This window comes from Bufo bufo, chromosome 2 (genome assembly GCF_905171765.1).
Source record: "Bufo bufo chromosome 2, aBufBuf1.1, whole genome shotgun sequence".
Classification (NCBI taxonomy): Eukaryota; Metazoa; Chordata; class Amphibia; order Anura; family Bufonidae; genus Bufo; species Bufo bufo.
In genome coordinates this window covers 13,390,400-13,678,757 of record NC_053390.1, presented here as the reverse complement: position 1 = coordinate 13,678,757, position 288,358 = coordinate 13,390,400, and the positions used below count along the sequence as shown (strand labels likewise).

The 288,358-nt window shown below is 45.6% G+C and overlaps 2 protein-coding genes across 2 annotated transcripts; both read left to right on the top strand.

The window, feature by feature from the left end:
- Window positions 1–55,366: 55,366 nt before the first annotated feature.
- Window positions 55,367–56,326, top strand: LOC120990619 (gastrula zinc finger protein XlCGF17.1-like). Its single transcript, XM_040419538.1, has one exon. It carries the CDS (start codon window positions 55,367–55,369, stop codon window positions 56,213–56,215), a length of 849 nt encoding a protein of 282 aa, XP_040275472.1. The 3' UTR covers window positions 56,216–56,326.
- An 82,203-nt stretch (window positions 56,327–138,529) lies between these two features.
- On the top strand, window positions 138,530–274,599 carry LOC120990618 (zinc finger protein 271-like). Its single transcript, XM_040419536.1, has 5 exons — window positions 138,530–139,861; window positions 181,118–181,782; window positions 237,569–238,494; window positions 273,449–273,646; window positions 274,487–274,599. The coding sequence occupies exons 1-5, from the start codon at window positions 138,530–138,532 to the stop codon at window positions 274,597–274,599; spliced, it is 3,234 nt and encodes a 1,077-aa protein (XP_040275470.1).
- Window positions 274,600–288,358: the final 13,759 nt, after the last annotated feature.

The window sequence follows — 288,358 nt, the reverse complement described above, 5'->3', positions numbered from 1 at the left end:
GGTGGCAGCGGAGAGTTCCGATCGGAGTTCCAGTTTAATCGCTAGGGCTCCGATCGGTAACCATGGCAACCAGGACGCTACTGCAGTCCTGGTTGCCATGGTTACTTAGCAATTTTTAGAAGCATTATACTTACCTGCGATGTCTGTGACCGGCCGGGCGCTTCTCCTACTGGTAAGTGACAGGTCTGTGCTATAGGCAATGCGCCGCACAGACCTTTCACTTACCAGTAGGAGGAGCGCCCGGCCGGTCACAGACAGCGAAGGTAAGTATAATGCTTCTAAAAATTGCTAAGTAACCATGGCAACCAGGACTGCAGTAGCGTCCTGGTTGCCATGGTTACCGATCGGAGCCCCAGCGATTAAACTGGGACTCCGATCGGAACTCTCCGCTGCCACCAATGATGGGGGAGCGTTATTTTAACTAGGGGGGGGGAGATGTGAGGCCGCACTGGCCACCAAAGATGGGGATTCGGAACGTGATTTTAATTAGGGGGGGGAGGTGAGGCCGCACTGGCCACCAATGATGGGGGATTCGGAACGTGATTTTAATTAGGGGGGGGAGGTGAGGCCACACTGGCCACCAATGATGGGGGATTCGGAACGTGATTTTAATTAGGGGGGGGAGAGGTGAGGCCGCACTGGCCACCAATGATGGGGGATTCAGAACGTGATTTTAATTAGGGGGGGAGAGGGGAGGCTGCACTGGCCACCAATTAATGTAATACAGGGGAGGAAGGGGGGTCTGCCCCCTCCTGCCTGGCAGCACCTGATCTCTTACAGGGGGATATGATACGCACAATTAACCCCTCAGGTGCGGCACCTGAGGGGTTAATTGTGCGGATCACAGCCCCCTGTAAGAGATCGGGTGCTGCCAGGCAGCAGGGGGCAGTCATGTACACAGTTCGTAGGATATTCTAACTTGAAGCGTCCCCATCACTATGGGAACGCCTGTGTGTTAGAATATACTGTCGGATATGAGTTTCACGATCTAACTCAAATCCGATGGTATATTCTAACATAGAGGCGTTCCCATGGTGATGGGGATGCTACAAGTTAAAATATACCATCGGATTAGAGAAAAACTGATCCGTTTTGCTCCACACGGCCAGGCGGACACCAAAACGACATTTTTTTCATGTCCGTGGATCCTCCAAAAATCAAGGAAGACCCACGGACGAAAAAACGGTCATGGATCACGGAACAACGGAAATCCGTTTTGCAGACCGCAAAAAAAAATGTCCGTGTGCATGAGGCCTAAGAAAAATGTTTTTGCTTCTAAAGCCATAATTAGGGGTCATTAGTGAAGTCACACAAGAGAGAAGCCATATGGCCACAATATAACGAAACAATATATCACTGGGTCATAGACATTGTCTTCATTTCAGGTTGTATATTTGGATATAAAAGCTTAATTGAGGTCACATAACGGCTTCTATAAAACCTCTGATAAATCCTGTTTAGGAAGACATATATTCTGTTCATGACTTATATTTTAAACCTAACCCTTTCAGCCCCGGAGGGTTTTCCGCATTTTTGTTTTTTACTCCCTGCCTTTCCAGAACTTTTTTATTTTTCCGTTTACATAGCCGTATGATTTTTGCGGAACAAGTTGCATTTTCTAATTCCGCCATTTAATATTGCAAACAATGTAGTGGGAGATTGAAAAAAAATTCTATTTGGGGTGAAATTGTATAAATAACGCAATGTACTATGTTACTATGTTACACAACAGTTTTATGTTTTGTTTTTACGGTGTTCCCTATATGGTAAAAAAACTTTTTTTTTTTTATGTTTTCTTTTTCCTTTTCATCGCCATAACGTTTTTGTAGTTATGTGTATGGAGCTGTGTGAGGGTTCATTTTTTGAGGGATGATCTGTAGTTTTCATTCATACCATTCTGGGGAATTTTTTTATCACTTTTTATTAAATCTTTTGTGGGAGGTGAAGAGACCAAAAAAATGGCTAATCAACCATTTTGAGTTTTTTTTTTCAGTTTTGCTATTTGCCATATCTGAAAAATATTTAATATTTTAAAAGTATGGGTGCTTTCGCAAATTTGGGGAATGGGGGTGATTTTTTATTTTCTACTTTTTTTTTTTTACAGTATTTTATATTTCCAATAGGGAACATCAGATTGCTTCTCTCATACACAAACATTGGAGTGTATGAGAGTTACAATGTATTCCCATAAAGCTCTGCCACAGGCAGGGGCTTCATAGGAGCTAACATGCGGCAGCTTCAGTTCATTACGGAGGACTGAGGCTGCCGCACAATTCACCCGGCTCCCCTGATCCTTATGTTTGAACACAGCATCTGAAGGGTTAAAATTCTGAGATCATTGTTACTGCCAGTCACGGACATTAGCTGCTGGTGTCTGCTGTATGAAACAGCAGGCACCTGGCAGCTATGGCGCATGCGAGAGCTTATTGTTCCTTCCGGAAATGAAGTAATAAATTCTCAACCTTCCTGATCTCTTTACTCCTGGCTAAATAGATCTCAGGACATCTGGAAAGATCTAGGGAATGGAGATGATATTCAACATTACAGTAAAGCTCATAACAGACACTGGAAGGAGGAGACCTGATTATAGTTACCAAAGAACAATCCTTTGAAGTAAGAAGGAATCTGAAGAACCGATCCACTGATGAAAAGACTAGGATCTCCCTGTTCTTATGGCAGATGTCATGGCCAGAAGGAAATAACCTCTTTAGGTTAGGTATTTATGTGGGCCCTGCTCCAGAGGTTCAAAGGGAGATGATCTTAAAACTTTTAGGACTAAGGTCAAGTCCTGTTTTGATACAGATTCTAACTATGGAAGGCTACATCTTAGCAAACCTTTCAGAAACCTTTTCATCAAGGACTATTGTGACAAGGATAAACTTGCAGAATGGGCAAAATTTTGACTTTTCAGGTTGATACTCTAAGGCCTTTTTCAAATTTGTCTTGCAGGAAGCCCAAAAGGCTGATAATCTGTGGTTTAGAACTATCCACCCTTTAATAGAATTCAAGCTGAATAGATTCACTTGATCCTTGTGTAAGCCCTTTAAGTGGAGACCTGGCTATGACAAGGTCTTCTGGACTATATCTTAGAGACCATTAGGTTGATATAGTAGCTGTATGGTTGAGTTTCCACAGGTTCTGGCAGAGCTGAGTGCTCTAGACACACACAATTTGTACTGGGGGAAGTCTTCAGATACATCCTTGAAACATATGAATGACTTAGGATCAAAATGAACTCTTCATGAATTGCAAACCACAGTGTGGCAAAGTTCTTCATAATTTAATCAAAGAGGCTTCAAGATAGTTAAAGAGGCTGGTCAAACTTCAGGCTGTCAAACTAAACTTCTTCAGGTCTTGGCAGAGTTCAGTGTCCTAGACCAGTGTTTCCCAACTAGTGTGCCTCCAGCTGTTGCAAAACTACAACTCCCAGCATGCCCGCAAGGCCAAAGGCTGTCTGGGCATGCTGGGAGTTGTAGTTTTGCAACAGCTGGAGGCACACTGGTTGGGAAACACTGTCCTAGACATACACAAACTGCAGTTGGGGAAGTCTCCAAGTTATACTATTGACTCAACTGAATGAGTTAGGAAAAATGATCTTTTGTTAAATTGAGGCCCAAATTGTAGTAGGATCTTCATGACTACATCAGAGAGGCCTCTAGATAGTGTGGTAATGTGTATGGTAAAGTGCACGGTAGAGGTATGTTGGGGGTGTGTATCTCACCCGTTTTTTTCAGTTTAGGTGGGTGAGAACTGAAATCCAGAAATGGTATGGCTTCAGCAAGGCAAAGTTGCTGGAGCTGTTGTTATTTAAAGTTGAACAGGCTGGATTTCTTTGGACTGGGAGACAGGTTGGTAGTAAGAGTCTTCCAGTCCACACACCCTAACCCGTTACAGGTTCCCTGGCACCAGGTGAGGCCAGGAGCGACCACAGACGGGCGTCAAACTCATAGTTCTGTCTCTGTAGGTACAACAGAATTCCAAGATAATCTGGCTATAGATTTACTAACTTTAGGAGGAGGAACCCACTTAGTTGTACTTTACAGGCCTGAAGCTGAGTACTTTGCACTCCGATGAGGGCAGACACATTCACCTCAATAGATGATTCACTTTATGCAGATGAAAGATCTGATGACGTCTACACTTCCACAGAAGAAAACTGAGCAGATGACTGTTTGGCCTTATTCTCTCAAGTACAGCAGCTCCTGAGTAGAGGTGTAGGTCCCCAACCCAGACCAGAACAGCTTCCCACATTAGGCAGAAGAAGACCTGTTCAGTAAGGAGAAGCGGTCTATAGTGAATACGGATTGAATAATTTCCAGGACGTTTGCATTCGGCCATCATAGCTTTTTTCAAAGCTTCAACCACTTTGTAGGCCCTAGAACCCTACAGGTGGAAACCCCCTGGTCATCATCCTGGTCCCCCAACCGGTTACTTTCTTCCCTTAGAATGAATATTCCCCTCTTTATTCTTCTCCTCCTCAGAGGAGGAAAACAGTTTATCCTGAATTCACCATCAGGGGCTTCCTCTTCAGACCTGCATTCCCGGGAACAATTACATCTCAGTCTTTTATGTCGTCCATAGGAGACTCTAGAGAGGTGACCACAGCTCTGTACAGACTGTTATATCAGAGAACTACAACCCCCAGCATGTCCAGTCAATAATATATCAGAGGAGAGAACTACAACTCTCACAATGTCCAGACTGTTATATATCAGAGGAGAAAAGTACAGAATGTTATATGATATCTCAGAGGTAACACTCCAGGCTGTTATTGTAGGTTTCAGAGGAGAGAACTACAACTCCCAGCATTTTTCCAGTTCTGTAGAAAAGAAATCATAAAATGCTTTCTCCATACAAGGATCATCCCTCATATTGGGGGAAAGACCTTGGTCTTTCCAAATGCCACATCTCTCAAGTGCCACTCTTAAGTGCACATACTGAATTATACCAGAATTGGACCAGAGGGGGACCACAGGTAATTACAGACATAGTTAATGCAAACAATGTTTCAATTTTTCCTCTTACTCTTCCCACTTTTCCAACACCTCCTGAAATACCCCCACATCCATTCACCCAGCAAGGAACTATTCATTTCTTCCTACATTTTACCTTCTCATCTGATCGCTTGCACAAACCTGTTTCCCAACATAACACACTTCCTTCCCAAACACACACACACACGCCTCATGCCCTCTCTTATTCTCATCTATTAACACTTTCTCTGCTTCTCCTTACTGCTGGTGATATCTCTCCAAATCCAGGACCCCCTCAGCAAATCCCTACTATCACCTCCATGTCCCACTACAAATCTCATTCTACAAATTTCTGCAACCCCTTAAACCTAATAACCATTCCTCTGACCCCTGCTCCTTTGGTTCCTCTTGCAGGAGCATTATGGAACGCGCGCTCTGTCTGTAACAAACTGTCGTACATTCACAAACTTTTCATCTCTCAAAACCTTTCCTTTCTGGGTCTCACTGAAACATGGCTGACACCCTCAGACACCTCCTCCCCTGCTGCACTCTCTTATAGTGGATTTCAATTCACTCACACCCCCCGCCCCAGCTGCAAACATGGTGGAGGAGTTGGTCTTCTCCTATCAGACACCTGCTCCTACAACCCAATTCCACTGCCACCCTCCATTACGCTCACCTCATTTGAAGTACACTCTGTTCGCATCTACTCTCCCTCCAACCTTCAAGTAGCCATCATTTACCACCCTCCAGGCCCAGCCACCATCTTTCTTGACCACTTTAACACCTGGCTACTACACTTTCTTTCTGCCGACATCCCCACTATCATCATGGGTGACTTCAACATCCCTATTGACACATGCCACTCGGCCGCCTCTAAACTCCTGTCACTCCCTCCTTCGGCCTATCACAGTGGTCTTCAGTTCCCACCCACAGAGATGGTCACACTCTGGATCTGATCTTTACCCGCCTCTGCTCCCTATCTAACCTTTCTAATTCGCCTCTCCCCCTATCCGACCACAACCTACTCACCTTTTCTTCACTGGTCTCTTCTGCTGCTCCCCCGGTCCACACACTAACACAGGAACCTTAAACATCTCGACTTTTGCTTGCTTTCCGACTCTCTTCTCTCGCTCTCTACCATCTGCTCCCTCCAAGACCCAGAAGCTGCTATCACCCTATATAACAACACAATAAGTACAGCTCTGGACACTGTTGCCCCCCTCACATACAACAAAACACGAAAAATCAACAGACAACCCTGGCACACCAACCTGACCAAAAAACTCAGACAAGCTTCCAGGGCTGCTGAGCGGCAATGAAAGAAATCCCATTCTAAAGATCATTTCACCACATACAAGCAATCCCTCCTCATATTTAAATCCTCACTCGCTGATGCAAAACAGGCCTACTTCTCATCTCTCATATCTTCCCTGTCACACAGCCCTAAACAACTTTTTAGCACTTTTAACTCCCTTCTTCGTCCCCCAGCGCCCCCATCCTCTCCTCTCTTCTCAGCTGAGGACTTTGCCAAATATTTCAAACAAAAGATAGTCAACATCAGATAAAGCTTCACCACACAGTCCCCACAGACCCTCTACACAACTGCTCGGTCCTCTTCTCCCAAAACCCGCTTCTCCACCATTAAAGAAGAAAAACTCTCCACTCTACTCTCCAAATCTCATCTGACCACCTGTGCACTTGACCCAATCCCATCCCACCTCATCCCTAACCTCACCACAGTGTTTATCCCAACCCTAACTCATCTCTTCAACCTATCACTAAACTCCGGTGTCTTCCCCTCTGCTTTTAAACATGCTACCATTACACCCATCCTCAAAAAGCCTTCACTTGACCCATCTTCCTTGTCCAGTTATCGCCCCATATCACTTCTTCCGTATGCCTCAAAGCTACTTGAACAACATGTCCATTCAGAACTGTCCTCCCACCTCTCCTCCTGCTCCCTCTTTGACCACCTACAATCTGGCTTCTGACCCCACCACTCGACTGAGACTGCCCTTACCAAAGTCACCAATGACCTACTGACAGCCAAAACTAAGAAACAATACTCTGTCCTCCTTCTCCTTGACCTGTCCTCTGCCTTCGACACTGTTGACCACTCCCTTCTGTTGCAAACTCTCTCATCTCTTGGCATCACCGACCTGGCCCTCTTCTGGATCACATCATACCTCACAGACCGGACGTTTAGCGTCTCCCACTCTCGCACCACCCCCTCGTCTCATTCCCTCTCTGTTGGTGTCCCGCAAGGCTCTGTCCTAGGACCCCTGCTCTTCTCTATCTACACTTTTGGCCTGGGACAGCTCATAGAGTCCCATGGCTTTCAGTATCACTCCTACGCTGACAACACACAAATCTACTTCTCTGGTCCAGACATCACCACCTTACTATCAAGAATCCCACAATGTCTATCTTATATATCATCCTTCTTCGCCTCTCGCTTTCTAAAACTTAACATGGATAAGACAGAATTCATAATCTTTCCCCCATCTTGTTCAACCCCCTCAACAGACCTATCTATCATGATCAATGGCTGCACACTCTCCCCGGTCAACAAAGTCCGCTGCCTTGGAGTGACCTTGGATTCTGCACTTTCCTTCCGACCGCAAATCCAAGCTCTTTCCACCACCTGCCGCTTCCAACTCAAAAACATCTCCCGCATCTATCCTCAATTTTTCTGCCCGACTAATCCACCTCTCACCCTTTTACTCCTCTGCCTCTCCCCTCTGCCAATCCCTTCACTGGCTCCCATTGCCCAGCGAATTCACTTCAAAGTACTAACAAATACATACAAGGCCGTCCATAACCTGTCCCCTCCCTACATCTCTGAGCTACTTTCCCGATACATCCCCACACGCACTCTCCGATCCTCAGAAGACCTCCTTCTCTCCTCTCTTCTTATCGCCTCTTCCCACAATCGACTCCAAGATTTCTCCCGTGCATCCCCCATACTCTGGAACTCGCTACCCCAACATATCAGACTCTCACCTACATTGGAATCCTTCAAAAGAAACCTGAAAACCCACCTCTTCAGACAAGCCTACAACCCGTCACCCTTCTGCCTCTATACCGCCATGACCAACTTAACCCGCACCTACTGGGTTCTTCTCCCATACCAGGAAGATTGCAAGCCCTCACGGGCAGGGCCCTCTCTCCTTCTGTACCAGTCTGTAACTCGTCTTGTTTATGATTAGTGCAATTGTCTGTATTATGTATGTGCACCGCTTATCATATGTACAGAGCTATGGAATGAATGGCGCTTTAATAATAAATAATAATAATAATAATAATATGTCACATGACCACAATTACAGCTCTTCCTCCTTCTTATCTCCTCTCTACAGCTGACTCCGCCCCCTTCACTGATCACATGATGGTGACATCATCACAGGTCCTTCACCACCTCCTCTCCACTGCTGAGCCCCGCCCCCTGATCACATGACAGTGATGTCACCCCAGGTCCTTCAGCTCTGGCAGTGCAGCAGATACTGGGCAGGTTCTGGTCGGTAGTCAGGGCTCTTGTTCTCTCTGGTATCAGCCATTCCTCCAGCCTGCAGGTAAGATGAGCTGTGAGGAGACAGTGTGGTGGAGAGCTCAGACATGTCACCTCTGGAGATTCTCCTCCATTACACACAAGGAATCCTTCTCCGCTCCTCAGCTTAGTATGATGGGGGCAGAGTAGTGGCCCCTGACTGTCCTGGTGAAGGGCCCCTGCCTCCAGGAAGAGAATTAATGCAGCGGGGCCCGGCCTGAGCTCAGCTCTCTCCAGTCTCTTCTCTAGGAGGTCTGGACACAGCTGAGCACAGCCCAGAGGTGGGACCTGCATCTATCAGACATTTATCTCCTGTAGAGCCACCAGAGATCTCCATGTTCGGGCCCCTGGAATCCATGTGGTGGGGGCTCTGAGAAGCGGGGCCCCTCCAGGCTCAGGAAGTGCAGTTCTGGAGGTGACATCTAGTCTTGTCCCCTGGATGATTTCCTCTCCTCTTCTCATAAAGGCGCCTGCAGTACTAGAAGCCTCCAGCTCCTCCAGTTCTCTCCTCTTCTCCTGAATGACCACCAAGGATGGACAGGAAGGAGATCAGCAGAAGAATATTAGACCTCACCTTGGAGATCATCTCCCTGCTGAGCGGAGAGGTAAACTTTTCTAGATTTCTCCAGACCTTCCAAATGACGGAGAACCTGAAGATCAGCCCCCAATATGGTGAGTGATGTATCATGTGACCAATAGTCATGTTGTAGGAGCAATGAGAAGGTAAGTAGACACGTTGTACCCAGGATGAGAGGGCCGGAGGAGAGCACATGGCCCCTGAAGGGTTTATTCCCTAAGTGTCTCTCTCCATCCACAGGAGCACACAATAGTGAAGAAGACCTCGGGGGACTGTGTGACTCCAATCATCCATCTCCAGGAGTCAGGAGGGCGGAGCAGGACCCCTCAACCCATCACAGAGCCTCCCCCTCACCCCCTGATACATGAGCAGAAGATCCTAGAACTCACCCACAAGATGATGGAGCTGCTGACTGGAGAGGTGACACTGCTGTGAATGCTGGGAAATTCTCCAGTAACAGCACTGGAGGGGTCTGGGTGATGACGGTGTCATTGTGTTGTCAGGTTCCTATAAGGTGTCAGGACGTCACTGTCTATTTCTCCATGGAGGAGTGGGAGTATATAAAAGGACACAAGCATCTGTACAAGGAGGCCATGATGGAGGAGCACCAGCCTCTTATATCACAAGGTAAGAGCCGTCATGTGCAGTGTGTACACGTGTGTGCAGTGACATGTAATGGAGGAGCACCAGCCTCTTATATCACAAGGTAAGAGCCGTCATGTGCAGTGTATACACGTGTGTGCAGTGACATGTAATGGAGGAGCACCAGCCTCTTATATCACAAGGTAAGAGCCGTCATGTGCAGTGTATACACGTGTGTGCAGTGACATGTAATGGAGGAGCACCAGCCTCTTATATCACAGGGTAAGAGCCGTCATGTGCAGTGTATACACGTGTGTGCAGTGACATGTAATGGAGGAGCACCAGCATCTTATATCACAGGGTAAGAGCCGTCATGTGCAGTGTATACACGTGTGTGCAGTGACATGTAATGGAGGAGCACCAGCCTCTTATATTACAGGGTAAGAGCCGTCATGTGCAGTGTATACACGTGTGTGCAGTGACATGTAATGGAGGAGCACCAGCCACTTATATCACAGGGTAAGATCCGTCATGTGCAGTGTATACACGTGTGTGCAGTGACATGTAATGGAGGAGCTCCACAGTTTCTTCTCACATTACATTAGAGGCTACGTGTTCTTTATATGTCAGTCATATCCGTAGGGCTCCAGTCACATGATGAGAGCGTGTCCTTCTGGCCTCCATCGGGCCGGTATAGTAGACTATACTACAGAGACGTCTTGTACAATCCATAACCGATTATCTGCTCATCCCCTTCAGACTGAACGTGTGACTTCTAGCAATAACTGCATCTCCCAGAATGTTCCAGCTGCATTAGAGCGTGTTCACACAGGGCACATTTATTGTAGACATTTCCATATATTGGGTTGTTTCTGCAGCAGGTGCATGGATTATTACAAGCCACATTCAGGGCAGCGGGACAGTCACAGAAATGTCTGCAGCTGATCTGCTCTGTGTGAACTTGCTGGTAGATAACCAGTGACTGATCTGTGCTGCTCTTATAATCTGTCCAAAAAGGGGGGATTTTAAGGTTCCACATATAGAAACAACAGGCAGGTTCTGCAGGGGCGGGGCTTACGATGCTCCATTGTGACAGAAAAGCCAACCACTAAGTGGTATAGAGGTAGACAGACTTGTGTAGCTGTGCAGCAGATCTGTCCTCCAGCCCAAGCTCCTGTGATAAATGTGGAGCATCTCTAGATTTACTCTGTATGTTTTAAACAGGATTAGTAAATCTGCCCAGTTGTTTACTAGTGATGAGCGGCAGGGGCTATATTTGAATTTGCGATATTTCACAAATATTTGGTAGCATATTTGTCATATATTCGCAAATTTTCTAATTATTTTTATTATTCGCGAAAAATCGGCAATGTAATATTTGCTTAATGCACGTGAAGTACAGGTGTGGGTCACTATAGCTACATTTTTTTTAAGCTGCTAGAAGTTTCCTGAGACTAGAGAAAATGGTTGGCACGGCAGAACATTACAATAGCTTTATATTCAGATAGAGTGCTCCAATATATTCGCAATTGTGAAATCGGCACTAATGATGCAAATATTTTGGCGCAATACGAGCAACTTCACTTTTTAACAAGTCTGGCTAATTATTAGTGATTTGTGCACTAAGTATTGTTGTGAACTTGTGACATCACAGCACTATGTCTGTATGTATGGACAGCAGCAGCTACACTATATCAGGATATAACCTACACTAACTATCTCCTACTAACTATCTGTATTAAATATATATAAACTATCTAATGTAATGACACAGGAAAGCAGAGAGCACAGCAATGACACTGCTCTCTCGCTCGCTCTCTCTCTCTCAGATCTGCAAAATACTGCATACAAGGGCTGCTGGGGAGGTTCTTATATAGTAAGGGATAGGCAAGTTTCCAATTAGTTGCTAGAGATGTTGCTAAGCTCAGACAAAGACATTGCAGCCTTTTCATTGGCCCACAAGCAAGAAGGGAGGTTACTGATGAAAAAAAATCTAGAATGTTCAAAATTACGAATATATATCACTATATTTTAAATATTCGTAAATTCTCGAAGTGCCGATATTCGCTATTCAAAATTTCACGCCCAACACTATTGTTTACCCAATGGTTGCAGGGTGTCCAGACCATGAGGCAGCAAAGCAGCTCCAAACCATGATATCCCCCTACCAGCTACAAATCATGATGCCCAGCCCCAAACCATGATGTCTAGTTGCTGTTGAAAGGCAAAATGTGTTGGCAGAGAGCAGGGCTCGTTTCCAGACATGTTCAGGCTTTTCAATTTTTTTTTGTTATGTTAAGTTATTATTTACTGTATGTAATAAAAGTCATGACCTGGTGTAAACCAGAATCCTGGACTTTGTCAGGAAGTTATAGAAGCTTTGTAAGGCTGGGATCACAAGTGCAGTTTTTGTTGGCCAAAGTCAGGAATGGATTCCAAATGAATGAACACTTCTCCTTCCTGCTGGATCAACTTCCAGCCTAATTGGAATGTAATACGGTTGTCTACTCTGTAGTTTGCAAAAAATAAAACTTTAAAACAAATTTTTATTTTTATCTTAACAGAAAATCCCAGTAAGAAATGTGAAAATGTCATGTTACCACTAGATGAAGATATCCTGCAGCGCTCTTCAGGAGAAAACCTCATTACCCTTAATGTACATCCAGGACTTCACAGTACAGATCTGTCATATAATCCTCCTAATTATGAGGAACCTTCTCCTGACCAATCACAGATTGTTACCGCAAGTACAAGTCAGAAAAGGATTAAAAGATTTCATTGTGGTAAAGAATCCACAAACAGCTCAGGACTTTCTACACACCGAAGACGTCACAAAAGAGAGAAAATGTATTCATGTTCAGAATGTGGGAAATGTTTTACAGGGAAATCAAATCTTGTTAAACATGAGATAAGTCACACAGGAGAGAAACCATATTCATGTTCAGAATGTGGGAAATGTTTTAGACACAAATCACATCTTGTTATACATGAGAGAAGACACACAGGAGAGAAACCATATTCATGTTCAGAATGTGGGAAATGTTTTACGGATAAATCAGGTCTTGTTAAACATGTTAGAAGTCACACAGGAGAGAAGCCATATTCGTGTTCAGAATGTGGGAAATTTTTTACACAGAAATCAAATCTTGTTAAACACCAGAGATTTCATACAGGAGAGAGGCTGTATTCATGTTCACAATGTGGGAAATGTTTTGTGCAAAAATCAGATCTTGTTAGACATGAGAGAATTCACACTGGGGAAAAGCCGTATTCATGTTCAGAATGTGGGAAATGTTTTACGGATAAATCAGGTCTTGTTAATCATGAAAGACGTCACACAGGAATGAAGCTGTATTTGTGTTCAGAATGTGGGAAATGTTTTTTAGATAAATCAAGTCTTCTAAAACATAAGAGGAATCACACATGAGAGAAGCTGCATTCAGAATGAGAAAAATGTTTTTGCTTCTAAAGCCATAATTAGGGGTCATTAGTGAAGTCACACAAGAGAGAAGCCATCTGGCCACAATATAAGGAAACAATATATCACTGGGTCATAGACATTCTTTTCATTTCAGGTTGTATATTTGGATATCACGGCTTCTATAAAACATCTGATAAATCCTGTTTAGGAAGATATTAGTGTTGATCGAGCACCTAAGTGTTCGGGTGTTCGAGTAGAACATCTCGGGATGCTCAGGTGCTCTACCAAGCACCCGAGCACAATGGAAGTCAAAGGGAGAACCCGAGCATTAAACCAGGCGCCCCCTGCTCTGAAGAGGGGAGGGTGTCTGATTCACATGAAAAGGTCAGAAATTAATGGAACCACCACTGAAATGGTTCAGGAACAGCATGGGGAGGATGTCTGGATGCATCTTGGACTTCAATGTCGCTGCTGGGAACGATGTTGTCCGAATAGTACGCCACTTTTATAGACTGACAATAATACGCACAAAACCTAAGATAAAATCGATTTTAGAGGAAAAATTGTTAGGAAACATTCTTTCCTGTATATTTACTTGTATATAAAGTGCAAGTGCTGCCAAAAATTACAAGGAAGAGGCACTCCGACACAACCTGTATATCACATAATGGAGGGCCTCATTCACATTGTGGTACAATTGTTCAGGTAGTGGGATTCCTACACTCATAAAGCCTATGCACTAAGTGAAACAGCTGCCAAAAATTACAAGGAACCAGCACTCCAATACACCCTTTATTACACATAAAGGAGGGCATCATACACCCTTGAAAAATTATGATTGATGGCCTGCTGGTGACCCTCAAAAACATTTGGAGCAAGGGCCTGCTGGTGACCATCTAAAACATTAGGGGCGAGAGCCTGCTGCTTAGCTGACAATCTAAAACATTAGGGGTGAGGGTCTGCTGCAGAGCTGACTCTCTAAAACATTAGGAGCAAGGGCCTGCTGGTTACCCTCTAAAATATTAGGGGTGAGGGTCTGCTGCTGAGCTGACCATCTAAAAAATTAGGGTTGAGGGTCTGCTGCTGATCTGACCTTCTAAAATATTAGGAGTGAGGGTCTGCTGCTGATCTGACCTTCTAAAACATTAGGAGTGAGGGTCTGCTGCTGATCTGACCTTCTAAAACATTAGGGGCGAGTGCCTGCTGCTGATCTGACCATCGAAAAAAATTATGGTTGAGGTCCTGCTGCTGAGCTGACCATCTAAAACATTAGGGGCGAGGGTCTGCTGCTGAGTTGACTCTCTAAATCATTAGGGGCAAAGTGGCTGCTGCTAAGCTGACCATCGAAAAAATTATGCTTGAGGGTCTGCTGGTGAGCTGACTCTCTAAAACATTAGGGCGAGTGTCTGCTGCTGATCTGACCATGGAAAAAATTATTGGCAAGGGCCTGCTGCTGAGCTGACTCTCTAAAACATTAGGAGCGAGGGCAGCCTAATAAGCATGTTGATATGATGGAGGAGGACGAGAAAAGGAAGATTAAACCATATACCCTTTTTGTGGTGGAATACAGTGTATTCAATACACCATAAAAGCCACATTTAAAGTGCCTTTTATTTTCAGACGCTTTCCTCTGGTGGAGTCGAGATGTCAGGGGCAATCCAGGCCTTGCTCATTTTTATAAGAGTCAACCTGTCAGCATTTTCAGTTAACAGGTGGAAGTGCTTATCAGTTATTATGCCCCCAGCAGCACTAAATACCAGCTCTGACAAAACGCTGGTGGCAGGGCAGGCCAGCATCTCCAAGGCGTCGAGCGCCAGTTCGTGCCACGTGTCCACCTTGGACACCCAATAGTTGTAAGTCAAAGAGGGATCATTGAGGACGCAGACACGGTCTTCTACATACTCCTTCACCATCTTCCAAAATGCTTCCCTCCTTGTGACAGTAGGCCAAGCATCAGGGTGAGGGTGCTGGCGGGGTGTCATGAAACTGTCCCAGGCCTTGGAGAGTGTTGCCCTGCCTCTTTTGGAACTGCTGTGTGTTCCCCTCCCCTCCTGGGTTGCCCAAGGAACTACGTACTCTGCTGCCAGCGTTGTCAGCTGGAAATTTTTGGAGCAATTTTTTCACAAGGACCTTCTGGTATTGCACCATTTTGCTAGTCCTTTCTACCATAGGAATGAGAGATGAGAAGTTCTCTTTGTAGCGGTGGTAGAGAAGGGTGAACAACCAGTAATTGGTGTTCACAAGAGTTGAGCGGACACCTGGATGTTCGGGTTCGGCCAAACTTCACAAAAAAGTTCGAGTTCGGCACCCGAACTTGACCCCGAACCCCATTGGAGTCAATGGGGACCCAAACTTTTGAGCACTAAAATGGCTGTAACAATGTCATGGAAAGGGCTAGAGGGCTGAAAATGGCATCAAAATGTGGTTAAGAGCTTGGCAAGTGCTCTGCAAAGAAATGTGGATAGGGAAATGACTTTAAATAACAAAATACGTAAAAATAAAAAATAATAATCTTGATATAGGAGGACGAGGTCCATATGGAGTAGGAGGTTGAGGAGGCGGTGGATGTGGCGGTGTATGTGGAAGCGGAGGAGGAGGAGGTAGCTTACACTGCTTTTTGGTTTTAAATTTATTTTTTTAAATTAGGCTACACCTCAAAACATTGGGAAATATAACCTGTGATAACCCCCTCCAGTCGTGCTAAACACACGTTCAGACAATATACTGGCTGCAGGGCAGGCCAGCACCTCCAAGGGGTAAAGGGCAAGCTCAGGCCATGTGCCCATTTTGGAGACCCAGAAGTTGCAAGGGCTGACCCCTGTCAGTCAGTTTGTGTAGGCGTGTGCACACTTACTGCCCCACCATGTCGCACGGCCCCGTGATGTTCACGATCCAATTTGATATCTGCTCTATCAACTTTCTATGTTCTTTTATGCGCCTACCATGGTGATCATGGGTGGCGGGGAATCAGGGTTCCAGGCCGGAGAGGGAGCCTGAGAAAAGGATACCACATGCAAGGGAGGTCAATGGATGAAATTATTTGTAATCGAGCGGAAATGTGGGACAAAGTATTGAAGCATAAGCTTCCAAGTTAAGGAGGGGGCGCGCGGCAATTACCCACTCCCGACTCGGGGAGGTAGTGACGATAAATAACAATACAGGACTTTTAAGATGCCGTTATTGGAATGATTAATAAAAAAATTCTCGGGAATGTCACTGTGGTATTTTTGATTTGTAAACGTTAGCCAGGAGAGGCCCTACTGCCACTTTGTTGACTCTAGATAACTTCTGCCTGATCGCACGTCCCTGTGACGTCCACCATCCATTTGGATATCTTCTCTATCAACTTTCTATGTTCTTTTCTGAGCCTACCATGTTGATCACTGTTATCGGCGAATCAGGGTTCCACGGGAGAAAGGGAGACCACATCCAAGGGAGGATACATTTTTTCAAATTTAAAATGATAGAGTGGAAATATGGGACAAAGTATTAAAGTGTAAAAGTGGGAAAACTTTTTAAAGTTTAAGGATTGAATGAAAGGATGTGGCGCCATCAATTAATGAAGAATTTCTTAAATTTTATTTCCTGTCAACTATGCAGAGCAGGGGTTTCTATCCGGCAAAATTTGAAAAATGTCACCTGACAATGTAACAGACGATTTTTTTAAATTTATGTTCCTGTCACCTATGTAGAGGTGCCCCAGTGACATCCACCATCCATTTGGATATCTTCTCTATCAACTTTCGATGTTCTTTTCTGAGCCTACCATGTTGATCACTGTTATCGGCGAATCAGGGTTCCACGCCGGAGAGAGAGCATGAGAAAGGGAGACATCATCCAAGGGAGGTCAATGGCTGCAATGAGATGATGCGGAAATGTGGGAGAAGCTATCGAGGCGCAAATGTGGGACAAATTACTGAAGCGCAAATGTGGGAAAAGTTATTGAGGCGCAAATGTGTGACAAATTACTGAAGTGCAAATGTGGAAAAAGTTATTGAAGCGCAAATGTGGTACAACTTGTTAAAGTTTAAGCATTGAATGAAAAGAGGTGGCGCGCATCAATTAAAGAAGAATTTCTGAAATTTTATTCCCTGTCACCTATGCAGAGCAGGGGTTTATTCACGTCCAAAATGGTAAAATGTCAACCCAAGAATGTAACAGAAAAATTACAGAAATTTATTAACCTGTCTACTTGGTAGAGCAGGGGTCTATGACAGAACAAAATTGTTTATTGTCACCCGAAAATGTAAAAGAAAAATTATTGAAATTTATTAAGCTGTCAACTAGGTAGAGGAGGGGTATATTGCACCCAAAAATTTGTGAATTTCCCTCAAAAATGTAACAGACAATTTTTTATTTTATTATTTTTTTTAACCTGTCTACTCGGTATAGCAGTGGTACATCACACCCAAAAATTGGTGAATTTCACCAGAAAATGTAACTGACAATTAATTATTTTTTTTTACCGGTCTATTAGGTATAGCAGTGGTACATCACACCCAAAAATTGGTGAATTTCACCCCGAAAATGTAACTGACAATTTTAATTTTTATTGTTTTTTACCGGTCTAATAGGTATAGCAGTGGTACATCACACCCAAAAATTGGTGACTTTCACCCGAAAATGTAACTGACAATTATTATTTTTTTAACCTGTCTAGTAGGTATAGCAGTGGTACATCACACCCAAAAGTTGGTGAATTTCACCAGAAAATGTAACTGACAAAGTAGTGAAATGACATAAAATAAAATACTTACAAATAAAATAAAAAAATTGATTTATGAGGTGGAGGTCCATATGTAGTAGGAGTTTGAGGAGGCGGTGGACGTAGCGGTGTAGGTGGAAGCGGCGGTGGAGGAGGACGAGGTAGCCAACACTGGTTTTTTGTTATAATTTTTTTTTTTTTTTAATTAGGTTACACTCCAAAAGATTGTGAAATATCCAAAATACAAGAATGAGCAATTGCACTGTAGTATAACAATGGCTGGTTAAGGCCGGTATACATGTCTATTCTGCACAAGATACGCACAAGTCCTGTGGGATCCATGCCTGGTTCATTTTAATGAACGTGAGCTTGTCCACATTGGCTGTGGACAGGCGGCTGTGCTTGTCTGTGATGACGCCCCCTGCCGTGCTAAACACACAGGGCCGGCTCTACCATAAGGCAGCCCAAGCAGCTGCTTGAGGGCGCAGAGAAGGGGGGGGGGGCGGCAAACAATTAACTTGCTAACTTACACTTGCCCCGCTGAGCCTGTGTGCCACGCAGCCCGGCCGCCCCCCACTGTCTCAGTCACAGAGTGAGTGGCACGCAGCCACGAGACCCTGCTGTATTTAAATCTCATTTAACATGTCTTTCAGAAAAGTTTCTTCTGCGATTCGAACTCGCAACCTTTCACATCAGAGGCAAGGCACTTACCCCAAAAAAATAAAAATTATATATAAGACTTCTACTGTAGGTAACTTTGATACCTAGTGTACATCCATACACATGACAGCTGCCCCAACACACCCAGCTCTGCTACATCCATACACAGTGTACTGGGGCAGCTGTCATGTGTATGGGTATACACTAGGTATCAAAGTTATCTACAGTAGAAGTCTTATATATATATATATTTTTTTTTTTAAGTATCAGGCTATACAGCTCTCATAGCTGTGTGGGTAAGTGGCTTGCCTCTGATACAGAAGGTCATGGGTTCGAATCCCAGCATAAACTTTTCTGAAAGACAGGCTAAATAAGAACACAAGCACCAAATCTTCATCACTAGAGGCTGGTGGGAACACAGGAAGAGGAAGAGGCCTGCATCGCTGAAATGGAGGTAAGAATAAAAGTTTTTTTTTTTTTTTTTTAAATACCGGACTGTTACTTTACTGGGGAGAGGGGTAGGGGGGGCTATTGGCGTCATGATACTGGCACATGGAGGGGGAGGAGAGAGGCACTTGATACTAGCACATTAGGGGCAGGGGGAGAGGATGGCACTATGATATTAGCACATGGGGGGCAAGAAATGGACATGAATCATGAGGGGCAGAAATGTGAAATAATAGGGGGGGGCAAGAAATGGACATGAATCATGAGGGGCAGAAATGTGAAATGATGGGGGGGGCAAGAAATGGACATGAATCATGAGGGGCAGAAATTTGAAATGATGGGGGGGCAAGAAATGTGACACCTGCCGTTTGCTCAGGCCCTTTGAGGAGGCCACGTTATTTGTCAGTCGCCAGGACTACGGAATGAATGATATCATTCCACTGCTTCATGTCCTGGAACTGATGCTGGTAAATATGGCTGGTCAGGGGACTGGAGACGTAGCGCCTAGATCTCACAGCCACATGAGCCCTGTGGGGGGTGAACTGGAGTAGGAGGACATTGAAGCACAGGCAATATGTAGCGAAATGAGTGTTTTTTCTATGCAGGTGACAGGAGAGGAGGAGCAGGACCAGCCTGAGGAGCTACAGGGTGATGAGGAAGACGAGGCAGAGCACTCAGACACACCGTGGCAGTATGCGGTGGAGATGGAGGCAGGGAGTCCCTCCGAGTCACTTGCACAAATGGCCCAATGCATGCTCACTTGCTTGCGTAGTGACAGCCGAATTGTCACCATTCGGCAGAGGGATGACTTCTGGCTCTCCACCTTGTTGGACCCTCGCTACCGATCCAAAATGGGGGCCTTTTTTACACCCACTGAGAGGGAGGACAAGCTTAACTACTATAGAGACATCCTATGTAGTCAGTTGGCCGCTGCCTATCAACACCATCGTCCATCCTCTCGCAGGTCTGACCGGGGGGGCCCTCTGCGCTCACGTTACACTGCCATGGCTGCTGGGGAGGGGTGGGGTGGCAAGAGCAGTACCAGCTCCATCAGCAGCAGCCTAAGTCTAGAGTCGCTGAAGAGCAGCTTTCTTCACCCGCACAGTGAAGAAACTACTCACCAGCAGCTAGACATAGCAGAAACTAAACCATCAGGTGGTGGCATACTTGGAGTGCACCCTGCCAGCCGTCATTGAAGATCTGCTGGACTACTGGGCAGCCAAACTGGATTTGTGCCGCAACTGGCCGAGTTTGCCCTGGAAAAGCTGTCCTGCCCGGCCAGTAGTGTGGCATCAGAGCGGGTGTTTAGTGCGGCGGGGCCATAGTTACCCCAAGAAGAACTCACCTGTCCACCCAAAATGTGGAGAGATTCACCTTTGTCAAGATGACTCAAGCGTGGATCAGCCTGGATTACCACCCACTAATGCCTCATGCATCAGATAAGATCATTCATGCTGCCTCACCCAAATCTTGACAAAAGAGATCGGTTTCTTAAGGCTACCTGGCTCAGCTACTATTCTGATGCTGACACCCACCTGATTCCACACATCTGATGCAAAGTGCTCCTTCTTTCACCCACCTTCGTCAGCAGGTACTGGTAGTGCCACCCACCTCCGCACTCTGTCACCAGGTCACTCTGTGGTCTCCTGATGCTGCTGCTGCTATCTCCACACTATGTCACTGCACCACTCTGTGGTCTCCTCATGCTGCTGCCATCTCCACACTATGTCACCTTGCCACTCTGTGGTCTCCTGATGCTGCTGCCATCTCCACACTCTGTGATTGTGCCACTCTGTGGCCTCCTCATGCTGCTGCCACCTCCACACTCTGTCATTGTGCCACTCTGTGGACTTCTCATGCTGTTCCCACCCTCCCCACTTCACGACTGGGCCACTCTTTTGCCTTTCGGCCTGGCTGACATCATCATTTATTTGACCCTTCTTCTGATCTGTCAGAGGGAAGGAAAAATGAGACGCACACCGAATACTGTCTGTGTAGCAGCTGTAAGGCCTGTATGGTCCCATCAGAATTGGCTTATGATTTGGTAACTAAAAGCAAGAGTGGGTACAAAACACAGAAGACATGCAAATATTACATTCACGTGTCATCTCTGTTTTAGATCCACTCCTATTTTTTTGGGCATTAGTAATACTGATGGATTATTGAGCAAATGTTGACTGAGTGAAGGTGTATGCTCCACAGATAGGATCAGTTTTTTTGGGGTTATTGTTACTGACAGATCAGAAGAAGGGCAAAATAATCAGTGACGTCAACACAAACTTACTGCTGACACCCTCTCCACTTTGTCGGGGGCTCTACTTGTATAAGCGTTTAATAGAACAGGTTCTGTAGACATCTATGTGGAATCAGCTGTAAAAGGAGTGCATTTCTTGAAGCTAAGTCTACTTTCACACTAGCATTTTGGCTTTCCGTTTGTGAGATCCGTTCACGGCTCTCACAAGGGTCCAAAACAGATCAGTTTGCATTCTAATGCATTCTGAATGGAAAAGGATCCGCTCAGAATGCATCAGTTCAGTCTCCATTCTGCTTTGGAGACGGACACTAAAACGCTGCTGATGAAACTGAGCCAACCGGATCTGTCCTTGCACACAATGTAAGTCAATGGAAACGGATCAGTTTTCACTGACACAATCTGGCACAATAGAAAACGGATCCGTCCTCCATTGACTTTCAATGGTGTTCAAGATAGATCCGTCTTGGCTATTTTAAAGATAATACAAACGGATCCGTTCAGAACGGATGCAGACGGTTGTATTATCTGAACGGATCCGTCCATGACGCGAGTGTGAAAGTAGCCTTACATGGACCTGTAAGGCTGAGTTAATACTTCTGTTATTTGGTCAGTTTTGGCCCCGTGACTGCCCAAATAAGTGAAGTGTGCAGTGATTCTAAGAGCGACGCCTGTCATATGCATGTCATACTGATTCACAGTATTATTTCACTACCACAGCAGACTCCCTATGTGTGTTACTGCAAGACACAGTGTTCTACACCCCTATACAGGCTCCCTGCAGCTGGGAAATAGCTGTTTTTTAACGCAATTTGCAGCAAATAAATTCGGATCGACCCAAAAAAAATAATCTAAAAATTCAGCGAACCGGCCAAATCGAATTTTGGAAAAATTCGCTCATCCCTACTTATAATCTGTCCAAAAAGGGGGGATTTTAACCACCTCAGCCCCCCTAGCTTAAACACCCTTAACCTCTTAAGGACATAGGGCGTACAGGTACGCCCTTGTGCCCTGGTACTTAAGGACACAGGGCGTACATGTACGCCCTGTGTATTTTCGATCACTGCCGTGCGGCTGGCAGTGATCGGAACCCGGTGCCTGCTCAAATCATTGAGCAGGCACCTAGGCTAAATGCGCGGGGGGGTCCCGTGACCCCCCCATGTCGGCGATCGCGGCAAACCGCAGGTCAATTCAGACCTGCGGTTTGCTGCGATTTCTGCAGTTTCTGGTCCCTGCGGTCCCTGACCGCGGGGATCAGAAACTTTATATGTCTAAAAAAAGTTTTATTCACCCCCCCCTGCACCCCCGAATGATTTTTATGGTGGCGGGAGGTGCAGGGGGAGGGTTGCGGGCGGTGTGGGCGGTGCGGGAGGCGGGCGGTGCGGCAGGCGGGATCGCGATCCCCCGCCCGCCTCCCCTTGTATAATCGTTGGTGTCTAGTGGGGATACCAGGGTGCCAGCACATTGCTGGCACCCTGGTATAAACGGCTGACATCTGCGATGCGATGTCAGCCGTTTAACCCTTTCCATACAGCGGTCCGTACGGACCGCTGTATGGAAAAGGTTAACAGCGCAGGGAGCTCCCTCCCTCTCCCATCGGGGGGCTGCTGTGCCTTTGCAGCCCCCCGATGGAGAGGGAGAGAGCCCCCAGAGAGCCCCCCGAGAGATCCCCTCCTTACCCTTCCCCGTCTGCGAAGTTCTGAGCAGTACTGAGCAGACGGGGAAGGTTCCCATGGCAACAGGACGCCTCTCAGGCATCCTGCTGTCCATGGTGCTGAACAGATCTGTGCTAAAAGCATAGATCTGTTCAGACAAGTGTAAAATACAGTACAGAACAATATATATTGTTCTGTACTGTATTATACAGACATCAGACCCACTGGATCTTCAAGAACCAAGTGGGTCTGGGTCAAAAAAAAGTGAATAAAAGTGATAAAAAAGTAAAAATCAAAAAACACATTTATCACTGATAAAAAATGAAAAAAATAAAATTCCCTACACATGTTTGGTATCGCCGCGTCCGTAACGACCTGATCTATAAAACGGTCATGTTACTTTACCCGAACGGTGAACACCATAAAAATAAAAAATAAAAAACTATGATGAAATTGAAATTTTGCCCACCTTACTTCCCAAAAAAGGTAATAAAAGTGATCAAAAAAGTCGCATGTACGCCAAAATTGTAACAATCAAACCGTCATCTCATCCCGCAAAAATCATACCCTACCCAAGATAATCGCCCAAAAACTGAAAAAACTATGGCTCTTAGACTATGGAAACACTAAAACATGGTTTTTTTTTTGTTTCAAAAATGAAATCATTGTGTAAAACTTACATAAATAAAAAAAAAGTATACATATTAGGTATCGCCGCGTCCGTATCGCCCGGCTCTATAAAAATATCACATGATCTAACCCCTCAGGTGACCACCGTAAAAAAATAAAAATAAAAACGGTGTAAAAAAAGCCATTTTTTGTCATCTTACGTCACAAAAAGTGTAATAGCAAGCAATCAAAAAGTCATATGCACCCCAAAATAGATGCCAATCAAACCGTCATCTCATCCCGCAAAAAATGAGACCCTACTTAAGATAATCGCCCAAAAACTGAAAAAACTATGGCTCTTAGACTATGGAGACACTAAAACATTTTTTTGGTTTTAAAAATGAAATCATTGTGTAAAACTTACATAAATAAAAAAAATTGTATACATATTAGGTATCTCCGCGTCCGTGACAACCTGCTCTATAAAATTACCACATGATCTAACCTGTCAGATGAATGTTGTAAATAACAAAAAAAAAAACGGTGCCAAAAAAGCTATTTCTTGTTACCTTGCCGCACAAAAAGTGTAATATAGAGCAACCAAAAATCATATGTACCCTAAACTAGTACCAACAAAACTGCCACCCTATCCCGTAGTTTCTAAAATGGGGTCACTTTTTTGGAGTTTCTACTCTAGGGGTGCATCAGGGGGGCTTCAAATGGGACATGGTGTCAAAAAAAACAGTCCAGCAAAATATGCCTTCCAAAAACCATATGGTGTTCCTTTCCTTCTGCGCCCTACCGTGTGCCCGTACAGCTGTTTACGACCACATATGGGGTGTTTCTGTAAACTACAGAATTAGGGCCATAAATAATGAGTTTTGTTTGGCTGTTAACCCTTGCTTTGTAACTGGAAAAAAAATATTAAAATGGAAAATCTGCCAAAAAAGTGAAATTTTGAAATTGTATCTCTATTTTCCATTAAATCTTGTGCAACACCTAAAGGGTTAACAAAGTTTGTAAAATCAGTTTTGAATACCTTGAGGGGTGTAGTTTCTTAGATGGGGTTACTTTTATGGAGTTTATAATCTAGGGGTGCATCAGGGGGGCTTCAAATGGGACATGGTGCCAAAAAAACTGTCCAGCAAAATCAGCCCTCCAAAAACCAAACGGCGCACCTTTCACTCTACGCCCCGCTGTGTGCCCGTACAGTAGTTTACGGCCACATATGGGGTGTTTCTGTAAACAGCAGAGTCAGGGCAATAAAGATACAGTCTTGTTTGGCTGTTAACCCTTGCTTTGTTAGTGGAAAAAATGGGTTAAAATGGAAAATTAGGCAAAAAAATGAAATTCTCAAATTTCATCGCCATTTGCCAATAACTCTTGTGCAACACCTAAAGGGTTAACGACGTATGTAAAATCAGTTTTGAATACCTTGAGGGGTGTAGTTTCTTAGATGGGGTCACTTTTAGGGAGTTTCTCCTCTAGGGGTGCATCAGGGGGCTTCAAATGGGACATGGTGTAAATAAACCAGTCCATAAAAATCAGCCTTCCAAAAACCAAACGGCGCACCTTTCACTCTACGCCCCGCTGTGTGGCCGTACAGTAGTTTACGGCCACATATTGGGTGTTTCTGTAAATGGCAGAGTCAGGGCAATAAAGATACAGTCTTGTTTGGCTGTTAACCCTTGGTTTGTTAGTGGAAAAAATGGGTTAAAATGAAAAATTAGACAAAAAAATGAAATTCTCAAATTTCCTCCCTATTTGCCAATAACTCTTGTGCAACACCTAAAGGGTTAACAACGTATGCAAAATCAGTTTTGAATACCTTGAGGGGTGTAGTTTCTTAGATGGGGTCATTTTTGGGTGGTTTCTATAATGTAAGCCTCGCAAAGTGACTTGAGACCTGAACTGGTCCCTAGAAATTGAGTTTTTGTAAATTTCGGAAAAATTTCAAGATTTGCTTCTAAACTTCTAAGCCTTATAACATCCCCAAAAAATAAAATATCATTCCCAAAACAATTCAAACATGAAGTAGACATATGGGGAATGTAAAGTCATCACAATTTTTGGGGGTATTACTATGTATTACAGAAGTAGAGAAACTGAAACTTTGAAATTTGCAAATTTTTTTCAAATTTTTGTTAAATTAGGTATTTTTTGGTGCAAAAAAAATTTTTTTTTTTACTCCATTTTACCAGTGTCATGAAGTACAATATGTGACGAAAAAACAATCTCAGAACGGCCTGGATAAGTCAAAGCGTTTTAAAGTTATCAGCACTTAAAGGGACTCTGGTCAGATTTTCAAAAAATGGCCTGGTCCTAAGGTGTAAAAAGGCTGTGTCCTTAAGGGGTTAATGACCAGGCCACTTTTTACACTTCTGACCTACACTACTTTCACCGTTTATTGCTCGGTCATGCAACTTACCACCCAAATGAATTTTACCTCCTTTTCTTCTCACTAATAGAGCTTTCATTTGGTGGTATTTCATTGTTGCTGCCATTTTTACTTTTTTTGTTATTAATCGAAATTTAACGAATTTTTTTTAAAAAAATGACATTTTTCACTTTCAGTTGTAATTTTTTTTTTTTTAAAAACGACATCCATATATAAATTTTTCTCAAAATTTATTGTTCTACATGTCTTTGATAAAAAAAAAAATGTTTGAGTAAAAAAAAAAATGGTTTGGGTAAAAGTTATAGCGTTTACAAACTATGGTACAAAAATGTGAATTTCCGCTTTTTGAAGCAGCTCTGACTTTCTGAGCACCTGTCATGTTTCCTGAGGTTCTACAATGCCCAGACAGTAGAAACACCCCACAAATGACCCCATTTCGGAAAGTAGACACCCTAAGGTATTCACTGATGGGCATAGTGAGTTCATAGAACTTTTTATTTTTTGTCACAAGTTAGCGGGAAATGATGATTTTTTTTTTTTTTTTCTTACAAAGTCTCATATTCCACTAACTTGTGACAAAAAATAAAAACTTCCATGAACTCACTATACCCATCAGCGAATACCTTGTCTAAAACGTAAATATCTCGGCAAAAGACAACTTTTCCCATTTTTTTATACAAAGTTGGCATTTGACCGAGATATTTCTCTCACCCAGCATGGGTTTATGTAAAATGACACCCCAAAACACATTGCCCAACTTCTTCTGAGTACGGCGATACCAGATGTGTGACACTTTTTTGCAGCCTAGGTGGGCAAAGGGGCCCACATTCCAAAGAGTACCTTTAGGATTTCACAGGTCATTTTTTACACATTTTGATTTCAAACTAGTTACCACACATTAGGGCCCCTAGAATGCCAGGGCAGTATAACTACCCCACAAGTGACCCCATTTTGGAAAGAAGACACCCCAAGGTATTTCATGATGGGCATAGTGAGTTCATGGAAGTTTTTATTTTTTGTCACAAGTTAGTGGAATATGAGACTTTGTAAGAAAAAAAAAAAAAACATCATTTTCCGCTAACTTGTGACAAAAAATAAAAAATTCTAGGAACTCGCCATGCCCCTCACGGAATACCTTGGGGTGTCTTCTTTCCAAAATGGGGTCACTTGTGGGGTAGTTATACTGCCCTGGCAATTTAGGGGCCCTAATGTGTGGGAAGTATTTTGAAATCAAAATGTGTAAAAAATGACCTGTGAAATCCTAAAGGTGCTCTTTGGAATGTGGGCCCCTTTGCCCACCTAGGCTGCAAAAAATTGTCACACATCTGGTATCGCCGTACTCAGGAGAAGTTGGGCAATGTGTTTTGGGGTATCATTTTACATATACCTATGCTGGGTGAGAGAAATATCTTGGCAAAAGACAACTTTTCCCATTTTTTTATACAAAGTTGGCATTTGACCAAGATATTTATCTCACCCAGCATGGGTATATGTAAAATGACACCCCAAAACACATTGCCCAACTTCTCCTGAGTACGGCGATACCAGATGTGTGACACTTTTTTGCAGCCTAGATGCGCAAAGGGGCCCAAATTCCTTTTATGAGGGCATTTTTAGATATTTGGATCACAGACTTCTTCTCACGCTTTAGGGCCCCTAAAATGCCAGGGCAGTATAAATACCCCACATGTGACCCCATTTTGGAAAGAAGACACCCCAAGGTATTCAATGAGGAGCATGGCGAGTTCATAGAATTTTATTTTTTTTGGCACAAGTTAGCGGAAATTTTTATTTATTTTTTTTTTCTCACAAAGTCTCCCTTTCCGCTAACTTGGGACAAAAATTTCAATCTTTCATGGACTCAATATGCCCCTCATGGAATACCTTGGGGTGTCTTCTTTCCGAAATGGGGTCACATGCGGGGTATTTATACTGCCCTGGCATTTTAGGGGCCCTAAAGCGTGAGAAGAAGTCTGGAATCTAAATGTCTAAAAAAATGTACGCATTTGGATTCCGTGAGGGGTATGGTGAGTTCATGTGAGATTTTATTTTTTGACACAAGTTAGTGGAATATGAGACTTTGTAAAAAAAACAAACAAAAAATAAATAAAAAATTTCCGCTAACTTGGGCCAAAAAAATGTCTGAATGGAGCCTTACAGGGGGGTGATCAATGACAGGGGGGTGATCAGGGAGTCTATATGGGGTGATCACCCCCCTGTCATTGATCATCCCCCTGTAAGGCTCCATTCAGACGTCCGTATGTGTTTTGCGGATCCGATCCATGTATCCGTGGATCCGTAAAAAACATACGGACGTCTGAATGGAGCCTTACAGGGGGGTGATCAATGACAGGGGGGTGATCAGGGAGTCTATATGGGGTGATCACCCCCGTCATTGATCACCCCCCTGTAGGGCTCCATTCAGACGTCCGTATGTGTTTTGCGGATCCGATCCATGTATCAGTGGATCCGTAAAAATCATACGGACGTCTGAATGGAGCCTTACAGGGGGGTGATCAGGGAGTCTATATGGGGTGATCACCCCCGTCATTGATCACCCCCCTGTAGGGCTCCATTCAGACGTCCGTATGTGTTTTGCGGATCCGATCCATGTATCAGTGGATTCGTAAAAATCATACGGATGTCTGAATGGAGCCTTACAGGGGGGTGATCAGGGAGTCTATATGGGGTGATCACCCCCGTCATTGATCACCCCCCTGTAGGGCTCCATTCAGACGTCCGTATGTGTTTTGCGGATCCGATCCATGTATCAGTGGATCCGTAAAAATCATACGGACGTCTGAATGGAGCCTTACAAGGGGGTGATCAATGACAGGGGGGTGATCAGGGAGTCTATATGGGGTGATCAGGGGTTAATAAGTGACAGGGGGGGTGTAGTGTAGTGGTGTTTGGTGCTACTTATTACTGAGCTGCCTGTGTCCTCTGGTGGTCGATCCAAGCAAAAGGGACCACCAGGTAGCAGGTATATTAGACGCTGTTATCAAAACAGCGTCTAATATACCTGTTAGGGTTTAAAAAAATCGCATCTCCAGCCTGCCAGCGAACGATCGCCGCTGGCAGGCTGGAGATCCACTCGCTTACCTTCCGATCCTGTGTGCGCGCGTTTACAGGAAATCTCGCGTCTCGCGAGATGACGCGTATATGCGTGACTCTGCCTGGAGCTGCCGCCTCCGGAACGCGATCCTGCGTTAGGCGGTCCGGAGGCGGTTAAGGTTCCACATATAGAAACAACAGGCAGGTTCTGCAGGGGCGGGGCTTACGATGCTCCATTGTGACAGAAAAGCCAACCACTAAGTGGTATAGAGGTAGACAGACTTGTGTAGCTGTGCAGCAGATCTGTCCTCCAGCCCAAGCTCCTGTGATAAATGTGGAGCATCTCTAGATTTACTCTGTACGTTTTAAACAGGATTAGTAAATCTGCCCAGTTGTTTACCCAATGGTTGCAGGGTGTGCAGACCATGAGGCAGCAAAGCAGCTCCAAACCATGATGTTCCCCATCAGCTACAATCATTATGCCTGCCTTCATCAGCTCCAAACCATGATGTTCCCTCCACCAACTACAAACCATGATGCCCCACTTCACCAGCTCCAACCATGATGCCCCACTTCACCAGCTCCAACCATGATGCCCCACTTCACCAACTCCAACCATGATGCTCCTTGTTTTATTCAAATGATGTCTAGTTTCTGTTGAAAGCCAAAATGAAGGAAAGGAATGCCATACGGTTTTTGGAAGGCAGATTTTGCTGGACTGGTTTTTTTGACACCATGTCCCATTTGAAGCCCCCCTGATGCACCCCTAGAGTAGAAACTCCAAAAAAGTGACCCCATTTTAGAAACTACGGGATAGGGTGGCAGTTTTGTTGGTACTAGTTTAGGGTACATATGATTTTTGGTTGCTCTATATTACACTTTTTGTGCGGCAAGGTAACAAAAAATAGCTTTTATGGCACAGTTTTTTTTTTTTGTTATTTACAACATTCATCTGACAGGTTAGATCATGTGGTAATTTCATAGAGCAGGTTGTCACGGACGCGGTGATACCTAATATGTATACAATTTTTTTTATTTATGTGAGTTTTACACAATGATTTCATTTTTGAAACAAAGAAAATGTTTTAGTGTCTCCATAGTCTAAGAGCCATAGTTTTTTTCAGTTTTTGGGCGATTATCTTAAGTAGGGTCTCATTTTTTGTGGGATGAGATGACGGTTTGATTGCCACTATTTTAGGGTACATATGACTTTTTGATCGCTTGCTATTACACTTTTTGTGACGTAAGATGACAATAAATGGCCTTTTTTACACCGTTTTTATTTTTATTTTTTTACGGTGGTCACCTGAGAGGTTAGCTCATGTGATATTTTTATAGAGCCGGTCGATACGGACGCGGCGATACCTAATATGTATACTTTTTTTATTTATGTAAGTTTTACACAATGATTTCATTTGAAACAAAAAAATCATGTTTTAGTGTTTCCATAGTCTAAGAGCCATCGTTTTTTCAGTTTTTGGGCGATTATCTTGGGTAGGGTATGATTTTTGCCGGATGAGATGAAGGTTTGATTGGTACTATTTTGGCGTACATGCAACTTTTTTGATCACTTTTATTACCTTTTTTGGGAAGTAAGGTGGGCAAAATTTCAATTTCATCATAGTTTTTTATTTTTTATTTTTATGGCGTTCACCGTTCGGGTAAAGTAACATGACCATTTTATAGATCAGGTCGTTACGGACGCGGTGATATCAAACATGTGTAGGGAATTTAATTTTTTTCATTTTTAATCAGTGATAAATGTGTTTTTAGATTTTTACTTTTTTTTTCACTTGGCTGACACTCTGGTATACCCACTGGCCACCAACGATTATGCAAGAGGAGGCGGGCGGGAGATCACGATCCCGCCTGCCGTACCGCCCGCCTCCCTCACCGCCCGCAAACTATATTTTAGGCATATAAAAGTTTCTGATCCCCGCGGTCAGGGACCTGCGGTTTGTTGCGATCGCCGACATGGGGGGGAACCCCCACGCATTTAGCCAAGGTGCCTGCTCAATGATTTGAGCAGGCACCTTGTTCCGATCACAGCCAATCGGGCGGAAGTTCGGAACAACACATGACGTACCTGTACGTCATGTGTCCTTAAGTACCAGGACAACATGACGTACAGGTACGTCATGTGTCCTGAAGAGGTTAAGATGGTGGTTCAACTGTTCAATCTTGTCATTCAACATAAAATGGTATGATATATTTCTCTCTTAAGTATCTGTACTGTCACTTTAAGTTATTTAAGCACTTTATGATCTCTCTAAGAGGTATATCTGAGGTCTAACTAATAGTTCACTTGCAGTATGCAGTTAGCAGTGACTATTTGCAGATTGGTTGAGTATGATCTGGTATGGTTGTATGCAATTTGGAACTTGCAATTGTATGCTTGCAATTGTAGCTTGCAATTGAATTTGTATGGATGCAATTGGTGGAACTGTAAGTAAACACATATATATCTAGTTCGGTATACAGTTCTAAACAGAATACTAACAATATGAACATTATATAACTTGTTTTAAATACCTATATTGGCCTCTTGTTACCATAAAACTCAGCTCTCAGTGGAGTGAATGTCTCTTCAGCTCCTGTCTCTAGTGAATAATGATTCTAGCAGCAGGAGCTGGGGGAATTCCCAGACAGGCTGTGAGGCTTGCTGTGATTGGTGAAAACTCTTGCTGTATGAGAAGCTGGCTGTGATTGGTCTAGACTCCTGCCCAGTAGCAACAGATTAACACTATGCTTTCTGTTGTTTCTGCTGTGTCACTGAGTTTACGTTACATTACAAAATGAATCTTAAAGGCATATTATCTTTTTCTTCTTCTGTGAGCACAAAATATAACAGTTATATGACATCCAAAACATGATGTCACAGTAAATAACTCTGCTTTTGTCTTTAACACATAAACATAGGATTTCCGGTTCCGGCACTGCTATGTGAAGTAGCAGCGCTCTGAGCTCCCTCTTACCGCCGACTCTGGATCATTTTGTGGCGCGGGGAGATGGCCGTAACCCCCGAGGGACTTCAGGCGGACATTGCTTACCAGCTCCTGGACGCCGATGGACCACTATCTCCTTGTAGCGGCCAGAAACCCTCAGGTGCGCAACAGTCAGCCTTCCAGGACGCGGCAAAGATGGCGTTCAGCCAGCCGCTGCTGTTTCAAGATGAGAGCTCCCAGAATTTCCAGGGAGCTGTGACTCTTATGGGAAGCCCTGACCCTTTAGATTATAAAAAGCTGGCCATAGAATTGGCACTGCGCATTATGCCGGACATCCAAAAGACATTGAAGACCACCATAATGGCCTCTTTTAACTCTCTGATGGAGGAGGTCAGCCAGACCAGGCTTCAAGTAGGAAATTTAGAAAGGGAGCTGCGCTCTCTCCAGCAGCAAGTTGGGGACTCTGAATGTGTTATTCAATTGCAACAGCATGCTTTGGACTACTTGCGTTCCAAGGTTGATGACCTAGAGAATAGGTCCCGCCGCAATAACCTGACGGTGGTGAGACTACCTGAATCTATCAAACAACCAGAGTTCCTGGACTTATGTGAACGAGAACTGCCAGAAGCCCTCGGTCTAAATTTCTTCTGCCGGGTTGAACGCGCCCACTGGGTAGGCCCGGACAAAGTCCCGCCCAGAGACTCTACTGCAGCGTCTCCTCGTAATGGAGATGGACGACCGCGTCAAGTTATATTCAAGCTCTTGGACTTTAACGACAAGGTGGCCATGCTTCGCAGCTTTCGCAGGAGACAGCACCCGATCACTCTTAGAGGCCACAGAATTTTGCTCTTTGCGGACTTTTCGGCAGATGTGGCGAAAAAACGTAAGGCTTTTAGCCCTATTTGTACCAAGCTTTATCATCAGAACATTCGCTTTCAACTTCTTTTTCCGGCGGTGCTGAGGATCCACCGCGCCCAGGGAGACACAGTCACTTTTCGTTCCCCCTCTGAGGCGGAAGAGGCCATCAGAGGGATTCTGGACTCTGAGTCGCGTGACGTCGCCCTCTCTCCTCAACGGTCTTCACCGAGGTTGTCAGTGGTACCAATGGCTCGTCGGCAGAGAGGCCGCTCACGGATTGGCTCGGAAAGGCGTTCCAGAAGTAAAAGATGAAGCACCCTGGACTTAAGTAGGAGTAAACCTCGGGGACTACTGCATTAACCACCGTGCTATGGTGGCAGCACTCTAACTTGAGTGTGCGTTACCTCTCATGGTTTCTACATGGGACACATTCTTGTTTGTAGCCAGGAGTTTTCTAGTCTACATGGGCTAGATAATCTAGCCTCACTAGTTATTATTAGGCAGTGTATTAGGGAGTTCCGCCATGACAGAAAAAAGAGAAGTCAACACCCAGATTTAGGGTAGGCAAACGTCATCTAGCCTTGGTGCCTGGCAGGTATCACCTGCAGTATTTACAGGCAGTGTTACTGTTAGTTGCCCTATGTATTGTGTTCTTCCCCCCTTTCCTCCCTACCCACCTGTTGCTCTCTCTGCCCGGGGATCCGTGGTCACTAGAGTTATAATGAGGATCATTTCCTGGAACATCAAGGGACTGCGCTCACCGCAGAAACATTCCGAAATTTTGCAACATTTAAAACGTTTGCAGCCTGACACAGTTCTCCTACAGGAGACCCATCTTGATGAAAAGGATTTCTTACGATTAAAGAAGTTTTGGGTGGGCTCTGTTTATCGATCCTCGGCCAGAGAGCGCAGGGCAGGAGTGCTCACACTGCTCCACAAGCACTTTTCGGGAACGGTGATCTCGGAATCCCATGATAGTGAGGGTAGATGGCATAGGCTGCTGTTTGAATTTGAAGGAGCTTCATATAGTATTCACAATGTCTATGCTCCAAATGATAACAACACACTTTTTTACGCTCTTCTAGAGAACAGACTGCAAGCGGACGGGACTCCTAATAGGACTGTGGGTGGCGACTTTAATTCAGTTGCCTCTGTTCTGGAAGACCGGAAAAGAGCTGAGGGGGCTGAGGGTACGCTGAGACTCTCTGACAGGGTCTTGCAACCTTTTCTGGCCTCCACGGGCCTACATGATAACTGGCGTTACCTACACCCTCATGATAGGGAATATACACACTTTTCCCATGCACACAATGCCTGGTCATGAATAGATTACCTTTTTTGTGTCTTCATATATTTCCTCTAGGGTAGTCTCCTTCGAGATTCATGAGCTACTTATCTCTGATCACTCACCTATTTCCATATATTTGCAGAATACATACCCAAGAGGGACTGATTTTTTTGTGGCGTTTTCCTTCGTTCCTGGCCAAAGATGAAAACTTCAAGGATAGTCTGCAAGGTTGGTGGCTGGAGTTCCAGGGGGACAACCCTCGGGGTGCATCAGATGTTTTGATCCACTGGGAAACTGCTAAAGCGGTCCTGAGAGATCGGATAATTAGTTATGTGAGTAACTTGCGCAATGTGGTTGCCCAGCAATATCAGGAAGCTAGCATGGCTCTCCGACTAGCGTACACTAATTTTCTTCAGGCGGCCACGGTTCAGCACAAGGATACCTGGTTGGCAGCTAGAAGAAATTTTGAATTGTGGGTTGATAGGCGGGAGGCCATGTATCGCTCAGAGTACCAGACTGATCTTTTCCGATTTGGGAACAAGTCGGGCAAAATGTTAGCGAATTTAGCCAGGGGCAGCAGGGTTCCCACGGTTATTTCGTCGTTAAAGGATGAGGGTGGAGTTTTGCATACGAACCCTAAACTGATCAACGAACTGCTAGGAAAGTATTATGAGCAGCTCTATCGGGACACTCCAGGGAGGGGGAAGGGTGAATTTTTTTTTATCCACGATCAACCTACCATCCTTGACGGCGGAACAGCAGGGGATCCTAAAATCCTAAACGCCAAAATATCTGCTGAGGAGATTCTGTACACTATATGCTCTTTGCATAATGGGAAAGCGCCAGGCCCTGATGGGTTTTAGGAGAGTTTTATAAGGTGTTACAAGACCATCTCGCCCCCACCCTAGTTGAATACTTTAATCAATTTTCCTGCCCTTGTTAATGTGGCTTACATTAAATTGATACTGAAGCCTAATAAAGACCCGCAGGACCCGGGCTCCTATCGCCTGATCTCACTCAAACAGTGACACTCTCAAGGTTATACAGGGCACTTTCTGGAAATTTTACGAAAGGTAAGCCATCCACTCTGTTTAAGAAATGGGAACACATTACCATGGATGATGAGATCGGGGAAAAAATCTTGGAGGGCTGGGGCACGGTGTGTAATAAGTGAAACATGGCGAGAAACATACTTCAAAATGATGCACCACGCAATTTATGGTTTAAATTTTCCAGCCTCTCCCCGATTCCCCGGATCGCATCACTCATTGTCCTAACTGTAACGTGCCAGCAACTGACTTTTTTGGATGTGTGCCAATGTATCTCATTTCTGGGACAGTGTGTTGTCCTATATTAATGAACATTGACTCTTGGACTTGCCTCAGGTTTTTCACTATATACGTCTCGAAAAGGATCAGTCCGGCCGTCCTACCAAGATCCCGATTATCTTGCATTCTATATTGTTGATAGTCAAACGGGTTCTGCTGCAATGCTGGCTCGTAAATACCATGCCAGACATTGGTGTGGTGATCTCTGAATTGAAGGTTCTGATGGGGTTTGAAAGGATGGAGGAAGAAAGGCATAAGCAGTGCTCGGCCTCAAAATTTGGCAGACTTTCATCATTGCTCACCTTAACCCCACAGACATCACTGAGTTAGTCAAACCTTTTCAGTACACCTTCTGGCATCTCAAATCCTCTCTACGAGGTACTTTGGGTCCTCTAGCAGTGTAGCCCTGCCCACCCTACCCCACTACCCCTTTTTCCTGCTACCTTCCCCTCCTCCCTTTGTGTTAGATAATTGTTTTATTAAATGTGCAGCCAGACAAGATTTTTGAGACTCACGGTCAACTGAATACTGTACCGATTTATTTGTAATCGGTGTATAGACATAGGAGGCTCATTCTTATATGTCTTGTTTTATCTGGACATTGTATTGTCACCATATTGATCTGTTTACAATAAAAAGAATTAAAAAAACATAGGAACTGTATTAAGGCTATACACATATAAGCTATACTAGCAACCTAGGACAGGTCTTAGCTGGCCAGCTACATTAACTGTGGAGGTCACTGTTAAAGGGGCGGGCACTGTGAAGGTCACTGTTAAAGGGATAGGCATTGTGGAGGTCACTGCTAAAGGGGCAGACACAGTGGAGGTCACTATTAAAGGGGTGGGCACTGTGGAGGTTATTGTTAAAGAGGCGGGCACTCTGGAGGTCTCTGTTAAAGGGGCGGGCACTGTGGAGGTCACTATTAAAAAGATAGGCATTTTGGAGGTCACTGCTAAAAGGGCGGACACTGTGGAGGTCACTATTAAAGGGGTGGGCACTGTGGAGGTCACTGTTAAAGGGGCGGGCACTGTGGAGGTCTCTGTTAAAGGGCGGGCACTGTGGAGGTCACTGTTAAAGGGGCGGGCACTGTTAAGGTCACTGTTAAAAGGGTGGTCAATGTTCAAGGGGTGGGCATTGTGGAGGTCACTGTTAAAGGGGCAGACACTGTGAAGGACATTGTTAAAGGGGTGGGCACTGTGGAGGTCACTGTTAAAGGGGCGGTCACTATTAAAGGGATGGGCAATGTGGATGTCACTATTAAAGGGACGGGCACTATGGAGGTCACTGTTAAAGGGGCAGGCAGTGCAGAGGTCACTGTTAAAGGGGCGGGCATTGTGGAAGTCACTGTTAAAGGGGCAGGTACTTTGGAGGTCACTGTTAAAATGTTGGTCAATGTTTAAGGGGCGGGCACTGTTAAGGTCACTGTTAAAGGGGCGGCCACTATGAAGGTCACTGTTAAAAGGGAGGTCACTGTTAAAGGGGAAGGCACTGTGGAAGTCACTGTTAAAGAGGTGGGGACTGTGAAGGTCACTGTTAAAGGGGTGGTCAATGTTAAAGGGGCAGGCACTGTGGAGGTCACTGTTAAAGGGGCGGACACTGTGGAAGTCACTGTTAAAGGGGTGGGCACTGTGGAGGTCAATGTTAAAGGGGAGGCCACTGTGGAGGTCATTGTTAATAGGGCGGGTACTGTAGAGGTCACTGTTATGGGGGAAACTGTTTATCTTTTTACGACACACGGAAACATAAAATGAAATAGATAAAATATACCCGTGCGAAGCCGGGTCCTTCTGCTAGTATATATATAAAAATGAGTTTCTGTCTGTCTAGACTTCTGTCTGGACATTCTTTATGCGAGACCAAACGACTGGACCGATCTTTGCCAAATTTGGCACACAGGTACATCAGGTGTCCGGGTGGGTTTTAGACCGGATCTCAGCTCTCTAGGACGTACCGTTCCAAAGATATTACCAAAAAATGACCTGTATTAACCAATATAAGCCTGCAAGGCTTTCTATTCATATCCAAACTGCTATATACACGGTCACATGTCACTTATCAGCCAATAGAAGCTCGCAGGTCCTACTCCAGGTTTCCATAACAACTGATCACAGGTTTTAGCAGTTCGCAGTTCCTTAAATATTCAGTCATATGACTTATGACGACACAACTACACTGCTACATGCATGTTGCGACTGTCGTGTCGCAGTCCCAGCATTTCGCAGTGCGAAAATTATAGCCTATCATTTTTTTTAAAATTGCGCAACATTGGTATGACAAAATGTCGAGTGACAATTGTCGTCATGTAGCCCTAGCCTTAAAGGGGCAGGGCCCTAGCCTTAAAGTCTCTGTTAAGGGGGCAGGGGTCGCTATGAAAGGGACAGCTGCTGTGGAGGTCACTGTTAAAGGGACGGGCACTGTGGAGATCACTGTTAAAGGAGAAGGGCACAGTGGAGGTCACTGTTAAAGTGGCAGACACTATAAAGGACACTGTTAAAGGAGTGGTCAATGTTAAATGGGGCGGGGCACTGTGGAGGTAATTGTTAAAGGGACGGGCACTGTGAAGGTCATTGTTAAAGGGGCGAGTACTTTAGAGGTAAAAAAAATCTAAATAAACCTAAACGAGATAGGAGCAATCTATCAAGTGACAATGCCATTATGTTCTCCACGTGGTACAGTAAGGAGTTTAGGGATATATGCAAAATTATTAAGAAACATCTTCCTGTATTGAGTTATGAAAAAAATTGCTGTAGTGCATGGAGGCGATTTCTCAGCCCTGACTGCGCTAGGCATAGAAAGGGTTACAGCTCCCTTGCGAGGTGAAGATCATCGGAGGAAGCTTCTGAACAGAGAGGCTTTCTGGATGTTTCAACTTAGTACATGCATTCCAGCAGGTTTAAATAAAAGACAGGATTTGATCCTGCAATATAACTGATTATATGTCTGCAGCCGAATATTGCATTGAAGATTTTTTTTGATTTGATTTTATTAGACTGTGAAAGTTTTTAAAGAAAGAATAGTATGTGTTCTGATTTTATCAAGCAGTTAATAGTCATGTGACATCCAAACCACTATGGATTGGTGTGGGAGGATTATATAAGTAACTGCTTGGTATATGTTACTCATGTCATGATTAAGGACCGAAACATGAGGATTGGAAAGTTTTTACTACATCAATAAAGTGTCCCCTGTTGTTTAAAATAGCTGGATTTTTTCATCGATTGTGTTACAAATTCTAAATATATAATAATATATGTAAATATATTATGGCTAAAAACTTATATATATGTTTAAATTAAATTTAGCCTCTATTTCTGAAAACTTTCTGACGGGATTCGAACTCACAACCTTCTACATTACAGCCAAGAATCTTAAAGGGGTTCTGCACTTGGTTTAAACTGATGATCTATCCTATGGATAGATCATTAGCATCTGATCGGCGGGGGTCCGACACCCAGGACCCCCACCGATCAGCTGTTTGAGAATTGTATCAACTGGCCTGGGCGGGGCTAAGCTCCATTCAAGGGAACGGAGCTTAGCCGCGCCCAGGCCAGTGATACTAGTCGTGGCGTCACTGGGCCGGAGGTAAACAGTGAGAAGACCGCGGCTCTACTGCCAGCCCCACTGCCTTCTCAAACAGCTGATCGGTGGGGGTCCTGGGTGTCGGACCCCCGCCGATCAGATGCTGATGATCTATCCAGCGGATAGATCATCAGTTTAAACAAAGTGCAGAACCCCTTTAACCACTACACTATAGAGCTGCATGGCTAGTTACTTTAAAAAAAAAAAATACAAATATGAGACTTCTGCTGTATAGGGATACTTACTAGTAGTAAGTGTTCCTATACAGCAGAAGTCTCTTTTTTTTTCTCTAGCAACTGGCCATGCAGCTCTATAGTGTAGTGGATAAGATTCTTGGCTGTAATTTAGAAAGTTGTGAGTTCAAATCCCACCAGAAACTTTTCAGAAATAGAGGCTAAATTTGATTTCAACTCACTGGGTGTCCCCAAGCACTGACTCCATATATGGACGTAGTTATATATGGAGTCAGAGCAGGGACTCCTAAGCCGAAAAAAGAGCCCCAACACCCTCCCCTCTTCAGAGCAGGGGGTTCCTGGTTTATTGCTCGGGTTCTCCCATTGACTTCCATTGTGTTTGGGTGGTCTGTAGAGCACCCGAGCATCAGGAAGTGTTCTACTCGAGCACCAGAGCACACAAGCACTTTGGTGCTCGATCAACACTATTTGTAAGACTGGGATCACAAGTGCAGTTTTTTTGGCCAAAATCAAGAATGGATTCCAAATGAATGAGCTCTTCTCCTTCCTGCTGTATCAACTTCCTGCCTAATTTTTATGTTTTAGGTTTGTCTACTCTGTAGTTTGCAACAAAAAAAAATTCTAACAAATTTTTATTTTTATCTTAACAGAAAATCCCAGTTGGAAATGTGAAAATGTCATGTTACCACTGGATGAAGATATCCTGCAGCGCTCTTCAGGAGAAAACCTCATTACCCTTAATGTACATCCAGGACTTCACAGTACAGATCTGTCATATAATCCTCCTAATTATGAGGAACCTTCTCCTGACCAATCACAGATTATTACCGCAAGTACAAGTCAGAAAAGGATTAAAAGGTTTCATTGTGGTAAAGAATCCACAAACAGCTCAGGACTTTCTACACACCGAAGACGTCACAAAGGAGAGAAAATGTATTCATGTTCAGAATGTGGGAAATGTTTCACACGGAAATCACATCTTGTTATACATGAGAGATATCACACAGGAGAGAAGCCATTTTCATGTTCAGAATGTGGGAAATGTTTTACGGATAAATCAGGTCTAATTAATCATGAAAGACGTCACACAGGAATGAAGATGTATTTGTGTTCAGAATGTGGGAAATGTTTTTTAGATAAATCAAGTCTTCTAAAACATAAGAGGAATCACACATGAATAAAAGCTGCATTCAGAATGAGAAAAATGTTTTTGTTTCTAAACCCATTATTAGGGGTCATTAGTGAAGTCACACAAGAGAGAAGCCATATGGCCACAATATAAGGAAACAATATATCACTGGGTCATAGACATTGTTTTCATTTCAGGTTGTATATTTGGATATAAAAGCTTAATTGATGTCACATAACGGCTTCTATAAAACATCTGATAAATCCTGTTTAGGAAGACATATATTCTGTTCATGACTTATATTTTAAACTTTACAGTTAACCCTTACAGCCCCGGAGGGTTTTTCACATTTTCATTCCCTGTTTTTTCAGAACTTTTTTTTATTTTTATTTACATAGCCATATTTGCGGGACAAGTTGCATTTTCTAATTCCACCATTTAATATTGCAAACAATGTAGTGGGAGATGGAAAAAAATTCCATGTGGGGTGAAATAGTAAAAATAACGCAATTACGCAACAGTCTTATGTTTTGTTTTTAAGGTGTTCCCTATACGGTAAAACTGACCTGTTACTTTAATTCTCCAGGCCAGTACGATTACGGTGATACCATATATGTATAGTTTTTCTTGCATTTTAATACTGAAAAAAAACTTTGAAAAAAAATGTTTTACTTTTCCCTCCCTTTCATCGCCATATTGTGACCTCTATAACTTATTTACAGTTATGTGTACGGAGCTGTGCGAGGGCACATATTTTGAGGGATGATCTGTAGTTTTCATTCATAACATTCGGGGGTATTTTTTATCACTTTTTTTAATTTATTTTATTTTACTTTATTTAATTTTTTGTGGGAGGTGAAGAGACCAAAAAAAGTCTAATCAACCATTTTGACCTTTTTTTCTTTCCGTTTTGCCATTTGCTATATCTGAAAAATATTTTATACTTTAAAAGTATGGGCACTTTCGCATGTGGCGATACCCATGATGTGTACTTTTTTTTTAAAGTTTCCATTTTTTTATTTACATTTTTGGGGAAGGGGTGATTTTTAATTTTTTTTAATTTTTTTATTTTTTTTTACAGTATTTTATAGTTCCCATAGGGAACTATAAAAAGCAATCATTAGATTGCTTCTCTCATACACCAACATTGGAGTTTATGAGAGTTACAATGTATTCCTATAGAGCCCTGCCACAGGCAGGGGCTTCATAAGAGCTAACATGCGGCAGCTTCAGTTCATTATGGAGGACTGAGGCTGCCACACAATGCATCCGGCTCCCCTGATCCGCATGTTTAACCACAGCATCTGAAGGGTTAAAAGACTGAGATCATTGTTACTGCCAGTCACAAACATTAGCTGCTGGTGTTTGCTGTATATACCTTTCTGGGTTTTGTTAATAGCGTCTGATATACCTGCTACCTGGTCCTCTGGTGGTCCCTTTTGCTTGGATCGACCACCAGAGGACACAGGCAGCTCTGTAAGTAGCACCACACTACACTACACTAGACTCCCTGATCACCCCCCTGTCATTGATCACCCCCCTGTAAGGCTCCATTCAGACGTCCGTATGTGTTTTGCGGATCCACGGATCCGCAAAACACGGACACCGGCAATGTGCTTTCCGCATTTTGCGGATCCGCACATTGCCAGAACTATATAGAAAATGCCTTTTCTTGTCCGCAATTGCGGACAAGAATAGGACATGTTCTATATTTTTGCGGAACGGAAGTGCGGACCCGGAAGTGCAGATCCGCAATTCCGGATCCGAGCGGGACAAAGTCTGTCCCCATAGAAATGATTGGGTCCGCAATTCCGTTCCGCAAAATGCGGAACAGAATTGCGGACGTGTGAATGGGGCCTAAGGGTCCCTTATCACCGCCAGTTAGTTAGCCACTTGTTAGGTAGTTAGCGCCCAGCCCACCGCAGTCACTGATTAGTCTCTGATTAGCGTCATCGCTGTCGCTAATCAGCACTAGTACTATATAGTATCTGTAAGTGATCAAGACTGATCGCAATCAGATCTATATCAGTACATTAGGGTCACCTTAGGCTCTACAAAAAACGCAGTGCTGTCCGCATCTTTTGCGGCCCCATTAAAATGAATGGGTCCGCATCCGAGCCGCCAAAACGGCGGCTCGGATGCGGACCCAAACAACAGTCGTGTGCATGAGGCCTAAGGAGAATAGCAGAAACTCCTAATGCTGGCCATACATGTAATGATTGCAGAGACCCTCAAATGCCAGGGCAGTACAAACACCCCACAAATGACCCCATTTTGGAAAGTAGACACCCCAAGGTATTCGCTGAGGGGCATATTGAGTCCATGAAAGATTGAACTTTTTGTCACAAGTTAGCAGAAAGGGAGACTTTGTGAGAAAAAACAAAAAAATATAAATTTCCGCTAACTTGTGCCAAAAAAAAAAAAATCTTCTATGAACTCGCCATGCCCCTCAAGGAATACCTTGGGGTGTCTTCTTTCGAAAATGGGGTCACATGTGGGGTATTTATACTGCCCTGGCATTTTAGGGGCCCTAAAGCGTGAGAAGAAGTCTGGAATCCAAATGCCTAAAAACGCCCTCCTAAAAGGTACTAGTTGGACTTTCGGCCCCTTTGCGCATCTTGGCTGCAAAAAAGTGTCACACATGTGGTATCGCTGTACTCAGAAGAAGTAGGGCAATGTGTTTTGGGGTGTCTTTTTACATATACCCATGCTGGGTGAGAGAAATATCTCTGTAAATTGACAACTTTGCATAAGAAAATGGGAAAAGTTGTCATTTACAGAGATATTTCTCTCACCCTGCATGGGTATATGTAAAAATACACCCCAAAACACATTGCCCTACTTCTCCTGAGTACGGCGATACCACATGTGTGACACTTTTTTTTTGCAGCCTAGGTGTGCAAAGGGGCCCAAATTCCAATGAGTACTTTTAGGATTTCACAGGGCATTTTTTACGCATTTGGATTCTAAACTACTTCTCAGGCTTTAGGGCCCCTAAAATACCAGGGCAGTATAAATACCCCACAAGTGACCCCATTTTGGAAAGAAGACACTCCAAGGTATTTTGTGAGGGGCATGGCGAGTTCATGTAAAATTTTATTTTTTGTCACAAGTTAGTGGAATATGAGACGTTGTAAGAGAAAAAAAATAAATCATTTTCCGCTAACTTGTGCCAAAAAATATATATTCTAGGAACTCGCCATGCCCCTCACAGAATACCTTGGGGTGTCTTCTTTCCAAAATAGGGTCAAATGTGGGGTATTTATACTGCCCTGGCATTTTAGGGGCCCTAAAGCGTGAGAAGAAGTCTGGAATCCAAATGCCTAAAAATGCCCTCCTAAAAGGTACTAGTTGGACTTTCGGCCCCTTTGCGCATCCTGGCTGCAAAAAAGTGTCACACATGTGGTATCGCCGTACTCAGAAGAAGTAGGGCAATGTGTTTTGGGGTGTCTTTTTACATATACCCATGCTGGGTGAGAGAAATATCTCTGTAAATTGACAACTTTGTATAAGAAAATGGGAAAAGTTGTCATTTACAGAGATATTTCTCTCACCCAGCATGGATATATGTAAAAATACACCCCAAAACACATTGCCCTACTTCTCCTGAGTACGGCGATACCACATGTATGACACTTTTTTGCAGCCTAGGTGCGTAAAGGGGCCGAAAGTCCAACGAGTACCTTTAGACTTTACAGGGTTGCTCACAATTTAGCCCCGCCCAAAATGCCAGAACAGTAAAAACACCCCACAAATGACCCCATTTCGGAAAGTAGACACCCCAAGGTATTCACTGAGGGGCATAGTGAGTCCGTGGAAGATTTTTTATTTTTTTTGCCAGAAGTTAGCAGAAATGGAAACTTTATTATTTTTTTTTTCTCAGAAAGTGTAATTTTCCGCTAACTTGTGAAAAAAAATGAAATCATACATGAACTCACCATGCCCCTCTGCGAATACTTTGGGGTGTCTTCTTTCTAAAATGAGGTCATTTGGGGGGTATACTATCCTGGCATTCTAGCACCTCAAGAAACATGACAGGTGCTCAGAAAGTCAGAGCTGCTTCAAAATGCGGAAATTCAAATTTTTGTACCATAGTTTGTAAATGCTATAACTTTTGCGCAAACCAGTACACTTATTGGATTTTTTTTTATCAAAGACATGTAGCACAATAAATTCTGACACAAACTTGTATAGAAATGTAATTATATTTGAAATATTTAACCAGAGAAAGTTAAAAATACACTTTTTTTTTGAAAATTGCAGCCTATTTTGATTAATATCGGAAAAACGAAAAATCTTAGCAGCAATCAAATACCACCAAAAGAAAGCTGTATTTGTGAGAAGAAAAGGAGGTAAAATTAATTTGGGTGGTAAGTTGTATGACCGTGAAAGTAGTGTAGTGCAGAAAAGCTAGGGGGGCTGAGGTGGTTAAGTAATAGGTCTCCAGACTGATTAGTGCGCTCCGTCTGTCCATTTGTCTAAGGATGAAAAGCAAAAGAAAAAGACAGTTGTACCTTCCAGAATCTGGACACAAACTGAGCCTCACGATCTGAGACCATGTCACAGGGAATGTCATGAAATTTCACAAAGTTGTCAACAAAAACACTTGCGCAAGTGTTTTAGCATTAGGTAGGCCAGGCAATGCTATAAAGTGCACCATTTTGCTAAAACAATCAACTACCACCAGAATAATTGTCTTTCCAGATAAATTAGGCAGATCAGTAATAAAATCCATAGACAAGTGAGTCCATGGTCTGGACGGTATAGGCAACGGAAGTAGAGATGCAGAAGGTTGAACATGTGTCACCTTAGTGCATGCACAGATACTACAGGCTGACACATAGTCCTCAACACACTTACGCAAACCCGGCCACCAGAATATATGAGAAATGAGGTCGGCAGTGGATCTACTCCAGGGTGTCCCGTAAGAACCGTACAGTGATGTTCCTCAAACACCTTATGACGCAATTCTAAAGGAACAAACAATTTCCCACAGGGGCAAGACTCTGGTGCGTCTCCCTGAGCCTCTAACACATTCACCTCTAGGTCAGGGTATAGAGCAGATATCACCACCCTCTCCAACAGTATCAAACTCTGATTTTCAAAATCACCACCTCTAGGAAAACTATGTGGCAAGGTATCTGCCTTGATGTTCGTAACCCCAGAACGACAGGTGACAGTGAAATTGAATCTGGTGAAAAAACAAAGACCATCTGGCCTGCCTCTGGTTCAGTCGTTTAGACGACTCCAGGTAAGCCAGATTTTTGTGATCTGTGAAGAACCGTGATTGGATGAATCGCCCCTTCCAACCAATGATGCCAATCCTCAAAAGCCAACTTAATGGCCAGCAACTCTCTGTTACCCACATTGTAATTTCTCACTGCGGCAGAGATTTTTTTTTAGAGAAAAATGAACATGGGTGCCATTTACCAGGTGACGGGCCCTGCGATAAGACTGTCCCTAACACCACCTCAGATGCGTCCACTTCCACAATGAAAGGTTGTGATACATCCGGCTGCACCAATATAGGGGCAGAAGAGAAGCACTCCTTAATCACAGAAAAGGCTCACAACGCTGAATCAGACCACACTGAGACATCCGTCCCTTTCTTAGTCATGTCAATTAAGGGTTTCACCACTGTCGAATAGTTCTGAATACATTTTCGGTAATAGTTGGTAAGAGCCTTCAGATTTTCAGGTCGATCCCAGTCCAATACAGCACAGACTTTCTCTGGATCCATTCGAAAACCTGAAGATTACAGCAGGTAGCCAAAGAATTGCACCTCAGGTTCAGCAAAAACACACTTTTCTAATTTAGCATACAATTTATTATCTCTTAGGATCTGTAACACCTGTCTAAACGTGATCCTGATGAGTCTCCACATCTGGAGAATAAATTAGTATGTCATCCAAATACATGACAACAAGCCTCCCCACTAGGTGATGAAAAATGTCATTCACAAATTGCTGGAAAACCGCAGGAGCATTGGTCAACCCAAAAAGCATGACCATGTTCTCAAAGTGACCCTCTGGGGTATTAAAAGCCGTCTTCCATTCATCCGCTTCCTTGATCCTGACTAGATTATATGCCCCCCTTAAGTCCAACTTGGAGAACACCTTGGCACCAACAATCTGGTAAAACAAATCAGGAATCAAAGGAAGGGGGTAAGGATCACGGACAGTAATCCAATTGAGCTCATGGAAATCCAGACATGGCCTAAGAGTTCCGTCCTTTTTTATTTAACAAAGAAAAACCCTGCTGCTACTGGGAAGGTCTTATGTGTCCTTTAGCCAAACTCTTGGTAATATACTCTCTCTCATGGCCGTTCTTTTGGGTCCAGAAAGTTTATACAACCTAGATTTGGGCAACTTCGCTCCGGGACCAAGGTTGATGGGACAATCATATTCCCGATGCGGAGGTAAATCCTGGCATCCACTTTCCGAAAATGTATGAGCAAAATCAGATATAAAAGAGGGTAATGTTTTAGTGGTTAAAGGGAACCTGTCACCTGGATTTTGTGTATAGAGCTGATGACATGGGTTGCTAGATGGCCGCTAGCACATCCGCAATATCCAGTCCCCATAGCTCTGTGTGCTTTTATTGTGTAAAAAAAACGATTTGATACATATGCAAATTACCCTGAGATGAGTCCTGTATGTGAGATGAGTCAGGGACAGGACTCATCTCAGGGTAATTTGCATATGTATCAAATCGTTTTTTTTACACAATAAAAGCACACAGAGCTATGGGGACTGGGTATTGCGGATGTGCTAGCGGCCATCTAGCAACCCATGTCCTCAGCTCTATACACAAAATCCTGGTGACAGGTTCCCTTTAAATCAGAAAAAGATGCATTCAGACAACTGTCAAAGCAATAATCAACCCAATCCAGAATCTGTCTAGCTTTACAATCGATGGTTGGATTGTGCTTACTTGACCATGGTAAACCCAGAACCAATGGAGCAGGGAAACCCTCCAACACAAAGCACCAGATGAACTCCTGATGAAAGTCACCCACTCTTATGCACCATCTGAGATAAACACTTCTGAGTTAAAGGTGCCGAATCAATAGCAACAAAATGGAAATGTTTTCTCTAATGCACTTGTAGACAACCCGTGCATACAGATGAACTGAGCATCAATCAGGTTCACCCCTGACCCACTGTCGATAAACACCTCAATCCCCACAGTCTTGGACTCTAGCGCCACCTCAGCAGTCAGGAGAAATAGGGTACTACCAGTCAAAGACAAATGCACGTTTTCTAACTCCCCTCTCACCCCTCCAAGAGTCAGATAGAAATTAGACGTCCCTTTTTTTTCTATTTGACGCTGAATGTATGGACATACATCGATAAAATGTCCCTTTAGTCCGCAGAAAAAACACACTCTCTTCTTACGACTAATACGCTTAAAAGCAGACCCAGGAGTAGCTCCCCTAACTGCATGGGTTTGTCCCCAGACATAAACATAGGAGTATCTTCACCCTAAGGGCTCATTCAGACGGCCGTATGCTGTCCGCAAAAATACTGAATGCTATCCGTTTTTTTGCGGATCCGCAAAAAAAATGAAACATGTCCTATACTTGTCCGTGAAAATCAGGACATGGCCCCATTGAAGTCTATGGGTCCGCAAAAATACTGAATGCTATCCGTTTTTTTGCAGATCCGTTTTTTTGCGGATCCGCAAAAAAACGGATAGCATTCAGTATTTTTGCGGACAGCATACGGCCGTCTGAATGAGCCCTTAGTGTCAGAGGAAGACGATATGTTGTGTGATAGTACATCCTGAGAGTGGGGGCCCCTAGATCTTTCTCTCAGGCATCTATCAATGCAAACTGCAAAAGACATAGCAGCTTCCAGAGACTCAGGATTCTCCTGAAAGGCCAAAGCGTCCTTCAGCCTCTCTGATAGTCCCTGACAAAACTGACATATGGAGAGCCAGATCGTTCCACTCAGTATCCGTAGCCCACCTCCTAAACTCGGAGCAATAGGTTTCATCAGAACGCTCTCCCTGACAAAGGCCATGTAGTTTGGTCTCAGCCAGGAAGGTCCGATCCAAGTCATCATAGATGAGATCCAGAGCTTTGATAAATTAATTCACCAACCAGATAGACTGCGATCCGGTCGGCAGAGAAAAAGACCATGACTGAGCGTCCCCTTTAAGCAACTAAATAACCACACCAACTCTCTGAATCTCATCCCCAGATGAGTGTGGACGTGGCCTAACATACAATTTGCATGACTCCCTAAACAAAATGAAATTATCACTTTCCCCAGAGAATCTGAGTGGATGGTCAACTTTAGACTCAAGACCTTGTAACCACCACTAGGACCAGCAGCCTGTGGTCTCTGGATCTGCGAGACGGTCGTACGGAGGTCATCTACCTCCAAAGAAAGCCCCTGCAGCAATAGGATCCATTGCTGTACTGAAACAACACACCGAACATAGGAGGGAAAGGGGTGAGGAAATAGGGCCTGGAAACTATGGAAAGTAGATGGACACTTCCTAGTAAAACCCTATTCAAAGTCCTGACTAACTACCAGTATGAACAGACCCCAGAGGTAGGTGAGTTCATACACAGGAATACCTAATGTCCTAACTAACCCTGTTACTAATGTCAGGACTGAGATAACCTGTTCCTCCAAAAGGAAGGACAAACATGAGTCTCCCTCAGGCCTTAAAGGGCTTCTACCACCAGATTTGGTCCTATTTAGCTGACTGACGCTAGCGATGTGCTAGTGTCAGCAGTCCATAACAGTGTTCTTACTTATCTGTCTGCTGCCGTTCACCTTAAAAACTTACTTTTATAGATATGCTAATGAGCCTCTAGGTGCTATGTGGTCTATTCAGCACCTAGAGGCTCCATCCAATTACCATTTCAGCCGCCCATCGCGTCCCTCCAGCCCGCCTCGCTTCTGTTGATTGACGTGAAACTTCTCAGTATCTCGTACCAATTCCCGCGCCTACGCCGTGCGCTTCTGTATTCGGCGCAGGCACAGTGAGTGAATGCCGCGCTCCTGGTGCCGGCTTCCTCACTGTAACGTAGTTGGCGCAGGCGCAGTGAGGAAGCCGGCGCCGGGAGAATACAGAAGCGCACGGCGCAGGTGCGGGAAATGGTACGAGATACTGAAAAGTTTCACGTCAATCAACAGGAGCGGGGCGGGCTGGAGGGACGCGATGGGCGGCTGAAATGGTTAGTGGACGGAGCCCTCTAGGTGCTAATGACGCCCACATAGCACCTAGAGGCTCATTAGAATATCTATAAAAGTACGTTTTTAAGGTGAACGGCAGCAGACAGATGATAAGTAAGAACACTGTTATGGACTGCTGACACTAGCACATCGCTAGCGTCAGTCAGCTAAATAGGACCAAATCTAATGGTAGAAGCCCTTTAATACAAATGACAGGGAAAAGCAACACACAAAATAACCCAAACAAAATATAAAAGGGAAAAAAAGCACTTAACTTAAAGTGGCTATGGCAGCACCAGGAACTCAGCCGAGATCCACACACCAGCTATCCACAACTCCAACTTAAGCTATAAACCGTATAGCATAGTGGGAGAAACAACAATAAATAGAGAAGGTTAAATGACCACAATAGCCACACCTGGGGAAAGAAGGTGCGGCAAGTACCAGAAAAAAACACAGACGTCATTTGATCCAAACGGAAAACATGTCAGATCAAACCACGTGTTGCCAGTCTCACCGATCTCCTGCCACCTGTCGCGGGAACATCCCGACATAGGATCTCTTCTCTATAAGGAGGGCATACGTGCCATAAGGCTCAAGAAGCTACCTCTGCAACTCTGCAAGATACTTTCCCCAGCACAGGTATTGAAATAAATGGCCAGCAGCCTGAAGATAGCTAATCATCCAGGTATGAAACCACAGAAATTCTGTGTTCTTAAGGAGGCAGCTAAGGTGTTAATAGCTGAGGAGATCCTGAACAGATGGGCTGTGAATTGCAGGAGCATAACACCTTGCTCCTCACTCAGGAGTTACGACCACCTTAGCTGAGATTATAAAACATGCAGCCATCCGGACTGACTCTGTCAAGGCTTTATATCTTCTTGTCTCAGTATTGACTTCAGGAACGTCAGAGGAGATGTTCTACCTATGAAGGGTATATCTTTACCCTGAAGAACTGCTGTAATGATCATTTCATATATGATAAGGTCTCCATTATCCTATCCAGCTCTGAACCCATGAGTCTACTTGACTCATACCAGAGAGCAACTTACCCGTCGTAATCTAGACCATAGATTTTTCTGACAACTCATGTGTTAGGAGTTGGCATCACAGCTAACGTATCATAGCTGGAACTCTAGACCTGAAGGATACATTTCCTTGGACTTTGGAGACAATATAAGCAGCCACAGCAACCTGAGGGTAGGGTTCTCTCAGCTTGGAGGAGCGACCACAGACGGGCGTCAAACTCATAGTTCTGTCTCTGTAGGTCCAACAGAATTCCAAGATAATCTGGCTATAGATTTATTACCTTTAGGAGGAGGAACCCACTTAGTTGTACTTTACAGGCCTGAAGCTGAGTACTTTGCACTCCGATGAGGGCAGACACATTCACCTCAATAGATGATTCACTTTATGCAGAAGAAAGATCTGATGACGTCTACACTTCCACAGAAGAAAACTGAGCAGATGACTGTTTGGCCTTATTCTCTCAGGTACAGCAGCTCCTGAGTAGAGGTGTAGGTCCCCAACCCAGACCAGACCAGCTTCCCACATTAGGCAGGAGAAGACCTGTTCAGTAAGGAGAGGCGGTCTATAATGAATCCGGACTGAACTGGGTCATTTCCAGGATGTTTGCATTCGGCCATTTTCAAAGCTTCAACCACTTTGAAGGCCCTAGAACCCTACAGGTGGAGACCCCCTGGTCATCATCCGGGTCCCCCAACCGGTCGGACATGAACAATCTCTTTGTTACTTTCTTCCCTTAGAATGAATATTCCCCTCTTTATTCTTCTCCTCAGAGGAGGAAACAGTTTATCCTGAATTCTCCATCAGGGGCTTCCTCTTCAGACCTGCATTCCGGGAACAATTACATCTCAGTCTTTATGTCGTCCATAGGAGACTCTAGAGAGGTGACCACAGCTCTGTACAGACTGTGATATCAGAGAACTACAACCCCCAGCATGTCCAGACAATAATATATCAGAGGAGAGAACTACAACCCCCAGCATGTCCGGACAATCATATATCAGAGGAGAGAACTACAACTCCCAGCATTTTTCCAGTTATGTAGAAAAGAAATCATAAAATGCTTTCTCCATACAAGGATCATCCCTCACATGTCACATGACCACAATTACAGCTCCTCCTCCTTCTTATATCCGCTCTACAGCTGACCCCGCCCCTTCACTGATCACATGACAGTGACATCATCACAAGTCCTTCACAACCTGCTCTCCCCACTGCTGAACCCCGCCCCCTGCACTGATCACATGACTGTGACATCACCCCAGGTCCTTCACCACCTCTTCTCCTCTCCACTTCTGGCCCCGCCCCCTTAACTGATCACATGACGGTGAGGTCACCCCAGGTCCTTCACCATCACCGCCTCTTCTCCTGAGCCCCGCCCCCTGCACTGATCACATGACGGTGACGTCACCCCAGGTCCTTCAGCTCTGGCAGCAGATACTGGGCAGGTCCTGGTCGGTAGTCAGGGCTCTTGTTCTCCCTGGTATCAGCCATTCCTCCAGCCTGCAGGTAAGATGAGCTGTGAGGAGACAGTGTGGTGGAGAGCTCAGACATGTCACCTCTGGAGATTCTCCTCCATTACACACAAGGAATCCTTCTCCGCTCCTCAGATTAGTATGATGGGGGAGGAGTAGTGGGGAGAGTGGGGGTTGTCATCCTTCGCTGGCCCCTGACTGTCCTGGTGAGGGGCCCCTGCATCCAGGAGGAGAATGAATGGAGCGGGGCCCGGCCTGAGCTCAGCTCTCTCCAGTCTCTTCTCTAGGAGTTCTGGACACAGCTGAGCACAGCCCAGAGGTGGGACCTGCATCTATCAGACATTTATCTCCTGTGGAGCCACCAGAGATCTCCATGTTGGGGCCCCTGGAATCCATGTGGTGGGGGCTCTGAGAAGCGGGGCCCCTCCAGGCTCAGGAAGTGCGGTTCTGGAGGTGACATCTGGTCTTGTCCCCTGGATGATTTCCTCTCCTCTTCTCATAAAGGCGCCTGCAGTACTAGAAGCCTCCAGCTCCTCCAGTTCTCTCCTCTTCTCCTGAATGACCACCAAGGATGGACAGGAAGGAGATCAGCAGAAGAATATTAGACCTCACCTTGGAGATCATCTCCCTGCTGAGCGGAGAGGTAAACTTTTCTAGATTTCTCTCCTCTTTATTGTATTCTGTAACAAGTCAGACATCGGGAAGGAGAATCCATCATAGGAAGTGATAGGAAGAGTCCATGGTCCTGGAGAACGGCCTCCAGACCTTCCAAGTGATGGAGAACCTGAAGATCAGCCCCCAGTATGGTGAGTGATGTGTCATGTGACCAGTGACCAATAGTCATGTTGTAGGAGCCATGAGGAGGTAAGTAGGCACGTTGTACCAGGAGGAGAGGGCCGGAGGAGAGCACATAGCCCCTGAAGGGTTTATTCCTTAAGTGTCTCTCTCCATCCACAGGAGTACACAATAGTGAAGAAGACATCGGAGGACGGTGTGACTCCCATCATCCATCTCCAGGAGTCAGGAGGGCGGAGCAGGACCCCTCCCCCCATCACAGAGCCTCCCCCTCACCCCCTGATACATGAGCAGAAGATCCTAGAACTCACCCACAAGATGATGGAGCTGCTGACTGGAGAGGTGACACTGCTGGGAATGCTGGGAAATTCTCCAGTAACAGCACTGGAAGGGTCTGGGTGATGACGGTGTCATTGTGTTGTCAGGTTCCTATAAGGTGTCAGGACGTCACTGTCTATTTCTCCATGGAGGAGTGGGAGTATATAGAAGGACACAAGGACCTGTACAAGGAGGCCATGATGGAGGAGCACCAGCCTCTTATATCACAAGGTAAGAGCCGCCATGTGCAGTGTATACACGTGTGTGCAGTGACATGTAATGGAGGAGCACCAGCCTCTTATATCACAAGGTAAGAGCCGCCATGTGCAGTGTATACACGTGTGTGCAGTGACATGTAATGGAGGAGCACCAGCCTCTTATATCACAAGGTAAGAGCCGTCATGTGCAGTGTATACACGTGTGTGCAGTGACATGTAATGGAGGAGCACCAGCCTCTTATATCACAAGGTAAGAGCCGTCATGTGCAGTGTATACACGTGTGTGCAGTGACATGTAATGGAGGAGCACCAGCCTCTTATATCACAAGGTAAGAGCCGTCATGTGCAGTGTATACACGTGTGTGCAGTGACATGTAATGGAGGAGCACCAGCCTCTTATATCACAAGGTAAGACCCGTCATGTGCAGTGTATACACGTGTGTGCAGTGACATGTAATGGAGGAGCTCCAGCCTCTTATATCACAAGGTAAGACCGTCATGTGCAGTGTATACACGTGTGTGCAGTGACATGTAATGGAGGAGCACCAGCCTCTTATATCACAAGGTAAGAGCCGTCATGTGCAGTGTATACACGTGTGTGCAATGACATGTAATGGAGGACCACCAGCCTCTTATATCACAAGGTAAGAGCCGTCATGTGCAGTGTATACACGTGTGTGCAGTGACATGTAATGGAGGAGCACCAGCCTCTTATATCACAAGGTAAGAGCCGTCATGTTCAGTGTGTGCAGTGACATGTAATGGAGGAGCTCCACAGTTTCTTCTCACATTACATTAGAGGCTACGTGTTCTTTATATGTCAGTCATATCCATAGGGCTCCAGTCACATGATGAGAGCGTGTCCTTCTGGCCTCCATCGGGCCGGTATAGTAGACTATACTACAGAGACGTCTTGTACAATCCGTGTTCTGCATTGTATATATATTGTAGATCATACATGGGGTTTATGGGCAATGTCCGCCCCTGTACGACTGTTTGTCATCGATGTAGAACAGGCGTGTGTTATGTAAGTCGTTGGTGTCTCAATAAAATGTGAAAAATTTTGTATTAAAATTCTTGTCTGGCATCGGCTTTAAATGGCTAAATGTGATCATGTTGTCCATCACTTCAGCGATTATCTGCTCATCCCCTTCAGACTGAACGTGTGACTTCTAGCAGTAATTGCATCTCCCAGAATGTTCCAGCTGCATTAGAGCGTGTTCACACAGGGCACATTTATTGTAGACATTTCCATATATTGGGTTGTTTCTGCAGCAGGTGCATGGATTATTACAAGCCACATTCAGGGCAGCGGGACAGTCACAGAAATGTCTGCAGCTGATCTGCTATGTGTGAACTTGCTGGTAGATAACCAGTGACTGATCTGTGCTGCTCTTATAATCTGTCCAAAAAGGGGGGATTTTAAGGTTCCACATATAGAAACAACAGCCAGGTTCTGCAGGGGCGGGGCTTACGATGCTCCATTGTGACAGAAAAGCCAACCACTAAGTGGTATAAAGGTAGACAGACTTGTGTAGCTGTGCAGCAGATCTGTCCTCCAGCCCAAGCTCCTGTGATAAATGTGGAGCATCTCTAGATTTACTCTGTATGTTTTAAACAGGATTAGTAAATCTGCCCAGTTGTTTACCCAATGGTTGCAGTGTGTCCAGACCATGAGACAGCAAAGCAGCTCAAACCATAATGTCCTACACCAGCTACAACCATGATGCTCCTTGTTTTATTCAAATGATGTCTAGTTGCTGTTGAAAGGCAAAATGTGTTGGCAGAGAGCAGGGCTCGTTTCCAGACATGGTCAGGCTTTTCAAATTTTTATGTTTTGTTAAGTTATTATTTACTGTATGTAATAAAAGTCATGACCCGGTGTAAACCAGAATCCTGGACTTTGTCAGGAAGTTATAGAAGCTTTGTAAGGCTGGGATCACAAGTGCAGTTTTTTTGGCCAAAGTCAGGAATGGATTCCAAATGAATGAACACTTCTCCTTCCTGCTGGATCAACTTCCAGTCTAATTGAAATGTTATAAGTTTGTCTACTCTGTAGTTTGCAAAAAAAACAACTTTAAAACAAATTTTAATTTTTACCTTAACAGAAAATCCCAGTGGGAAATGTGAAAAAGTCATGTTACCACTAGATGAAGATATCCTGCAGCGCTCTTCAGGAGAAAACCTCATTACCCTTAATGTACATCCGGAACTTCACAGTACAGATCTGTCATATAATCCTCCTAATTATGAGGAACCTTCTCCTGACCAATCACAGATTGTTACCGCAAGTACAAGTCAGAAAAGGATTAAAAGGTTTCATTGTGGTAAAGAATCCACAAACAGCTCAGGACTTTCTACACACCGAAGACATCACAAAGGAGAGAAAACATATTCATGTTCAGAATGTGGGAAATGTTTTAGACAAAAATCAGATCTTGTTATACATGATAGAATACACACAGGAGAGAAACCATATTCGTGTTCAGAATGTGGGAAATGCTTTACCCAGAAAGTAAATCTTGTTAGACATGAGAGATGTCACACAGGAGAGAAGCCATATTCATGTTCAGAATGTGGGAAATGTTTCACACGGAGATCAAGTTTTGTTAAACATGAGAGAATTCACACAGGAGAGAAACCATATTCGTGTTCAGAATGTGGGAAAAGTTTTACAGTTAAATCAAATCTTGTTAGACATGAGAGATGTCACATAGGAGAGAAAGCATATACATGTTCAAAATGTGGGAAATGTTTCACACGAAAATCATATCTTGTTATACATGAGAGAAATCATACAGGAGAGAAAGCATATACATGTTCAGAATGTGGGAAATGTTTTAGACAAAAATCTAATCTTGTTACACATGTGAGAAGTCACATAGGGGAAAAGCCATATTTATGTTCAGAATGTGGGAAACGTTTTTCAGATAAATCAAGTCTTCTAAAACATAAGAGGAATCACACGAGAGAAGCTTCATTCTGAATGAGAAAAATGTTTTTGCTTCTAAAGCCATAATTAGGGGTCATTAGTGAAGTCACACAAGAGAGAAGCCATATGGCCACAATATAATGTAACAATATTCAGTGAGGAACAGAAGTACAAACCGGATTCCAAAAAAGTTGGGACACTAAACAAATTGTGAATAAAAACTGAATGCAATGATGTGGAGATGGCAAATGTCAATATTTTATTTAAAATAGAACGTAGATGACAGATCAAACGTTTAATCCGAGTAAATGTATCATTTTAAAGGAAAAATACGTTGATTCCAATTTTCACGGTGTCAACAAATCCCAAAAAAGTTGGGACAAGTAGCAATAAGAGGCTGGAAAAAGTAAATTTGAGCATAACGAAGAGCTGGAAGACCAATTAACACTAATTAGGTCAATTGGCAACATGATTGGGTATAAAAAGAGCTTCTCAGAGTGGCAGTGTCTCTCAGAAGCCAAGATGGGTAGAGGATCACCAATTCCCACAATGTTGCGCAGAAAGATAGTGGAGCAATATCAGAAAGGTGTTACCCAGATGATCTATCATCATCAACTGTGCATAACATCATCCGAAGATTCAGAGAATCTGGAACAATCTCTGTGCGTAAGGGTCAAGGCCGTAAAACCATACTGGATGCCCGTGATCTCCGGGCCCTTAAACGACACTGCACCACAAACAGGAATGCTACTGTAAAGGAAATCACAGAATGGGCTCAGGAATACTTCCAGAAACTATTGTCAGTGAACACAATCCACCGTGCCATCCGCCGTTGCCAGCTGAAACTCTACAGTGCAAAGAAGAAGCCATTTCTAAGCAAGATCCACAAGCTCAGGCGTTTTCACTGGGCCAGGGATCATTTAAAATGGAGTGTGGCAAAATGGAAGACTGTTCTGTGGTCAGACGAGTCACGATTCAAAGTTCTTTTTGGAAATCTGGGACGCCATGTCATCCGGACCAAAGAGGACAAGGACAACCCAAGTTGTTATCAACGCTCAGTTCAGAAGCCTGCATCTCTGATGGTATGGGGTTGCATGAGTGCGTGTGGCATGGGCAGTTTGCATGTCTGGAAAGGCACCATTAATGCAGAAAAATATATTCAGGTTCTAGAACAACATATGCTCCCATCCAGACGTCATCTCTTTCAGGGAAGACCCTGCATTTTTCAACAAGATAATGCCAGCCCACATTCTGCATCAATCACAACATCATGGCTGCGTAGGAGAAGGATCCGGGTACTGAAATGGCCAGTCTGCAGTCCAGATCTTTCACCTATAGAGAACATTTGGCGCATCATAAAGAGGAAGGTGCAACAAAGAAGGCCCAAGACGATTGAACAGTTAGAGGCCTGTATTAGACAAGAATGGGAGAGCATTCCTATTTCTAAACTTGAGAAACTGGTCTCCTCGGTCCCCAGACGTCTGTTGAGTAAGAAGAAGGGGAGATGCCACACAGTGGGGAAAATGGCCTTGTCCCAACTTTTTTGGGATTTGTTGACACCATGAAATTCTGATTCAACATATTTTTCCCTTAAAATGGTACATTTTCTCAGTTTAAACTTTTGTTCCGTGATTTATGTTCTATTCTGAATAAAATATTAGAAGTTGGCACCTCCACATCATTGCATTCAGTTTTTATTCACGATTTGTATAGTGTCCCAACTTTTTTGGAATCCGGTTTGTATTTGAACATCCTGCGATTTTGCAAGTTCTCCCACTTAGAAATCATGGAGGGGTCTGAAATTAACACTGTAGGTGCATTCCCACTCTGAGAGACAGAATAAAAAAATAAAATTCAGGAAATCACATTGTATGATTTTTAAAGAATTTATTTGTCTTGCACTGCTAAACATAAGTACCGTATTTTTCGCCCCATAAGACGCACTTTTTCCTCCCCAAAAATGGGCAGTTTTACATCGCTGGATGCGATGTACGAAGCGGGGGCCGGGGGAGGGACTGGGAGGAGGAGCTGGGGGCCGGCAATAGCGGTGGGGCGGTGCGGTCACTGCCCCGCCGCTCCGGTATACTAATATAAAATGTATTATTGAATTAAACGTTATTAAACATGCCCCCCTCACTCCTAATAGTACCGTATATCCTAATTGCTTGTGTATAATGCAGGCCGGGCAGGCGGCAGCGTAACTCCCTGATGTCACGTGCCTGCACCGCCTCCTTTATGAATGAAGCAGGCGGCGCAGGCAAGTGACGTCAGTGAGTGACGCGCCGGCCGCCCCCGTCCTGCCTGCTGGCATTATACACAAGCAATTAGAAAATACGGTACAATTAGGAGTGAGGGGGCATGTTTAATAACTTTTAATTCAATAATACATTTTATATTTGTATACTGCGGCGGGGGGGGGGGGGGGGGTTTACACGGAATCTGTGGATGGCACAGTTAAGGGGTGGGGGTCTGTGGATGGCACTGTTATGGGGTGGGGGGTCTGTGGATGGCACTGTTATGGGGTGGGGGGTCTGTGGATGGCACATATATAACACTGCCATCCACAGATCCCCCCCCCCTGTAACAGTGCCAGCCACAGATTTCCCCCCCCCTGTAACTGTCTGTCATCCACAGATCCCCCCATAAGTGTCCGTCATCCACAGATCCCCCCATAAGTGTCCGTCATCCACAGATCCCCCATAACAGTGTCCGTCATCCACAGATCCCCCATAACAGTGTCCGTCATCCACAGATCCCCCCATAACAGTGTCCGTCATCCACAGATCCCCCCCATAACAGTGTCCGTCATCCACAGATCCCCCCCCATAACAGTGTCCGTCATCCACAGATCCCCCCATAACAGTGTCCGTCATCCACAGATCCCCCCCATAACAGTGTCCGTCATCCACAGATCCCCCCCATAACAGTGTCCATCATCCACAGATCCCTCCCCATAACAGTGTCCGTCATCCACAGACCACCATTAGTTCCAAACTCACCAAAAGCACACCTTTTGGTTAAAAAATTTTTTTTTCTTATTTTCCTCCCCAAAAACCTAGGTGCGTCTTATGGGCCGGTGCGTCTTATAGGGCGAAAAATACGGTATTTGAACACCTGAGAAAATCTGTGTTAATATTTGGTACAGAAGCCTTTGTTTGCAATTACAGAGGTCAAACGTTTCCTGTAGTTCTTGACCAGGTTTGCACACACTGCAACAGGGATTTTGGCCCACTCCTCCACACAGATCTCTGTCAGGTTTCGGGGCTGTCGCTGAGCAACACAAAGTTTCAGCTTCCTCCAAAGATGTTCTATTGGATAATATAGTAAGGCAGCTCTCACCTGCGTTGATTGCAAACACCCTTTGTGCACAGATGCCGCACCTGGATGCGGTAAAGTCCAGAAGATTAGAAAAAAGATTATCCAGCTCAATTCAGGTGAAATTATGAATGACCTTTATTCCAGCGTTAAAAATCCGTAATGCAAGTATACATCTACGCGTTTCAGACCTCTTAGATATATGGGTCCTTCCTCATGACAAGCAAAGCTGATAAATCCTGTTTAGGAAGACATATATTCCGTTCATGACTTCTATTTTAAACCTCACAGTTAACCTTTTCAGCCCTGGAGGGTTTTTCGCATTTTCGTTTTTTACTCCCTGCCTTTTTTTTGCGGGACAAGTTGCATTTTCTAATTACACCATTTAACATTGCAAACGATGTAGTGGGGAGATGGAAAAAAAATCCACGTGTGGTGAAATTGTAAAAATAACGCAATTGCGCAACATTTTTATGTTTTTTTTTTCTGGTGTTCCCTATACGGTAAAACGGACCCGTTACTTTCATTCTCCAGGTCAGTACAATTACGGCGATACCACATATGTAGAGTTTTTCTTGCATTTTAATACTTTTTTTTTCCTTTTCATCGCCATATTGTGATCTCTATAACTTTTTTGTAGTTATGTGTACGGAGCTGTGTGAGGGCTCATTTTTTGAGGAATGATCTGTAGTTTTCATTCATACCATTCTGGGTAATTTATTTTTATTTTTTCACTTTGTATAAAATAAATTGTGAGAGCTAAAGAGACCAAAAAAAACGGCTAATCAACCATTTTGACTTTTTTTCGTTTTGCCATTTGCCATATCTGAAAAATAATTAATAGTTTAAAAGTATGGGCACTTTCAGACACGGCGATACCCATGATGTGTATTTTTTTTATAGTTTCCATTTTTTCATTTATATTTTTAGAGAAAGGGGGTGATTTTTATTTTATTTTTTAACTTTTTTTTAACTTTTTTTTTTTACAGTATTTTATAGTTCCCATAGGGAACATCAGATTGCTTCTCTCATACACCAACATTGGAGTGTATGAGAGTTAGAATGTATTCCTATAGAGCCCTGCCACAGGCATCATAGGAGCTAACATGCGGCATCTTCAGGACTGAGGCTGCTGCACAATGCATCCGGCTCCCATGATCCTTATGTTTGATCACAACATCTGAAGGGTTAAAAGTAGGAGATCATTGTTACCGCCAGTCACGGACATTAGCTGCTGGTGTCTGCTGTACGAAACAGCAGGCACTTGGCAGCTATGGCGCATGCGAGAGCTTATTGTTCCTTCCAGAAATTAAGTCATAGATTCTCATAAATGAAGTCATTAATCCTTTGGAGTAAGAAGGAATCTGAAGTACAGATCCACTGATGACAAGACTAGGATCTCCCTGTTCTTATGGCAGATGTCATGGCCAGATGGAAATAACTTCCTTAGGTCAGGTATTTATGTGGGCCCTCCTCCAGAGCTTCAAAGGGAGATGATCTAAAAACTTTTAGGACTAAGGTCAAGTCCTATTTTGACACAGATTCTGAGTATGGAAGGCTACATCTTAGCAAGCCTTTCAGGAACCTTTTCATCAAGGACTATTGTGACAAGGATAAACTTGCAGAATGGGCAAAATTTTGACTTTTTAGGTTGATACTCTAAGGCCTTTTCCAAACTTGTCTTGCAGGAAGCCTATGAAGCAGATAATCTGTGGTTTAGAACTAACCACCCCTTGATAGAATTCAAGCTGAATAGATTCACTTGATCCTTGTGTAAGCCTTTTAATTGGAGACCTAGCTACGACAAGGTCTTCAGGACTATGTCTTAGAGACCATTAGGTTGATATAGTGGCTATATGGTTGAGTCTCCACAGGTTCTGGCAGAGATGAGTGCTCTAAACACAAACAATTTGCACTGGGGGAATTCTTCAGATACACACTTGACTCATTTGAATAAGCTGGGATCAAAATGAACTTTTCATGAATTGCAAACCAGAGTGTGGCATAGGTCTTCAAGTTTTAATCAAAGAGGCTTGCATAGGTCTTCAAGTTTTAATCAAAGAGGCTTCAAAACAGTTAAAGAGGCTGGTCAAACTTTAGGCTGTCAAACATAACCTCTTCAGGTCTTGGCAGAGTTTAGTGTCCTACACACACACAAACTGCAGTGGGGGAAGTCTCCAAGTTTTACTCTTGACTCAACTGAAGCAATTTGTTTGAAGATCTCTGGTTTCAGAGACCGTTCTCCTGGAAAGGCTAGACATTAAATGTTGGTCAGCAACAATGTTGAAGGAAGAAAACAAAACACTCATCTCTGAAATGTTTCTACCATCTGTAGGATTGACAAGCTTGAAATGACAGGGCTCTCCAAATATTCAACCCCTCTGGTTTACGGTTTCCACAGGCTTAGGATGTCACGTTCGTGGGAAACACCACACCGAACATAGTAGAGAAAGGGGTGAGGGAATAAGGCCTGGAAATTAGGGAAGAAAGATGGACACCTCCTAGTAAAACCCTAATTAAAGTCCTGACTAACTACCAGTATCAACAGACCCCAGAGGTAGGCGAGTTCATACACAGGAATACCTAATGTCTTAACTCACCCTAAAGGACCTTGGTACTAATGTCAGGACTGAGACAACCTGTTCCTCCAAAAGGAAGGACGAACAGGATTCTCCCTCAGGCTTTAATACAAATTAGAAGGAAAGGCAACACACAAAATAACCCAAACAAAATACAAAAGAGAAAGAAAACACTTAACTTCAAGTGGCTATGGCAGCACCAGGAACTCAGCCGAGATCCACACACCAGCTATCCACAACTGAAACTGAAGCTATAAACCGTATAGCATAGTGGGAGAAACAACAATAAATAGAGAAGTTTAAATGACCATAATAGCCGCACCTGGGGAAAGAAGGTGTGGCAAGCACCATAAACAACACAGACGTTATTTGATCCAAACGGAAAACATGTTAGATCAAACCACGTGTTGCCAGTCTCACCGATCTCTTGCCGCCTGTCGTGGGAACATCCGTGACAGTACCCCCCCTTCTACGGACCCAGGACCAACCCAGGACCAACATTATCCAGATGAGACCTGTGAAAGGCTTTCACAAATGACTGGCATTCACGTCAGATGCCAGTACCCACATCCTCTCCTCTGGTCCATAACCCTTCCAGTGAACAAGATACTGAAGAGATCTACGGAGAACTCGAGAGTCAAAATTCTTGGCGATCTGGAATTCCAAACTGCCGTCCACAACGGGTGGCAAGGGGGACGACTCTAAAGGAAACACATTATGAAGACTAATGAATCTTTTGATGCATGTGTCTTTACAGAGGAAGAGGTTCTAAGTCATCTGTCTAAAATTAATACAAATAAGTCACAGGGGCCTGATAGGATACACCCAAAGCTATTAAAAGAGCTCAGTGGTGAACTAGCAAAACCATTAAAAGATTTATTTAACCAATCACTGGTAACAGGAGTCGTCCCAAAAGATTGGAAATGAGCAAATGTTGTGCCTATTCACAAGAAAGGTAGTAGGGAGGAATCGGGCAACTATAGGACAGTAAGCCTGACATCAATAGTAAGGAAATTAGTGGAACCCATACCTAAGGAGAGGATTGTGGAACATCTAAAATCCTCATGTCAAACTAATCTTATAGATTTTTTTTATTGGGTGACAAAAATAATAAATGGCGGAGGTGCAGTAGACATCGCTTATCTAGACTTTAGTAAGGCTTTTGATACTGTCCCACATAGAAGGCTTATCAATAAATTGCAGTCTTTGTGCTTGGACTCTCCATATTGTTGAATGGATTAAGCAGTGGCTGAGGGACAGACAACAGAGGGTTGTAGTCAATGGAGTATATTCAGACCATGGTCTTGTTACCAGTGGGGTACCTCAGGGATCTGTTCTGGGACCCATATTGTTTAATATCTTTATCAGCGAAATTGCAGAAGGCCTCGATGGTAAGGTGTGTCTATTTGCAGATGACACAAAGATTTGTAACAGGGTTGATGTTCCTGGAGGGATACACCAAATGGAAAAGGATTTAGAAAAACTAGAGGAATGGTCAAAAATCTGGCAACTAAAATTTAATGTTGATAAATGCAAGATAATGCACCTGGGGCGTAAAAACCCAAGAACAGAATATAAAATCAGTGATACAGTCCTAACCTCAGTATCTGAGGAAAGGGATTTAGGGGGGCATTATTTCAGAAGACTTAAAGGTAGGCAGACAATGTCATAGAGCAGCAGGAAATTCTAGCAGAATGCTTGAGTGTATATGGAGAGGCATTACCAGTAGAAAGAGGGAGGTGCTCATGCCGCTCTACAGAGCCCTAGTGAGACCTCATTTGGAGTATTGTGCGCAGTACTGGAGACCATATCTCCCGAAGGATATCGATACTTTGGAGAGAGTTTAGAGAAGAGCTACTAAACTAGTACATGGATTGCAGGATAAAACTTACCAGGATTTCCTCAACTAGTAGATCATCTAATTCTTTGACTTGGCTAGGTGGTCTATATATCACACCTACACGAGTTACCTTATGATTATCAAGCTGCAAGGTAACCTAAACTGACTCTAAATTGGTCTTGCTAACTTGTATCAAATTAGATTTCATGCTATCTTTCACATACAGGGCCACCCCTCCCCCCTTCTTGCCTTCTCTGTCTTTCCTGTATAGAGAGAACCCTGGTATTGTTATATCCCAGTCATTACTCCCATTGAACCACGTCTCAGTAACAGCCACTAAATCTAGATTCTTAGATGCCATTATAGCCTCAAGTTCATTGATCTTATTCCCTAAACTGTGAGCATTTGTAGACAAGAATCTGAGCTTGTCATTTCATAACCTTTGTGCTACTGGCATCTTCTGGCATTGTTCCGGGGGGCAGTCGGACTGCTGGATTATCACTCTTTTTGCCCCCCTTTCCTAGTTTAAATGCTCCTTAGCAAATACTTGGAACTGTTCACTGAGGACATTCGTTCCCTTGAGAGAAATCCTGATGTAAACTGGAAAACCAAAATAGCTAGTTCAGATATTCTAAATTCCCCTACTGGGATTATCTCTACAGCAGATAGTTGAGGAGCCAACCTGGAAGGAGGCCATTTTAGATTTAGTATTCACAAATGTGAATTTGGTATCTGATATTACTGTAGGGGAAAGCTTGGGATCTAGCGATCACCAGTCAGTGTGGTTTACTATAAGTACAGTGACTGAGTCACACCACACAAAAACAAAAGTTTTAGATTTTAGAAAAACTGACTTTTCTAAAATTAGATTAGAGTTATGTGAGTCCCTATCAGATTGGAACAGTTTCAATGGAGTCCAGGAGAAATGGGATTACTTAAAAGTGGCACTATTGAAGGCAACAGAAAGTTGCATTAGGCTTGTCAGTAAAAGCAAAAAAAGGAAGAAACCACTGTGGTACTCAGCAGAAGTGGCCAAAATCATTAAAAACAAAAAGATAGCATTTGGTAATTATAAAAAATTAAAAAAAACTAGGATGACAGCTGATGAGGGGGTTTTTGCCTCTTGGAAAATGGAGATTTATTATATCTCCGTGTTCCATCCCTTCGATTCTATTCCTAGCATGTTGCCCTTGTTTCCCATACAACCCGATTATTCTGTGTATAATTACACCTCTTCCAGTCCTTCATATACCCCAGGAGCAACACACAACCCTCGCAGATACTTATATATAAAAATAGTTTACTGATAACAGAGATGACAAAGCAATGGACATTATACATAAAGATACAGATAACACAATACATAGAGGACACCACCACACACAGCCGCCTCCGTTCCTGGCCACCCTGGATGCTAAGCAAATGTGGCTAATAATGTGTATGTATATACAGTATATCCAGAGTCCACCAATATACAGTCTACTGGATCTACTCTTCTAACCAACTCACATCCAGTACCTGACCATTAGTATATGTACATATAGAGAGTCCTGCATAAACAGCATATATAATCTATTGGTAATACAATCGCCGACTACAAATATCTATATGTACACATATAAAGTCTACTGGGATATTATACTTATATACATACCCACATACACACACATATAACTTAGCTTGCTCCTGAAGTGCTGTTGGTCCAGTGGGTGGCAGGAAGAGAGACCGAGCCTCACTCCCAACTTTCACCTATATCTTGCTGTGTCCCAGCCCCCCACCATAGACTCCACCCTGTGACCACCCAAATATCTTCCCCCATCTCTTGGTCAAGAGGATGTTGTTCAACTGCCTTAGATATGCTAACAAGGGACACAATGCTACTGGCCATACTGAATGGGTGAATACCACTGGGTCCAATTATTAGGCATATTTGTGTGGTCATCAGGATGAGGTTCTGGCTGAAAGCCATATTTCCCTTAACAACAGGCAAATTTATAAGCTCTTATAACTTGTTTGGCAGAGAGAGGCCAAACAAGTTATAAGAGCTTCTAAAGTACAGGCAGAAGAGAAATTAGCTCAGTCAGTGAAAAAAGGCGATATGACATTCTTCAGATACATAAATAAAAAAAGGAAGCTAAAACAAGGAATTACCAAATTAAAAACAAAAAAAGGAAGGTATATGGAAGAAGATAAAGAACTAGCTGACTGCCTCAATGAATACTTCTGTTCAGTTTTTGCAAAGGAAAATGAAGGAAAAGGACCTCAGTTAGGAAAGAAGACTAATTAATCTTTTGATGCATGTGTTTTTACAGAGGAAGAGGTTCTAAGTCAGCTGTCTAAAATTAATACAAATAAGTCACAGGGGCCTGATGGGATACACCCAAAGCTATTAAAAGAGCTTAGCGGTGTACTAGCAAAACCATTAACAGATTTATTTAACCAATCACTGGCAACAGGAGTCGTCCCAGAAGATTGGAAATTGGCAAATGTTGTGCCCATTCACAAGAAAGGTAGTAGGGAGGAATCGGGCAACTATAGGCCAGTAAGCCTGACATCAATAGTGGGGAAATTAATGGAAACCATACTTAAAAGGAACCTGTCACCAATTTCATGGTGTCCTAACTAAGGGCAACATAAATAAGTGACTGATTCTCTTAGCAAAATGCTGGGTCACCTTCTTTAATTGACACAGTCAATCTGCCAACATCTTGTATTGAAAAGCTCCAGCTGATAATGATGAGTCATGAATATTTATGAGCTCCTGACTCTCCCCGCCTACCTGCTGCTGAGTGACAGTTTTTTTTCCATATGAATCAGCAGCAGGTGGGCAGGGGAGTGGCTATAGCTCTGAATTAAATATACGCTGGACTCACTGACATCACGCTGGACTCAAATAAGCTCATTAGCATGTGGCATCTGGCATCTTTGTGTGTATATTATGAGATAACCATCTGTCACACCAGTAAGTGAATACATCTAAGGTACTTTTTAGTAGTTAATGATTGTATATAATTAGTTAGATTATAATCAAATATCCACATGACAGGTTCCCTTATAGGAGAGGATTGTGGAACATCTAAAATCCCATGGATTGAAAGATGAAAAACAGCATGGGTTTACTTCAGGGAGATCATGTCAAACTAATCTTATAGATTTTTTTTATTGGGTGACTAAAATAATAGATGGCGGAGGTGCAGTAGACATCGGTTATCTGGACCTTAGTAAGGCTTATGATACTGTCCGACATATAAGGCTTATCAATAAATTGCAGTCTTTGTGCTTGGACTCCCATATTGTTGAATGGATTAAGCAGTGGCTGAGGGACAGACAACAGAGGGTTGTAGTCAATGGAGTATATTCAGACCATGGTATTTTTACCAGTGGGGTACCTCAGGGATCTGTTCTCGGACCCATATTGTTTAATATCTTTATCAGCAAAATTGCAGAAGGCCTCGATGGTAAGGTGGGTCTTTTTGCTGATGACACAGATTTGTAACGGGGTTGATGTTCCTGGAGGGATACACCAAATGGAAAAGGATTTAGAAAAACTAGAGGAATGGTCAAAATGGCAACTAAAATTTAATGTTGATAAGTGCAAGATAATGCACCTGGGGCGTAAAAACCCAAGAGCAGAATATACAATCAGTGATACAGTCCTAACCTCAGTATCTGAGGAAAGGGATTTAGGGGTCATTATTTCAGAAGACTTAAAGGTAGGCAGACAATGTCACAGAGCAGCAGGAAATGCTAGCAGAATGCTTGGGTGTATAGGGAGAGGCATTACCAGTAGACAGAGGGAGGCGCTCATGCCGCTCTACAGAGCACTAGTGAGACCTCATTTGGAGTATTGTGCGCAGTACTGGAGACCATATCTCCAGAAGGATATTGATACTTTGGAGAGAGTTCAGAGAAGAGCTACTAAACTAGTACATGGATTGCAGGATAAAACTTACCAGGAAAGATTAAAGGACCTTAACATGCATAGCTTGGAAGAAAGACGAGACAGAGGGGATATGATAGAAACTGCTAAATACATAAAGGGAATCAACAAGGTAAAAGAGAGAATATTTAAAAGAAGAAAAACTGCTACAAGAGGACATAGTTTTAAATTAGAGGGGCAAAGGTTTAAAAGTAATATCAGGAAGTATTACTTTACTGAGAGAGTAGTGGATGCATGGAATAGCCTTCCTGCAGAAGTGGTAGCTGCAAATACAGTAAAGGGGTTTAAGCATGCATGGGATAGGCATAAGGCCATCCTTCATATAAGATAGGGCCGGGGGCTATCCATAGTATTCAGTATATTGGGAAGAAGATGGGCCAAATGGTTCTTATCTGCCGACACATTCTATGTTTCTATGTAACCTGAAAATTTTTGGAGCCAAATGAAATTTTTAGTCACCAAATTTAAAATGCATATAATTATGGTATAATAAAAAAAAAGACATATTTTACCTTGTGAAGTTGCCTATTTGTCTCTCCTTTTGAGTTATTCTTCTAACCCCATCAATCTTGAGGCTCACCGTACTTCATTACACTGTTCCTCCATTAAAGCCCCCACCTATTCTCACCCACATGGCTACTGTATTGTTCCCAAAATTTAAACGAGATGCTTAGGAGCTTGAGGTTTCCTAGGCTACCGCCCACACAGTTAAAGGGGTTGTGCACTCATTTCCATGACCTCTCAGACATGCAGATTCACGGAGTATATTGACTTTTACCTACAAGGGTATGTTCTGCAAAACCCCTCACACTTGAAAGACACCGGGTCTGTGTTAGAGCTCATTAAAGATCTAAACCCCCCCACTGTGAACACATGGATGGCCACAATTGATGTGGCATCCCTGTACACAGTTATTCCAAAGAAATTAGGAATGGAGGCGGTGGAGAATAAAATCAGAAATGATGCAAGAATGGGGAACCATCAGGGTAACTTTATTTTGGAATGTCTCAGTTATTGCCTCGATTATAATTATTTTTGGTTTAAAGACTCACACTATGTACAGTGTATTGGCACGGCGATGGGGGCGAAATTCGCCCCCAGCTTTGCTAATATTTTTATGGGGGCTTGGGAGGAGAGCTTCATCCTTCCCACACTAGGAGCAGACACCCCAGTGGGAAAATTGACCTTCTGGAGGAGGTATATTGATGACTGTCTCCTAGTGTGCGAAGGAGGGAGGGACTCGAGTCCTTTATCTCCCAGCTGAACCACAATGATTGGAACCTACGATTTGTGGGGGAAATCAGTAATACTAGTGTTAATTTTTTGGATTTAAGTATTCGGATGGAAGATGGGCGCTTCTTAACCAGTTCATTTTTTAAAGAAACAGATGTTAACTCCTACATTGAAATGAAGAGCTGTCACTACGGCCCATGGCTCAGGAACATACCGAAAGGTCAGTTCAAGAGGATGGCCCGTAATTGTACAGACGTGAGCGACTATAGAACACAATGTGGGGTGTTAAAAAATAGATTTGTGGAAAGAGGATATGATGAGGCTAATCTAGATGTGTGCATACAGAATGTGGAGATGGAAACAAGGGGAAGAAAGGAACATATAAAAGGAATAGTGGAAAAGGGAGATAGGGATTACAGATTTTCATTTGTGACCAAGTTTTGCTCCATGTCCGATAATATTAAGAAAATGGTGAAAAAGAACTGGGGAGTTTTAAAAAACGATCCAACAATAGGAAAAATAATACCTGCAAATCCCTCTTTTATTTTCAAAAAAGCGGCCAACATTAGAGAGAAACTCGTACGCAGCGCCATTCCCCCAGTAAATATAAAGGTGAAAAAAGAAGGAGGAAAATTTACTTGGTGCGGATTTTGTGCAGGTTGTAAAAATCGGAACTATAAAGAACGTCAGATAAATATTAACCATATAGTATCCAAAAAGAATGGGGTCGAATTTTGTATAAAGAACAATTGCTCGTGCGAAAATGAGGGCATCATCTACGTACTGGAATGCCCTTGCGGGCTCCAGTACGTGGGTAGGACAGTTAGGAAGCTGAAGGTTAGGATACAAGAACACCTACGGAACATCAAAAAAGGCCTGATGACCCATAGTGTATCGGCACATTTTAAACTGATGCACGGAAAAAATCCGTATGGGTTAAAATTTGCTGGAGTTGAAACTGTTAAGCCACACTGGCGTGGAGGGGACTCGCTGGCACAGATCAACAGAAAAGAGGTAGAGTGGATCTACAAGCTAGGGACCCTACAACCCAGTGGGCTTAACATCGAATTTGATTTAAAACCATGTCTATTGTAAAGCGGTCTTACCGGTGACGTCGTTCGGCTGTTCTCTACCTGGCCTCCTAAGGACCTTTGGGTGACGTCAGGCCAGCCTGGCTGCTCTATTGGACCATGGCGTCTCGTGATGGGGACGTCAGGGGTGGAGGCGGGGTCGAGAATACCTGAATGACGCTACCGGAGTGGGCGGCGGCATTCGGAATGACGCTCCAGGAGTGGGTGGAGATTACCTGAATGACACTTCAGGAGTGGGTGGAGATTACCTGAATGACGCTTCAGGAGTAGGTGGAGAGTACATGTACAATGTCTTAGGAGTGGGCGGAACCCAGAGGACGGTATTATTAACATCATAGACTGAGTTGTAGCATTTTAGGATATTAGAAGATATGATGTGGGATAAGATTCCTGTAAGGAGGCTGAACATATACATTGAATATAGATATTAGCGGTAACCCGAAAGGGTATATATATGAATTGGTAATAGGGAGAGGAAACTCGCTCTTATTCTTATTTTATTTTATATTTAGGTTTTAAAGGTGATTGTATTAAAAGGATCACTGAATGTGATTTTATTATGTATGATGTATAATTGTTGGTTTTGAAAATATGTTATATGGATCGGAACTACACCGGCTTGAGTAATGAGATCAGCTGGGCTATTTAAAGGGCTCGATTGCGAGCATGCGCAGTTATCGCCCCTGAAGAAGCGAGGCAGCGAAACCCGGGTCGGGCAGGAACGTGACGACTGATTTGTATTTTATGCCTTTTGTCTACTGACTTGTTGTAAGTAGAATAAAACCTTTTACTAAAAGATTGCTAAGGGTGCTTCACTATTCTGCCTATCTTCTTAAACCCTGTAGAGGAGGAAGTCTGAGAGGATCATATCCTTTGGGTGTCGAGGAGAGGGGCTGATACCCTTTTGCCATCCACTTTTGACCGGGAGACATAGTTTCCAGCAGCGCGGTTCCAAAACCCTTTGACTTGTCTTTACCAGTGTGAGCGACCTACCACACTATTCCGGGACCAGCAGCAGCGCAAGTAACTGTCCTTGTTGGGACACAGGACTGACTTTGTTTTATTTTGTATGCAGATTCATGTTGCTGATCATGCTTCTTTCATCCTTAGGTGCTGGGCCTTCGCTCATTCGCTTCTAGGCCTCCGCTGCTTGTCTTGGGTTTCCCCATGAAAACTCTTATCTTGATGCCGCTGCAGCCAATCACTGACCACAGTGGAGATCTGCTCCCTTGCATCTCAAGACCATTTAACATAATGCAAGGGGAGAAGTGATCAGTTATTGGCTGTAACGGCGTCAAACAGGAAGTTTTCATGAAGGGATTCAAAACAAGTAACGGAGACTGGGGAGCAAACGAGCCGGGACCCAGCACTGGGGATCAGTTAAGTATGATCACCAACAAAGGTCCTGCCAGTCTTTAAGAAGTACATTTTTTTAAGGGGGTTTCAAACCAATATTCTTCTATATGTGACACAGAATGGGTTAAAATAAACTGCCCCCGCTGCACTCCTTTTTACACATTTAGAAAAAATATAATATAGCAGATAAAAAAAATGATATACAGTACAGACCAAAAGTTTGGACACACCTTCTCATTCAAAAAGTTTTCTTTATTTTCATGACTATGAAGGCATCAAAACTATGAATTAACACATGTGGAATTATATACATAACAAACAAGTGTGAAACAACTGAAAATATGTCATATTCTAGGTTCTTCAAAGTAGCCACCTTTTGCTTTGATTACTGGTTTGCACACTCTTGGCATTCTCTTGATGAGCTTCAAGAGGTAGTCCCCTGAAATGGTCTTCCAACAGTTCCCAGAGATGCTTAGCACTTGTTGGCCCTTTTGCCTTCACTCTGCGGTCCAGCTCACCCAAAACCATCTCGATTGGGTTCAGGTCCGGTGACTGTGGAGACCAGGTCATCTGGCGCAGCAACCCATCACTCTCCTTCATTGTCAAAAAGCCCTTACTTTCAATGTTTTCCCAATTTTTCGGCTGACTGACTGACCTTCATTTCTTAAAGTAATGATGGCCACTCGTTTTTCTTTACTTAGCTGCTTTTTTCTTGCCATAATTCAAATTCTAACAGTCTATTCAGTAGGACTATCAGCTGTGTATCCACCTGACTTCTCCTCAACGCAACTGATGGTCCCAACCCCATTTATAAGGCAAGAAATCCCACTTATTAAACCTGACAGGGCACACCTGTGAAGTGAAAACCATTTCAGGGGACTACCTCTTGAAGCTCATCAAGAGAATGCCAAGAGTGTGCAAAGCAGTAATCAAAGCAAAAGGTGGCTACTTTGAAGAACCTAGAATAGGACATATTTTCAGTTGTTTCACACTTGTTTGTTATGTATATAATTCCACATGTGTTAATTCATAGTTTTGATGCCTTCAGTGTGAATCTACAATTTTCATAGTCATAAAAATAAAGAAAACTCTTTGAATGAGAAGGTGTGTCCAAACTTTTGGTCTGTACTGTATATATATATTATAATACTTTAGGAGCTTTACTCTTTATTCTTAACACCTCTGCCTGCCTGTCAGTGAATGAATACCTTTGTTTGCGTTCAGAGGGAGGAAAGATTGCCCATATTCTAGTGCTGATCACTGTGCAACTGTGGCCGCACATGGTCATTCAGTCTGTGAATGTCAACCTTAAAGGTTTCCACTGCAGAAAGCAGAGGTGTGGGAAATGTAGGAGACATCCTCTGGCAGCTGAACTAGTGTGTGCTTAACCCTTTATAGGCTGCTTTAATGCCATTATCCCTCTTTTTAACTTCACTACATGTCTTTGGAGCAGAAAGGAGAAGCTAACCATCTGCCCATCACCTCACAAGTCAGTGAAGAGACGTGTACGAACATCACCGTCCTTTTCTTGATTATGCGCGGTATAGGCGGCAATCCCTCCTTGTTAAACTGCATACCTTGGGACTGCTGAGCGAATCCCTGGGGGGATACTTGTCTTGTCAAATAATAATAATATAGATTATGTGATTTATGATCAGAAATGGTTTAATTTCAGACGTTACTGTGCATTGATAGGACTGTGCTGGTTTCACATCACAGTATGTCTGAAGGAGCTCCGTACTGACCTTCCTGCACTGCCGGATCTTCACCCAGCAGACGTCTGCAGCATGTCTCTGCTGGATGAAATCCTTTTTTTCTTAAAGCGGCAGAGCAGAGGAGAGTCTAGGCGCAAATGACGACAAGACTACAAATTCTTGTTGACATTTTACAATTCTAAGTCGCCATTTTGGTCGCCATCTGGAGCACTGAAACACTTGCGCAAGTGTTTTAGCATTAGGTAGAGCAGGCAATGCTATAAAGTGCACCATTTTACTAAAACAATCAACTACCACCCAAATAACTGTCTTTCCAGATGAATTAGGCAGATCAGTAATAAAATCCATAGACAAGTGAGTCCATGGTCTGGACGGTATGGGCAACGGAAGTAGAGATCCAGAAAGTCAAATATGTGTCACCTTAGTGCGTGCACAGATACCACAGTCCTCAACACACTTACGCAACCCCGGCCACCAGAATCAACGACAAATAAGGTCGGCAGTGGATCTACTCCAGGGTGTCCTGTAAGAACCGTACAATGATGTTCCTCAAACACCTTATGACGCAATTCTGATGGAACAAACAATTTCCCAGAGGGGCAAGACTCCGGTGCGTCTCCCTGAGCATCTAACACCTTCACTTCTAGGTCAGGGTATAGAGCGGATATCACCACCCCCTCCAACAGTATCGAATTTTCAAAATCGCCACCTCCAGGAAAACTACATGACAAGGAATCTGCCTTGGTTGTAACCTTGTCGCACTCTGTTGTGGCTTGGAGTAGGGTTCCCGCCCCAATTAAGCATAAATAAACAAAACTCCAGCGTGATTTGCAAGTAGTGTTATTTTATTGGAATTGCAGCTTCAGCGTAACGTTTCGGCCTATTGGCCTTCTTCAGACTGCCGTAAAATATAAGATATATTGTTACAGTATATATTACAGACCATCGGGAGAACATATACATCATATTTTCATGTACCGGAATATATATATCATAGAATTTCATCTATAAATTATACATATGGGTCAAAAATTCATCTCAATAATCAAGGGGAAATCTCAAATCCAAGAGACCCCATATCATGTATCACCATGGTTACCATGATGAGGGTTAATCGATCAATATCACAGATCAGTCCTTGTGGAATGGATAAAGTGGACCTGGCAACGCAATATATGAAACCGGTTATCAGCATATCATAACCATCACATTAGCTAAAACAAATCACTTAAGGACAATAACATGGACATCGCATAATTGGTATAGTCAAACTATCACTATCACTGCAAGCAAGGTATCATAGACAAAGAATAACTCTCTGGTGCAGATAGCATACAACTATGGTATGTAGTCCTGGGGTCTGTATGACCTACCGGCGTCCGGAACACGCTTACCTAATGCCGCTGGTGATGATGAGGAGAAATTGGCGCTCTGTGACAGTGTAATGCGGAAGTACCGCTGGTGAGAGTGGCGCTAGTATGAGAAGGAATCAAGTGATATTTAAAGGCAGCCCGCGTCTCTGCCTCATGGACCTCACTTCCGGTATCGGCCATGAAACCGGAAGTGAGGTAATGGTGGAACGCAGGGAACTTCCGGTTTCGGCCCGCGAAACCGGAAGTAAGCAAGGCAGAGCAGTGCGATCACATGGCTTATGACATGCAGTCATGTGATCCCTGGTAGCGATCCTCATGCGAATTGAACTTAATGAAAAACAGTATATATTCTATTCAGACTATGTGGATAAAGGAGGGGCTAAAGAAAGATATGGAAAAAGGGGGACATGAATATGGTACAAATAGAGTATAGTGTAAGAGGGATAATAGACAGTCAGCAAAACAGGGGAAAAGTACAGGAGGAAACCAGAAAAATAGAAGAAAGGGATTGAAATTAAAAAAACAAGGAAACAGGGAAAAGAGGGGAAAGCAAGGGAAAACAAGAAAAAGAAAAGGAAAAAGAAGAACAAAGAGAAGGGGGAAGAGACGGGGAGCATTATGAGTCAGTGTCAAAGGATACTATGCGGCATTAGGAGGGGTCCCGGATCGTCAATAAGCCTGTGAAGGGAAGAGAAAAAGGAATTATTGTTATTATTATAAGTACGGTTTGCTATATAAATCATTATAGTAGACTCTGAATTTCGTACTCTCTATTCAAACCCTTGAGTTCTAGACTTTCCAGTCTGTGAATCCAATATGCTTCTCTTAATTTCAGACGCTTTACTCTATCTCCCCCACGTCTGGATGCAGGAACGTGTTCAATAACTTGAAATTTTAACTGGGAGATGTTATGTGTTGCCTGATGGAAATGCCAAGGGACTGGAAGTAAGAGGTTCTGTTTTCTGATGTTGGATTTGTGCTGACAAATTCTGTTTCTGATGGTTTGTGTAGTTTCTCCCACGTATACGAGGCCACACGGGCATTTTAGAAGATAGATGACGAAATCTGAGTCGCAGCTGAAAAAATCGTGGATTGGAATTAATTTGCCTGATTGCGGATGCTGAATATTTGCGCCCTTCAGTACGTGGGAGCATTGGGTACAATGAAGGCACGGGAAGGTGCCTTTCTTTTGGGTTCGGAGGAACAATTGTCTTGGAATGCGTGTTATGGAACCTATGTCTGCCCTTACCAGTATGTCTTTTAGATTTCTCGGACGTCTATTGCACATTAGGATGGGATTGTTAAACTCTTCTATCTTGGGATATGCTTTTTTGAGGAGATGCCAATGACCTTGTATAATATTTTGTACTTTGCGGGCACATGGGTGAAATGTGTGGACGAACTGAATTCTTTTTGAGGGGGCAGGTGTGGGTCGACTTTCACGAACGATGGGTTGGAGAAATTTCGGTGGATATCCTCTCTCTAGAAAGCGGTCTCGCATTTCTTCTATCCTTTTTGTCGCCAGGGGATTGGTTTGTACTATTCTTTGTATCCTATGAAATTGAGAGGTGGGGAGAGATTTCTTTGTACTGGTGGGATGAAAGCTGGTAAAATGTAAAAGATTGTTTCTATCTGTGGGTTTTCTATATAAATCAGTTGAGATCATCCCAACCTCGTTTTTCTGCACGATTGTGTCTAGAAAATTGATAGATATTGGGTCATAATTGATGGTGAATTGTAATTCCGGGGTGATTGAATTAATGTAGTTGTGAAAATCAAGTAGAGTGTCTGTCGTTCCCTTCCAGATGCAGAAAATGTCATCTATGTACCTTTTCCATAGGATGACATGTAGATTGAAATATACATCATGGTACAGATGTGTCTCCTCAAAATCTGCCATGTAGGCATTGGCATATGGTGGGGCTACATTTGATCCCATGGCCGTTCCTTGTTTTTGAAGGTAAAAATGATCTTGGAAAATGAAAAAATTGTTATGTAAAATGATGTCTAAGAGGTCCATACATAGTGCTATTATTTTTGGGTGTTTCTCTGCCTTTGTTAGTATTTTTCTTACTGATGATAGTCCCTTTGTGTGATGTATTGATGTGTATAAGCTGGCAACGTCCCATGTGACAAAGAGTGTATTACTGGGGAGGGGATCTAAGTTACGGATGATGTCCAAAAAGGAGGTGGTATCCAACAGGAAGGATTTGTTTTTTTTTATTTCGGGTGTTAGAATTTTCTCTAGAAAGATGGATATGGGTGATAAGATGGAGTCAGTGGAAGCAACTATCGGACGCCCTGGTGGGTTATGCAGATCTTTATGGATTTTGGGTAAAATGTAAAACACAGGGATAATCGGATGATGGTTTGTCAGAAAATTAACGATATTTTCGTCTATTGTCTTATCTTCCCTATATTGCTGGAGCGTGGTGTGAATTCTTTTGGCAATGGATGGAGGGGGATTGTTAGATAATTGTTGGTAAACCTCAGTGTCGCCTAGTTGGCGCATGATCTCAGATATATATTTCTCTTTGTCCATCACAACCAATGCTCCTCCTTTATCAGCAGGTTTAAATACCACTCCTTTCAAGTCTGATATGTTCCTCAATGTTTGTCTGTCTGTGTTTGAAAGGTTATTGTTGAATTTGAGGTTACCTTGTTCTATATCCTTCCTGAAGTGATCTACATCTCTCTGAACTAATTTGATAAATGTTTCAACGGGTGGATAATTCTTTGGTGGCATGTAGGTACTTTTTTTGCGTAATTTTAGGTCGTTTAGGGAGATAAGTGCTGTTGGAGCTTCTGTGGGGATTTTTTTAGGACTTGGTATAGTGTTAAAATGTACCTTTAACCTGAGATTCCTAAATAACCGTTGTAGGTCTAGTTCTAACTGAAATGTGTTCAGAGTGTATGCCGGACAAAAAGATAAACCTTTTTCTAGTAAAGACATATGAGTGGGGCTTAGTGATTGGGATGATATATTGATAACCAGTGATTGCGTTACCTGAGATCTAGTCGTCATAGGTGCCATGTTGGGTCCAGAGGGAGGTCCCCCTCTGTTGCCTCTTCGTGTCGTCCGGGTCGGGCGATATTCTGGTGGTCTTGAGCCGCGCTGGGGATCTATACCTGATCCTGAATTAGATGAATCAGCCGATGAGGAACGCCATCGCGTGTTTTGTGGACGAAATGATGTGTCTGGCCATCGATATACCCTATTCAGGCGGTAGTCTTCTGTATCTCGTAGAAATTTACTGCGTTTCATACCTTCCACGTCTTTCCGATGTTGTACCAGTGTGGCGTTGATCTTGTCTTGTGTTTTTGAATATTCCTCCGGCGTCAGGATCACTTGTAGTTGGTTCTCTGTGGTTTTGATAAGATCCTGTGTGTCCGTTATCGCTTTTTGTAGAAAAGTCAGGGTTAATGTCATAATATCGAAGGAGCATTTATTAAGGATTTGCTCGAACTTACTGCAATATTCTTTGTCATCTTTAAAGAAAGTTGGTCTGGTTCGTATCCGTAGACCCCGTGGGATCCGTTTTACTTTTAAGTATTCTGCCATCGTCACACAGTGTAACTCATAGTTAAGTAGTTTTCTGGACTCACGTTCTAGGTCCCTTGTTTTGAACTCAGAGCTAGGAGTCTGGAGAAACTCGCTTGAGAGAGTTACTTTAGACAAGATGGTGTTTACTTCTTCATCTTGAAATGAAAGAGATTCACTCGACATGTTCTCTTCTAACAGGTGCTAGGTCCAAGTTAGGGAAGATCAATCTTGGTTGTAACCTTGTCGCACTCTGTTGTAGCATGGAGTAGGGTTCCCGCCCCAATTAAGCATAAATAAACAAAACTCCAGCGTGATTTGCAAGTAGTGTTATTTTTATTGGAATTGCGGCTTCAGCGTAACGTTTCGGCCTATTGGCCTTCTTCAGACTGCCGTAAAATATAAGATATATTGTTACAGTATATATTACATACCATCGGGAGAACATATACATCATATTTTCATGTACCGGAATATATATATCATAGAATTTCATCTATAAATTATACATATGGGTCAAAAATTCATCTCAATAATCAAGGGGAAATCTCAAATCCAAGAGACCCCATATCATGTATCACCATGGTTACCATGATGAGGGTTAATCGATCAATATCACAGATCAGTCCTTGTGGAATGGATAAAGTGGACCTGGCAACGCAATATATGAAACCGGTTATCAGCATATCATAACCATCACATTAGCTAAAACAAATCACTTAAGGAAAATAACATGGACATCGCATAATTGGTATAGTCAAACTATCACTATCACTGCAAGCAAGGTATCATAGACAAAGAATAACTCTCTGGTGCAGATAGCATACAACTATGGTATGTAGTCCTGGGGTCTGTATGACCTACCGGCGTCCGGAACACGCTTACCTAATGCCGCTGGTGATGATGAGGAGAAATTGGCGCTCTGTGACAGTGTAATGCGGAAGTACCGCTGGTGAGAGTGGCGCTAGTATGAGAAGGAATCAAGTGATATTTAAAGGCAGCCCGCGTCTCTGCCTCAAGTGATTTGTTTTAGCTAATGTGATGGTTATGATATGCTGATAACCGGTTTCATATATTGCGTTGCCAGGTCCACTTTATCCATTCCACAAGGACTGATCTGTGATATTGATCGATTAACCCTCATCATGGTAACCATGGTGATACATGATATGGGGTCTCTTGGATTTGAGATTTCCCCTTGATTATTGAGATGAATTTTTGACCCATATGTATAATTTATAGATGAAATTCTATGATATATATATTCCGGTACATGAAAATATGATGTATATGTTCTCCCAAAGGAATCTGCCTTGACATTCTTAACCCCAGAATGATAGGTAAGAGTGAAATTGAATCTGGTGAAAAAACTAAGACCATCTGGCCGGCCTCGGGTTCAGTTATTTAGCCGACTCGAGGTAAGCCCGATTTTTGTGATCTGTGAAAACCGTGATTGGATGAAATCGCCCCTTCCAACCAATGACGCCATTCCTCAAAAGCCAATTTAATGGCGAGCAACTCTCTGTTTCCCACATCGTAATTTCTCTCTGCGACAGAGATATTTTTTTGAGAAAAATGCACATGGGTGCCATTTACCAGGTGACGGGCCCTGCGATAAGACTGCTCCTACCCCCACCTCGGATGCATCCACTTCAACAATGATTGTGATACATCCGGGTGCACCAATATAGGGGCAGAAGAAAAGCACTCCTTAATCACAGAAAAGACGAATCAGACTGCACTGAGACATCCGTCCCTTTGTTAGTCGTGTCAATTAAGGGTTTCACTACTGTCGAATAGTTCCGAATACATTTTCGGTAATAATTAGTGAACGCCAAAAATCGCATAAGAGCCTTCAGCTTTTTGGGTCGATCCCAGTCCAATACAGCACGGACTTTCTCAGGATCTATTCGAAAACCTGAAGATGACAGCAGGTAGCCCAATGTAAAGGGGGAATATTAATCACCAATATTTATGCAAATATCGATAATTAATATTCATAAATAGGAGGAGCCGTCTATTGATGACTCCGCCCATTTATACCTTTATATAACAATAACAATACTTTCGCTATGCTTTACACTAATCACTACGCTAGCTGCATGCGCCTAACTAACTGCATGCGCATAACTAAATATCGCCAATAACTACACGTTACACAGATAGTTACAAGTAACACAGTATTTATTACTTACAATACACTACGCACGCAATACACTAACAATACAGCACTAAATCTACAGGGTGGGCCATTTATATGGATACACCTTAAAAAAATGGGAATGGTTGGTGATATTAACTTCCTGTTTGTGGCACATTAGTATATGTGAGGGGGAAACTTTTCAAGATGGGTGGTGACCATGGCAGCCATTTTGAAGTCGGCCATTTTGAATCCAACTTTTGTTTTTTCAATAGGAAGAGGGTCATTTGACACATCAAACTTATTGGGAATTTCACAAGAAAAACAATGGTGTGCTTGGTTTTAACGTAATTTTATTCTTTCATGAGTTATTTACAAGTTTCTGACCACTTATAAAATGTGTTCAATGTGCTGCCCATTGTGTTGGATTGTCAATGCAACCATCTTCTCCCACTCTTCACAAACTGATAGCAACACCGCAGGAGAAATGCTAGCACAGGCTTCCAGTATCCGTAGTTTCAGGTGCTGCACATCTCGTATCATCTGAAGGCAATCGTCTATGCTGTGAAGATACGAGATGTGCAGCACCTGAAACTACGGATACTGGAAGCCTGTGCTAGCATTTCTCCTGTGGTGTTGCTATCAGTGTGTGAAGAGTGGGAGAAGAGGGTTGCATTGACAATCCAACACAATGGGCACATTGAACACATTTTATAGTGGTCAGAAACTTGTAAATAACTCATGAAAGAATAAAGTTATGTTAAAACCAAGCACACCATTGTTTTTCTTGTGAAATTCCGAATAAGTTTGATGTGTCACATGACCCTCTTCCTATTGAAAAAACAAAAGTTGGATTCAAAATGGCCGACTTCAAAATGGCCGCCATGGTCACCACCCATCTTGAAAAGTTTCCCCCCTCACATATACTAATGTGCCACAAACAGGAAGTTAATATCATCAACCATTCCCATTTTATTAAGGTGTATCCATATAAATGGCCCACCCTGTACAATCCTAAACTACACTACACGTTCCCAATTCCACCCATAAACTAACTATACAGTTCACACATACAAGTAATATTAACAATAACCCACCCGTCTGGCTACTCACTGTCCCTACGGGGTTAACGGTGGCACTGCAAGGGTTTATGCAGGCCACCGACACAAATACAGTTACCAGGGGAAGGCAGGGGTTAACCAGGGGGGTTAAATGGTAGGGGGTCAGGGATGTCAAGGGTTATCCAGGGGTACAGCAGGGATCAGGGACACAGCAGGGAAACCAGGGGTTATCAGTGGGGTTAATCAGGGGATCAGGGGTGTAGGAACCAGTGGAATAGAGGTATGGCAGGGGTTAACCAGCTAGGGGGTTGCTCCATAGGGGTATGGCAGGGGTTAACCAGAGGGGGAACAGGGTATCAGGGGTGATACTTATGGTTCTGCTCGTCCTCGCCAGCCAGGGGACCTCCTTCTGGGGGGTGGGGGCGGCAGGGGTCCGGTCCTTCTCCCGGAGCGCAGGACTTAAGTTTCTGCTCGTTGTCCAGGGTGATTCTCTCCTTCAGTGGCGGGGGGGAAGGCACGGCTCTTCAGCCGGAGGGGGGGGGCCGCGTTGTCCTGAGCGCCGATGCGCTCTCAAGGTGGGAGCCCTGATCCTGAACCCTGAGTGCAGGGGCCGCCGGATATTTATCCCCGGCGGCCCGCACTCCCGCGCCGTCCACCAGGGGGCGCTCGCGCGCCCATCATCCGCGTGGGCCGGCGCAGTGATATGACGTCACTGCGCCAGCCTGCACATCGGGGACGCGCTGCACACCAGGCGGGAGAAGCCTTTGATCTCCCGCCTGTGGCACTCTGCATTCCGGCCAGCGAGATGTTAATTTCGCTGCCGGAATGCGCATAATAGGAGTAGGGGAGGCTTATCCCCTTCTTCTATCATGTATAATTGTCTCCAGCGGCGCTGGCGACAATTATATCAAAGGGCTCAGATTCTGTTGAATCTGAGCTCTTTGTATCCATCAGGATGACCGGACCCTTGTCCGGTCATTCTGATGCAATTAGCCAGATTGCATCGGTGCGAATGCTTGGGGCACGATCACACCGATGCACCTGGTTTCAGGTGTAGGAGGGGGAATATTGTATAATATATATATATATGTGTGTATGGATGCATGAAGCACATCCATACACATGTATACACCAATATAAGGGACATAGAAATATCTAAAGGGGGCACAGATGATAAGGGGGCACGTGCAGGGGGCCTACATCACAAGCCCCTACATTATAAGGGGGCACAAGCCCCTACATTATAAGGGGGCCCGGCTCCCAGGGGGCACATATTTCCCACAGGGGCCACCATGAGCCCCTGGGGATCACCATGGGCAGACGTGCGCAGATGCTGGGCACATTTGCGCACATCGTCCCATGATGCGGTGGTTAATGTATGCACATATATACCATACATGCCCGCACGTGTTTGCAGGCATGCATGGATATATATGCATATGTCTCAACCGTTCCTCAACAATCCCCCTGTTGTCGGACTAATACGACAATATAATGGGGGAACGGGTTGAGATATATTTGCCCCCCTTCAACCCCATCTTTGGTGGAAGTTCAGGAAGAACTGTAGTGCACACTGATCTTTAGGTACTTAGACATCCCTAATCCAGCTTCCTCCGACCTGCCCTTCACCGTAACCTAGTCCTCCGTCCACAGGATACACCGTCTTCTTCTTGACATCTTTAGGATACCACATACCCACAGTCTCTCGGTTAACTGGTCTCTCTTTAACAGTCTTTTAGTGTCGGCCACCCCCACTTTGGAGTGACCACATCCCCACAGTCTCTCGGTAATTCTGCCGATCTTCAGGTATCTTCGTCCCCCCCAATTCTGGAGCGGGTTCACCCTTACAGTCTTTAACTGGCCTTTCTTTAACAGTCTCTTGGTGTCGGCTACCCCCACTTTGGAGTGGCCACACCCCCACAGTCTCTCGGTAATTCTGCTGATCTTCAGGTATCGTCCCCCCCCCCCAATTCTGGAGCGGGTTCATCCTTACAGTCTTTAACTGGCCTTTCTTTAACAGTCTCTTGGTGTCGGCCACCCCCACTTTGGAGTGGCCACACAACTCCACAGTCTCTCGGTAATTCTGCCGATCTTCAGGTATAGTCGTCCCCCCCAATTCTGGAGCGCGTTCACCCTTACAGTCTTTAACTGGCCTTTCTTTAACAGTCTCTTGGTGTCGGCCACCCCCACTTTGGAGTGGCCACACAACTCCACAGTCTCTCGATAATTCTGCCGATCTTCAGATATCGTCGTCCCCCCCCAATTCTGGAGCGGGTTCACCCTTACAGTCTTTAACTGGCCTTTCTTTAACAGTCTCTTGGTGTCGGCCACCCCTACTTTGGAGTGACCACACCCCCACAGTCTCTCGGTAGTTCTGCCGATCTTCAGGTATGGCCCGCCTCCAAGGCACCTGGAGCGGGTTCACCCTCATAGTCTCAGTCCCAACTTTCTTCTATCCAACGTCTGTTTACATCTTGATGGGTGCGGTTCTCCCGTGGACAGATTAATAGGTCTTTACAAGGCAGGTCAAACTCTTAAGCGGTGATGTCATAGTACCTAAATTCTACTGCGGAGAACACCTCCGCCACACTACACATCCAGCCCTTCCCTTAAGAACTTCACCGTTCCAGGGTTCAAGGTGGCAAATGAATGATGCCTGTCCCTATCGTGACCTAACCTTATCCCCATTCACACAAAATACAGGTCACATCCCTCCCAACACCACCAAAATCATTATATGTATGTGTACCCATAGAGACTCATGCAACCTGGCATATCTCTACACCTCCAAAGACACAGGTAGGTCGCAGACCCCTGTGTCAATGGGAAATGACTATAGGATGCAAATGTGTACAGCCAAATATAGGCTGTCACACATTTGCACCTAGAGTGTCCATGGGTACACAATCAACCGACAAACAAAAATACAATGTGCTATGGGGTTTCAGGGTAGTACAAGTTATACGTCCCGAACCCTCATAGGAAACAAAGTGTGTCCATACAATATTTGGCTATAGGAACAATGTTTGAGTTATGTCCTGAGCCTCCTCCTCCGGATAGTTCTGTAAAGTTCTGTCTGGTTCTGGTGTATTTGGTCAATAAGTCCCTTGACCCTCCGATTACGATGACCAGAACCAGAAGAAGTTTCACTGGGTGAAACATGTGATATAAGTTCTTCCACCCGAACGTCTCCCAAGTCTTCCTCCAGAGCCTTAAATAATGCTCCCGCTGGATTGTGGCACAGTCTTCCATCTCTAGAACACTTCTAGGCAGAGGTCGCTTAGTCGCCAAAATCCAGTGGGATCCTCTGGAGCTTCACAACAGTGTCAGGGGGAATAGCTGGCCTCTTCTGTGGCATCTCCTGGGTTTTTCTTCCGCTCCATATAAAATCACACCTATGGCAGAAGAAAACACCAGGCGCTCCCAGGGGAATTTCTCCCCTAACAGTGCAATTAAATGTGAAAATTCCCAGCACCAATACCTTTGACCCATGGGTAGAGAAAGGTATTGGGCTGCCCTTTATCTCACAGGACCCCTCGTTATCCCAACACTGGTGTCTGAACACCCTAACTAGGTTAGGATAACTGGAGTTCTGTGGACAAAGCACCATCTTGTTATTGATGGCACCGTATCCCCGTCCACCCATGTGCACCCAGGCTGATTTCCCCCTGTGATCCCATCCTGTGGGGGCCCGCAGAACCAATGGCATAGTCATGCCCTGGCTCCCCAGGACCCCACAACACAAGAACACAGTCCACACTCTGCTGCCAAACACTCTGCGTCCAATCCCTATCAGAGCTGTGCTACCTGCTCGGACTAGAATTAAGTGCGCAGCACAACATTACACCAATGTTGTCTGTCCGCCCCAGTCCCCAGCGCAACACAGCCCTGCCGAAAACCTTGAGCACAACAGCGTTATCCGTATCGATCTGAGACCCTGGTTGCCCAGAATAATATCACATCATCCTTTGTGTGCTGCATGGAGAAGGTCCTGTGGGGATTCGCTCTGGTAGGCAGGGTAAGCGGACGCAGTACAGAGGCAAAAACAAGGTTGTAAACCAAAGTTCAGTGTTTATTCTCACACAGAAAGGAAACAAGCCAAAAGTAAGTGTTCATTTTTTGGTGCCTGTTCACACCATACAAAGTTCACAGTGCAAAAAGACTTCACCTGGTCAGCAGATGATTTTCACCCAGCCTATGGCTCTCACAAATAAATGTCTCAGTGTCTCAAACCACAGACTCCTCAGCTCCTCTGCCATGGAGGATAATCCACCCCCAGCTGAGCTGCTGGCTGGGTTTTTAAACCCCAGCCCAAAACCTGGCCTGGACGTGGGGAACAGCCACCCACCCTGCTCTTTGGCTGCTCCCAATAAGAACTGGCCCGGATCGGCTTTTCAGCCACACTAAGAATAAACAGTGTCAGCAAGCACTAGCTGCGGCTGACACATTAAATAACCGGTTCTTATCTCACCGAGGCCAGGAACCTCGGTGACACGTACCTTCCGTCAATGACGGACCCTTGCGCCTTCCTACATACCTCCCCCCTTTGTTCAACCCTGAGGGGGTGAACACACGCCAGACAGTGTACTCGGGACAGGGCATCCGCGTTTCCCTGTAACCGGCCTGCCCTGTGTTCTACTGTGAACTTAAAGTTTTGCAGCGATAAGAACCACCTGGTGACCCGAGCATTCCTCTCTTTGGCCTGGCTCATCCACTTGAGAGGGGAGTGATCGGTCACCAGACGGAATTTCCTCCCCAACAGATAATAGCGGAGAGACTCGAGTGCCCACTTGATGGCCAGGCACTCTCTCTCCACTATACTGTACCGGGTCTCCGCTGGAGTGAGCTTACGGCTGAGGAAGACAACGGGATGCTCCTCCCCGTTGACTTCCTGAGACAGTACCGCACCGAGGCCCACTTCGGAGGCATCAGTCTGTACCACAAATTCCCTCTTGAAGTCGGGCGTCACCAAAACCGGGGACCCACACAGTGCCGACTTCAAAGCGGAGAAAGCCACTTCCGCCTGGTCATTCCAGCGGACTATCACGGACTTACGTCCCTTTAAGAGCCCTGTCAACGGAGCCGCTAAAGTGGCAAAATGGGGGACAAACCTCATGTAATAGCCCACCATTCCCAGGAACGACTTTATTTGTCTAGAGGTGGCAGGTCGGGCCAATTCCGTATCGCCTCTATCTTGCTCACTTGGGGTTTGATGACTCCGCGCCCAATGACATACCCAAGGTATTTAGTCTCCTCTAACCCTATCGCACATTTCTTTGGGTTAGCCGTTAGCCCCGCCTTTCGAAGGGAGTCCACTACGGCCTGTACTTTGGGCAGGTGACTTTCCCAGTCTGTACTGTGGATGATAATATCGTCCAGGTAAGCCGAGGCGTACCGCCGATGTGGACGAAGTACAATGTCCATTAGACGTTGGAAAGTGGCGGGGGCGCCATGCAGGCCAAAGGGTAACACCTTATACTGGTACAGCCCCTCTGGTGTAATGAAGGCAGTTTTCTCTTTGGCAGCCTCCGTCAAGGGTACCTGCCAGTACCCTTTGGTGAGGTCCAGAACAGAAAAATACCTGGCTTGACCTAATTTCTCAATTAGTTCATCCACCCGAGGCATTGGATATGCATCGAACTTTGATATCTCGTTTAATTTCCGAAAATCGTTACAAAATCGTAACGACCCGTCTGGCTTGGGAATTAAGACTATAGGACTAGCCCACTCACTTTTAGACTCCTCAATGACATCCAGCCGCAACATGAGTTGCACTTCCTCCGAGATGGCTTTTCGCCGAGCCTCGGGTACTCGGTATGGCTTTAACCGGATTTTTGCCTGAGGCTCAGTGACAATGTCATGTTGGATTAAGGAAGTGCGTCCAGGGAGGTCTGAGAACACATCCGTGTTCCGACTAACGAACTCCCTGGTTTCCTGAGCCTGTTTAGAGGAGAGGCTGTCAGCAATTTTTATGTTGGCAACCGCTTCCCTCACATCAGACCTAGGAGCCGGAATCTCTTGTCCAAGAAAGCCCGGCCGCGGACTGTCTTCCGTACAGGTTTCCCTATCCTTCCAAGGTTTTAGCAAATTAACATGGTAAACCTGCTCCGGTTTTCGCCTCCCCGGCTGGTGTACTTTGTAATTTACTTCTCCTATTTTTTCACGTACCTCGTAGGGCCCCTGCCACCTGGCTAGGAACTTACTGTCCACTGTCGGCACCAGAACCAAAACCCGATCACCCGGGTTAAAGTTCCGGACCCGAGCCTGCCGATTATAGATCCGACTCTGGGCTCGCTGAGCGGCCTCCATATGTTCCTTGACAAGAGGCAAAACGGTCTCTATCCGCTGTTGCATCTTAGTAACATATTCCAGGATGCTTTTATGTGGAGTGGGTTGTTGTTCCCACGCCTCTTTGGCTACATCCAACAAGCCACGAGGATGTCTGCCATATAGCAATTCGAAGGGCGAGAACCCAGTAGAGGCCTGGGGCACCTCTCGCACTGCGAACATGAGATAGGGCAGAAGAAGGTCCCAATCCTTCCCATCTTTGGTCACCACCCTTTTTAACATGGTTTTTAGAGTTTTATTAAACCTTTCCACCAGTCCGTCCGTTTGTGGATGATACACGGACGTCCGTAACTGTTTTATACACAGCAACTTGCAGAGTTCCCTCATGACCTTGGACATAAAAGGGGTCCCCTGATCAGTCAGGACCTCTTTAGGTAGCCCCACTCGGGAGAACATCTCCATTAGCTCTTTAGCTATAAGTTTTGCTGAAGTATGTCGCAGTGGCACTGCCTCCGGGTACCGAGTAGCGTAATCAAGGACAACCAAGATGTGTTGGTGTCCCCTAGCGGACTTTGGTACAGAACCTACTAGGTCCATGGCGATTCGCTCAAACGGTACCTCAATGATCGGGAGGGGTACCAAGGGACTGCGGAAAAGGTGCTGGGGGCTAGTTGCCTGGCAGGTCGGGCAAGACTTACAGAACTCGTCCACCTCTTTAAACACACTGGGCCAGTAAAACCGTTGTAGTATGCGGTCCTGTGTTTTCTGCATTCCCAGATGACCCCCAAGAACATGCTGGTGGGCTAACTCTAACACGAGTTTGCGATAAGCCTGGGGCACCACCAACTGTTCAACGGATTCACCTCGCAGCTGATTTACCCGATACAACATATCCTGATGAACCACAAACGGGGGGAAACACTGATTCTGCCCCTGGTTGTTGTGGTTCACCATCTATTATTAGTACATTTTCCCAGGCTCGGGATAAGGTTGGATCCCGGTGTTGTGCGGTACCAAAATTATCCCCTGAGACATTGAGGTCTGCCAGCTCAGGCCCCGGTGGCGAGTCTTCCATGTCTCCCACCATTACACTTAGCGGGGTTGTTTCCCCCTCTTCCACCGAAGTGGCGGTCACCCCTACCACGGGACCTTCGGACTCAGGTTCCCAGGGTTCTGGTCTCCCCCCTGAGCCGGGCCATTCTGCTAGGGTTACACCTGTATCATGCGTATCAGTCACTCTCGGAACCGGCCACAGTGCCGTGAAACCCGGGAAGTCTCTCCCTACTATAAGTTCATAGTGGAGGTGGGTTGCAACAGCCACCTCGTGGATCCACCTGCCGGAAACCGTAGACAGAGAGACTATAGCAGTAGGATAGTCTTTCAAGTCCCCATGGATACACATGACTCCAAGCTTACGGCCGGTGTACTCAGTGGAGCGTACTAGGGAAGCCCTTACCAGGGTCACCAAACTTCCTGAGTCCAACAAAGCCTCCGCTGGAGTGTCTCCCACCTCAACCTGGCACAGGTGGTTCAGAGACTCCGGTGCACCCACTGCACATAGTTTCCTGGCATATAATGACTGACGGAAGCCACAGTTTGTGTCCATGGGTTCCCCCTGACGTGGACAGTCCGCTCGAACATGGCCTGGCTCTCGACACCGCCAGCATATTATTGGAGCGGGGTCCACAGGGGTTATATCCCGGGCAGGTTTGATAGGCACCGGTTGTTGGGTCCGGGGTGGAGAGTTACGGGATCTGACTGCCCCCCTCCCAACAGAACCCCCCTGTAAGTTCCGGGTAGCCTCATAGCGCTCCACCAGGTCGACCATCTCCAGCGCATTCCCTGGGGAGACCTGGCCAATCCATTGCTGGAGAGGGGGTGGCAGAGCCCTCCAGAACCTGTCTGCTAATAACCGGTCCAACATAGCCGTGGGGCTCAACACGTCAGGTTGTAGCCACTTTTGTAACAGGTTAAGCAGGTCATAATACTGGGGTCTCACGGGCTCCGCCGGGTTGAACCCCCACTGATGCACCCGCTGGGCCCGGACCAGCACATTCACCCCCAGTCTTGCCAAAATCTCCCCCTTTACCTTTGGGTAGTCGCCGCTTGATCATCAGGCAAGTCGAAAAACACCCGCTGGGACTCTGATGTCAGAAAAGGAGCGACGATCTCAGCCCACTGGTCTTGGGGCAGCTTTTCCCTGGTGGCCACTTTTTCATACATCGCCAGGTAGGTCTCGATGTCGTCTGCGGGGGTCATTTTAGGGATCGCTGCACGTACTGCTTTCCGGGCATCGTGTACGCTTGGGGTTGCTCCTGCTGACTGTAACGCCATTACATGTTGTAGCAGCAACTGGTTGGTCTCCTGCTGCTGCTTATTAGCCTCGCGTTGTTGCAGGTTAGCCTCCACAAGGGCCTTCATAACAGCCTCCATTTCGTCTCTTGACACCGGTTTGAATCTAGCCGGTTTGATAAATGACATACAACCGTGAGAGAAAAAATTAAATTTCGTCGTTCACGCCAGCCTCACTGCGCTTGCCCGCTCCAAGCCACCAATTGTGGGGATTCGCTCTGGTAGGCAGGGTAAGCGGACGCAGTACAGAGGCAAAAACAAGGTTGTAAACCAAAGTTCAGTGTTTATTCTCACACAGAAAGGAAACAAGCCAAAAGTAAGTGTTCATTTTTTGGTGCCTGTTCACACCACACAAAGTTCACAGTGCAAAAAGACTTCACCTGGTCAGCAGATGATTTTCACCCACAGTCCGCAGCAGGCTTTAGAGGCCTGTTTCCCCAGCCTATGGCTCTCACAAATAAATGTCTCAGTGTCTCAAACCACAGACTCCTCAGCTCCTCTGCCATGGAGGATAATCAACCCCCAGCTGAGCTGCTGGCTGGGTTTTTAAACCCAGCCCAAAACCTGCCTGGACGTGGGGAACAGCCACCCACCCTGCTCTTTGGCTGCTCCCAATAAGAACCGGCCCGGATCGGCTTTTCAGCCACACTAAGAATAAACAGTGTCAGCAAGCACTAGCTGCGGCTGACACATTAAATAACCGGTTCTTATCTCACCGAGGCCAGGAACCTCGGTGACACGTACCTTCCGTCAATGACGGACCCTTGCGCCTTCCTACAGTCCTTATACCTTCTCCTCCGACCAGCAGGATTTCCCGTGTGATATTATCTGCTCGCGAACCTATACGTTCTCGATCCACAGTATAACACTGTTCTACTCCAAGGGGACACAGAATGAAACAAGACAGCAGACGGGACTTACAACAAACTACATAAATCAGCATGGTAGAACACATCCGTAGACAAGGACTACCACCATCAACATCAAGAAAAACTTACCAACAGATAACAAAAACACACAACATGGACATACACAAGAAACAAACGGTGTAACAAATAGTACAGGGGTGTCAAATGTTGCCTAGCCTAGCTTGGCCACTCTGACCCCTCAACAGCTGGTGATGCTGCCGAGAGGTAACCCCGTTATGGCCAAGCTGACTAGACCCCACTGCACAATTTGTTACCTGGCTAATACTGTTGGACACATTGCAATTACTTGCACAAGGGCAATTCCTTGCAATGTGTCCTTTGTTCCCACACCTGAAACACGTGACTTGGTTTCCTGTCCTGTGTGTTATGTTCCTATCTGTTTTGCAGTGTCTCGCTATGTGACCTAGGCCACCACATGCAAAACATCTGTAGTTTGCTCTGCATGGCCCAGGTCCATCTACACTGCAGCCGTGCTCCCTTCTCCTGAATTGTTCCATCCTCAGGGACGCACTCTTCACGACAGTTCTTTTTCCCAAAGTCAGGGAAAAATCTCTGTTAGTCTGGACCGGCCTGACCTGATGATTAGACCGGTCACAGACTACTCTCCCCCCTTGTGGGCCTGCACAGGGCAACGTTTTGGGAGATTCCGACCCTGGCTTTACGGAAAAAGAAAGGGCCGGCACCAACTTGGTGATAACCTGTTGCATGCCAGACATTAGCTGGGACCTTACAGCAACCTCAGCCTTCAATTTGGCTACCGTCACGTCAGTAGAGGCAGTCCGCTCCTTGAAGGCCTTGACCTCAGTATAAGACGATTCAACTTAGCCTCAATTTCCTCCTTCTGCCTCTGCAGCTCTACTAACTGTGACTCTATCCTAGCCACCTGCGCATCTCGGTCAACAGTAGACTGCACATTCTCTGCCAGCTGTGCCTGCAATGCCGAAACCTGGTCCGAATTACTGGCACAGCACTGGCTGTGAATGGCCGGAGGAATTGTCTCCGTTGACTGAGACACCAGCGCCACTTCCTTTGGCTTACAGATGCTAACCTCAAACGTATGAACGAGTTTGGCTAGCATCCGAAGCCGTTTGGTGGCCTTGTTCAACACCGTCCGTTTGTTAACACAAGGCTTGTCATAACTACAAGCCTGTGCTAACAAATCGGACCACAGCATTTCTGCTGACTTGTATGTAGTGGGGAGGATGGGGTTGAATGTGCTGTGTCTGCTCAAGTGTTGCAGTGTGGGGAAGTCCATACTCACCGTTTGATGAGCGTCCATCTTCTCCTTGCAATCACTTGAGTGATGGAGTTACATTTTTCTGAGCCTCCATCTTCTTGTTGGTGCTGTACTTTTCCGTCCCTTGCAGCTGCTTGAAAGAAGTCCTTTTCTTCCGGATCGCTTCTTCCCGACCAGCTGGACTTCTATGTACCTCCAACGAAGATGGATCTCTTTCCGTGCCTTCTTCTCTTACCCCAGCGATGGTGACCGTGTAAAGCAAATACAAAAATATTAATACACAGATAGATTATAGATTCTCTGCAAAAGATTTTGTTTTATTTCTGGTACTCTAAGGGAAGTATCGCTTCTCCTGTCCGAATTATCGGGTCGTAGACGCTCAGACACTCCGCTGACCGCGTCTCTCCTGCCCGCTAATTCACAGTACTAGCGACCCTCAGCCTTAAGACCAAAAATAAGCGCAAAATCCACGCAGTGGGCCTGGCTCGCCAATGTAAAGGGGGACTATTAATCTCCACTATTTATGCAAATATCGATAATTAATATTCATAAATAGGAGGAGCCGTCTATTGATGACTCCGCCCATTTATACCTTTATATAACAATAACAATACTTTCGCTATGCTTTACACTAATCACTACGCTAGCTGCATGCGCCTAACTAACTATCGCCAATAACTACACGTTACACAGATAGTTACAAGTAACACAGTATTTATTACTTACAATACACTACGCACGCAATACACTAACAATACAGCACAAAATATACAATCCTAAACTACACTACACGTTCCCAATTCCACCCATAAACTAACTATACAGTTCACACATACAAAGTAACATAGTAACATAGTACATAAGGCTGAAAAAAGACATTTGTCCATCCAGTTCGGCCTGTTATCCTGCAAGTTGATCCAGAGGAAGGCAAAAAAAACCTGTGAGGTAGAAGCCAATTTTCTCCACTTTAGGGGAATAAAAAATTCCTTCCCGACTCCAATCATGCAATCAGAATAACTCCCTGGATCAACCGGGCCCCTCTTGAATTCCTTTATTGTACTCACCATCACCACCTCCTCAGGCAGAGAGCTCCATAGTCTCACTGCTCTTACCGTAAAGAATCCTCTTCTATGTTTGTGTACAAACCTTCTTTCCTCCAGACGCAGAGGATGTCCCCTCGTCACAGTCCTGGGGATAAATAGATGATGGGAGAGATCTCTGTACTGACCCCTGATATATTTATACATAGTAATTAGATCTCCCCTCAGTCGTCTTTTTTCTAAAGTGAATAACCCTAATTTTGATAATCTTTCAGGGTACTGTAGTTGCCCCATTCCAGTTATTACTTTAGTTGCCCTCCTCTGGACTCTCTCCAGCTCTGCTATGTCTGCCTTGTTTACAGGAGCCCAGAACTGTACACAGTACTCCATGTGTGGTCTGACTAGCGATTTGTAAAGTGGTAGGACTATGTTCTTATCACGAGCATCTATGCCCCTTTTGATGCAACCCATTATCTTGTTGGCCTTGGCAGCAGCTGCCTGACACTGGTTTTTGCAGCTTAGTTTGCTGTTTATTAAAATTCCTAGATCCTTTTCCATGTCAGTGTTACCGAGTGTTTTACCATTTAGTATGTACGGGTGACTTGCATTTTTCCTTCCCATGTGCATAACTTTACATTTGTCAGTGTTAAACCTCATCTGCCACTTATCTGCCCAAGCCTCCAATCTTTCCAGATCCCTCTGTAGTAGTATACTGTCCTCTGTGGTATATAAACAGTATACTGTTCTCTGTAGTATATATACAGTATACTGTCCTCTGTAGTATATATACAGTATACTGTCCTCTGTAGTAGTATACTGTCCTCATCAGTGTAAATTACTTTACACAGTTTAGTGTCATCTGCGATAATTGATACTTTACTATGCAAGCCTTCTACAAGATCATTAATAAATATATTGAAGAGAATAGGGCCCAATACTGACCCCTGAGGTACCCCACTAGTGACAGTGACCCAATCTGAGTGTGTACCGTTAATAACCACCCTCTGTTTTCTATCCCTCAGCCAGTTACTTACCCACATACAGATGTTTTCTCCCAGTCCGAGCATTCTCATTTTATATACTAACCTTTTATGTGGTACAGTGTCAAATGCTTTGGAGAAGTCCAGATACACGACATCCATTGATTCGCCGCTGTCAAGTCTAGAACTTACCTCCTCATAGAAACTGATTAAATTAGTCTGACATGACCGATCCCTCACGAAGCCATGCTGATATGGCGTTATTTGCTTATTTCCGTTGAGATGCTCTAACATAGCATCTCTCAGAAAACCTTCAAACAGTTTACCCACAACAGATGTTAAACTTACCGGCCTATAGTTTCCAGGCTCTGTTTTTGGCCCCTTTTTGAATATTGGCACCACATATGCCACGCGCCAATCCTGTGGGACACATTTCCTGTCAGTATAGAGTCTGCAAATATCAGAAATAAGGGTCTGGCTATGACATTACTTAATTCCTTTAGGATACGGGGGTGTATGTCATCCGGTCCTGGCGATTTGTCTATTTTAATCTTTTTAAGTCGCTGATGTACTTCTTCCTGGGTCAGACAGGACACTTTTAATGGGGAATTTATTTTTACATTCTGCATGTCATCTGACAGTTTATTTTCCTCAGTGAATACATTGGAGAAAAAAATATTTAACAGCTTTGCTTTCTCCTCGTCGCTCTCTGCGACTCCCCCCTCATTACTCTTTAAAGGCCCGACACCATTCAGATTTATACTTTTTAACATTTATATAATTGAAGAACATTTTAGGGTTAGTTTTACTCTCTTTGGCAATTAATCTCTCGGTCTCTAGTTTGGCCGCTTTTATTTGTTTTTATACATGTTTCTATTTTTTTCCTTATAGTTTTTCAGTGGCTCCTCGCTACCCTCCTGTTTTAGTGTTTTATATGCTTTCTTTTTGTCATTTATTGCTTTCTTTACAGTTTCTATTTAACCACATTGGTTTATTTTGTTCCTTAACCTTTTATTACCATACGGTATGTACCTCTCACAATGAGTTTTTAGGATGTTTTTAAAGATATCCCATTTTGTGTCTGTATTTCTGAGGACTTTGTCCCAGTTAGTTTGGCCTATGGCCTCTCTTAGTTGGCTAAATTTTGCTTTTTTGAAGTTTGGTATTTTTGTTCCTCCCTGTAGAAACGCTCTTTGACTGTTAATTGGAAGGTTATTACTTTATGGTCACTATTTCCCAGGTGTCCCCCAACCTGCACGTCTGTTGTTCTGTCAGGTCAATGGTAATACTAAGTCTAGTATGGGCCGTCCCTCTAGTCGGGTCCTGAACCAGTTTGGAAAAGGTAATTGTCTTTGGTTATTGCCACGAACCTGTTTCCCTTATGAGATATACAAGTTTCATTCTCCAGTCTATATCTGGGTAGTTGAAGTCCCCCATAATAACCACCTCATTATGATTTGCCGCCTCGTCTATCTCGTTTAGTAGTAGATTTTCTGTGGACTCTGGTATATTTGGTGGTTTATAGTAAACTCCTATTAGTAATTTATTGTTGTTTTTAGCTCCATGTATCTCTACCCACAGTGACTCCACATGTTCATGTCCCTCACTTATCTTCTCGGACTGTGGGCTTTAGACAGGACTTTACATAAAGGCAGACCCCTCCCCCTCTCCGGTTTTGACGATCCTTTCTAAACAGACTGTAACCTTGTACATTAACTGCCCAGTCATAGCTATCATCCAGCCATGTCTCAGTTATTCCCACTATGTCATAGTCCTCCTCACACATCACTAATTCCAGTTCACCAGTTTTATTAGTCAGGCTTCTGGCATTAGTATACATACATTTGAGAGGTTTATGTATATTTTTTACCCTACACCTTTCCTTCTGAAACTGTTCTAGTCCCTCCTTCCATTCCTCCCCCATTCTTATTACCTTGCCCCGGTCTCTATCTGCACTATCTTCCCCTCCTATAACGTAATTACCCTCCCCCCCAGTCCTAGTTTAAACACTCCTCCAACCTTCTAGCCATCTTTCTCCCCAGACAGCTGCCCCTTCCCCATTGAGGTGCAGCCCGTCCCTACGATAGAGCCTGTAGCCGATAGAAAAATCGGCCCAGTTCTCCAGGAACCCAACCCTCCTTCCTACACCAGTTCTTGAGCCACTTGTTAATCTCCCTAATCTCCCATTGCCTTTCTTGTGTGGCTCGTGGTACAGGCAGTATTTCGGAAAATACTACCTTTGAGGTCCTTGCCCTCAGCTTTTGACCTAAATCCTGAAATCATTTTTAAGGACTCTCCACCTACCTCTAACTTTTTCATTTGGTTCCGATATGGACCATGACCGCTGGATCATCTCCAGCCCCTCCCAGTAATCTGTCAACCCGATCCGCGATGTGTCGAACTCTAGCGCCAGGAAGACAGCACACTGTTCGGCGATCACGGTCTTTGTGACAGATTTCCCTATCTGTTTCCCTAATAATGGAGTCTCCCACTACCAGCTCCTGTCTGGCCTGCCCTGCTCTCCTGGTTCCCTGCTTACTGGAGCTGACATTCCCCTGACTGGCAGAGGAAGTGTCTGGCTGCAGCAGTGCCGTCCCCGGACTGACATCCCCCTCATCTGCCAAACGTGCAAAACTTGTTGGGGTGTGTCAGATCAGGGCTAGCCTCCCTGGCACTCTTCCCTCTACCCCCGCTTTCTAACTGTTACCCAGCTAGCTACCTCACTTTCCTCAGCCTCCTCTCTGTCACCCTCCCCCTCATCTACCCCAAAGAGTGCTTGCTCGGTGAGAAGCAAACTCTTTTGCAAATTATCAATGCCTCTCAGTGTTGCAACTTGCCCATTTAGAGACTCGATCTGCGATTCCAAACGGGTAATTTGCTCACATCTAGAACAAAGATATACACCCTTGAACTCCTGTTCCAGGACTGCATACATCATGCAAGATGTGAACTGGACTGCGTTGTAAATTGTGCAACACATACTAAATGGGGATTACAACAGTAAAAAAGTAAAACAGTATTAACAATAACCCACCCGTCTGGCTACTCACTGTCCCTACGGGGTTAACGGTGGCACTGCAAGGGTTTATGCAGGCCACCGACACAAATACAGTTACCAGGGGAAGGCAGGGGTTAACAAGGGGGGTTAAATGGTAGGGGGTCAGGGATGTCAAGGGTTATCCAGGGGTACAGCAGGGATCAGGGACACAGCAGGGAAACCAGGGGTTATCAGTGGGGTTAATCAGGGGATCAGGGGTGTAGGAACCAGTGGAATAGAGGTATGGCAGGGGTTAACCAGCTAGGGGGTTGCTCCATAGGGGTATGGCAGGGGTTAACCAGAGGGGAACAGGGTATCAGGGGTGATACTTATGGTTCTGCTCGTCCTCGCCAGCCAGGGGGCCTCCTTCTGGGGGGTGGGGGCGGCAGGGGTCCGGTCCTTCTCCCGGAGCGCAGGACTTAAGTTTCTGCTCGTTGTCCAGGGTGATTCTCTCCTTCAGTGGCGGGGGGGAAGGCACGGCTCTTCAGCCGGAGGGGGGGGCCGCGTTGTCCTGAGCGCCGATGCGCTCTCAAGGTGGGGGCCCCGATCCTGAACCCTGAGTGCAGGGGCCGCTGGATATTTATCCCCGGCGGCCCGCACTCCCGCGCCGTCCACCAGGGGGCGCGCGCGCGCCCATCATCCACGTGGGCCGGCGCAGTGATATAACGTCACTGCGCCGGCCCGCACATCGGGGACGCGCTGCACACCAGGCGGGAGAAGCCTTTGATCTCCCGCCTGTGGCACTCTGCATTCTCCCCTTCTTCTATCATGTATAATTGTCTCCAGCGGCGCTGGCGACAATTATATCCAAGGGCTCAGATTCTGTTGAATCTGAGCTCTTTGTATCCATCAGGATGACCGGACCCTTGTCCGGTCATTCTGATGCAATTAGCCAGATTGCATCGGTGCGAATGCTTGGGGCACATTCACACCGATGCACCTGGTTTCAGGTGTAGGAGGGGGAATATTGTATAATATATATACACTGCTCAAAAAAATAAAAGGAACACTTAAACAACACAATGTAACTCCAAGTCAATCACACTTCTGTGAAATCAAACTGTCCACTTAGGAAGCAACACTGAGTGACAATCAATTTCACATGCTGTTGTGCAAATGGGATAGACAACAGGTGGAAATTATAGGCAATTAGCAAGACACCCCCTATAATGGAGTGGTTCTGCAGGTGGTTACCATAGACCACTTCTCAGTTCCTATGCTTCCTGGCCGATGTTTTGGTCACTTTTGAATGCTGGCGGTGCTTTCACTCTAGTGGTAGCATGAGACGGAGTCTACAACCCACACAAGTGGCTCAGGTAGTGCAGCTTATCCAGGATGGCACATCAATGCGAGCTGTGGCAAGAAGGTTTGCTGTGTCTGTCAGCGTAGTGTCCAGAGCATGGAGGCACTACCAGGAGACAGGCCAATACATCAGGAGACGTGGAGGAGGCCGTAGGAGGGCAACAACCCAGCAGCAGGACCGCTACCTCCGCCTTTGTGCAAGGAGGAACAGGAGGAGCACTGCCAGAGCCCTGCAAAATGACCTCCAGCAGGCCACAAATGTGCTCAAACGGTCAGAAACAGACTCCATGAGGGTGATATGAGGGCCTGACGTCCACAGGTGGGGGTTGTGCTTACAGCCCAACACCGTGCAGGACATTTGACATTTGCCAGAGAACATCAAGATTGGCAAATTCGCCACTGGCGCCCTGTGCTCTTCACAGATGAAAGCAGGTTCACACTGAGCACATGTGACAGACGTGACAGAGTCTGGAGACGCCGTGGAGAACATTCTGCTGCCTGCAACATCCTCCAGCATGACCGGTTTGGCATTGGGTCAGTAATGGTGTGGGGTGGCATTTCTTTGGAGGGCCGCACAGCCCTCCATGTGCTCGCCAGAGGTAGCCTGACTGCCATTAGGTACCGAGATGAGATCCTCAGACCCCTTGTGAGACCATATGTTGGTGCGGTTGGCCCTGGGTTCCTATTAATGCAAGACAATGCTAGACCTCATGTGGCTGAAGTCTGTCAGCAGTTCCTGCAAGACGAAGGCATTGATGCTATGGACTGGCCCGCCCGTTCCCCAGACCTGAATCCAATTGAGCACATCTGGGACATTATGTCTCGCTCTATCCACCACGTCACGTTGCACCACAGACTGTCCAGGAGTTGGCAGATGCTTTAGTCCAGGTCTGGGAGGAGATCCCTCAGGAGGACCGTCCGCCACCTCATCAGGAGCATGCACAGGCGTTGTAGGGAGGTCATACAGGCACGTGGGAGGCCACACACACTACTGAGCCTCATTTTGACTTGTTTTAAGGACATTACATCAAAGTTGGATCAGCCTGTAGTGTGTTTTTTCCACTTTAATTTTGAGTGTGACTCCAAATCCTAGACCTCCATTGATTGAAAATTTGATTTCCATTTTTTAATTTTTGTGTGATTTTGTTGTCAGCACATTCAATTATGTAAAGAACAAACTATCCACTGAGGAAGGAGTCACTGCCAACTCCGAAACGCGTCTGGTGCACAAGTCTCGAGTAAAGCAAGTAAGAAACCGCAGCGTATTACCTGCGCAACATTTGGAGTTCTTTGGAGCGCTTTCTACATATCAGACAGGAAGAAATTTAAGTCCAGCTGTGTCTATACCAACAGACACCAAGGTAACGCCGACAATTCAAGTGGGTCAGAACATACAGACCCCGGCGTCTAAACGGACAGTTTCTTTTCCTGCCACGGTACCCTGCTCACATACACCGAGAGCGGACCGGAACTGAGACCTCTTGTGCTGCAACACGTGGGACGCCACGCTGAGCACGAGTGACCGGTCACTTCACCGCTTCAAACAGTGAGTAGTGTGTTCATACACGGCAAGTCACTATAAACGCATTATTTGATATGCTGTAACAATCAGCAAGCAAGATACGAGACTTTGGATACCATTGCAACATACTAGCCATAGCTGCTAGTCACTATTCAATACTAACAGAGATATAACGCATTTACCATTGCGCATTTGGATTTATTAAACCTAAGATCCCTATTGAGTACCAGTGACACCCCTACTGGTTATTCGAGTCCACACAGATGGTTATCTATGTATTAAATGTATTTTATTGAAAGTATTTTATGATATTAAGGTACCATATATTATTTTATTGTGACAAATAAATAGTTTAAACGCATTGGCTGCAGTTCCATTTGATTTTCACATGTAGGTGTGCCCCTCTGCTCTACTTACTTAATATTACCTACCTAGAAGATTGGGGATATCTTTCTTTTAGGGGGAGCACCCATTCCGTATCAATTGGAGGGTGAGCCAATCCAATCCTACTTCTATTTCAGAAGAATATTTAATTAATTCAGATCTAGGATGTGTTATTTTTGTGTTCCCTTTATTTTTTTGAGCAGTGTATATATGTGTATGGATGCATGAGGCACATCCATACACATGTATACACCAATATAAGGGACATAGAAATATCTTAAGGGGGCACGTGCAGGGGGCACAAGCCCCTACATTATAAGGGAGCACAAGCCCCTACATTATAAGGGGGCACAAGCCCCTACATTATAAGGGGGCCTGGCTCCCAGGGGGCACATATTTCCCACAGGGGCCACCATGAGCCCCTGGGGATCACCATGGGCAGACGTGCGCAGATGCTGGGCACATTTGCGCACATCGTCCCATGATGCGGTGGTTAATGTATGCACATATATATCATACATGCCCGCACGTGTTTGCAGGCATGCATGGATATATATGCATACGTCTCAACCGTTCGTCAACACCCAAGAATTGCACCTCATGTACAGCAAAAACACACTTCTTTAATTTTGTGTATTTTTTATCTCTTAGGATCTGTAACAACTGTCTAACGTGATCCTGATGAGTCTCCACATCTGGAGAATAAATTAGAATGTCATCCAAATACACGACTACAAACCTCCCCACCAGGTGATGAAAAATGTAATTCACAAAATGCTGGAAAACCACAGGAGCATTGGTCAACCTAAAAGGCATGACCAGGTTCTCAAAGTGACCCTCTGGGTTATTAAAAGCCATCTTCCATTCATCCCCTTCCTTGATCTTGACCAGATTATATGACCCCCTTAAGTTCAACTTGGAGAACACCTGTCACCGCCACTTCTGTGAGAAGATCTGACAGATGTCCTTTTCTACCTCTTGCATGATGTTCTTTGTTTTGGTTTCACTTTGTCATCTCATTTCCTTCTCCCAGGTGTCACCTCTTTAGACTAATCCTCTTTCCTTCATATTCCCTCCCATACTGCCTCACTTTGCGGTTTATACTACTTCCTGGATTGAAGTGATCACTGCTGGAGACTTCTGTTGCTGCTTGTTCAGATAAGTCCTTTCATGTATTGTGTTTCCTTGCTGGCTTGATTCTAGGTGACCCTGACTCCCTTCGTATTAAGTGCAGGGAGCCGGTGGTCGTGTCCCCTCACTATTATAGGGTTTTCAGGTGTCACACAGTCTAGGTACGAGGGCATGCAATCGTCTACCTCTGAGACCCTTGTATGTGCTTAGCAGTCAGGGTGAACTCTTAGGGTTTTATAGGGGTCACCTTTATGCTCCTTAGTTTGGGATGAAGCCAGTCGGATGTTTATCCATAACTTCCAGCTATCTGCAACACCATCCGTGACATTATAACCCGCCATTACCGTCTTAAGCATGGATCCGGTTTCAGCCTTGATTGACCGCATGCAAGGTCTTTCACTGGAGGTAGCAGATCTCCGTAAAACTGTGTCTCAGTTTCAGGTGACCGATTCTGCTTGCGTTAATGGAGTTTGTTCCAAGCCTAAGATCTCGCTTCCGGATACGTTCTCCGGGGGTAGTGAGAATTTTGTTCGCTTTAGAGTGGCTTGCAAACTCCATTTTCGCCTACTTCCCCATTCCTCTGGTGTTGAGGAGCAGAGGGTGGGGATCATCATCTCGCTGCTCAGGGATAACGCTCAGTCTTGGGCCTTTTCGCTGCCGGTGGGGGCACGGCACCTCCGATCGGTGGATGAATTTTTTATAGCCCTGGGTCAGATATATGATGATCCGGATCGTATTGCTCTGGCTGAATCTAAACTGTGTCTTTTATGCCAGGGTAAACAGTCCGCAGAGATATATTGTTCTGAATTTCGGAGATGGGCAGCTGATACTGGTTGGAACGATGCTGCACTCCGAAGTCAATTTAGCCATGGTCTTTCGGAGGGATTGAAAGATGCATTTGCTTTTCATGAGAGACCTGCCTCGTTGGAGTCTGCCATGTCTCTAGCTGTTCATATTGACAGGCCTCCTAGAGAGAGAGGAGAGACCACTCATTCCTGTCATATTCAGTCCAAGGACAGTGGGGCGGTCTCATTCAGTGTGCAGGGGCCTCAGTCTCTCTCAATCCCCTCTGAGCAGGAGGCTATGCAGCTGGGTTTGCTTGCCTTTTATAGTAGAGGATTCAGCTCTCAGAGGAGGGTTTGTTTCTGTTGTGGGGGTATAAATCATTTGGCTAATGTTTGCCCCTCTAGGAGATTCAGGGAGTTTTCTGAGGGTAATAAAGAAACAAAAAGAAAAAAACAACCTAAAAACTTTCCATTTGCTACTATTGGCAAGGTTGATGCGGAAATTGAAGATTTGCCGTTTGCTTGTAGTTCCCGTTTTCTCCTACCTGCCAGGGTGGCGCTAGATAGCAAGAACATTGTTTGTGAAATTTTTGTAGATAGTGGAGCAGCTGTCAATCTCATTGATAATCAATTTGCTATAACACATGGTTTCCAGGTATGCACTTTGGAAAAGGATATACCTGTTTTTGCTATCGATTCCGCTCCACTTTCTCAAAAATCGTTAAAGGGCATAGTTCACAATATCCGTTTGACTGTGGGTGATGCTCATGTTGAGGATATGTCATGTTTCGTCCTAAGCGGATTACCTACTCCTCTAGTGTTGGGGCTACCCTGGCTTACTAAACATAACCCCACCATTGATTGGCAAGCAAGGCAAATAAATGGTTGGAGTGAGTTTTGCAGAGAGAATTGCCTCACGGCGTCTCTTTCAGAGGTTTCTACCAAGATTGTGCCATCTTTTCTCTCTGAATTTTCGGATGTGTTTTCCGAGAGTGGTGTCCAGGAGTTGCCCCCGCATCGGGAGTACGACTGCCCTATTAATCTCATCCCAGGCGCCAAGCTGCCAAAATCACGTTTATACAATCTCTCCCAACCTGAAAGAGTCGCTATGCGTACTTATATCTCTGAGAGCCTGGGAAAGGGACACATCCGACCCTCGAAGTCACCTGTTGCCGCTGGTTTTTTTTGTTAAGAAAAAAGATGGTTCTTTAAGACCTTGTCTGGATTTCATGGAGCTGAACTGTATCACAATTCGTGACCCATATCTGCTTTCTCTGATCCCGGACCTGTTTAACCAGATTGTTGGGGCTAAAGTTTTTTCTAAGTTGGATTTAAGAGGGGCATAAAACCTAGTCAGGGTCAGGGAAGGGGACGAATGGAAGACGGCCTTCAATACCCCTGAGGGTCATTTCGAGAATTTGGTTATGCCCTTTGGTTTGATGAATGCTCCGGCCGTCTTCCAACATTTTGTGAACAGCATTTTTTTATCATTTAATGGGGAAATTTGTACTGGTGTATCTAGATGACATTTTGATTTTTTCTCCTGATTTCAAAACTCATAGGGACCACCTACGTCAGGTCTTGCTCATTCTGCTGGAGAATAAATTGTACGCTAAACTGGAAAAATGTGTGTTTGCGGTTCCGGAGATTCAATTTCTTGGTTTTCTTCTCTCCGCTTCTGGTTTTCGCATGGACCCTGAGAAGGTCCGCGCTGTGCTTGATTGGGAGCTTCCTGAAAATCAGAAGGCGCTGATGCGGGTTTTGGGTTTTTCCAATTATTACAGAAAGTTAATTTTGAATTATTCCTCTGTTGTTAAGCCACTCACTGATATGACTAAAAAGGGGGTAGATTTTTCCTCCTGGTCGGTAGATGCGCTTGAGGCCTTTTCTAGTATCAAAGAGAGTTTTGCTTCCGCTCCCATTTTGGTACAACCTGATGTCTCTCTACCTTTTATTGTTGAGGTGGACGCTTCTGAGGTGGGTGTGGGTGCGGTCTTATCTCAGGGTCCCTCTCCTGCCAAATGGCGACCGTGTGCCTTTTTCCCAAGGAAACTCTCCTCCGCAGAGAGAAATTACGATGTGGGAGATAGGGAGTTGTTGGCCATCAAATTAGCTTTTGAGGAATGGCGCCATTGGCTAGAGGGAGCCAGACACCCTATTACCGTGTTTACCTGACCATAAGAATCTGGCCTACTTGGAATCAGCCAAGCGTCAGAACCCGAGACAGGCCAGATGGTCTTTATTCTTTCCTAGGTTTAATTTTGTTGTCACGTTTCGCCCTGGGGTTAAAAATGTGAAGGCGGATACCCTGTCACGTTGTTTTCCAGGAGGGGGGAACTTTGAAGACCCGGGTCCCATTTTGGCTGAAGGGCTGGTCGTCTCTGCTCTTTACCTGATTTGGAGGCAGAGGATCAGGCAGCACAGGCAGAGGCTCCTGATCTTTGTCCTCATGGGAGGTTGTTTGTGCCTCTCGCTTTACGACACAAGGTTTTTAAGGAGCACCACGATACTGTCCTTGCTGGGCACCGGGGAGTAGAGCCACAGTGGATCTCATTGCTCAGAGATTCTGGTGGCCGGCTCTTCGTAAGACGGTTGAAGGTTTTGTGGCAGCCTGCGAGACCTGCTCTCCTTCCAAGGTCCCTCATTCACGGCCATCGGGTTCTCTCCTCCCGTTACCTATTCCTTCCCGTCCTTGGACGCATCTGTCTATGGACTTCATTACGGACCTGCCTCGTTCCTCGGGGAAGACTGTGATTCTGGTGGTAGTGGACCGTTTTAGCAAAATGGCACATTTTATTCCCTTTCCTGGGTTACCCAATGCTAAGATGCTGGCGCAAGCGTTTGTTGATCATATTGTTAAATTGCATGGCATTCCTTCAGACATTGTTTCTGATAGGGGCACGCAATTTGTTTCCAGATTCTGGAAGGCCTTCTGTTCTCGCTTGGGGGTTCGGTTGTCATTTTCTTCTGCTTTTCACCCGCAGTCGAATGGTCAGACCGAATGCGTCAATCAGAATCTGGAGACATATCTGCGCTGTTTTGTGGCGGAGAATCAGGAGGATTGGTATTCTTTTTTTGTCCCTTGCTGAGTTTGCTTTAAATAACCGTCGCCAGGAGTCCTCTGATAAGCCACAATTTTTTGGTGCATATGAGTTTCATCCACAGTTTGGGACATTCTCTGGAGAGGGGTCTTCTGGCTTACCTGATGAGGAGAGATTTTCCTCGTCTTTGTCATTTATTTGGCAAAAGATTCAGGGTAATCTGAAGAGGATGAGTGAGAGATATAAGTGTGTGGCGGAAAAGAGACGTATGCCTGGTCCGGACCTGAATGTGGGTGATCTGGTGTGGTTGTCTACAAAGAATATCAAACTGAAGGTTCCCTCCTGGAAGTTTAGTCCTAAGTTTATTGGGCCTTACAAGATCTTGTCCGTCATCAATCCCGTTGCCTTCCGTCTTGATCTTCCTTAGACTTGGAAGATCCATGTTTTTCATAGGTCCCTATTAAAACCTTATGTCCAACCCACTGTACCCTCCTCTTTGCCTCCTCCTCCGATTTTTGTTGATGGTAATCTTGAATTCCAGGTCCATACGATTGTGGATTCTCGCATTATCCGCAGTTCTCTCCAATACCTTGTCCTCTTTCCTTTATATTCCCTCCCATACTGCCTCACTTTGCGGTTTATACTACTTCCTGGATTGAAGTGATCACTGCTGGAGACTTCTGTTGCTGCTTGTTCAGATAAGTCCTTTCATGTATTGTGTTTCCTTGCTGGCTTGATTCTAGGTGACCCTGACTCCCTCCGTATTAAGTGCAGGGAGCCGGTGGTCGTGTCCCCTCACTATTATAGGGTTTTCAGGTGTCACACAGTCTAGGTATGAGGGCATGCAATCGTCTACCTCTGAGACCCTTGTATGTACTTAGCAGTCAGGGTGAAAAAGATGTATTCAGACAATTGTCAACGCGATAATCACCCCAATCCAGAATCTGTCTAGCTTGCCAATCGATGGTTGGAATGTGCTTGCTTGACCATGGTGAACCCAGAAACGACGGAGCAGGGAGACCCTCCAACACAAAGCACGAGATGAACTCCTGATGAAAGTCAGCCACTCTTATTCAGATGTCATCCATCTGAGATAAACACTTCTGAGTTAGAGGTGCAGGATCAACAGAAAAAATGGAAATGTTTTTCTCTAATGCCTATGTAGACAACCCGTGCATACAGAGGAATTGAGCATCAATCAGATTCACCCCTGACCCACTGTCGATAAACACCTCAATCCCCACAGTCTTGGACTCTAGTGCCACCTCGGCAGTCAGGAAAAATCGGGTACTACCAGTCAAAGACAAATGCACGTTCTCTAACTCCCCTCTCACCCCTCCAAGAGTCAGATACAAATTAGACGTACCTTTTTTTTCTATTTGATGCTGAATGTATGGACATACATCGATAAAATGTCCCTTTTGTCCACAGAAAAAACACACTCTCTTCCTACAACTAATACGTTTAAAAGCAGATCCAGGAGTAGCTCCCCCTAATTGCATGGGTTTGTCCCCAGACATAAACCCAGGAGTATCTTCACCCAAAGTGTCAGATGAAGATGATATGTTAAGTGATAGTACGTCCTGAGAGTCGGGGCCCCTAGATCTCTCTCTCTCAGGCGTCTATCCATGCGTACTGCAAGACACATAGCGGCTTCCAGAGACTCAGGATTCTCATGAAAGGCCAAAGCGTCCTTCAGCCTCTCTGATAGTCCCTGACAAAACTGACTATGAAGAGACAGATCTTTCCACTCAGTATCCATAGCCCACCTCCTAAACTAAGAGCAATAGGTCTCAGCAGAACGCTCTCCCTGACGAAGGCCACATAGTTTGGTCTCAGCCAGGAAGGTACGATCCAAGTCATCATAGATTAGACCCAGAGCTTTGAAAAATTCATCCACCGACCGGAGAGACTGAGATCCGGTTGACAGATAAAAAGACCATGACTGAGCATCCCTTTTAAGCAACTAAATAACCACACCAACTCTCTGAATCTCATCCCCAGAGGAGTGTGGACATAGCCTAAAATACAATTAGCATGCCTCCCTAAACAAAATGAAATTATCACTTCCCCCAGAGAATCTGTCCGGGAGGGCAACTTTAGATTCGAGACCTTGTAACCACCACTAGGACCAGCAGCCTGTGGTCTCTGGACCTGCAAGACGTTCGTGCGGAGGTCAGCTACCTCCAAAGACAGCCCCTGCAGCAATAGGATCCATGGCTGTACTGAAACAAGCAAATAAATGACGGTTTAGGCGGTTTATAATGTCACGTTTGGGTGTGGGAGGGAAACACCACACCGAACATAGGAGGAAAGGGGCGAGGGAATAAGGCCCGGAAACTAGGGAAAGGAGATGGACACCTCCTAATAAAACCCTAATCAAAGTCCTGACTAACTACCAGTATGAACAGAACCCAGAGGAAGGTGAGTTCATACACAGGAATACCTGATGTCCTAACTAACCCTATAGGACCCTTGTACTAATGTCAGAACTGAGACAACCTGTTCCTCCAAAAGGAAGGACAAACAGGAGTCTCCCTCAGGCCTTAATACAAATGACAGGGAAATGCAACACACAAAATAACCCAAACAAAATACAAAAGGGAAAGAAAACACTTAACTTCAAGTGGCTATGGCAGCACCAGGAACTCACCCGAGATCCACACATCAGCTATGCAAAACTCAAACTGAAGCTATAAACGGCATAGCATAGTGGGAGAAACAACAATAAATAGAGAAGGTTAAATGACCACAATAGCCACACCTGGGGAAAGAAGGTGCGGCAAGTACCAGAAAAAAACAGACGTCATTTGATTTAAACGGAAAACATGTCAGATCAAACCACGTGTTGCCAGCCTCACCGATCTCCTGCCGCCTGTCGCGGGAACGTCCATGACATAGGATCTCTTCTCTATATAGAGGGCATACGTGTCATAAGGCTCAAGAAGCTACCTCTGCAACTCTGCAATATACTTTCCCCAGCACAGGTATTGAAATAAATTACCAGCAGCCTGAAGATAGCTAATCATCCAGGTATGGAGCCACAGAAATTCTCTGTGTTCTTAAGGAGGCAGCTATAGAGGACACCACTACATGAAGGTGTGAATAGCTGAGGAGATCCAGAACAGATGGGCTGTGAATTGCAGGAGCATAACACCTTTCTCCTCACTCAGGATTTACGACCACCTTAGCTGAGATTATAAAATATGCAGCCATCCGGACTGACTCTGTCAAGGCTTTATATCCTCTTGTCTCAGTATTGACTTCAGGAACGTCAAAGGAGATGTTCTACCTATGGAGGATATATCTTTACCCTGAAGAACTTCTGTAATGATCATTTCATATATGATAAGGTCTCCATTACCCTATCCAGCTCTGAACCCATGAGTCTACTTGACTCATACCAGAGAGCAACTTACCCGTCGTAATCTAGGCCATAGATTTTTCTGACAACTCATGTGTTAGGAGTTGGCATCACAGCAAACGTATCATAGATGGAACATTTCTTTTGGACTCAATATAAGCAGCCACAGCAACCTGAGGGTAGGGTTCTCTGAGCTTGGAGGAGCGACCACAGACGGGCGTCAAACTCATAGTTCTGTCTCTGTAGGTACAACAGAATTCCAAGATAATCTGGCTATAGCTTTATTACCTTAAGGAGGAGGAACCCACTTAGTTGTACTTTATAGGCCTGAAGCTGTGTACTTTGCACTCCAATGAGGGCAGACACATTCACCTCAGTAGATGATTCACTTTATGCAGATGAAAGATCTGATGACGTCTACACTTCCACAGGAGAGAACTGAGCAGATGACTTGTTGGCCTTATTCTCTCAGGTACAGCAGCTCCTGAGGAGAGGTGTAGGTCCCCAACCCAGACCAGACCAGCTTCCCACATTAGGCAGGAGAAGACCTGTTCAGTAAGGAGAGGCGGTCTATAGTGAATCCGGACTGAACTGGATCATTTCCAGGATGTTTACATTCGGCCATCATAGCTTTTTCCAAAGCTTCAACCACTTTGAAGGCCCTAGAACCCTACAGGTGGAGACCTCCTGGTCCTCATCCTGGTCCCCCAACCGGTCGGACATGAACAATCTCTTTGTTACTTTCTTCCCTTAGAATGAATATTCCCCTCTTTATTCTTCTCCTCCTCAGAGGAGGAAACAGTTTATCCTGAATTCTCCATCAGGGGCTTCCTCTTCAGACCTGCATTCCGGGAACAATTACATCTCAGTCTTTATGTCGTCCATAGGAGACTCTAGAGAGGAGACCACAGCTCTGTACAGACTGTGATATCAGAGAACTACAACCCCCAGCATGTCCAGAGGAGAGAACTACAACTCTCACAATGTCCAGACTGTGATATATCAGAGGAGAAGAGTACAGAATGTTATATGATATCTCAGAGGTAACACTCCAGGCTGTTATTGTAGGTTTCAGAGGAGAGAACTACAACTCCCAGCATGTTTTCAGTTCTGTAGGAAAGAAATCATAAAATGCTTTCTCCATACAAGGATCATCCCTCACATGTCACATGACCACAATTACAGCTCCTCCTCCTTATCTCTGCTCTACAGCTGACCCCGCCCCCTTCACTGATCACATGATGGTGACATCATCACAGGTCCTTCACCACCTCCTTTCCCCACTGCTGAGCCCCGCCCCCTGCACTGATCACATGACGGTGACGTCACCCCAGGTCCTTCAGCTCTGGCAGTGCAGGTCCTGGTCGGTAGTCAGGGCTCTTGTTCTCTCTGGTATCAGCCATTCCTCCAGCCTGCAGGTAAGATGAGCTGTGAGGAGACAGTGTGGTGGAGAGCTCAGACATGTCACCTCTGGAGATTCTCCTCCATTACACACAAGGAATCCTTCTCCGCTCCTCAGCTTAGTATGATGGGGGAGGAGTAGTGGGGATAGTGGGAGTTGTCATCATTCGCTGGCCCCTGACTGTCCTGGTGAGGGGCCCCTGCCTCCAGGAGGAGAATGAATGGAGCGGGGCCCGACCTGAGCTCCGCTCTCTCCAGTCTCTTCTCTAGGAGTTCTGGACACAGCTGAGCACAGCCCAGAGGTGGGACCTGCATCTATCAGACATTTATCTCCTGTGGAGCCACCAGAGATCTCCATGTTGGGGCCCCTGGAATCCATGTGGTGGGGGCCCTGAGAAGTGCGGTTCTGGAGGTGACATCTGGTCTTGTCCCCTGGATGATTTCCTCTCCTCTTCTCATAAAGGCGCCTGCAGTACTAGAAGCCTCCAGCTCCTCCAGTTCTCTCCTCTTCTCCTGAACGACCACCAAGGATGGACAGGAAGGAGATCAGCAGAAGAATATTAGACCTCACCTTGGAGATCATCTCCCTGCTGAGCGGAGAGGTAAACTTTTCTAGATTTCTCTCCTCTGTATGGTATTCTGTAACAAGTCAGACATCGGGAAGGAGAATCCATCATAGGAAGTGATAAGAAGAGTCCAGGGTCCTGGAGAACGGCCTCCAGACCTTCCAAGTGATGGAGAACCTGAAGATCAGCCCCCAGTATGGTGAGTGATGTGTCATGTGACCAGTGACCAATAGTCATGTTGTAGGAGCCATGAGAAGGTAAGTAGGCACGTTGTACCAGGGGGAGAGGGCCGGAGGAGAGCACATGGCCCCTGAAGGGTTTATTCCCTAAGTGTCTCTCTCCATCCACAGGAGTACACAATAGTGAAGAAGACATCGGGGGACTGTGTGACTCCCATCATCCATCTCCAGGAGTCAGGAGGGCGGAGCAGGACTCCTCCCCCCATCACAGAGCCTCCCCCTCATCCCCTGATACATGAGCAGAAGATCCTAGAACTCACCCACAAGATGATGGAGCTGCTGACTGGAGAGGTGACACTGCTGGGAATGCTGGGAAATTCTCCAGTAACAGCACTGGAGGGGTCTGGGTGATGACGGTGTCATTGTGTTGTCAGGTTCCTATAAGGTGTCAGGACGTCACTGTCTATTTCTCCATGGAGGAGTGGGAGTATATAGAAGGACACAAGGACCTGTACAAGGAGGCCATGATGGAGGAGCACCAGCCTCTTATATCACAAGGTAAGAGCCGTCATGTGCAGTGTATACACGTGTGTGCAGTGACCTGTAATGGAGGAGCACCAGCCTCTTATATCACAAGGTAAGACCCGTCATGTGCAGTGTATACACGTGTGTGCAGTGACATGTAATGGAGGAGCACCAGCCTCTTATATCACAGGGTAAGAGCCGTCATGTGCAGTGTATACACGTGTGTGCAGTGACATGTAATGGAGGAGCACCAGCCTCTTATATCACAAGGTAAGACCCGTCATGTGCAGTGTGTACACGTGTGTGCAGTGACATGTAATGGAGGAGCACCGGCCTCTCATATCACAAGGTAAGAGCCGTCATGTGCAGTGTATACACGTGTGTGCAGTGACATGTAATGGAGGACCACCAGCCTCTTATATCACAAGGTAAGAGCCGTCATGTGCAGTGTATACATGTGTGTGCAGTGACATGTAATGGAGGAGCACCAGCCTCTTATATCACAGGGTAAGAGCCGTCATGTGCAGTGTATACACGTGTGTGCAGTGACATGTAATGGAGGAGCACCAGCCTCTTATATCACAGGGTAAGAGCCGTCATGTGCAGTGTATACACGTATGTGCAGTGACATGTAATGGAGGAGCACCAGCCTCTTATATCACAAGGTAAGAGCCGTCATGTGCAGTGTATACATGTGTGTGCAGTGACATGTAATGGAGGAGCACCAGCCTCTTATATCACAGGGTAAGAGCCATCATGTGCAGTGTATACACGTGTGTGCAGTGACATGTAATGGAGGAGCACCAGCCTCTTATATCACAGGGTAAGAGCCGTCATGTGCAGTGTATACACGTGTGTGCAGTGACATGTAATGGAGGAGCACCAGCCTCTTATATCACAGGGTAAGAGCCGTCATGTGCAGTGTATACACGTATGTGCAGTGACATGTAATGGAGGAGCACCAGCCTCTTATATCACAGGGTAAGAGCCGTCATGTGCAGTGTATACACGTGTGTGCAGTGACATGTAATGGAGGAGCACCAGCCTCTTATATCACAAGGTAAGACCCGTCATGTGCAGTGTATACACGTGTGTGCAGTGATATGTAATAGAGGAGCACCAGCCTCTTATATCACAAGGTAAGAGCCGTCATGTGCAGTGTATACACGTGTGTGCAGTGACATGTAATGGAGGAGCACCAGCCTCTTATATCACAAGGTAAGAGCCGTCATGCGCAGTGTATACACGTGTGTGCAGTGAAATGTAATGGAGGAGCACCAGCCTCTTATATCACAAGGTAAGAGCCGTCATGCGCAATGTATACACGTGTGTGCAGTGACATGTAATGGAGGAGTACCAGCCTCTTATATCACAAGGTAAGAGCCGTCATGTGCAGTGTATACACGTGTGTGCAGTGACATGTAATGGAGGAGCACCAGCCTCTTATATCACAGGGTAAGAGCCGTCATGTGCAGTGTATACACGTGTGTGCAGTGACATGTAATGGAGGAGCACCAGCCTCTTATATCACAGGGTAAGAGCCGTCATGTGCAGTGTATACTTGTGTGTGCAGTGACATGTAATGGAGGAGCACCAGCCTCTTATATCACAAGGTAAGAGCCGTCATGCGCAGTGTATACACGTGTGTGCAGTGACATGTAATGGAGGAGCACCAGCCTCTTATATCACAAGGTAAGAGCCGTCATGCGCAGTGTATACACGTGTGTGCAGTGACATGTAATGGAGGAGTACCAGCCTCTTATATCACAGGGTAAGAGCCGTCATGTGCAGTGTATACACGTGTGTGCAGTGACATGTAATGGAGGAGCACCAGCCTCTTATATCACAAGGTAAGAGCCGTCATGCGCAGTGTATACACGTGTGTGCAGTGACATGTAATGGAGGAGTACCAGCCTCTTATATCACAGGGTAAGAGCCGTCATGTGCAGTGTATACACGTGTGTGCAGTGACATGTAATGGAGGAGTACCAGCCTCTTATATCACAAGGTAAGAGCCGTCATGTGCAGTGTATACACGTGTGTGCAGTGACATGTAATGGAGGAGCACCAGCCTCTTATATCACAAGGTAAGAGCCGTCATGTGCAGTGTATACACGTGTGTGCAGTGACATGTAATGGAGGAGCTCCAGCCTCTTATATCACAAGGTAAGACCCGTCATGCGCAGTGTATACACGTGTGTCCAGTGACATGTAATGGAGGAGCACCAGCCTCTTATATCACAAGGTAAGACCCGTCATGTGCAGTGTATACACGTGTGTGCAGTGACATGTAATGGAGGAGCACCAGCCTCTGTATGTGCTATGGCAGGTGGTACTTTTCTGTTTTTGATGCCTTTTTATGGATGCACCGTGTGTTCTGCACACACAGAGTAATGATCAGACATGTTACATGTATGTAAAGGTACGGTCAGACATAGCACATGGATACAGTGCGGTATAAAATACAGTTCTGTTCTGTGCACTGTGTTGTGGCTACAGACGTTCCTGTGTCTGAGGCCTAACAATATAAGGCAGCGCCTCCGTGTAGCTTTAGGACGGGCTCTTACTTGCCCAGAGTCCTGAATTTGCAGGGACTGACCTACCGATTCCTTCTGTCTCAGGCCAAAACTGATTGGAGCTTATGTAAGCCCCGCCCAAAAGTGGGCGTCACACTTGGGTTGGGGACGTTTTCGAGGCAGGGCTTACATGCCCCAAATTTACCAACTACGACGTTGGTAAGTATTGGAGGCCCCCAGAATCACTTCCACTGGCGGACCCTCGGCACTGGGCACTATGAATTCAACATGCCCATTCCTCGCCGCCACTAGCGGTGTCTGACAGCAGCTCGCTGCCCCCCATCCAGAAGACATAGGAGCTGACGCCGCAGTATTTGTATGAGAGAAGAGCTTCCAGTAGAAGAAGGGTTAATCTGACCGATATTGAAGGTGTACGGACGTTTAAGGCCTGATTTACAGACGTGTATTCTCCTCCGTGTGTGCAGTGTTCTGTGCGCCGAGCAGCACCGGACCGGGGGGCCGAGATACTCAGGACATGTCTCCTGCCTCCACACACTGCACTGCCACGAGCTTAGATACACACGGAGCTCAGAGTCTTCTGCCTCCACATACTGCACTGCCAGGAGCTTAGATACACATGGAGCTCAGTCTCCTGTCTCCACACACTGCACTGCCAGGAGCTTAGATACACACGGAGCTCAGTCTCCTGCGTCCACACACGGCACTGTCAGGAGCTTAGATACACACGGAGCTCAGTCTCCTGCCTCCACACACTGCACTGCCAGGAGCTTAGATACACAGGGAGCACAAAGTCTCCTGCCTCCACACACTGCACTGCCAGTTTAGATACACACGGAGCTCAGAGCCTCCTGCCTCCACACACTGCACTGCCAGCTTAGATACACACGGAGCTCAGAGCCTCCTGCCTCCACACACTGCACTGCCAGCTTAGATACACACGGAGCTCAGAGCCTCCTGCCTCTACACACTGCACTGCCAGCTTAGATACACTATTCTGCCACAGATGTACGTTAGATAAGTCTCTGGTTGTGAGTGGTAATCTCTGTACAAGCAATGGTAGACAGCTGAACTCACTAATATCCCTAGGTGGTGGCACCAGTTGCATGTGATAATCCAGTGAGGAGGATACAATGGAGATGTTTGGTAATTTATTGAGTTTACCTTCAGCAAAGTGTTAGGGAAATATCCCTTTATCCTATAATTGTTGGAATCCAAATGAAAAAGGGACACGAGCGCTCGGGAAACTGACACATACATTGGATGTAGTTATATCAGATTTCTCTTTATTTCAAAGACAAGTTCACAATATGTAGGAAAAGACCACCACATGACAAACATGACATTTGCGGTTAAAAGATATAAATCATAAGACCATACGTATGTTTCCATACCTTTCTCCTCCCCCCGCACTTCCTGAGACTCAGACTGATAGCTTTGCTAGAGAGGAAACTGTGGGGAGGGGTGTGTGGCTGCGATCAACACACATAAACTGACTTTCTGACCTTGTTTTTAGACATTATTATCTGCATATAACCTCTTCTATTTAACCCTGTAAGCTACATTTAATACACTGACCTCCATCTCCCACAAAAGACATAGAGAACATTAGAAGTCAAAACGAATGCTCTCACCAGCTCTGAGTCTGCTGCAGAAGAAAACACCCAGGAACAGAGAGAATAGGATGTGATGTCACCAAAAGGGAGGAGTAGACAGAGAGCAAGGCAATGGAATTATATAATACATTCAGGAAACCTACAACAAGAATGACCACAGGGTGGCAGCATTACAGAACATAGTAATGATATGATAACACAATTAATCTTAAATGGAAGAAATAAATGCTGAAACAGCACACTCCACGTCTGAAATTCTAGGATTTCACACTATATACAAAACATGAATGTCCATATGATTGTCAGTGAAGTACTGGAACCTGAAAGACAAAAACAACAAAGAAAACACTTCAAACTGGGATGGGTGGATAGGAAAAGTCCAAATATCTGGAATTTTCTAGGAATAGTCCGGAGATGGGTGAAAAGTTCTTAAAAGTTTCTCAAGGCAGAAGAAATTATTCCTCAATGGGTAAGATGAGAACAATCTTGGATGCAGGCCTGATGAAGGACTTGGGATCGCCTTGTTTTGCGATGGTCACTCCCACCTTCCGGACCTAGCCATCTTCATTGGCGAAGATTTTTGAGATGAGACCCATGGGCCAGGAATTTCTTTCCACCTTCTGGTCTTTCATGAGAACAAGATCTTCTATTTGCAAGTTTGGCTTGACCTGCTGCCACTTCCTACGTCCTTGAAGAAGGGTTAACTACTTCACCTGCTCCAGAAACAGTTTGTTAGATGTTGAACAAGTTTCCACCATTTCTGATCTAGGTTACCAGAAGAAGACTCTTCAGGTGGATTAGGAACAGATAATTTTTCCACATATGTACAAGATGGAGAACATGTTCATACAAAATGGATTCTCGTCTCTCTCAATTCCCCCATTTTGAGATATCTTGGAACTGACATCTTAACCCAGAGGTACTTCGGGTGGAATAGGCCCAACTGCCAGCCGGAGGCCAGATTCCGTCTCTGGTATCGATGCAGTTCCCAGGACCTCTCAATAATCCTGGTAGTTTCTCCTGTTGGTACACATAAACGTAAGCTTAATCACAGCATATACTACTATTATAATCAACACTACTTGCATAATTGTTTGTAAAATTCCCACCAACCACCTACCGACTGATTTGAACCAATTAGCGGGATTTAGAAATGAGAAAGTCCACCATAAATCTTTGTCTGCACTATGTTTTCTCAACCATTTTTCTTGCATTTCCTTTATTTTCTCTATCCCTGCTCGTACTTGAAGGTTTCCTTGAGGTTCTATATAGTGACAGCAGGAGGAACCTATCACTTGACACATCCCTCCTTCTTTGGCAATGAGATAATCTAACACTAGGGTATGTTGGTTAGTAACAACTATGAGTTGAGACTGGACATCATTAGTCTGATTCAGCATTCCTAACACTTCCCATATCTGATCATCAAGGTAATCTGTGGATATTACTATCTTATCCCACATCTGCATTACCATCGGATAAAGAAACAGAGTGCTAAAGAATGTATTCGAGATACTCATTTCTACTACATGGGGTCTTCCATTGTGCCTAGGGATGTTGTCTACAGCCCTGCGGTATAGGGTATGCTTGGGAACTGCGTTCACATCAACCTTACCTTGTGGTATAATAAAAGTGGCGGGGGTCAGTCTCACTAGTGTGAACGTCCCAGATGCTGTGGGAGGGATCCACTTGTATGCTGCTATTCCACAGGCAAAATAGAGATCACCGGGCAAAGTGTAATTATAGGTAAAGTGGTAAAACATTATATATGCTGCAGCAGTAACAGTTATACATCGGTTATAAAGACACCATTCCTCCCCTTCTCCGCTTTTGCTTCCTAAGCTACTTACAAACTGGCAGGAGTATTTCAGACCTGTTTCCGTTATGGACCCGTTATTATATTTCTCACAGTCATCATCTTTGCCTGAAGGGAAAAACTGGTTATATTCCCATGACTTATTATGGAGGGTCCTAACTAGTCCCTGCATACTACCTTGATCTGTACTGTAGAAGCCCAAAGGAAACTTAAACAGGAAATTCAAGTTTCCCAAGATAAAGCCATGGTATCTTTATCCTGGCCCACTTCTGCCCATCAAAATTCCATACCCGCACTATAGCATCTTTCTGGGCAATCACATTTGCTTGCCACCAGGGAGCCTCCACCCACCCTGCTATGGAGAGAGGGACTGCAGTGGGGTTATACTTTTGATAATCAGACCCTGGTCCTTCTTTGTGAGACAAACTGCCAACAAGACATATGAATAAGTTCTTTAAAAGTCAAAGGGATTGCCAGATAAGGCATAGTTCTTGAACTAACGGGACTGTGAGTACAGATCCAACAGTCCTTAATTTTAGTGTCATTGAGTCCTCTAAACAGCACCTGGTGGTGTCGGATAAGTGCATTGTCCTAGTTATCCTTCAGTTGTTGGTACAGTGCAGTTGTTCACAGGATTAGGGCGGCCATCAGCAGGAGGATCCTCATCCTTGGGTGTCAGAACTTTCTTGCAGTGAGAAGCGTGTATCCAGTTAGGCTTTTCTTCCAACCTTTACTGCTGTATGAGTAGTCAACAGGACTTGGAAAGGACCATCAAATCTTGGATCCAGGCCTTTCCTCACATGTCTTTTTATCACCACCCAGTCTACTAGTTGCAGACTGTGTGTTCTGTGTTCCTCCTACTGAATCTGGAAGGGAAGCAAACACTTGTTTATGGGTATGCTCAAGCCTCTTTGTGAGGGCCCGCATGTAGCTTGTTAGGCTATCATTGTTAATTTGCAACTGTTGTGGAAAATACAATCCTATTCTGGGGGCGCTTCCAAATAGAATCTCAAATGGGGATAATCCTGTCTTTTTGTTTGGAGTGGTCCTGGCTGAGTATAAGGTTAAAGGAAAACACTCTGGCCGCCAAGGCCGCTGAGTTTCCTGCATGGCTTTCTGAATTTTCAGCTTGAGCGTGTTATTTAGGGTCTCGATGTGGCCACTGCTTTGTGGATAGTATGCTGTATGGAAAGCTTGGGTGGCCCCTAAAGCCTGCATCACTTCCCTCCTTACTTCTCCTGTGAAGTGGGAACCCCTGTCTGATTCAATAACTTCAGGGACACCATACCTGCACACCAGTTCACTGACCAGCTTCTTTGCATTTGCCTTTGCTACTGGGAAGGCTTCCAGCCACCCTGATAAGAGATCAACACACACGAGGACTAATTCATATATTCCTACCTTAGGCAGTTGTATATAGTCTATCTGCAGTCTCTGGAATGGGTAAAGTGGCCTGGGGTGTGCTTGCTTGGAGTCTTCACCGCTTGACGGGGATTGTTCAATGGACAGACCAAACATCTTTGTACAGACCGAGAGGCTACTATAGAAAATCCTGGAGCAATCCACCCTGCATTAACCACACTTACTATGGCACATTTTGATAGGTGAATGGGCACGTGGGCCTCCTGAGCCATAGCTGGGTATAGAGGGCATGGTAGACAAATTTGTTTCTCCAAATTCCATGTTCATCCGGTTTGGCCCCTTGTTTCGCCCAAAGTTCTTTTTCCTCTGGAGGGGTTTGTTCGAGCATTCTTTGAAATGTACTTACTGAAATGCCCTCAGGTCTCAAGGCTCTCACCGGGGTGGCATCAGCATTTAGTGGCTGGAGAGCCGCTTGTTTGGCTGCCTTGTCTGCTCGATCATTGCCTTTTGCTTCCACCGTGGTACATCTTGTATGAGACTTCACCTTAATTATAGCAACCTCCTGTGGGTAATAACATAGAGTTCATAAGTTCAAGTACAGAGTCTTTATTTTTAATTGGCCGGCCTGCTGATGTTAGAAAGTCTCTAGCCTGCCATATGGGTCCATAGTTATGTGCAATACCAAAAGCATACCTTGAGTCCTTGTAGATGTTCACCTTCTTCCCCTTGGCCAATTTACATGACTCAGTGAGTGCCTTCACCTCTGCCTCTTGCGCTGACATGTGAGGTGGGAGTGTTTCATCTATCCCTACCTCATGCTGTGTGACCACTGCATATCCAGTGTGGAACCAGCCGTCCTCTCCCTTGAACCTGCTTCCATCTACAAAATACTCAAAATCAGGGTTATCGTGTACATGATTAAATCCTGAGGTTTCTTGTTGCATTCATTGTACACAGTCATGGGGGTCATGTTTCATCATGTCATTTAGAAGGCTGCCTCTACCTTCTATGCCCCCTTCCCCCATTTCTGAATCTGTGATTGGTAACAAAGTGTCATCCACAGATCCCCCATCAGTGTCATCCACAGATCCCCCATCAGTGTCATCCACAGATCCCCCATCAGTGTCATCCACAGATCCCCCATCAGTGTCATCCACAGATCCCCCATCAGTGTCATCCACAGATCCCCCATCAGTGTCATCCACAGATCCCCCATCAGTGTCATCCACAGATCCCCCATCAGTGTCATCCACAGATCCCCCATCAGTGTCATCCACAGATCCCCCATCAGTGTCATCCACAGATCCCCCATCAGTGTCATCCACAGATCCCCCATCAGTGTCATCCACAGATCCCCCATCAGTGTCATCCACAGATCTCCCCATAACAGTGCATCATCCACAGATCCCCCATCAGTGTCATCCACAGATCTCCCCATAACAGTGCATCATCCACAGATCTCCCCATAACAGTGCATCATCCACAGATCTCCCCATAACAGTGCATCATCCACAGATCTCCCCATAACAGTGCATCATCCACAGATCTCCCCATAACAGCGCGTCATCCACAGAGGGACCTGCGGCAGGTGGCGCATGACAGGGGGAACTGCGGCAGGCAGCGCATGACAGAGGGAGATGCCGGTCTGCGCCGTCTTAATGCTATACTTACGGTATTACAGTAAGTACCGAACAGTGCGTATACATTTAGATATAGATCAGATTGAATGTATTTAACAGTTGCGGGGCCCGGTGTATTAGAGTAGAGTCACTGCACCGGGCCCCGCCATGAGTGTCCCCGCCTCCTCCCTCCACACTGATACTTCGCTGGCCGCGATGTGCAGCATAGCGGCCAGCGAAGTTTCCGCTTTATAAGACGCACGGCCATTTCCCCCCCCCACTTTTGGGGGGGGGGAAGTGCATCTTATAAAGCGAAAAATACGGTATATTGTGGACCTCAATCAATATTTGGTGGAAACAGGTATTTTGCACCCCTTAATCAGTATTTTGTGGAAGCAGGTATATCGCAGACCTCAATCAATATTTGGTAGAAATAGGTATATCGAACCCCTTAATCAGTAATTTATGGAAGCAGGTATATTGCAACCCTCAATCAGTATTTTGTGGAAGCAGGTATATTGCAACCCTCAATCAGTATTTTGTGGAAGCAGGTATATTGTAGGCCTCAATCAATATTTAGTGGAAGCAGGTATATCAAATTACTTAATCAGTATTTTGTGGAAGCAGGTATATCGCAGGCCTAAATCAATATTTGGTGGAAGCAGGTATATCGAACCCCTTAATCAGTATTTTGTGAAAGCAGATATAGCGCAGGCCTCAATCAATATTTGGTGGAAACAGGTATATCAATCCCCTTAATCAATAGTTGGTGGAAACAGGTATATCGAACCCCTTAATTGTTTTATTGTGGAAGCAGGTATATTGCAGGCCTCAATCAATATTTGGGGAAAACAGGTATATCGAACCCCTTAATCAGTATTTTGTGGAAGCAGGTATAGCGCAGCCCTCAATCAGTATTTTGTGGAAGCAGATATATCGCACCCCTCAATCAATATTTGGTGGAAACAGGTATATCGAACCCCTTAATCAGTATTTTGTGGAAGCAGATATATTGCAGGCCTCAATCAGTATTTTGTGGAAGCGGGTATATCGAACCCCTTAATCAGTATTTTGTGGAAGCAGGTATATCGCACCCCTCAATCAGTATTTTGTGGAAGCAGGTATATCAAACCCCTTAATTAGTATTTTGTGGAAGCAGGTATATTGCAGGCCTCAATCAGTATTTTGTGGAAGCAGGTATATTGAACCCCTTAATCAGTATTTTGTGGAAAGAGGTATATAGAACACCTAAATCAATATTTGGTGGAAGCAGGTATATTGCAGCCCTCAATCAATATTTGGTGGAAGCAGGTATATCAAACCCCTTAATTAGTATTTTGTGGAAGCTGGTATATCACACCCCTCAATTATTTTTTTTGCCACAACAGTTATATCACACCACCCTGTTTATTTGGGGCAACAGGTATATCACAGCCCTCAATCAGTATTTTGTGGAAGAAGGTATAGACCACCTTTTAATCAGTTTGTTTTGGGGCAACAGGTATATCACACCTGTTGCAATTAGTTGTTCCAATAGCGTTTGTCCCTCTATATAGCTGTGGTATCGCAGCTGAACCGCACACAACTGCTTCACAATACAAATGCACTATAATATATCATTTCTATATTAGAAAGTATATTATAAGTATATTACACCCCTCAGTATATATCACACTTATCAATAGCACACCTATACCAGTCCTTAAAAGGACTTTTGTGGCCCTATTAGCTAGCGTTTGGTGTCCCTGCTCCACAAAGCAACCTCTCCCTACACTGGCAAAACACAGAATGTAAAATGGTTGCCAGATCAAGTTCTTTTATAGGATGGGGGTGTGTACATGTACTGAAACATCTCAATTGGCTGTCCTGTCCCACCTGATGGATGTATCGTGTCAAAGTTCGGCACAATGCAAAGGAATATGGCGCCGGCGGACATCGCCACTTGTTCGCATGTTCGGCGAATCGCAAAGTTCCCCGCGAAATGACTGCCAGGCGAACCACAAGGCCATCTCTAATGTCTGCCTTGGTGCTTGATTCTTTCATGATAATACCGTATCAGCAGTGTAGTAACATGCTGATTGGCAGGAATAATGAGGGGATTCCTTTCTGAAATCTGTAACTTAGCCTTGTTTAGGTGACCACCAACTCTCAGCATGCCGTGATCGTCAATTACTGGTTTCAAGTTGACAATGGGGCTGCTTTTTGGAATATCTTGCTTGTCATCTATACATTTCAGTTCCATTTGAAAGGCACTCTGCTGTATTTTACATATCACAAGCAACTCACTTAGGACAATCTCTTCTGCAGTGAGAGGTTTACATCACACGTGCCAACTGCAACATTCAGTGTTATGCTTCTCAGCGCGAAATCACTGTACAATATGGACTAACCTTGCAATGGTGTGAACGAGCCTTGACTATCTGGAGAAGCGTTCAAAGCGATGACAGCCCAAGCCAGCCCTCCTTTCAGACTTGGTAAAAAGGGTACTAACTTCAGGACGAATCTCTGGATCTTTATAAGGGGCTTGGAGACTGAAGACGTCTTGAGTAGGAGTTTCTTTACTCTGGTTCAGCAAAAACTCCGGACCTGTTAACCAAGATGAATTTGCAGCAATCTGCGGGATTGAGATGAGATGGAACATAGCGCCATTGTTCAGGTTTAGAGGACCTTCTAGTCCTTTCAATGCGGTTACTGACATAGACATATAAACGTTTTGACTGGTTGTATATATAGACTATACCAATAATGAAGGCACAATACCGCAACCAAATAACCTATTGCTTTTATCTAGGTAAACCCATGCCTATGGTAAAAATGCAATACATATAGCCTACAAAAAAGTTACCAGACCGCATGAAATACAAAAGATTTTTATTAGTGCAGGGACAAGGCGACATGACAGAATGAGAACACGCTGGTAATATCCTCACTGCTCCACAAGTTAATAGGTGGATAAAGTACAAGTGCAAATATACAATTAATACAAATATCAAAGGCAGGACAAATTACCCATTCTGTGTTTCCTCCGGGACCCCCAGACAAAGGTCCGCCAAAATGCGCATCGGGGTTGACGCCACCCTGGAGGAAACACAGCATGGGTAATATGTCCTGCCTTTGATATTTGTATTAATTGTATATTTGCACTTGTACTTTATCCACCTATTAACTTGTGGAGCAGTGAGGATATTACCAGCGTGTTCTCCCTCTGTGATATCACCTTGTGCCTGCACTTGTTTTTTGTTTTGTGATGTAATTTATTGTATCTAATAAAAATCTTTTTTATTTCATGCGGTCTGGTAACTATTTTGTAGGTTATATGGTTGTATATAAACCCCGGAACAACCTTACTGTCTGTGTAAAATTGAATGTCATCCACATAAATATCTAACTCATGCTGTATAAAGTCTGCAATCTCTACAGCTAGTACAGTCCCACAAAGTTTGAGCCTAGGAATGGTGTGCTCAGGTTTCAGAGCTAATTTTGCCTTTCCAAACAGAAATCCAACACGAGCTTCATTGCAATAGTCTATTACCTTTAAATAAGCAGCAGCTGTGATGGCTTCAGTAGACGCATCTGAGAATATGTGGATTTCCTTCCTCCGAGTTGTTGGTTTCCGTGGGTAATATACTCTAAAGGAGGGAAGGTACCAGCGTTCTTCATGCTCTTGCAAAGGTGAAGTCGGCTCTGCATGGTCATTGCGAAATATCTTTTCCATGAAGGCCACAAAATGATTTTTGATTTCCGGTTTGTTTTTTAACTTGCGTTGCAAGGAGGTTAATCTGGAAAGTGCCTGTTCCCGGTTGTCAGGAAGTTTGGCTCTTATAGTACGGAAATGTAAAGGTGCAACCCAGTGGTTAGATGCATCTTTGAAGAATCCATTGTCCATTATTTTAATAAACTCTCTGTCATCCATGGTGTATCGGCATACAAGGGAATGCTCCAAACTCCCGAACGGAACCTCACGAATAGCTGCTAGCAGACGAATAGGAAACGCACCCAAGCGGCTTACACTCCTAGCAATCAGTCTCTAACAGCATACAGTGAATCCCCCCAAGAATGAGACGAGGCTCCGTGTTGAGGGTCAAGCAGTGGTCACCCATAGCTGTGTGTTTATTAGACATTTAACATATCCCCAGATGGCTTGGATCTGAGCGCTCAGATGCCAGAAACACAGTCAAATTGCCATGGGGTTTAAGTTTTGCATGGGCTGATGAGAGGGCCCATAATCCTGGGGCAAGAGGCTGGCAACCAGACCCCTACAAAACCCAGTGGCGAGGTTAGTTTCGCCACACATCTCCCCCTCCCAGGGAAGACTAACCAGATACCTGACCTCACGCCGGTCAGTATCTGAGTTAGTCTGGCAGTCCACCCACAACCAAATACTGGACCTGTTGAATTTGGTAGCCTGTCTCTGTCCAGTGAATCCACCAAGGTTATGTTGGTAACTGGTACTCCCGGTCTCTGTGTTGCTCCCTGGCTTGGAGTGGAGGTTGCTTTGTGGGCAGGGATCAGCGGTACTCTGCCCTGGTGCCAGCGCTACCACGGAAGAAGCCTGGTTGGAGCCTGGTTGTTGGAGGGGGAGACCGACTGTCTCCCCTTTGGATACCCAGCTCTGCTGCTGGAGGGGGAGACCGACTGTCTCCCCTTTGGCTAAACAGCCCTGTTGCTGGGGGACAGGACCGACTGTCCCTACTCCCTGTGCTGTAAGTGCAGAGACCACGGTCCCATCTGCACGGTTGTGGGGCTTAGTGTCTCCCCCTGGTAAGTTAAGCTGCCGCTGGGGAATGGAGACTAGGCTCCCAATTCCCAACAAATCCTTCTGTTGCTGGGAAATGGAGACTGGGCTCCCAATTCCCAACAACTCAATCTGCTACTGGGGGATAGGACCGACTGTCTCTGCCCCCTGTAACTCAGCCTGCCGCTGGGGAATGGAGACTGGGCTCTCAATTCCCAATAAATCACACGGCCGCTGGGGAATGGAGACTGGGCTCCCAATTCCCTGCAATTCACACTGCCAATAGGGAGAGGGGGTAGCAAGCTCCTCTCCCATACATACTTCCAGCCTCTGGGGAGGGAGACCGACTGTCTCCGCTCCCAATACAGTGTCCTGTTGCTGGGGAAAGGAGACTGGGCTCTCTATTCCCTGTAGGACACTTTGCCGCTGAGGAATGGAGACTGGGCTCCCAATTCCCTGTAAATCACACTGCCGCTGGGGGACAGGACCGACTGTCTCTGGCCCCTGTAACTCAGCCTGCCGCTGGGGAATGGAGACTGGGCTCCAAATTCCCTGCAGGACCGGTGGAGAGACCTCGGTCCCATCTCCACTGGCCACCTGGGTTTCTTCCCAGTAAACATCCACAATATCTTCCCAGTTGAAGAGGTCTGGCTCTGGGTCTGTCACTCTGCTCTCCTGCTGAGCCTTCTCACTGGAGTGGAACAGCTGCTGGTAGCCCTGTTCCAGCTCCATCTCCCGGGTCACCAAGTGGACCAGGTCCTGCTCAATCTCATGAGTGTCGTCCCAGTCACACCTGCTCTCCCTCCATTCCAAGAGATCATGGAACCGGGCTTGTGTAGGGCTCCCAAACTCCAGCTCTGAAAAAGTCTCCCATAACAAGCCAGGACCATCAAACTCCTCTCCCTCTGGCTTGTCATGCTCAGCTGTCCTGGGTAGGTACTGTGCCCCATACCACCAGAGCGCCTGATAGGCATCTTCCAGCCACAGCTCCTGCCATGCTAGGTGTTCCAATATCTTTACCTATTCCTCCCGGGGCTGCTCAGGAAGGGCATCCACAGGGCTACTCGCTTCTGCAACCGCTGGTCTTCCGTGGGGAGTCTCTCGTCCCGCATATACTCCACAATACCCAGTGCCTCGTACCAGATGCCTTTGCGGACTGCATCTCGGTCATCCATGACACCCTTATCGTAAACCACTGCTGGTTCCATCCTGCTGCTGTCAGGGTCGCTGTACTGGGACATGCGTTGCCCTCAAATTGAAATTCCAGGAAATGATGTTTCTTTGTAGCTGTCCTTCTGGGCTGTGAGAACGATCCCGCCGCTTGCCACCAATTGTAACGGCATACAAGGCAATGCTCCAAACTCCCGAACGGAACCTCACGAATAGCTGCTAGCAGACGAATAGGAAACGCACCCAAGCGGCTTACACTCCTAGCAATCAGTCTCTAACAGCATACAGTGAATCCCCCCCAAGAAAGAGACGAGGCTCCGTGTTGAGGGTCAAGCAGTGGACACCCATAGCTGTGTGTTTATTAGACATTTAACATATCCCCAGATGGCTTGGATCTGAGCGCTCAGATGCCAGAAACACAGTCAAATCGCCATGGGGTTTAAGTTTTGCATGGGCTGATGAGAGGGCCCATAATCCTGGGGCAAGAGGCTGGCAACCAGGCCCCTCCAAAACCCAGTGGCGAGGTTAGTTTCGCCACACATGGACAAGGCTAATCTGTTGTCTTCTGGTGTTGTACAAAACACTGATCTTCCTAAGTTGTCATAAAAGGTAGGAATGATGTCTGGTGCCTTAAGGAGGTTAGAAAGCCTTTCCTTTACCTCTAAATGATGAACACATGGCTTAAAGTGAGTTTTGCAACCATTTTTGAGCACAAAGGTTTTGAAGGAGTTCACTTGAGATGGTTTGTGGCTCTTATCTATACATACATCGCCCACAACTACCCAGCCTAGGTCGAGTTTCTTCGCATATGGGGCGTTGTCAGGACCGTTGCATTGTTGCCACACTTTGTGGACCCTCAGAATGTCTCTCCCGAGCAAGAGTAGGATGTCGGCATTCATGTCCATAGGAGGAATCTCACTAGCTAGATGTTTCAAGTGTGAATGATGGTATGCAGCTTCAGGAGTAGAAATTTCATCTCTTTCATCGGATATCTGGTCGCATTCAATTAACATTGGCAAGGTATATTAATATTCCCTTTAATGGAGGACATAAGGTATCCAGTGGCTCTTCTGCCATAAGTCTCTACACGACCAGAACAAGTGTTGAGGGTATATGGTGTTGCTTCTCCAGTTATGCCAAAGATCTCAAAGAATTTAGGTTTTGCCAGAGACCTATTGCTTTGTTCATCTATAATGACGTACATTCTGGTAGCCTTTTCAGATTGCCCTTTCTTTAAGGACGGGGGTGTCCTTCCTAGTAGTGGAGGCTGCAACAAGTGGGACATTTGTTTTCCTAACGGATACTGTTCCCCTTAAGTCTCTATGTTTACTTGTTGTGTTGTCATACTTTGAGCATGAGGATGAAGCAGGTAGAGTTGATTCTGGGAAGTCAAAGCTGGGATCATTCTTCTTCCGAGCTTGGTCACTGATGAATCTGGTAAAATAAGAGAAAGAGGGAAAAGACACATTGTGTTCTCTCTTGTATCTGGAGCCCTGGTCTGCCCATTTTTCTTGCATGCCGTGTGGTAGTTTCAACACAATTGGATTGACGCCATGGGCAGTATCAAGGTAACTCAGTCCTGGTAGACGTGGGTCCATTTTAGCCAATTCTAGTTCTTTTAGTAGGTTGCTGAAGCTTGCAATTGTCCTTGCCAGTTATCTTTGGGAAGACTTGAAGTCTCCTGAATAAGGCACTTTCTATAGCTTCTGAACTGCCATAGGTCTTCAAGTATCTCCCATGCTGCAGTGAGACCTTCCTCTGAGTGGCCTGCATGAACTTCTCCTAATGTTTTTACGCGTTCTGAAGATTCTGGGCCTAACCAGTTGACAAGCAAGTCAAGTTCTTCCTTGGCAGTGAGGTTAAAATCACTGATTACTGCTTCAAATGTTGATTTCCAGGCCCTGTAGTTTTCAGCACATAATACTTTGAGAGACTAATGTTAATCGGCTCCCTGCACATCATGTATCTGGCAAAGTCTGACATGTCTGATCTCCCATTCCTTGTGTTTGGATCACATTGTGGTGTCTGGGGCATGTAGGGTGTGGCGAAACCAACCTCGCCACTGAGTTTTGGAGAGGCCTGTTTACCAGCCTCTTGCCTCAGGATTATGGCCCATACTAACTTTTAAACCCCTGAACCTATTCAAGTGAATTTTGGATAGGTTTGTCCCCAGGTTATACTGGTTAAATTGATGTAAGTTATATGTATGGACAATGTAAACTCACAAAGTTGTAACAATTTATAATAAGTATAACTTGTCAGCTTGGGAGATAGTTGAGTGGATAGACAGAGGGAAGGAATATGCTGGGTGTGTTTCTATTGTCCCATTGTGCCATTGTCCCATTGTGTGTTTAAATGGTGATTTCTGTCCTGTTGTCTTCACATGTGTATTGGTGATTTCCCTTTTGTCCTGAGAGATAATTGGATTGCTCCTCGGTTGTCTCCACGACAGAGAGGAGGAAACCATGATGCATTGTGGGGATGTGTTGTGTCTGTATCCTGAATTGCTACATATCTGTCCTGTGTCGCAGTCTCCCTTCTGGTCCCCTAGGGGCGTGAACGATTGGTTGCTGTACTTACATTGTATGTGTTGTAATATATTGATTGGTTGTATTTCAAAACCCTGTGGGCAGTACTATGTTTTTGGTTTGTGAATAAAAGAGGCTGTACGTGAAGTACAGTCAGTTCCTGTTTTAACCCTCAAGGTGAAGTGTCGTCTCATTCTTGGGGGGAGGATTTATGGTATGCTGTTCCAGTTTGACTGCTAGGAGTGTAAACCTATTCGTATGGTTCCTATTCAACTGTCTACAGCATTCATATGCTTGAATAGGATATATATGCTTCTTCGGTTCGGTGATTGTGGTGTCTGCCAGAGTGCTTGGAACCCTCAGGAAAACGCTAGGAGCATCGTCAACGGAGGTACCCAGTCGGGGTGCCAGGTGATCCGTTACATAGGGGCTCTGGCACATAAGGTTGAGATTGATCAGGACAGAATGATGTTGCATACGGATTAAAGGGGTTATCCGAGTTAACTTAACCTTATCTTTATGGCTTTATTTCTCCTATACCTTAGTTTTCCTAAATCACTTGCTGTACCTATCTTGTGCCGTTTCTCTGCTACACTAAACAGTCATGTGACCGCCCACGTCATCAGCTGTGACGTTCCGTTGACATGGAGCTCTCTGCTTGTCGGAGTGACTAAGCCATGTCATCGGAACGTCATCAGCCTTGGCCACGCCCCCACCTCTCTGCATTACAGTCCGTGCGGCTGTGAGTTGATCGCGCATGCGCGATCCTCACTTGTGCCGCGGCTCCCTCCAAGTTCCTCCCTGCGGCTAATAGCTGATCGCATATGCGCGATCCTCACCACTGCCGCAGCTCTTCATTCGGCACTTGTATGGCTGGCTGCTCCGTTCCAGTGAAGACCGCCCACTTGAAGAAAAAAGTAAATGTATAATAAGGTTATATCAGCTACAACAGAAATAGGTGTTTATTCAAAAGTTTATTAGCTAATCTATAAATCCTATATCTCTATCAAGATATAGGTATATGAATCTAATATAGCTTATGGCATTGTTTCCCAACCGTTGTGCCTACAGCTTTTGCAAAACTACAACTCCTAGCATGCCTGTCCAGGCATGCTGGGAGTTGTAGTTTTGCAACAGCTGGAGGAACACTGGTTGTGAAACACTGGCTTATGATACTTTTATATTATCGGCAGGCTGTTACAGCAGTTGAATAGCCTGTCACCTTGCCGGACTGGCCCTGCCGCTAGTACATATGTCCCACCGTGCTGCCACTCCATCCCCATTTATTATATTGGGGGGGGGGGGGGGGGCCGGGGTGGAGGGTTTTCTTTTGAAATCAACCCCTCCCACAAATATTCATGAGGGAGAGATGAGTCATTGTTGTTACTGCTGCATGTAAACACAGCAATAACAGAACCTGGAAAAGGTGTAAGGATCGTTCTTTTTTCAAAAAATCAAGCTTGACTAATGTATATGTATATCCTGATTAATTTTGTTAGGTTTTATTTTTTTTCCCATAACTCGGATAACCCCTTTAAGCTGTGGTTTAGTCTCTGGACGATCAGCCCACTCAACGCTTGAAATGACCTTGTTATTGGGGGCTGACGATATCTGGTGCTTTGTGGGTTCACCCAGTTGGTGATTTAGAAGTAGCCTTGGTACATGCGATTTAGCAGAGGAGCAGGCGATGTTTGACTTAAGTAATCAATACGGTATTTATTACTAACACTAGATTTGTGTTAGTAATAAATCTAGTGTTAGTAATAAATACTGTATTGATTACTTGTGAGCCGACCATTTTTCTAGATATTTACTGTAAGAGCTATTGGTTGATAGCAGGTCGGGCTCTACCATGGTGAGCTCTCCATTTTTTTTAGTGTGGATGTTTGTCTTAACACATATCTGGCAGTGCGGTTGGCTGGGTCTTCCACGTCTCCTGGGATGAAACAGTCTAGGTCGGTGCTTGCTTGAGGACCTTCAATTAAGCTAAGGTAGCCGCTTCTTCCCTTTCTGTTTGGATAATTTTTAGTTGGGCTTCTGCCACTGCCTCCAACTGCACCATTTCTGCTTTTTTCCTTTGCCATTTCTGCCTCCTTTTTTTTGCTCTCTTCTTTGCGATCTCTGCCTCCTTTTCTGCTCTCTTCTTTGCGATCTCAGCCTCCTTCTTAGCAAAGGAACTTCTTACACTAGCTTCCTCTGATTCTGCCTGGATCTCTGAGCTTGTCATGTAACGCCGATCCTTCCGGAACGAGAGGTTTTGGAAGAAGAATGTGTATATTTGGTTGAAGTTGATCGATGGGATCTCACCTCCTGCAAGTATGCGATGCGGAGTTCTGCCTTGCTCTTAGTGTCTTGTACTAAGACATCCTTCTCTTGGAGTAGATTCTTTTTCTCTCACAACTCTTCTGAAGCATCATCAAAATCGTAATCATTCAGAAAGGAGATGTACTTTGCAGACAGTCGCTGATAGTGAACATAGGCGTTAGTTAAACGATTCAACACTGTGGTTAAATTTGGTGTGTCATTGTTATAGTGTGAAAGAGCTGCTATATAGTGTTCAGTTCTTTGCCATAAATTATTTAAATTGTCACTGAACTCTTCTTTGGTTGCCTCAAAGTTTTCTCTAATATTTTGTGTTGGCTTGATAACACGTTTAGATCGTACAGTTTGTTCTTCAGTGAACATGGACTCTGATTCCGGTATATCTGAGTTTTTGGGAGCAGGGTGAGTTTCCGTATGTTCAGTGACCAAGAAATCCACAGATCCTCTTGTGGACATGTTATTCCTGTTTAAGTGTTACTGTCTCTTCAAGAAAGGATTTCAGCTTACTCACGGTGCTTATGAAGCCACATGTATGTAAGATGGTGGACAGCTCCTAAGCTTGCTTGCACACTGCATGTAGACATGCAAAGACTGTGGATTTAGGCTTCGTTTTGACTATTCTGCCACAGATGTACGTTAGAGAAGTCTCTGACTGGTTGTGAGTGGTAATCTCTGTACAAGCAATGGTAGACAGCTGAACTCACTAATATCCCTAGGTGGTGGTACCAGTTGCATGTGATAATCCATTGAGGAGAATACAATGGAGATGCTTTGGTAATTTATTGAGTTTACCTTGAGCAAAGACATTTAGAGGACATTTCAGGTCAAAACAAGTGCTCTCACCAGCTCTGAGGTCTGCTGCAGAAAAGAAGGACACAGGACCAGCACAAACAAGATGTGATGTCACCGAACGGGAGGAGCAGACAGAGAGCAAAGGCAAAAAGGATTTACATAATACATTCAGGAAACCTATAACGAGAATGAGCACAGGGAGGCAGCATTACATAACATAGTAATAATATGATATCACATTTACAACAATTCATCTTAAATGGAAGAAATAAATGCTGGAACTGCACATACATATAAAGCTCAGAGTCTCCTGCCTCCGCACACTGCACTGCCAGGAGCTTAGATTCACACGGAGCTCAGAGTCTCCTGCCTCTGCACACTGCACTGCCAGGAGATTAGATACACACAAAGCTCATCATCTCCTGCCTCCACACACACTGCACTGCCAGGAGCTTAGATACATATGGACCCTAGAGTCTCCTGCCTCCACACACTTCACTGCCAGGAGCTTAGATACACACTGTACTGCCAGGAGCTTAGATACATACAGAGTTCACAGTCTCCTGCCTCCACACACTGCACTGCCAGGAGCTTAGATACACACAAAGCTCATCATCTCCTGCCTCCACACACTGCACTGCCAGGAGCTTAGATACACAAGGAGCTCAGAATTTTAACCTCAATTCTTTTGTTTTGGAGGTGTCATGGAAAAAAACAGCAATACGAGCTTTCTCCTGAATGTGACACCAAGGATGGACAGGAAGGAGATCAGCAGAAGAATGTTAGACCTCACCTTGGAGATCATCTCCCTGCTGTGCGGAGAGGTAAACTTTTCTAGATTTGTCTTTTCTTTATTGTATTCTATAACAAGTCAAACATCAAGAGAATCCATCATATGAAGTGATAGGAAAAGTCTAGAGTCCTGTAGAACGGCCTTCAGACCTTCCAAGTGACGGAGAACCTGAAGATCAACACCCAATATGGTGAGTGATGTATCATGTGACCAGTGACCAATAGTCATGTTATAGGAGCCATGAGAAGGTAAGTAGGCACGTTGTACCCAGGAGGAGAGCACATGGCCCCTGAAGGGTTTATTCCCTAAGTGTCTCTCTCCATCCACAGGAGTACACAATAGTGAAGAAGACATCGAGGGACTGTGTGACTCCCATCATCCATCTCCAGGAGTCAGGAGGGCTGAGCAGGACCCCTCCCCCCATCACAGAGCCTCCCCCTCACCCCCTGATACATGAGCAGAAGATCCTAGAACTCACCCACAAGATGATGGAGCTGCTGACTGGAGAGGTGACACTGCTGGGAAATTCTCCAGTAACAGCACTGGAGGGGTCTGGGTGATGACTGTGTCATTGTGTTGTCAGGTTCCTGTAAGGTGTCAGGATGTCACTGTCTATTTCTCAATGGAGGATTGGGAGTATATAGAAGGACACAAGGATCTGTACAAGGAGGGCATGATGGAGGAGCACCAGCCTCTTATATCACAAGGTAAGACCCGTCATGTGCAGTGTATACACGTGTGTGCAGTGACAATGAATGGAGGAGCACCAGCCTCTTATATCACAAGGTAAGAGCCGTCATGTGCAGTGTATACACGTGTGTGCAGTGACATGTAATGGAGGAGCACCAGCCTCTTATATCACAAGGTAAGCCCTGTCATGTGCAGTGTATACACGTGTGTGCAGTGACATGTAATGGAGGAGCTCCACAGTTTCTTCTCACATTACATTAGAGGCTACGTGTTCTTTATATGTCAGTCATATCCGTAGGGCTCCATTCACATGATGAGAGCGTGTCCTTCTGGCCTCCATCGGGCCGGTATAGTAGACTATACTACAGAGACGTCTTGTAAAATCCGTATTCTGCATTGTATATACACTGCTCAAAAAAATAAAGGGAACACAAAAATAACACATCCTAGATCTGAGTTAAATAAATATTCTTCTGAAATACTTTGTTCTTTACATAGTTGAATGTGCTGACAACAAAATCACACAAAAATAAAAAAATGGAAATCAAATTTTTTCAACCCATGGAGGTCTGGATTTGGAGTCACACTCAAAATTAAAGTGGAAAAACACACTACACGCTGATCCAACTTTGATGTAATGTCCTTAAAACAAGTCAAAATGAGGCTCAGTAGAGTGTGTGGCCTCCACGTGCCTGTATGACCTCCCTACAACGCCTGTGCATGCTCCTGATGAGGTGGCGGACGGTCTCCTGAGGGATCTCCTCCCAGACCTGGACTAAAGCATCTGCCAACTCCTGGACAGTCTGTGGTGCAACGTGACGTTGGTGGATAGAGCGAGACATGATGTCCCAGATGTGCTCAATTGGATTCAGGTCTGGGGAACGGGCGGGCCAGTCCATAGCATCAATGCCTTCGTCTTGCAGGAACTGCTGACACACTCCAGCCACATGAGGTCTAGCATTGTCTTGCATTAGGAGGAACCCAGGGCCAACCGCACCAGCATATGGTCTCACAAGGGGTCTGAGGATCTCATCTCGGTACCTAATGGCAGTCAGGCTACCTCTGGCGAGCACATGGAGGGCTGTGCGGCCCTCCAAAGAAATGCCACCCCACACCATTACTGACCCAATGCCAAACCGGTCATGCTGGAGGATGTTGCAGGCAGCAGAACGTTCTCCACGGCGTCTCAAGACTCTGTCACGTCTGTCACATGTGCTCAATGTGAACCTGCTTTCATCTGTGAAAGAGCACAGGGCGCCAGTGGCGAATTTGCCAATCTTGGTGTTCTCTGCCAAACGTCCTGCACGGTGTTGGGCTGTAAGCACAACCCCCACCTGTGGACGTCGGGCCCTCATATCACCCTCATGGAGTCTGTTTCTGACCGTTTGAACAGACACATGCACATTTGTGGCCTGCTGGAGGTCATTTTGCAGGGCTCTGGCAGTGCTCCTCTTGTTCCTCCTTGCACAAAGGCGGAGGTAGCGGTCCTGCTGCTGGGTTGTTGCCCTCCTACGGCCTCCTCCACGTCTCCTAATGTACTGGCCTGTCTCCTGGTAGCGCCTCCATGCTCTGGACACTACGCTGACAGACACAGCAAACCTTCTTGCCACAGCTCGCATTGATGTGCCATACTGGATAAGCTGCACTACCTGAGCCACTTGTGTGAAAGCACAGCCAGCTTTCAAAAGTGACCAAAACATCAGCCAGGAAGCATAGGAACTAATAAGTGATCTGTGGTCACCACCTGCAGAACCACTCCTTTATTGGGGGTGTCTTGCTAATTGTCTATAATTTCCACCTGTTGTCTATCCCATTTGCACAACCGCATGTAAAATTGATTGTCACTCAGTGTTGCTTCCTAAGTGGACAGTTTGATTTCACAGAAGTGTGATTGACTTGGAGTTACATTGTGTTGTTTAAAGAGGACCTTTCACTAGAATAGAAAATCTAAACTAAGTATACAGACATGTAGAGCGGCGCCCAGGGATCCCCCTGCACTTACTGTTATACCTGGGCGCCGCTCCGTTCGCCCGGTATAGCCTCCGGTATCTTCACATGTTAGGCTCCACCCAGTTGAGCCTGCCGACGTCTCTTTCTCCCATGCTGTAGCGCTGGCCAATCGCAGCGCTCAGCTCATAGCCTGAGAGGGTTTTTTTTCTCTCAGGCTATGAGCTGAGCGCTGCGATTGGCCAGCGCTACAGCATGGGAGAAAGAGACACCGGCAGGTTGTTCCCCTGGGTGGAGCCTAACATGTGAAGATATCGGAGGCTATACTGGGCGAACGGAGCGGCGCCCAGATATAACAGTAAGTGCAGGGGGATCCCTGGGCGCCGCTCTACATGGCTGTATACTTAGTTTAGATTTTTTATTATAGTGAAAGGTCCTCTTTAAGTGTTCCCTTTATTTTTTTGAGCAGTGTATATTGTAGATTATACATGGAGTTTATGGGCAATGTCCGCCCCTGTACGACTGTTTGTCATCGATGTAGAACAGGCGTGTGTTATGTAAGTCGTTGGTGTCTCAATAAAATGTGAAAAAATTTGTATTAAAATTCTTGTCTGGCATCGGCTTTAAATTGCTAAAAGCGATTATCTGCTCATCCCCTTCAGACTGACTGTGTGATTTCTAGCAATAATTGCATGTCCCAGAATGTTCTAGCTGCATTAGAGTGTGTTCACACAGGGCACATTTATTGTAGAAATTTCCATATATTGGGTTGTTTCTGCAGCAGGTGCATGGATTAATTTAAGCCACATTCAGGGTAGCGGGACAATCACAGAAATGTCTGCAGCTGATCTGCTATGTGTGAACTTGCTCGTAGATCCAGTGACTGATCTGTTCAGCTCTTATAATCTGTCCAAAAAGGGGGGATTTTAAGGTTCCACATATAGAAACAGCAGGCAAGTTCTTCAGCGGCGGGGCTTATGATGCTCCATTGGGACAGAAAAGCCAACCACTAAGTGGTATAGAGGTAGACAGACTTGTGTAGCTGTGCAGCAGATCTGTCCTCCAGCCCAAGCGCCTGTGATAAATGTGGAGCATCTCTAGATTTACTTTGTACGTTTTAAACAGGATTAGTAAATCTGCCCAGTTGTTTACCCAATGGTTGTAGGATGTCCAGACCATGAGGCAGCAAACAAAACCTTGATGTCCCCCCACCAGCTCCAACCATGATGCTCCTTGTTTTATTAAAATTATGTCTAGTTGCTGTTGAAAGGCAAAATTTGTTGGCAGAGAGCATGGCTCTTTCCAGACATGGTCAGGCTTTTCACATTTTTTTGTTTTGTTAAGTCATTACACTGCGTGCAGAATTATTAGGCAAATGAGTATTTTGACCACATCATCCTCTTTATGCATGTTGTCTTACTCCAAGCTGTATAGGGTCGAAAGCCTACTACCAATTAAGCATATTTGGTGATGTGCATCTCTGTAATGAGAAGGGGTGTGGTCTAATGACATCAACACCCTATATTAGGTGTGCATAATTATTAGGCAACTTCCTTTCCTTTGGCAAAATGGGTCAAAAGAAGGCCTTGACAGGCTCAGAAAAGTCAAAAATAGTGAAATATCTTGCAGAGGGATGCAGCACTCTTAAAATTGCAAAGCTTCTGAAGCGTGATCATCGAACAATCAAGCGTTTCATTCAAAATAGTCAACAGGGTCGCAAGAAGCGTGTGGAAAAACCAAGGCGCAAAATAACTGCCCATGAACTGAGAAAAGTCAAGCGTGCAGCTGCCAAGATGCCACTTGCCACCAGTTTGGCCATATTTCAGAGCTGCAACATCACTGGAGTGCCCAAAAGCACAAGGTGTGCAATACTCAGAGACATGGCCAAGGTAAGAAAGGCTGAAAGACGACCACCACTGAACAAGACACACAAGCTGAAACGTCAAGACTGGGCCAAGAAATATCTCAAGACTGATTTTTCTAAGGTTTTATGGACTGATGAAATGAGAGTGAGTCTTGATGGGCCAGATGGATGGGCCCGTGGCTGGATTGGTAAAGGGCAGAGAGCTCCAGTCCGACTCAGACGCCAGCAAGGTGGAGGTGGAGTACTGGTTTGGGCTGGTATCATCAAAAATGAGCTTGTGGGGCCTTTTCGGGTTGAGGATGGAGTCAAGCTCAACTCCCAGTCCTACTGCCAGTTTCTGGAAGACACCTTCTTCAAGCAGTGGTACAGGAAGAAGTCTGCATCCTTCAAGAAAAACATGATTTTCATGCAGGACAATGCTTCATCACACGCGTCCAAGTACTCCACAGCGTGGCTGGCAAGAAAGGGTATAAAAGAAGAAAATCTAATGACATGGCCTCCTTGTTCACCTGATCTGAACCCCATTGAGAACCTGTGGTCCATCATCAAATGTGAGATTTACAAGGAGGGAAAATAGTACACCTCTCTGAACAGTGTCTGGGAGGCTGTGGTTGCTGCTGCACGCAATGTTGATGGTGAACAGATCAAAACACTGACAGAATCCATGGATGGCAGGCTTTTGAGTGTCCTTGCAAAGAAAGGTGGCTATATTGGTCACTGATTTGTTTTTGTTTTGTTTTTGAATGTCAGAAATGTATATTTGTGAATGTTGAGATGTTATATTGGTTTCACTGGTAAAAATAAATAATTGAAATGGGTATATATTTGTTTTTTGTTAAGTTGCCTAATAATTATGCACAGTAATAGTCACCTGCACACACAGATATCCCCCTAAAATAGCTAAAATGAAAAAACAAACTAAAAACTACTTCCAAAAATATTCAGCTTTGATATTAATGAGTTTTTTGGGTTCATTGAGAACATAGTTGTTGTTCAATAATAAAATTAATCCTCAAAAATACAACTTGCCTAATAATTCTGCACTCCCTGTATTTACTGTATGTAATAAAAGTCATGACCTGGTGTAAACCAGAATCCTGGACTTTGTCAGTAAGTTATAGAAGCTTTGTAAGGCTGGAATTACAAGTGCAATTTTTTTGGCCAAAGTCAGGAATGGATTCTAAATGAATGAACACTTCTTCTTGCTGGATCAACTTCCAGCCTAATCGGAATGTTTTAAGTTTTTCTACTCTGTAGTTTGCAAAAAAAACTTTTAAAACAAGTTTTCATTTTTATCTTAACAGAAAATTCCAGTAAGAAATGTGAAAAGGTCATGTTACTACTAGATGAAGATATCATGCAGCGCTCTTCAGGAGAAAACCTCATTACCCTTAATGTACATCCAGGACTTCACAGTACAGATCTGTCATATAATCCTCCTAATTATGAGGAACCTTCTCCTGACCAATCACAGATTGTTACCGCAAGTACAAATCAGGAAAGGATTAAAAGGTTTCATTGTGGTAAAGAATCCACAAACAGCTCAGGACTTTCTACTCACCGAAGACGTCACAAAGGAGAGAAAATGTATTCATGTTCAGAATGTGGGAAATGTTTTACAGATAAATCACATCTTGTTATACATGTGAGAACTCACACAGGAGAGAAACCATATTCATGTTCAGAATGTGGGAACTGTTTCACACAGAAATCAAATCTTATTGCACATAAGAGATGTCACACAGGAGAGAAAATGTATTTATGTTCAGAATGTGGGAAATGTTTTACAGAGAAATCAAAACTTGTTATACATGTGAGAACTCACACTGGGGAAAAGCCATATTCATGTTCAGAATGTGGGAAATATTTCACACAGAAAGCAGTACTTGTTAGACATAAGAGAAGTCACACAGGAGAGAAGCCATATTCGTGTTCAGAATGTGGGAAATGTTTTACACAGAATTCACATCTTGTTAAACACCAGAGATTTCATACAGGAGAGAAACCATATTCATGTTCAGAATGTGGGAAATGTTATAGACAAACATCACATCTTGTTAGACATAAGAGAATTCACACAGGAGAGAAACCGTATTCATGTTTAGAATGTGGAAACTGTTTTACATATAAATCAGATCTTGTTAAACATCAGAGATGTCACACAGGAGAGAAAGCATATACATGTTCACAATGTGGGAAATGTTTTGCGCAAAAATCAGATCTATTTAAGCATAAGAGAAGTCACACAGGAGAGAAACCATATTCATGTTCAGAATTTGGGAACTGTTTCACACAGAAATCAAATCTTATTGCACATAAGAGATGTCACACAGGAGAGAAAATGTATTTATGTTCAGAATGTGGGAAATGTTTTACAGAGAAATCAAAACTTGTTATACATGTGAGAACTCACACTGGGGAAAAGCCATATTCATGTTCAGAATGTGGGAAATATTTCACACAGAAATCAGTACTTGATAGACATAAGAGAAGTCACACAGGAGAGAAGCCATATTCGTGTTCAGAATGTGGGAAATGTTTTACACATAAATCAAATCTTGTTAAACACCAGAGATTTCATACAGGAGAGAAACCATATTCATGTTCAGAATGTGGGAAATGTTTTTCAGATAAATCAAATCTTCTAAAACATAAGAGGAATCACATATGAGAGAAGCTGCATTCAGAATGAGAAAAATGTTTTTGCTTCTAAAGCCATAATTAGGGGTCATTAGTGAAGTCACGCAAGAGAGAAGCCATATGGCCACAATATAGTAAAACAATATATCACTGGGTCATAGACATTGTTTTCATTTCAGGTTGAATATTTGGATATAAAAGCTTAATTGATGTCACTTAACGGCTTCTATAAAACATCTGATAAATCCTGTTTAGGAAGACATATATTCTGTCATGACTTAACGTATTTCTCACCCCATAAGACGCAAAAGCGAATGCTGCAATTTTTATATCGCTAACACTGATATATCGCCCACAGCCTGCGATGTATCAGGGGGAGGGAGGAGGGTCTGGAGCCCAGCAACTGTTGGAATTGCGGCGGGGCCTGGTGCAGTCACTGTTCTCTTTTACACCGGGCCCTGCCGCTCATAGCAGTATTCATATGTAAACTGTAATCCTTAACCTCCTTTAACTTTAGTTAAGTAGCACTATCCAGTGTACTACTACTTACTATCAAGCTCCCGTACCGTAGCAGGCAGAGCAGCCAGCAGCTGTAACGTCACTCACTCGCGTCACGTGCCTGCTTCCGTGACGTGAGTGAGTGAAGTTACAGCTGCTGGCCGCTCTGCCTGCGATGGTACGGGAGTTTGATAGTAAGTAGTAGTACACTGGATAGCGCTACTTAACTAAAGTTAAAGGAGGTTAAGGATTACAGTTTACATATGAATACTGTTGTGAGCGGCAGGGCCCAGTGTATTGGGGGATACTGTTATGGGGGGGGGATTTGTGGATGAAATATCTGGTATACGATGCTATATATGTGTCATCCACAGATCTCCCCCATAACAGTGTCATTGTCACGGTCCCTCAGGTGACTGATGTCAGGAAATCAAGGAGATTGGCTGAGCGTGGAGGAATCTAACAGCCTCCTTGATTTATCTTGATTCAGTGTTAATAGGGTTAATGACCACTTCCCTTCTGTCAGCTGTTGCTCAGTGGTCATCACTTCTACCCTTTATAGTCTGACCCCACCCTTCTGACTTTGCGGTAGATAGCTTCATTTGGGTTTGGCTGGTGTGATTTTGTTTCTGGTGTTCCTGCTTGTCCGTCTCTTCAGAAGTTAAGTGTCGCATTTGTTTGTGTTTGTTATATTCCCTGTTGTTTGTATCTGGGCCTGAGACAGAGACTTTCATTCGTCCATCTGGGGAGGAATGGGTTGTCTCTGGTCCTAACCTTTTCCAGGGCCTTATAGGGATATAAAGGCCTAGGTATACTGCATATGAATATTCTCACCTTCAAGGTCTATTCATATTAATAAATAGTTAGGACTCTGATTAGGGTTATCTAGGAGGTGACCTGTTTCTTCCCCAGTTTCCAGGCCCAGTTACTGTTCCCCTTCCCTCCTGTGTTCAGTGTGGAGTTTTCCCCCACACTGATTGTGACATTATCTACCGCCAAATAAACCGCCATTTTGTTCAGGTCAGTGCAGCTATGGATCCTATATCTGTACTGGTTGAACAGCTGCCGGGACTGTCTTTGGAGGTAGCTGACCTCCAAGCGACAGTCTTAAGGATTCAGAGACAACAGGCGGCTGGTTCCAATGGTGGGTACCAGGCCTGCTCTGAACCTAAGGTTGCTCTCTTGGGCAGATTTTTTTGGGGGTAGTGACAATTTCATTCGGTTCAGGGAATCGTGTAAGTTGTACTTTAAGCTGCGTCCATACTCTTCTGGGGATGAGTGTCAACGTGTGGGTATGATAATTTCTTTGCTTAAGGATGATGCACAGTCGTGGGTTTTTTCTCTGCCGACCGGATCACCATTCCTCCAGTCGGTAGATGAATGTTTTAGAGCCTTGGGTCTTATTTATGATGACCTGGATCGGATCTCTCAGGCTGAGACCAAGTTACATGGTTTACGGCAGGGAGAACGCTCCACGGAAATGTATTGCTCTGAATTTTGGAGATGGGCTACGGATACAGAGTGGAATGATCCTGCTCTCCGTAGCCAGTTCTGTCAGGGTCTGTCTGAGAGGCTGCAGGACGCGTTGGCCTTTCATGAAAAATCAGCCAGTCATTGGAAGCAGCTACGTATGTCCCTTGCTGTAGGTCTGGATAGACGCTTGAGGGGGAGATCTAAGGGTCCTCACCCTCAGGACGTACTGTCAAATAAGGCGGCGGCTTCCTTTGACACTTGGGGTAAAGAGACACCTGTGGCTACACCTTGGGAGGAGCCTATGCAGTTGGGGGAGCTACTCCTGGGACTGCTGGTAAGAGCTCTGGTCATATGAAGGGAGTCTGTTTTTGTTGTGGAAAGAAGGGACATTTTGTGAATATTTGTCCGTACATTCGACGTCAAGGTGTAAACAAAAAACATTGCTTAATCCCCAAATTACTATTGGTGGTGTGGGTGGGGAGCAAGAAAACTAACTTTTTTAGTCATTTACTGGTAGTACCCGATTTTTCTGGTCTGCCGAGGTGGCGCTAGAGTCCAAAACTGTGGAAATCGAGGTATTTATCGACAGTGGGGCTGGGGTTAACCTGATTGATGGACAGTTTGTTCGTATTCATGGGTTGGCTACTAGTGCACTAGAGAAATGCATTTCTGTCTTTGCAATTGATTCTGCACCTCTTACCCAAAAATGCCTGTCGCAGGTGGTAAATGATATCCATTTAAGAGAGTGATTTCCATCAGGAATCTGTCTCATATTATGTGTTGGAGGGTCTGCCTGCTCCGATGGTTTTGGGCTTACCATGGCTAAGCAAACATAACCCTACCATCGACTGGCAAGTGAGACAGATTCTCGATTCGAGTGATTTTTGCATGGACAACTGTCTTAATGCGTCTTTCTCTGTGGTCACCACTAAAACTGTACTCTCGTTCATTTCTGAATTTTTTTATGTGTTTTCTGAGAGTGGTAACCAGGAATTGCCCCCGCATCAGGAGTATGATTGTCCCGTCAATCTTATTCCTGGAGCTAAACTGCCCAAATCTCGGTTGTATACTCCTTAGGAGCCGAAAGAAAGGCTACGCGAGAGTATATCACCGAGAGCTTGGCGAAGGGTCATATCAGACCATCCAAATTTTCAGTGGCTGCTGGGTTGTTCTTTGTAAAAATAAAAAAAAGATGGTACCCTTAGACCATGTCTCGACAACCGTATTTCCGTCTGTGATCCTTACACCCTTCCTTTGATTCCGGATTTGTTTAGTCAGATTGTCGGTGCCAAGGTGTTCTCTAAATTGGATCTGAGGGGGGCATATAATCTGGTAAGGATCAGGGAGGGGGATGAGTGGAAGACCGCATTTTGAAAACCTGGTCATGCCCTTTGGGTTAAACAACGCTCCTGCGGTTTTTCAACACTTTATCAATCTTTCATCATCTGGTGGGGAGATTTGTTGTTGTATATCTGGATGACCTACCAATTTATTCTCCAGACATGGAGACTCATAAGGAGCATGTGAGACAGGTGTTACAGATTCTAAGAAAGAATAAATAGTATGCGAAGATGAAAAAATATGTTTTTGCTGTTCAGGAAGTGCAATTCCTTGGTTACCTGCTCTCACTTTCAGGTTTTCGTATGGATCCCGAGAAAGTCCATGCGGTGTTGGACTGGGATCGACCCGAAAATCGAAGAGCTTATGCGTTTTTTGGGATTTACCAACGACTACCGTAAATTAATCTTGAACTATTCAACTGTGGTTAAACCTTTAACAGGCATGACTAGGAAGGGGGTCAATTTCTCTGTTTGGTCGGAGGTGGCATTACAAGCCTTTTCTGTTATGAAGTAATGTTTTGCTTCAGCCCCTATTCTGGTGCAACCGGACGTGTCTCAGCCATTCATTGTAGAGGTTGATGCATCCGAGGTAGGGGTGGGAGCAGTTTTTTTTTTTTCAAGGTCCTTAACCTGGTAAATGGCACCCATGTGCTTTTTTCTCTAAAAAACTCTCAACTGCTGAAAGAAATTATGACGTGGGTAATAGGGAATTGCTGGCCATTAAGTTGGCTTTGAAGAATGATGCCATTGGTTGGAAAGAGCAATTCATCCTATTACGGTGATTACTGATCACAAAAATGTGGCTTACCTTGAGTTGGCTAAACGACTGAATCCAAGGAAGGCCAGATGGTTGCTGTTTTCTACCAGATTTAACTTCATTGTCACTTACCACCATGGGGTTAAGAACGTCAAGGTGGGTGCTTTGTTGCGCAGTTTTCCTGGGGGGGGGGGGGTAATTCTAAAGATCCTAGTCCTATTTTGTTTGAAGGGGTAGTCATCTCTGCCCTATATCCTGATCTTGAGGCTAAGGTGTTGGATGCCCAAGAGGATGCACTGGACTCTTGTCTTCCAGGGAAATTGTTTGTTCCTTCAGACTTACATCATAAGGTATTTGAGGAACATCTCTGTTCTGTCTTGGCTGGACACCCTGGGAGTAGATCCACTGTCGATCTCATCTCGCGCAGATTTTGGTGGCCGGGGCTGCGTAAGTGTGTTGAGGACTATGTGTCAGCCTGTTGTACCTGTGCTCATGCTAAGGTGACACATACTCAGCCTTCTGGATCTCTTCTTCTGTTACCCATCCCGTCTAGACCTTGGACGTATTTGTCCATGGACTTTATCACGGATTTACCGAATTATTTGAGAAAAAACGTGATCCTGGTGGTAGTTGATCGGTTTAGCAAAATGGCGCATTTTATAGCATTGCCGGCTCTACCTAATGCCAAGACTCTTGCATAGGTGTTTGTTGATAACGTGAAACTACATGGCATTCCCTCTGATGTGGTGTCTGATCGGGGGACTCAGTTTGTTTCCAGATTCTGGAAAGCGTTCTGTACTCGACTGGGGGTACAATTGTCCTTTTCTTCGGTATTTCCTGCTCAGTCGAATGGACAGACGGAGAGCACCAATCAGAATCTGGAGACCTACTTGAGATGTTTTGTTTTGGAGAACCAGGAGGAGTGGTCTTTATTCTTGTCGTTAGCTGAGTTTGCCATTAATAACCGTAGACAGGAGTCCACTGATAAGTCGCCGTTTTTTGGGGCATATGGATTCCATCTGCAGTTTGGCACATTGTCTGGTTCTCAAACTTCCATCATTCCTGAGGAGGAAAGATTTTCCCTTTCTTTGTTTTCGATTTGGCGAAAAATTCAAAATAACCTGAAAAAGATGGGCAACAGGTATAAGCGTTTGGCTGACAGGAGACGTATGAATGGTCCGGACCTGAGAGTGGGTTATTCTGTGTGGCTGTCCACAAGAAACATTAAGCTTAAGGTACCTACTTTGAAGTTGGGCCCTAGATGTATTGGTCCATATAAGATCACTGCCATTGTTAACACTGTAGCCTTCCGTCTTGAACTTCCTCAGGCTTTGAAAATTCATAACGTATTTCATGCCTCCCGCTCCTGTCATGGTGGACGGTAAATTAGCATTTTAAGTCAGCAGGATTGTGGACTCCAGAGTTCTCTGTAGATCCCTCCAGTCTCTCGTCCACTGGAAGGGTTACGGACCAGAGGAGAGGATGTGCGTTCCAGCGGCCGCTGTTAATGCGAATCGTCTGGTGAAGGCCTTTCACAGAGTACATCCTGCTAAGGTTGGTCCTGTGTGCCCGGAGGTCAACCGTAGAAGGGGGTTACTGTCACGGTCCCTCACTTGACTGATGTCAGGAAATCAAGGAGATTGGCTGAGCGTGGAGGAATCTAACAGCCTCCTTGATTTATCTTGATTCAGTGTTAATAGGGTTAATGACCACTTCCCTTCTCTCAGCCGTTGCTCAGTGGTTATCACTTCTACTAGGGGTGGGCGATATAGGCGATATGCAATATAAATTTGTGCCACGATATGGATTTTGTGCATATCGCCTATATCACCGGACCGCGATATGATTGCGCTCTCGGCGCGCACCATATTCTCCTGAACCGGCACAGTGGAGAAGGAGGGAGTCCCTCCCCACTGTGCGTGGCTGCCGCTGACCACCAATAAGAACAGAGGAGGAGGGGAGGGTCTGTGGCCACTGCGTCACCAATGAATGTGCCGGCCATATCCCGGCCCCTATGACTGCACGCTGCGATCCGCCGCAATTAACCCCTCAGTTGAGGGGTTAATCGCACGGATCACAGCATCCTGTCAGAAGTCGGGTGCCGGGAATGTTCTTCAGTCTCTGCATTGGTGGCAGTGGACTGTTCCGATCGGAGTCCCAGCAGTGTAATGCTGGGGCTCCGATCGGTTACCATGGCAGCCAGGAGTCACGCTACTGAAGTCCTGGCTGCCATGGTATGTTAGTGAGCAGCATTATACTCACGTGCGCCGTGGCCGCCGGTCGCTCCTTCTTCTGTCTGTGCGGTGCATTGCTAATGCTTATAGCATTAGCAATGCGCCGCACAGACCTATGAGAAGAAGGAGCGCCCGGCGGCCATGGCGCACGTGAGTATAATGCTGCTCACCAATAGAGATGTCGCGAACATAAAATTTTCCGTTCGCGAACGCGAATTTCCGCAAATGTTGGCGAACCGCCATAGACTTAAATAAGCAGGCGAATTTTAAAACCCACAGGGACTCTTTCTGGCCACAATAGTGATGGAAAAGTTGTTTCAAGGGGACTAACACCTGGACTGTGGCATGCCGGAGGGGGATCCATGGCAAAACTCCCATGGAAAATTACATAGTTGACGCAGAGTCTTGTTTTAATCCATAAAGGGCATAAATCACCTAACATTCCTAAATTGTTTGGAATAACGTGCTTTAAAACATCAGGTATGATGTTGTATCGATCAGGTAGTGTAAGGGCTGTTTCACACGAGCGGATGCCGTGCGTGACATCCGCTCCGTGAATGACAGCAAAGACCCGATGCAGACTGCAGAAGCACGGAGCATTAACATTATAACGTTATTTCGTAGTAAAGAGATCACAGAGAGGCACGGAGCATTATCAATCATGTTAATGCTCCGTGCTTCTGCAGTCTGCATCGGGTCTTGGCTGTCATTCACGGAGCGGATGTCACGCACGGCATCCGCTCGTGTGAAACAGCCCTAAGGGATACGCCCGCTTCACAGTGACAGACCAAACTCCCCATTTAACGCACCGCAAACAGTCCATTTGCACAACCGCAAACTCCCCATTTGCACAAGGTTGGATACCAAGCTAGCCATGTCCCGTTCCTTGTCCTCACTGATGTCATTGAAGGTCTCTTCCTCCACCCAGCCACGTACAACACCAAGGGTCCCCGAAAGGTGACAACAAGCTCCCTGGGACGCCTGCTGTGGTTGGTCTTCCACCTCCTCAAAGCCACCTTCCTCCTCTGACTCCTCTTCTTCAGACTCCTCTCTCTGCGTTGCCTCTCTCTGCATTATTATAAGGTGTGTTAAGTAGTACTATTCTTATCCGTTTAATCCCTGTTACGTCCCCTATCGGGGGACGTGTATATGGCATCGATTTTAGGAAACGGAAGATGGAAAAAGATGCTTGGTCAGTCCTCCTAATTCAAATTTGGGGCACTGCGCGTGCAATCTAATGTGCCACCAGATAGGAGTGGTGTGTTAAGTAGTTCTATTCTTATCAGTTTAATCTCTGTTACGTCCCCTATCAGGGGATGTGTATGGAATAGATTTTAGACAACCGCAAAGAGTTGTCAATAGTTGACACACTCATGACATAAATTTTATACCTCTATGCGTCAATCTTGGTGTAGTTATGACTGTGCTCGTGCGCACGTTTGGGAGATTGCAGGCGATGGGGGTTTTTACAAAGCCTATGGTCGTGCTGAGGTAGTTCAGTGACAGTTAAGTGACCCAGAAAACAATGATTCTGCAGTGTGGGCCCATTGTTGGCCTAGTAGGCCTTAATGATCCCCTTAGATGATCACAAAGAAAATTAATGTTTTTTCTATGCAAAATTATCCAGCCGATCGCTTTTGGTCTGTTCACAATGAAGCAACGACCTTATCATCTGGGGTGTGCCAACATTGCCATTGCCAACACACTCATAGAGGTGGGCGCTTCATTGTGATACGCAAGCCCCTTCACCACAACAAGGTAACGATCACGAAGGGGAATTGACACATGTATGTGCCTTTTTTTTTGTTTGGTTTTTGAAGCCACAGTGCAGCACCAGAGGCCAGAAAAATTAGGCATGTACACATGCCTGAAAAATTATGTATTGTTGCAGCCGCTGCTGTAGCAACGGCCAGAAAAATTGATGTTTGTTTCCCAGGCAGAATGTGCCCTAAAACATTGCGGCTTGAACCCTAGTTGGTGGCGGATAAGTCACGCAAGTCATCCGGCATTCAGAGATAAAATACAGAAGTGTGTGGAACATTTTTTGCCCAAGGCAGCTCATCTCATCAGGCCTTTTTTAGTCAAATGTATCGCCCACTGTCAGTCCCTTCGGGATCCATCCCTCATTCATCTTAATAAAGGTGAGGTAATCTAGACTTTTTTGACCTAGGCGACTTCTCTTCTCAGTGACAATACCTCCTGCTGCTCTGAAGGTCCTTTCTGACAGGACACTTGAAGCGGGGCAGGCCAGAAGTTCTATCGCAAATTGGGATAGCTCAGGCCACAGGTCAAGCCTGCACACCCAGTAGTCAAGGGGTTCATCGCTCCTCAGAGTGTCGATATCTGCAGTTAAGGCGAGGTAGTCTGCTACCTGTCGGTCGAGTCGTTCTCTGAGGGTGGAAGGGCTGTGGCGATGTATAGGACTTAAAAAGCTCTGCATGTCCTCCATCAACAACACGTCTGTAAAGCATCCTGTCCTTGCCGGCGTGGTCGTGGGAGGAGGAGGATTACTTTCACCTCTTCCCCTGTTAGATTCCCGTTGTGCTGTGACATCACCCTTATACGCTGTGTAAAGCATACTTTTTAATTTATTTTGGAACTGCTGCATCCTTTCCGACTTGCGGTAATTCTGTAACATTTCAGGCACTTTCTGCTTATACCGGGGGTGTAGTAGCGTAGACACCCAGTACTGGTCGTTCTCCTTCAGCCTTTTTATACGAGGGTCCCTCAACAGGCACGACACCATGAAAGACCCCATTTGCACGAGGTTGGATGCCGAGCTCATGTCCCGTTTCTCATCCTCAGTGATCTCACTGAAGGCATGCTCTTCCCCCCCAGCCACGTACAACACCACGGGTACCAGATAGGTGACAACAAGCACCCTGGGATGCCTGTTGTGGTTGGTCTTCCTCCTCCTCCTCAAAGACACATTCCTCCTCTGACTCCTCTTCCTCACAATCCGCAGGTCCAGCAAGCGATGCTGATAAGACTGTTTCTGGTGGTGATGGTGACCACAACTCTTCCTCTTCACACTCATCTACGGCCTGATCCAGCACTCTTCGCAGGGCACGCTCCAGGAAGAAAACAAATGGTATGATGTCGCTGATGGTGCCTTCGGTGCGACTGACTAGGTTTGTCACCTCCTCAAAAGGACACATGAGCCTACAGGCATTGTGCATGTGCGTCCAGTAACGGGGCAAAAAAAATTCCCAGCTCCACAGAGGCTGTCCTAGCACCCCGGTCATACAAATATTCGTTAACGGCTTTTTCTTGTTGGAGCAGGCGGTCGAACATTAGGAGTGTTGAATTCCAATGTGTCGGGCTGTCGCAAATCAAGCGCCTCACTGGCATGTTGTTTCGCCGCTGGATATCTGAAAAGTGCGCCATGGCCGTGTAGGAACGCCTGAAATGGCCACACACCTTCCTGGCCTGCTTCAGGACGTCCGGTAAGCCTGGGTACTTATGCACAAAGCGTTGTACGATCAGATTACACACATGTGCCATGCACGGCACATGTGTCAACTTGCTCAAATTCAATGCCGCCAACAAATTGCTTCTGTTGTCACACACCACTTTGCTGATCTTCAGTTGGTGCGGAGTCAGCCACTGATCCACCTGTGCGTTCAGGGCGGACAGGAGTGCTGGTCCGGTGTGACTCTCTGCTTTCAGGCAAGTCAACCCCAAGACGGCGTGACACTGCCGTATCCGAGATGTGGAATAGCCCCTGGGGAGCTGGGGGGGTGCCATTGATGTGGAGCAAGACGCAGCAGCAGAAGACTCAGCCGAGGAGGTTATGGAAGAGGATGGAGTAGGAGGAGTAGAGGAGGTGGCAGCAGGCCTGCCTGCAAGTTGTGGCGGTGTCACCAACTCCTCTGCAGAGCCACGCATTCCATGCTTGGCAGCCGTCAGCAGGTTTACCCAATGCGCAGTGTAGGTGATATACCTGCCCTGACCGTGCTTTGCAGACCAGGTATCAGTGGTCAGATGGACCCTTGCCCCAACACTGTGTCCCAAACATGCCATTACTTCCTTTTGCACAATCGAGTACAGGTTGGGGATTGCCTTTTTTGCAAAGAAATTTCGGCCGGGTACCTTCCACTGCGGTGTCCCAATAGCTAAAAATATTTGGAACGCCTCAGACTCCACCAGCTTGTATGGTAAAAGCTGGCGGGCTAAGAGTTCAGACAAGCCAGCTGTCAGACGCCGGGCAAGGGGGTGACTTTGTGACATTGGCTTCTTACGCTCAAACATGTCCTTGACAGACACCTGACTGTGGGCAGATGAGCAGGAACTGCTCAAGGCGAGAGACGGAGTGGCGGATGGTTGAGAGGGGGCAAGGAGGACAGCAGTGGTTGACGTGGCTGAAGATGCTGGACCAGGAGGAGGATGGCGGCTTTGAGTTTGTGTGCTGCTTGTACTCATGTGTTGATCCCATCGGCGTTTGTGATGTGCGATCATGTGCCTTCGCAAAGCAGTTGTACCTAGGTGGGTGTTGGACTTCCCACGACTCAGTTTCTTTTGGCACAGGTTGCAAATTGCATCGCTGTTGTCAGAGGCAGACACACACAAAAAATGCCACACTGCTGAGCTCTGCAATGACGGCATTCTGGTGGTGGCAACAGCATGCGTTGATTGGCGTGCTGTCTGGCTGACCCCGGGTGCCGATGCATGCTGTCTGACTGTGCCACTAGCTTCTTGCGACGACCTCCCCCTGCTTCCAACTCGTCTCCTCCTCCTCTCTGTCTCCCCATCTGAACTTTCCCCCTGTTCTTCTTCTCTTCTAGCGGGCACCCACGTGACATCCACGGACACATCGTCATCATCAACCGCTTCACTTGTATCTGACAACTCAGCAAAGGAAGCAGCAGCGGGTACAACATCATCATCATCACACCGTACGTCCATGTGTGTAATGCTGCCTGACTGAGACATATCCCTGTTATCTACATCCTCTGGCAATAATGGTTGCGCATCACTCATTTCTTCCAACTGATGTGTAAATAACTCCTCTGACAGATCAAGTGAAGCGGCTGTGGTGCTAGTGTTGGTGGTGGCGGCAGGCGGGCGAGTGGTAACGTGAGAGGTGCCCAAAGCTGAGCTGGAGGAGGATGGCGCGTCAAGGTTCCGAGCGGAAGCTGTAGAAGATTGGGTGTCCTGTGTTAGCCAGTCATCTATGTCCTCAGAACTTTTCGAGTTCAGGGTACGTGGCCTCTGAACACTGGGCATTATTCTAGGGCCAAAGCCAATCACAGCACCACGACGGCCCCTGCGGGGTGGCCTGCCTCTGCCTGTCATTTTTTTTTTAGATTAGTTAAGTTGTACTATGCGTGCAAGCTACTGTGACACCAGATATGAGTGGCACTGTGCACTGGCAGAAGTTGGCAGAGTAGACACTGTAGGTCTGACACACACGCTTGCAGACAACTAACTGCTATTCAATCTATTACAGTCAAAAAAAAATTTTTTTTTTTTATGTGCACTACTGTTACACCAGATATGAGTTGCACTGGTGTGACACTGTGCCCTTGCAGGCCCTGAAACACACACGCGTGCAGGCAACTGACTGCTATTATATTACAGTCAAAAAAGTTAGCTTTTTAAAAAAATGCAAGCTATTGTGACACCAGATATGAGTGGTGGCACTGGGCAAGTGGGCACAGTATAAGCTGTGAGCCTGACACACACGCTGGCAGGCAGGCAACTGCAATTAGATTACACAGGGAAAAAAAAAAAGCAGACTGATGTTCTAGCCCTAAAAAGGGCTTTTTGGGGTGCTGTCCTTACAGCAGAGATCAGATGAGTCCTCCAGGACTGTAGTGGACACTGAATACACTGGCCTAGCTATCGATTTCCCTATTAAATCAGCAGCAGCACTGTCCCTCCTCTCACTAAGAATGCAGCTTCCGAATGAATCTAAAATGGACGCTGTACAGGAGGTGGGAGGGTTTGGGAGGGAGGGTCTGCTGCTGCTGATGGGCTGGAATGTGTCTGCTGACTGTGAAGTACAGGGTCAAAGTTTACTCAATGATGATGAATAGGGGGCGGACCGAACATCGCATATGTTCGCCTGCCGCGGCGAACGCGAACAAGCTATGTTCGCCGGGAAACATCTCTACTCACTAACATACCATGGCAGCCAGGACTTCAGGCCCACTGCCCACTGCCACCAATGATGGGGGGGAGGAGGGGGACCCTGTGGCCACTGCCACCAATGATTAATACTGGGGAGGGAGGGGGGGTGGGTTCGAGTTACCAGAGGGAGCTGATAAGAGGGAGAGGCTGGGGGGCACATGAGAGGCTGGGGGGCACATGAGAGGCTGGGGGGCGGATCAGAGGCTGGGGGGCACATGAGAGGCTGGCTGCTGTTGTGTGCACAAAGCACAGGGAAGCAGGAAGAGTTTAAAGTCCTATTCACCCTAATAGAGCTATATGACAAGGGTTCTAGCCCTTAAGGAGGCTAATAGTTATTAAATAAAAAGTAAAAAAAAAAAAGTTTAAACACCCCCCTCCCAAATATAGAAAACAATATATTGCGATATATATCGCACATACTTAAAATTATATTGCAATATAGATTTTAGGCCATATCGCCCACCTCTAACTTCTACCCTTTATAGTCTGACCCCACCCTTCTGACTATGTGGTAGATAGCTTCATTTGGGTTTGGCTGAGCTGATGTGAGTTTGTTTCTGGTGTTCCTGCTTGTCCGTCTCTTCAGAAGTTGTGTCGCACTTGTGTTTGTTATATTCTCTGTAGTTTGTATCTGGGCCTGAGACAGAGACTTCCATTCGTCCATCTGGGGAGGAATGGGTTTACTCTGGTCCTAACCTTTTCCAGGACCTTATAGGGATATAAAGGCCTAGGTACCCTGCATATGAATATTCCTACCTTCAAGGTCTATTCATATTGATAGATAGTTAGGGCCTGGATTAGATCCCCCTCCCCATAACAGTGCCATCCACAGATCCTCCATAGCAGTGTCATCCACAGATCCTCCATAGCAGTGTCATCCACATATCCCCCATAATAGTGTCATCCACAAATCCTCCATAAGTGTCATCCACAGACCACTATTAGTTCAAAACCCACCAAAAGCATACATTTTGGTTCAAAATATATTTTTTTCTTAATTTCATCCTCAAAAACCTAGGTGCGTCTTATGGGCCAGTGCGTCTTAAAGGGTGAAAAATACGGTACATTTTAAATCTTACAGTTAACCCTTTCAGCCCCGGAGGGTTTTTTGCATTTTCGTTTTTTACTCCCTGCCTTTCCGGGACTTTTTTCTTTTCCGTTTACATAGCCGTATGAGAGCTTGATTTTTGCAGGACAAATTGCATAATTTCACCATTTAATATTGCAAACAATGTAGTGGGGAGATGGGAAAAAAAATTCTATGCGGAGTGAAATTGTAAAAATAACGCAATTATGCAACACTTATATGGTTTTTTTTTTTACGGGGTTCCCTATACGGTAAACTTTAAAAAAAAAATGTGTTGTGACCTCTATAACTTTTTTTGCAGTTATGTGTACGGTGCTGTGTGACAGCACATTTTTTATGATCTTCTGTTTTTTATTCATACCATTCTGGGGTATCATTTTGAGTATTTTTTTTTTCCATTTTGCCATTTGCCATATCTGAAAAATATTTATTAGTTTAAAAGTATGGGCACTTTTGCATATTTGGTGAAAGAGGGTTATTTTTTTTTTAAACTTTTTTTTTTTTTACAGTATTTTATAGTTCCCATTGGGAACATCAGATTTCTTCTCTCATACACCTACATTGGAGTGTATGAGAGTTACAATGTATTCCTATGAAGCTCTGCCACAGGCAGGGGCTTCATAGGAGCTAACATGCGGCAGCTTCAGTTCATTAGGACTGAGGCTGCCGCACAATTCACCCGGCTCCCATGATCCTCATGTTTGACCACAGCATCTGAAGGGTTAAAAGTCTGAGATCATTGTTACCGCCAGTCACGGACATTAGCTGCTGGTGTCTGCTGTATGAAACAGCAGGCACCTGGCAGCTATGGTGCATGTGAAAGCTTATTGTTCCTTCTGGAAATTAAGTAATAAATCCTCAACCTTCCTGATCTCTTTACTCCAGGCAAAATAGATCTCAGGACATCTGGAAAGATCTAGGGAATGGAGATGATATTCAACACTACAGTAAAGCTCATAACAGACACTGGAAGGAGGACACCTGATTATAGTTACCAAAAAACAATCCTTTGGAGTAAGAAGGAATCTGAAGAACCGATCCACTGATGAAAAGACTAGGATCTCCCTGTTCTTATGGCAGATGTCATGGCCAGATGGAAATAACCTCTTTAGGTTAGGTATTTATGTGGGCCCTCCTCCAGAGGTTCAAAGGGAGATGATCATAAAACTTTTAGGACTAAGGTTAAGTCCTATTTTGACACAGATTCTGAGTATGAAAGGCTACATCTTAGCAAGCCTTTCAGAAACCTTTCAAGGACTATTGCAACAAGGATAAACTTGCAGAATGGGCAAAATTTTGACTTTTTACGTTGATAATCTAAGGCTTTTTCCAAATTTGTATTGCAGGAAGCCTAAGAGGCTGATAATCTGTGGTTTAGAGCTAGCCATCCCTTAATAAAATTCAAGCTGAATAGATTCACTTGATCCTTATGTAAGCCCTTTAAGTGGAGACCTGGCAATGACAAGGTCTTCTGGACTAAGTCTTAGAGACCATTAGGTTGATATAGTGGCTGTACAGTTGAGTTTCCACAGGTTCTGGCAGAGCTAAGTGATCTAGACACACACAATTTGCACTGGCAAAGTCTTCAGATACACCCTTGACACATTTGAATGACTTGGGATCAAAATGAACTTTTCATGAATTGCAAACCAGTGTGGCAAAGGTCTTTATGATTTAATCAAAGAGGCTTCAAGATAGTTAAAGAGGCTGGTCACACAACAGGCTGTCAAACTGAACCTCTTCAGGCCTTGGCAGAGTTCAGTGCCCTAGACACACACAAACTGGGAAGTCTCCAAGTTATACTCTTGACTCAACTGAATGAGTTGGGAAAAAGGATCTTTTGGTAGATTGAGGCCCAAAGTGTGGTAGAATCTTCATGACTACATCAGAGAGGCGTCTAGATAGTGTGGTAATGTGTATAGTAAAGTGCATGGTAGAGGTATGGTGGAGGTGTGTATCTCACCTGGTTTTTCAGTTTTTATGTGGGTGAGAACTAAAATCCAGAAATGGTATGGCCTTAGCAAGGCACAGTTGCTGGAGATGTTGCTATTTAAAGTTGTATGGGCTGGATTTCTTTGGACTGGTAGACAGGTTGGTAGTATGAGTCTTTCAGTCCACACACCCTATTCCAGTACAGGTTCCCTGGCCCCAGGTGAGGCCAGCTTGGTTAATCAAGTTGGGATAAACCAACCCTCAGGGTAGGAGTCCGGGGGAACAGTAAGTGACCCTACAGAGAGAGAGAGGACTTGGAAACAGAGGCCTGCGGAAGCTCTGTATGGTCTCAGCCAGGAGGGCTGAGGGGCCACGAGGCTGTGAAGCCGGATCTCTTCCCTGTGTGGACTTGTGCCTGGTGAGCTGATTTTGCAGAGTGTGGAAACCTGACACTGTGTGTGTGAACTACGCTCTATAAGTGAGGTAGAGAACTCTATGTTTAGGTAGAGCCCAGAGGGGCAGATGTTTATTTTGTTCTTGCTTATTTTTGTGATGGTGCTGAAGTGCTAAATTAAAGCACAGTTTGGACACTAAATCCGTTGTCTGACGAGACATCTATGATTGCGAACCCCTGAGAGAGAGCAATCCCTTACAATAGAAATCGAGGCTAGCAACCTTCAGGCTGTCATGCTCAATCTTTCCAGATATTGTCATAGTTGAGTGCCCTACTTATCAAGGGTCTACACTGGGGAAAGTCTCAGTAACACCCTTAACTCATCTGCATGTTGGAAACCATGATCTCTCTGGCCCGAACAGTTTGATGGCTGTACTGTGGTCTGGTCTAGCCTGATTTTCATCAATACAATAATTATCATGGAAACTGGAGGAAAAATGTAGACCAGCCTGAACCTCCAAGGAATGGACAAGGCATCTGCTGCCAAGGGATTGTCCTAATAAAGGGAAAGGAACGTTTCCATCTTGGCACTGAACCTGATTCCACTGAGCAATTTGTTTGAAGATCTCTGGATTCAGAGACCATTCTCCTGGAAAGGCTAGACCTTGACTGTCAGTCAGCAACAATGTTAAAGGAGCCTCAAACAAGTACAGCAGACAGATGGGTCAGGTTTCTGTCCATGTCATAATCTTTCCCACTTCTTTAAGAAGGGTTTCTGATTCGGTGCCACCCTGGTAATAATGTCTGCTCTTACACTGACTGTTTCCTCAAGTCTGTCGGGTGAGTCACACACGATCTTCTAATCTATAGCATTAAGTCTTTGGGGTTTGAGGAAAGAAACTTCTCAAGGGACTCCAAGAGCCCAATGACTATATGCCCCTCTAGGTGCAGTTCTCAACCTAGTTAGGAGCCATTATTAGTCAACAGAATCCAGATCAGCTGGAAAACAAAACATTCATCTCTGAAATGTTTCTACCATCTGTAGGATTGACAAGCTTGAAATGACAGGGTACACCAAATATTCAACCCCTCTGGGTTAAGGTTTCCACAGGCTTAGGATCTCTTCTCTATATAGAGGGCATATGTGTCATAAGGCTCAAGAAGCTACCTCTGCAACTCCTTACATGATGCCTAAAACCCTCCACTAACAAAGATACTTTCCCCAGCACAGGTGTTGAAATAAATGGCCAGCAGCCTGAAAACAGCTAATCATCCAGGTATGGAACCACAGAAATTCTCTGTGTTCTTAAGGAGGCAGCTATAGAGGACACCACTACATAAAGGTGTTAATAGCTGAGGAGATCCTGAACAGATGGGCTGTGAATTGCAGGAGCATAACACCTTGCTTCTCACTCAGGAGGTACGACCACCTTAGCTGAGATTATAAAATATGCAGCCATCCGGACTGACTCTGTCAAGGCTCTATATCCTCTTGTCTCAGTATTGACTTCAGGAACGTCAGAGGAGATGTTCTACCTATGGAGGGTATATCTTTACCCTGAAGAACTGCTGTAATGATCATTTCATATATGATAAGGTCTCCATTACCCTATCCAGCTCTGAACCCATAAGTCTACTTGACTCATACCAGAGAGCAACTTACCCGTCGTAATCTAGACCATAGATTTTTCTGACAACTCATGTGTTAGGAGTTGGCATCACAGCAAACGTGTCATAGCTGGAACTCTAGACCTGAAGGATACATTTCCTTTCGACTTTGGAGACAATATAAGCAGCCACAGCAACCTGAGGGTAGGGTTCTCTCAGCTTGGAGGAGCGACCACAGACGGGCGTCAAACTCATAGTTCTGTATCTGTAGGTCCAACTGAATTCCAAGATAATCTGGCTATAGATTTATTACCTTTAGGAGGAGGAACCCACTTAGTTGTACTTTACAGGCCTGAAGCTGAGTACTTTGTACTCTGATGAGGGCAGACACATTCACCTCAGTAGATGATTCACTTTATGCAGATGAAAGATCTGATGACGTTTACACTTCCACAGAAGAAAACTGAGCAGATGACTGTTTGGCCTTATTCTTTCAGGTACAGCAGCTCCTGAGTAGAGGTGTAGGTCCCCAACCCAGACCAGATGGTAGAGACCCCCTGGTCATCATCCTGGTCCCCCAACCGGTCGGACATGAACAATCTCTTTGTTACTTTCTTCCCTTAGAATGAATATTCCCCTCTTTATTCTTCTCCTCCTCAGAGGAGGAAAACAGTTTATCCTGAATTCTCCATCAGGGGCTTCCTCTTCAGACCTGCATTCCGGGAACAATTACATCTCAGTCTTCATGTCGTCCATAGGAGACTCTAGAGAGGTGACCACAGCTCTGTACAGACTGTTATATCAGAGAATTAAAACCCCCAGCATGCCCAGACAATAATATATCAGAGGAGAGAACTACAACTCTCACAATGTCCAGACTGTTATATATCAGAGGAGAAGAGTACAGAATGTTATATGATATCTCAGAAGTAACACTCCAGGCTGTTATTGTAGGTTTCAGAGGGGACAACTACAACTCCCAGCATTTTTCCAATTCTGTAGGAAAAAAATCTAAATGCTTTCTCCATACAAGGATCATCCCTCACATGTCACATGACCACAATTACAGCTCTTCCTCCTTCTTATATCCGCTCTACAGCTGAGCTCCGCCCCCTTCACTGATCACATGACGGTGACATCATCACAGGTCCTTCACCACCTCCTATCCCACTGCTGAACCCCGCCCCCTGCACTGATCACATGACAGTGACATAACCCCAGGTCCTTCCCCACCTCTTATAATCTTTACTGCTGAGCCCCGCCCCCTGCACTGATCACATGACCACAATTACAGCTCTTTCTCCTTCTTATCTCAGTTCTACATCTCTTTGGAGATTCGGATGCTGTCAGATCTGTAGACAGTTCTCCTTACTGCAGCAGGAAATTGCATTTTTGAAATCTGAGATATTTAAATTATCTGTTAAACAAACTCCAGCTAGGACTGCTGCAATGCCACTGCCACAGAGGACCCCCAGAAATGGCAGATGGGTTACTGTAGGTTCTGGAAGACTTAGAGTGGTGGATAGAAGACATGTCCTACAGAAGACATGTCCTTGCAGCACTCTCAGAATGTAAGGACAACATGGATATGGACTCAAGCACAGAGGGTGAGAAACCATCGACTCCTATGTCTAATGTATGCAAGACTGCAGCCAAGGACAAAAAAGATAAAGTGAAGTCTCAAAGGAAGCAGCTGTTGCTGGGTGATTCAATCATAAGAAGTGTGGAGCTTAAAGAAAATGGTTTTGTGAGATGTCTCCCTGGGGCTACTGCTAGAAGAGATAGAAGACGTATTATTAATATTGTTAAGCAAGCAAAGCAGGAAGGGGACGTGGATGTTCTTGTCCATCTAGGGACAAATGACCTGGCTTGCAATGAAGTGTCAGAGGTGAAAAAATCTTTTATCACACTTGGTAATGACGTACAGGATTTTGCATCCACCATTTCATTTTCTGAAGTTCTGCCTGTGCATAATGTTCAGAATGATAGGCAGAGGCGCATAAAGGAGTTCAACATATGGCTTGGTAAATGGTGTCAAGAGCAAGGATTTGGCTTTGTTTCTCATGATAGCTCTACTTGGAATAGAAAGTGTCACGGAACCATGAACCAGACGTACAACAAGAGATAAGTGAAAAAGAGAAGGCTTTATTGAAAATCAAGCTGTAAAGCAAAAGTCCAAACGGATGGTGAAACCGAAGCAGAGTCTTTGCGTAGCCAGAGGTCAGGAAACCAGAAGGGTAGTCAGACGAAGCCAGGATCAGGAACCAGCAGGGTAGTCAGACGAAGCCAGGATCAGGAACCAGAAGCAGCAGCAGTCTTAGAAGCATGTGAACACAGGAGGACCAAGCAAGGAACTGACGCCACAGACCTCCTATATATATGAGCTAGGCATCCAGCTCCTCCCAGTGGGAAGGAGGAGCCGCAGGGTGGAAGGCTACAAGAAACCCAGAAACCAAGATGGCCGCCAGCACATGTCAAACGAAGGAGAACAGCACGAAGGTAAGACCATGACAGTACCTGCCCCTCAAGGGCCCCTCCTCCGCGGAGCAAAAAACGGTTTCTGAGGGAAGCGTGCGTGGAAGGCTCGGAGCAAGGCAGGAGCATGGACATCTGCGGAGGGAACCCAGGAACGCTCCTCTGGACCATAACCACGCCAATGGACCAAAAACTGCACCCGACCGCGGACCAGGCGTGAGTCCAGGATATTGCTCACCTCATACTCCTCACGATTGCCCACTTGGACCGGACGAGGCCGAGGAACCGAGGAAGTGAAACGATTACACACCAGTGGCTTCAACAGGGAGACATGAAACACGTTGGAGATCCGCATGCCAGGAGGAAGCGCAAGGGCATAGGCTACCGGGTTTACCCTGCGAAGCACTCGGAAGGGACCAACAAAGCGAGGAGCCAGCTTGGGAGTGGGCACTCGAAGGTTGAGGTTGCGGGTGGACAACCATACACGGTCTCCGACCTGGTAGGAAGGAGCAGGCGCTCGTCTGCGATCAGCCTGGAGTTTCTGGCGCTGCGCAGAGGCCTCAAGGGACTTCTGGATCTGTACCCAAGAAGCACGTAGGACAGAAAGGTGATCCTCCACAGCAGGAATATCCTGGGGAGAGAATACCTCCGGTAAGACGGCAGGTTGGAACCCATAATTGGCCAAGAAGGGAGACGTCCCAGAGGAAGAGTTCACCGCCGTGTTTCTGGCAAACTCAGCCCAAGGCAGGAGGTCAACCCAATTGTCTTGGTGATCGGAGACATAGCAACGAAGGAATTGCTCCAAGGCCTGATTGGATCGTTCAGCGGCCCCATTGGACTGAGGGTGGTAGGCCGAGGAGAAGGAGAGATGAATCCCCAACTGGGAGCAAAAGGCGCGCCAGAACCTGGACACAAACTGACTCCCCCGATCCGACACAATCTCCTTGGGCAAACCGTGCAACCGGAAGACCTCCCTGGCAAAAATCGTGGCCAACTCTTGTGCAGAGGGTAACTTCTTGAGAGGAACACAGTGGCACATTTTGGAAAACCGATCCACAATCATGAGAATGACCGTATGGCCTCGGGATGCAGGGAGGTCCACAATGAAATCCATCCCCAGGTGTGACCATGGGCGCTCCCCGGTAGCTATGGGTTGCAGAAGCCCCAACGGAAGGTGCCGAGGGGACTTACTCTGGGCACAAACGGAGCATGTCGCTACATATGCGGCGATGTCGGAACGTAGGGAAGGCCACCAGAACAGACGTGAAACAGCCCAGGACAGCTGATTCTTTCCAGGATGCCCCGCGGTCTTGGAGTTATGATAGGTTCGCAACAACCGAGTGCGCAACTCCTCAGGCACAAAACATCTGCCGTTGGGTCTCCCAGAGGGAGCACCAGATTGAGCCGCCAAAATCTGCTCACCCAGAGGAGAGGTCAGGCTGGTGCGAATGGCGGCCAAGATCTGATTCGGAGGTATGACCGAGGTCGGAATCGACTCCTCCCTGGACAGCTCGGAGTACTGCCGTGATAAGGCATCCGCCCTGATGTTCTTGGAACCGGGTAGGTAGGAGACCACGTAATTAAAACGTGACAAGAACAGAGCCCATCTGGCCTGACGTGGTGTCAATCTCTTGGCCTCAGAAAGGTAGGTCAGATTCTTGTGGTCCGTCAGGATGAGAACCGGAACCACCGAACCCTCGAGCAAGTGCCTCCATTCTTTAAGGGCCTGCACGATGGCCAATAACTCCCTGTCACCAATCTGATAGTTGCACTCCGCGGGAGACAGTTTCCGGGAGTAAAACCCACAAGGAAGCAGAGGACCCTCTGGTGTTCTACGCTGAGACAGAAGGGCGCCTACTCCCGTCTCAGACGCGTCCACCTCGAGGACAAAGGGCAACCCAGGGTTGGGATGCGACAGAATGGGAGCCGACACAAAGGCGGACTTTAGGGTCTCAAAAGCTCGGATGGCCTCGAGCGGCCAGACCTGGGAATTACTGCCCTTCCTGGTCAGATCCGTGAGAGGCTTGGCCAGCATGGAAAAGTCCCTGATGAACTTCCGATAATAATTGGCGAAGCCCAAAAAGCGCTGCAGGGAACGAAGACCACTGGGCTGGGGCCACTGTAAGACAGCCGAAACCTTCTCAGGATCCATGGAGAACCCCTCAGCGGAAATGATGTACCCTAAGAAGGTTACCTGGGATCGGTGAAATTCGCATTTCTCAAGCTTACCGAACAGCTTGTTCTCTCGTAACCGTTGCAACACTCGTCTGACATCCAGAATGTGGGCCTCCATGGATTCAGAATATACCAAGATGTCATCCAAATAGACCACCACACACTGCTGCAACAGGTCACGGAAAACATCGTTGATGAATTCCTGAAAGACTGCGGGCGCATTGCACAACCCAAAGGGCATAACCAAGGATTCATAATGACCGGTCCTGGTGTTAAACGCGGTCTTCCACTCATCGCCCGCCTTGATCCTTACCAGGTTATATGCCGCCCTCAGGTCGAGTTTGGTAAAGACCGTGGCCCCTTTAAGGCGATCGAACAGCTCGGAAATCAAGGGTATCGGGTAAGCGTTCTTGATCGTGATGCGATTGAGACCCCTGTAATCGATGCAAGGCCTCAACTCACCGCCCTTCTTTTTCACAAAGAAAAATCCAGCCCCTGCCGGGGACGAGGATTTGCGAATGTGTCCGCGTGAAAGCGAGGCCTCACGTACTCCTCCATGGCCTCATTCTCCGCTACCGACAGTGGATAGACCTTGCCACGAGGAGGAACGGCACCAGATTGTAACTCTATGGCACAATCGTATGGGCGGTGCGGAGGTAGGGCAACCGCACGCACCTTATCGAATACATCCCGGTACTCCTCGTATTCAGGAGGCAACAGAGAGTCCGAGGAAGTACACAGCAACTTGGCAGGCCCATGGATGCAACTAGCCCCACACTGCGGTGACCACGAGAGGATCTCGGCCGATCTCCAATCGAATTATGCTTCTGGAGCCAGGGGTACCCCAAGACCACCGAGTAGTGTGGAGACGAAATAACCTGGAGGCAGACCGACTCTCTGTGAACGGCACCAATGGCTATCCCCACTGGAAGGGTCTCATGAGTCACGTGTGGCGGCAGAAGGGGTCTGCCGTCTATCACCTCAAGAGCCAGTGGGGAACCTCGAGCTTGCAGAGGAATGGAATTGGCGGCAGCGAACATACTATCAATGAACAAACCACCAGCACCAGAGTCCACCAACGCCTGGGTCGTCACCGAGCCCCCGACCCAGGAGAGGACAACAGTGATCAGTGGTTTGTCAACACGGGAAACCGGGGACGAGGAGACTCCACCCAAGATCTGCCCCCGACAGGATCTCAGGTACGAGCGTTTCCCGGACGGTTCGGACATGCCAACCGAAAATGCCCACCGAGACCACAGTACATGCATCGGCCCTCGCGTCTCCGGAGTGCCCTCTCCCCCTCGGACAGGCGAGCAAACCCCAGCTGCATGGGTTCACCCCCAGACAAGTCATCCCCAGGAGGCGTGGGAGGAGAGGGAGGCACGGGTGGGATAGCAAACGTAGGCGCCAATCTGTTAGAAGACCTCCGCAGGCTCTCCTTAAAGGAAGGTCTCTCCCTGAGTCTGGTGTCAATCAAAATCAGGAAAGAAATAAGAGCCTCGAGCTCCACTGGTAGGTCCTTAGCTGCAACCTCATCCTTCAAGGCATCCGAGAGACCATGAGAGAAAGCAGCGACCAGAGCCTCATTATTCCAGCCCACCTCTGCTGCCAGGGTACGAAACTCAATGGCGTATTCGGCTACGGATCGTGAACCCTGTTTGATGGACATAAGGAGCTTCGGCAGCAGAGGCAGCACGAGCCGGCACATCAAATACCTTCCGAAGAGAAGCAATGAAACCGGAAAACTCGGCAACCACCGGATCGTTGTTCTCCCATAAAGGGCTGGCCCAGGCCAAGGCCTTGTCTGCGAGCAGCGAGATCAAGAAGCCCACCTTTGATCTCTCAGTAGGAAAGGCATGTGGCAGCAACTCAAAATAAATGCCCACCTGGTTAAGGAAACCTCGGCACTGAGTTGGCTCTCCCCCAAAGCGCTGTGGAAGAGGGGCAGAACCGGACATACCCCGAAACACCGCAGGCGCAACAACAGGTGTCGGGGTAGACTCTGGCGCAACAACCGGAGCGGCAGTAGGAGCGAAATGAGCCGTGCGTTCAAGCAGGGTTTGCAACGCCACAGCGAACAGACCCAACAGGTGATCCTGCTGATCAAGTCTGGCAACCAGCGTGGGTAGCGAGGATGGCCCTGTACCGTCAGAATTCATGGCTTGGTCCTAATGTCACGGAACCATGAACCAGACGTACAACAAGAGATAAGTGAAAAAGAGAAGGCTTTATTGAAAATCAAGCTGTAAAGCAAAAGTCCAAACGGATGGTGAAACCGAAGCAGAGTCTTTGCGTAGCCAGAGGTCAGGAAACCAGAAGGGTAGTCAGACGAAGCCAGGATCAGGAACCAGCAGGGTAGTCAGACGAAGCCAGGATCAGGAACCAGAAGCAGCAGCAGTCTTAGAAGCATGTGAACACAGGAGGACCAAGCAAGGAACTGACGCCACAGACCTCCTATATATATGAGCTAGGCATCCAGCTCCTCCCAGTGGGAAGGAGGAGCCGCAGGGTGGAAGGCTACAAGAAACCCAGAAACCAAGATGGCCGCCAGCACATGTCAAACGAAGGAGAACAGCACGAAGGTAAGACCATGACAGAAAGGAACTGTACAAAAAAGATGGTTTGCATCTTTCTCTCAAAGGAACAAATGTACTTAGTGAACAACTCCAAGAATTTGCGGAAGAGTATTTTAACTAGGAAGGGGGGGGCAAAAGAGTGAAAATAAAAGAGTCCAATTGCCCCCCGAAACAATGCCAGAACAGGTCAGAAGCACAGAGGTTAAGAAATGATAAGCTCAGAGTCCTGTCTACAAATGCTCGCAGTTTAGGTAAAAAAATCAATGAACTTGGGTCAATAATGGCATCTGAGAACGTAGATTTAGTGGCTGTTACGGAGACATGGTTTAATGAAAGAAATGACTGGGACATAACCATACCAGGGTACTCTTTATACAGAAGAGACAGAGAAGGCAAGAAAGGAGGAGGAGTGGCCCTGTATGTGAAAGATAGCATTAAATCTAACCTAATACAAGTTGGTGAGGCCAACATAGAGTCAGTTTGGGTTACGTTGCAGTTTGCTAACCATGCAGTAACTCGTGTAGGTGTGATATATAGACCACCTGGTCAAGTTAAAGAACTAGAGGATCTACTAGTTGAAGAAATAGCTAAAATGACAATGAAAGGAGAAGTTATCATTATGGGAGATTTCAATCTTCCAGATATAAACTGGAAAACCAAAATAGCAAGTTCTACCAGGAGTACAGATATTCTAAATTCCCTACTGGGGTTATCTCTACAACAAGTGGTTGAGGAGCCAACCCGGAGGGAGGCCATTTTGGATTTGGTATTCACAAACGGGGATTCGGTATATGATGTCATTGTAGGCGAAACCTTGGGATCTAGTGATCACCAGTCAGTGTGGTTTAATATAAGAACTGTGAAAGAGTCCCACCACACAAAAACAAAAGTTTTAGATTTTAGAAAAACAGACTTTTCAAAAATGAAATTAGTCATAAATGAGTCCTTATCAGACTGGAACGGATTACATGGAGTCCAGGAGAAATGGGACTACTTAAAAGGTGCATTATTGAAGGCAACAGAAAATTGCATTAGACTTGTCAGTAAAAGCAAAAAAAGGAGGAGACCACTGTGGTACTCAGCAGAAGTCGCCCAAATCATTAAAAATAAAAAGCTAGCATTTTGTAATTATAAAAAAAAACAGAGCAATGAAGATAAGAAAATCTACAAGATTAGGCAGAGAGAGGCCAAGCAAGTTATAAGAACTTCTAAAGCGCAGGCAGAAGAGAAATTAGCTCAGTCTATGAAAAAAGGGGATAAGACATTCTTCAGATATATAAATGAAAAAAGGAAATTAAAACAAGGAATAACTAAATTAAAAACAAAGGACGGAAGGTATGTAGAAGAGAATAAAGGGCTAGCCGACTGCCTTAATGAATACTTCTGTTCAGTTTTTACAAAAGAAAAAGGAGAAGGACCTCCACTAGAAAGGATGACTAATAAATCGTTTGATGCATGTGTCTTTACAGAGGAAGATGTTCTAAGTTTGCTGTCTAAGGTGAAGACAAATAAGTCACAGGGGCCTGATGAGATACACCCAAAATTATTAAAAGAGCTTAGTGGTGAGCTGGCAAAACCGCTAACAGATTTATTTAACCAATCATTAGTAACAGGAGTCGTCCCGGAAGATTGGAAATTGGCAAATGTCGTGCCCATTCACAAGAAAGGTAGTAGGGAGGAATCGAGCAACTATAGACCAGTGAGTCTGACATCAATAGTAGGCAAATTAATGGAAACCCTATTAAAGGATAGGATTGTGGAACATCTAAAATCCCATGGATTGCAAGATGAAAAACAATATGGGTTTACTTCAGGGAGTTCATGTCAAACAAATCTTATAGATTTTTTTTGACTGGGTGACTAAAATAATAGACGGTGGAGGTGCAGTAGACATCGCATACCTAGATTTTAGTAAGGCTTTTGACACTGTCCCACATAGAAGACTTATCAATAAACTGCAGTCATTGAGCATGGACTCCCATATTGTTGAGTGGATTAGGCAGTGGCTGAGTGACAGACAGCAGAGGGTTGTAGTCAATGGAGAACATTTAAAACAAGGTCATGTTACCAGTGGGGTTCCACAGGGATCTGTACTGGGACCAATTTTGTTTAATATCTTCATAAGTGATATTGCAAAAGGCCTCGATGGTAAGGTTTGTCTTTTTGCTGATGACACAAAGATATGTAACAGGGTTGATGTTCCTGGAGGGAAACGCCAAATGGAAAAGGATTTAGGAAAACTAGAAGAATGGTCAGAACTCTGGCAACTGAAATTTAATGTGGATAAGTGCAAGATAATGCACCTGGGGCGTAAAAACCCAAGGGCAGAATATAGAATATTTGACACAGTCCTGACCTCAGTATCTGAGGAAAGGGATTTAGGAGTAATTATTTCAGAAGACTTAAAGGTGGGAAGACAATGTAATAGAGCAGCACGAAATGCCAGCAGAATGCTTGGATGTATAGGGAGAGGTATAAGCAGTAGAAAGAGTGAAGCAGTGGCGTACCAAGGGGGGGCGGCCCGCCCCGGGTGCCACTCACAAGGGGGGTGCCAGCCGCGACTGAGGATAAAAAAATAAATAAAATAAAAATAATAATGTGGCGAGTGGGCCAGGCGTGGCGCTGTGATAGGGGCAGGGCTCCAGATGGTCTCTCCCTCCCCATGTGCTGCTGCCGCCGCGGCCAATAAGAAGAGGGGCAGGGCCGGGGGAGGGGCTGTGGCCACTGCGCCACCAATGAAGATAACTGACCTGTTAATACAAATGCAGGAGGCGGGTGCCGGCTATTTGATTCCGGCACCCGCCTCCTGCATTTGTATTAACAGGTCAGTTATCTTCATTAACATTGAGTGCGGCCCCCCCCCAGTATAATAAACATTGAGTGCGCCCCCCTCCAGTATAATAAACATTGAGTGCGCCCCCCCCAGTATAATAAACATTGAGTGCGGCCCCCCCCCCCCCCAGTATAATAAACATTGAGTGCGCCCCCCCCAGTATAATAAACATTGAGTGCGCCCCCCCCAGTATAATAAACATTGAGTGCGGCCCCCCCCCAGTATAATAAACATTGGTGGGCAGTGGGCAGTGCCAATGAGGGTTAAAAAATAAAAAATTAACTCACCTCCTCCAATTGATCGCGTAGCTACTGCCGGTCTACTTGTAATTTCTTCAGGACCTGTGGTGACGTCACTGAGCTCCAGCCTCTATCACATGGCCCATTACCATGGTGATGGATCATGTGATGAGCTCAGTGACATCACCACAGGTCCTGAAGAAAGTACATGAGACCTGCTGCTACGCGATCAATTGGAGGTGGTGAGTTAATTTTTATTTATTTTTTTAACCCTCATTGGCACTGCCCACCAATGTTTATTATGTTGGGGGGGGGGGCGCACTGTGCCACCAATGTTTATTATACTGGGGTGTTGGGGGGGGGGGGCGCACTGACCACCAATGTTTATTATGTTGGGGGGGCACACTGCGCCACCAATGTTTATTATACTAGGGTGTTGGGGGGGGGGGGGCGCACTGCACCACCAATGTTTATATGTTTATTATACTAGGGAGGGGGGGCGCACTGCCCACCAATGTTTATTATGTTGGGGGGGCGCACTGCTCCACCAATGTTTATTATACTGGGGTTTAAGGGGGTGCAGGTTTTTATTTTATTAAGGAAGGGAAAAGGGGTCTATTAAGGGGTGGTTAATGGGTTTTATTAAGGGGGGTTAATGGGTTTATTTCGTTAAGGGGGTGTGCAGAGGTTTATTTTATTAAGGGGTTTTATTTTTATTTATAAATATTATTGAAAACATTGAAAAAAGTTTGTGCATGTTTTCTTAACTTTCTTGGGGGGGGGGGTGCCAAACAAAGGGTTCGCCCCGGGTGCCAAATGCTCTAGGTACGCCCCTGGAGTGAAGTGCTTATGCCGCTGTACAGAACACTGGTGAGACCTCATTTGGAGTATTGTGCTCAGTACTGGAGGCCATATCTCCAGAAGGATATAGATACTCTAGAGAGAGTTCAGAGAAGAGCTACTAAACTGGTACATGGATTGCAGGATAAAACTTACCAGGAAAGATTAAAGGACCTTAACATGTATAGCTTGGAAGAAAGACGAGACAGAGGGGAGATGATAGAAACTGCTAAATACATAAAGGGAATCAACTCGGTAAAGGAGGAGAGAATATTTAAAAGAAGAAAAACTACCACAAGAGGACACAGTTTTAAATTAGAGGGGCAAAGGTTTAAAAGTAATATAAGGAAGTATTACTTTACTGAGAGAGTAGTGGATGCATGGAATAGCCTTCCTGCAGAAGTGGTAGCTGCAAATACAGTGAAGGGGTTTAAGCATGCATGGGATAGGCATAAGGCCATCCTTCACATAAGATAGGGCCGGGGGCTATCCATAGTACTCAGTATATTGGGCAGACTAGATGGGCCAAATGGTTCTTATCTGCCGACACATTCTATGTTTCTATGTTTCTATGACCCCGCCCCTTCACTGATCACATGACAGGGACATCATCACAGGTCTTTCACCACCACCTCTCACCACTGCTGAGCCCCGCCCCCTGCACTGATCACATGATGGTGAGGTCACCCCAGGTCCTTCACCACCTCTTCTCCTCTCCTGAGCCCCGCCCCCTGCACTGATCACATGACGGTGACGTCACCCCAGGTCCTTCACCACCTCTTCTCCCCATTGCTGAGCCCCGCCCCCTGCACTGATCACATGACGGTGACGTCACCCCAGGTCCTTCAGCTCTGGCAGTGCAGCAGATACCGGGCAGGTCCTGGTCGGTAGTCAGGGCTCTTGTTCTCTCTGGTATCAGCCATTCCTCCAGCCTGCAGGTAAGATGAGCTCTGAGGAGACAGTGTGGTGGAGAGCTCAGACATGTCACCTCTGGAGATTCTCCTCCATTACACACAAGGAATCCTTCTCCGCTCCTCAGCTTAGTATGATGGGGGAGGAGTAGTGGGGAGAGTGGGGGTTGTCATCATTCGCTGGCCCCTGACTGTCCTGGTGAGGGGCCCCTGCCTCCAGGAGGAGAATGAATGGAGCGGGGCCCGGCCTGAGCTCAGCTCTCTCCAGTCTCTTCTCTAGGAGTTCTGGACACAGCTGAGCACAGCCCAGAGGTGGGACCTGCATCTACCAGACACTTATCTCCTGTGGAGCCACCAGAGATCTCCATGTTGGGGCCCCTGGAATCCATGTGGTGGGGGCTCTGAGAAGCGGGGCCCCTCCAGGCTCAGGAAGTGCGGTTCTGGAGGTGACATCTGGTCTTGTCCCCTGGATGATTTCCTCTCCTCTTCTCATAAAGGCGCCTGCAGTACTAGAAGCCTCCAGCTCCTCCAGTTCTCTCTTCTCCTGAACGACCACCAAGGATGGACAGGAAGGAGATCAGCAGAAGAATATTAGACCTCACCTTGGAGATCATCTCCCTGCTGAGCGGAGAGGTAAACTTTTCTAGATTTCTCTCCTCTGTATTGTATTCTGTAACAAGTCAGACATCGGGAAGGAGAATCCATCATAGGAAGTGATTGGAAGAGTCCAGGGTCCTGGAGAACGGCCTCCAGACCTTCCAAGTGATGGAGAACCTGGAGATCAGCCCCCAGTATGGTGAGTGATGTGTCATGTGACCAGTGACCAATAGTCATGTTGTAGGAGCCATGAGGAGGTAAGTAGGCACGTTGTACCAGGAGGAGACTGCCGGAGGAGAGCACATGGCCCCTGAAGGGTTTATTCCCTAAGTGTCTCTCTCCATCCACAGGAGTACACAATAGTGAAGAAGACATCGGGGGACTGTGTGACTCCCATCATCCATCTCCAGGAGTCAGGAGGGCGGAGCAGGACCCCTCCCCCCATCACAGAGCCTCCCCCTCACCCCCTGATACATGAGCAGAAGATCCTAGAACTCACCCACAAGATGATGGAGCTGCTGACTGGAGAGGTGACACTGCTGGGAATGCTGGGAAATTCTCCAGTAACAGCACTGGAGGGGTCTGGGTGATGACGGTGTCATTGTGTTGTCAGGTTCCTATAAGGTGTCAGGACGTCACTGTCTATTTCTCCATGGAGGAGTGGGAGTATATAGAAGGCCACAAGGATCTGTACAAGGAGGCCATGATGGAGGAGCACCAGCCTCTTATATCACAGGGTAAGACCCGTCATGTGCAGTGTATACATGTGTGTGCAGTGACATGTAATGGAGGAGCACCAGCCTCTTATATCACAAGGTAAGACCCGTCATGTGCAGTGTATACACGTGTGTGCAGTGACATGTAATGGAGGAGCACCAGCCTCTTATATCACAAGGTAAGAGCCGTCATGTGCAGTGTATACACGTGTGTGCAGTGAGATGTAATGGAGGAGCACCGGCCTCTTATATCACAGGGTAAGACCCGTCATGTGCAGTGTATACACATGTGTGCAGTGACATGTAATGGAGGAGCACCAGCCTCTTATATCACAAGGTAAGAGCCGTCATGTGCAGTGTATACACGTGTGTGCAGTGACATGTACTGGAGGAGCACCAGCCTCTTATATCACAGGGTAAGAGCCGTCATGTGCAGTGTATACACGTGTGTGCAGTGACATGTAATGGAGGACCACCAGCCTCTTATATCACAAGGTAAGAGCCGTCATGTGCAGTGTATACACATGTGTGCAGTGACATGTAATGGAGAAGCACCAGCCTCTTATATCACAAGGTAAGACCCGTCATGTGCAGTGTATACACGTGTGTGCAGTGACATGTAATGGAGGAGCACCAGCCTCTTATATCACAAGGTAAGAGCCGTCATGTGCAGTGTATACACGTGTGTGCAGTGACATGTAATGGAGGAGCACCAGCCTCTTATATCACAAGGTAAGAGCCGTCATGTGCAGTGTATACACTTGTGTGCAGTGACATGTAATGGAGGAGCACCAGCCTCTTATATCACAAGGTAAGAGCCGTCATGTGCAGTGTATACACGTGTGTGCAGTGACATGTAATGGAGGAGCACCAGCCTCTTATATCACAGGGTAAGAGCCGTCATGTGCAGTGTATACACGTGTGTGCAGTGACATGTAATGGAGGAGCACCAGCCTCTTATATCACAAGGTAAGACCCGTCATGTGCAGTGTATACACGTGTGTGCAGTGACATGTAATGGAGGAGCACCAGCCTCTTATATCACAAGGTAAGACCCGTCATGTGCAGTGTATACACGCGTGTGCAGTGACATGTAATGGAGGAGCACCAGCCTCTTATATCACAAGGTAAGAGCCGTCATGTGCAGTGTATACACGTGTGTGCAGTGACATGTAATGGAGGAGCACCAGCCTCTTATATCACAAGGTAAGAGCCGTCATGTGCAGTGTATACATGTGTGTGCAGTGACATGTAATGGAGGAGCACCAGCCTCTTATATCACAAGGTAAGAGCCGTCATATGCAGTGTATACACGTGTGTGCAGTGACATGTAATGGAGAAGCACCAGCCTCTTATATCACAAGGTAAGAGCCGTAATGTGCAGTGTATACACGTGTGTGCAGTGACATGTAATGGAGGAGCTCCAGCCTCTTATATCACAAGGTAAGAGCCGTCATGTGCAGTGTATACACGTGTGTGCAGTGAGATGTAATGGAGGAGCACCAGCCTCTTATATCACAAGGTAAGAGCCGTCATGTGCAGTGTATACACGTGTGTGCAGTGACATGTAATGGAGGAGCACCAGCCTCTTATATCACAAGGTAAGAGCCGTCATGTGCAGTGTATACACGTGTGTGCAGTGACATGTAATGGAGGAGCACCAGCCTCTTATATCACAAGGTAAGAGCCGTCATGTGCAGTGTATACACGTGTGTGCAGTGACATGTAATGGAGGAGCACCAGCCTCTTATATCACAAGGTAAGAGCCGTCATGTGCAGTGTATACACGTGTGTGCAGTGACATGTTATGGAGGAGCACCAGCCTCTTATATCACAAGGTAAGAGCCGTCATGTGCAGTGTATACACGTGTGTGCAGTGACATGTAATGGAGGAGCTCCAGCCTCTTATATCACAAGGTAAGAGCCGTCATGTGCAGTGTATACACGTGTGTGCAGTGACATGTAATGGAGGAGCACCAGCCTCTTATATCACAGGGTAAGACCCGTCATGTGCAGTGTGTACACGTGTGTGCAGTGACATGTAATGGAGGAGCACCGGCCTCTTATATCACAGGGTAAGAGCCGTCATGTGCAGTGTATACACGTGTGTGCAGTGACATGTAATGGAGGAGCACCAGCCTCTTATATCACAAGGTAAGAGCCGTCATGTGCAGTGTATACACGTGTGTGCAGTGACATGTAATGGAGGAGCTCCAGCCTCTTATATCACAGGGTAAGAGCCGTCATGTGCAGTGTATACACGTGTGTGCAGTGACATGTAATGGAGGAGCACCAGCCTCTTATATCACAAGGTAAGAGCCGTCATGTGCAGTGTATACACTTGTGTGCAGTGACATGTAATGGAGGAGCACCAGCCTCTTATATCACAAGGTAAGAGCCGTCATGTGCAGTGTATACACGTGTGTGCAGTGACATGTAATGGAGGAGCACCAGCCTCTTATATCACAGGGTAAGAGCCGTCATGTGCAGTGTATACACGTGTGTGCAGTGACATGTAATGGAGGAGCACCAGCCTCTTATATCACAAGGTAAGACCCGTCATGTGCAGTGTATACACGTGTGTGCAGTGACATGTAATGGAGGAGCACCAGCCTCTTATATCACAAGGTAAGACCCGTCATGTGCAGTGTATACACGTGTGTGCAGTGACATGTAATGGAGGAGCACCAGCCTCTTATATCACAAGGTAAGAGCCGTCATGTGCAGTGTATACACGTGTGTGCAGTGACATGTAATGGAGGAGCACCAGCCTCTTATATCACAAGGTAAGAGCCGTCATGTGCAGTGTATACATGTGTGTGCAGTGACATGTAATGGAGGAGCACCAGCCTCTTATATCACAAGGTAAGAGCCGTCATATGCAGTGTATACACGTGTGTGCAGTGACATGTAATGGAGAAGCACCAGCCTCTTATATCACAAGGTAAGAGCCGTAATGTGCAGTGTATACACGTGTGTGCAGTGACATGTAATGGAGGAGCTCCAGCCTCTTATATCACAAGGTAAGAGCCGTCATGTGCAGTGTATACACGTGTGTGCAGTGAGATGTAATGGAGGAGCACCAGCCTCTTATATCACAAGGTAAGAGCCGTCATGTGCAGTGTATACACGTGTGTGCAGTGACATGTAATGGAGGAGCACCAGCCTCTTATATCACAAGGTAAGAGCCGTCATGTGCAGTGTATACACGTGTGTGCAGTGACATGTAATGGAGGAGCACCAGCCTCTTATATCACAAGGTAAGAGCCGTCATGTGCAGTGTATACACGTGTGTGCAGTGACATGTAATGGAGGAGCACCAGCCTCTTATATCACAGGGTAAGAGCCGTCATGTGCAGTGTATACACGTGTGTGCAGTGACATGTAATGGAGGAGCACCAGCCTCTTATATCACAAGGTAAGAGCCGTCATGTGCAGTGTATACACGTGTGTGCAGTGACATGTAATGGAGGAGCTCCAGCCTCTTATATCACAAGGTAAGAGCCGTCATGTGCAGTGTATACACGTGTGTGCAGTGACATGTAATGGAGGAGCACCAGCCTCTTATATCACAGGGTAAGACCCGTCATGTGCAGTGTGTACACGTGTGTGCAGTGACATGTAATGGAGGAGCACCGGCCTCTTATATCACAGGGTAAGAGCCGTCATGTGCAGTGTATACACGTGTGTGCAGTGACATGTAATGGAGGAGCACCAGCCTCTTATATCACAAGGTAAGAGCCGTCATGTGCAGTGTATACACGTGTGTGCAGTGACATGTAATGGAGGAGCTCCAGCCTCTTATATCACAGGGTAAGAGCCGTCATGTGCAGTGTATACACGTGTGTGCAGTGACATGTAATGGAGGAGCACCAGCCTCTTATATCACAAGGTAAGAGCCGTCATGTGCAGTGTATACACGTGTGTGCAGTGACATGTAATGGAGGAGCACCAGCCTCTTATATCACAGGGTAAGACCCGTCATGTGCAGTGTATACACGTGTGTGCAGTGACATGTAATGGAGGAGCACCAGCCTCTTATATCACAGGGTAAGAGCCGTCATGTGCAGTGTATACACGTGTGTGCAGTGACATGTAATGGAGGAGCACCAGCCTCTTATATCACAAGGTAAGAGCCGTCATGTGCAGTGTATACACGTGTGTGCAGTGACATGTAATGGAGGAGCACCAGCCTCTTATATCACAGGGTAAGAGCCGTCATGTGCAGTGTGTACACGTGTGTGCAGTGACATGTAATGGAGGAGCACCGGCCTCTTATATCACAGGGTAAGAGCCGTCATGTGCAGTGTATACACGTGTGTGCAGTGACATGTAATGGAGGAGCACCAGCCTCTTATATCACAGGGTAAGAGCCGTCATGTGCAGTGTATACACGTGTGTGCAGTGACATGTAATGGAGGATCTCCACAGTTTCTTCTCACATTACATTAGAGGCTACGTGTTCTTTATATGTCAGTCATATCCATAGGGCTCCAGTCACATGATGAGAGCGTGTCCTTCTGGCCTCCATCGGGCCGGTATAGTAGACTATACTACGGAGACGTCTTGTACAATCCGTGTTCTGCATTGTATATATATTGTAGATCATACATGGAGTTTATGGGCAATGTCCGCCCCTGTACGACTGTTTGTCATCGATGTAGAACAGGCGTGTGTTATGTAAGTCGTTGGTGTCTCAATAAAATGTGAAAAATTTGTAGTAAAATTCTTGTCTGACATCGGCTTTAAATTGCTAAATGTGATCATGTTGTCCATCACTTCAGCGATTATCTGCTCATCCCCCTTCAGACTGAACGTGTGACTTCTAGCAGTAATTGCATGTCCCAGAATGTTCCAGCTGCATTAGAGCGTGTTCACACAGGGCACATTTATTGTAGACATTTCCATGTATTGGGTTGTTTCTGCAGCAGGTGCATGGATTATTACAAGCCACATTCAGGGCAGCGGGACAGTCACAGAAATGTCTGCAGCTGATCTGCTCTGTGTGAACTTGCTGGTAGATAACCAGTGACTGATCTGTGCTGCTCTTATAATCTGTCCAAAAAGGGGGCATTTTAAGGTTCCACATATAATAATAATAATAATATTTATTTCTATAGCGCCACCATATTCCGCAGCGCATTACAAGTTCATAGGTTTCATGTACAAAACAAAAATAACTGGATAATATGCAACTGAAACACTAGGAGTCAGGGCGCTGCTTACAAGAGCTTACAATCTATGAGGAATTGGGGGTGACACATAAGGTAGTTGATTGTGATAAGTAGGATTTGAGCCATTATTGAACTGACAGGAGTGGTGCCGGCCGATCTGCTTCGGGTTTGGGACTGCTAGAGGATCGAGTTTAGGCCAGAGGAGTTGGTGGGCGAGAGGTTTAGTCGGGGAAAAGTCATTTTCGGAAGCTTGATAAGCCTGCCTGATAAGATGTGTTTTTAAGGCACGTTTGAAGGTGGAGAAGTTGTGAATTAATATTCCGGGGCAGAGTATTCCAGAGAGTAGGTGCAGCTCAAGAAAAGTCTTGAAGACGGGAGTGAGACGTACAAATTATGGAGGTTATTAATCTTAGGTCGCTAATAGAACAGAGAGCACGAGTAGGGTGGTATATGGAGATGAGGGAGGAGATGTATGGAGGGGCAGCACTGTGGAGAGCAGGAGTAGGGTGGTAGACGGAGATGAGGGAGGAGATGTATGGAGGGGCAGCACTGTGGAGAGCTTTGTGGGTGAGAAGTTTGAACTGTATTCTGTGGTGGATGGGCAACCAGTGAAGTGACTGGCACAGACTAGTAGCATCAGTGTAGCGGTTGGATGATAGATGAGCCTGGCTGCAGCATTTAGGACAGACTGAAGGGGGAAGAGTTCAGTGGGAGGGAGGCCAATTAGTAATGCGTTGCAGTCAAGATGAGAATGAATCAAGGCCACAACAAGAGTTTTTGCCGTGTCCACCGTAAGAAAAGGGCGGATTCTGGCGATATTCTTGAGGTGCAGACGACAAGAGCGTGTAAGTGACTGAATATGGGGAAGAAAGGAAATATCAGAGTCAAATGTGGCCCCAAGACAGCGGGCGTGTTGCACAGCAGTTATGATAGTGCTGAAGACTGAAATTGAAATATCAAGTTTAGATGGGTTAGTAGATGGGGAAAGACAAGAAGTTCAGTTTTTGAGAGGTTCAGTTTTAGATACAGAGAGGACATGATGTTAGAGACAGCTGCCAGACAATTACTGGTGTTTTGGAGTAAAGCAGGGGTGATGTCAGGGGATGAAGTGTATAGTTGGGTGTCGTCAGCGTAGAGATGGTACCGAAAGCCAAATCTACTGATAGTCTGTCCGATGGGGGCTGTTTAGAGGGAGAAGAGTAGAGGACCTAGTACTGAGCCCTGAGGAATGCCAACATCAAGAGGAAGAGGAGAAGAAGAGCCAGCGAATGATACACTAAAGGAGCGGCCAGAGAGATAGGAAGAGAACCAAGAGAGGGCAGTGTCCTTAAGGCGAATTGAGTGGAGCATGGTGAGGAGGAGTTTATGGTCTATGGTATCAAACGTTGCAGAGAGAACCAGCAGAATCAGTAGAGAATAGTCACCATTTATTTTTGCTGTTAGGAGATTAGTAAGAGCAGTTTCTGAAGAGTGAAGAGGGCGAAAGGCAGATTGTAAGGGGTCAAGAAGAGCATTTGCAGAAAGCTTATTAAGTGAGAGTAGACAAGACGTTCAAGGAGTCAAGAGATGAAGGGGAGGTTAGAAACAGGTCAGTACTTAGCAGCACAGGTCGGGTCAAGAGATGGTTTCTTTAGTAGTGGGGTTATAACAGGGTGTTTGAAAGAGGAGGGGAAAACACCAGAGGAGAGAAAGATACCAGAAGAGAGAAAGAGGTTAAAAATTGTAGGTAGGTGAGTGATGACAGCCGGGGAGAGGGACTGGAGGAGGTGTGATGGAATAGGATCACTGCTACAGGTCGTGGGTCGAGAAGAAGAGAGAAGCCTGGAGACTTCTTCCTCTGTTACAGGGTCAAAAGAGGAGAGAAAGCATGTGGAGGAATGGGAGGGAGGAGGATGGAAATTATTTGGGGACTGGGAGATTATTTCCTGCCGGATACTGCCAATCTTGTCTCTGAAGTAGGTGGCCATGCCATCAGTGCAGAGGTCAGTGACAGGTTCTGGAACTTTAGGGCTTAGAAGGGAATGAAAAGTGTGAAAAAGTCATTTTGGGTTATTTGAGAGTGAGGAGATGAGAGAGGTGAAGTACTTTTGTTTGACAATGTTGAGAGCTGAATTATATGTTTTGAGCATAAATTTATAATAGAGGAAGTCTGCTGATATTCACGATTTTCTCCATAAGCGTTCTGCACATCTGGAGCAGTGCTAGAGAAAACGTGTTTCAGGTGTGTACCAGGGTTGTCGTCTTCTGTGTAGGGAGGGTTGGATTGATATTGGAGCAACTTCATCTAGGGTGGTTTTGAGGGTCTGGTTGTAATGATTGGCAGCCAAGTCTGGACAAGAGAGGGAAGAGATTGGGATAAGAGCTAGTTGTAGGGTGTTAAGTTGCTGGCAGTTAATGGTGTGTAGGTTTCTGTAAGTGTGAAAAGTAGGATTGTCATGAGAAAAGTGAGAGGTCTTAATGGTAAATGAAAGAGGATTGTGGTCAGAAAGTGGGAAGGATAAGTTACTAAAGTTTGAGACTGAGCAGTGACGGAAGAAGACTAGATCGAGTGTATTGCCCTGTTCATGCGTGGCAGAGGAAGTCAGTTGTGATAGGCCAAAGAAAGGAGGTTAAAGAAAGAAAGTGAGCGGCTGATGGGGGGATGGGATCATCAATGGGGATATTAAAATCAACCATAATAAGAGTTGGTGATTCAGAAGAGAGGAAGTGAGGAAGCCAAGCTGCAAAGAGATTCAGGATTGGTGGGGGGAGCCTGGGGGACGATAGACAACCGCAACTCTCAGGGGGAATAGATGGAAGAGTCTAATTGATTGACCCTCAAAAGAGTGGACTGTGAGAGCAGGTACAGGGGGAATGACCTGAAACGTGCACTCTGGAGAAAGTAGTATGTCTACTCCTCCACCGTGCCTGTCATCAGGTCTGGAGGTATGGGAGAAGTGGAGTCCACCATAGGATATAGGACAGGGCAGCAGGGGAACCAGTGTCCGAGGGTTGAAGCCAGGTTTCTGTAAGGGCCAGCAAGTTCAGAGAGTGTGACAGGAAGAAATTGTGGATTGTGGGTAGTTTATTACGAACCGACCGTGCGTTCCAGAGTGCGCAGTTAAAAGAGACTGGAGAGGACGTGCAGGGAACATTAATCAGATTTTTGGGGTTTCTGTGTGTGGCAGAGGAGAAGCTGAAGTTAGCAACAGAGGGACGGCCAGGGTTTGGGGAAATATCCTCTGCAGCTAGTAGCAGGAGAACAGAAAGAGACAGCAAGTGGGTGAGAGATTTATATTGGTGTTTTCTATGCTGCACCGTGGAGGAAGATGGGTCAGTGTAATGTATGAGGGTATAAAGTGTATGGGAACTGAACAAGGGTGAGGGAAGGAGGGACTGATGTGGAGAGAAGGGACAGAGGGGGGAAGGGGTGGTTGATTTTGAAGGTAGACATCCATAGCAATGAGAAGAGCAGCCAGAGCCTGAGTGAGACAATATTGGAGCATACCTGTGCTGTGTGTAACTGTGTTTGAGTAGTCCACATAGCATCTCCGTCTCCTGCCCTGTCCAACTGCCATGATTAACTGCCAAGCGCTTAAGCAATATTGCGTTTTGGCAGAGATGGTGCTTTTGGCTCGTGCTGACCCCGACTGCTTCCCCTTAGACTGTGTCTATATTTATAGGGAGTGTGATCACAGAACTAGGGGTAATTTAGCTCATTAATCTAATACTCACTGAAGTAAGGCACATGAGAAGAGATGCTATATGTAGGTAAACAGACAAAGCTAAGGATCTGGATGGGCCATAAAATCACTACAGATCACAAGCATTACAGCAGTCACATAAATCACTGGTCAGTTGGAAGAGCATCTCTAGGACTAATAACAAGGATATCAGACTTAAAGAAAATAGTATACATAGTGAATATGCAAAGTTCTACACCAGGGAAGATGGAAGCTGCACTATTAGGCTTGGGGAAAGCTGGGTGGAGCAGTATTGTCCAAACAGTGTTCCCTCCACATATAGAAACAACAGGCAAGTTCTGCAGGGGCGGGGCTTACGATGCTCCATTGTGACAGAAAAGCCAACCACTAAGTGGTATAGAGGTAGACAGACTTGTGTAGCTGTGCAGCAGATCTGTCCTCCAGCCCAAGCTCCTGTGATAAATGTGGAGCGTCTCTAGATTTACTCTGTACGTTTTAAACAGGATTAGTAAATCTGCCCAGTTAATTACCCAATGATTGCAGGCTGTCCAGACCATGAGGCAGCAAAGCAGCTTCAAACCATGATGTCCCCCCACCATCTACAAATCATGATGCCCCCTTTCACCAGCTCCAAACCATGATGTTCCCTCCACCAGCCCCAAACCATTAGGCCCCACTTCACCAGCTCCAACCATGATGCTCCTTGTTTTATTCAAATGATGTCTAGTTGCTGTTGAAAGGCAAAATGTGTTGGCAGAGAGCAGGGCTCGTTTCCAGACATAGTCAGGCTTTTAAATTTTTTTTAGTTTTGTTAAGTCATTATTTACGGTATGTAATAAAAGTCATGACCTGGTGTAAACCAGAATCCTGGACTTTGTCAGGAAGTTATAGAAGCTTTGTAAGGCTGGGATCACAAGTGCAGTGTTTTTTGGCCAAAGTCAGGAATGGATTCCAAATGAATGAACATTTATCCTTCCTGCTGGATCAACTTCCAGCCTAAGGCAACATGCACACGACCGTATGTGTTTTCCGGTTCCATTGTAACAATGCCTAAAACGGACAAGAATAGGACATGTTCTATTTTTTTTGTGGGGCTACGGAACGTACATACACATTTTTTGCAGAGCCATTGAAATGAATGGGTCCGCATCCTATCCGCAAAAAAAACGGAATATTGGAATGTTATAAGTTTCTCTACTCTGTAATTTGCCCAAAAAAAAACTTTTAAACAAATTTTCATTTTTATCTTACCAGAAAATCCCAGTAAGAAATGTGAAAATGTCATGTTACCACTAGATGAAGATATCCTGCAGCGCTCTTCAGGAGAAAACCTCATTACCCTTAATGTACATCCAGGTCTTCACAGTACAGATCTGTCATATAATCCTCCTAATTATGAGGAACCTTCTCCTGACCAATCACAGATTGTTACCGCAAGTACAAGTCGGAAAACGATTAAAAGGTTTCATTGTGGTAAAGAATCCACAAACAGCTCAGGACTTTTTACACACCGAAGACGTCACAAAGGAGAGAAAATGTATTCATGTTCAGAATGTGGGAAATGTTTCACATGGAAATCAATTCTTGTTATACATGAGAGAAGACACACAGGAGAGAAGCCATATTCATGTTCAGAATGTGGGAAATGTTTTAGACACAAATCACATCTTGTTACACATAAGAGAAGTCACACAGGAGAGAAGCCATATTCGTGTTCAGAATGTGGGAAATGTTTTACACAGAAATCAAATCTTGTTAAACACCAGAGATTTCATACAGGAGAGAAACCGTATTCATGTTCAGAATGTGGGAAATGTTTTACACAGAAAGCCAATCTTATTAAGCATGAGATAATTCACACTGGAGAAAAGCCATATTCATGTTCACAATGTGGGAAATGTTTTGCGCAAAAATCAGATCTTGTTAGACATGAGAGAATTCACACTGGGGAAAAGCTGTATTCATGTTCACAATGTGGGAAATGTTTTGTGCAAAAATCAGATCTTGTTAGACATGAGCGAAGACACACAGGAGAGAAACCGTATTCATGTTCAGAATGTGGGAAATGTTTTGCACAAAAATCACATCTTGTTAAACATGAGATAGTTCACACTGGGGAAAAGCCGTATTCATGTTCAGAATGTGGGAAATGTTTTACGGAAAAATCAGGTCTTGTTAAACATGAAAGACGTCACACAGGAGAGAAGCTGTATTCGTGTTCAGAATGTGGAAAATGTTTTTCAGATAAATCAAATCTTCTAAAACATAAGAAGTATCACACATAAGAGAAGCTGCATTCAGAATGAGAAAAATGTTTTTGCTTCTAAAGCCATAATTAGGGGTCATTAGTGAAGTCACACAAGAGAGAAGCCATATGGCCACAATATAATGAAACAATATATCACTGGGTCATAGACATTGTTTTTATTTCAGGTTGTATATTTGGATATAAAAGCTTAATTGATGTCACATAACGACTTCTATAAAACAGCTGATAAATCCTGTTTAGGAAGACATATATTCTGTTCATGACTTTACCCCGGAGGGTTTTTCCTATTTTAGTTTTTTACTCTCTGCCTTTCCAGGAATTTTTTATTTTTACGTTTACATAGCTATATGAGCGCTTGTTTTTTGCGGAACAAGTTGCATTTTCTAATTCCACCATTTAATATCGCAAATGATGTAGTGGGGAGATTACGCAACAGTTTTATGTTTTTACAAGGATTATTGGATCCCCGCGCTGGACAAGACACTTAGAAACACTTTAGTTATACACTCTGACCTGTATTATACATATAAGTATAGTCTCACCTTATTCCTTTTCTTTTCTATTGATCCAGTATATTCAGCTGCCGTTTCAGGATTCAATGTAGACAACAAAGCTTCTTTCTGCTACACAGCACTCTGTTCTGCTAATGACTATGTCTTCTTGCTTCCCCTGTCTGCGCATGCAGCTCTGGCCGGTAGCTGGCACGTGTGCGGGGAAGTCAGTGGGAGTTAGTATCGGAGAACTCCTGTGTAACGTCACATCTTCGAGTACGGGTGCCTCCAGAGGAAAAAAATCATCCATTGTGAGTTCAGCCAGGGACCTCACACGGAGAACCAGTAGCGGCTCCCTGAGTAAATCAGGGTAGTAAAGACACAAGTGACATTTGTAAGAGCGGCAGCGCAGGGGTAATTACTAAGTTTTATGTTTTGTTTTTATGGTGTTCCCTTTACGGTAAAACTGACCTGTTACTTTAATTCTCCAGGTAAGTACAATAACTGCGAAACCACAAGTGTATAGTGTTTCTTGCATTTTAATACTGAAAAGAAAACTTAGAAAAAAATGTTTTTTTTAGTTTTTTTCCTTTTCATCGCCATATTGTGACCTCTATAACTTTTTTGTACTTATGTGTACGGAGCTGTGTGAGGGCTCATTTTTTTGAGGGATGATCTGTAGTTTTCAATCATATCATTCTGGGGTATTTTTTTTATTTATTCTATTTAATTTTACTTTATTTTTTTTTTTTTTGTGCAAGATGAAGAGACCCCAAAAAAGTCTAATCAAACAGTTTTGACTTTTTTTTTCCATTTTGCCATATCTGAAAAATATTGAATAGTTTAAAAGTATGGGCACTATCACACGCGGCGATACTCTTAATGTGTACTTTCTTTTATAGTTTCCTTTTGCTTATTAATATTTTGGGGAAAAGGGGTGATTTTTAATATATATTTTTTTTTTTATTTGAAACTTTTTTTTACAGTATTTTATAGTTCTCATAGGGAACATCAGATTGCTTCTCTCATACACCAACATTGGAGTGTATGAGAGTTACAATGTATTCCTATGAAGCTCTGCCACAGGCAGGTGCATTATAGGAGCTAACATGCGGCAGCTTCAGTTCATTACGGAGGACTGAGGCTGCTGCACAATGCATCCGGCTGCCCTGATCCTTATGTTTGACCACAGCATCTGAAGGGTTTAAAGTCTGAGATCATTGTTACCGCCAGTCACGGACATTAGCTGCTGGTGTCTGCTGTATGAAACATCAGGCACCTGGCAGCTATGGCGCATGTGAGAGCTTATTGTTCCTTCTGGAAAGAAGTAATAAATCCTCAACCTTCCTGATCTCTTTACTCCAGGCTAAATAGATCTCAGGACATATGGAAAGATCTAGGGAATGGAGATGATATTCAACACTACAGTAAAGCTCCTAACAGACACTGGAAGGAGGAGACCTGATTATAGTTAGAAGGAATCTGAAGTACAGATCCACTGATGACAAGACTAGGATCTCCCTGTTCTTATGGCAGATGTCATGGCCAGAAGGAAATAACCTCTTTATTTTAGGTATTTATGTGGGCCCTCCTCCAGAGGTTCAAAGGGAGATGATCTTAAAACTTTTAGGACTAAGGTCAAGTCCTATTTTGACACAGATTCTGAGTATGAAAGGCTATATCTTAGTAAACCTTTCAGGAACCTTTTCATCAAGGACTATTGTGACAAGGATAAACTTGCAGAATGGGCAAAATTTAGACTTTTTAGGTTGATACTCTAAGGCTTTTTCCAAATGTGTCTTGCAGGAAGCCTAAGAGGCTGATAATCTGTAGTTTAGAACTATCCACCCCTTAATAGAATTCAAGCTGAATAGATTCACTTGATCCTTGTGTAAGCTCTTTAAGTGGAGACCTGGCTACGACAAGGTCTTCTGGTACTATGTCTTAGAGCCCATTAGGTTAATATAGTGGCTGTACGGTTGAGTATACACAGGTTCTGGCAGAGCTGAGTGCTCTAGACACACAATTTGCACTGGGGGAAGTCTTCTGATACACCCTTGACACATTTGAATGACTTGGGATCAAAATTAACTTTTCATGAAATGCAAACCAGAGTGTGATAAAGGTCTTAATGATTTAATCAAAGAGGCTTCAAGATAGTTAAAGAGGCTGGTCAAACTTCAGGCTGTCAAACTGAACCTCTTGCGATCTTGGCAGAATTCAGTGTCCTAGACACACACAAACTGCAGTGGGGGAAGTCTCCAAGTTATACTCTTGACTGAACTGAATGAGAAAAATGATCTTTTGGTAGATTGAGGCCCAAAGTGTGGTAGGATCTTCATGACTACAGAGAGGCCTCTAGATAGAAATTGAGGCTAGCAACCTTTAGGCTGTCAGGCTCAATCTTTCCAGATATTGGCAGAGTTCAGTGCCCTACATATCAAGGGTCTACACTGGGGGAAGTCTCAGTAACACCCTTGACTCATCTGCATGTTGGGAACCATGACCTCTCTGGCTCGAACAGTATGATGGCTGTACTGTCGTCTGGTCTAGCTTGATTTTTATCAATACCCTAAGTATCATTGAAACTGCAGGAAAAATGTAGACCAGCCTGAACCTCCAAGGAAATGGACAAGGTATCTGCTGGCAATGGATTGTCCGCCTCATAAAGGGAAAGGAATGTTTAAATCTTGGCACTGAACCTGATTCCACTGAGCAATTTGAAAATCTTTGGATTCAGATACCATTCTCCTGGAAAGGCTAGACCTTCACTGTCGGTCAGCAACAATGTTGAAGGAGCCTCAAACAACTACAGCATACAGATGAGTCAGGTTTCCCTGAGAAAGATGTGTTTCTGATTTGGTGCCACCCTGCTTATAATGTCTGCTCTTACACTGACTGTTTCCTCAAGTCTGTGGGGCGAGTCAGATACGATCTTCTATAGCATTAAAGTATTTGGGGTTTGAGGAAAGAAACTTCTCAAGGGACTCCAAGAGCCCAATGACTATATGCCCCTCTAGGTGCAGTTATCAACCAACAGAATCCAGATCAGCTGGAAAACAAAACACTCGTCTCTGAAATGTTTCTACCATCTGTAGGATTGACGAGCTTAAAATGAAAGGGTACACCAAATATTCAACCTCTCTGGGTTAAAGGGCTTATGTCACCCCCCAGAACTCATTTTTGAGCATATTAAAATCCTTATTGGACGACTATTCCATATATAGGGCCCTTACCTTGTTCTGTGGCTTAGTTTCATAAAAAATAGAGCTTTTAAAATATGCAAATGACTTCACTACCAGCAAGTAGGGCGTCTACTTGCTGGTAGCCGCCGCATCCTCCTTTTAAAAAAAACGCCCCCTCCTGCTGTTGATTGACAGGGCCAGCGAGCACTCCCCTCCTCCGGCTGGCCCTGTCAGCATTTCAAATCCCTCGCCTGCGCCTTACGTGTCTTCATTCGGTGCAGGCGCTCGGAGAGAAGGACACTCGCTTCCTCAGCACTCCCTCAATGTGCCTGCGCCGATGACGTCACCTCTAAACCCGAAAGAGAAGACGCCATCGGCGCAGGCACACTGAGGGAGTGCTGAGGAAGCAAGCGTCCTTCTCTCCGAGCGCCTGCGCCGAATGAAGACACGTAAGGCGCAGGCGCGGGATTTGAAATGCTGACAGGGCCAGCCGGAGGAGAGTGCTCGCTGGCCCTGTCAATTAACAGGACGAGGGTGCGTTTTTTTTTAAAAGGAGGATGCGGCGGCTACCAGCAAGTAGACGCCCTACTTGCTGGTAGTGAAGTCATTTGCATATTTTAAAAGCTTGATTTTTAATGAAACTAAGCCACAGAACAAGGTAAGAGCCCTATAAAGGGAATAGTCGTCCAATAAGGATTTTAATATGCCCAAAAATGAAAAATGAGTTTTGGGGGTGACAGAAGCCCTTTAAGGTTTCCAGAGGCTTAGGATCTCTTCTTTATATAGAGGTCATAAGGCTCAGGAAGCTTCCTCTGCAAATCCTTACATGATGCCTAAAACCCTCCGCTGCCAAGATACTTTCCCCAGAATAGATGTTTGAAATAAATGGCCAGCAGCCTGAAGATAGCCAATCATCCAGGTATGGAACCACATAAATTCTCTGTGTTCTTAAGGAGGCAGCTATAGAGGACACCACTACATAAAGGTGTGAATAGCTGAGGAGATCCAGAACAGATGGGCTGTGAATTGCAGGAGCAGAAGGCCTTACTCCTCACTCAGGAGTTACGACCACCTTAGCTGAGATTATAAAATATGCAGCCATCCGGACTGACTATGTTAAGGCTTTATATCCGCTTGTCTCAGTATTGACTTCAGGAACGTCAGAGGAGATGTTCTGCCTATGGAGGGTATAGCTTTACCCTGAAGAACTGCTGTAATGATCATTTCATATATGATAAGGTCTCCATTACCCTATCCAGCTCTGAACCCATAAGTCTACTTGACTCATACCAGAGAGCAACTTTCCCATCGTAATCTAGGCCATAGATTTTTCATGTGTTAGGAGTTGGCATCACAGCAAACGTATCATAGCTGGAACTCTAGACCTGAAGGATACATTTTCTTTGGACTTTGGAGACAATATAAGTAGCCACAGCAACCTGACCACAGCCGGGCGTCGAACTCATAGTTCTGTCTCTGTAGGTACAACAGAATTCCAAGATAATCTGGCTATAGAGTTATTACCTTTAGGCCTCATGCACACGACCGTTGTGTGCGTCCGTTCCGTCATTTTTCACAGTTTAGCGGAGGTCCCATTAATTTCTATGGAGCTGTGAAAAAAACCTAATAGTCCTCCGTTTTTTCTCCGCGTCTGTGATCCGTGATTCCAGTCCGTCAAAAAAATATAACCTATTTTTTTCAATGGAAAACAGAGGACGGACCCTTTCAAGTCAATTTGTCCGTCAAAAAAAACTGATGCACAACTGGTATGTCATCCGTGTCCGCGTCCGTTTTTTTCTACAAAACCTTGGTGCAATAAAATTACACTTTTCATTAACCTTCCTTTTTTCCCCCTGTCAGACGAAAAAAAAGGAAGACAAAAGGAAACTGTCACGGCTGAGGATGGGGGAAATCCTCAGCCGTGTGATGCCAGATGATGTTTTGGCTGCTCGGCCAGGACAACAGGATTAGGGAGCAGGTCACCTCCTACAGCATCCCTAACCTGACCCTAACTCCTATCTGCATGGGCCGACCTTAAAAGGTAGAAGGACCCATGCGCAGGAACCTAGGAGCCCTGACTTACCCTCCGTCCGGTCCCTGGGCTAAGGAGCAGGGTAAGACAACCCACTCCTCCTAGGCACGGAGGAGCAGGAGTCTCAACGGCCAAGCTGCTGGAAAAGGGGGAACATAAACAGCTCTATGGATATGGCAGGTGAACAAGGAGTTCCACCTACCTGCCACAGCCTTGCTGACTGGATCCCTGTGCTGGCAGGGTGCAGATCACAACGTATCCCCACACAGGGAGCCAGATCCATACCTGCACAAAATCACAAGGAAACATCAAATAGACATCACACATAACTAGAAATAAACTTAAATATGACATTATGGTTATGACCACAGGGGTGGCTCTCACTGGCAGGTATAAAACACAGGCGGCTGCTACAGCTAAGCATGGCTGAAGCAACCTGCAGACCTGGGAAAACAGTGAGGCTTTATAGGCCAAGAAGCCACACCCCACAGTCGGACACACCCAGTGAGACACAAACACACTGGGAAGGGAGTTAACCCTTCCAGCACCAAAGAAGGGAAACACACACTTAAAAGGAGAAGTGTCCAAACAACACACACACTGTGGCTGTTGCCGCAGGCAACGACATGGGTGGCACTCATGTCCGGGGAGTCAGCCCGAAGGCCGGGACACTGCCACCACATGTACACACAACGACCAAATGTTGCCACGGGCAACCACAGTGAGGGGAAGATGTAAGTGCACACCACACAAAACACAGAGTGTACACAGACATACATACACACACACACCTAACAGAAAGATTGCTAGGTGCAACCACATGCACAACATAGCAAGCTGCCACAATACAGCTCAGAGTGCTATGCTGCCACAACATACCGTTGCCAGCGGCAACCACAGGCGAGGAAAATACCACAGACCTCACCTGTGATTGACAATCAAACTAAACCGCTGACAACCGCATGCGGTTGAGGAGTCACGGTCATAGCCATGGCCGTGACACTCCCACCCCTCAAAGCCCCCCCACAGAAAAAAAGGAAACTGGTGAGAGACTAACACAAGGGGATAGGAGAAGGGAACGTCCACTCTCAGGACATGGTTCCCGGAAAGTCGCTGTCAGCTGCATCCTCTCCCAGCACACAACACAGCCAGTCCGACGAGGCCTGCAGCCCGCACCAGCGACACAAGAATGGAACCACTGAGAGTGGACGAGGGGACTCTCCACACACGTCCCCACTCTAGTCGCTGCCAGCAGACACTCCTAACCAGCACGCAGCCGGACCACTTACGGAGTGCTGCCAGCCAACGAGCAGAGCAGAGATGAGAACATGGAGAGGGACCCCCAACACGGAAGGTAAGGTGGCGGGGAATAAGCCACCAACCGTGCCGTAAACGGAGATCCCCCCGGAACGCTCTCCCTCCGGACATCGCGCATGCAGGCCACAAGGGGATGGCACTGCATGCTGCACCCTCTTTCGAAGATATGCATACCGCATACCAAAGAAACACAACCGTGCAATAAAACTCAGGGGACGCCAAACAAGGCAACGGTGAAGGGATGGCGGGGAAACGCCACTCACCGCGCCGTCAGAGGCGAAACCCCCAGAACGCTCTCCCTCCGAAGAGCGCGCATGTACCCCTTACGTAGACGGCGGTACATGCTTCACCCTCTTTCGAGGGCATGCATACTCCCACCCCTCAAAGCCCCTCCCAACAACAAAAGGGGAAGTGTCCAAACAACACACACACTGTGGCTGTTGCCGCAGGCAACGACATGGGTGGCACTCATGTCCGGGGAGTCAGCCCGAAGGCCGGGACACTGCCACCACATGTACACACAACGACCAAACGTTGCCACGGGCAACCACAGTGAGGGGAAGATGTACGTGCACACCACACAAAACACAGAGTGTACACAGACATACATACACACACACCTAACAGAAAGATTGCTAGGTGCAACCGCATGTACAACATAGCAAGCTGCCACAATACAGCTCAGAGTGCTATGCTGCCACAACATACCGTTGCCAGCAGCAACCACAGGTGAGGAAAATACCACAGACCTCACCTGTGATTGACAAACTAAACCGCTGACAACCGCATGCGGTTGAGGAGTCACGGTCATAGCCATGGCCGTGACAGAAACACAACTGAAGCAAAATCGGACACGGACCACTGAAGCCAAATCACTGACAGTGAAAAAACACTGTCGTGTGCATGAGGCCTTAGGAGGAGGAACCCACTTAGTTGTACTTTACAGGCCTGAAGCTGAGTACTTTGCACTCCGATGAGGGCAGACACATTCACCTCAGTAGATGATTCACTTTATGCAGAAGAAAGATCTGATGACGTCTACACTTCCACAGAAGAGAACTGAGCAGATGGCTGTTTGGCCTTATTCTCTCAGGTACTGCAGCTCCTGAGAAGAGGTGTAGGTCCCCAACCCAGACCAGAACAGCTTCCCACATTAGGCAGGAGAAGACCTGTTCAGTAAGGAGAGGCCGTCTATAGTGAATCCGGACTGAACTGGGTCATTTCCAGGATGTTTGCATTCGGCCATCATAGCTTTTTTCAAAGCTTCAACCACTTTGAAGGCCCTAGAACCCTACAGGTGGAGACCCCCTGGTCCTCATCCTGGTCCCCCAACCGGTCGGACATGAACAATCTCTTTGTTACTTTCTTCCCTTAGAATGAATATTCCCCTCTTTATTCTTCTCCTCCTCAGAGGAGGAAACAGTTTATCCTGAATTCTCCATCAGGGGCTTCCTCTTCAGACCTGCATTTCGGGAACAATTACATCTCAGTCTTTATGTCGTCCATAGGAGACTCTAGAGAGGAGACCACAGCTCTGTACAGACTGTTATATCAGAGAACTACAACCCCCAGCATGTCCAGAGGAGAGAACTACAACTCTCACAATGTCCAGACTGTTATATATCAGAGGAGAAGAGTACAGAATGTTATATGATATCTCAGAGGTAACACTCCAGGCTGTTATTGTAGGTTTCAGAGGCGAGAACTACAACTCCCAGCATTTTTCCAGTTCTGTAGGAAAGAAATCATAAAATGCTTTGTCCATACAAGGATCATCCCTCACATGTCACATGACCACAATTACAGCTCCTCCTCCTTCTTATCTCTGCTCTACAGCTGACCCCGCCCCCTTCACTTATCACATGATAGTGACATCATCACAGGTCTTTCACTCCTCCGCACTGCTGAGCCCCGCCCCCTGCACTGATCACATGACGGTGACGTCACCGCAGGTCCTTCAGCTCTGGCAGTGCTGCACATACTGGGCAGGTCCTAGTCGGTAGCCACTGCTGAGCTCCGCCTCCTGCACTGATCACATGACAGTGACGTCCCCCCAGGTCCTTCAGCTCTGGCAGTGCAGCAGATACTGGGCAGGTCCTGGTCGGTAGTCAGTGCTCTTGTTCTCTCTGGTATCAGCCATTCCTCCAGCCTGCCGGTAAGATGAGCTGTGAGGAGACAGTGTGGTGGAGAGCTCAGACATGTCACCTCTGGAGATTCTCCTCCATTACACACAAGGAATCCTTCTCCGCTCCTCAGCCTAGTATGATGGGGGAGGAGTAGTGGGGATAGTGGGGGTTGTCATCATTCGCTGGCCCCTGACTGTCCTGGTGAGGGGCCCCTGCCTCCAGGAGGAGAATGAATGGAGCGGGGCCCGGCCTGAGCTCAGCTCTCTCCAGTCTCTTCTCTAGGAGTTCTGGGCACAGCTGAGCACAGCCCAGAGGTGGGACCTGCATCTACCAGACATTTATCTCCTGTGGAGCCACCAGAGATCTCCATGTTAGGGCCCCTGGAATCCATGTGGTGGGGGCTCTGAGAAGCGGGGCCCCTCCAGGCTCAGGAAGTGCGGTTCTGGAGGTGACATCTGGTCTTGTCCCCTGGATGATTTCCTCTCCTCTTCTCATAAAGGCGCCTGCAGTACTAGAAGCCTCCAGCTCCTCCAGTTCTCTCCTCTTCTCCTGAATGACCACCAAGGATGGACAGGAAGGAGATCAGCAGAAGAATATTAGACCTCACCTTGGAGATCATCTCCCTGCTGAGTGGAGAGGTAAACTTTTCTAGATTTCTCTCCTCTTTATTGTATTCTGTAACAAGTCAGACATCGGGGAGGAGAATCCATCATAGGAAGTGATAGGAAGAGTCCGGGGTCCTGGAGAACGGCCTCCAGACCTTCCAAGTGATGGAGAACCTGAAGATCAGCCCCCAATATGGTGAGTGATGTGTCATGTGACCAGTGACCAATAGTCATGTTGTAGGAGCCATGAGAAGGTAAGTAGGCACGTTGTACCAGGAGGAGAGGGCCGGAGGAGAGCACATGGCCCCTGAAGGGTTTATTCCCTAAGTGTCTCTCTCCATCACAGGAGTACACAATAGTGAAGAAGACATCGGGGGACTGTGTGACTCCCATCATCCATCTCCAGGAGTCAGGAGGGCGGAGCAGGACCCCTCCCCCCATCACAGAGCCTCCCCCTCACCCCCTGATACATGAGCAGAAGATCCTAGAGCTCACCCACAAGATGATGGAGCTGCTGACTGGAGAGGTGACACTGCTGGGAATGCTGGGAAATTCTCCAGTAACAGCACTGGAGGGGTCTGGGTGATGACGGTGTCATTGTGTTGTCAGGTTCCTGTAAGGTGTCAGGACGTCACTGTCTATTTCTCCATGGAGGAGTGGGAGTATATAGAAGGACACAAGGAACTGTACAAGGAGGCCATGATGGAGGAACACCAGCCTCTTATATCACAGGGTAAGAGCCGTCATGTGCAGTGTATACACGTGTGTGCAGTGATATGTAATGGAGGAGCACCAGCCTCTTATATCACAGGGTAAGACCCGTCATGTGCAGTGTATACACGTGTGTGCAGTGACATGTAATGGAGGAGCACCAGCCTCTTATATCACAAGGTAAGAGCCGTCATGTGCAGTATATACACGTGTGTGCAGTGACATGTAATGGAGGAGCACCAGCCTCTTATATCACAAGGTAAGAGCCGTCATGTGCAGTGTATACACGTGTGTGCAGTGACATGTAATGGAGGAGCACCAGCCTCTTATATCACAAGGTAAGAGCCGTCATGTGCAGTGTGTACACGTGTATGCAGTGACATGTAATGGAGGAGCACCAGCCTCTTATATCACAGGGTAAGAGCCGTCATGTGCAGTGTATACACGTGTGTGCAGTGACATGTAATGGAGGAGCACCAGCCTCTTATATCACAGGGTAAGAGCCGTCATGTGCAGTGTATACACGTGTGTGCAGTGACATGTAATGGAGGAGCACCAGCCTGGTAACGAATCACAATTTTTCCTAAAATGGCAGCTAGACGTGTGAGGACTGAGGACATGGGTCAAGGAAGTCTGGGAAGGCGGGATAACTCAGATTGATATGCATGCAGCCAATCAGCAGCCAGCCCTATAAATATGGCGGCCATCTTAGAGTCATACATTTTTGAAGCGTTCTGAGTGCAGGGACAGATGTGAGAAGGCGCTAGGGACAGCAATTGGAAAAACCTTCTTGTGAAAAAAAACTTGAAAAAATGATTTTTAAGTGCAGGGAGGAATCATTTCACAGCATCTTAGTGCAGGGAGAGAGGTCGGAAGGCGCTAGGGATAGAAAAGCGAATTACAAGTGCAGGGAAGGATTATTTGGGGATCCCCACAGCCAGTATACAGCTCTGTCATTGCAGCCATTAGTTCTTGAGATGCAAGTGCTACGTTGAAAAGCCTCTAGTGACTTATATCTGTGGAAAAAGAAAATTACATGATTTTCCTATTTTATTACGTAAAGTCATGATTTTATTAAAGACACGGAGGCTCCTATTGCTATCTCTTTCTTTACTAAATCTTATAGCAGCAAAGAAAAAAGCATCAATCAAACTGATAACCATGGCAACCAACTCCTCCGCACTGTGCCAGTATAATAGTCTCTGACTCTGCTAACTCCTCCTCTTTCTTTGGTGACGACCGATGTCCAGAACTCTGAAGACTAGAACCATACTCTCCAAACACGGAAACTGAAATCCAACAGTAAGCTGCCCGGCTCTTCAACGGAAGAAGGAAGCTGGAAATTCAAACACAATCCGCACCCAGAAGACAGTATATTCATCCTATGAAAGAAACAAGACAAAGGTAGAAAAACGTCCCAATATCTCATCAAAGATCGACATCAGTGCACAGTAATGAACATACAGTATAATCAGATGATACAATTAAAGTACAACGACAAATAAATAATGCATAACAGAGAAAAAACTCTCAGGGAGGGTATACAAAATGGGAGGGGCAATACTCGCCTCCGTGTCTTTAATAAAATCATGACTTTACGTCATAAAATAGGAAAATCATGTAATTTTATTACACGACACGGAGGCTCCTATTGCGAGTTTAAAGCTGACCTACAACCGAGGAAAAAACATGAACAGAAGGCCTGAAATAAAACTCACGGAATGTAGATACACGAGACCAATCCGCCATCTTCATAATATCCTCTAAACGCTCTCCAGCCACCGCCATAGAGGTTGCGGAAGCTCCTCTAGTGGAATGAGCAGTGAAAATCGCAGTATCCACACCTGCCAAAGCCATAACCCATTTCACCCAACGGGCCAAGGTGATAGTGGAGACCGAACGGAAAGGACGCCTATAAGATAGAAAAAGTTCCGGAGAAGAAGTGGAACGATGAGAAGCCATACGAGCCTCATATTCCTGAAGACACGACACCGGACAAAGAGCCGGAGAATCTGGGAAACTGGGGTAAGACACCGACCGAATACTGGTTTTGGTAAACGAACAAGCGTCATGATCCAAAGCGCGAACGTCCGACACCCTTTTGCACGATATCAAGCAGAACAAGGAAACCAGCTTGGCTGCAAGATGACGAAGAGAAAGGTCCGCATTAGACTGCCACGAGGAGAATAAGGTAAGCACCAAAGAGACGTCCCAAGTTGAAGAGAAATGAGGCCTAGGAGGGCAGGATAGGCGGGAACCCTTGAGAAGTCTGCAAACAAGAGGGTGTTGACCGGCAGGACACCCGCTAAACCCTTGATGAAACGCGGAAATGGCAGAACGGTACAAATTGATGGTACGGTAAGCCTTACCGTCCTCAAAAAGTGAAGCGAGAAACTGAAGAACTTCGGTCACAGGACATGATACGGGATCCAGGTGCCTAGCCAGGCACCAATCAGCCCAAGACCTCCAGGCCGATCGATAAGCTCATCTGGTTCCCGGCGCCCAAGCTTTGTCCAAAAGACGTCGAGCTGTTTCCGAAATTCCAGCGATGTCCCAGGGTTCCCCGAAATTCTGCATGCCAGGAGATGAAGGGAGCCGTCGAGGATGAGAGGGTGATCCAGACCCACTGGATCCAACAAGAGGCCCGGAAAAACCGGAAGAAGTAGTGGGCACTGAACCAGGCATTCCATAAGCTGAGGGAACCATGACTCCGTGGGCCAGAACGGAACTATGAGCACAAGATCCGCTCCCTGGCGGCGGATCTGAGATAATACTCGAGACACCATCACAAACGGGGGAAAAGCGTACGCGAGGTGGCCGGACCAATCCTGGAGGAACGCATCGACTGCTTCCGCGTTCGGATCCGGACGCCAGCTGTAAAAGCGTGGAAGTTGGGTGTTCAAACGGGACGCAAAGAGGTCTAAAGAGAACGGACCCCAATGGGAAGATATGGATGAGAACACCGTGCAATCTAACTTCCAATCTCCCGAGTCCGAAAGGAAACGTGAGCTCCAGTCTGCGTGAGTATTGTGGAGCCCCGGCAAATACTCCGCCGTAACTGTAATTTCTCTGGCCAGGCAGAATGTCCAGAACTCCCGAGCCAATCTGGACAGAATCGTTGAATGCGTGCCTCCCATGGCATTGACATACCGAACTGCGGAAATGTTGTCCATCCGCAGTCTGATGCAAATCTTGGACAAGCCGCTCGCAAAACTGCGAACTGCAAAGGAACCCGCCAGAAGTTCCAAGGCGTTGATGTGGAGCTTGGATTCCTCCGGAGACCAGGGCCCTCCTGTCATCACACCCTCGCAGTAATCACCCCAGCCGAGAAGGCTGGCATCCGAGTCTATCGTGAAGTCTGGACGGGGACCAACTATGGCCTTCCCATTCCAGGTCTCCAAGTTGTGGATCCACCACATCAGTTCTTCTCTGGTGTCCTCGTCCAGGGTGACTAAATCCGCGTAAGATGCTCCCGCATGGAGGTGAGCAATCTTGAGACGCTGCATGCCGCGGTAGTGCAAGGGAGCCGGAAACACAGCCTGAATGGACGAGGAGAGGAGACCTATGACTCGGGCAAGATGTCGTAAGGGAACCTGTTGGAGAGACAGAGTATGAAGAAGTTCCTTGCGGATGGAACGAACCTTGGCAGATGGAAGGCTGAGGGACACTGTGGAAGAATCGATGGTGAATCCCAAAAATTCTATGGACTGGGCCGGGGTAAGTGACGACTTCTCCAAATTGAGGAGGAATCCCAGCCGGGATAACAGGTCCATAGACCACTGTAGATGGGATAGAAGAACAGAAGGATTCTGAGCCAATATAAGGATATCGTCCAGATAAATAATCAGACGAATTCCTTGACTGCGGAGCCAGGAAATTACCGGACGAAGGAGCTTGGTAAAACACCAAGGGGCGGTAGAGAGACCGAAGGGCAGACAGGTGAACCTCCAAATCTCAGAGTCCCAGAAAAAACGAAGGAGATCCCTGGACGGTTCGGCCACCGGAACCGTCAGGTAGGCGTCCTTCAAGTCTAATTTGACCATCCAATCCCCCTGGAGGAGCAAATCCCTGAGGAGGTGGATACCCTCCATCTTGAAGTGCTGATATTTTACAAAAGCATTTAGTGCCCTGAGATTGATCACGGGTCTCATCTGGCCTCCTTTTTTGGCCACCAAGAAAACACTGCTGATAACACCTTCCGAGGAAGGGGGAGCCCGCTCTATGGCGCCCTTCTGACACAGGGCTGACAGTTCCTGATGTAAAAGCAGTTGTGATGAGGCTGGGAGAACCGTAGGATACGGGGACGGAATCTGGATATGGGGACAAACTAACTCTATGTGAAACCCCTGGACAGTCGAAAGGACCCAAGGGTCTGCCGTGATGGTTTTCCACACATGGGAAAAAAGACGGAGCCTGCCCCCTACACAAGGAGTCAAAGAAAACGGTGACATCAGACTTACCGAAAGGACGTCTGGAAGATGAACCTCTGACTCCACGTGAACGCCAAGACGAACCTCGGGAGGGGAAGAAAGCAGGCGGTTGACGGAATTCCTGGTTGGAGGGTCGATAAGAAAAGGAGCCTGTGCCGGACCCGCGGGTCTGGTATGATGAACGGCCGGACAGGCGGCCCCTAGAGCTGCCGGCCCTGTTAGAGACCCGTCCTTGGAACACTCTCTTCATGGATGTTTGAGCCTTATCGAGGGCAGTGAAGGTTCCCACAAATCGGGAGAGATCCTTAATGAAGGAATCCCCAAAGAGCAATCCTTGAGCTTCCTTGCCTGTCTCCGTCAGGGCTAAATTGGATAACTTAGGCTCTATTTTAAATAGGATTGCCTTACGACGCTCAATCGATAGTGAAGTATTTACGTTGCCCGTGATGCACACGGCACGTTGTACCCATCCCCGGAGTTCTTCCGGGTCTACCAAAGTGTTCTGGGTTCTGGCTGACTCAGCCAATTCAAAGATTTTTGTCAATGTGCCCAAAAGGTCCAATAACTTGTCCTGACAGGACTTTAGGGCTGATTCAAGGCCCTTCCTGGGGTTCCAGCCCGACTTAGCTAAAAATTGACACATTTTTGGGTCAACTACGGGCGTCTCGCAGACTTTGTTAGGTATAATAGGTCTGGGACATTCGGCCTTTAGTTTATTACGCGCCTCTTTAGATAGAGGTTGGCGTATACGGGCCTCCAAATATTTGGCAATATGAGAGGACGGAAGCCATTCCGCCGACCTCGGATGGTGGAAAGCATCCGGGTCAAAAAGGGGTTCCCCTGCAGGATCCAAAATTGCTGAGGTATCAAAAGGAACCTCAATGGGCGCTGCCGATCCCGATGACGGGCCTGGCAGGTCCGAATCCAAGGGATCCTCCTCCTCTATATCCACCAAGTCCAAAGACTAGTACTGAGCCTCCTCATCAGAATCTGGTTCAGAACCCGATTCGGTATCATGTTGCGCTCTGGCGCATTTCCATTGCCTCGCCTTTTCTGCCTGGCGGGCGTAGGCTCTTTTGCGCGAACGATGCGCGCCATCAAGGGTGGCTATATTTCCACCAGTCATAGTGGTTCTGGAGGCAGGTAATGGTATTTCAGGTGGTAAGGGCCCCAAAGGTGCAGAGGAGGAAGGGTCGGCCATAAGGGCCTCAGTAATTGAGCTAGAAATGGCCGAGGACATAGACCCCATGGCGGCCTGTATTGCAGCAGTCACAGAGCGCTGTATTGCTAAGGACTGTGCATCAGGAGTAACAGCGTCTAAAGCCTGTATATGAGGCACTGAATCCATGCCCTCAGGGACAGGGCTAGATACATGTAAGGGAACCTTGGACATGATGTACAATTACAATGCAGTGACAGGGCTATAATTGATAAATAAATCAAGAATATGTGCCAAAATATGGTGGACCTAACAAGCAGTACTATTATGGGAAGACCGCAGTAAAATGGAGGAAAAAAGGGGCTCATACAATTGCTAAAGAGAACGAAGTGACCTGTGAGGACGGAGCTGCAACGCAGTAACTCCGGATGCAGCCGACTGAGACACAGGCGGAAGTCTCGCGCTCTCCCGCGAGAACACTGCGGGGAGCGCGAAAACCAGCTGCAGAAGGGGAAGAAGACGGCAGCCGAGATCTCGCGAGATCTCGGCCGCAAGATGAAGCGCACGGAGGAACGGGCAGCTAGAGGAAAAAACGCCGCAGACGGGACAGAATGAAACGAAAATCGAACGGAGGGGAGGTACAGGATAGACAAACGATTAGGGGTACAAGTAATAAACGAGGATAAAACCTGAAAGGAAATATGGGAAAAAAGGGGGACGATCAAATAAAACAAGGATATTACAGCCCAGAGGGCGCAACCCTAGAAAAAACTAAGAGGATACCCCAATAAACACAGACGAGTACCATAAATATCCCCAAAAGCATCAAACCATATACATCCACCCACAGACATAAGGAGAAGTACTTATCTGTGAGGGAGCAGCAAAGAAAGAGGAAGAGTTAGCAGAGTCAGAGACTATTATACTGGCACAGTGGGGAGGAGTTGGTTGCCATGGTTATCAGTTTGATTGATGCTTTTTTCTTTGCTGCTATAAGATTTAGTAAAGAAAGAGATAGCAATAGGAGCCTCCGTGTCGTGTAATAAAATTATATGCTCTGTTCACTTCTGCAGTTATTTGCGATAAAAGCGTTTAGTAGTGCTGATTGCGATATTCTAATCGCAAATTTTTATCATGAATGTCGCCACTTCGAGAATTTGCGAAGATGTAGGATATAGCGCTATATATATTCGTAATCGCGAATATTCTAGATTTATCAGTAACCTCCCTTCTTGCTTGTGGGCCAATGAGAAGGCTGCAATGTCTTTGTCTGAGCTTAGCAACATCCATAGCAACCAATAGGAAAGCTGCCGACCCCTTACTATATAAGAACCTCCCCAGCAGCCATTTTCTGCAGTTCTGAGAGAGAGAGCAGGGACATTGCTGAGCTCTGTGCTTTCATTGGCTTCCTGTTCCTTATCCCATTACATTAGATAGTTAGTTAGCTGATATATATAATACAGATAGTCAGTGTAGGTTATATCCTGATATAGTGGAGCTGATAGGTTCCAGTGCAGGGTGTACGGTAGTGTGATAGGGATTACTGTGCTGTGATAGGGATTACTGTGCTGTGATAGGGATTACTGTGCTGAGATAGGGATTACTTTGCTGTGATAGGGATTACTGTGCTGTGATAAGGATTACTGTGCTGTGATAGGGATTACTGTGCTGTGATAGGGATTACTGTGCTGTGATAAGGATTACTGTGTTGTGATAGGGATTACTGTGCTGTGATAGGGATTACTGTGCTGTGATAGGGATTACTGTGCTGTGATAGGGATTGCTGTTTCTCTGCTGTCCATACATACAGCTACAGACCTAGTGCTGTGATGTCACAACAATACTTACTGCACCAATCAGTAACATCTACTCAGACCTGATAAAATGTGAAGTTTCACGCATTGAGCAAAAAATATGCGCCTCATTAGTGCCGATTTGTGCAATCGCAAAAATAATGTCTGGAGATCACGAATTCTAGAATTTGCAAATCTATTGCGAATATCATGCGAAAAATTCGGGAAATATCGCGAAAACTAATATCGCCTATGCCGCTGATCACTAGTGTTTAGTGGCCTATTTCAGTACAGAAAGAATAATATATACTCCCTTCACTGTTGCCGTTATTTGTGGTGAAAGCGTTTAGTGTATTTTCACACTTGCGGCAGAGGATTCCGGCAGGCAGTTCCGTCGCCGGATCTGCCTGCCGGATCCGGCAATCCGGACGCAAACGGATGCATTTGTCAGACGGATCTGGATCCGTCTGACAAATGCATTTAAATACCTGATCCGTCTATCGTGTTATCCGGAAAAACGTATCCGGTATTTTTTTTCATAGATTTAAAGGTCTGCGCATGCGCGAACCGGAAGAACGGATCCGGCAATTTCAATGGAAATGAATGCCGGATCCGGCATTCCGGAAAGTGTTCAGGATTTTTGGCTGGAGAGAAAACTGCAGCATGCTTTGATATTTTCTCCGGCCAAAAAACGTAAGAGGGACTGAACTGATGCATCCTGAACGGATTGCTCTCCATTCAAAATGCATTAGGATAAATCTGGTCGGTTTTTTTCCCGGTATAGAGCCCCTAGGACGGAACTTAATACCGGAAAAGAAAAATGCTAGTGTGAAAGTGCCCTTAGTGGCCTATTTCAGTACAAAAAGACAAATATATACGCACTTCACTGTTGCAGTCATTTGTGGTGAAAGAGTTTAGTGGCGTATTTTAGTACAAAAAGGAAAATACATTTGTAGCTTTTAGGGGTGTTTTAATTTTGCTTTTAATTTATTTAGTTTAGCTAAAAGTATGTCGGACAGAGAAGTGCCAGTCCATGCACAGAGGAGTGGCAGAGGCCTAAATGTTTCTGGCACAGATAGAGGTGGCAGCAGGAGTCGCAGCGAGAGGCCTGAGCTCCTGGTGTCATCCAGCGGTGACCCAGAGACGGTTTAGGAGGACATCAGTGACGTGCAGACAGTACTCGATGATGATGAAGCTGATCGTACTTGGGAGCCGGTTGCAGAAGGGGCTTCATCATCATCATCAGGAGAAGAGGGTGGCAGCGCACCCGTGAGGCAGCTGCTGAGCCAGCAAGGTGGTAGCATAGCTGGGAGTCAGCAGTGGGAGGTCGGGAGCCAAACGTGCCTGGGGTAGACCACCTGCTTCGCAGCAGCCTACCTGCCTGGGAAGTAGTGGTGCAGGGGTTCACGGAGGCATTGGCGGTAACAGTCAGTCAGTGCAGACTGTTGGGGGAAAAATCACCTCCTTGTCGGTGTGGCATTTTTTTTGTTAAAGGGCAACTGTCATGTTTTCATTTGAAAAAAAAGTTACTGCTGCGGCAGCATTATGCATAAAGCAATCTTTAGTTTCTTCACATACCACTGTTTTCCTTGAGTTTTTCCCATAGTTACGGTTGTTTAAACATTTACAATATGAGGACCTTCTCAAGATGGCTCCTCTGCCAGTTCTCTGAAGCCAAAACTGCTTTTCCTCACTTCCCATACACACTTGCTGTAGCCAGCAGCTCCCTGCCAGCCAATCAGATTGGATTACTGAGAGACACGCCTCCTCACTCTGAAGCATAATGCAGGCGTGCAGTGTGACGGACCGACCCTCTGTCTTCTGTTTACACTAAAGGGAAGACAGTCAAGCCCTAGTAACGGTCTTTTAAGAGAGCAGTGGAAAGGGACAGGGGACATTAATGAAAGCTGTTATTATAAGGTAATTACAGATCTTTTGACAATCATTGACAGACTAACTCAGGTATACATGCCTAGCTCTAATAGATCGGCAAATTAAAAAAAAATTGACAGTTACCCTTTAAGCCACCGGAGGAGGTGAACGTGGCTACATGTAGAATCTGTGGGCAGAAAGTGAAGTGTGGCCAGGGTGCCAATGTTGGCACTACAGCCCTGCGTCAACATATGGAGCGTTGCCATAAAGCAGGCATCCTCAAACTGCGGCCCTCCAGCTGTTGCAAAACTACAACTCCCAGCATGCCCGAACAGCCTACAGGTATCAGCCTGCAGCAGGGCATTGTGGGAGTTGTAGTTTTACAACATCTGGAGGGCCGCAGTTTGAGGATGCCTGCCATAAAGTGACCTGGGAGAACTGTGGCTCCGATGTGGTGGTCCAGTCTGCCGGAGCAACCGCTGCATTATCCAGTGGCACGCACCCGGTTTCAGGCAGTCAAGGCTCCACCACCTCAGCCGAAGGGAGCTGTCTGTCATTCCCATGATCTGATGCTCCTGTTCCTTCTCCTATTCCTCATCAGTCATTCCATCAGCAATCGATCACCAGTATGCGTGCATTCATCCAACGGAGCAAAAGCTGAACGTGCTCCTGTCCAAGTTGCTGGTGGTGCAGTCCCTCCCTTTCCAATTAGTGGACTCTGCACCTGTCAGAGAACTGATGGCTTCTGCCAAGCCGAGGTGGAGATTACCAAGCCATCATTTCTTTGCCAAAAAGCCAGTACCAGCCCTGCACACACATGTAGAACAGAAGGTGAGCCAGTCCTTGAGCCTGTTGGTGTCTGCCAAAGTGGATGGCAGTGCCAACATGTGGAGCTGTAACTACGGTCAGGGACAATACATGTTCTTTACGGGCCACTGGGTGAATGTGGTTCCTGCACAGCCACACCAGCAACTTGGCCAGGTGACGCCTCTTCCGCCTCCACTTTGCCACGCCGTTGGTCCTGCGACAATGTCCGCCTCTGCCTCCTCATCCTACACCATGTCCTCAATCTCCACTGCAGGTACAAGTCACAGTGTCCCTCCAGCATACCACATGTGCAGGGAACAGCGGTGTCACACTGTTCGGCACCTGGTTTGCTTTGGCGAATGGAGTCACACAGAGGAGGAACTGCTCCATGTGATTCATCAAGAAATCAAATCCTGCCTTTCTCAACAACTGAAAATTGGAACCATTGTGACTGACAATGGGAAGAACATGGTGTCGGCGATACGTCAAGGAAGGCTGAGCCATGCGCCCTGCATGGCACACGTGTTCAATATGGTTGTCAAGCGGTTCCTGAAGTCTTCTACCCATCTGCAAGACATCCTAAAAATGGGCAGGAAACTTTGCATGCACTTCAGCCACTCGTACACCGCAAAGCACACGCTCCTTGAGCTGCAGCGGCAGAATGGCATACCCCAACATAGGCTGATATGCGATGTTTCCACCTGTTGGTATTCCACCCTCCATATGTTGGACCGACTATACGAACAGAGAAAGGCCATCAACGATTTCTTGATGATCCAAGCGGACAGGAGTACTCCCCTGTGTAACTTCACTGTCAGCCAGTGGCAGCTCATGCATGACACCTGCTGTTTGCTCAGCCCCTTTGAGGATAACACGTTATTTGTCAGTCACCAGGACTATGGAATGAACAACGTCATTCCACTGCTTCATGTCCTGGAACAGATAGTGGTAGCAATGGCTGGTCAGGGGACAGGATATATGGCGCCTAGATCTCATGGCCACATGAGCCCTGTGGGGGCTGAACTGGAAGAGGAGTAGGAGAACATTGGAGCACAGGCAATGTCTAGCGAAATGTGTGGTTTTTCTACTCCGCTGACAGGAGAGGAGGAGCAGGAGCAGCCAGAGGAGCTACAGAGCAATGAGGAAGACGAGACAGAGTACCCAGACACACACCGTGGCAGTATGCAGTGAAGATGGAGGCAGGGAGTCCCTCCGAGTCACTTGCACAAATGGCTCAATCCATGCTCACTTGCTTGCGTAGTGACAGCCGAATTGTCACCATTCGGTAGAGGGATGACTTCTGGCTGTACACCTTGTTGGACACTCGCTACCGGTCAAAAATGGGGGCCTTTTTACACCCACTGAGAGGGAGGAAAAACTTAATTACTACAGAGACATCCTATGTAGTCAGTTGACTGCTGCCTATCTGCGCCATTGTCCATCATCTCGCAGCTCTGACCAGGGGGCCCTCTGCGCTCACATTCCACTGCCATGGCTGCTGGGGTGGGGTGGCAGGAGCAGTACCAGCTCCATCAGCAGCAGCCTGAGTCTACAGTCGCTGATGAGCAGCTTTCTTCACCTGCATAGTGAAGAAACAACTCCGCAGCAGCATCTAGACCTGGAGCAGAACCTGAGCCAGCGGGTGGTGGCATACTTGGAGTGCACCCTGCCAGCCGTCATTGAAGATCCGCTGGACTACTAGGCAGCCAAACTTGATTTGTGGCCGCAACTGGCCGAGTTTGCCCTGGAAAAGCTGTCCTGCCCGGCCAGTAGTGTGGCATCAAAGCAGGTGTTTAGTGCGGCAGGGGGCCATAGTTACCCCAAGAAGAACTCGCCTGTCCACCCAAAATGTGGAGATGACCGTTGTCAAGATTAAGTCCTGGATCAGCCAGGATTTCAACCCACCAATTCCTGATGCATCTGATTAGATCATCCATGCTGCCTCACCCAAACCTTGACAAAAGAGAACGGGTTCTTCTGGCTACCTGGCTCAGCTACTACTCTGATGCTGCCACCCGCCTGATGCCACACATCTGATGCCAAGTGCTCCTTCTTTTACCCACCTTCGTCAGCGGGTACTAGTATTGCCACCCACCTCCCCACTCTGTCACCTTGCCACTTTGTGGTCTCCTGATGCTGCTGCTGCCGCCACCTCTAGACTCTGTCATTGTGCCATACTGCTGACAACTCCAGATGCTGTCATTGTGCCACTCGGTGGCCTCCTTATACTGCTGCCACCTCCAAACTCTGTCATTGTGCCACTCTGTGGCCTCCTCATATTGCTGCCAACTCCAGACCCTATCATTGTGCCACTCGGTGGACTCCACATACTGCTGCCACCTCCACATTCTGTCATTGTGCCACTCGGTGGCCTCCTCATACTGCTGCCAACTCCAGACCCTGTCATTGTGCCACTCGTGGCCTTCTCCTGATACTGGTACTGCTGCTGCTGCCCCCTCCAAACTCTGTTGTTGTGCCGCTCTGTGGCCTCCTGATGCTGCTGCCACCTCCACACTGTCATTGTGCCGCTCTGTGGCCTCCTGATGCTGCTGCCATCTCCACACTGTCATTGTGCCACTCTGTGGCATCCTCCTGATGCTGCCGCCACTTCCAGACTCTGTCATTGGGCCACTCTATGGTCTCCTCATGCTGCTTCCACCTCACCACTATGTCATAGGGCCTGTTTTTTTGGGCTTTAGCAATACTGATGGATTACTGACCAAATGCTGACCGTGTGACAGGGTCCGTTTTTTGCGGGTATTATTCTGACGGATCAAAGGAAGGGCAAATTAATCAGTGACGTCAACACAAACTCACTGCTGACACTCAATCCACTCTGTCGCAGGACTCTACTTTTTATTACGCGTTTAAGACGCGTTTAATAGAACAGGTTCTGTAGACATCTATGTGGAATCAGCTGACGACGGTGTAAAAGGAGTGCACTTCTTCTTCGTTTCAATAGTTTTTATTGAGGATTTTCAAGACATGTAAGAAAGAAAACAAAACCGGGAGTACCGGACAGGATACAATGTGAAAAAAGTATTACAATTGCGCAATGCAACAGCGCATTACGCCAAATAATAATAAAGAAAAGTACCATAACAATGGTGCATAGAATTGTTCAAAGCTACACATATAGCATTACATATACAATCGGCAAGCCTGTGAGATGGTAACCGCAAAATACGTTAGGATATCGCCACCTAAGTCAGGTCAAGCCCTAAAGCCTATTAAGTCCAACGCAGGTAATGAGCAGTGTGTGATTATGTAATAATATCTAAGGTGGTGAGCAGAGTGGGGAGTTTGTCCAAGCGCGCCATTGCAACTGAAATTACTGAAATTTGGTGAAACTACCGTTTCCCAATGATATAATTCTTTCATAAGCATACGTCGTGTTTATTACAGAGATTAATTCACTCAACCCTGGCACGTTTGGAGATTTCCAGTGTCTCAATAATAACAGTTTAGCTAATACACTGATTATACAGAACAGTGTTTTATATTGACTTGGGACATTGGTAATGCCTATAAAAAGTAAAACTGGCTGAGGGGACCAGCTAATCTTATGATGAAATAGTTGGCTCATCATGACAGTGCAGGCAGACCAATAAGATCCGAGGGCCGGACATTGCCAAATGATGTGGAAAAGTGTTCCTTTGTTTCCACAGCCCCTCCAGCAAAGATTAGAAACGCCAGGATACATAATTGCCAGTCTATCTGGCGTATAATACCAATGTAAAACTGTTTTAAGTGCTGATTCAATGTGGGAGGTACATTTGAGATATTTGTGGATCGCCCTGAGGGCTCCAAGCCACTCTGTATCTGTGATGGATATATTTAAGGTTCTCTCCCATGTACGCATGGGATGGGAGCGTTTGAATTGGGTCGGGTGAAGTATAGAGTTATATAAAGGTTTCAGCCCTTGGGCATTGCTCAAAATATATGCCTTTGCTAGTTGATCCATTTTTAAACCTGACGGATTTAAATTCTGCAACATATGGCGAATCTGGAGGTATTTGTAAAATTCATCCGCAGGGAGGGCTAGGTGGTCCCTAAGTGTTTGAAAAGATCGTAACATCCCATCTTCAAACAAGCTTTCCACAGTCCGATTTGTGTTCAGGGTCCAGAGGGATAAATCTGAGTGTGGAAGCATAGCTTGAAGCATAGATAGGGGTATAGAGGAGAGGGAAGGAGGGCTATCGGAGTCAGCTAAAGTGTGATAAAGAGACCAGGCCTTTACAGATGCTAGCGTTGTTGGACTCAGGTGTTTGGGAATGGGGAATTTCCAAAAAGGTAGATGTAACAGATCTGTCAGCAAAAAGGGCAGCCTGTGCCATTTCCAAATGAACCCAGGGTAATTTTGTATCAGATCTTGCCCATCCCTTAAGCATTGACACCAATGTTGCTACATAATACAATTTAAGGTCCGGAACAGCAAGGCCCCCCCAAGCGACGATTCCTCCTTATAACCTCTTTAGCAACTCTGGGTTGTTTCCCTTTCCAGATGTATTTTGAAAGTAGTGCTTGTGCCCGGTTGAAAAATTTCTCTGGGATTGAAATAGGCAGGGTGCGATACATATAGAGAAATTTAGGGAGGGTAAACATCTTAAAAGCCGCTATCCTCTCCATCCAAGAGGTTTCGAGTTTGTTAAAGTCTGTTAATTCCCTTTCCATGGATATTAAAAGAGCTCCATAGTTAAGTGCATATAGTTGTGATACAGAATGGGTCATATTAGTACCTACAGTCAGGTCCATAAATATTGGGACATCGACACAATTCTAACATTTTTGGCTCTATACACCACCACAATGGATTTGAAATGAAACGAACAAGATGTGCTTTACCTGCAGACTGTCAGCTGTAATTTGAGGATATTTACATCCAAATAAGGTGAACGGTGCAGGAATTACAGCAGTTTGCATATGTGCCTCCCACTTGTTAAGGGGCCAAAAGTAATGGGACAATTGGCTTCTCAGCTGTTCCATGGCCAGGTGTGTGTTATTCCCTCATTATCCCAATTACAATGAGCAGATAAAAGGTCCAGAGTTCATTTCAAGTCTGCTATTTGCATTTGGAATCTGTTGCTGTCAACTCTCAAGATTAGATCCAAAGAGCTGTCACTATCAGTGAAGCCATCATTAGGCTGAAAAAACACAACAAGCCCGTCAGAGAGATAGCAAAAACATTAGCGTGGCCAAAACAACTGTTTGGAACATTCTTAAAAAGAAGGAACGCACCGGTGAGCTCAGCAACACCAAAAGACCCGGAAGACCACGGAAAACAACTGTGGTGGATGAGCGAAGAATTCTTTCCTTGGTGAAGAAAACACCCTTCACAACAGTTGGCCAGATCAAGAACACTCTCCAGGAGGTAGGTGTATGTGTTTCAAAGTCAACAAACAAGAGAAGACTTCACCAGAGTGAATACAGATGGTTCACCACAAGATGTAAACCATTGGTGAGCCTCAAAAACAGGAAGGCCAGATTAGAGTTTGCCAAAGAACATCTAAAAAAGCCTTCACAGTTCTGGAACAACATCCTATGGACAGATGAGACCAAGATCAACTTGTACCAGAGTGATGGGAACAGAAGAGTATGGAGAAGGAAAGGAACTGCTCATGGTCCTAAGCATACCACCTCATCAGTGAAGCATGGTGGTGGTAGTGTCATGCATGGGTATGTATGGCTGCCAATGGAACTGGTTCTCTTCTATTTATTGATGATGTGACTGCTGACAAAAGCAGCAGGATGATTCTGAAGTGTTTCAGGCAATATTATCTGCTCATATTCAGCCAAATGCTTTATGGACAGATGGACAATGACCCAAAGCATACTGCAAAAGCAACCAAAGAGTTTTTTAAAGGAAAGATGTTATGCAATGGCCAAGTCAATCACCTGACCTGAATCCGATTGAGCATGCATTTCACTTGCTGAAGACAAAACTGAAGGGAAAATGCCCCAAGAACAAGCAGGAACTGAAGACAGTTGCAGTAGAGGCCTGGCAGAGCATCACCAGGGATGAAACCCAGCGTCTGGTGATGTCTATGCGTTCCAGACTTCAGGCTGTAATTGACTGCAAAGGATTTGCAACCAAGTATTAAAAAGTGAAAGTTTGATTTATGATTATTATTATGTTCCATTACTTTTGGTCCCTTAACAAGTGGGAGGCACATATGTAAACTGCTGTAATTCCTGCACCGTTCACCTGATTTGGATGTAAATACCCTCAAATTAAAGCTGACAGTCTGCAGGTAAAGCACATCTTGTTTGTTTCATTCCATTGTGGTGGTGTATAGAGCCAAATATGTTAGAATTGTGTCGGTGTCCCAATATTTATGGACTTGACTGTAGATATTTGATGCTTTCCTTTTGCCAATCAAAATCCCATGTAGCTCGTAGATTTGTCACCACGGGTTCTGGCATATTAATTGGTAAGGCTTGAGTTTTGGAGGAGTTAAGGTGATAGTATGAAAGATCCCCATAGCGAGATATTTGATCCATCACCGCTTCTAGGGAAACCTCGGGGTTAGCGAGAGAAAGGAGAACATCATCCGCATAGACGAATATGACATGGGAACGGTTCCCTATTGACCCTCCGGAAATTTGCGGATCTTGCCTAATTGCTTGTGCTAAAGGTTCCATTGCTATTATGAAAATCAAGGGGGACAGGGGGCAACCTTGCCTAGTACCATTTGTTAAATTGAACCCCTCTGAAAGGGCACCATTCACAAATTTTTTTGCTGTTGGGCTGCTATAAAGAGCTCCAATAGCCTTCACAATAGGGCATTGGAAGCCCATCCGTGAGAGCACCGAGAAGGCAAACGACCAGCGGAGCCTATCGAAGGCCTTCTCGGCGTCCAAAGCTAGGGCCAACATGGGAATTCTGTGGGAATTTACATGGTGGAAGATGCCCAGCATTCTCCTGGTATTATAATAGGGTTGTCTGGAGGGAACAAAACCAGTTTGATCCAACCGCAAAGCCAGCAGTTTTGCGTAGATTTTTATGTCCTGGTTCAATAGTGAGATAGGTCTGAAGTTTTGAGGTCTATCAGGGGTTTTACCCGGGTTAGGGAGGGTGATAATAATTGCTTGCAAGTTTTCCGTGGGGAAAGAACCGGATGTAAGGGCAGATTGGCAGAGATCCCTTAAGTACGGGACCAAAATTTGTTTAAAATGCTTATAATAGTGACTTGCAAAACCACCTGGACCAGGGGCTTTATCGCGTGGTAAAGAGTTAATCACCGCTTCTACTTCTTCTATCGTTATTTGAGAGTTAAGAGCCTGAAGTTGGGGGCCAGTTATATTGGGCATTTCCAGGGAGTTGAGATAAGAGTTTGTTAAGTCTTCCAAGTTAGCCGGGGTGGGAATGGATTCTTCCAGGTTGTAGAGACTTGAATAGTAAGTCTGGAAGCCATTTGCTATATCTATAGGGGAGTATACTTTGTCTAGGGTCCGAGGGTGAATAAGATGGGGAAGGTCTACTCTTCATATGTCTCTTTTTAAAGCTAGAAGCTAGTAATTTACCCGCCTTGTTTCCTTGAGAGTAGTAAGACGCTTTTGTCATGCGAAACATTTTTTCGTATGAGGCAAGCATTTGGTTCCTTTAGTTCCTGCCTGACCTGTGTAAGGCTACTTTCACACTTGCGGCAGAGAGATCCGGCAAGCAGTTCCGTCGCCGGAACTGCCTGCCGGATCAGGCAAAATGTATGCTAACTGATGGCATTAGTAAGACTGATCAGGATCCTGATCAGTCTTAAAAATGCCTGATCAGTCGAAAAAATGCATTGAAATGCCGGATCCGTCTTTCCGGTGTCATCCGGCAAAAACGGATCCAGCATTTATTTTTTCACCTTTTTTTCAGTCTGCGCATGCGCATACCGGAAGGACGGATCCGGCATTCCGGTATTCTGAATGCCGGATCCGGCACTAATACATTCCTATGGGAAAAAATGCCTGATCCGGCATTCAGGCAAGTCTTCAGTTTTTTTAGCCGGAGATAAAACCGTAGCATGCTGCGGTTTTCTCTTTTGCCTGATCAGTCAAAACGACTGAACTGAAGACATCCTGATGCAAACTGAACGGATTACTCTCCATTCAGAATGCATAGGGACATACCTGATCAGTTCTTTTCCGGTATAGAGCCCCTGTGACGGAACTCTATGCCGGAAAAGAACAACGCAAGTGTGAAAGTAGCCTTAGTTCTTCAGCTAACTGCGGAGTGGGATCTGCCTTATTTTTATTTTCTATTTGTTGTAATTTGGATAATAGGGACGAGATGACCGCTTCCATTTGTCTCTTACGTATCGCACCCTGTTGAATGAACGACCCTCTAATGCATGCTTTATGGGCGTTCCACAGAGTAACTGGGTCAGTCTGGGGTTGTGCATTAAATTTGAAGAAGTCTTTTAGATCAGACTCAATGCGAGACCCATGTTGGGGATTAGATGGTAAAAGAGGGTTGCTTCTCCATAGATACTGGTAGGAGAAATTGATGTTTTCGGAGAGTTTCAAATTGACCGCTGCATGATCGGACCATTTGATCAGTTCCAATGGAGTCGGTTGCTTTACTAAGCAACGATCTGTCTATTATAAACATATCAATATGAGAATATACATTATGGACCCCAGAGTGGAATGTATAATCTTTGGCGGATGTGTGGTGAATGCGCCAAATGTCATACAATTCCTCCTTCCAAAGGGCGGAGGCCAGTGAGGGTGTGCTTCTCCTCTGTGGAGAGGAGGTGTCTACATTTGGGTCTGTTGTCGGGTTAAAATCTCCGAACATCACCAATTGTCCCTGTCGTTTTTGTTAACTAGTTTCATTAACTTGCGAAAAAACCCAGGTTGGCCTCTATTGGGGGGAATATAAGGATACTAGGGTGAAAGGAGCATTATTAATTGTGCAAACTAAGATAATAAACCTCCCTTTAGGATCCAGATAATCATCCACGTGGGAGAGTGCCACCGTATTTTTGATGGCAATCATAACTCCTCTGGATTTAGAGTAGAAATTAGATTGGAATATATGGTGGAAATGTACATGACTTAATCTATATGCATCTTTTTGGAGTAAATGTGTCTCCTGAGCCCCTAAAATGTCACATTGCAAGGTTTTGGCTTCCCTCCAAAGGCAAGCTCTGCGCATTGGACTATTCAAACCATTCACATTTAGGCTAACGATGGAAATGACCATAATACAGTAGAATAAACATCAATGCATAATTCTCATAGGAGAAACTATAAAAGAAATGCAAAGCGCCTCCCAGCCAGGACGCACGCATCTTTCTGACATAGGCAGCGTGAAATGACACAGGCATCATATATGTACCATTTAAGCAGAGCTTCCCAAAAGAGATGTGGGAATAAAACAGATAAAAATGAAAATAAAACATATAAAATATAAACTTGAGGAGCTCAAAAGGCTCTCTGACAATTGGGGCTAAAGTCCCGTCTGTGACCCAGGTCAAGAACAGGTCCAGGAAGTAGAAAACTAGGAGAACTTCAGCACCTTAATGCAGAGAACCCGCACAGTGAATCCATGTCAACGGACCATTTCCCAGTGGTTATGGATCTTTCTTGGAGCAATTTGTCGGGCTCCCTCTGGTGGAGAAGGTGCAATGTTCCAGCTACTCAGGAGCTTGTGACCCTCATCTAGGGATTTGATGATGTGTAGCTCCCCCTTGTGGTGCACTAAGACGAACTGGAAAGCCCCAGCGGTACTGAATCTGCTCCCTTTGGAGGGCAGAAGTAATAGGGAATAAGGCTCTCCGTAGCCTCAACATAGTGGTGGATAAATCCGCAAAAATCAGAACTTTATGATAGGGAGCAGGAAATCCTCAATTTTTCCTGGCGTGAGCCATTAATTGCTCTTTGACTTTAAAGAAATGGACTCTGGCGAGTACGTTTCTTGGGATAGAGGCATCCAGGTGTCGTGGACGAGGTACTCAATGTGCCCGATCAATTTCCAGGTCTTTATCTTGGCAATGTGGCAAAGTCGCTTTAATAAGAGATCGCACATATTCTGGGATATCTTTCGCGGAAACTGATTCAGGGATTCCTCGCAACTTAATATTGTTGTGCCGACTCCTGTCTTCTAAGTCGGCCATTTTTATCTTTATGGCTTCCTCCTCTGCTTCTAATTCGGTGTGCGCATCAATTAGGGTGTTATGATACATCGCAAAGTCCCCAAATTTGCTCTCTAGATGGTCTGTTCTAGCCCCTAGATCAGCTATTTCAGAACGTAGGGGAGCCACCACCAGTCGCATGTCTCGCAACAAGGAACACCTCTGGAGCAATAATATGTCCCACATGGTGGTATCGGTCAGGGCGGTATTTGAGACTGGCATTGCTAGTAGGGCGGCCTCTACCTCCTCTCCGGATTCCCATCCCCAGCCCTGAGTACCTTTTTGTGAGGGTGTCAGAGTATGTTCCTCAGGCTTTCGGGGTTGTAGGTGAACCTGTTGCTTACTTGGAGAGCCGGCGGGATTCACACTCTGCTCCTGGCCGGTAGCGTAGCTGAGCGTTTCCAGTGGATCTACTGATTCTGGACCCAACACCGGATCAGAAACACCCGCTGAGAGAGCAGTATGTTCAAACCCATGAGAGGCTGAGGTGGGTGAAGCTGGAGGAGAGCTCTGCAGTTCATACGCTGATTCATGAGAGGGCTGCAGTTCGTCTGAACTCTCTGGTACTGAGGCGGGCGTCTCCTCAGCGCCATCTTGGTCGCTGCCTGCTTCTTTGGAGAAGTAAAACTTAGTGAGCTGAGGGTGTTTAACCGCTCTTTTTTTCCTCCCAACCATGTCGGTAGCGGTACTGAGGAGGATTACTTCCAGTTTGAGTGGGTTCACCGTTTGGTATGTCTCTTTAAGGTCGCTTTAGACAGTGCTGTCTCAGGAGCTCAAACTCCAAGCATCCGCGCGCCTCGGCAGCCAGATCACGCCCCGAGTGCGCTTCTTCTTGCCGCTAACATCGACCTGTAAGGCTGAGTTCATACCTGAGTTATTTGGTCAGTTTTGGCCCCATGACTGCCCAAATAAGTGAAGTGTGCAGTGATACTAAGAGCGACACCTGTCATCTGCCTGTCATACTGACTCACAGTATTATTTCACTACCACAGCAGACTCCCTATGTGTGTTACTGCAAGGCACAGTGTTCTACACCCCTATACAGGCTCTCAGCAGCCAGGAAATAGACGTTTTTTTAACAAGATTCACCGCAAATATATTCGGATCGAAGCATATTTTTGCAGCAAATTCGGCGAATCAGCCTAATCAATTTTTTTATTTTATTCGCTCATCTCTAATCACAAGGTAAGAGCCGTCATGTGCAGTGTATACACGTGTGTGCAGTGACATGTAATGGAGGAGCACCAGTCTCTTATATCACAAGGTAAGAGCCGTCATGTGCAGTGTGTACACGTGTGTGCAGTGACATGTAATGGAGGAGCACCAGCCTCTTATATCACAGGATAAGAGCCGTCATGTGCAGTGTATACACGTGTGTGCAGTGACATGTAATGGAGGAGCACCAGCCTCTTATATCACAAGGTAAGAGCCGTCATGTGCAGTGTATACACGTGTGTGCAGTGACATGTAATGGAGGAGCACCAGCCTCTTATATCACAAGGTAAGAGCCGTCATGTGCAGTGTATACATGTGTGTGCAGTGACTTGTAATGGAGGAGCACCAGCCTCTTATATCACAAGTAGTTGAACACCCTGCGATTTTGCAAGTTCTCCCACTTAGAAATCATGGAGGGGTCTGAAATTCACATTGTAGGTGCATTCCCACTCTGAGAGACAGAATAAAAATAAAAATAAATCAGGAAATCACATTGTATGATTTTTAAAGAATTTATTTGTCTTGCACTGCTGAACATAAGTATTTGAACACTTGAGAAAAATCTGTGTTAATATTTGGTACAGAAGCTTTTGTTTGCAATTCCAGAGGTCAAACGTTTCCTCTAGTTCTTGACCAGGTTTGCACACAGAGCAGCAGGGATTTTGGCCCACTCCTCCACACAGATCTCCTCTAGATCTGTCAGGTTTCGGGGCTGTCACTGAGCAACACAGAGTTTTAGCTCCCTCCAAAGATGTTCTATTGGATTTAGGTCTAGAGACTGGCTAGGCCACTCCAGAACCTTGATATGCTTCTTACAGAGCCACTCCTTGGTTATCCTGGCTGTGTGCTTCGGGTCGTTGTCATGTTGGAAGACCCAGCCACGACCCATCTTCAATGCTCTGACTGAGTGAAGGCGGTTGTTGCTCAAAATCTCACAATAAATGGCCCCATTCATGCTCTCCTTAATACAGTGCAGTCGTCCTGTCCTCTTTGCAAAAAAGCACCCCCAAAGCATGATGCTAACCCCCCCCCCATGCTTTACAGTAGGGATGGTGTTCTTGGGATGCAACTCATCCTTCTTTTTCCTCCAAACACAACGAGTGAAGTTTAGACCAAAAAGTTCTACTTTGGTCTCATCTGACCACATGACTTTCTCCCATGCCTCCTCTGGATCATCCAGATGGTCATTGGCAAACTTCAGACGGGCCTGGACATGTGATGACTTGAGCAGGGGAACGTTCCGTGCAATGCATGATTTGAAACCATGATGGCGTAGTGTTCTACCGACAGTGCCCTTTGAAACTGTGGTTCCAGCTCTCTTCATGTCATTGACCAGCTCCTCCCTTGTAGTTCTGGGCTGATTCCTCACCTTTCTTATCATCAGGTCTAGAGATGAGGTGAGATCTTGCATGGAGCCCCAGTCCAAGGGACAGTCGTCTTTAGCCTCTTCCATTTTCTAACAATTGCTCCAACAGTTGATCTATTTTCACCAAGCTGCTTGGCAATTGCCCCATAGCCCTTTCCAGCTTTGTGGAGGTCCACAATTTTGTCTCTGGTGTCTTTTGACAGCTCTTTGGTCTTGCCCATGGTAGTAGTTGGCGTCTGTCTGACTTTGGGGTGGACCGGTGTTTTTAAAGAGCTCAGACAGGTGGTACTAAGTTAGATTAATGAGTGGAGTAGAGGTGGACTTTTTAAAGGCACAGTAACAGGTCTTTGAGAGCCAGAATTCTTGCTGTTTCTCAGGTGTTCAAATACTTATTTTCAGCAGTGCAAGACAAATAAATTCTTAAAAAATCATACAATGTGATTTCCTGAATAGTTTTTTTTTAATTCTGTCTCTCAGAGTGGGAATGCACCTACAATGTGAATTTTAGACCCATCCATGATATCTAAGTGGGAGAACTTCCAAAATCGCAGGGTGTTCAAATACTTCTGTTCCTCGCTGTATACACATGTGTGTAGGGACTTGTAATGGAGGAGCACCAGCCTCTTATATCACAAGGTAAGAGCCGTCATGTGCAGTGTACACACGTGTGTGCAGTGACATGAGCATTAAAAATGTTTTCTCTGAAACTAAGAGCTGAAAGCCAGCCCCACCAGGGAGAGTCAACAGCCCTGCTGATGCTATATGCGGAAAAAGCATTTGATAATGTAAGGTGGGACTGGCTGGGGCTGGTGTAGGACAGAATGGGATTTTATGGCTCCCTTTGCACACTTCTGAAACATTTCTACAGTGGACCTCGGTCTAAGGTGCACATTGCAGGATATCGGTCGGCCCCATATGAGTTACAGAAGGGAACTAGACAGGGTTTCCCTTTGTCGCTCCTGCTGTTCAACCTAGCCATTGAACCAGTAGCACGTTATCTTTCAATGTCTGATCTATTCAGGGGAATTATGGTGGGAAAACAAGAAGTTAGAATAGCATTGTTTGCAGACAATGTGATTTTATTTCTGGAAGATCCTCTCACGAGTGTTGCTCAAATTCTGTCCTCCCTGAATCAATTTGGGGTATAGTCAGGATATAAAGTGAACCTCTCCAAATGTGAGCTGTTGGACCTTGGGCGGGAATGCAGAGAGGGGTAGCCTCTTATGTAATATATATGGTGTAGCGACCCCTAGCGAATATATCAAATAATCCCTTTATCGATGGATTAATCACAGATTTACATAGGTGGTCCCAACTCCCACTTAACCTAGTGGGGAGATGCCATCTAATCAAAATGTCCTGTTTTTCCAAGACTTCTCAACCCTTTACAAGCGATACCAGCGCTATTAAAACACAAAGATGTCACAACCCTCAACTCACGCTTCATCTCATTTATCTGGTCTGGGAAAAAAAACTAGAATAGCCCTAGATAAATTTCTGAGGCCCAAATCAGAGGGTGGAGTCAACTTTCCAAATATTAGAGGATAGAACCTAGCTTGCCTGCTGCGACATATCTTAGACTGGAAGAGAGGCACAAGCTCCTACTCTAACCTCACGGTGGAGAAGGATATGGTGGCCCGTAGGATCTAATGGCTTTGGTTCATTCTCTATCCTTCTCAGAGATACTCTTATTACCTTGAAGGTGACGCAAAAGATGTTCAATCTCTCTTATCAGTGTTCGAAGCATCTCCCTTTGTGGAGACCGCCTGATTTTCAAGAGTGAGCGGCGAGCGGACTATATAACAGCTGGAGGGAGAAGAGAATCAGCAGAATGGGAGAGCGGGAGGCAAGATGGTTAACACTGGAGGAGCTGGGTAACAAATATGGCTTAAAGGGGTCTCAACACTTCGCTTACCAACAAGTCAGGCATTACTGTAGGACGAAACTCAGAGATAGAACTAAGGAGGTCCCCTTAAATGCTTTTGATAGCTTCCTAATGTCCAAAAACAGGCACACTATTTCAGGCAGATATACTTTCCTCAGATCTAAACTACATTCGGGTGGCATTTAGTCTGTTTATAAAGGATGGGCAAAACAGCTGGGAGAAGGACATTGTCAGTGGGTGGTTGGACATCAGAAGATATGTTCTGTCCGAAAGTTGGCAGGAAACCCAGTTAAAGATCTTGCATAGGGCAATATATGCATTCAGCATTCCACCCACCACCGCCAAATAGACAGACAGAATGCCCTAAATGCAAGGAATCTAACACCTATCTAGATCATGGGCTTTGGTCTTCCCCTACATTGACGGCTTTTTGGAATAATATCAGTACTATTATCAGTAGAACAAGAAATCTTTGGTGGTACAATACTGTGATAAAGGGGAAATAGAACAAATAGTCGGCCCTTTCAGATTCACTTAGCCGTATTTATTTGAAGATTTGAAGGGCACTTTGGGGAAACTGAAGAGGGGGATAGAGCAAACCGAAAACGGAAAGGGAACATCAGATTCAAAGGAGGATCTTCTAAAGCTTCATGAATCTATGCATACCTCTACAAACAGATTCATCGCATAATAGACCGAACTGCCAAATTAAAGATGCTTTAGTTATCTCAGAAAGTAATGACCTTGTTATATGCGCATGTAATTGTAATGTATTGTTATTTATCTGTTGGATGCTCTTTTGCATCTAAAAATGATGTTTATTGGAAAATCAAATAAAATATATTTGAAAAGCTGAAAAAAAACTTGAAAATGCCTCATTGCATTATCCCTACGAGACTTTCCAACCAGCACATTGCAGTCAGGCGGGTAACAGTCACAAAAGATGTTTCCACTGCTCCTGAGACCAGAGGCTTCATGCTTTACACCGCTCCATCCAACGCTTGGCATCAGGCTTGTTGATTTCAGGCCTGCATGCAGCTGCTCGGCCATGGACACCCATGCTCTGAAGCTCCTGGCACAGCATAGTTTTTGTGCTGATATCAATACCAGAGGAGGTTGAAGTTATGGAGTTAGCAAAATGGTGAATTTGTTTTGACAAATGTCTGTAAAAGCAGACTGCATGGCCGGGCACTGGAGGTTATACATTGTGGTAATGATAGATTGTATGGCCGGGGGCTGGATGTTATACGTTGGGGTAATGGTAAATTGCATGGCCGGGCACTGGAGGCTATCCATTGTGGTAATGATAGATTGTATGGCCGGGGGCTGGATGTTATACGCTGTGGTAATGGTAGATTGCATGGCTGGGGTTTAGATGTTATACACCTGTGTTAATGGTAGACTCATTTCTATAGGCTGGATGTTATACACCTGTGGTAATGGTAGACTGCATGGCTAGAGGCTGGATGTTATACACCTGTGTTAATGGTAGACTCATTTCTAGAGGCTGGATTTTATACACCTGTGGTAATGGTAGACTGCATGGCTAGAGGGTGGATGTTATACATCTGTGGTAATGGCAGACTGCATGGCTAGAGGCTGGATGTTATACACCTGTGGTAATGGTAGACTGCATGGCTAGAGGCTGGCTGTTATACACCTGTGGTAATGGTAGACTGCATGGCTAGAGGCTGGATGTTATACACCTGTGGTAATGGTAGACTGCATGGCTAGAGGCTGGCTGTTATACACCTGTGGTAATGGTAGACTGCATGGCTAGAGGCTGGATGTTATACACCTGTGGTAATGGTAGACTGTATGGCTAGAGGCTGGCTGTTATACACTGTGCTAATGGCAGACTGCATGGCTAGAGGCTGGATGTTATACACCTGTGGTAATGGTAGACTCCATGGCTAGAGGCTGGATGTTATACATCTGTGGTAATGGCAGACTGCATGGCTAGAGGCTGGCTGTTATAAACTGTGGTAATGGTCGACTGCATGACTAGAGGATAGATGTTATACACTGGTAATGGTAGACTCCATGGCTAGAGGCTGGATGTTATACACCTGTGGTAATGGTAGACTGCATGGCTAGAGGGTGGATGTTACACACTGTGGTAATGGCAGACTGTATGGCTAGAGGCTGGCTGTTATACACCTGTGGTAATGGCAGACTGTATGGCTAGAGGCTGGATGTTATACACTGTGGTAATGGCAGACTGTATGGCTAGAGGCTGGCTGTTATACACCTGTGGTAATGGTAGACTGTATGGCTAGAGGCTGGATGTTATACACTGTGGTAATGGCAGACTGTATGGCTAGAGGCTGGATGTTATATACCTGTGGTAATGGCAGACTGTATGGCTAGAGGATGGATGTTAAACACCTGTGGTAATGGTAGACTGCATGGCTAGAGGGTGGATGTTACACACTGTGGTAATGGCAGACTGTATGGCTAGAGGCTGGATGTTATACACTGTGGTAATGGTAGACTGTATGGCTAGAGGCTGGCTGTTATACACCTGTGGTAATGGCAGACTGTATGGCTAGAGGCTGGATGTTATACACTGTGGTAATGGCAGACTGTATGGCTAGAGGCTGGATGTTATATACCTGTGGTAATGGCAGACTGTATGGCTAGAGGCTGGCTGTTATATACCTGTGGTAATGGCAAAAAATGAAACACCTGAATCCAAAGATTACAATGTGTCTCTATATACTTTTCTCCATATAATGTATATCTACCGTAGCTAATCATAGATCAAGATACATATGAGGCGATGTATGTAGTTTATTATATACCAACTCGGATCACAGCCTACAAGGCTCTGGTACCTCGGCACAGGTGGTGAGGAGACAATATTATTTCTCGCCGATCACTAAACCTAGAAGTGAAGGAGCTGAGAGAAGAGTCTGATCTATAGACAGATCTACAGGAGGCCATGTATTCAGTCACTGTGTGCTTGTGTCTCCACAGATGGATCCAGGAGGAGAAATCCACCAGAGAGATGTCACCGTCCTCTGTATTCCCAGGACTGTCCAGAGGAGAAGGTCCCAGAGAACCCTCAGGTAGATGGAGCTGAGCCCTATACACATCTATATAGGGGGGTCCTGCAGTCATAGATTGTGGGGGTCTCTTCTGTGGATCTGTTAGATTTCCCACCTGTCCGCTGTATTGTCCTGAATTATTACAGATGACAAATCAGGGGGAAGATCTGACTGATATTAAAGTGGAGGATGAAGAAGAGAGGATGATGGGCGATCCCCCCGTGTAAGAGTGAGGTGGAGGAGGACATTGCAGGAGATGTCACCACAGGTATGGAATCATGAATGGAGGAAGTGATATCAGAGGTTTATCAACCCTTCCACAAATACAGTTACATTCATTGGATGGCACAGAAGCTGTGCCCGCACCATTTGCAGCAGGAGCCAGGTATAATACATAGCCGGGCTCCTACTGCAGTGGCCGAGAAAAGCAGTAACTCTGATCCCCAGCGATTTAACCCTCTAGATTCTGTGGTACACTATGACTGCAACATCTCTGAGGTTTGACTGCTTAGCTGTCAAGGCCATCATTACCCCTTAATGTGTTTTCATTGTGCTGATGGTTTGATGGTTCCTATGGCAGCTGAGAGCCTGATAGTGGCCCTCTGGTTTCCAACTTGGTACTTTTATTAGGATCTGCCTAAGGCCACTCAATTTCAGCTCCCTTCATCAGTCTTCTGGTCCCTGTCCTGTCAACTTCTGGACCGGGGCACATTTGCCTCTGAAGTGGTGAGGTTTCTTGGGGACACATCACCGCTAAGGCCAGTTACCGACTTCAGTGGCGTATGTGACCCCGTCAGTCTGGAAGTTTAAAGGACAGGGACCAGAAGACTGCTGAAGAGAGCCATAACGGAGCGTTGGGTAGCAGGTGAGTATAAGGTTTTTTAACAAGTGAACAGGTTGGGATTGACACTTATAAAATTCTAAAAAGTTGCACAATCCCTTTAAGGCTCCTGTAATTATTATATTTTTTTTTATCTCTGCATATCAGAAGCCATAACTTTTTTTTATTTTTCCATTTACATAGCTTATGAGGAATCGTTTTATGTGGGAAGAGTTGTATATTTTATTGCCACCACTTTGTAGTAATCTCTACTGTATTGTTAAACATTTTTGGTAGTGGCAGTGTGAAAAAACAACTTAATTCATTTGTCATTTTAGGGTTTTATTAATTACAGTGTTCACTGTGCGGTAATAATGACAGGTTACCCGTATTCTGTGGGTCACGACGATTATAGAGATACCAGATTTATATTTTTTTTCTGTTTTGCTATAAAAAATTCCAAAGTTCTTTATAAGAAAAATTTGATTTGTGTCGCCATGATTGGGACACTCGTGACTTCTTAGATTTTTCTGCTGGCAGAGTTCTGTGAGGACTCTATGTTTACGGTGTCATCTTTAGTTTTCGTTGATACCACTTTGGGATATATGTATGTGACCTTTATGATCGTTTTTTTATTCCATTTTTTCGGGAGGAGAGGTGACAAAAAAATGACAACTCTGCCATTGAGGATATTTTCATTTTTACAGTATTCGCCATGTGGGTTAAATAATAGGGTAAATCAGTGGTGCCCAACTATTTTTTGTCTGAGGGCCGCACTAGACATGGTATAAATTTCGCGGGCCAGAACCAGGTAGCTTTGCCAGAAAGAAATGCAAACACTGTGAGGGGGCACGTGTGAGCATTACTAATGTGAAATGGCAAATATCTGGGCATCTTTTATGTAAAGGGGCACATGTGAGTATTACTACTGTGAAGGGGGCACATCTGGGCATTACCACTGTGAAGGGGGCACATCTGGGCATTACCACTGTGAAGGGGGCACATCTGGGCATTACCACTGTGAATGGAGCACATCTGGGCATTACTCCTGTGAAGGGGGCACATCTGGGCATTACCACTGTGAAGGGGGCACATCTGGGCATTACCACTGTGAATGGAGCATGTGAGCATTACTGTGAAGGGGGCACATCTGGGCATTACCACTGTGAATGGAGCATGTGAGCATTACTGTGAAGGGGGCACATCTCTGGGCATAGCAAGACTAAGGAGTGGAATGCAGGAAACTCTTGAAATGCCTTGTTGTGCAATATTATGAGTAGAGATGAGCGAATTTTTCAAAATCGGTTCGATTCAAATATATTTGCGGCAAATTACTCCCCTCCTCAGATAAACTACAATTCATACAATTAACTCCACATGTTAACATAGATGCCGAAGACTCAGTGTGTTTATTCATACTTCCGATCGTGATAATTCATAAACATAATAGGCGTATACAAGTGCATAAAGTAAAGTGCATAGTGCAATAAAAAACTTAAGTGCAGTAATACCTTGCTGGGGGTTTCTGTATAGAAATAGAAGGAGAAGGCGTCTTAACTTCTATGGAGGCACGCCACTCTTCCGCGTCTATTCCTCCTCAGTGTGCATGTGTCAGTCCTTGTGACGCAGTACATAACCACCATGCGTCATCCTCACCTGGCTGGAAACCAGCCCAGCTGCACAAGCTGGGAGGAAAATACTTGCAGGAATTCGATTTTTTCGAATATTAATGTCTTCCTTGATAAAATTTTGAGGGAGTATGCTATGGGTGCTAAATCATACATCAGGGACACTGGAGACTTCATCACCAAGATTAAAGGGATGCAGGTTCCGAAGGGGGCGATCCTGGCATCTTTTGACATTGTGTCATTATACACCTCGATCAGTCATGGAAAGGGTTTGTCGGCTGTAGCGGATATGCTGCGACAATCAGAGTATTCCGCTCCAGTTCGCCAGTTTGTATTGACACTGTTGGAGCTGTCTCTGAGGAACAATTATTTTATGTTCCAGGGACAGTTTTATTTGCAGATGGTGGGTGCGGCAATGGGGTCCAATGCCGCGCCCACTTATGCGAATATTTTTGTGCGGTCATTTGAGGAACGCCTTGTCTATGTATCTCCCCACTTCAACCAAGTTTTGACGTGGTGGAGATACATAGACGATATCTTCCTCATTTGGTCCGGCACCATGGAGCAGCTGATGGACTTTCACGTATTTTTGAACTCCCTTGATCGGGAGATCCAATTTACGTTAACGGCATCAGTTGACCGGGTGCAGTATTTGGATACTCAGGTATACATTGAGGATACAAATCCACTGATAAGAACACATTATTGCACTTTGCTAGTGGACATCCAAGAAGGATGGTAAATTCCTTACCATTCAGCCAAATGCTTAGAGTACGGAGAATAGTGGATAAAGATGAGAATATGAATTTGGCATTGAGTAACATGGAACAATCCTTTATAAACAGGGGTTATCCTAGAAAGTTAGTGAAAAAACATGCTGACAGAGCAAGAAAAATCCCTAGAGAGGAGTTATTAACCTCAAAAAATAGACAGGCTGGCGATAGATTACCCTTTGTGTCGTCATATAACGAGTTGAGCCCAAACATTGAAAGGATAGTGAGGCGTCATTGGGGGCTACTAATTAGTGGTCACCCCAGTATAGCTGCTTTCAAAAATCCGCCTATGATGGCATATAAAAGAGCAGGGAACATTAGGGACAAGGTTGTACACTCTAGACTGCCCGAAAAGGGTCAGTTTAGACAGACGTTTTTGAAGACAAGGCGCACAGGCTCGTTCCCGTGTCTGGGATGTGTGAACTGTAAACTGATGGATAAAGGATCGGTGTTCGCACATCCAGACACGGGTGAGATCTTTAACATAAGACATTATCTCACTTGTGATTCGTCATGGGTGATATATGTTTTATGGTGCCCTTGCAAAAGGCTCTATGTGGGTGAAACCACATGCGATATGAAAACCAGGTTGAATAACCATAGACAATCCATTAGGAATAAAAGAAGAGATTTGCCGGTGTCAAAACATTTCTTTGAAAAAAATCATAAGGAAAATGACGTGAGATTTATGATCTTGGATCATGTAAAACCATTAGATAGAGGTGGTGATCGATTAAATATTTTAAAGAAAACTGAACTTAGGTGGATTTTTTGGCTTGATACTTTGAAACCCAAAGGGTTAAATGTCGAATTTAGGGTGACAGGAGGAATGGTCAGTTAATACCCCTCTGTAGTGCTTATGCTCTGATGTATTTGGCATGCTGTATGGGGTGAACCCAATGGAAGCTACAGGGATCAATTTACGTGAATACGCGATGTGTTTTCAGATATGTATTGTTTGAATTTTTAATTCAGGCGTCTACCTGAGCTGGGTGATAGTTTTTGGCAATAGGGAATAGAAGGAGAAATAGAAGCGTAAGGTATTACCTAAATGAGTGCCCTTTTGCAAAATGGCTGAATAGACTTGTGACGTGGCGCGGGCGACTGTTGCGGCACACGGGCGCGCGTATGACGCGCGTGTTGGACGCTGACACAGTCGATCGGGCGTCACGACGCTGGGTCTCCGCCTATGGATGACGCATGGTGGTTATGTACTGCGTCACAAGGGGGGAAGGACTGACACATGCACACTGAGGAGGAATAGACGCGGAAGAGTGGCGTATTATTGCACTTAAGTTTTTTAATGCACTATGCACTTTACTTTATGCACTTGTATACAGCTCTAGAACAAGGAGTTCTAGAGCTGTGTGTGGTTTTGTGGGAGTGATTGCAGGTGGCTGAGTGTGGATTGCAGCAGAGATCATTGAAAGGTAAGTGTTTGTATTCTAGTACTTGCATTTAAAATTGCTTTTTTTTTTTTTTTTTTCTCTCTGCTTAATTAAGGCGAGTGCCCGGGGCAACCAGGTGCTATAAATTGAACCACTTACACTCTTCAGAGCCTGCTCTTTCTAGGCTTGCTCTACTAAGTGGCTTCTTATTAAGTGGAGTTAAAAAACAAGGAGTTTAAGAAAAGGAGTTTGGAAACTAAGGTTGGATATAATTTCCTTGTGTGTTGTTGGCTTAATTTTACGTGGTCCTTCGACTACAGCAGACAGGATCTAAATCATTTATACTGTTTTACTTTTTTACTGTTGTAATCCCCATTTAGTATGTGTTGCACAATTTACAACGCAGTCCAGTGCACATCTTGCATGATGTATGCAGTCCTGGAACAGGAGTTCAAGGGTGTATATCTTTGTTCAAGATGTGAGCAAATTACCCGTTTGGAATCGCAGATCGAGTCTCTAAATGGGCAAGTTGCAACACTGAGAGGCATTGATAATTTGCAAAAGAGTTTGCTTCTCACTGAGCAAGCACTCTTTGGGGTAGATGAGGGGGAGGGTGACAGAGAGGAGGCTGAGGAAAGTGAGGTAGCTAGCGGGGTAACAGTTAGAAAGCGGGGTAGAGTGCCAGGGAGGCTAGCCCTGATCTGACACACCCCAACAAGTTTGAGGGGGATGTCAGTCCGGGGACGGCACTGCTGCAGCCAGACACTTCCTCTGCCAGTCAGGGGAATGTCAGCTCCAGTAAGCAGGGAACCAGGAGAGCAGGGCAGGCCAGACAGGTGCTGGTAGTGGGAGACTCCATTATTAGGGGAACAGATAGGGAAATCTGTCACAAAGACCGTGATCGCCGAACAGTGTGCTGTCTTCCTGGCGCTAGAGTTCGACACATCGCGGATCGGGTTGACAGATTACTGGGAGGGGCTGGAGATGATCCAGCGGTCATGGTCCATATCGGAACCAATGACAAAGTTAGAGGTAGGTGGAGAGTCCTTAAAAATGATTTCAGGGATTTAGGTCAAAAGCTGAGGGCAAGGACCTCAAAGGTAGTATTTTCCGAAATACTGCCTGTACCACGAGCCACACAAGAAAGGCAGTGGGACATTAGGGAGATTAACAAGTGGCTCAAGAACTGGTGTAGGAAGGAGGGGTTTGGGTTCCTGGAGAACTGGGCCGACTTCTCTATCGGCTACAGGCTCTATCGTAGGGACGGGCTGCACCTTAATGGGGAAGGGGCAGCTGTGCTGGGGAGAAAGATGGCTAGAAGGTTGGAGGTGTGTTTAAACTAGGGACTGGGGGGGAGGGTAATTACGTTATAGGAGGGGAAGATAGTGCAGATAGAGACCGGGGGCAAGGTAATAAGAATGGGGGAGGAATGGAAGGAGGGACTAGAACAGTTCAGAAGGAAAGGTGTAGGGTAAAAAATATACATAAACCTCTCAAATGTATGTATACTAATGCCAGAAGCCTGACTAATAAAACTGGTGAACTGGAATTAGTGATGTGTGAGGAGGACTATGACATAGTGGGAATAACTGAGACATGGCTGGATGATAGCTATGACTGGGCAGTTAATGTACAAGGTTACAGTCTGTTTAGAAAGGATCGTCAAAACCGGAGAGGGGGAGGGGTCTGCCTTTATATAAAGTCCTGTCTAAAGCCCACAGTCCGAGAAGATATAAGTGAGGGACATGAACATGTGGAGTCACTGTGGGTAGAGATACATGGAGCTAAAAACAACAATAAATTACTAATAGGAGTTTACTATAAACCACCAAATATACCAGAGTCCACAGAAAATCTACTACTAAACGAGATAGACGAGGCGGCAAATCATAATGAGGTGCTTATTATGGGGGACTTCAACTACCCAGATATAGACTGGGAAACTGAAACTTGTATATCTCATAAGGGAAACAGTTTCGTGGCAATAACCAAAGACAATTACCTTTCCCAACTGGTTCAGGACCCGACTAGAGGGACGGCCATACTGGACTTAGTATTAACCAATAGACCTGACAGAACAACAGACGTGCAGGTTGGGGGACACCTGGGAAATAGTGACCATAAAGTAATAACCTTCCAATTATCATTCAAAAGAGCGTTTCTACAGGGAGGAACAAAAATACCAAACTTCAAAAAAGCTAAATTTAGCCAACTAAGAGAGGCCATAGGCCTAACTAACTGGGACTAAGTCCTCACAAATACAGACACAAAATGGGATATCTTTAAAAACATCCTAAAAACTCATTGTGAGAGGTACATACCGTATGGTAATAAAAGGTTAAGGAACAAAAAGAAACCAATGTGGATAAATAGAACTGTAAAGAAAGCAATAAATTACAAAAAGAAAGCATATAAAACACTAAAACAGGAGGGTAGCACGGAAGCACTGAAAAACTATAAGGAAAAAAATAGAACATGTAAAAAACAAATAAAAGCGGCCAAACTAGAGACCGAGAGATTAATTGCCAAAGAGAGTAAAACTAACCCTAAAATGTTCTTCAATTATATAAATGTTAAAAAGTATAAATCTGAAGGTGTTGGCCCTTTAAAGAGTAATGAGGGTGGAGTCGCAGAGAGCGACGAGGAGAAAGCAAGCTGTTAAATATTTTTTTCTCCAATGTATTCACTGAGGAAAATAAATTGTCAGATGACATGCAGAATGTAAAAATAAATTCCCCATTAAAAGTGTCCTGTCTGACCCAGGAAGAAGTACATCAGCGACTTAAAAAGATTAAAATAGACAAATCGCCAGGACCGGATGGCATACACCCCCGTATCCTAAGGGAATTAAGTAATGTCATAGCCAGACCCTTATTTCTGATATTTGCGGACTCTATACTGACAGGGAATGTCCCACAGGATTGGCGCGTGGCATATGTGGTGCCAATATTCAAAAAGGGGCCAAAAACAGAGCCTGGAAACTATAGGCCGTTAAGTTTAACATCTGTTGTGGGTAAACTGTTTGAAGGTTTTCTGAGAGATGCTATCTTAGAGCATCTTAACGGAAATAAGCAAATAACGCCATATCAGCATGGCTTCGTGAGGGATCGGTCATGTCAGACTAATTTAATCAGTTTCTATGAGGAGGTAAGTTCTAGACTTGACAGCGGCGAATCAATGGATGTCGTATATCTGGACTTCTCCAAAGCATTTGACACTGTACCGCATAAAAGGTTAGTATATAAAATGAGAATGCTCGGACTGGGAGAAAACATCTGTATGTGGGTAAGTAACTGGCTCAGTAATAGAAAACAGAGGGTGGTTATTAATGGTACATACTCAGATTGGGTCACTGTCACTAGTGGGGGCCCTATTCTCTTCAATATATTTATTAATGATCTTGTAGAAGGCTTGCATAGTAAAGTATCAATTTTCGCAGATGACACTAAACTGTGTAAAGTAATTTACACTGATGAGGACAGTATACTGTATATATACTACAGAGGACAGTATACTGTATATATACTACAGAGGACAGTATACTGTATATATATATACTACAGAGGACAGTATACTGTATATATACTACAGAGGACAGTATACTGTGTATATACTACAGAGTACAGTATACTGTATATATACTACAGAGGACAGTATACTACTACAGAGGGATCTGGAAAGATTGGAGGCTTGGGCAGATAAGTGGCAGATGAGGTTTAACACTGACAAATGTAAAGTTATGCACATGGGAAGGAATAATGCAAGTCACCCGTACATACTAAATGGTAAAACACTCGGTAACACTGACATGGAAAAGGATCTAGGAATTTTAATAAACAGCAAACTAAGCAGCAAAAACCAGTGTCAGGCAGCTGCTGCCAAGGCCAATAAGATAATGGGTTGCATCAGAAGGGGCATAGATGCCCGTGATATGAACATAGTCCTACCACTTTACACATCACTAGTCAGACCACACATGGAGGACTGTGTACAGTTCTGGGCTCCTGTGAACAAGGCAGACATAGCAGAGCTGGAGAGGGTTCAGAGGAGGGCAACTAAAGTAATAACTGGAATGGGGCAACTACAGTACCCTGAAAGATTATCAAAATTAGGGTTATTCACTTTAGAAAAAAGACGACTGAGCGGAGATCTAATTAATATGTATAAATATATCAGGGGTCAGTACAGAGATCTCTCCCATCATCTATTTATCCCCAGGACTGTGACTGTGACGAGGGGACATCCTCTGCGTCTGGAGGAAAGAAGGTTTGTACACAAACATAGAAGAGGATTCTTTACGGTAAGAGCAGTGAGACTATGGACTCTTTACGGTAAGAGCAGTGAGACTATGGAGCTCTCTGCATGAGGAGGTGGTGATGGGGAGTACAATAAAGGAATTCAAGAGGGGCCTGGATGTATTTCTGGAGTGTAATAATATTACAGGCTATAGCTACTAGAGAGGGGTCGTTGGTCCAGGGAGTTATTCTGATGTCTGATTGGAGTCGGGAAGGAATTTTTTATTCCCCTAAAGTGGAGAAAATTGGCTTCTACCTCACAGGGTTTTTTGCCTTCCTCTGGATCAACTTGCAGGATAACAGGCCGAACTGGATGGACAAATGTCTTTTTTCGGCCTTATGTACTATGTTACTGTGTTACCTATTATGTTTATGAATTATCACGATCGGAAGTATGAATAAACACACTGAGTCCTCGGCATCTATGTTAACATGTGGAGTTAATTCTATGAATTGTAGCTTATCCGAGGAGGGGAGTGCACTGTTGTTTGATTGGTTGATGAACTAATTGGTAACAATGTGGAGATGTATTTATACATGCACGTATGCACTTTATGTTCACCTGACTTGAGAAAGGTTCCGTGAGAGAACCGAAACGTTGTCAATTTTCGACATGTGTGAATAAAACTACACATTTTTTTACTTCAAGGAGTGCTGCGGATTTTCTTCTGTTATATATATATATAATTTTTTATTTTTTATAATCTTTTTTTGTTTACAGTTTTTTTTAAGCCCTCCTAGGGGGCTTGATTATGCGATCTTCGGATAGATTCCGCTTTACACTGCAATAAATTAGCATTACAGTGTATGGCCACTTGCATGCTTCCAAAAGAACTACAGCTGTAATTGCATGGAACTCATCAGAGGGATGCATGCTATTGACATAAATGGCTTCCCCTATCTCAGCGCAGCAAAGCAGTTCAAACCCTGCAGACGCAGCACTCCGGGGAAAGCCGCCTAAGATGACTTGGTCACAATTGTCCATGGAATCTGATGGGCTAAAACAGCAGGCATCCAGCGGCTAAGGCACCTGCTCTGCTGTAGAGCAGGTGCAATCTTTTAAAAAGACAACATCCACCATTCATGTACTGCACATATGATGATCTATGTTCCTCGAAATGGAGACGTCGTCATCCCACAGAACACATGCCTCATACAGCTGCATCCCTGAAAAACAGGAAAAATAAAGCCCAGTCCTTACATGAATTAGTGCAACGACCTCTTTATCATCTGATCACAACAGAAGTGTTAGGCCCCTTTCACACGAGCGAGTTTTTCGCGCGGGTGCAATGCGTGACGTGAACGCATAGCACCCGCACTGAATCCTGACCCATTCATTTCTAGGGGGCTGTGCACACGAGCAGTGATTTTCACGCATCACTTGTGCGTTGCGTGAAAATCGCAGCATGTTTTATATTCTGCATTTTTCATGCAACGCAGGCCCCATAGAAGTGAATGGGGCTGCGTGAAAATCGCAAGCATCCGCAAGCAAGTGCGGATGCGGTGCGATTTTCACGCACGGTTGCTAGGAGACTATCGGGATGGAGACCCGATCATTATTATTTTCCCTTTATAACATGGTTATAAGGGAAAATAATAGCATTCTTAATACAGAATGCATAGTACAGAAGGACTGGAGGGGTTAAAAAAAATAATAAAATAATATAACTCACCCTAATCCACTTGATCGCGCAGCCCGGCTTCTCTTCTGTCTTCATCTTTGCTGTGCACAGGAAAAGGACCTTTGATGACGTAACTGCGCTCATCACATGGTCTGTCACATGATCCATCACCATGGTAAAAGATCATGTGATGGTCCATGTGATGAGCGCAGTGACGTCATCAAAGATCCTATTCCTCAAAGAAGAAGACAGAAGAGAAGCCGGGCTGCGCGATCAAGTGGATTAAGGTGAGTTAAATTATTATTATTATTTTTTTTAACCCCTCCAGCCCTATTGTACTATATATTCTGTATTAAGAATGCTATTATTTTCCCTTATAACCATGTTATAAGGGAAAATAATACAATCTACACAACACCTAACCCAAACCCGAACTTCTGTGAAGAAGTCCGGATTCTGGTCTGGGTACCAAACATGCCGATTTTTTTCATGCGCGTGCAAAACGCATTACAATGTTTTGCACCCGCGCGGAAAAAACGCAAACATGGAACGCAATCGCAGTGAAAACTGACTTGTTTTAGTGTCAAAATCGCACCATTTTCCCTGAACGCATCCGGCCCCAATCCGCAACGCCCGTGTGAAAGGGGCCTTAGATCACCAGAACACAGGCCCCGAAGTGCCTCTGTATACCCCATGAGCATGGAGCAGTGGTGCACAATTCTGCCCTGTTATTTTTTATTTTTTTTCTTATGGCGCTACGTTGGATTTGAATCTTTGTTATTAACACTTTGTTATTTTATAGCCTCCGGTGGTGTGAATGAAGACCATTATATAGACAGATATTTTTTTATGCACATATACTCTCTCTACATGTATATTGTGATCACTATGATCGGCTCCTGCATGGTGATAGAAGAATAGTGCAGGGATGGGGGAGCCACCTTTATTTCTTCTGAAGGCAGTTAATTATATAAGCGACCAAAGGATAGCGGGCTTAAAGTCCCTTAGGAGGGCAAAGAAAAGTTCACAGTAAAATTCACAAAACAGACCCCCCCCCAAAAAAATAATATATATATATATATATATATATATATATATATATATATATATATATATACAGGGAGTGCAGAATTATTAGGCAAGTTGTATTTTTGAGGATTAATTTTATTATTGAACAACAACCATGTTCTCAATGAACCCAAAAAACTCATTAATATCAAAGCTGAATATTTTTGGAAGTAGTTTTTAGTTTGTTTTTAGTTTTAGCTATTTTAGGGGGATATCTGTGTGTGCAGGTGACTATTACTGTGCATAATTATTAGGCAACTTAACAAATATATACCCATTTCAATTATTTATTTTTACCAGTGAAACCAATATAACATCTCAACATTCACAAATATACATTTCTGACATTCAAAAACAAAACAAAAACAAATCAGTGACCAATATAGCCACCTTTCTTTGCAAGGACACTCAAAAGCCTGCCATCCATGGATTCTGTCAGTGTTTTGATCTGTTCACCATCAACATTGCGTGCAGCAGCAACCACAGCCTCCCAGACACTGTTCAGAGAGGTGTACTGTTTTCCCTCCTTGTAAATCTCACATTTGATGACGGACCACAGGTTCTCAATGGGGTTCAGATCAGGTGAACAAGGAGGCCATGTCATTAGATTTTCTTCTTTTATACCCTTTCTTGCCAGCCACGCTGTGGAGTACTTGGACGCGTGTGATGGAGCATTGTCCTGCATGAAAATCATGTTTTTCTTGAAGGATGCAGACTTCTTCCTGTACCACTGCTTGAAGAAGGTGTCTTCCAGAAACTGGCAGTAGGACTGGGAGTTGAGCTTGACTCCATCCTCAACCCGAAAAGGCCCCACAAGCTCATCTTTGATGATACCAGCCCAAACCAGTACTCCATCTCCACCTTGCTGGCGTCTGAGTCGGACTGGAGCTCTCTGCCCTTTACCAATCCAGCCACGGGCCCATCCATCTGGCCCATCAAGACTCACTCTCATTTCATCAGTCCATAAAACCTTAGAAAAATCAGTCTTGAGATATTTCTTGGCCCAGTCTTGACGTTTCAGCTTGTGTGTCTTGTTCAGTGGGGGTCGTCTTTCAGCCTTTCTTACCTTGGCCATGTCTCTGAGTATTGCACACCTTGTGCTTTTGGGCACTCCAGTGATGTTGCAGCTCTGAAATATGGCCAAACTGGTGGCAAGTGGCATCTTGGCAGCTGCACGCTTGACTTTTCTCAGTTCATGGGCAGTTATTTTGCGCCTTGGTTTTTCCACACGCTTCTTGCGACCCTGTTGACTATTTTGAATGAAACGCTTGATTGTTCGATGATCACGCTTCAGAAGCTTTGCAATTTTAAGAGTGCTGCATCCCTCTGCAAGATATCTCACTATTTTTGACTTTTCTGAGCCTGTCAAGTCCTTCTTTTGACCCATTTTGCCAAAGGAAAGGAAGTTGCCTAATAATTATGCACACCTAATATAGGGTGTTGATGTCATTAGACCACACCCCTTCTCATTACAGAGATGCACATCACCTAATATGCTTAATTGGTAGTAGGCTTTCGAGCCTATACAGCTTGGAGTAAGACAACATGCATAAAGAGGATGATGTGGTCAAAATACTCATTTGCCTAATAATTCTGCACGCAGTGTATATACAGTACACACCAAAAGTTTGGACACACCTTCTCATTCAAAGAGTTTTCTTTATTTTCATGACTATGAAGGCATCAAAACTATGAATTAACACATGTGGAATTATATACATAACAAACAAGTGTGAAACAACTGAAAATATGTAATATTCTAGGTTCTTCAAAGTAGCCACCTTTTTCTTGGATTACTGCTTTGCACACTCTTGGCATTGTCTTGATGAGTTTGAAGAGGTAGTCCCCTGAAATGGTCTTCCAACAGTCTTGAAGGAGTTCCCAGAGATGCTTAGCACTTGTTGGCCCTTTTGCCTTCACTCTGCGGTCCAGCTCACCCCAAACCATCTCGATTGGGTTCAGGTCCGGTGACTGTGGAGGCCAGGTCATCTGGCGCAGCACCCCATCACTCTCCTTCATGGTCAAATAGCCCTTACTTTCAAAGTTTTCCCAATTTTTCGGCTGACTGACTGACCTTCATTTCTTAAAGTAATGATGGCCACTCGTTTTTCTTTACTTAGCTGCTTTTTTCTTGCCATAATACAAATTCTAACAGTCTATTCAGTGTATCCACCTGACTTCTCCTCAACGCCACTGATGGTCCCAACCCCATTTATAAGTCAAGAAATCCCACTTATTAAACCTGACAGGGCACACCTGTGAAGTGAAAACCATTTCAGGGGACTACCTCTTGAAGCTCATCAAGAGAATGCCAAGAGTGTGCAAAGCAGTAATCAAAGCAAAAGGTGGCTACTTTGAAGAACCTAGAATATGACATATTTTCAGTTGTTTCACACTTGTTTGTTATGTATATAATTCCACATGTGTTAATTCATAGTTTTGATGCCTTCAGTGTGAATCTACAATTTTCATAGTCATGAAAATAAAGAAAACTCTTTGAATTAGAAGGTGTGTCCAAACTTTTGGTCTGTAATGTATATATAAAATAAAAAAGTAAATAAAGCCCTTTTATAAAATGGAAAAAAATTCTTTAAAATTGCTCAGCATAAATATCACATTTGGTTCAGGCAGAATCATAGAATAAAGATAGCTTATTTAGGCCAGACACAGACAAACGAGTTCAATGCAAAAAACTAATTGCGTGTGTCAGTGTGAGTTCCTGTGCTGAACTCTGCTCCTCTGACAGGATTGCATGACATTATAATGATTTATAACACTGTGTGTCCCTGCGAGACCTGGAATCTAATGAGTTACACTGATATGATACTGTGCGATCCTCTCAGAGGAGCAGAGTTCAGAACAGGAACTCGCACTGCCACACGCCGCAAGTTTCTCGCATTGTACTCGCTGAAAGTGAGGCATTTTACCATTTAATGAAATAAATTACCGTATTTTTCGCTTTATAAGACACAACTGATGATAAGACGCACCTAGGTTTTTGTGGAGGAAAATAAGAAAAAAAATCTTCTGAACCAAAAGGTGTGCATTTGGTGGGTTTTGAACTAATGGTGGTCTGTGGATGACACTATTATGGGGGATCTGTGGATGACCCTGTTATGGAGTGCATCTGTGTATGACGCACTGTTATGTGGGATCTGTGTATGACGCACTGTTATGTGGGATCTGTGGATGACGCACTGTTATGTGGGATCTGTGGATGACGCACTGTTATGTGGGATCTGTGGATGACACTGTTATGGGGATATGTGGGTGACACTGTTATGGGGGATCTGTGGATGACACTGTTATGGGGATCTGTGGATGACACTGTTATGGGGATCTGTGGATGATGCACTGTTATGGGGGCATCTGTGGATGATGCACTGTTATGGGGGCATCTGTGGATGACGCACTGGTATGGGGATATCTGTGGATGACGCACTGTTATGGGGATATCTGTGGATGACGCACTGGTATAGGGATATCTGTGGATGACACAGGTATAGGGGGATCTGTGGATGACACTGTTATGGGGGTGATCTGTGGATGACACATATATAGCATCTTATTTTATATATGTGTCATCCACAGATCCCCCCCATAACAGTGTTCCTGTGTAAATAGTGACCCCCAATTCACCTGGCCCCGCTCACAGCAGTCTTCATATCTAAACTGTAGTCATGTAATGCTTAACCTCTTGGTTAGCTTTGTTAAAGTAGCGTTATGGTCTGTAGTAGTACTCACTATCAAACTACCGTAGCAGGCCTGCCGGCAGCGTAACGTCCCACTTTATTAATGAAGCAGGCGGAGCAGGCGCATGACGGAGTGAGTGGCGTTATGCTGCAGGCCGGCCTGCTACGATAGTTTGATAGTGAGTACTACTACAGAGGATTGCGCTACTTTAACAAAGCTAACCCACTGTTTAAGGATTAAATTACTATACTTTACATATGAAGACTGCTGTGCGCGGGGCCCGGTGTAATAGAGTACAGTGACTGCACCGGGCCCCGCTGCAATCGCAACATCAGCCCCTCCTCCCTCCCCGCTGATACATCGCAGGCTGTGCTTTGCAGCATAGCGGCCGGCGATGTATCAGTTTCAGCGCACCATTCACTTTATAAGATGCACTGCCATTCTCCCCCCACTTTTGGGGGAAAAAGTGCGTCTTACAAAGTGAAAAATACGGTAACTTATTTAGAACTTGATGGCAGCAACACATCTCAGAAAAGTTGGCACGGGCAACAAAGGGCTGGAAAAGTAATTGGCTCTAATAAAAAGTAGGTAGAGGAATTCTCAACCAAGTCACAAGACACAGTAAATGCAATGAACCAGCTCACCACGCTGAAGTCAAGTTCCACAGATGCACGGACATGCCCAGAGATCAGCAGCAAATTCAGGAAACCAAATCCAGCACTCTGGTGACTTCAAGTAAAGCTTCCTCCTTATTGTTCAAATCCAATAGGAGTGCTTGATTAGGTTTCTTGAAGTCATATGATTGGATATAAAAAGAGCACACTAGAGAGTCTCTCAGAACCAAAGATGGGCAGAGGTTCACCAGTCTGTGTAAACTGCATCTAAACATGCGCAAAAATGTTCCTGAACATAAAATTGTGAAGACTTTCAATATCCCACCATCTACAGTATTTAATATCATGAGAAGATTCAGAAAATCTAGCCAAATCCATGTGCGCAAAGGGACAAGATCAATATTGTGATCTACAAGCCCTGAGTTGGCTGATTCTGTACTGGAAATCACTGCATGGGCTATGTTCTATTGTGAATAAAATATGGGTCATTGAGATTTGTTTTTAATTACATTTATTTTACACAGCATCCCAACTTTTTTGGAATTGGGGAGGTAGATTTCTTAGGGCTGATAAATCTAGTGGTCTAAAACAAGCATTTGTATCCAGCTAAAAAGAGCGCTAACGAGTCCTGTATTCATGAAATGTACTCATTCTCTGTCCACCTATAGCTAAATTGATAAGCTACTTTCAGTGCACCTCCTCTCCTGCTGTCTCACAAATGCTCAGTACAATGTGCAGTAAAATAAAGCAGCAGATGGAATTAGAAGCTGTAATTTCACACCAAAACTACCTCTGGAAGATGGACAGTCTCTCACAATAGAGCCAGGAAGACTGCAGCCTGTACTGAGCATTGCGAGATTTCAGCAGCAGAAGAGGTACACTAATGAGATGATCAATTAAGCTCTAGCTGGGCATTTTTACATGGATTCTGCTAATGAGTATCAACATCATCGGGGCTAAAATTATTTAATAATGAGTGCAGTTTGTGATGAAGAATGTGGTGACATATTTTAAGTGTTAAAGTGATGCCCAATTGATGTTGAAGGCCAAAATATGTTGGCAAAGTCAAGGGCTGGCTACCAGATGTGATCAGGTTTTTAATATTTTTATGTTTTATCGGGTCATAATTTAGTGTATGTAATAAAAAGTCATGATGAGGTGTAAACCAGAATTCTGGATTTAAAACTAATTACCTTGCTGAATCAACTTCCAGCATACTATGAATAAGTTTGTCTACTCTGCAGTTTGGTAAAAAATATAAAAATTCAATTTTTATCTTAACAGGAAATCCCAGCAAGAATTCTGAGGGAAACTTCATGTTATCACTAAATTATAAAGAAGAAGACATCATGCAGTGCTCTTTAGGAGAAAACCTCATTACCGTTAATGTACATTCAAGACATTACAGTACAGATCTATCGTACAATCCCCCTAATCATGAGGAACCTTCTCCTGACCAATCACAGATTTTTACCACAAGTACCGGTCACAGAGGGGGTAAATGGTTTCAGTGTGGAAAAAAAATCACTAAAAGCTCAATTCTTTCTACACACAAAAAAATTCATACAGAGGAGAAGCCATATTCCTGTTCAGAATATGGGAAATACTTTATGGATAAATCAGATCTTGTTGAGAGAAGTCACAAACGAGAGAAGCTATACTCCTGTTCAGAATGTGAAAAATTGTTTATATATGAATCAGATCTTGTTATACATAAAAGAAGACACACAGGAGATAAGTCATATTTATGTTCAGAATGTGGGAAATGTTTTATATATGAATCACATCTTGTTAGACATGAGAGAATTCACACAGGAGAGAAGCCATATTCATGTTCAGAATGTGGGAAAATGTTTTCACGAAAATCAGATCTTGTTACCCATGAGAGAGGTCACACAGGAGAGAAACCATATTCATGTTCAGAATGTGGGAAATGTTTTACACAAAAATCTAGTCTTGTTAAACATCAGAGATTTCATACAGGAGAGAAGCCATATTCATGTTCAGAATGTGGGAAATGTTTTACACAAAAATCAAATCTTCTTACACATGAGAGACGTCACAAAGGAGAGAAGCTATTTTCATGTTCCGAATGTGGGAAATGTTTTTTGCAAAAATCAGATCTTAATACACATGAGAGAATTCACACAGGAGAGAAGCCATACTCATGTTCAGAATGTGGAAAACATTTTACCCAGAAATCAGCTCTTGGTAAACATCAAAGAAGTCACTCGGGGGAGAAGCCATATTCATGCTCAGAATGCGGAAAACATTTTACATGTAAAGCACATCTTGTCATACATGAGAGAAGTCACACAGGAGAGAAGCCGTATTCATGTTCAGAGTGTAGGGAACGCTTTACAGAGAAATCAAGTCTTGTTATACATAAGAGAAGTCACACAGGAGAGAAACCATATTCATGTTCAGAATGTGGGAAGTGTTTTACAAATAAATCAAATCTTGTTAGACATAAAAGAAGTCACACAGGAGAGAAGCCATATTCATGCTCAGAATGTGGAAAATGGTTTACGCGGAAATCATACCTTGTTAAACATCAGAGAGTGCACACAGGGGAGAGATCACATTCTTGTGCAGAATGTGGGAAATGGTTTGGACAAAAATCAGATCTTGTTAGACATGAGAGAGGTCACAGAGGAGAGAAACCATATTCATGTTCAGAATGTGGGAAATGTTTTACACGGAAATCACATCTTATTAAACATCAGGGGGTTCACAGAGGAGAGGTATAGTGTTCATGTTCAGAAGGTGGGAAATGTTTTAGACAAAAATCAGATCTTGTTACACAAGAGAGAATTCACACATGAAAGAAGCCAATTTCTCATCTTTAGGCTACATGCACCATGTGCTGTCCACATCAGTATGTCCGTTCTGTAGCCCCGCAAAAAAGATAGAGCATGTCCTATTCCTGTCCGTTTTAGGCATTGTTACAATGGATCGCAAAAAAAAATAATGGATGGTATACGGATGTCATCAGGGTTTTTTTTGCGGACCGCAAAACACATACGGTCGTGTGCATGTAGCCTTAAGATATTCGGTTTAGAGAGAAATAAATATCCAAAACTGGTTTTGCGTCTGATTCAGCAGAATCTCCCACACAACTAGCATTGGGTAGTCTTATTTCCTAATTTTAGATTCGCTTTCCTCTAATTAGATTATTCATGGACCTTAAACGGCCAATAAGAAGGTTTATTTCTTGGGTAGGATTATCCTGGATCTCCCTGATGACCAAATTATATACCGAGTCAACTGTGACCGGAATCCATAGAAACAAAGTATTGTCCCTATGAACCTTGCTTCTCATCACTGTATTCATACCTCCACCCACACTGCGGGAGAATCCAGAGTGACATGGAGCAAAGTAACAACACTCCATATAATTGTTTTATGGTGTATGTGGACATATTAATATTTCATCTTCATTCAAACAGTATTTAATGATAAAATAAAATCTTATATTTGTGCTACGCCAGTTTCTTTTTACCTCATATTATACTTTCTACTAGCGCAGTGACATTCATTGGCCCTACTATGTTACTATGTACTATGTTACAAACTAAAAAAAAAAACTAACAAAACAAAACTACTGACACTGGACAAAAATTATGGGACCCTTAAAGCGATTGTCTCATAATGGACAATGGGGACATATCGTTGGGCTATGCCTCCATTGTCTTATAGGTGCGGGTCCCACCGCTGGGACCTGCACATATATCGAGAACGGAGCCCCGCAAGGTGGTGGCTGGAGGACTGCGGTCCAGCCACCACCAAGCCGGCCCCCGCTCCCATTCATTTCTATGGGGCTGACGGAAATAGCTGAGCCAGCGCTCGGCTATTTTCGCCGGCCCCATAGAAAATGAATGGAGAGCGGCTGTGCATGCGCAGTGCGCCCTCTTTCAATTGCGGGGCTCCATTCTCGACGAAGGTGTGGGAACCGGACCTATAAGACAATGGGGGCATATCCTAGTGATATGCCCCAATTGTCCACGATGAGACAACCCCTTTAAGTTAATATTTTGTTGCACAACCTTTTGAGGCAATCACTGCAATCAAGTGATTTCTGTAACTCTCAATGAGATGTCTGCACCTGGCCACAGGTATTTTAGACCATTCCTCGTGAGCAAACTGCCCCAGCTGTTTCAGGTTTAAAGGGTGCCTTCTCCAGACTGCATGTTTCAGCTCTTTCCATAGATGTTCAATAGGATTTAGATCAGTGCTGATAGAGGCCCATCACAGAATAATGCAATGCTTTGATCTTAGCCGTTTTTGGATATTTTAGCTGTGTTTTTTTGGGGTCATTATCCTGTTGGAGGACTCATTCATTGTACCCTGCACAGATTCAAGACACCCTGTGACACTGGTCTTAATAACCCCTGCACTGGCAGTGGATGCGCCGTAGTTATGCGGCCTCTACATAACTTAGGCGCATCCACTGCCTGACTAAATCTACACCAGCTCCCTTGCTGGTGTAGATTTAGATCATTTTGTACATCTAAATTCTGCATAGAAAATGATAAATGAGATGTGACGACCCCCTTCCCCGCCCATGCCACGCCTCCTTTTTTTAGACCTGGCGTGAGCTGGAAAAAGTCGCAAATTCGACCGTAAATCCCCTATGCTGCTGAATCTGCAACAGATATACGCCAAAATATGGAGTATATCTGATAATAAATGAACCCCAATGTTCTTATCTTTATATGCGTCTGTGAACATAGAGCTGATGTGACTTGCCAAAAAGCTCCAGTTCTGTCCAAAGGACATTCTCCCAGAAGCTTTGTGGCTTTTCACTATGCATTTTGGCAAATTCCACTTTTTTATGATTTGCTTTCAACTTTCGACTTATGATTAAGTTCACTTTAGCTAAAACAGAAGACAGGTGGTGCGTTCTGACACTGATATACTTTGACCTTGGCATTCACCTGTAATCTCTTACAAAGTTATTCTAAGCTCTTTGGTTAATTATACCCTCTCTTCAATTTGCCATCAATTTTTCTCAGTTGGCGACATCCAGGGAGGTTGGCTACAGTCCTGTAGACCTTAAATGTCTTAATATGTGCAACTGTAGTAACACGAACATCAAGCTATTTGGAGATGGTCTTATAGCCTTTACCTTTAACATGTTTGGCAAAAAATTTCTAATCTCCTGAGACAACTCTCTCCTTAGCTTTTTTGGTCCATATTCAGTATGGTACCCACCATGATGCCAAACAGCACAGTGACTACTTTTCACCATATAAATAGGCAGACTGATGGATTACAAGTTTCAAGACACCTGTGATGCTAATTGCAGGACACACCTTAGTTTAACATTAGTGTTGAGCAAGCATGCTCGGCCGAACTGGTGTTCGACTCGAGCATAACGATGCTCGGCCGAATACCGGGTGTGTTCAAGCGCGATACTCGAGTCAGTGTATTTAAATCTAATTTAGCCTCTATTTCTGAAAAGTTTCTGCCAAAATTTGAACTCACAACCTTCTACATTAGAGGGCAAGGACCTTAACCACTCTGGCTATAAAGCTGAATGATAAACTGTGTCAGAAAAACCTCATAGTAGTTTATCATGTAGTAAGTATTCTTATACAGCATAAGTATCGTTTCATATTTCACTGCAGGTTAACATGTAACTGTATAGCATAGTGGTTAATGTTCTTGGCTCTAATGTAGAAGGTTGTGAGTTCAAATCCCGGCAGAAACTTTTCAGAAATAGAGGCTAAATTTAATTTAAACGTGTATATATATATATATATATATATATATAAGTTTTTAGCCATAATATATTTACATATATTATTATATATTTAGAATATATAATATATTATAATACATGTAAATATAATATGGCTAAAAACATCAGTAGTAGTTTCCCACATATTATGCATTCATATATATCAGAATTATGATTTTATATATGGATATAGATATATATATATATATATTTTTTTTTTGTAATTAAACATTTATTTTGTGCCATACATTTTTTACAATTACTAAAAAAAATATAAAATATAGAAATGTAATTTAGCCTCTATTTCTGAAACGTTTCTGCCGGGATTTGAACTCACAACCTTCTACATTAGAGCCAAGAACCTTAACCATTATGCTATACAGCTACATTAACCTGCAGTGAAATATAAAATGATACTTCTGCTGTACAGGAATACTTACTACATGATAAACTACTATGAAGTTTTTCTGACACAGTTTATCATTCAGCTTTATAGCTGAGTGGTTAAGGTCCTTGCCTCTATTGTAGAAGGTTGTGAGTTCAAATCCTGGCAGAAATAGAGGCTAAATTAGATTTAAATACACTGGGTGTCCCCAAACACTAACTTCATATATTAACATAGCTATATATGGAGTCATAGCAGGGACTCCTAAGCCATGGACTCACATTGGGGGATTCCTGTACAGCGAGCTTCTGCATAGACCTTCTGAAAGATACCAAACATATATTGCAGATACTGGAAGGCATCACGTGGATTGAAGGGGACATCATAGGGACTCTTGATGTTAAGTCCCTATATACGGTCATTGAAAATGAAAAAGGCTGCGCAGCAGCCAAATACTTCTTAGAACAGCAGAAATATCTGCCCAAAACTCAGATAGATTTTATAGGGGAGTGCATTTTATTTATTTTACCCAAATTTTTTTTAGATTTAAGGATAAATTTTACCTCCAGACATTGGGAACCGCGATGGGGACGAGGTGCGCAAATTTATACGTTGGGAGGTGGGAAGAAGAATACATCCACCCCAACGGGCAGCTCCGGGCGGGCCTCGTCCTGTGGCGGCGTTTTATTGATGACGTGGTATTTATTTGTAGGGGTGGTGAACCCACTTTAAATGTGTTTTTAGAGGATATTAATAAAAATGAGTTTTATCTGGAGCTCACCCCAAACTATAGTTTTAAAGAGGTTAATTTCCTGGACCTCATAATTTATACTGAAAAAAATAAAATTTCTACAAAAACCTATGAAAAACCCACGGACTCCAATAGCTACATATCAAGAACTAGCTGCCACCTCCCCCGGTGGCTAGATAATATCCCCAGAAGCCAATTTATGCGCATAAGGAGAAATTGCACAGACGTCACAGAATATGACAAGGAGGCTGAAAAACTGCAGAATAAATTTGAGGATAAAGGATATGAAATGAATAAACTAACAGTGCAGAAGGGGGAGGTTAGGGTATTAGAAAGAGCACAACTATTGGGGGATAGTAATAGGGACAAAAAAGGAATGGAGGGAGATAAGTATGGGAATAAAGAAATACCACCTATCATTATCCCCTTTAATTCCCAGACACATATGTTCAGGAAAATAGTAGGCAGACATTGGGACGTACTGAAGGAAGACAAATGGATTGGGGAATTGATACCAGAAGCGCCGACTTTTGTATACAGGAAAGCAGCTAACATTGGAAATATAATTGCACCAACAAAAAAATGTGCAGCAAAATTAATAACAAATCACTAAAGAACCCATTGACAGGTTTTTACCCTTGCAAAAAATGTGCTGGATGCAGGCAAACACAAAACAAAAAAAGGACAGATATAGAAAGTAAAAGTGGCACATATAAATTCCAAATAAAGGATCACATATCCTGCAATACAAAAGGGGTTATCTATGCCATAGAATGTCCATGCCAGAAGATCTACATAGGGCGCACTAAAAGGTTATTGAAAAAGAGAATAAGTGAGCACCTATATAATATAAAAAAGAAAACAGATGACCATCCTCTATCCAGGCACTATAAAGAACGACATAGAGGTAGATTTGAAGGTTCATCCTTTTATGGGGTTAAAATAGTAAAGGCGGACATACAGTACAGACAAACAAGTGTGAAACCACAGAAAATATGTCATATTCTAGGTTCTTCAAAGTAGCCACCTTTTGCTTTGATTACTGCTTTGCACACTCTTGGCATTCTCTTGATGTGCTTCAAGAGGTAGTCCCCTGAAATGGTGTCCCAACAGTCTTGAAGGAGTTCCCAGAGATGCTTAGCACTTGTTGGCCCTTTTGCCTTCACTCTGCGGTCCAGCTCACCCCAAACCATCTCGATTGGGTTCAGGTCCGGTGACTGTGGGGGCCAGGTCATCTGGCGCAGCACCCCATCACTCTCCTTCATGGTCAAATAGCCCCTACTTTCAAAGTTTTTCCAATTTTTCGGCGACTGACTGACCTTCATTTCTTAAAGTAATGATGGCCACTCATTTTTCTTTACTTAGCTGCTTTTTTCTTGCCATAATACAAATTCTAACAGTCTATTCAGTAGGACTATCAGCTGTGTATCCACCTGACTTCTCCTCAATGCAACTGATGGTCCCAACCCCATTTATAAGGCAAAAAATCCCACTTATTAAACCTGACAGGGCACACCTGTGAAGTGAAAACCATTTCAGGGGACTACCTCCTGAAGCTCATCAAGAGAATGCCAAGAGTGTGCAAAGCAGTAATCAAAGCAAAAGGTGGCTACTTTGAAGAACCTAGAATATGACATATTTTCAGTTGTTTCACACTTGTTTGTTATGTATATAATTCCACATGTGTTAATTCATAGTTTTGATGCCTTCAGTGTGAATCTACAATTTTCATAGTCATGAAAATAAAGAAAACTCTTTGAATGAGAAGGTGTGTCCAAACTTTTGGTTTGTACTGTACGTGGAGGAGATCATATTAAATATATGTCAAAGAAAGAGACCCAGTGGATCTTTAACATGGATTCAATGGAACCAAGGGGGTTAAATAAAGAAATTGAGTTGTTTGGATTTGACTAAATATATTACAGCAGCTTAAGGGTTAAACATACAAGGATCGCAGCTGATAAAAGACAGACAAAGATGACACCCAGAAGGATCCCTGACGAAGAGCACCGCAGTGCTAGAAACGCGTTGGTGAACTCCCCTTCTTGGTGTCTGAGAGGAACCGTAGCTCTAGTGACGTCACCTGCTCCACACTGTGAGCACGAGCGAGATTCAAAAAGTAAAGGCTGCGCCACCGGCCGGGGCGAGCATTTGAATAAGACTATTAAAAAAGAACTTTGTCTGCCTTCAGTGGAGACCGTTGGAGCCCCTTGAATAAGAGAAATAAGAAAATCAACAAAACCTGAACCAAACCCTCAGCGGACTTAGCAATCATCGCGAGGAGGATCTGCAAAGAAAATAAGGTAAAACAGCCCATTAGGCTTGACCCCTAAACAGTACCCCCATATTATAACACATAGTAGGTAAACTAGAGGTGCGCGGCATCCCCATATTCTATTTGAAGTTGTTTCCTGTGTGTAACTACAGCGGAGGTACGGCGCTGTCTGGGACACTGCTGCACTATTGTTACTAAGTAGCGCCGATGGTCTGTGGCATTGCCACTTTGTAAATAGCTCTTTTGCTATCTAATAGCACCCACTGATTAGTCAGTTATCCCCTATCCTGTGGATAACTTACACAAACTTTCAAAATCACTATTGTGACACATCATAATGTAGCGGGGGAGGGGGGACCCCCACGAATATGGAAAACAGTAATATTTACTATAGATTTCTGTTGGTAGCACATTAGTGCCAGGGCGTGACCCCTCTGATATCTCTTATGTGACCATTCTAACAGACTGCCTATGTGACTGGAGTATAACTCCTACCAGACTTCTTATGTGACTGGAGTATAACTCCTACCAGACTGCTGATCTGAAGATGCCCTTCACAGAAGTTGGAAGACATTACACGGCAAGTATCTGGCTGGTGGGCAAAACGAACAACATACCCCAACAACTTCTCTTCCAAAAATTTTTGGTCGACATCGCAACCACAATTTTTGTGGGTCGGATGCGGACCCATTCACTTCATGAGTAAGGATCAGTATTAGAGGATCCGAAACGCGTAGACCCGGTTGCTATGTTGGATTTTTAATGTTCATGTTTTTATTGGAATAAAGAACGTCATTTTTTTGGAAGCCGGACCTTTTCTTCATTTTCAAGTTTCCTACATTGCGCCTCCACTATAAGTGATATCAGGTGAGCGCAGCCTTGGACTTTTGTGCTTTGCCATTAACTTCAGCGGGGCCGCAAATTATGCGGACAGCTCACTATCTGCATCTATAGGTCTGTTCCGCAGCCCCTCAACAAAGTAGAACAAGTCCTATTCTTGTCTGCATTATGGACCAAGATAGGACTCTTGTACAGATTGCATAATGCACACGTCTGGTATCCGCATTCTGTAGATCCACAATTTGCGAACCACAAAAATGGCAAAGGCCGTGCTACTTCAATGGGTCCAGTGCAGTGCGGAACGGAGGCACGGATTGAAAGCCCACGGAAGCCTACAGAGTAGTTGGGTGGGATTTCTGTCTGTGCTTCCACAATGCAAATAAGTAGTGTATAAAAATCACTGCAAAAATGCACCAAAATGATACGCAACTGACAATACGAGCTAATTCCTCAAGCCGATGTTAAAAGCTGAGAACTTTGCCAATATCTTCCAGTCAGGAAAATATCGGAGCCCCCCATGCACCACGTCACGGTGTCTCAGCACGCATGGGGTCCTACCACTCAACTGCCCGTGGTGTGTGAACAGGGTCTGAACAGAGCTAGAAATTAACTCACAGCCAGGCTCTCACATGCCTCCATAGTGGTATCACCAATGACCTGTGAGGTAGGATAAAGCTGTGAGCCGCACCCACAAAAGACCATGGGACACAGAAGCTACCAGGTGCAAAAGAATGTTACCAACAAAATAAATGGGCACATTCCATACACATAAAGACAAAAAAACTGGCCTAAATGGGTGGAAATGCTCCAAACCCAGACACTGTAGCGTGTCTATAACCGGGGGAGCAATTCCTCTGCATGCGGTCCGCAGAATGGCAATCCCCGGCAAGCCTACAGAGTAGTTGGGTGGGATTTCTGTTCGTGCTTCCACAACCCAAATAAGTAGTGTTTGCGCTATTTTTTGCGTTGCAGAACATAGATGCAGATGGCAGACTGCATTCAAGTGAATGGGTCCACATCTGCAGACGGTGGGTACACAGATGGTGCGTGTGCATTGCGGACTGCAGCACGGACACGGCCTGCGCACATTTGTGTGAATATGCCCTTAACCGGAGACACCATCCTACAGAAAATAGCTGTACAGCTCCCCTAAAAAAAATACTTTCAAAATATATAAATATAAAAAATTCAAGAAGTTAATAAACAACATGTCCAGCTCACCACGGAAACAAAACGAACCAGGTAAGTTCTCAAGATATGTTACGACTAAGAACGGTATAGTTCGAAACACGTCTATGTGCGGGGGTGTGAGATGGTGTCCACATGATGTAATTTGTTACCGAAAATAAAGACAAAGCAACAAAATTTACTTTAAATAAAATTCATGTTAACCAGCAGAAAAATAAAGAAGGATGAAAAAGATAAAACTCAGCGTATATGTAAAGAAACATATGTAGATGTATAATTAATACCATTAATACTGAGAAATGGGCTGCGTGTTCTCATCTCACCAGCATCCCCCATACAGGAACCAGTGCAGTCTGTTCTGTAGAGAAACCACTAGAATGGAGTCTCTATGAGCAGCTCCTGCCAGCTACTCCATCCTAGTCCTGTCAGCAGCTCCGTCCTAGTCCTGTCAGCAGCTCCACCCTAGTCCTGTCAGCAGCTCCGTCCTAGTCCTGTCAGCAGCTCCACCCTAGTCCTGTCAGCAGCTTCATCCTAGTCCTGTCAGCAGCTTCATCCTAGTCCTGTCAGCAGCTCCACCCTAGTCCTGTCAGCAGCTCCACCCTAGTCCTGTCAGCAGCTTCACCCTAGTCCTGTCAGCAGCTTCATCCTAGTCCTGTCAGCAGCTTCATCCTAGTCCTGTCAGCAGCTCCATCCTAGTCCTTTCAGCAGCTGTACCCTAGCCCTGTCAGCAGCTCCACCCTAGTCCTTTCAGCAGCTCCACCCTAGTCCTGTCAGCAGCTTCACCCTAGTCCTGTCAGCAGCTTCATCCTAGTCCTGTCAGCAGCTTCATCCTAGTCCTCTCAGCAGCTTCACCCTAGTCTTGTCAGCAGCTGTACCCTAGTCCTGTCAGCAGCTCCATCCTAGTCCTGTCAGCAGCTCCATCCTAGTCCTGTCAGCAGCTCCACCCTAGTCCTGTCAGCTGCTCCACCCTAGTCCTGTCAGCTGCTCCATCCTAGTCTTGTCAGCAGCTTCATCCTAGTCCTATCAGCAGCTCCATCCTAGTCCTGTCAGCAGCTTCATCCTAGTCCTGTCAGCAGCTCCATCCTAGTCCTGTCAGCAGCTCCATCCTAGTCCTGTCAGCAGCTCCATCCTAGTCCTGTCAGCAGCTCCATCCTAGTCCTGTCAGCAGCTTCATCCTAGTCCTGTCAGCAGCTCCATGTCATGGCTGAGGATGGGGGAAACCCTCAGTCGTGCGATGCCAGGAGATGGTAGGTCGCTACTTGGCCAGGATCACAGAATTAGGAAGCAGGTCACCTCCTATCGCATCCCTAATCTGACCCTGACTCATAGCTGCATGAGCCGACCTTGATGGTAGGAGGGCTCATGCTCCGGAAACCTAAGATTCCTACTAGCCCTCAGGGTGGCCCTCAACTAGGAGCAGGGTAAGACGACCTGTTCCTCCTAGGCATGGAGGAACAGGAGTCTCACTGGCCAAGCTGCAAGGAAAAGGGGTACCAAAAACAGATCTATGGATATGACAGGTGAACTACACTAGTTCCACCTACCTGCCACAGCCTTGCTGACTGGATCCCTGTGCTGACACGCTGATGTCCACACCATACTTAAATGGACACAGCCAACACACATACACACACACACACACACACACACACACAGGAACCCACATCCATAGCTGCATAAATAACAAAAGGTATACAACATCAACTTAACGTATAACATCTATGACCACAAGGGTGGCCCTCACTGGCAGATGGTATAAAGTAGGAGGACGACTCCAGCAGACCATGGCTGAAGTACCCCTCTGACTACTGCTCTCAGCAGAGGCTATATAGGCCCAAGTAGCCACACCCACACAGATACACCCAGTGTTCACACACACAGAAGGGAGTTAACCCTTCCTAGACCAGGCAAGGGAAAACAGCCACATACAGGGGAAGTGTACAAACCCTTATCACACTGCGGCTCTTACCGTAGGCAACGACATGCGTGGCAACCGTGTCCTGGGAGTCAGCCAGAAGGCCGAGACACTGCCACCACATGTACAGAATACAACACGTTGCCTCGGGCAGCCACAAGTGAAGGGAAACTATCACAGTGCACACACCCAAACCTCGTGCACACCAAACATATAAAAAGGCACACCTACAAAGACAGGTTGCCAGGTGCAACCGCATGCAGATTGCAGCAAGCTGCCAAGCACAAACATGTTGCCCGCGGCAACCACATGTGAGGCAACAATCCAGCCGCCCTCACCATGTGATTGACAAAAACCAAACCGCAGGCAACTGCATGCGGATCAGTAGTCACGACCATAACCATGGGTCGTGACACTCCCACCCCTCAAAGCCCCCCCACCAAAAAAAAGGGAAAACTAGAGAGGGACCCATACAAGGGGATAGGAGAAGGGGAATCAGTGTCAGAAGATGCGTCTCCTCAGGACTGCTGCCGGCCCCTGGAGCAACACACCGGAACCAGGAGCCGACTGCCAGGCTCCGGAGCAACACACAGGAACCGGAGACCAGCAAAGAAACAGCCCGGGGAGAGCGCACTAACACTGCGTCCACTCTCCACTCACGTCCCCACTCCAGTCGCTGCCAGCAGACACTCCCAACCAGCACGCAGCCGGAACACAAACGGAATACTGCCAGCAGACGACCAGAGATAGGAACATAGAGAGGGACAAGGGATCACCAACACGGACACGGAAGGTAAGGTGGCGGGGAATAAGCCACCAACCGCGCTATTAACGGTGATCCCCAAAACGCTCTCCCTCCAGAGAATATGCATGCACCTCAAAAGAGATGAGGATGCATGCTGCACCCTCTTTCGAAGGTGTGCAACCACACACCAAACAAAGAAGGGTAAAAAGTAAAAAGTCAGGGGACACCAAAACAGGCAACGGTGAAAAAATGGCGGGGAAAAGCCACTCACCGCGCCGTCAGTGGCAAAACCCCCAAAACGCTCTCCATCCGGAGAACGCGCATGCACCCCATAACATATGGCGATGCATGCTTCACCCTCTTTCGAAGGTAAAACGCCACGTGTGGTCATACTGTCCTGGGAGTCAGCCAAAAGGCCGAGACACTGCCACCACATGTACACAATACCACACGTTGCCACGGGCAGCCACAGTGAAGGGAAGTGTCACAGTGCACACCTACATAAACCTCGTGCACACCAGACATACAAAGTGCATACATACACACACACCCAACCAGGTGTAACCGCATGCACTTGACAGCAAGCTGCCTAGCAACAGCTCAGGCTGCTATACTGCCAAGTACCAAATCATGTTGCCAGCGGCAACCACACGTGAGGCAACATACCAGCAGCCCTCACCATGTGGTTGACAATAAAACTGCATGCGGATCCTGAGTCACGACCATGACCATGGTCGTGACACTCCATCCTAGTCCTGTCAGCAGTTGTACCCTAGTCCTGTCAGCTGCTCCATCCTAGTCCTGTCAGCAGCTCCATCCTAGTCCTGTCAGCTGCTCCATCCTAGTCCTGTCAGCTGCTCCATCCTAGTCCTGTCAGCAGCTTCATCCTAGTCCTGTCAGCAGCTCCATCCTAGTCCTGTCAGCAGCTCCATCCTAGTCCTGTCAGCAGCTTCATCCTAGTCCTGTCAGCAGCTCCATCCTAGTCCTGTCAGCAGCTTCATCCTAGTCCTGTCAGCAGCTCCATCCTAGTCCTGTCAGCAGCTCCATCCTAGTCCTGTCAGCAGCTCCTGGTAGATCCTGCCTCTAGCAACTCCAATCCAGTCTCCTCACTGCTGAAGAGTCTAGAGTGGAGCTGCTGAAGGAAGGACCTGCCAGGAGCAACTCCAATCTAGACCCAACTACTACCTTACCTCATCTTCAGTAGGAAGAGGTGAAGGACCTGTGATTAGGTCACGTCATTTGATAAGTGCCTCCACAGCTGAGTCGCACCCCCTCAAGCACTGATCACATAGTGGTGACCTCATCACAGATTCTTATCCTCTCCATGGCTAAGCCCCGCCCCATCAACTAATCACATGACAGTGACGTCGGCTGTAAAGGAAGGACCGGCACTCGCCTTCATTTTCGATGCAGGATTTAATTCAAGTCACATATTATTTCATATTCAGAGTGACGCGTTTCAGCACCCAAATGTGCTTTCATCAGACTCCACACAAATATCGTCAAAGCATGTCTTAAATAACAAAGAAATGAAAAAAATACAGAGGAACTGACGTCATACCACTGACTCCTCCCCCTGATCAGATACAATCAAAGATAAGGAGGCTCCATGTGTCTCCATTTGTTGCAATGAGAAAAGTCCCATAATTAATTCCGCTGAAAAGAAAAAAATAATTTTAAATATCACATCAAACTGCTTATATTGTATTCACGGTTTAAGCCTCTTGGCTCCATCGTTTGTAGACGATGGATCCAATACGCTTCTTTTTGCAAAAGTAATTTATTTCTATCGCCGCCACGGCGAGGAAGTGGAACACCTTCAATCACCTGGTAACGTAATTGTGCTATTGTTTTTTTTTTTTCATGAAAATGGTATTATTTATTACCCTTTCTGATGGTAGATTTGTGTTTGCTCAACCTGTACTTCATTCTCATAGAGGTTTGCCCCACGTATAATAGTCCACATGGACATTTCAAAATATAAACAACAAATCTGCTGTCACACGTGAATACGCCTCTTATGGGAATTCTCTCCCCAGAATGCGGGTGTGAAAAATGAGTCGCCCTGATCACGCTTGAGCAATTTACGCAATTCAGACATGGGAATGTGCCCTGTTTGGGAGAGGACAACACACTCGGTCTTAAATCTCGTTTATTGCTGCCAATGTCGGCCCTGACTATTTCATCTTTAATATTATCAGCCCTCTTGAAACATAACATGGGGGGTCTCTGAAATTCCTCAATCTGAGGATATGATCTTGAAACTGTATGCCAATGTTTATTGACAATGCCCCTTAGTTGTTGAGTCAATGGGTGATACTTGACCACCGATGGGATGCGCGGTTGCTTCTCTGTCCTAATTTTTCCTGAAATATCTACCTTTTCCCTCTGTTCTTGTAAAAGTGGCCTAGGGTAACCTCTGGCTAGAAATTTATTCTCCATTTCTTGTAACCTAATCTCACGGACCTTCGTATTGCTGACTATTTTCCTAACTCGCTGGAATTGAGAAAAGGGGATGGATTTCTTTGTAGAAATCGGATGACTACTGGAAAATGCAAGTAGGCTATTCCGATCCGTCTCCTTTGTGAATCGATCAGTGTATAATCCACCCTCTTCCCCCTTCAGGACCCATGTATCCAAAAAGGAGATTTTATCCAAGTCATAATGTATGACAAACTGTAGCTCCGCCCAGATTGAGTTCAAGTGAATAGCAAATTCCGTGAGGGATCGAATGTCGCCCCCGCCATACGCAAAAAATGTCCTCGATAAAACGACGCCAAAAAATACAATGCTGTGTGTACAGTGGGTCAGGGTAAACAGAATGACTCTCAAAATATGACATAAAGCTATTTGCGTACGGCGGTGCGACATTCGATCCCATCGCGGTCCCGCGGCGCTGTTGGTAAAAGGAATCTTGAAATAGAAAATAATTTTGTTCAAGTCCTATACTCAAGAGTGATAGGAAAAATTATTTTTCTTTTACTTCATATGTGCTGGCTTCTAACTAGAGTTGAGCGAACACCTGGATGTTCGGGTTCGAGAAGTTCGGCCTAACTTCCCGGAAATGTTCGGGTTCGGGATCCGAACCCGACCCGAACTTCGTCCCGAACCCGAACCCCATTGAAGTCAATGGGGACCCGAACTTTTCGGCACTAAAAAGGCTGTAAAACAGCCCAGGAAAGAGCTAGAGGGCTGCAAAAGGCAGCAACATGTAGGTAAATCCCCTGCAAACAAATGTGGATAGGGAAATGAATTAAAATTAAAATAAAAAAAATAAAAATGAACCAATATCAATTGGACAGAGGTCCCATAGCAAAGAATCTGGCTTCATGTCAGCAGAGAATCAGTCTCTTCATGCCATAGCAGAGAATCTGGCTTCATGTCAGCACAGAATCAGTCTTCAGGAGTGTAATAATATTACAGGCTATAGCTACTAGAGAGGGGTCGTTGATCCAGGGAGTTATTCTGATTGCCTGATTGGAGTCGGGAAGGAATTTTTTATTCCCCTAAAGTGAGGAAAATTGGCTTCTACCTCACAGGGTTTTTGCCTTCCTCTGGATCAACTTGTAGGATGACAGGCCGAACTGGATGGACAAATGTCTTTTTTCGGCCTTATGTATTATGTACTATGTTACTATGTCATAGCAGAGAATCAGGCTTCACGTCACCCACCACTGGAACAGGCCACTGTCACACATTTAGGCCCCGGCACCCAGACAGAGGAGAGAGGTCCCGTAACAGAGAATCTGGCCTTATGTCAGCGCAGAATCAGTCTTCATGTCATAGCAGAGAATCAGGCTTCACGTCACCCACCACTGGAACAGGCCACTGTCACACATTTAGGCCCCGGCACCCAGACAGAGGAGAGAGGTCCCGTAACAGAGAATCTGGCCTTATGTCAGCGCAGAATCTGTATTCATGTCATAGCAGAGAATCAGGCATCACGTCACCCACCACTGGAACAGGCCACTGTCACACATTTAGGCCCCGGCACCCAGACAGAGGAGAGCGGTCCCGTAACAGAGAATCTGGCCTTATGTCAGCACAGAATCAGTCTTCATTAGTGATGAGCGGGAGGTGCCATATTCGATTTCGCGATATTTCGCGAATATTCGCACGAATATTCGTGTTATATTCGTCGAAATCGAATATTCGCAATTAGTCCAATTATCGCGAATTTTTTTTTCCGCATATTGCGAAAATTTATCTTGATAGTATAAGGCAACGTTCCTATGCTAATGACTATGGCTAGGCTAATATATGTGTATTTTACGAAATTTCGTAATATTGCTCTAACTTCGTCTCTTAGAATATTACGAATATTCTAAAAGACGAAGTTAGAGCAATATTAAGAACATTTGCAAAAGTCGAAATTGCGATGCGAGTAATATAACACGAAATAGTCGCATGAAGATTTCAACTTAGCACAGCTATATTCCATATTCTAGCCTAATATGGAATATAGCAGTGCTAACTTAGCACAGCTATATTCCATATTAGGCTAGAATATGGAGTATAGCAGTGCTAAGTTGAAATCTTCATGCGAATATTTTGTGTTATATTACTCGCATCGCAATTGCGACTATTGCGAAATTTCGTAAAATACACATATAGATTAGATTGTAATTTAGCTAATATGGAATATAGCAGTAAGTTGAAAACGCCACTGACTGGAGCAGCCAGGAAGCCAGGAATCCAAAGGACAGGTAAGAACAATTTTAGGGAAGTGGGAAAGAAAAAAATATAATAAAAAAAAAAAGAAAAAAAACGAATATTCTATTTCGCGAATATATAGAACGATATTCTAAATATTCGCGAAATCTCGAAATTGCGATATTCGAGAAAAAAATTCGCAATTCGAATATTCGCGCTCAACACTAGTCTTCATGTCATAGCAGAGAATCAGGCTTCACGTCACCCACCACTGGAACAGGCCACTGTCACATATTTAGGCCCCGGCACCCAGACAGAGGAGAGCGGTCCCGTAACAGAGAATCTGGCCTTATGTCAGCACAGAATCTGTCTTCATGTCCTAGCAGAGAATCAGGCTTCACGTCACCCACCACTGGAACAGGCCACTGTCACACATTTAGGCCCAGGCACCCAGGCAGAGGAGAGCGGTCCCGTAACAGAGAATCTGGCCTTATGTCAGCGCAGAATCTGTCTTCATGTCATAGCAGAGAATCAGGCTTCACGTCACCCACCACTGGAACAGGCCACTGTCACACATTTAGGCCCCGGCACCCAGACAGAGGAGAGCGGTCCCGTAACAGAGAATCTGGCCTTATGTCAGCGCAGAATCTGTCTTCATGTCATAGCAGAGAATCAGGCTTCACGTCAGCCACCACTGGAACAGGCCACTGTCACACATTTAGGCCCCGGCACCCAGGCAGAGGAGAGAGGTCCCGTAACAGAGAATCTGGCCTTATGTCAGCGCAGAATCTGTATTCATGTCATAGCAGAGAATCAGGCTTCACGTCACCCACCACTGGAACAGGCCACTGTCACACATTTAGGCCCCGGCACCCAGACAGAGGAGAGAGGTCCCGTAACAGAGAATCTGGCCTTATGTCAGCGCAGAATCAGTCTTCATGTCATAGCAGAGAATCAGGCTTCACGTCACCCACCACTGGAACAGGCCACTGTCACACATTTAGGCCCCGGCACCCAGACAGAGGAGAGAGGTCCCGTAACAGAGAATCTGGCCTTATGTCAGCGCAGAATCAGTCTTCATGTCATAGCAGAGAATCAGGCTTCACGTCACCCACCACTGGAACAGGCCACTGTCACACATTTAGGCCCCGGCACCCAGACAGAGGAGAGAGGTCCCGTAACAGAGAATCTGGCCTTATGTCAGCGCAGAATCTGTATTCATGTCATAGCAGAGAATCAGGCATCACGTCACCCACCACTGGAACAGGCCACTGTCACACATTTAGGCCCCGGCACCCAGACAGAGGAGAGCGGTCCCGTAACAGAGAATCTGGCCTTATGTCAGCACAGAATCAGTCTTCATGTCATAGCAGAGAATCAGGCTTCACGTCACCCACCACTGGAACAGGCCACTGTCACATATTTAGGCCCCGGCACCCAGACAGAGGTGAGAGGTCCCGTAACAGAGAATCTGGCCTTATGTCAGCACAGAATCTGTCTTCATGTCCTAGCAGAGAATCAGGCTTCACGTCAGCCACCACTGGAACAGGCCACTGTCACACATTTAGGCCCAGGCACCCAGGCAGAGGAGAGCGGTCCCGTAACAGAGAATCTGGCCTTATGTCAGCGCAGAATCTGTCTTCATGTCATAGCAGAGAATCAGGCTTCACGTCACCCACCACTGGAACAGGCCACTGTCACACATTTAGGCCCCGGCACCCAGACAGAGGAGAGCGGTCCCGTAACAGAGAATCTGGCCTTATGTCAGCGCAGAATCTGTCTTCATGTCATAGCAGAGAATCAGGCTTCACGTCAGCCACCACTGGAACAGGCCACTGTCACACATTTAGGCCCAGGCACCCAGGCAGAGGAGAGAGGTCCCGTAACAGAGAATCTGGCCTTATGTCAGCGCAGAATCTGTATTCATGTCATAGCAGAGAATCAGGCTTCACGTCACCCACCACTGGAACAGGCCACTGTCACACATTTAGGCCCCGGCACCCAGGCAGAGGAGAGCGGTCCCGTAACAGAGAATCTGGCCTTATGTCAGCGCAGAATCTGTCTTCATGTCATAGCAGAGAATCAGGCTTCACGTCAGCCACCACTGGAACAGGCCACTGTCACACATTTAGGCCCAGGCACCCAGGCAGAGGAGAGAGGTCCCGTAACAGAGAATCTGGCCTTATGTCAGCGCAGAATCTGTATTCATGTCATAGCAGAGAATCAGGCTTCACGTCAGCCACCACTGGAACAGGCCACTGTCACACATTTAGGCCCAGGCACCCAGGCAGAGGAGAGAGGTCCCATAACAGAGAATCTGGCCTTATGTCAGCACAGAATCTGTCTTCATGTCATAGCAGAGAATCAGGCTTCACGTCACCCACCACTGGAACAGGCCACTGTCACACATTTAGGCCCAGGCACCCAGGCAGAGGAGAGAGGTCCCGTAACAGAGAATCTGGCCTTATGTCAGCGCAGAATCTGTATTCATGTCATAGCAGAGAATCAGGCTTCACGTCACCCACAATTGGAACAGGCCACTGTCACACATTTAGGCCCAGGCACCCAGGCAGAGGAGAGATGTCCCGTAACAGAGAATCTGGCCTTATGTCAGCACAGAATCTGTCTTCATGTCATAGCAGAGAATCAGGCTTCACGTCACCCACCACTGGAACAGGCCACTGTCACACATTTAGGCCCAGGCACCCAGGCAGAGGAGAACGGTCCCGTAACAGAGAATCTGGCCTTATGTCAGCGCAGAATCTGTATTCATGTCATAGCAGAGAATCAGGCTTCACGTCACCCACCACTGGAACAGGCCACTGTCACACATTTAGGCCCCGGCACCCAGACAGAGGAGAGGTTCATTCAACTTTGGGTTGCCCCGCAATATAATGGTAAAATGAAATTAAAAATAGTATTGAATGAGGAAGTGCCCTGGAGTAGAATAATATATTGTTAAGGAGAGGTAGTTAATATCTAATCTGCACAAGGGATGGACAGGTCCTGTGGGATCCATGCCTGGTTCCTTTTTATGAACGTCAGCTTGTTCACATTGGCTGTAGACAGGCGGCTGCGTTTGTCTGTAATGACGCCCCCTGCCGTGCTGAATACACGTTCAGACAAAACGCTGGCCGCCGGGCAGGCCAGCACCTCCAAGGCATAAAAGGCTAGCTCTGGCCACGTGGACAATTTGGAGACCCAGAAGTTGAATGGGGCCGAACCATCAGTCAGTACGTGGAGGGGTGTGCACAGGTACTGTTCCACCATGTTAGTGAAATGTTGCCTCCTGCTAACACGTTCCGTATCAGGAGGTGGTGCAGTTAGCTGTGGCGTGGTGACAAAACTTTTCCACATCTCTGCCATGCTAACCCTGCCCTCAGAGGAGCTGGGCGTGACACAGCTGCGTTGGCGACCTCTTGCTCCTCCTCTGCCTTCGCCTTGGGCTTCCACTGGTTCCCCTGTGACATTTGGGAATGCTCTCAGTAGCGCGTCTACCAACGTGCGCTTGTACTCGCGCATCTTACTATCACGTTCCAGTGTAGGAAGTAAGGTGGGCACATTGTCTTTGTACCGGGGATCCAGCAGGGTGGCAACCCAGTAGTCTGCACACGTTAAAATGTGGGCAACTCTGCTGTCGTTGCGCAGGCACTGCAGCATGTAGTCGCTCATGTGTGCCAGGCTGCCCAGAGGTAAGGACAAGCTGTCCTCTGTGGGAGGCGTATCGTCATCGTCCTGTGTTTCCCCCCAGCCACGCACCAGTGATGGGCCCGAGCTGCTTTGGGTGCCACCCCGCTGTGAACATGCTTCATCCTCATCCTCCTCCTCATCCTCGTCCTCCTCGTCCTCCAGTAGTGGGCCCTGTCTGGCCACATTTGTACCTGGCCTCTGGTGTTGCAAAAAACCTCCCTCTGAGTCACTTTGAAGAGACTGGCCTGAAAGTGCTAAAAATGACCCCTCTTCCTCCTCTTCCTCCTGGGCCACCTCCTCTTCCATCATCGCCCTAAGTGTTTTCTCAAGGAGACATAGAAGTGGTATTGTAACGCTGATAACGGCGTCATCGCCACTGGCCATGTTGGTGGAGTACTCGAAACAGCGCAACAGGGCACACAGGTCTCGCATGGAGGCCCAGTCATTGGTGGTGAAGTGTGTCTGATCCGCAGTGCGACTGACCCGTGCGTGCTGCAGCTGAAACTCCACTATGGCCTGCTGCTGCTCGCACAGTCTGTCCAGCATATGCAAGGTGGAGTTCCACCTGGTGGGCACGTCGCATATGAGGCGGTGAGCGGGAAGGCCGAAGTTACGCTGTAGCGCAGACAGGCGAGCAGCGGCAGGGTGTGAACGCTGGAAGCGCAAACAGACGGCCCGCACTTTATGTAGCAGCTCTGACATGTCGGGGTAGTTGCGAATGAACTTCTGCACCACCAAATTCAGCACATGCGCCAGGCAAGGGATGTGCGTCAAACCGGCTAGTCCCAGAGCTGCAACGAGATTTCGCCCATTATCGCACACCACCAGGCCGGGCTTGAGGCTCACCGGCAGCAACCACTCGTCGGTCTGTTGTTCTATACCCCGCCACAACTCCTGTGCGGTGTGGGGCCTGTCCCCCAAACATATGAGTTTCAGAATGGCCTGCTGACGTTTACCCCGTGCTGTGCTGAAGTTGGTGGTGAAGGTGTGTGGCTGACTGGATGAGCAGGTGGAAGAAGAGGAGGAGGAAGCTGAGTAGGAGGAGGAGGAGACAGGAGGCAAAGAATGTTGCCCTGCGATCCTTGGCGGCGGAAGGACGTGCGCCAAATAGCTCTCCGCCTGGGGCCCAGCCGCCACTACATTTACCCAGTGTGCAGTTAGGGAGATATAGCGTCCCTGGCCGTGCTTACTGGTCCACGTATCTGTGGTTAGGTGGACCTTGCCACAGATGGCGTTGCGCAGTGCACACTTGATTTTATCGGACACTTGTTTGTGCAGGGAAGGCACGGCTCTCTTAGAGAAGTAGTGGCGGCTGGGAACAACATACTGTGGGACAGCAAGTGACATGAGCTGTTTGAAGCTGTGTGTGTCCACCAGCCTAAATAACAGCATTTCATAGGCCAGTAGTTTAGAAATGCTGGCATTCAGGGCCAGGGATCGAGGGTGGCTAGGTGAGAATTTACGCTTTCTCTCAAATGTTTGTGAGATGGAGAGCTGAACGCTGCCGTGTGACATGGTTGAGATGCTTGGTGACGCAGGTGGTGGTGTTGGTGGTACATCCCATGTTTGCTGGGCGGCAGGTGCCAACGTTCCTCCAGAGACGGAGGAAGAGGCCGAGGCGGCGGCAGCAGCAGCAGAAGAGGCCGAGGCGGCAGCAGCAGAAGAGGTAGCAGAGGGAGCCTGAGTGACTTCCTTGTTTTTAAGGTGTTTACTCCACTGCAGTTCATGCTTTGCATGCAGGTGCCTGGTCATGCAGGTTGTGCTAAGGTTCAGAACGTTAATGCCTCGCTTCAGGCTCTGATGGCACAGCGTGCAAACCACTCGGGTCTTGTCGTCAGCACATTGTTTGAAGAAGTGCCATGCCAGGGAACTCCTTGAAGCTGCCTTTGGGGTGCTCGGTCCCAGATGGCGGCGGTCAGTAGCAGGCGGAGTCTCTTGGCGGCGGGTGTTCTGATTTTTCCCACTGCTCCCTCTTTTGCTACGCTGTTGGCTCGGTCTCACCACTGCCTCTTCCTCCGAACTGTGAAAGTCAGTGGCACGACCTTCATTCCATGTGGGGTCTAGGACCTCATCGTCCCCTGCATCGTCTTCCACCCAGTCTTGATCCCTGACCTCCTGTTCAGTCTGCACACTGCAGAAAGACGCAGCAGTTGGCACCTGTGTTTCGTCATCATCAGAGACGTGCTGAGGTGGTATTCCCATGTCCTCATCATCAGGAAACATAAGTGGTTGTGCGTTAGTGCATTCTATCTCTTCCACCCCTGGGGAAGGGCTAGGTGGATGCCCTTGGGAAACCCTGGCAGCAGAGTCTTCAAACAGCATAAGAGACTGCTGCATAACTTGAGGCTCAGACAGTTTCCCTGATATGCATGGGGATGATGTGACAGACCGATGGGCTTGGTTTTCATGCGCCATCTGTGCGCTTTCTGCAGAAGACTGGGTGGGAGATAATGTGAACGTGCTGGATCCACTGTCGGCCACCCAATTGACTAATGCCTGTACCTGCTCAGGCCTTACCATCCTTAGAACGGCATTGGGCCCCACCAAATATCGCTGTAAATTCTGCTGGCTACTGGGACCTGAGGTAGTTGGTTCACTAGGACATGTGGCTGTGGCAGAACGGCCACGTCCTCTCCCAGCACCAGAGGGTCCACTAACACCACCACGACCACGTCCGCGTCCCTTATTAGATGTTTTCCTCATTGATCCCGTTCACCACAATTTTGAGAATGGCAAATTTGGGAATGCTTTTTAAACCCAGAACAAAAAGTGTGCTTTTACGGTCACTACAAATAACTTGACCAGCTAAAACAGTGCAGATTTGGTTGAATAGAGATGTGAGAGCTGTTTTTTTTTGCGCTGTGTGACAGTTATAGGTTTAATCACAGAATGACACTTCTATCAGCACGCTAGCGTGTGTCTTAGGTTTTTCTGAATGACACTATCAATACCTTCAATGTAAGATTTTCTTTTTGGGATAGATTTCAAGTAGGCCTCAAATACCAGAAACTAGTTATTTTCAGAATGGCAAATTTGGGAATGCTTTTTCAACCCAGAACAAAAAGTCTGCTTTTACGGTCACTACAAATAACTTGACCAGCTAAAACTGTGCAGATTTGGTTGAATAGAAATGTGAGGCCTGTTTTTTAGGCGCTGGGTGACAGGCTCAACTTGCCCCTGATGTAATATATGGCCAAAAAATAACCAGACTGTTGATGGTTAAATGCACTTCGGTGACACAGGCTCAGCCTGCAGCTGATGTAGGATATAGCACAAAATAACCACACTATCGATGGTTAAATACACTTGGTGATAGCTTGTGCTGGCGCACCACAAGTCACAAAATGGCCGCCGATCACCCCAGAAAAAAAGTGATCTAAAAACGCTCTGGGCAGCCTCAAAAAAGTGAGCAAGTCAATAATAGCACTTCAATGATCCACAGCTGCAGATCGATCACAGAATGAAGTCTTTTGGAGGAGTTAATCTGCCTAATCTCGCCCTAACGTCGCAGCTGCAACCTCTCCCTATACTGATCATAGCAGAGTGACGTGCGGCGCTACGTGACTCCAGCTTAAATAGAGGCTGGGTCACATGGTGCACTGGCCAATCACAGCCATGCCAATAGTAGGCATGGCTGTGATGGCCTCTTGGGCCAAGTAGTATGACGCTTGTTGATTGGCTGCTTTGCAGCCTTTCAAAAAGCGCCAAGAAAGTGCCGAACACTGAACCCGGACTTTTACGAAAATGTTCGGGTTCGGGTCCGTGTCACGGACTCCCCAAAATTCGGTACGAACCCGAACTATACAGTTCGGGTTCGCTCATCCCTACTTCTAACAGTTCTGCAACAGCTGTAAGTCCCTTCTCATGCGTTATGGAAGTATAGAGACTGCATACGTCAAATGGGACTAATATGCCGAATCTCAGATAAGAAATGACCTGTATCACGTATATATGATAATGATGTCTGGGTCAAAGGGGTTAACACCTTTTCTAAAAAGATTGCTGGCGAGAGAGGATGGAGTCAGTCGATGCCACAATGGGACGCCCTGGAGGGGTGGTCATAGGTTTATGTACTTTGGGTAAGGTGTAAAACACCGGGGTGATCGGGTATTGATTAATCAAAAATTCTCTCCCTGATTTCCTTTACACAGCTGAGCTCCGCCCCTTACTGATCACATGACATGGTCCTCCAGCTCTGCAGTGCAGCACAAACCTAACATCTCCATTCTTAGGTGATGAAGGACCTGTGATGATGTACATATCATGTGGTCTATATTGCAGCTAAGCCCCGCCCCCTGCACTGATCACATGACGGTGACGTCACCCCAGGTCCTTTACCACCTCCTCTCCACTGTTAAGCCCCGCCCCTGCACGGATCACATGACGGTGACGTCACCCCAGGTCCTTTACCACCTCCTCTCCACTGTTAAGCCCCGCCCCTGCACGGATCACATGACGGTGACGTCACCCCAGGTCCTTCACCACCTCCTCCCCCTCCACTGATCACATGACAGTGACGTCACCCCAGGTCCTTCACCACCTCCTCTCCACAGCTGAGCCCCGCCCCCTGCACTGATCACATGACAGTGACGTCACCCCAGGTCCTACCCCATCTCTTTTTCTCTCCACTGCTGAGCCCCGCCCCCTGCACTGATCACATGACGGTGACGTCACCGCAGGTCCTTCAGCTCCGGCAGTGCAGCAGATACTGGGCAGGTCCTGGTCGGTAGTCAGGGCTCTTGTTCTCTCTGGTATCAGCCATTCCTCCAGCCTGCAGGTAAGATGAGCTGTGAGGAGACAGTGTGGTGGAGAGCTCAGACATGTCACCTCTGGAGATTCTCCTCCATTACACACAAGGAATCCTTCTCTGCTCCTCAGCTTAGTATGATGGGGGAGGAGTAGTGGGGATAGTGGGGGTTGTCATCCTTCGCTGGCCCCTGACTGTCCTGGTGAGGGGCCCCTGCCTCCAGGAGGAGAATGAATGGAGCGGGGGCCCGGCCTGAGCTCAGCTCTCTCCAGTCTCTTCTCTAGGAGTTCTGGACACAGCTGAGCACAGCCCAGAGGTGGGACCTGCATCTACCAGACATTTATCTCCTGTGGAGCCACCAGAGATCTCCATGTTGGGGCCCCTGGAATCCATGTGGTGGGGGCTCTGAGAAGCGGGGCCCCTCCAGGCTCAGGAAGTGCGGTTCTGGAGGTGACATCTGGTCTTGTCCCCTGGATGATTTCCTCTCCTCTTCTCATAAAGGCGCCTGCAGTACTAGAAGCCTCCAGCTCCTCCAGTTCTCTCCTCTTCTCCTGAATGACCACCAAGGATGGACAGAAAGGAGATCAGCAGAAGAATATTAGACCTCACCTTGGAGATCATCTCCCTGCTGAGCGGAGAGGTAAACTTTTCTAGATTTCTCTCCTCTTTATTGTATTCTGTAACAAGTCAGACATCGGGAAGGAGAATCCATCATAGGAAGTGATAGGAAGAGTCCAGGGTCCTGGGGAACGGCCTCCAGACCTTCCAAGTGATGGAGAACCTGAAGATCAGCCCCCAATATGGTGAGTGATGTGTCATGTGACCAGTGACCAATAGTCATGTTGTAGGAGCCATGAGGAGGTAAGTAGGCACGTTGTACCAGGAGGAGAGGGCCGGAGGAGAGCACATGGCCCCTGAAGGGTTTATTCCCTAAGTGTCTCTCTCCATCCACAGGAGTACACAATAGTGAAGAAGACATCGGGGGACTGTGTGACTCCCATCATCCATCTCCAGGAGTCAGGAGGGCGGAGCAGGACCCCTCCCCCCATCACAGAGCCTCCCCCTCACCCCCTGATACACGAGCAGAAGATCCTAGAACTCACCCACAAGATGATGGAGCTGCTGACTGGAGAGGTGACACTGCTGGGAATGCTGGGAAATTCTCCAGTAACAGCACTGGAGGGGTCTGGGTGATGACGGTGTCATTGTGTTGTCAGGTTCCTATAAGGTGTCAGGACGTCACTGTCTATTTCTCCATGGAGGAGTGGGAGTATATAGAAGGACACAAGGATCTGTACAAGGAGGCCATGATGGAGGAGCACCAGCCTCTTATATCACAGGGTAAGAGCCGTCATGTGCAGTGTATACACGTGTGTGCAGTGACATGTAATGGAAGAGCACCAGCCTCTTATATCACAAGGTAAGAGCCGTCATGTGCAGTGTATACACGTGTGTGCAGTGACATGTAATGGAAGAGCACCAGCCTCTTATATCACAAGGTAAGACCCGTCATGTGCAGTGTATACACGTGTGTGCAGTGACATGTAATGGAAGAGCACCAGCCTCTTATATCACAAGGTAAGAGCCGTCATGTGCAGTGTATACACGTGTGTGCAGTGATATGTAATGGAGGAGCACCAGCCTCTTATATCACAAGGTAAGACCTGTCATGTGCAGTGTATACACGTGTGTGCAGTGACATGTAATGGAGGAGCACCAGCCTCTTATATCAGAGGGTAAGAGCCGTCCTGTGCAGTGTGTACACGTGTGTGCAGTGACATGTAATGGAGGAGCACCAGCCTCTTATATCACAGGGTAAGAGCCGTCATGTGCAGTGTATACACGTGTGTGCAGTGACATGTAATGGAGGAGCACCAGCCTCTTATATCACAAGGTAAGAGTCGTCATGTGCAGTGTATACACGTGTGTGCAGTGACATGTAATGGAGGAGCTCCAGCCTCTTATATCACAAGGTAAGAGCCGTCATGTGCAGTGTATACACGTGTGTGCAGTGACATGTAATGGAGGAGCACCAGCCTCTTATATCACAAAGTAAGAGCCGTCATGTGCAGTGTATACACGTGTGTGGAATGACATGTAATGGGGGAGCACCAGCCTCTTATATCACAAGGTAAGAGCCGTCATGTGCAGTGTATACACGTGTGTGCAGTGACATGTAATGGAGGAGCTCCAGCCTCTTATATCACAAGGTAAGAGCCGTCATGTGCAGTGTATACACGTGTGTGCAGTGACATGTAATGGAGGAGCACCAGCCTCTTATATCACAAGGTAAGAGCCGTCATGTGCAGTGTATACACGTGTGTGCAGTGACATGTAATGGAGGAGCACCAGCCTCTTATATCACAAGGTAAGAGCCGTCATGTGCAGTGTATACATGTGTGTGGAATGACATGTAATGGGGGAGCACCAGCCTCTTATATCACAAGGTAAGAGCCGTCATGTGCAGTGTATACACGTGTGTGCAGTGACATGTAATGGAGGAGCACCAGCCTCTTATATCACAGGGTAAGAGCCGTCATGTGCAGTGTATACACGTGTGTGGAATGACATGTAATGGGGGAGCACCAGCCTCTTATATCACAAGGTAAGAGCCGTCATGTGCAGTGTATACACGTGTGTGCAGGGACATGTAATGGAGGAGCACCAGCCTCTTATATCACAGGGTAAGAGCCGTCATGTGCAGTGTATACACGTGTGTGCAGTGACATGTAATGGAGGAGCACCAGCCTCTTATATCACAGGGTAAGAGCCGTCATGTGCAGTGTATACACGTGTGTGCAGTGACATGTAATGGAGGCGCACCAGCCTCTTATATCACAAGGTAAGAGTCGTCATGTGCAGTGTATACACGTGTGTGCAGTGACATGTAATGGAGGAGCTCCAGCCTCTTATATCACAAGGTAAGAGCCGTCATGTGCAGTGTATACACGTGTGTGCAGTGACATGTAATGGAGGAGCACCAGCCTCTTATATCACAAGGTAAGAGCCGTCATGTGCAGTGTATACACGTGTGTGCAGTGACATGTAATATAGGAGGCTGGTGCTCCTCCATCACAAGGTAAGACCCGTCATGTGCAGTGTATACACGCGTGTGCAGTGACATGTAATGGAGGAGCACCAGCCTCTTATATCACAAGGTAAGAGCCGTCATGTGCAGTGTATACACGTGTGTGCAGTGACATGTAATGGAGGAGCACCAGCCTCTTATATCACAGGGTAAGAGCCGTCATGTGCAGTGTATACACGTGTGTGCAGTGACATGTAATGGAGGAGCACCAGCCTCTTATATCACAGGGTAAGAGCCGTCATGTGCAGTGTATACACGTGTGTGCAGTGACATGTAATGGAGGCGCACCAGCCTCTTATATCACAAGGTAAGAGTCGTCATGTGCAGTGTATACACGTGTGTGCAGTGACATGTAACGGAGGAGCTCCAGCCTCTTATATCACAAGGTAAGAGCCGTCATGTGCAGTGTATACACGTGTGTGCAGTGACATGTAATGGAGGAGCACCAGCCTCTTATATCACAAGGTAAGAGCCGTCATGTGCAGTGTATACACGTGTGTGCAGTGACATGTAATATAGGAGGCTGGTGCTCCTCCATCACAAGGTAAGACCCGTCATGTGCAGTGTATACACGCGTGTGCAGTGACATGTAATGGAGGAGCACCAGCCTCTTATATCACAAGGTAAGACCCGTCATGTGCAGTGTATACACGTGTGTGCAGTGACATGTAATGGAGGAGCACCAGCCTCTTATATCACAAGGTAAAAGCCGTCATGTGCAGTGTATACACGTGTGTGCAGTGACATCTAATGGAGGAGAACCAGCCTCTTATATCACAAGATTAGACCTGTCATGTGCAGTGTATACACGTGTGTGCAGTGACATCTAATGGAGGAGAACCAGCCTCTTATATCACAAGATTAGACCTGTCATGTGCAGTGTATACACGTGTGCAATGTGACACAGTGAGGGGTTGTGTCTGGCAAGGCAGGTATTTTCCTCCCAGCTTGTGCGGCTGGGCTGGTTTCCAGCCAGGTGAGGTCAAATACCGGACCAGAGTTTAACTGCTGGTCACGGTTTTGGCAGCACCTGGCTGTCCTTTAATAGGCAGCTGGGCTCAGCAGAGAGGTCTCTGTTTTTGGGATCTGAGGCTTTGTGCCGTGCTGGAGGACTGAGAGCCACACACTGGGAAAACAGGCCCCCTAAAGCCTGCTGTGGACTACTGGAGGCAGAACTGCCAGCAAGATGACTTGTGTTATATGAACTTTCCATTGTGTGTGAATTAACACCAAGACTGCAAAGTTACGTTCTGTTTTGTGCAATTGCCTCAAGTGTGAATAAACACTGACGTTTTGAGTTAAGAACTTGTATTTTGCCTCTGTACTGCGCCCGCTTACCCTATCTACCAGAGTGAAACCCCAACAATTGGTGGAATATGCTGGCAAGAGCAGTGAGGCTGGCGTGAACGCCGATATTTTTGGTTTCTGCATTTTTCAGGCACGGTAGTATGTCGTACATTAAACCAGCTGTATTACAACCAGTGCCCCACGATAAAATGGAGGCTGTTGGGAAGGCCCTCATGGAGGCTAATCTGTAGCAGCGAGAGACAAACCTGCAGCAATGCGAGGTTAATAAGCAGCAGGAGACTAACCAGTTGCTGCTACAACACGTGATGGCTTTGCAGACAGCAGGAGCAACCCCGAGCGTCCACGATGCCCAAAGAGCAGTACGCAATTCCTAAGATGACCCCCGCAGACGACATCGAAACCTACCTGGCGATGTACGAGAAAGTGGCCACCAGGGAAAAGCTACCCCATGACCAGTGGGCTGAGGTCGTCGCTCCATTCCTGGCATCCGATTCCCAGCGGGTGTATTTCGACCTGCCGGACGATCAAGCGGCCGACTACCAAAGAGTAAAGGGTGAGATTTTGGCAAGACTGGGGGTGAATGTTTTGGTCCGGCCCAGCGGGTACATCAGTGGGGGTTTAAGCCGGCTGAGCCTGCAAGACCCCAGTATTATGACTTACTCCACCTCTTGCAGAGGTGGCTACAGCCTGATGTGCTGAGTCCCATGGCTATGCGGGATAGACTATTGGCTGATATGTTCTGGAGTGCTCTGCCACCCCCTCTCCAGCACTGAATCGTCCAGGTGTCTCCTGGCAATGCCCTAGAAATGGTGCTACGAGGCTACTAAGACTGTTATAAGGGGTTCTTTTGGGAGGGGGGCAGTCAAACCCCGTAAATCTTCATCCCAGACCCGGCGACTTGTACCAACCAAAGTTACTCGGGGTGTACCCTCTACGGACCTGGTTACGAAATTCTGCTGCCAGTGTCAGGAGCCGGACCATGTAAGAGCTGACTGTCCCCATCAGGTGGAACCCATGGATACTAACTATGGCTACTGTCAGTCGCTATATGCCAGGAAGCTGTGTGCAGCAGGTACCCCAAAAACTCTAAGCCACCTGTACCAGGTGGAGGTAGGAGACACTCCAGCGGAGGCTCTGCTGGACTCAGGGAGTCTGGTGTCCCTATTAAGGGCTCCCCTGGTACGGTCAGCAGAGTATACTAGCCGGAATATCAGGGTCATGTGCATCCATGGAGACTTAAAAGACTATCCCACCGCCCTGGTGTCTCTAACCACAGGGGCTGGCAGATGGACTCACGAAGTGGCAGTTGCACCAAATTTACACTACAAACTTATAATAGGGAGAGACTTCCTGGCACTGTGGCCTGCTATGAGAGTGACTGATACCCATGAGACAGGGGTAACCCTAGCAGAGTGGCCTGGCTCAGGGGGGAGACCAGAACCCTGGGAACCTGAGACTGAAGGGCCAGCGGTAGGGGTGACCGCCACTTTGGTGGAAGAGGGGGAGACAACCCCGCTAAGTGTGATGGTGGGAGATGTGGAGGACTTGCCGCTGGGTCCTGAATTGGCAGACCTCAATGTCTCCGGGGATAATTTTGGTACCGCCTAACGTTGGGACCCAACCCTATCCCGTGCCTGGGAAAATATGTTAATAGAAGATGGTGAACCACAACAACCTGGGGCAGAGTCAGTGTTTCCCCGTTTTGTGGTTCATCAGGATATGTTGTATCGGGTAAACCAACTATGGGGTGAGCCTATTGAACAGTTAGTGGTCCCCAAGGCTTATTGCAAGCTTGTGTTAGATCTAGTCCACCAACACGTTCTCGGGGGTCACCTGGGGCTTCAGAAAACTCAGGATCGTATTCTACAGCGGTTTTACTGGCCCAGCATATTCAAAGTAGTGGAAGAGTTTTGTAAGTCTTGTCTGACCTGCCAGATAACTAGCCTCCGGCCACATTTCCGTAGTCCCCTAGTACCTCTCCCGATTATCGAAGTACCGTTTTACTGAATAGCTATGGACCTCATAGGCCCAGTAACGAAGTCCATCAGAGGGCATCAACACATCTTAGTCATTCTAGACTACGCCACTCGGTACCCGGAGGCGGTGCCACTGCGACATACCTCGGCCAAACTCATAGCTAAGGAGTTAATAGAGATATTTTCCCGAGTAGGACTACCTAAAGAGGTTCTGACCGGCCAAGGGACCCCAAGGTAATGAGGGAACTCTGTAAGTTGCTGCACATAAAACAACTACGGACGTCCGTTTACCATCCGCAAACGGTTTAACCAAACATTAAAAAATATGTTGAAAAAGGTAGTGTCTAAAGATGGTAAGGACTGGGACCTCCTTCTGCCCTATCTCATGTTCACAGTGCGAGAGGTACCCCAGCCTCTACTGGGTTCTCACCCTTCGAACTGCTATATGGCAGACATCCTCGTGGTCTCTTGGACGTGGCCAAAGAGGCGTGGGAACAACAACCCACTCCACATAAAGGTGTCATTGAGTATGTTACCCAGATGCAAGATCGGATAGAGACAGTGTTGCCTCTTGTTAGGGAGTATATGGAGGCAGCTCAGCGAGCCCAGAGTGGGGTCTATAATCGTCATGCTCGGGTCTGGATCTTTAACCCGGGTGATCGAGTTTCGGTTCTGGTGCCGACTGTGGACAGTAGGTTCCTGGCTAGGTAGCAGGGGCCCTATGAGGTACTGTACAAGGTACACCAACCAGGGCGGCAAAAGCAGGTTTACCATGTGAATTTACTCAAACCATGGAAAGATAAACCTGTACAGAAGACAGCCGGCGGCCGGGTTTTCTAGGAGAAGAGGTACCGGCCCCTCTGTCTGATGCAAGAGAGGCGGCTGCCACAGTAAAAATTGCTGACAGCCTCTCCTCTAAACAGACTCAGGAGGCCAGAGAGTTCGTTAGTCAGAACACGGATGTGTTCTCGTACCTCCCTGGACGCACTTCCATAATCCAGCATGTCATTGTCACTGAGCCTCAGGCAAAAGTCTGAGTAAAACCATACCGTGTACCCGAGGCTTTGCGACAAGCCATATCGGAGGAGGTACAGCTAATGTTGCAGCTAGACGTCATTAAGGAGTCAAAAAGTGAGTGGGACAGTCCTATAGTATTGATACCCAAGCAGGACGGGACGTTGTGGTTTTGTAACAACATGAAAATATAACGGGGTTTCCAAATTCAATGCGTATCCCATGCCCTGGGTGGATGAGCTCATTGAGAGGTTAGGACAAGCCCGGTATTTTTCTGTTTTGGACCTCACAAAAGGGTACTGGCAGGTGCCCTTAATGGAGGCTGCCAAAGAGAAAACTGCCTTTATCACGCCTGAGGGGCTGTATCAATATAAGGTCTTACCCTTTGGTCTGTATGGCGCCCCGCCACTTTTCAGCAACTAATGGACATTGTGCTTCGTCGACATCGTCAGTACGCTTCGGCTTACCTGGACGATATTGTCATCCACAGTACCGAATGGGAAAGTCACCTACCCAAAGTGCAGGCTGTAGTGGACTCCCTTTTGGAACGCTGGCCTAACCGCTAGCTAGGCAAATAAAGTCATTTCTGGGAATGGTGGGCTATTACATGAGGTTTGTTCCCCACTTTGCTACTCTAGCCGCGCCATTGACAGGGCTCTTGAAGGGACGAAAATCAGTGATGGTTCGCTGGGATGATCGGGCAGAAGAGGCTTTTGCCGCTTTGAAGTCGGCCCTGTGTGGGTCACCGGTTTTGGTGGCGCCCGACTTCAAGAGGGAGTTTGTGGTACAAACGGATGCCTCCGAAGTAGGTCTCAGTGCAAGTCAACAGGGAGGAGCATCCCGTTGTCTTCCTAATCCACAAGCTCACCCCAGCCAAAACCAGGTATAGTATAGTGGAGAGAGAGTGCCTGGCAATCAAGTGGGCACTCGAGTCTCTCCGCTACTATTTGTTGGGGAGAAAGTTCCGCCTGGTGACTGACCACTCCCCTCTCAAGTGGAGGAGCCAGGCCAAAGACAGGAATGCCCGGGTCACCAGATGGTTTTTGTCTCTGCAGAACTTTAAGTTCTCAGTAGAACACAGAGCAGGTCGGTTGCAGGTAAATGCGGATGCCCTGTCCCGGGTGCATTGTCTGGCATGTGTCCACCCTCTCAGGGTTGAACAAAGGGGGGGGGGGTTATGTGATACAGTGAGGGGTTGTGTCTGGCAATGCAGGTATTTTCCTCCCAGCATGTGCGTCTGGGCTGGTTTCCAGCCAGGTGAGGTCAAATAATACCAGACCGGAGTTTAAGTCCCCCTAAAGCCTGCTGTGGACTACTGGAGGCAGAACTGCCAGCAAGGTAACTTGTGTTATATGAGCTTTCCATTGTGTGTGAATTAACAACAAGACTGCAAAGTTACGTGCTGTTTTGTGCAATTGCCTGAAGTGTGAATAAACATTGATGTTTTGAGTTAAGAACTTGTATTTTGCATCTGTACTGCGCCCGCTTACCCTATCTACCAGAGCAAAACCCCACAGCATGTAATGGAAGAGCACCAGCCTCTTATATCACAAGGTAAGAGCCATCATGTGCAGTGTATGCACGTGTGCAGTGACGTGTAATTAAGGACCATTTCATGTGGTAATTAAAATCCAAAAACAAAATAATATTCATTAAATGAGGATCAAGCATAGTTAGCCTGGTTGTTAAGGGGTTAAAGCTGCTTGGTTGTGTTTTTCGGCTTCCTTCACAAAACTATTGTAGCAATCAATCGGGGTCCTGCGATTTTACCATGGGGTGCCAATCGTTGGACAGAGGGAACACCTCCCTCTTTCTTAATGATGAAATGCAGCAGTTTCTATTGACCCCAGCATCTGAGGGGTCAAATGACTGGGAAATACTGGTCATTGCTGCAAGGTGTTAGTTGTGTTACACAGCCGGTACCTGCCGCCCTCAACTCGTGGTCCTGCTGTCTACTTCCCTAATGCCCATATAATACACAACAGGGCCTCCCTGGAGGAGTGAAGCAGAGCCAACTGAGCTATCCGGGCAGCTGATAGCACCTCTGGTAGTTGGGCATGCCGAGGCCTCCCTGGAGCCTGTGTGTGTATAAGGTGGAACGCACTACCCTAGGGATGGAGTTATTCTACACAAATCGAAGGGAAATTAATTGTAGCATCTTGAGGATATGGGTATGAACCGCAACTGGGAGAGCTGTAAAAAATAATTAAGTAATTTAGGTAAGAAGAACATTTTAAGTGAGTCAATCCTCCCAATCTAAGAGATGTGGTAGCGGCTTATGAGAATAAAGTGTGTGATAAGAGGCTGTTATCCGAACCTCTAGGTAATCCAGATGTCCCGATGACCACTGAAAAGGAAAGTTTGAGCAAAGGCAGGTAACTTCTGGCTCTTGGAGCAACAACTTAAAGGCATTAGTTTCACGTTGTTTGTAGATGGGCTCAACACTGCCTCAAAGCTGCACAGTTCTAGAAGAAAATATGTGAGGGAGATGTAAGGGGATGAAATTAACATAACAATGTCATCTGTGAACATGCACAGTTTGTGATGGGTAGACGCAAGTTTGACCTCTTTTAAAGGGGTTGTCCGGGCTTTTTCTCTTGATGACCTATCCTCATGATAGGTCATCAATATCAGATAGACGGGGGTCGGACACCCGGCACCCCCGCCAATCAGCTGCATGAAGAGATGGGTCGTGTAGTGCGCACGTGCCATCTCCCTTCTCTCTTTCTGTCCGCTGTTGCTGTCCCATAGACATATAGCAGCGCATAGGAAGAGAGAAAGGACACGGCCCATGCACACTGCGCGCCATCTTCTCATACAGCTGATTGGCGGGGGTCCGACACCCAGTACCCCTGAAAAAAAGTCATCAGTAGAAAAGGCCTGGACAACCTCTTTAAAGGTGTTCTGCACTTTCATTTAACTGATGATCTATCCTCTGTGGGGGTCCGGCCCACTGACGTCACGACTAGTATCAACTAGTGTGGGCGCGGCTAAGCTCCATTCAAGTGAACAGAGCTTAGCCGCGCCCACGCTAGTTGATACTAGTCGTGACGTCAGTGGGCCGGCGGCCCGGCGGTAAACAGTGAGAAGGCAGCGGAGCTGCTGGAGCGGCGCTGCCTTCTCAAACAGCTGATCGGCGGGGGTCCCGGGTGTCGGACCCCCGCCGATCAGAAGCTGATGCTCTATCCAGAAGATAGATCATCAGTTAAATGAAAGTGCAGAACCCCTTTAACACCTACATTATTATGAATGCTGAATTTCATTTTTTTTTTATCTTCACAGAAAATCCTAGTAAGAATTCTGAGGGAAACTTCATTTTGTCACTAAATTATAAAGCAGAAGATGAAGATATCATGCAGCGCTCTTCAGGAGAAAACCTTAATGTAGAACCAGGACTTCACAGTACAGTTCTGTCATATAATCCCTCTGACCATGAGGAACCTTCTCCTGATGAATCTTGGATTGTTACCACAACTGTAGGTCAGAAAAGGGATAAAAGGTTTCAATGTGGTAAAAAGGTCACAAAAAAATCAGGTCTTTCTACACACAGAAGAATTCACACAGGAGAGAAGCCACATTCATGTTCAGAATGTAAAAAGTGCTTTACAGAAAAATCAAGTCTTGTTTTACATGAGAGAATTCACACAGGAGAGAAACCACATTCATGTTCAGAATGTGGGAAATGTTTTACACAGAAATCAAGTCTTGTTAATCATGAGAGAATTCACACAGGAGAGAAAAAGTATTCATGTTCAGAATGTTGGAAATGTTTCACGCAAAAACCAAGTCTTTTTAAACATCAGAGAAATCACACAGGGGAGAAACCGTATTCATGTTCAGAATGTGGAAAATGTTTTACACAAAAATCTAATCTTGTTGCACATGAGAGAATTCACACAGGAGAGAAGCTATATTCGTGTTCAGAATGTGGGAGATGTTTTACACGGAAATCAAATCTTGTTGCACATGAGAGAATTCACAAAGGAGAGAAGCTATATTCGTGTTCAGAATGTGGGAAATCTTTTACACGGAAATCAAATCTTGTTATACATGAGAGAGTTCATACAGGCGAGAAACCATATTCATGTTCAGAATGTGGAAAATGTTTTTCACAACAACCAAGTCTTTTTAAACATCAGAGAAGGCACACAGGTGAGAAACCGTATTCATGTTCAGAATGTGGGCAACGTTTTTCAGAAAAATCAAATCTTCTTAAACATGAGAGAAAGCACACAATAGAGAAGCCATATTCACGTTTAGATTGTGGGAAAAGCTTTACACATAAATCTACTCTTTTTAAACATTAGATATTTCTCACAGGAGAGAAACTATATTCATGTTCAGAATGTGGCAATTATTTTACACAAAAATTAAATCTTGTGAATCATAAGAGAAGTCACGCCAAAGAGAAACTGTTTTCATATTCCAAATGAGGCAAATGTTTAGGCAAAAATCAGATCTTGTTAGACATCAGGTAATTCACACGGGAGTGAAATCAAATGCATGTTCTGAATTTGGAAAATGCTTTACTTCGAAATCTTGTCTTACACATGAGAGAAGTCACACTGGAGAGAAGCAATTTTTATTTTCAGACTAGGGAAATTATATCTTGTTGAACATCAGAGATGTCACAAAGTAGATAAACTGTATTTTGTTCAGAATGTGGAAATGTTTTGCACAGACATTAGATCTTGTTACATATAAGAGAAACCACACAGGATATAAGCCATTTTCAGAACATGGCTAATGTTTTACTGGGAAATCTAGTTAAACATCAAAGACATCAGACAGGGGATAAACCGTATTCATGTTCGAAATGTGGGAAATGTTTTAGACAAAACACAGATCTTGTTAAAGGTGTTGACTCGCCTTCTGCTTTCCCGGCATGTTGCTCTGTGGGTTTGTTTCTATGCTGGATCGGGACAGAGCTTCTTCTCCTAACTGATGGCAGAGGCAAGCAGGGCTTTGATCAAGTCAACCTGCCTCTGTGTGCACGCTCACACATGCGGTCCTCCATAGCTCCAGACTTTTATTTGCATATAGAGATAACAGGGGGTGCGAGCAAGTATGATGGCTGTCTCCTGATAAGTGTAGCATAGTTAAAGCAGCACTTAAGACCCAACTTGGGCAAAGTTCATTTCATAATATTCCACTAGCTACCTGGTGAGGAAACCATAGGGTAGGTGGTGTATGCGGATTGGGATCCAGGCACGGTGGTCCCTGTCAGCAGATGGATGAATTGAATCCACAGCACTCAGTATTTCCAAATGATCTTGTGGTGTATTGAAGGGCAACAAACATAGCGACGTCACTATGTTTGTTGCCCTTCAATAAACCACAAGATCATTTGGAAATACTGAGTGCTGTAGATTCAATTCATCTGTCTCCTGATAAGGTTACTAAGAGACAGATACAATCGCTTTGCCAGGCACTGTAGGAAACTTTTAGGTCAGACCTGAAGCATTCCAACAGTCCTCTTTTACAAGATGACAGCAGGGACTTGCGATCTGTATATTACAGGTCCAGGGCTCTTTGTGTATTCCCATGCCTGTTGTACTTTATGCTGCTAGCATAACTGTATAGAACAGCTTCAGGAGCTGTTCTATAGCAGGAACGAGGTGGCTGGGTGCTAGAGCTTATCTAATAATACATATGAGGTGGCTGGGGACAGGAGCTAAAAATTACAATCCACAGAGAGGTAGCCGGGGATGCACTGGCCTCTATGTGCGCTCGCCCCCGCAAATCCCGGCCACCAGAAAGGCAGGATATTTCTCTCCTAGTGCACAAGCGCGGCCCCCGCAGTTATATTGCAATGGTGGACATAACCCCTAGAAACGAGCAGGGTCTAAAAGGAGGGATTTTGAAATAAAATGGCGAAGAGAAGCAATATAGAAAATGAGGTCACTTTATGAAGTGAGAAATCCCCTTTAAAAATTATAGAAATCACACAGGATAGAAGCCATATTCATGTTCTGAATGTGGGAAATGTTTTACACGGAAATCATATCTTGTTATACATGAGAGAATTTACACAGGAGAGAAGCTTTATTTATGTTCAGAATATGGAAAGCACTTTTCAGAGAAAAAAAAAGCTTCTTAAACAGGAAATAATTCAGCAGAGAAACCATTTTCACATATTAGATTATTCATGGATTTTAAACAGCCAGTAAGAGGGTTTATTTTTATAGTGGAATTACCTAAATCTTCTTGGTGACCAAATGATATTTATCTGAAGTCAACTATGACCGAGACCCATGGAGGAAGAGTAAGGTTAAAAGGGAAAGTAGTACTAGGTACTCAAATCCAAATGTGACATGAAAATATGAAATAGCTTCTCTTCAATTCAGATACATGTAGCTTGGTGAACATGTATTGATAAGAAAAGATACAATCATGTCAAAAGCAATCCCATTAAAAGGGTTGTCCGGGTTCAAAGCTGAACCCAGACATACCCAGAATTTCACCCAGGCGGCCCCCCTGACAAGAGCATCGGAGCATTTAATACTCCGATGCTCTCCTTTGCCCTGCGCTAAGGACTTTTCAGGAGATCCTGTGACGTACCGGGCTCTCCTTCAGGCTGCCAGGCAGAAGATTCCGCCCAGCAGTGAGCCCGGTTACGACACTTGCACTGATGGGCGGGCTTTAGTGCTGCCCTAGCCTGTAAAACGGGCTTCACCGAACACATTGCTGGGCGGAAGCCTCCGCCCGGCAGTGTGTCATAGTAAATAAAAGAGCTCTTGCCCTGTGCAATCCTACGCAGGGGAAGGGAGAGCATCGGAGAATGAACTGCTACGATGCTCTTGTCAGGGGGGCTGCCTGGGTGAAATTCTGGGTATGTCTGGGTTCAGCTCTGAAACCGGACAATCCCTTTAAGGAGTATAGTAGAGAGTTAAAGTAATGAGAGAAATATATAAAGTGAAAGGAAAAGGATGGAGAGAAAGGGGGGTCCAAGGGAGTGCATCACTCAAGTTTGGATGAGAGATAGTGAGTAGAACTGAATAAAACCCAAGCAGCCCAAGTTCATATAAATTTAGGCTTTCTGCAGGGGTGTGTGGAAAGAGCTCCTCCATCTTCTAAATTGAAGCTATTTCCTCAAACCACTCCTCCAAACTGGGGGGGGGGGGGGGACTGTTGAGCGCCAGTGTCAGGGTATGACTGTTTTATCTGCCTGCAGTAAGTGGCAAGGAAGAGATATTTTAAATGTAGGAATAAACATGTTAAACATAAAGAGCAGGACTCGCCAATGACTTTAAGAATAGTGTTCCAAAAATTGAAAAGCGATAGGCAACTCCACCAAATATGAGATGGTGCATTCTGCTGTGCCACATCACCAACATAAGGCATCTTTGCTTTTTTTATGATATTGAAGACAATGTCATGTAGCATTGCCCTGAAGTGAAATCCCGGTGACTATCTACTGCTCGGACTTGATCCCACCCGAACCTGTGTTCTAGGAGGAATTTAGATTAAGGACACTTGGAGTTTCCTGAGCTTCTCCATAACAAACCATTGAGTGCATTTCATAGACAAACCAATAGATAATTTTGGCATGGGTTTCTTTGTGACATTCCGTCTATGTCCTCTGTAGACCTGACAATTTCTAAAGCTGTGCTATTCATTTTTGTTTTGGGATGGGCAGGCTGGCAAGAGTTGTCAGGATCTTGTGGATGTTCATAAAGGCCACTCTTCCACCAAAGTATATTAACCCCTTCGAGACATGCTTTTACTTATGCAAGCCATTCTGAGAAACTTTTTCTTGGTACATTGTATTTCATGTTAGTTGTAAAATTTGGCTAAAAATAAATAAATCCAAAATTTTAAACAATTTGCAATTTTCTAGATTTGAATTTCTCTTCTTTTAAAGCAGAAAGTGATATTTTACAAAATAGTTAATTTACATTCATCAGGTGTCTACTTTATGTGGGCATCATTTTATAAATATATTTTTTTTTCTTTAGGAAGTTACAAGTCTTATCATTTTAGAATATAATAATGTGGATAAATTTAATTGTAAAGAAAGCAATAAATGATAAAAAGAAAGCATTTAAATCACTAAAACAGGAGGGGAGCAAGGAAGCACTGAAAAACTATAAGGAAAAAAATAGTATATGTAAAAGACAAATAAAAGCAGCCAAACTAGAGACAGAGATATTTATTGCCAAAGAGAGTAAAACTAAGCCTAAAATGTTCTTCAATTATATAAATGGTAAAAAGTATAAATCTGAAGGTGTCGGCCATTTACAGAGTGATGAGGGGGGAGTTGCAGATAGCGATGAGGAGAAAGCAAAGCCATTAAATATTTTTTTCTCTCCATTGTATTCACTGAGGAAAATAAACTGTCAGATAAAATGCAGAATGTAAAAGTAAATTGTCCATTAAAAGTGCCCTGTCTGACCCAGGAAGTAGTACAGCGGCATCTTAAAAAAAATAAAAGACAAATCGCCGGGACCAGATGGCATACACCCCCATATCCTAAGAGAATTAAGTAATGTCAGGACTCTATATTGACAGGGAGTGCTCCACAGGATTGGCGCTTAGCAAATGTGGTGCCAATATTCAAAAAGGGTCCAAAAACAGAGACCGGAAACTATAGGCCAATAAGTGTAACATCTGTCGTGGGTAAACTGTTTGAAGGTTTTATAAGAGATGTTATCTTGGAGTAGCTCCATGAAAATAAGCAAATAATGCCATATCAGCATGGCTTCATTAGGGATTGGTCATGTCATGTGGACCGCGACCGCGGCGAATCATTGGATGTCGTATATCTGGACTTCTCCAAAGCATTTGACACTTGTTGGGGCAAAACCCCTATCTCTATAATTGTCGGGGTTGAGAACTCAAGAAAACTGACTCAGGCGCATCGCTGAAGAAGATACACTCTCAACTTTATTCCATACAAGTATATATCTTTATACAGATAATCACAGACAAATCTGGTACACCGCCAAGGGGGTGGAAATCAAAACTTGGACATCAAACTCTCATAAGGGGAGCCAGGGAGCTGCCTTACCCTGGCCTTGCAGCTAGGAGCATTTGATTTATATACACAAAGACTCCCTACGTCCTGCCAGCTGGCTAATTCATTTTTCCACATATGCACAAGACGGAAGAAATACTCATACAAAATAGATTCTCATCCCTCGCAATTCCCCCATTTTAAGATATCTTGGAACTGACATCTTAACCCAGAGGTACTTCAGTTGGGATAGGTCCAACTGCCAGCCGGAGGCCATATTCTCTCTCAGGTATTGATGCAGTTCCCAAGACCTCTCAATAATCCTGGTAGTTTCTCCTTTTGGTACAGAACCTGTTGGTGCACATAAACATAACCTTAATCACAGCATATATTACTATTATAATCAACACTACTTGCATTTGTCTTGCCACCAGGGAGCCTCCACCCACCCTGCTATGGGGTGAGGGACTGCAGTGGAATTATACTTTTGATCATCAGTCCCTGGTCTTCTTTGTGAGACAAACTGCCAACAAGACATATGAATAAGTTCTTTAAAAGTCAAAGGGATTTCTAGATAAGGCATAGTTCTTGAACTCATAGGACTGTGAGTACAGATCCAACAGTCTTTAATTTTACTGTCAGTGTCATTGAGTCCTCTAAACAGCACCTGGTGGTGTCAATAAGTCCCAGTTATCCCTCAGTTGTTAGTACAGGGCCGTTGTTCCCAGGATTCTGGTGGCCATCAGCAGGAGGATCCTCATCATTGGGTGTCAGAACTTTCTTGAGAAGCGTGTATCCAGTTAGGTTTTCCTTCAACCTTTACTGCTGTATGAGTAGTCAACAGTACTTGGAAAGGACCATCAAATCTGGGATCCAGGCCTTTCCTTACATGTCTGGTTGCAGACTGTGTGTTCCTTCTACTGGATCTGGAAGGGAAGCAAACACTTTTTTATGGGTGTGCTCATGCCACTTTGTGAGGGCCCGCATGTAGCTTGTTAGGCTATCATAGTTCATTTGCAACTGTTGTAGAAAATAGAATCCTAATCTGGGGGCGCTTCCAAACAGAATCTAAAATGGGGATAGCCTGCATCACTTCTCCTGTGAAGTGGGAACCTCTGTCTGATTCAGTAACTTCAAGGACACCATACCTGCACACCAGCTCACTGACCAGCTTCTTTGCTGTGTTCTTTGCATTTGCATTGCTACTGGGAAGGCTTCCGGCCACCCTGAAAAGAGATCAACACACACAAGGACAAATTCATATATTCATACCTTTAGGCAGTTGTATATAGTCTATCTGCAGTCTCTGGAATGGGTAAAGTGGCCTGGGGGTGTGCTTGCTTGAAGTCTTCACCACTTGACTGGGATTGTTCAATGCACAGACCATACATCCTTGTACAAACAGAGCGGCTACTGTAGAAAATCCTGGAGCAATCCACCCTGCATTAACCACACTTACCATGGCACCTTTTGATAGGTGATTGGGCTCGTGGGCCTCCTGAGCCATAGCTGGGTATAGAGGGTGTGGTAGACACATTTTGTCCTTGTTTCTCCAAATTCCATGTTCATCAGTTTTGGCCCCTTGTTTTGCCCAAAGTTCTTTTTCCTCTGGAGGGGCTTGTTCGAGCACTTTTTGAAATGTACTTACTGAAATGTCCTCAGGTCTCAAGGCTCTCACCGGGGTGGTGTCAGCATACAGTGGCTGCCTTGTCTGCTCGATCATTGCCTTTTGCTTCAACCGTGGTACATCTTGTATGAGCCTTTACCTTAATAATAGCAGCCTCCTCTGGTAATAACAGAGAGTTCATAAGTTCAAGTACAGAGTCTTTATTTTTTAATTGGCTGGCCTGCTGATGTTAGAAAGTCTCTAGCCTGCCATATGAGTCCATAGTCATGTGCAATACCAAAAGAATACCTTAAGTCCGCGTAGATGTTCACCTTCTTCCCCTTGGCCAATTTCCATGCCTCAGTAAGTGCCTTCAGCTGCGTCTCTTGCGCTGACATGTGAGGTGGCAGTGGTTCAGCTATCCCTACCTCATGCTGTGTGACCACTGCATATCCAGTGTGGAACCGGCCGTCCTCTCCCATCAACCTGCTTCCATCTACAAAATACTCAAAATCAGGGTTATCAAGGGGGTTTTCATGTACATGATTAAATCCTGATGCTTCTTGTTGCATTAATTGTACACAGTCATGGGGGTCATCATGTCATTTAGGAGGCTGCCTGTACCTCCTATGCTCCCTTCCCCCATTTCCGAATCTGTGATTGGTAACAAAGTAGCAGGATTCAGAGTAGTACATCTTTTGAAAGAAATGTTAGCGGCATGAGGATTGCACACTGGAGTCTGAGTTGCCTGGCCATAGAAATATGCTTAGGTTAAACCTATGTTAATATGCCCTGTATGTCATTGGGTGTTTTTACAATCACCGGGTAGTTTAACACAATTTTAGAGGCTTTTTCGATCATCGCATGCACTGCCGCTACTGCCCTGACACCGGAGGGGCGCCTCTGGTGACAGGATCTAATCTGGCTGAAAATCACGCCACTGGCCGCTGGTGGTCACCATGTTTCTGAGTCAGTACAGCTGTGCTGTGCCCCTGCATTTCTGAACAGAACAACTGGATTTCCTCGTCATATTTTGGAATACCCAGGGCTGTGGCCGAGGTTATGCACAGCTTCAATGTATGAAAATTATTCACTGCCTCTTCTGTAAGGTGAAATGGGTCAGACGACAGACAATCATATAGTGGCTGCATTAACATGGAGGCATGTCTAATCCAGGGGCGACAATATGACACCAGCCCCCAAAAACACCCTTAGGCTTTGTGCTCCTTTGGGCACTTGTATCCTTTCAGCAGCCTCCTTTCTTTCTGGGGTTAGGTGACGAGCTCCGTGGGAGAGGCAGTGTCCTAGAAATACAACCTTGTTTTTACAAAACTGCAGATTCTGCTTTGAGGCTTTACACCCGTTGTGATGTAGGAAAATTAAAAGAGATATAGTTGCCTCACAGCAAGTCTCATTGTCTTCAGCACACAGGAGCAAATCATCCACGTATTGTAACAGGAGCACTGAGCCGGCGGTGCCCAGTCTGTAAGGACAGATTGCAGAGCCTGTGTATACAAGGTCGGGGAGTTCTGAGCTCCCTGAGGCAGGACGGTCCAAGTATACTGGTTACCCTTAAATATAAAGGCAAACAGATACTGACAGTCAGGATGCAGCGGGACACTAAAGAAAGCATTTGCCAGATTTATCACTGTGAAACTTGTGGCAGTGGATGGAACTTGTGACAGTAAGGTATGTGGGTTTGTCACTATTGGAGTTTGTAAAACTGTCACCTTGTTAACTTCTCGAAAATCATGAACCATCCTGTAACTGACAGGTTGTCCCTTAACTGGTTTCTTCTCTATTGGGAACAGCGGGGTATTAGCGGGAGATACTGTTTTTGTCAATACACCGGCCTGGAGAAAAGCATCAAATGGACTGGCCACTGCCATCTCCTGGGCATGACTGAGGGGGTAGTGCTTTACTTGAGGGGGCTGACATCATGGCCTAAGATGCACAGTGACCGGAGACACGGGGAGATTCCCTATGTCTGTTTTTGATCCTTCGGTACCACCTCAAAAACAGCCTAGTCTACAAGGGTTAATTCTGATGGTTCAGTCTCAGGCAGGGCCAGTGTTGCTATTAAGGGACATAATACTCCCTCTGGGGCCCCAAAATCTACACGGGTAGTGCCATTGGGGTAAAAGTGTATGTGGGCTCCCAGAACTTGCAAAACATCAGTCCCTAAAAGAGGTTCTGGCAGGTTTTCTTTAACTAACAATTGGGTAACAACCAAACATTTTATCTTTAGTTTAACTGGTTCAGATTCACGGACAAAAACTGTTTCTCCTGTAAATCCCACAGCTGGTACATAATAAGAGTTTAGCTGATGAGGCTGCAGTGTGAGCTGCCTCCCCCGAGCCTGCACACCGGGCTTATCCCATCCATCCCCCAGTTTCAACATCATGAGCTACTTTTATCTATATATCAACCACTTCTTCACATCCATAATCCTTTTTCCAACCACAATGTGTTCTTCTGAATCTTTCCCTAGCTTCCTCGGAGCTTCCTCCCTAAATCAGGGTGCCACCATCTGTATGTAGGTAAGTAACTGGCTCAGTGATAGAAAACAGAGGGTGGTTATTAACGGTACACAATCAGATTGGGTCACTGTCACTAGTGGGGTACCTCAGGGGTCAGTATTGGGCCCTATTCTCTTCAATATATTTATTAATGATCTTGTAGAAGGCTTGCATAGTAAAGTATCAATTTTTGCAGATAACACTAAACTGTGTAAAGTAATTGACATGGAAGAGGACAGTATACTGTATATATACTACAGAGGACAATATACTGTATATATATATATATATATATATACACACTACAGAGGACAGTATACTGTGTATATATATATATATACACACTACAGAGGACAGTATACTGTGTATATATATATATATATATATATATATATACAGTACAGACCAAAAGTTTGGACACACCTTCTCATTCAAAGAGTTTTCTTTATTTTCATGACTATGAAGGCATCAAAACTATAAATTAACACATGTGGAATTATATACATAACAAACAAGTGTGAAACAACTGAAAATATGTCATATTCTAGGTTCTTCAAAGTAGCCACCTTTTGCTTTGATTACTGCTTTGCACACTCTTGGCATTCTCTTGATGAGCTTCAAGAGGTAGTCCCCTGAAATGGTCTTCCAACAGTCTTGAAGGAGTTCCCAGAGATGCTAGCACCTTTTGCCTTTACTCTGCGGTCCAGCTCACCCCAAACCATCTCGATTGGGTTCAGGTCTGGTGACTGTGGAGGCCAGGTCATCTGGCGCAGCACCCCATCACTCTCCTTCATGGTCAAATAGCCCTTACTTTCAAATTTTTCCCAATTTTTCGGCTGACTGACCAACCTTCATTTCTTAAAGTAATGATGGCCACTCGTTTTTCTTTACTTAGCTGCTTTTTCCTTGCTATAATACAAATTCTAACAGTCTATTCAGTAGGACTATCAGCTGTGTATCCACCTGACTTCTCCTCAACGCAACTGATGGTCCCAAGCCCATTTATAAGGAAAGAAATCCCACTTATTAAACCTGACAGGGCACACCTGTGAAGTGAAAACCATTTCAGGGGACTACCTCTTGAAGCTCATCAAGAGAATGCCATAAGTGTGCAAAGCAGTAATCAAAGCAAAAGGTGGCTACTTTGAAGAACCTAGAATATGACATATTTTCAGTTGTTTCACACTTTTTTGTTATGTATATAATTCTACATGTGTTAATTCATAGTTTTGATGCCTTCAGTGTGAATCTACAATTTTCATTGTCATGAAAATAAAGAAAACTTTTTGAATGAGAAGGTGTGTCCAAACTTTTGGTCTGTACTGTATATACACTCACCTAAAGCATTATTAGGAACACCATACTAATACGGTGTTGGACCCCCTTTTGCCTTCAGAATTGCCTTAATTATACGTGGCATTGATTCAACAAGGTGCTGATAGCATTATTTAGAAATGTTGGCCCATATTGATAGGATAGCATCTTGCAGTTGATGGAGATTTGAGGGATGCACGTCCAGGGCACGAAGCTCCCGTTCCACCACATCCCAAAGATGCTCTATTGGGTTGAGATCTGGTGACTGTGGGGGCCATTTTAGTACAGTGAACTCATTGTCATGTTCAAGAAACCAATTTGAAATGATTCGAGCTTTGTGACATGGTGCATTATCCTGCTGGAAGTCGCCATCAGAGGATGGATACATGTTCTCATTCTGTTTACACCAAATTCGGACTCTACCATTTGAATGTCTCAACAGAAATCGAGACTCATCAGACCAGGCAACATTTTTCCAGTCTTCAACAGTCCAATTTTGGGGAGCTTGTGCAAATTGTAGCCTCTTTTTCCTATTTGTAGTGGAGATGAGTGGTACCCGGTGGGGTCTTCTGCTGTTGTAGCCCATCCGCCTCAAGGTTGTGCGTGTTGTGGCTTCACAAATGCTTTGCTGCATACCTCGGTTGTAACGAGTGGTTATTTCAGTCAACGTTGCTCTTCTATCAGCTTGAATCAGTCGGCCCATTCTCCTCTGACCTCTAGCATCCACAAGGCATTTTTGCCCACAGGACTGGGGCATACTGGATGTTTTTCCCTTTTCACACCATTCTTTGTAAACCCTAGAAATGGTTGTGCGTGAAAATCCCAGTAACTGAGCAGATTAAAATACTCAGTCCGGCCACGCTCAAAATTGCTTAAATCACCTTTCTTTCCCATTCTGACATTCAGTTTGGAGTTCAGGAGATTGTCTTGACCAGGACCACCACCCTAAATGCATTGAAGCAACTGCCATGTGATTGGTTGACTAGATAATTGCATTAATGAGAAATAGAACAGGTGTTCCTAATAATTCTTTAGGTGAGTGTAGTTAAGGCTGCGTGCAGCCTGTATTTGTGGGCGGGGCCGAGGTCACCCTTTTAAACCCTGCTCCTGTCATTCCACGGCACGTATGCCGTTTCTACCCTTGTGCATTGCGGCCTACGTCACGACCGGTAAGCGCACAGGCAAGGTAAGTTATGACGCGCGGCATCCCGGCGCACGGGTTTTCCTCCCCTCGTTCTTACCCGGCTCACCCCTCTCTTACCCGGCTCCCCTCTCTTACACGGCTCCCTCCGGGCTCCGTCCTCGGCACCTCCAGGTCCTCTGCCGCCGACTCCTGCAGGTCCGTCCCATCGCGAGAGGGCGGTCACGTGATCATCTCTCTCTCCTCTGGGCTCGGCGGTAGGTGCCTCGCGCTCCCTCCATTACGCTTCCCCCCGGGCGCAGGCTTTAAGGGCCAGGGAGTTCATGTGTGCATGCCTTATGGGCAGACTATAGAGGCGGTGTAAATACTGTGAAATCTGTGCTCACCCTGGATAGCGGAGCAGCAGCAGACACAAATTGTCTCTGTAAAAGGGATATTGTCTTTGTTATCAAGTTTAGTGTAAAAAAAAAAAAACACAACAAGCATCCACAGATATCTGCTTCTACACAGACACTGACAAGTTGGTCCTGGAGGCCATTACTGTTCCTGCCAGCCACATATTCCAGCGCAACCGTGTGGCCAGTAGGTCTTGGTATAGTGCAATAGGCACTGGGCCATTCAGCATCGTGTAACTCACACCGTTTCTGCATATTATCCCAGCTATGATACTCCGCCATTGTAGGGCTCCATATCTGACCTCGCCCGGCGAGCCTCCGCTCTCAGTTAAGATTAAAGGCTCGTAATTGTGTTTTTCCTCAGGTTCCTTTTAGCGTTCGTGGCTTCTGTCGTGTTCTTGACCTTCCGACACCTCAGGTTTAGGTTTTGGGATTGGATTCGTACGCCTATTACATAGTTTAAAAAAAAAGAAAAAAAAAAGTATTTTTTCCCGCAGGCACTTCTGAGGGTTCCTGTCAGTCAACCAAGTGGATTACTTAGGCCTGGGTGTCTTCTCAGGTAGGTATTCTAGCGCTGATTTCTAGCGCTGCACTCCGCATTCCTCCAGTTCCACCCGCTACACTAGGGTTCCTGGGTGACAAGCTATCCACCACAATTGAAGCCTTCTGGTCTTCTGCACTTCTTTCTTCCACTACTGCGCTATGGCTCACGGGTCAGGCCTCTGTTTTAAATAAAAAAATATAAAAAAATATCACAGTTGCCTGGTTCCAACCTGAGGCGTTCAGGTCTCACTCTTTCTCCTTTACTGCACAGGGCATACGGGTTCCTATGGTTCTTGGCCGGAAGCGTTCAGGTCTCACTGTTGTCTCCCTTACCTGAGGCGTTCAGGTGTCGTATCTGTCCTTCTTAGCCTGAAGCGTTCAGGTATCTGCCCTGTCCTGCTTAGCCTGAAGCGTTCAGGTGTCTTCCCTGTCCTTCTTAGCCTGAAGCGTTCAGGTGTCTTCCCTGTCCTTCTTAGCCTGAAGCGTTCAGGTGTCTTCCTTGTCCGTCTTAGTCTGAAGCGTTCAGGTGTCTTCCCTGTCCGTCTTAGTCTGAAGCGTTCAGGTGTCTTCCCTGTCCTTCTTAGCCTGAAGCGTTCAGGTGTCTTCCTTGTCCATCTTAGCCTGAAGCTTTCAGGTGTCTTCCTTGTCCGTCTTAGCCTGAAGCGTTCAGGTGTCTTCCCTGTTCTTCTTAGCCTGAAGCGTTCAGGTGACGTTGCTATCCTTTAGCCTGAAGCGTTCAGGTGATGTAGCTCACCTCCTTAGCCTGAAGCGTTCATGTCAACCCTCTCTACTCGGCCTGAAGCGTTCAGGTCTCTTTCTCACTGCTGCGACTGTGTCTCCTCCTCCTTGCACCCTGGTCGCTCTTCTGCGCCTTCCTTTCCTCCCTGGCTGTGTATCCACTCGGCTTATGGGAGCCTCTATTAGTTTCCTGCCCTACGCATCCAAGCGTCACTTCTGCTTCTCAGTTCAAACCAGCACGTCGGTGCGACCATCCCCTCGTCCTTTGGCGCCACAACTGGTTCTTTGTTAATCCTGCCCCCGCATAACACACTCACGTCGGCTCCTAACACTTCCAGTCCCCAGGGCGAATCGGGTCTCATCTGTCAAGCCTCAAGCTGTAAGGCCAGGGTATCGGGTCCATAGCCACAGGTATGTTCTCAATTACGATTGCTCATGGGCTTAGTGAGTGCGGAACACGGTCCACGCGACCTCTCCAGCTGCCATGTTTGTCTTTATTTTCAGGTCCAACGTAAGGTGACCACAAGGTCTTCCAAGCCATGTCTCAGGTGTCGGACGTGGACGACGCGTTGTCCCTCCCGGGTACTTCGGGCTCTGGCCAAGGCGGGCCAGAATCCCTCAGGAGATGGACTGTACCAAGGCTCATAGCGGAGTTGAACAGAAGGGGCATCAGGCATCCAGCGTCGGCAAGAAAAGCCGAGCTATTCAGGCTGTTAATGTCGGAACCCGGTCCTTCAGAAGGGGAAGATTCGTCCCCATCCATTCAGCAGTCTCTGGTGCAGTTGCAAGCCACCATGGATTCCCTCGCCTCATCCATGGCTGACATCAGGGCCAGGGTGGTGGACTTGGAATCCAGAACCCACACGACACCCCAGGCGGTGGTTCCACCGAACCCTCATCGTATCAGCTACCGGCACCAGGTACGGCTCCGGCAGTTCCAGTGATCGCCCCAGCACACTTCGTGCCTGACAATATCAAAA

Bases quoted from the DNA above. Each gene is read 5' to 3' on its own strand.
- LOC120990619 (XM_040419538.1), top strand. From the start codon at position 55,367: ATGTTACCACTAGATGAAGATATCCTGCAGCGCTCTTCAGGAGAAAAC.
- LOC120990618 (XM_040419536.1), top strand. From the start codon at position 138,530: ATGTTACTACTAGATGAAGATATCATGCAGCGCTCTTCAGGAGAAAAC. The intron at 238,495-273,448 runs GTCACAGAGGAG...TTATCTTCACAG, and splicing joins TCTTGTTAGACATGAGAGAG to AAAATCCTAGTAAGAATTCT. The intron at 273,647-274,486 runs GTCAGAAAAGGG...TATTTCTCACAG, and splicing joins GATTGTTACCACAACTGTAG to GAGAGAAACTATATTCATGT.